At 34.8% G+C, this 288,358-nt stretch overlaps 2 protein-coding genes and 1 long non-coding RNA gene across 5 annotated transcripts; 2 read left to right on the top strand and 1 right to left on the bottom strand.

The window, feature by feature from the left end:
- The first annotated feature begins 51,937 nt into the window (after positions 1-51,937).
- On the top strand, positions 51,938-100,459 carry ERO1B (endoplasmic reticulum oxidoreductase 1 beta). 2 transcript variants are annotated; one of them, XM_074262466.1, is made up of 16 exons: positions 51,938-52,305; positions 58,431-58,550; positions 63,985-64,068; positions 66,478-66,519; positions 70,231-70,313; positions 73,040-73,113; positions 77,206-77,326; positions 77,439-77,485; positions 80,316-80,327; positions 81,881-81,907; positions 83,020-83,112; positions 83,613-83,859; positions 85,003-85,072; positions 89,327-89,413; positions 91,658-91,791; positions 97,513-100,459. In XM_074262466.1, the coding sequence occupies exons 1-16, from the start codon at positions 52,207-52,209 to the stop codon at positions 97,571-97,573; spliced, it is 1,401 nt and encodes a 466-aa protein (XP_074118567.1). In that variant the 5' UTR covers positions 51,938-52,206; the 3' UTR covers positions 97,574-100,459. The 2 variants fall into 2 exon arrangements, with proteins under 2 accessions (XP_074118567.1, XP_074118568.1); XM_074262467.1 differs by lacking the exon at positions 80,316-80,327.
- Positions 100,460-106,590: 6,131 nt separating this feature from the next.
- On the bottom strand, positions 106,591-196,442 carry GPR137B (G protein-coupled receptor 137B). Its single transcript, XM_074262468.1, has 7 exons — positions 195,842-196,442; positions 140,702-140,751; positions 122,562-122,784; positions 120,175-120,328; positions 113,670-113,794; positions 108,871-108,995; positions 106,591-107,104 (listed from the first exon to the last, which is right to left on the bottom strand). Exons 1-7 carry the CDS (start codon positions 196,208-196,210, stop codon positions 106,993-106,995), a joined length of 1,158 nt encoding a protein of 385 aa, XP_074118569.1. The 5' UTR covers positions 196,211-196,442; the 3' UTR covers positions 106,591-106,992.
- A 409-nt stretch (positions 196,443-196,851) lies between these two features.
- LOC141539543 (uncharacterized) lies at positions 196,852-223,477 on the top strand. 2 transcript variants are annotated; one of them, XR_012481325.1, is made up of 5 exons: positions 196,852-200,823; positions 200,921-201,007; positions 201,863-201,955; positions 202,799-202,884; positions 223,040-223,477. It is a non-coding gene; the product is annotated as an uncharacterized LOC141539543 (long non-coding RNA). The 2 variants fall into 2 exon arrangements; XR_012481324.1 differs by having other exon boundaries at positions 196,852-201,007.
- The last annotated feature ends 64,881 nt before the right edge of the window (positions 223,478-288,358 follow it).

Below are 288,358 nucleotides of genomic sequence, written 5' to 3'. Positions count from 1 at the left end.
ATTATTTCTACCTTTACCAGGTCTTTCATATCTATACCCTTTTCTCCATTCACATAGTTGTAGCCCTGGTACAAACTTCATCACCTCATACTTATAATACCTCATAATATAATAATAATCTTCTGGTTGGACTCCCTGACTCAAGTCTCCATTCCCATGTGTCCTGCACTTAACTGTCAAAGTGATCTAATTAAAGCAGAGGTCTTACCCACCTGCTTATTAATTCTAGCAGCTCTTTATTACCTTCAATATAAAATATAAAATCATCTGTGTGACTTTTAAAGGCTTTAACTAATTGACTCCTTCCTAACTTTTGAGTCTTCTTAGTTTTCTTATACTTCTTCCTCTTCCACATATTCTAATATCCAATGATATGGATATTGCTCTCTCTCAAACTTGACATTCTCCAAATTCATGTTTAGAGTTATCCACTGACTGTAACACTCCCACACCCATCATGTTTTGGACTTTTTTTTTTTTTTCATTTTTGATTCCACTTACTTCATCTCAACTCAAATCTCATCTTCCACAAGAAACTTTTCCTGGTTTTCCCTTTTCCTTTTCTATTTCCCCAACCCCTACTTAATGACTTCCCTCTGAGATGATCTTCTATTTACTTTGGATATTTTTTGGATATACATGGTTGTTTACATGTTGTCTTCATCATTAGAAATTGAGCTCCTTTAGGGTAGGGACTATGTTCTTGCTTTAATTTCTATCCCTGTGCTTACTGCTTAAATGTTTATTGGCTAATTGACTTAAAAAAAGAGTTACAAAAGAAAAACTTCTGTATTTCACATGTTAAATATTTGAAGGCTAGAAATATGATTATTGGTTATTGATTAAAACAAAAACCCTTTTCCCTGGTTACTTATTTCATATAAAGTAATTAATAAATACTTGTTGAGTGGTTGAATAAAGAAAAGAAGAATTTGTGTGACCAACATTATGAAGGACGATTGTCTTCAAGCATTTGAAGACCTGACATATGTAAATGGGATAAGATTTCACTTAAACATGTAATTCTATAGGTGGAGAGAACATTAATGGCCATCTAGTCCAACCTATACCTGAAAATTAATTGAAAGCGATCGTTCAAGTAGAAGATTTCCACTAGGAGACCCTGCCATATCTTAAGGTAACCCAGTTTACTTCTGGAAAGCTCAAAATTCCAAATTATTATTAGTTAAGTGTCATTAATAATAACTATAGCTAACATTTACATGCTAATTTAAAGGATTTGTGTGCTTTAAGTCTTGCAAAATACTTTTCTAATATCACTTAATTTCATCCTAACAGTAGCCCTAGGAGGCCTGTGCTATTATTACACTCATTTTGCAGATGAAGAACCTAAGGCAAACAGAGATTAAGTGATTTGCCTAGGGTCATATAGCTAATAAATGTCTGAGACCAGATTTGAACTTAGATCTTTCTGGCTCCAAGTCCAGTGGTTTATCTAGTTTTTCCAGATATCAAAGCCTATCTTTACCTCTTTGCAACTTATACCCACTGGTCCTGGTTCTCTTGCCAAATAGAACAAGCCTAATAGCTAGATGGCACAGTGAGTGGATGGAGCACTGTTTTTGGAATCAAGAAGATTTGTCTTCATTTCTCTAAATCCAGCCTCAGACACTTATTATCTGTGTGACCCTGGGAAAGTCACTTAACGCTGTTTGTCCCAGTTCCTTACTTATCAAATGAGTAGAAGAAGAAAATGGCAAGTCACTCCAGTATCTTTGCCAAGAAAACCACAAAATAAGATCATGAAGACTAGGACCCAACTGAATGATTCAACAATAATTCCTCTTGTACAATAATGCATTAAATACTTGAGCAGAGTTATCATGTCTCTCCAGTCTTCTCTTTGTCAGGTTAAATATTCCTAGTTCTTTGAACCAGTCCTCAAGTGCCATATATTCAAAGTCCTTCATTATTCTGATGACTGTCCTCTTGACATTCTTCAGTTTTGAATAAATTCAGTTAAATGTTTTGAAGTGTGCGGTAAATAATCTAATTGCTTAGATGTAGGACTAGGTCTTGCTCAAAATGGTCAGGTGTAAGCTAAATGCTTTATTTAAGCTACATTTTGGTAATCCGAGTGCACTTATCTCATTAATGATCAATTCCAAAATTTTCTCAAGAACCAAAGTTAAGTTCTTTGTCCTAAAATAGTTCTCTTACATCTTTTGAAAATTGGGACAATATTTACCTTTCTTAAGTCTTGCAGTTCTTCTGTTCCGCATTATCCTTCAAATATCATCAATAGTGATTTAACAGTTACATTCTATAGTTGTTTCAATACCTAAGGATGTACCCTTGAATTCATCAAAGGCAGCTAGATGCTTTTTTACTATTTCCTCATTTTTTCTTGGGTTTCAACTCCCTGTTAGTTATTTTTGTTTTGATATGGTCAGTACAAAAGTTATTCTGCTTGGCAAAGAAAATGGAACTAACATAAAATTAAGTAGTGCTGCCTTCTCTTCACTCATCATTATTCCATGCAAAAAAAAAATTAGCAGTCCTGTATCTTCTTTAATCTTCTCTTTTTTCCTTCTTCATAATTAATTACTCCTTTTCTATTATTAGTTTCCTTTGCTGATGCACTCCAAATCCTTTGTTTATAGGATCACACTGCCCTTTTACTTTCATTCTCTACCTGATTTTACTTCTACCTTCTGTACATAATTTTAAAAACATGAGTTGGTTGGCAAGTTTCCTGTGTTGGTAACTCTCATTTTTGTTGGTCATCATTGAAACTGATTCCCTTTATGTCTTCAGAAGTTCATTCTTGAGAGTTTCTCATTTTTTTCTAGGTTAATTTCCAATGGTTCCTACTATTTTTCCACTGAACTATTTAAAATATAGAGCACATGTAAATCTATGTATCTATCCTTAGACCCTTACTAGTTATGTGATCCTGGCAAATTTAACTGTTTACCTCAATTCCTCTTCTGTAAAATGGGCTGGAAGAGGAAATGGCAAACCATTCTAGTGTCTTTGCCAAGGAAATGCCAAATGATTTCAAAAAGAGTCAGGCATGACTAAAATGATTGAAAAACAATAAGAAATGATGTCCACCTTTCTTTTCTTTCTTTATAAATACTTTATGAGAGAGTGATCATTTTCCTACAAGATTATTATTATTTTCACCCCAGCAATCAGTTCCTCCATGTAAATGAGAATCAGGTCCAGAATAGAAAATTTTCTTATGATTTTTCTACTTTTTCAAGGATGACTTTATCACTAAATTCATAATGTAAGGCAGCTGCTTTGTTTTTAGCAGAAAATGAGACAGAGAAATCTCTAGCAGATGTCTGAATAATGGAAGTTCTCCATCATTATGATATCATTCTTTTGCGCCAAGTTTGTTGTCTATTTCTGGAAGTGCCCATCTGTTTCTATCTCTAGTATATTTTGATTGCAAGAATCATTTGTTTTTCGCTCAATTAATCTTTAATCAAGTGTTCTCTGCCATATCTATCCCCTGGATTTCCTTTCATGACTATGCACTCTTAATATATGATGCTACCGAATTTCATCACTTTTTATTTATGATGCTTCTTTTGTTAATGTATACCCATCCAGAGACACCTTGCTGCCATCAATTTCATTCCACTAAGTCTTAGAAATATTTATTAAATCAAATTTACCTCTTTGTATTAGGATCTCTGAATCACCCTGTTTGTTGCTTAAGCTTTAGACATTTATTTATAGGTATTTAAGAGGATAGATATTACTAATGGCTCTTTTCTTAAGTTTTTTTGTATCATGAGTGTTTTTAGGTGGTATTTTAGGTACTATTCTCTTTTCTTCATTAGAGTTGCTCTCTGACATTCTTTTAAAGTCCTTTTGTTTAGATTTGCAAGAATCCAAGCAAATCACATTTTTTGTTATGTGCATTCCAATCCCAATCAGGAGTCTATGTTTATATTTTAATCCATGGTCTAAAAATCTAAATACTATTATCAGACACCATCTTTTTTTCCAGATGTTTATTTTTCAAAATCAGTTTTTCTCTTTTGTATCCCCACTTTTCAACAGGCAACAGTCATGAAAACACCATCTGGTCTTGATCATTTTCAGTTTCTTTATAATTGGCAATACTTTCAAAGTTCCTTATGGCAGTATACCCACATAAAGACATGCCATCACAGGAAGATATAGTACTCATCCATTTTGACAAGTCTAGAGAGATCGTCTATTGTGTCTTGGCTACAGACCCTTAGAAAACAAAGATTTTCACTATAGATGTTATATTAACAAATTGAAGTCTTAGTACCCCTCAAGCTAATGCTCTTCTCTTCTCACTAAAGGCTCCTCTTTCGATATTGTCTTCTCTCATTAGAATGTAAGTTTGTTAAGTTTGTTCTCCCATTAGAATGTAAAAGGAAAGGAGGAAGAGAGAAAAGGAGGAAGGGAGAGAGGGAGGGAGAGAGGGAGGGAAAGAAGGAGGGAAGAAAGAAAGAAAGGAGAGAAGGAAGGAATCTTCCAACTGACCAATTCCAGCCCAGCTTTACTTACAGTTGTTTTTTGTCCTTCGTTTTCCAAGAGGACCATGACACCAGGGAGGGGATGCCATGACATGCAAGTGAATTTGATTTAAGTGAGGGAGGGCTGCACAAGGTCACCTGCCTCACTTTCCCTGTCAAAACCATCAGTGGCCAAACATTGATCAGGATGATTGGAGATGGATCTTAGCTTTAAAAGGCTAAGGAAGGAGGGGCTATATGCAAAAAAGAAGCTGAAAATGTGGCAGATTAGGTGATGAAAGTATTTAGCATAGGCCATAGTTTCAAAGTCCAAGAAGTCAGGACCAAGACTTGAAGGAGGATGAAGGCAGGTTAGACTAGGATTCTCTCTACAAGATGGAAGCTCTAGGAAGAGAGGAAGAAAGATGAGTTGGAGATAGGGTCTTATAAAGGGTTATTCTAGCATGAGAAAACAACATGAAAGGTAAGCTATTCCAGGGAAAGGAGGCTCCAGTTCCTGAGGGCAATTCTAGAAGACAAAAGTTTTGGTTCTAAAGTCCAAAATGATTAATCCTACAGCTTCCCTCAAAGACAGAGACATCCTCTCCTGGAATAGTCTACTGTTCCCTATAGCCTGATCAACAGCTATTCCTCCACATGGCCTATTCTCTTCTATAAATGAGTTCTTTTTGGAGCCTTTTGCCTAGGAGCCCTTTGCACAGGGTTATTGTGAGGGAAAAGTTTTCATCTTCCTTAAATCTTGGTTCCCGTATGAGTTCTGGGAAATTTAGGAAAGGAGCACTAGTTATAAAAACTTTACAAAACTGAGACAGTTTTCCTGTTAACAAAACCACTTTGAAGGAGGGATCTGATAAGCATTTTTACTGGCACCTATTTATGACTCAGGAAGTAAAGGGCAAAGATTAGAAATTGAAATGGAAGGGAAAATGTAAGTAGAACTATGAAACATAAGATGCAAAATAATATTGAATGACTTTAATTTTTTTTCTTTGTGGTTATTTTTTTTAAAAAGCAAACAAAGCAGCAGTGAAAGCTGCTACAATATCATTGCTTCTATTTCTTTTACAGTGAGAAGCCAGGTGTGCATTTTTTTCTTTTATCAAACGATTTCCTCCTCTTATGCTACCATATTTCTCATGAACTATGGAAAAATTATTTCTTACTATATTTTGCTGAAAGATAACACAGAAACATAGAAAATGAATATTTAACATATGCACCCATTGGCATAGTTTCCTAATTATAAAGAAAAAAAAATAAGTCCCAAGTAGAAATATCCAATCAAGCTACGATAATGGAGGACCTCAATTTTTCCTTATCACCCCTATATAAATCTAGCTAAAAGTAAATAAGATATGGAATCAAATTTTAGAAAAATTAGATGTGACTAAATGGAAATAAAAAAGAGCACATGTAATCTCATCTATGTAAGTTACCTTTACAAAACTCTATCAAGTCTTTGTTTTCAAAAACCTTACCAATAAATGCAGACCATCAGAAATATTATACATATTCTTTGTTGATCACAATACAACAAAATATATTAAATAAAAGGCCACTGAAAAAAGATACTAAAAACCAACTGTGGAATAAGTCATTTAATCCTAGAGATTCATTAAGTCAAAAATAAATCATAAAAATGAAAAATAATAACAACAACAAGACAACATCTCAAAATTTTGGAGATACAATTGAAACATTCCTTAGGAATAAATCTGTTTTTCTAAATAATTTTATTAATATATGAGAAAGAATAGATCAATGAATTGGAAATACAACAAAAATACTAGAAAACTAGCAAAAAAATGGTGTTACCAACCCAACACTAATATAGAAATACCATAAATTAATAAAATTATCAAAAAGCCAGAAAGAATCAAATCAGAAAATGAGAATGCTAAACCAATATTTGTATTGGATATGTATGCAAAATATTTAAATAAAATATTAGTAATGAGCCTAAAACAATATATTACATATCACCAGGTTTGATTTCCTTTAGGAAAACAGGGTTGGTTTCCAATTGGGGAAATGATAAAGTTAATTAACCATATTAAGAGAAAAATCAGCAAAAATCGCATGATTATATCCTTAGATACAAAAAAAAAAGAAAAGATTTTGACAAAACAACTTCATTTTTGTTAAAAACATCAGAAATAAGTGGACCCTTCCTTAAAATGATAAATAATACTTTCTAAAACCCATAATTTATAATTATTTATAAGGTTATTTCTAAATAAACATTTATTTATTATAAAATTATAAATAAAAATGATTATTTATAAAAGTGATGAGAGAATCCTTTTAAATAAATTCTTGAGTGAAACAAAGATGCCTATTGTTACCACATCTACTTAACATGGTATTAGAAATGGTGGCTCTACCAATAAGACAAGGAACAGGTAAAGAAGAAACAAATGATCACTTTTTACAGATGATAAGATGATGTGCCTAAAGAATTTTAAAGAATCAACTAAAAAGCAATTGAAACAATAGCTTTAGCAAACACAGTATATAAAACAAAACATTACAAATTATGAGTATTTTCATTTATACCAATAAAATCAAATGGGAAGAGATAGAAAGAGAAATTCCATTTAAAATTACTACACAATGTTAAAACATTTGGCATTCTAGCTTCTAAAATACATAGAACAATATAAATACAACCACAAACAATTATTTATAATAATAAATATATACCAATAAATAATTGGAAAACATTAATTCATGGGTAGGATAAATCAATATAATACAAATTGCAATAATACCTAAATGAATTTCTTTATTCAGTATCATACAAATTTAGCTACCAAAGGATTACTTTATGGAACTGTGAAAAAAATAACAGAATTCCCATGGAAAGGGAAAAAGGTCAAGAATCTCAAGAGAAATAGTGAAAAGAAATGGGAACAAAGGGGGCCTCACAGTGTCAAATCTCAAATTTTACTACAAAGTAAGTATCAAAATCATGTAGTACTAGTTTAAAAAATGGAGATCAATAAATGGAACAGATTAGGCATAGGCATACTTCATTTAATTGCACTTTAACTTCATAGATAATGTGGTTTTTATTGGCAATCCTACATCATTATTTTTCCAACAGATATGTTTACATCATGTCTCTGTGTCACATTTAGGTAATTCCCACAATATTAAAATTTTTCATTATTATTAAATCTGTTATGATGATCTGTGATCAGTAGTCTTTGATGTTACTATTGTAATTATTTTGGTGCACCACAAATCTCACCCACATAAGATGGCAAACTTAGTCTGACTAATCTAAAAAATTCTGGCCATTCTCTCATGTCTCTCCCCTTCCTCAGGTCTCCCTATTCTCTGAGACAAAACCATATTGACATTAGACCAATTAATAAACCTACATTGATCTCCATGTGTTCTTGTGAAAGGAAATCAGCAAGTCTCTCATTTTAAGTCAAGAACTAGAAATGATTATGCTTAGTGAAGAAGGCATGTGGAAACCTGAGATTGGCCAAAAGCTTGACCTCTTGCTAAATTACTACAAGGAAATTAAAAGTATTACTATAGTATAGGGCTTCTTAATTTTTTTTTTACTCTGTCCCCTGAGGAATTTTTATGTGACCCTATCTTGAATCTGAGTTAAGGTTTTTCTGGCAGCATTTATGCATATCCAGTGCAAAATGCATATGATGTATGTTCAGAACTATAGCTGCAGTGAAGTCCTGGGATACAACTGGGGCAAACACTGCCAGAAACACCTAGATTCATTATGTGTTTGATTTTGAATTAATTTTTGGTCATTGTATTAAAAAAACCTTTTATTGTTGCCAAACTTTTCATGACCTCTCACATTCAGTTATGAACACAGTTTAAGATGCTTCACTGTAATGAATACATGAATGATAAGAAAGTGTATAAGCCTGATTGTTGATATGAGAAAAGTTTAGTGATCTAGAAAAAAGATCAAATCAGTCATAATATTCTCTTAAAGCAAAGCCTTATACAGAACAAAGTCCTAATAAAATTTGAAATTTGAAATTTGGAGAAGCTTTGAGGTGAGGAAGCTGCAGAAGAAAAATTTGATGTTAGCAGAAATTGGTTCATGAGGTTTAAGGAAAGAAATCATCTCCATAAAATAAAAGCGCAAGGTGAAGCAGCAAGCGCTGATAGAGGAGCTACAGCAAGGTCTCCAGAAGATCTAGCTCATTAATGAAGGTGGTTACACTAAAGAATTTTCAATGAAACAGATTTTTCAGTGTAAACAAAACAGTCTTATATTAGAAGATGCCATTATAGGACTTTTATAATTAGAGAGAGAAGTCAGTGTCTGGCTTTAAAGCTTCAAAGGACAGGCTGATTCCATTTTTTTTTCTTTTTTGGATTAATGGAGCTGGTGACTTTAATTTGTAGCCAATGTTCATTGACCAAAATTCCTAGACATTTGGGAATTATGTTTAACTGAATGTAAATCAACACATTCTATGTTCACTTTTTTTTCTTTGTTTTTTTTTCTCTTGTAGTTTTCCCCTTTTGTTCTGATTTTCTCACCATGATTTATAAATGTGTATTAAAATTTTTAATGTACATGTATAACCAGAAAAAAATAAAACAATGAAAAATAATGCAAAAAAAATGTGTTTAACAATCAGCAGACTGATTTCAGAAAGGCCTGGAGAAATTTACATAAACTGATACTAGGTGAAGTGAATAGAACCAAGAGAACATTGTACATAGCAACAACAAGATAATGTGATGATCAACTGTGATGGATTTAGCTTTTTTCAACAATAAGGTGATTCAGCCAATTCCAATAGACTTGGCAGAAGTGAGCCATCTGCAGCCAGATGTTATTATTGTTGTTTGCTTGCTTGTTTTTTCTTTCTCATTTTTTCCTCTTTTGAGCTGATTTTTCTTACGCAGCATGATAAATGTGGAAATATAATTAAAAGAATTGCACGTTTAACCTATTTAGGATTACTTACTGTCCAGTGGAGGGAGGGAGAAAAATTTGAAATATAAGTTTTGGTGAATGTTGAAAACTATCTTTGCATGTGTTCTGAAAAATAAAAGGCTGTTATTATTTTTAAAAAGTATTATGTTTACTCTGTCTTTGCTCTATAAATGGTACAAAAAAAGCCTGGATGACAGCATATCTGTTTATAACATGGTTGTAAGCATACTGTTGAGACCTACTGCTGGGAAAAAAGATTCCTTTCAAAAGATTACTGCTCATTGATAATGCATTTGATTACTGAAAAACTTTAATGGAGATGTACAATGTAATTAATGTTATTTTCATATCTGCTAACACAACATCCATTCTGCAGCCCATAGATCAAAGATTAATTTTGATTTTCAAGTCTTATTATTTAAGAAATACATTTCATAAGGTTATAACTGCTATACATAGTGTATAGCACATACACATAGAAAGGATTCACTATTTTATTTATTTTTTTTTCCCCCTGAGGCTGGGGTTAAGTGACTTTCCCAGGATCACACAGCTAGGAAGTATTAAGTGTCTGAGACCAGATTTGAACTCGGGTCCTCCTGAATTCAAGGCTGGTGTTCTATCCACTGCACTACCTAGCTGCCCCCAAGGATTCACTATTTTAGATGTCATTAAGAACATTTGTGATTCATGGGAGAAGATCAAAATATCAACATTAGCAGAAGTTTGGAAAACGTTGATTCTGACTCTCATGGATGACTTTGAGGAGTTCAAGACTGCGTGGAAAAAAATAACTGAAGATATGGAAATAGTAGTGGAGCCTGAAGATGTAACTGAGTTGTTCAATTTCATGATTAAACTTTGACAGATGAGAATTTGCTTCTCATGGATGAGCAAAGTAAATGGTTTTTTAAGATGGATTCTACTGCTGGTAAAGATGCTGTGAATATTGTTAAAATGTCAACAAAGAGATAGAGTTGAAGAGTATTGACTTGAATTTTGAAAAAAAGTTCTATTGCTAGTAAAATACTATCAAAGTGCCATATGCTACATAGAAATCTTTCATGAAAGAAAGTGTCAACTAATGTGGCAAATTTATTTTTAAAAATTTCCATGGCTACCCCAACTTTGTACCTGCCTCTCTGATCATTCAAAAGTCATCAACATCAAGGCAAGATTCAGCAAAAAGATCGCAATTACTAAAGGCTCAGGTGATAGCTAGTGTTTTTTTTTTTTTTTTTTGCAATGAAGTATTTTTAAAATTAAGGTATATATATATATTATTTTTAAAGACATGCTATTACACATTTAATATATTATAATAAAGAGAAAACATAACATTTATGTTTTCTGGGAACAGAACTGGGAAACCAAAAAACATTGTATAATATTCACTTTATTGCAGTGACCTGGAACTGAACTCACAATATCTCTGAAGTATGACTGTATATAGGAGCAAATATATCTAATATCCTAGCCTTTGATAAATACAAAATCCCAGATACTAGGAAAAGGACCTACTCTTTGACAAAAATTGCTGGGAGAATCAACAGCAGTATGGAAAAATTAGATTTAGACCAACACTTTACACATATAATGATAAGCTCCGAATGGGTATGGGACCTAGACATGGGGAGCTAAGTGATACAGTGGATAGAGTGCCACGCCTGGAGTCAGGACTACCTAAATTCAAATCCAGGCTCAAACATTTGCTAACTCTATGATCCTGGGCAAGTCACTTAATTTGTATTTGACTCAGTTTCCTCATCTGTAAAATGGGGGAAATAATAGCATCTCTTTCTTAGGGTTTTTGTGAGGATCAAATAAAATAAAAATTGCAAAGTGCTTAGCACAATACCTAGCACATATTAAGCACTACATAAATGTCAGTTACAATAATTACTATCATATAAAAGATCAGATCATAACCATAGGTGAGAAATATGGGGGAGGAGGGAATTGCCTATTAGAACAATGAAGAGGAGAAAAGTTCATGAACAAACAAAAAATAGATAGTATCACAGAAGATAAAACATATATAACAAAACTAAGATTAAAAGAGAAACAAATAGCTGAACAAGTTATGGTAAATGAATAGAGTTACTGTAAGAAATGAGGAAATAGATCATATCAAAAATATGGAAAGATATCTATATTTATATCTATATTATATGGCAATGCAGAATTTAAAAAGCAGAGACAGAAGAACTGTTTTATATTGGAAAATATTAGAAAATGAACAATTTTGAGGATTTTTATAAATTGTTGAAGAATGAATTAAGCAAAATTAGGAGTCTATATAATAACTACATTGTAAAAACAATTTTGAAAACTATAAGGACTATGATCAATGCAGTGACCCTTCCTAATTCCAGATGAAATGTATTATCCATGATCAAGAGATGTTTAATTTAAAGTACAAAATTTTTCTATACAACCATTGAGATGATTTGTTTTGCTTGATTATTTATAGTTATAATTTTTTTGCTTTTTTTTCAGTGGGATTCAGAGCAGAAAGGAGATTTGTTAGTTCTGTTTAAAAATAGAGAGGGAGGAGGTTCTACAGATGTGAATTGTTGCATGGACTTTCAGATGAGGTCACCGTATTGTTATTACTTTGTTACAAGAGGCTTCCCACAAAATGGCAGTAAATTGTAAATGTATATGATGTAAAAACAGAACACATCAAGAAATCTAAATTAAAACTAAAAAAAATTAGAAAAACTTCTTCTACAGCTGGTGTAGCCAATATGTGTAAATAAGGATAAAGAGAAGTATTGGACCTATGATTTCATTGAGATAGAGAACTGCTACATGAAGAAATTATCTCTGTCAATTCAGGTCAATATTGCTGCAATTTTTATTCTTATAGAATTGCATTTCTTTATATCTACATCTGTATACCGTAAAAGAGAAAGAGCTGATCTTGGGTGTCAGGAAGAAATGGGTTCTCTTTCTGCCTCTGATACATATGCCTGTGTTACTCAAAACAAATCACTTAGCTTCTTATTGTCCTAGTGAACGTTCTAAAATGATTTTTTTAAATTGTGTAAATGACTTTATTTTTTTCTTATTTGATTTTTTTTAAATTATGGAAGAAAATAAGCATTTCTATTATTTAAGATGATAAATTGCAGACCAAGTATTGAATTACATTTGCAGTGGGAGTTTTCTTATCAAGAATTTTCTATACCAATGAAATCACAAATCTAGTTTGATGATGATGATGATGATGATGATGATGATGATGATGATGATGATAACTAGCACTTATATAAAGCTCTAAGGTTTGTAAAATGCTTTATATTAACTCTTAATTTTACAACAGTTCCTGAGAAGTAGGTACTATTATTATCCCCATTTTGTAGATTAGGAAATCCACACAAACAGAAATTAAGTGACTTACCCAGGCTCATGTAGCCATATTTGAACTCAGGTCTTTTCCATTTCAAGTCCAGTATTCTATAGAAGTATCTAGCTGCCAAAACAAAAATTCCCTCCGTCACAGCAGATTGACCATTTAACTATAATTGAAAGTCATAATTGGCTGGATTTTTTCTGACTCTAAAGCCTGTCATCTATGCAATACATTCAGCTGCAACAGGAGGTTAAACTTGAGAATTAGGAGCAAGGATTTAGAATTTGTAATCCTGCAGAAGATGACCCTAGGACTTTGAAATATAGTCTCATGTTCACCAAGACATTTCTTCCCTCTGGGGGGAAAACAGAATATCTTAAGACCTTCCACTACTCTCTTGTCATAGTATCTTTCACATTAATCTCTGTCTTTCTATTCCCCAGATACTAGTCTTGAGAAGACCCTAATCACTTTTTGCATAAGCTATTACATTAATCTCATAATTTGTCTTTCAACCTCTAGACTTCCCTTTTTAGTCTATACTACTTAGCTGCCAAAATAATATTATTTTTTTTTAAACTAGGTCTACCTGTCTCATTTAGGCTGGAAATGGAAGGGCTAATTCCACTCTAATGGGCAAGGGAGCTTTGATCTGTTTAAATCAGATTGGTAACTGATGCCTTTTTTCCACCTACTTTTGGGGACTCCTCATATAAATACTGAACTTATTGTGGACAATAAGCTCAAAATTCTGGAGCTCAAGAAACTCTCCATTCTCAGTCTATCCAAAGTTATGATTACAGGGAAGTACCAGCTCCAAAATAATATTCTTAAGAACTAGTCTGAACATATCACTATGCTACCCTAAAGCCTTCAGTGGTTTCCCATAGTCTTTAGGATAAAATACAAGCTCCTTAGTCTGGCATTCAGGGCCCTGTATGGCCATTTAACTATTTTTAAGCCATCTTTGATAGTACTGCCTTTCACTATATACTACAACCAATTTTATACTACTAAGAATTCTTGCAACATTACATTCAATGCATTCAATACAACATTACATTTCTGTTCATTCACTTAAATTGTCCTCTAGACTTGGAAAACACTCCCAAATCTTCTGTTTGTCTCTAAGAACCTTTTTCTTTCTTTCAGATTCGTTAGGGGCTAGCTTCTCCATAAAACCTTCTCTGAACCCCTCAGTTGTCTACCTGCTATTTTTTTCTCAATTTTCCTTGAATTCATACTTATTTGCATTCATATGATTCTTTCCCAAGAAAAAGTAAATAGGAATTGTTTTGTTTATCCTTAAATTTCAAGCACTTAACGTACTGTTAAGTACATAACCTTAAGGGGGGAGTCTAGAAGTTGAGAAACAAATTATGAGATTAATGTAATAGCTTAAGCAAAAAGTGATTACGGTCTTCTCAAGACTAGTATCTGGGGAATAGAAAGACAGAGATTAATGTGAAAGATACTATGACAAGAGAGTAGTGGAAGAAGGTTTTAACTTATACATATACATGCTGCAAGGTGCCAGGGAATAGAATCTCGTTGCCATTTAAACAGTATCATTTAGCTTTTACAAAGGGATATTTAATTGGAGGATACAGCAAGAATAAAAGTACAAAGTTCCCCTTACCAGGTTAGAGGTATACTCGCCCTTATCTACCTTGGTCTCTGGGGAGAATGAGGTCAAACTTAGCTTATGTAGAAGGGTATCAACAGATTAATGTCCAGGTGTGGATGATTGCCATATGAGTCTTTATCTTAGCTATTGCTACTGACAGTCACTTCCAAAAGTTACTACTTGCTCCTTGAAGTATTGATGCTGGTGGCTGCAAAAAAAAAACCAAACAAAAAACCCTAAAGCATACTGTAACTCCTAGAATCCCAACTTAAGGTTAACCTCTGTAACCTAAAATAGAATGAGAAATGCCAAAGCAACAGGATCAAGCCTCATTTTCATGAGGCCACATGTTGGACTCAGAGGAGAAAAGACCCAAGGCCTCTTCCTTTATAGAATTATCTCTTCTTGGATGCCAACAGAGAACAGCCCAAAAAATGGCAAAGTTTTGAGTTGTTAATTTTTTAATGTCTAAAATTTAAATTAATTCTATTTACCGTACAGTTAGCCTGACAGAATGTCTACCTATACTACTACCATGTACTTCCCTACTCCAGTGGTCCTGATTGCTTGAATCCATTATCATTTTACCAAAATAGAGCTAATTATGACTTCCTAATTAAAATAACAGACCAAATATCTCCTTAATCATTTGATATACATAGATGACATTAACCTATACTCTACCAAAAAATCATTGAATTTCTATCTCAAGGAATCTTTCGCTAAAGATATTAAAATATCATTTGATCTAAATAAATATAAATATTTAACACATGCCAAGGAGAGATAGAGACTAAGAGCTACCAGCTTGAATCCAGGGTCTCAATGAATCCATTAAATCCTCACTGAAGACAATCACTATAAATACCTTTTGTTTATCCTCCAGGCAATCTACATGAAGCATAAAGATATAATGAAATGCTGTGAAAAACATTTAAAACAAAGAGTGAAAAAGCGACACTCATTTCAGAACTCAAGTCGAATGGCAAACTGTGTCATCTATAACTTGGAGTCCCTGGGAATCCCACCTCATCTCTGGAATCGTCTTGACCCAGTCATGACTATCCCATTATATGTGACCATTCATGATCTAACCTCAGATCTTTGTTTTGGCTCTAATGTGTCCACTCATGCCACTCCCATCATCTGTACCCTCTCTCATTTTCATCATGGCCACACAGCTCTGTTTTAAAATTTCTACACTGTGGAATACTCTCTACCAATTAGAACCTTCATCTGGTGATATCATCATATTGCAGACTTATGTTCAAATTGCTGGAAAAATCTCACGGGATTTATAATGCCATTCGGGTGCAATCACAAATGTAGAATTGGCTAAATCCAAAGAGCCTCATTTAGCTATGAAATAAATCTTAGATTTTGATTCTTTGGAAGACTAATTAGACATGGAGAGTTTCAAGCATCATATCCAAAATTTACTGCCATATACAGAAATAGCAATAATTCATCTTTGCAAGCTGCTATAATTCTATGCCTTTGGGGGCTGCTATCCAAACAGAGAAGCATTATGGTGCATCTTTTTCACTTTAGCTTTTATTGTTGTATCATTTGAAAAAAAAAGTTTTGGCAACTGAAAAATTATTTAAAGTCATTTATGGTATAATTTATGCTATCAAATCTAATCATAATTTCTAATAATTTCACACTACAGTGAGCACTCATTTTAATTATAGAATTAATGACTTTGTAACTATTAAAAATTTAATAATTATTAAATTTGTAATTATATCTTACATCAGTAACCATGAATTTGTTCTATTACTAATCTCTATATTTACATCTCTACAAAAGAATACATTTTTAAAAAAGTGTTGTTATGTCATATGTTATGTCATGTTCATTTGAAAAGAGAGGAAAACAAGATGAACTCTCCAAACTTTTCCTAGGAGTACCAATACCTTCCTTGTGTGGTAAGTCGTGGAGGAGATCCTGGACTGATAGGGTTAACAAAGTCAAATTACAGAAAGGGCCAAAGAAATTCACTTAAGACTCAAAATAAATGATGTGATTATAGGGCTGTAACGAGAGTAGCACAACTGGAATTTTGCTATTAAGCACCAAAATTTAGGGCACAAAACTTTAAAATATAGATGTAAAAAGATTGCCAAATTTTCCATTCATATTTACATTTTGATAGCACTCACATTTTCACACCTTCATCAGCATAGAACCTAGTTAGCAAGAATAATTAAACTAGGAAGCTACCAGATGACAGACTTCCTCATCTCCACAAATCTGCACCCCCAGGATGGCTGGAAATGTCATCTTACCCAGTCTGGTTCTGCTCCTTCCAAGGCTCATGGTATCACAGAATCTGCCCTAGGGTTGAGGAAGGGTTTATCTCTCTCCTTCTGTTTAGCACAGCCAATTTGAGGATATCTTTCCTGCTACTTATTATGGTCCACAAAATTACTAATTTTAGCTCTAGGTGTTCGTTTCCCAGTGAAATGAAATAGAAGCCAGGTAAAGATGCCAGTCATGAAGATAGTTTGGAACATAAATTAACGTCTATATTTGTTTAGTCAGTGGGGGTGGAGGATGGTGAAAAAAGAACAGGAAGTTAAAATTGATAATGTCTAGGGAAGAGGAAAGAAGGAAATACAGATATTGACAAGATTCTAAATCTTGTAAACCCGTAAATACATGAAGATAAGAGAATAGAAGGTTATAGATGCGTCTAGGACATCAAACAAAACTCACAATCTCTATTTGGTTCTTAATGGTCTGCTTTCCAGTTGGTTTCATTTACCTACTTTGCTGAGATTTAAGAAAAAGCAAGAGAACTTCCCTGCTGGCTTTTGAAAAATGGATGCTACTAAGAACTTTTATTGTCTTTTCAGTTGCTTTAGGAAGGTAGTCTCTACTGGGAGAACAGGAATTTGTTATTGTCTGTCAACCTCAGTGAAAATGACCCCGGGAGCTCTGTACTGTCCATGTCCATGCAGACCTCAAGGTGTTTTCTGTACTGTGGCTATGCTGCTGTCACCCAATTGGTTCAATGTTTCCGTGAGGCTGTGAAGACAAAGTTCAGAATGACAAAGTCCATGTATCTAGGCAGTGGGGAGTTCTGGTTCTCAAGAAATCCATAGTTTATATGGGAAAGACAGTTATGTTCTAACAAGAAATATACAAGATAAACTGGAGGTAGTTTTAATGGGAAGTTTCTAAGATTAAGGAGTAGGAAAGATTTCTTGAAGATAGGACTTTAAAGGGGACTACCTGAAAAGAACTAAGGAAGCTGAAAGATAACAAGAGGGAGAACATTCTGTGCTTGGAGAACTGACAGTGAAAATACATGGGGTTGAGATATGGGGAATTATGTGAAGGAGGTCAGTGTCACTGAATTAGAAGCTGGATTATGAAGGGCTTTGAAAGCCAAATAGAGAATTTATACTTGATCCTGGAGATAATAGCAAGTCACTGGAATTTATTGAATAGAGATTGACAAGGTCATATTTGTATTTAAAGAAGATTAATTTGACAGATGAATGAAGGGTGTATTAGAACAGGGGGAAAGGCAGGGAGACTGCTTGTTGCAATAGTCTAGACATGAAGCAATGAGCATGTGGGCCAAGGTGGTTACAATGTCCAAAGAGAGAAATGGATATACAAGAGAGATTTTATGAAGGTAAAATAACAGAATATGACCATTGTTTAGGCGTGGTAGTAAGAGAGAGTGAGGAGTTGAGAATAACACCTAGACTGTGAGCCTGGGTGTTTGGGAGGATGATGGTCTCCCAGTAACAGGGAAGGGGGAAGCCAGGTGACTTAGTAGAGTTGAGTAATCTTAGAGAAAGGGTTTATTCCTGGGAAGAATCAGAAAAGGCATCAGTTGTCTTCAAAGAAGCTGGGGATATAGTTGCTTTGCTGATGGTTTTATTTTAGTATAGGAATTGTCACCATAATGCAAATCTAGATGGTGTAGTAGATAGAGTACCCACTCTGAAGTCAATTTTTCAAATTTAGTTAAATTAGACACTTATAGATGTGTAAACCCATTGATAGATGTTAAATCTGGACCCACCTCATCATCTATTTATAATACAAATCGGGGATAAGATGAACTGATGGACTAACTCAAGGAACTATAAACCTATGTATTATCTGAGCAAAATTTATAGGGTATCCCAAAAGTCTTAGTGTACTTTTTTTTTTATAACTTTTTATTGACAGAACATATGCTTGCGTAATTTTTTACAACATTATTGCTTGCACTCACTTCTGTTCTGACTTTTCCCCCTCCCCTAAATGGCAGTCTTATACATGTTAAATATATTATAGTATATCGTAATTACAATATATGTGTGTAGGACCAAACAGTTCTTTTGTTGCACAGGGAGAATTGGATTCAGAAGGTAAAAAATAACCTGGGAAGAAAAATGAAAATGCAAACAGTTTACACTCATTTCCCAGTGTTCCTTTTCTGGGTGTAGCTGATTCTTTCCATCATTGATCAATTGGAACTGAATTAGATCTTCTCTTTGTAGAAGATATCAACTTCCATAAGAATACATCCTCATACAGTATTGTTGTAGAGGTGCATAATGATCTCCTGGTTCTGCTCATTTCACTCAGCATCAGTTCATGTAAGTCTCTCCAGGCTTCTCTGTGTTCATCCTGCTGGTCATTTCCTACAGAAAAATAAGATTCCATAGCATTCATATACCACAATTTACCCAACCATTCTCCAATTGATGGGTATTGATTCATTTTCCAGTTTCTAGTCACTACAAAAAGGGCTGCCACAAGTATTTTGGCACATACAGATCCTTTTCCCTTCTTTAGTATTTCTTTGGGATATAAGCACAGTAGTAGCACTGCTGGTTCAAGGGATATGCACAGTTTGATAATTTTGGGGGCATAATTACAAATTTATCTCCAGAATAGTTGGATCTGTCCACAATTCCACCAACAATGCATTAGTGTCTCAGTTTTCCCACATCCCCTCCAACATTCATCGTTATTTTTTCCTGTCATCTTAGCCAATCTGACAGGTGTATAGTGGTATCTCAGAGTTGTCTTAATTTGCATTTCTCTGATCAATAGTGATTTGGAACACTCATATGAGTGGAAGTAGTTTCAATTTCATCAACTGAAAATTGTCTGTTCATATCCTTTGACCATTTATCAATTGGAGAATGACTTGATTTCTTATAAATTAGAGTCAATTTTGGAGATGAGCCTTTTATCAGAACCTTTAAAATGTAAAAATGTTTTCCCAGTTTGTTGCTTCCCTTCTAATTTTGTTTGCATTAGTTTTGTTTGTACAAAGGCTTTTTAATTTGATGTAATCAAAATTTTCTATTTTGTGATCAATAATGATCTCTAGTTCTTCTTTGATCACAAATTCCTTCCTCTTCCACAAGTCTGAGAGGTAAACTATCCTATGTTCGTCTAATTTATTTATGATCTCCTTCTTTATGCCTAAATAATGGACCCATTATGATTTTATCTTGGTATATGGTATTAAGTGTGGGTGCATGTCTAATTTCTGCCATACTAACTTCCAGTTTTCCCAGCAGTTTTTGTCAAATAGTGAATTCTTATTCCAAAAGTTAGGATCTCTGGGTTTGTCAATCACTATTTTATCTTGTGAACCTAACCTATTCCATTGATCAACTAATCTATTTCTTAGCCAGTACCAAATGGTTTTGTTGACTTCTGTTTTATAATGTAGTTTTAGATCAGGTACAACTAGGCCACCTTCATTTGATTTTTTTTTCCTTGAAATTCTCGACCTTTTGTTCTTCCATATGAATTTTGCTGTTATTTTTTTCTAGGTCATTAAAATAGTTTCTTGGGAGTCTGATTGGTATAGCACTAAATAAATATATTAGTTTAGGGAGTATTGTCATCTTTATTATATTTGCTCAGCCTATCCAAGAGCATTTAATATTTTTCCAATTACTTAAATCTGACTTTATTTGTATGGAAAGTGTTTTATAGTTTTGCTCGTATAATTCCTGACTTTCCTTTGGTAGATAGATTCCCAAATATTTTATGCTATAGACAGTTATTTTGAATGGAATTTCTCTTTGTATTTCTTGCTGCTGGATTTTGTTGGTGATGTATAAAAATGCTGAGGATTTATGTGGATTTATTTTATATCCTGCAACTTTGCTAAAGTTATGAATTATTTCTAATAGCTTTTTAGTAGCATCTCTGGGGTTCTCTAAGTGTACCATCATATCATCTGCAAAGAATGATAGTTTGGTTTCCTCATTACCTACTCTAATTCTTTAAATCTCTTTTTTGACTCTTATTGCCGAGGCTAGCGTTTCTAATACAATATTGAATAATAATGGTGATAGTGGGCAACCTTTCACTCCTGATCTGACTGGGAAAGGTTCCAGTTTTTCCCATTAGATATGATGCTTACTGACTGTTTTAAATATATGCTCCTGACTATTTTAAGGAAAAGTCCATTTATTATTATCCTCTCTAGAGTTTTTATTAGAAATGGATGTTGGATTTCATCAATTTCCTGCATCTATTGAGATTGTTTTTGTTAATTTGGTTATTGATATAGTCAATTATGCTAATAGTTTTCCTAATATTGAACCAGCCCTGCATTCCTGGTATAAATCCTACTTGGTCATAGTGCATTATCCTGGGGATGATTTTCTGTAATCTTTTTGCTAATATTTTATTTAAGATTTTAGCATCAATATTCATTAGGGAGATTAGTCTATAATTTTCTTTCTATGTTTTCAACCTACCTGGTTTAGGTATCAGTATCATGTCTGTGTCATAAAAGGAATTTGGTAGGACTCCTTCATTCCTTATTTTTTCAAATAGTTTATTGTTGTGACTGCATTAATACCCTGGATAACTTAGAATCAGCCTGAGTCAGGATAAGGAAAAGTCTTTATTCTTGGTCTTTTGAGGTTGCCATCAGAGGATTAGATATAGGAATCTCCACACCTCCTTTCTCTCTCTCCACCACCAAAGAATGATCTTGCTTGTCCTACCCCAAGAGGGTGGACCTCTGATCTCTCTCACCCTTCTCTATCCACACCCACAGATCAAGCCAGCACAGAATAATTGAGCAGGGTCATCCTCCAAGTATATGTTAATAGAGTATTGTCCAATTAGTAATTAGCCTCAAGTGCTCAGTTCTCTCCATTAAGTGCATCTGCTTAGTTCTAGCCCTTTACATTTCCTGCTTTCTTTTATTTTAGAACTCAGGTGGTCAGGCCATCCCTGACTTCTCAAGGAGGTGAGAACCCCAAAAAGGAGGTGATCACACCCTCCCAGACTTCTCAAGAAAGGAAGTGAAAATGCCAAAAAGGAGGTGATTACTCCCCCCACACACTTCTCAGGAAGGGAAATGAAAGCACTAAAAAGGAGATAATGACGCCCTCCCTGACATCTCAGGAAGGGAGATGAAAAGCACCAAAGGGAAGTGAGAATTACTGGTGGGTTTCTGGGCTGAAGGGTCTTGTTAGAGACAGGTATGCACAAACCCATCAGCATGGGAGGTATTAAACAAGCACATAGCAATAACACGCAGGCTATTAGTGATGATTCCCCCCACAGCCAGCACAGGATCAATGTGTTATAATAAACATAAATTGTACATGCAAGTAGTGATATAACAAACAATATAAATCAATATGGTCTTATAAAAGATTTCCAGAAGTCCTAGAAGGAGGGTATGTAAACATCAGTCACACATACGCCTTCTTCAGCAGCCAAGAGATAGTCCAAAACCGATCTCTTGTCCATTGCTTCTCATGTCAGGGAATCCAATGATCCCCATACGTTTTTGAAGTCCTGCAATAGTCTTATCATGTCTCAGAGAATCCAATGATTCTTGAGGGTTTAGAAGTCCTACAACAATCTTATGATGTGTCAGAGAATCCAATGATTCCTGAGGGTTTTGAAGTCCTACAATAGTCTTATGATGTCTCAGAGAATCCAATTATTCTTGAAGGTTTTGAAGTCCTACAACAATCTTTTCATGTATCAGAGAATCCAATGATTCCTAAGGGTTTTAAAGTCCAACAATTTTTGATGTCATGAATCAAACGCCATAACTGCCAGGTTCTTTCAGTGGTGGGCACAGTCAGTAATGGAACCATCCGATGTTTCTTAGGTCTTCTCTTTCATGTCAAGGGTCTACTCAGTCTCTCTCTGATGGACAAGGTGAATACGGCTCATTGGCACCCATCTGAGTCCTTCCCCATCTGTAGAGATACAAGCAAACCTCTCCCCCAAGCAATTAACCTATCTGGTCCCTTCCATTCACCACTTTTGGGTCTCTCCACATCACCTGGCAATTATATAAAGACAGTGCATCTGCTCTCACTGGACATTGCCCTTCCAGTGGGTTATAAAACCTGTCTGCCAGAGCTAGTGCATTTTTATCAAAGATTAAGAAGTTAATAGTATAAAGGGCTAGATTCAGAAGTTCTCTAGGGTTATCTGTGGCTCCCCCTTTCTTTTGTTTTTGGAGGAGCTTCTTAATGTCTCTGTTTCTCCTCTCTACTATTGAGTGATCTTGAGGATTAAAGGGTATGCAAGTGGTGTGTAAAATCTTATACTGTGCACAAAAGTGTGCAAAATGTTTAGAAGTATATGCAGGTCCATTGTCTGCTTTTATTGCTTGTGGACCACTCATAATTCCAAATGCTTGTATAAAAAATTCAGTGACCACTCGGGCTGTCTCTTTTGCTGTTGGTATTGCAAAAGTGAATCCTGATATATCAATATTCATTGATATTCTGGAATACCAAGGAAAAGGGAAATGGTTATGATGGTGAAAAAGTTAAGAAAGAATTGCTTCAATCAATTCAAATATTTGTGTGTCAATCTCTATGTTATGCAACACAATATATTCAAGAGAAGCATAAGATGTAATGTTTTTGTAATGCCTGTTTTGAAAAACTTAAAATATAGGTGGTACAAAAGAATTAATAATTGTGAAACAGAAGAATCAATAACACTACATTCCTAACTGATAAATGATGTCTATAGGACATCAGGAATATATATAGGAATTCATAGACAAGAGAGATTGCATGAGTTAAGAATATTCTTTATATCTTTTTGTGTGACAAAGAATTAGAAAATGGGTAGATTTTCATGAATTGGAGAATGGCTGAATAAGTTATAGTATAGGAAAGTAATGAAATATTATTGTTCTATAAAAAATTATAAACAAACTAATTTTTAGAAAGGCCTGGAGAAATTTACATGAACTGGTACTGAGTGAAACAAATAGAGCCAGGGGCAGCTAGGTGGAGCAGTGGATAGAGCACCAGCCCTGAAGTCAGGAGGATCTGAGTTCAAATCTGGTCTCAGACACTTAACACTTCCTAGTTGTGTGACCCTGGGCAAGTCACTTAACCCCAGCCTCAGGGAAAAAAAAAAGAAAAAAGAAACAAATAGAACTAGAAATACATTGCATACAGTAACAATAAGATTGTGTAGTGATCAACTATGAAAGACTTGGTTCTTCTCAGCAGTTCAATGATCCAAAGCAATTTCAATAAACATTGAATAGAAAATGCTATCTGCATCCAGATAGAGAACTATGGAAGCTGGATGTAAGTAAACAAATGCTATGCTCACTTTTTTCTTTTTTTCTGTTTTTTTTTTTTTCTCTCATGGTTTTTCCCTTTTGTTCTGATTTTTTTTTTTGTCCCAACCTGATTCGTAAAGAAATGTGTATTAAAAATTAGTGTATAATATATTGGATTTAACATATAATTTAACATATATTGAACTACCTGCCATTTAGGGGAGAGGGTGAGAGAAGGAGGGGAAAATTTGGAACAGAAGGTTTTGTAAAGGTCATTATTGAAAAAAATTCACATGCATATGTTTTGTAAATAAAAAAATAATAAAAATAATGTATAACCAGAAAAAGAAAACAATAAAAAGGGGACATTGATTTTTATTTTATAATTTATTTATATTTATAATTATCAATTATAAATAATTTACAATGGGGGTAGGACTTTTCGTTTGGATGCCGATATTCATGAGCTATCTGGTCTTAGACAAATCACTAACCCCTTTTATAAATCTCAATTTCCTAAACCATAAAATAAGAACTTCAGACTAATTGGTGTCTAAGATAATTTCCTGCCCTGAAATATATTATGATGGTAATTTGAGTTTGATATAGAAGGATTTGGGGATTTGAGGGGAATACCTGCAGAAAACATTGAGGAACTGACAGAAGAATTAATAACTTATAGGATATACATAGTATAAGGAAAAGACAGAGAAGGGGAGAGTGGGAAACATAGTTTGTGAACAAAGAAGAAATAGCTAGATTGGAATAAAGAGTTCATATTTAAAAACTGATAAAATTGAATATGTAAGTCTGGTCAAAATTATGGAGACTTAAAAATATTTGAAGAAATGAGGACAATCCTGTATAGCAAAAATTAATTAAATGACTACATTGTACAGAGCACAGATTTAGACCTAGAGCTCAGATAAGTTACAGCTCAGAGTTTCGTAGTAGGAAAAGATAGCAATACAGATAAGATAGCTATGATATACAATATTTCACTAGTTCTGAACCACAACTAATATGACAGCAGAAGAAATGAAGAGAAGAGAGACACTCTCCGAAACATTTTGAAAGAAAAAGAATGGGCAAAGAAATGGGAAAGAAGAAGGAGATGAATTCAAGTTTTTCTTGGACTCAACGATGACTGAGGTTTCAAATCTATGAAGCTAGGATAATGTTATAGTAAGTGAATTTAGGCAAGGCACATAAATAATATAGTGAGCTAAATTTGGATAATTTCATTATTTAGGGTGTGGCAGGAGATACTTAGTAAAATTTTTCAGGATGTAGTATGTTCTCAGAATGTGTAACTTCCAATTCTAGGGTTTTTCATGATATTGAATTTCTAAAAATGCATCATTTGACAGACATATTAGGAATACTCACTAGTTTTCTTGTCAAAGTTATTTCTCATGTCTTATTTTAGAAACTTAGTCTTTCTTTAACAAAAGGTGGTTGAGTCAATCAGTGAGTTGTCAGATGATGGTAATTCAAGCATGAATCAGTTATGTTTTGCTCTCCCTAAGTGGATTTCTAGAGAACCTCATGCCCCACCCTATTCCCATGTCTCATTTTCATCAGTAATACAAAGAGTCTTCAATTCAAGTTGACTTTTAGTGTTTATAGATTTAAATAATTAAAATCCTTCAAAACTGAGGAGAAACCTCAGGTGTTCACATAACTGGTGATAGCAAGTCAGAGGAAGTAGTTTGGGGCTCCCAAAGGCTCAGTAAAAAAAAAGCTGTAAAGGTTTTAATTGTTCAGATGTTCAATTTATTGCTCTTCTTATAAATCTACTACTCAAGCAAAAGTATTATTTTTTTCTTACAACAAAGACATAATTTGAAATAGCATCAAATATGGTTCTTTTCTCAAAATCAATGGCAGAGGACAATTTTGTAGATGAGATAATCTTGTAACCCAAGATGACAAGACACAGGTGGTTAGCAAAAGAACCAACTCACACTGCAACTGTTTTTTTCCATTGTAATAGAAACTAGGTAGTGAGAGGAGTCAGTGAATTCATAAGTGAAAGGGGCAAAAAAAAAAAAATAGAAAGGGAAAGGAGAAAAAAAAATAATAGAGAATAGGATGGGGAGAGAGGAATGATAGAAGTCTCTACCAGGTTTGGAGCCACATTCAACTCTGTACTCCTCTGGTCCATGATCAGCAAGCATCCTGTTCTTCTATTCTTGTTATCCATTGCATTTTATGCTCATACTAACTTACTGTTCTGTATTGAAGTTTAAGTTTCTTAAGAGATTGGTTTTCTTTGGTTTCAAAAGTGTAACTAAGTAAATATAACAAACTGAAAAAAGGGTACCTTTCCCTTCCAATCATGCATTTTCATTTTAACAAGGTCTTCCTTGAAGCAACATCCCTTGCCTTTGCTGTTTAATTCAAAATGACATTAATAGATTTTTGCACAGGAACACACAGTTCCTATAGCGTCAGAGATTCAACTTATACTTGGGCCTAGGACCAGTTTTTTGTGTGCAGTAGTATGCTGGTAAATATTTTAACAATCATTCTCCCCCTCAAAAAATATACACATAAAACACTTTTAAGTTCAGTTTGCATTATTAGCATTTTCTCTATTATTTACCCAAGTCTAGACATTCAAGCAAACCCTGATTTATATAGCATTTGCTAATTTTTAAGATGAAAATTTAACAATTGGCTCCTAGAGTAGCTAATAACAGGCTCCAGCACACCTTTGGATATAGACCTTCTAAGTAAAGTAAGCAACTTGGCTGGTTAATGCACTCACTACATACCACCCACTTTATTTACACTACTCACATATCACTTGGACTCAAAAACAGAAACACAAAATTGATGGTATTTGCCTCAAGGGACAATATTTTGGATTCCAAAAAAGTCAAATACACTGCCACAATACACCAGAGTACTATCTGAACCAGACTGAAAAATGTAATTGGGAAATATTTAACAAAATAAATATAAATACAATAACACATAGATAACATTATATTTTTAAGTTAAATAGGGTGCTGGAGGGATCCTTATGTATGAATTAGTAATCTCTGTTTCTATTCAAATTTGACATCACTGCACTAAGACCAAGAATTCTTTATTTTTTCTGCTTTATGGACAAGTTTGATAGAAAAAAAGACTCAGGGGAATACCTGCCCCACTTTATTCCTAAGAAATAAAATTTCTTTCAATGATCCAAAGAGGTAAAGTATTTAAATATTATAATCCCCATCTTAAAGAAAAAGAAACTGAGGGTCAGAGATTAAACTGGCTCTCCCATATACAACTAGTAAGTATGAAATCTGGGATTTGAATCCATGATTCCCTACTCCAAGTCTGCTGCTTATTCTAATAATCTCTACTCTCTGCACTCAAAGACCTCCTGGCCTTGGTATGAATAAAACTTATTCTTACTGAATTGTAACCTGTTTTTACTCCATCTCTCTCCATGCTTCTCTCCTTCTAAATCTATTCTTGCTCAGTACTTTCCCAGGCTGTCCTGCTCTAGCTTCATTTATCCTCTTCCTAATCTTGACTACTGCTGATTAGCAAATTTGATGTTATTTTGTCTCTTTTTAAGTGCCTTTCCCTCTTTTCCTAAAATCACTTACTTGTTGCCAGTCTCCAACTGGATTATTCCCACCATCTGCCTCTGTTCCATTTATCTCCTGTTAAGCAATATTGGAGGAAGTCACACAACTGTGAAAATTGAGTCCACTATAAATTGATGTTATCCATTCTCACCGGGGCCATCACCATAGCAAGGTGATACTTTTACTGCTCCTTAACAGATGCTCTATCGTGTTCCCCACAGCAACTGTTAGGAACCTTCAGTTCTCTCCTCAAGTTTCCCACATTACCTTTCCACCCTCTCAGCAGAAGACTGAGCCTGACAGTATCCTGAGAAAAATAGATCATTTGAAGTGAGCTCTCTTTTATCATAATCTTTTTCTTCATAATCTCCCTGTCTATTTTGACTCCAGTTTCTGATGAAAAGGAGACTTCTTTCCCAGGTCAATTTTCTGTTTGTGCTGTTGATCTCATATTTTATGCTTTCTAGTAGCCTGTCCCCCTCAAACACTTACACTCCTTATGTGCTTAGCTCTTTCCCTATTGCCTAAGACCATGCCCAAGACTTTTTTAAAAACCCTTTTTTGACCTTGCCTGATGTTTGAAAAATCTTTCCTCCAAGATCTCTACTCCCTTTCATAGGCAAGCCCTTAGAAATTATCTGCACTCCTTGCATCCTCTTCCTCTCCTCTCACTTCTCAAATTCTTGCCACCTGACTTCTGACCTCATCACTCAATGAAACTGTGTTCTTTAAATAAACCAGTAATCAATTGTCAAATCTGATGGCCATTGCTCACTCCTCATGCTTCTCCATCTCTCTTCAGCATTTGATACCATTGACTACTCTATTCTCCTGGATACTATTACTAATAATAACAGTTAAAATTTATGTAGTGCTTACTATGTGCTGGGTCCTGTGCTAAGAACTTTATCCTCATTATTTCATTTCATCTTCACAACAACCCTAGGAAATTGGTGCTGTTATTATCCCCATTTTACATATGTGTAAACTGAGGCAAACAAAGTGGCTTGCCTAGGGTCACATAGATAATGAGTGTCTGAGGCTGGGTTTGAACTCAGGTTTTCCTGACTGCAGGGCCAGAATACCTATCCACTATACCATCTAGCATTTAGCCTTTGCATAGCTTGTTCCCCATAGCTGGATAGTACTCCCTCCTCACCTCTGTCTCTTAGAATTCTTAATTTCCCTCAAATCTCAATTCAAACACCATGTTTTTCATATAACCTCCCAGCTGCTACTAATTTCTCCCAAATTTACATTACATTTATTTGTATGTACTTAGATGTACCCCTGGAGAATATAAGCCTCTTGGAGAACAGACTCATTTTTACATCTGTATCCCCAGAAACTATCACAGTGCTTGGTGCTTGGTAAATATTTAATAAATGCTTTTGAATGTATTAATTTGTCCAAAATGGAAGTTTTTAAATTTCTGACAAGGAGTTAATTACTTATTAAGGAAGATGCATAGTTGAATAATGAAACAAGCATTAGACTTGAAGTTAGAAAATAAAAATTGAGAATAATTCACTAACCTTAGGTTTGGTCCTGTCATTGGCTGTATGACATTAGGTACTTCTTTGAGCTTCAGTTTCCTAATTTGTCAAATTAAAATAATTTTTGTACTACTTACCTCAAAGGCTTATCAGGAGGATTGAGAAAATGGGTGCAAAGTGATATGTAACAATAAAATACTACATAAATGAAAATGTTTATTTTATTTGTAATGTTTGTTTTATAAGAATTTTGACAAGAGGAATGACTGAATCATATTGTAAAGTTAAATGATGTCAGAGGTAAGGTCCATAGGAGCAAGGATTTGGACAACTTGTTCTAGTTTCTTGCCTTACTAAGAGAAGGACTATTGGAATGTTAGGGCTAGAAGGGAACTTCAAGTTTTTACCCAAAAAAGGAATTTGATCTATCACATTCCTGTCACATAGGCATCTAACAACTCTTTTTTTTTTTTGTTTTCAAAACATATGCATGGTTCATTTTTCAACATTGACCCTTACAAAACTTTGTGTTTCAAATTTTTCCCTCCTTTCCCCCACCCCCTTCCTTAGATGGCGAGTAATCCAATATATGATCTAATAACTCTTGAATACTGTGGTGATGAGTTCACTTGCTCACAAAACAGCACATTCCATTGCTGAACTCCAATTTCTACAATTTCTTTCCTTTTTATGGTGCTATTGGTTGTACAGTTATATATATATATATATATATATATGTACATATATATATATATATATATACATATACATATACATGGCACATGTATATATTATATTATACACACCCACATGGAATATATATTTCACATAATGGCCCTTCAAATATTTGAAGACTGCTATCCAAAATCTTTTCTTTTCAAGACAAACATTTGCCTCTCCTTTAACAATTGCATTAACTTAATTTCCATATGCTTCATGTTTTTGGTTGTTTTCCTTACTGCATTTTCCAATGTCTTAAATAGCCTTCCTAATATATGGTGTGCAGGAGCTCTTCACTCTATTGGCAATCCAAAATGGACACAGTTTCTTCCTCTGGGAAACCTGTGGCCAAATTCAGGTTGCTTCTACTCCTGGGTGCCATGGACATTTATTGCATGCTCCTGAGCATGTCCACTATGTAAATCTTATCACAAGAAAATGGATTTAGGACCAGCATCATGCTGCCTCTGTAACAATGATCATTTTGTCTCCAAACATTTCTCCTTGAAATGTCCTGTGTATTTGCACTGCTTCTCTCCAAACCCATCCCAACACAATTATTATTGCATTGGCCCTGAAACTTTGGTGGGTAGGGCTACCCAGTTTATTAACTATGGATTTCAAGCATAGCCACACTTCTTTCTAAACTTCTATTAGAGCCTACAACACCATTACTTTGTTTTATGTGTGAAATTGCAATGCATTCTTTGAAGAAATAAGAGGCCCAAAACTTGTAGATTATTCAGGAGCCTCATAGTTATATAAGATGAATATTTCTTTAATAAGACAATTATGGAGAAGAACAACGAACATTATCTATGCTTATATTAAAACTGCACAATATTCCTCTATCAATAAAAGCAAAGTTAATTTAAACAATCCTTCAATTATCAATATAAAATGAGATAGAAAAGAAACATTTATTTGCAAAAAGTGTATGCTTTTATAGAAGAAGAATTACCTTTAGACAGTGAGTCAATAAGCATTTATTAAGCACCTAATATGTATCAAGTTGGAGAAGGAAATGGCAAACCACTCCAATACTTTAACAAGAAAACCCTAAGGACAGTTATGTCATGGGATCATGAAGAGTCAGACAGGACTGAACAATTGAAATTTAACAACATGGGTCAGGCACTGCGCTAAGTGCTAGGGATACAAAGATGAAAAAGAAAGGGAGTTTTTGCCATCAAGGTAATGGAGAGGAAGACAATATACAAAAAGAAGCAGAGAAGTAAAGGGGAGAAGATGGTTCCTGGTGCAGGGACATGATGGCCTAGTCCACAGAAGTTTACATAAAGCAATTAACTGACTTGGATATCTCTTTTAAGTAGAGGTTCTGGGAAAAGCTCTCTCTACTCTGTCCTCAAGAAGGCCTCAAGTTAAGAGAGTACTGAGGAGTTGCTAGTACCAGGGCTAATGTGAGCTTGCAGCATTACAATGTTCCTGGTGACACGATGAAGTCCAAAAAAGCATAGCCAAGTAGATAATGAAGAGATAACTAGGTGTCTTCCTTCAATGGAGGCTTTGGAAGAAACTTCAGATAATGAGATCCTTCAAATGTTCCTGTTTGTGCATAACATTGCGCTAATACCTTGAGGTTTGGAATACTGGGTCACTTAAAAATTCAGCCTGAAATTCAAAACAGGAAAAAAGACCAAGTGGTTGAAGAATGTATTTTGTCAATGCATTGCTAAATGAGCATGGTTTTCTTTGAATTAGCCCATCATCAGCACAGATATCCTAGATTGAAACTGCACATAGAAAACAAATTGGGCCTACAGTTGAATACAGAAAACATAGCCCTTTCAATGATCTCAAACTATTTTGTGGGCTTTGCACGTCCCCAGATCACCCTACTTCTGAGAGAAGTCATCTTGGTGCATTTCCCTCATGTCATTTCAGTGGTTGGGAGACTTCTGTTTTAATTTACTGTGTAGTCAGAACAATCTTCTTTAAAACAACCAGGATGAGACAGTCTCTCTTTGTCAGGGTCCAAAGATATACAGTAACATGTCATGAACTAACTGGATAAGGGAAAGGTCTACCCTTTTCTCTTCCTCCTTTTGTTCTGTTTATCTTTTTTAAATCTAGGTGCAGGTGGTGAATTTGAGCTATCATACAACTTTAGAGACAGGATTCCAGGTCAGATGTGCAGCCATCTGACCCAGCAGGGAAGCACTGAGAGTCAAAAAAGCCTAAGTTCAAATCCAACTACCTATGTAATCCTCACCAAGTCCACTTCAGTTTCCTCAACTGAAAAATGGGGATGATAACAGAACCTTCCTCTCAGAGTTGTTGTAAGGACCAAGTGAAATAATATTTGTTAAAGCTCTTAGCATGGTGTACATCATAGGTGACATATAAATACTTATTCATTTTCTTTCCCACAGTAAGTAAAAATCCTCTGATTTTACAGATTTCTGTGATGCCTTTTTCCATTCTGTTATCTCTAGCAAAGTCTTAAAACCAGCATTAAATGAATGAGAGGGAAAAGGTCAGTGAGTGGGAGAGCAAGAACTGGGATAGAAAGTGGGTAGGAAGAAATCTCTATACTAGGGAAAATTGTTCAGACTTCCCTGGCTTTCGACTTTAAAGGGTCACTTGATGTTGTGGGAATCAAGCAGTCAGAGTTCAGGAGTGACTCAGAGAGAGAGACAGAGAGAGAGAGAGAGACAGAGAGAGAGAGACAGAGAGAGAGAGACAGAGAGACAGAGAGAGAGACAGAGAGAGAGACAGAGAGACAGAGAGAGAAAGAGAGAGAGAGAGAGAGAGAGAGAGAGAGAGAGAGAGAGAGAGAGAGAGAGAGAGAGAGAGAGAGAGAGAGAAGGCAGCCCATTAATGTCAAATTGTAGCAAGCCTTCCCAGGATCTCCTATCATTATTACAAACTGAGACTAACCTTTGCTGCTTCCTTATTTGAATTCATAATTTCTATCATCCCCTGCTGCCTCCCCTTTATTGCTTTAATATTATTTCAAAAATATATCATCTGCAAAGGATATTAGAAGAAGCTGGTATGTAATTTGATGTTTTCTTTCAAGATTTATATTCTTCCTGCGTACCTCCAGAGGATAGCAAGCAGGTTATAAAGAACTCATTGAAGTAATTGGATTTGTTTATCCTGAAGAAGGGAAGCTTTAGTAGAGGAAAGATGTAGATATTATCCTGTACTCAAATGTCTGAAAGGCTGCTATGTAGGCAAAGAATTATATTGTTTTGCCAGGCACAAAGATTGGAATAAGGAGTCATGTTAGTTAAGTTGATTTGAGGTTCATAATAAGAAAAAAATTTCTAACAATCAGAATTGTCCCAAAGTGTAGTGGGCTACATTGAGAGAGAATGGATTTCCTGTCATAGAGGTATTCAAATGGAAGCTGAATGATCCCTGGATGGGGCTGTTATACTGAGGGGAATTGATCACTTATGGGTGGTACTAGATTGCCTTTGATATTCCTTCAATTCAAAGATTCTATGACAGGCCAAGCAACAAAATAACCATAAAATGCTAGTTGTTTTATATTTCTTTTCTTCCTTAAAATTTGTAGAAAGAAAGAAGAATGATGGTATTAATCTTACTAGGTTTGAGTTCTCCTGTATACATTATGCATTAACCACTAATGCAGCCATTTATTGAAGATATATTTTTAAATACCTTTTCCCAAATTACAATTCTCATTATGTAAACTCTTCTAGAGATGAAATCATTTTTTTTCAAGTGTGTCTAATGCTGTTCAGCAGAAAAAACCGTTGAGATTTTCACAGCTGAGTAAATATATGTGCAAAGAAATACAAAGCACACCTTTGAGAGAATTAACAACCGAGCCATGGGTCATGAAGGTTTTCTTTTATTCTGTGTCTTTTTTTTCCCCTGTTGCTTGTCAAAAGAAGAGAAAAAACACCCCTTCCCCAATATGAATCAGAAAATCCATTACCAAGCAAGAATTACCTTTTATCCCCAGGTTCCTAGCACAGGCTCAAGTAAATAAATCACCAATCTGGCCAATGGCCTTCAACACACAATGTAATAATATCTACAAACACAGTTGTTTAAATATGACTTGTTGCCAATATCCTAACAGGCTCATTAATCACAATTCAGTTTGTTACCACAGGTATACATCAATTGGGCTGTTTAATTCCTGTCCAGTCCCCTCAACCGTATATAAAACTATCAATAAATCAACTGGTTCCTATTCCATTAGAAGGGACAAGTTAATGAAACCATAAAATTGCAGTAGAAAAACAATACAGTTGATTGTATCATGGAAATGTAAACAGAGGACAATTTGGGTTATTCATACACTCCCTTAGGTATTCAGATTATCTAAGCAAAGCAATCTTCAAATTGTTTTCTCTTTTTTTAATAGCATTAAAAACATTTTAAACAATGCTTATAAACAACCTTCAGTTGATCATATTCCAGTAATCAACTACACTTATCTGAAAAACCTTCTGACAATCTAATATTTTTGATGGCCTTAACAATATGTTTAAGAAACTTTCATCATTTACCTTGTTAATGAAAGATGCCAGTTTCACTTCTATTATATTCCTTTTTCCATGAATGTCCTTGTCCAACAAAGTTATCCCCAGCCCTTTAAGAGAAAGGTTGTAGAGCTCTACAGATCCTTCAAGATCAGATCATAATGATCAGCATCATAGAATTTCAGTTTAGGAAAGGACCTCAAGAGCCTTCAAGTCATCCATGAAAAACAATGACTTCTAAAATAAGTGGTCAGTAAGCCTTTGATTTGAAGATTTCCAATAACAGGACTATTTTCTCTAGTCGATTCCACTGCTGGGAAGCTTTGATTTGTAGGGAGTTTTTCCTTACATCAGAAATTTGCAATTTCTACTCATTCCTGCTAATTCTGCCCTTTGGAACCAAATAGGACAAGTTACAAAGACTCAATCAATTAATCAATCAATATTTACTAAGCATCTACTATGTACCAGGCACTGTGTTAGGGGCTGGAATCACATAACTTAATAGTTGGATATAATCCACTGGTTACCTTCTCAAATCCATCCATGAAAAAAAAATCCCAATTATAAAACACTTTACAAGAGTCTCTGTTGGAAAGATCTTCTCTGAGATCTTCCATTCTTTATTAGTGCACTTCATTCCATTTTTGAATTGCTCTAATTTTTAGGAAGTGTTTTATTGATGTCAAGCCTAAACTTGTAATTTCTATGCATTCCTCTTAGTTCTGCCCTCTAGAACAAACAAAAGTCAAATCCCTCTTCCACAGGTCTTTAGACCTTTCAAGGAGTCAGAAAACAGCTCTACTTTTTGCAGCTCTGCCTGGTTTCAACCAAGGATAAGCTGATTGCTTCAATCTCATCATCATAACTAATTCAAACCTTGAACATCACCTCCCTCTGCCTCTTCTCTCCTCTGAAGGGAACAGCATGTCAAATATTTGAAAGCAGCTCTCATCTTTTTTCTCAAATCTCTCCCTTTTCAGGATAAATGTTTCCATTTCCTTCAACTGATCCTAAATTTACACAGATTTATGGCCTCATCTATCTATTTCTCTTCCTCTGGATATTTTTCAGGTTATCAATGTCCTTCCTAAAATATGGATCCTAAAATGAACATAATGAACTCTTTATTCCTTGAATCCAGGCCTTTCATGATGCAGATTGAAATTGCATCAACTTCCTTGGCAGTCATCTGACACTACTGACTCATATTGAACTTTTAATCTCCTAAAATTACCAAATCTTTTTTTTTTCCAGATAAACCTCTAGCCATATCTCTCCAATCATATCTGTCTATTAAATTGTTATTTTAAATATTTCTATAAAAGTCATGAAAGAAAACATAGATTCCCCCCCAAAAAAAAAGAAAAGAAAAAGAAAGTTTAAAAAAGAGTATGCTTTAACCTTTATTCAAACACAATAGTTCTTTCACTGGGTTTGGGGAGCATATTTCATCATAAGTCCTTCAGAGTAGTCTTGGATCATTGTATTGTTGAAAACAGCAAAATCATTCACAGTTGATCATCCCACAACATGGTTATTACTTTGTACACAGTACACTTTACTGTGCTTGAGTTCATGGAGAGCTTTCCAGTTTTCCTGAGTGCATCCTGCTCATCATTTCTAATAGAACAATAATATTCCATCATAATCACTTTCCACAATTTATTCAGCCATTTCCCAATTGACAGGCATCCTCTCAGTTTCCAATGTTTTTATCCTGAGAAAAGAGCCACTATAAAGATTTTTGTGCATATAGATCCTTTTCCTTTTTTAAAAATCTCTTTTGGGATTCATGCCTAGTAGAGGTCATGGTAGGTCAAAGGATATGTATGATTTTATAGCCCTTTGGGCTTAGTTCATATCTTTTGATCATTTATCACTTGGGGAATGGCTCTTAATTTTTTTTTAATAAATTTGACTCAGTTCCCTATATATTTGGGAAATGAGGCCTTCATCAGAGAAACTTGCTTCAAAATTCTTTTCATGAGTACTTTTGCTAACTGTATTTTCCCCTGTTCTATTCTCTTTCTCTCTTTTCACACTGACCCTCCTCAGAAATGGTTTGCTGCTGGCCATGCCTTCCTCCAATATGCCTTCTCTTCTATCGCCCTCACCCCTTCCCATATCCCCTTTCTTTCTTACTTTCCTTTAGGTTAAGATAGATTTCTAAACTCATATTAAGTGTGTATGTTAATTCCCCTTTAAGCCAATTCTGATGAGAGTAAGATTCCTTTCCCTTCTTTTTCTCCCCTGTCAAAAACTTTTTCTTGTCTTTTTTAATGACAGATACACCATTCTCCCAGTACATTCTTCTCTCACCCATTAATTTTATTTTTTTAGATATTATCCTTTTATATTCAACTCATACCTGTTTTTTCTATCTATCTATCTATCTATCTATCTATCTATCTATCTATCTATCTATCTATCTACACTTCTTCCAACTGCCATAAGAATGAGAAAATTCTTATGAATTACACGTATCATCCTCACCTGTTGGAATATAAACAGATAAATCTTATTAAGTCCCTTATCATATCTCTTTCCTGATTACTTTCTTATGCTTCTCCTGAGTCCTATATTTGAAAATTAAAATTTCTATTCAACTCTGATCTTTTCATCTTGAATGCTTGCAAGTCATTTATTTCATTGAATATCTACCATTTCCCATGAAGGATTATACTCAGTTTTGCTAGATAGGTGATCTTTGGTTGTAATCTTGACTCCATTGCTCTCCAGAATATCATATAACAAGTCTTCCAATCCTTTAATGTAAAATTTGCTAAATCTTGTATTATCCTGGCTGTAGCTACATTATACTTGAACTGTTTCTTTCTGGATGTTTGTAATATTTTCTCTTTGAACTGGGAGTTTCAGAATTTGACTATAATATTGTTGGAATTTTCATTTTGAGATCTCTTTCAGGAAGTGATCAGTGAATTCTTTCAATTTCTATTTTACCCTATAGTTCTAGAATATCAGGACCATTTTCCTTGATAATTTTTTGAAAGATGATGTCTAGGCTCTTTTGTTGATCATGGTTTTCAGGTAGACCAATAATTTTAAAATTATTTTTCCTGGATCTATTTTCCAGATCAGTTGTTTTTCCAATGAGATATTTCTCATTGTTTTCTATTTTTCTTATTCTTTTGGTTTTGTTTGATTGTTTCTTGATTTCTCATAAAATCACCAGCTTCCATTTGCTCAATTCTGCTTTTCCAGGAATTATTTTCCTCAATGAGCTTTTGAACCTCCTTTCCCATTTGGCCATTTTTGTTTTTTAAGGAATTCTTCTCCTTATTAGCTTTTTTTGTTTCTTTTTGCACCACTCTCAATTTTCTTTTTTTTTAAAATTAATTTTATAATTATAACATTTTTGACAGTACATATGCATAGATAATTTTTTACAACATTACCCTTGTACTCCCTTCTGCTCCGAATTTTTCCCCTCCTTCCCTCCACTCCCTCCCCTAGATGGCAGGCATTCCCATACATATTAAATATGTTATAGTATATCCTAGGTACATATATGTGCAGAACAGAATTTTATTGTTGTTGTTGTTGTTGTTGTTGTTGTTTGTTGTTGCAAAGGAAGAATTGGATTTGGAAGGTAAAAATAACCTAGGGAGAAAAACGAAAAATGCTCACAGTTTACACTCATTTCCCAGTGTTCCTTCTCTGGGTGTAGCTGATTCTGTCCATCATTGATCAATTGGAACTGAATTAGCTCTTCTCTATGTTGAAGATATCCACATCCATCAGAATACATCCTCATATAGTATTGTTGTTGAAGTGTATAATGATCTCCTGGTTCTGCTCATTTCACTCAGCATCAGTTGATGTAAGTCTCTCCAGGCCTCTCTGTATTCCTCCTGCTGGTCATTTCTTACAGAGCAATAATATTCCATAACCTTCATATACCATAATTTACCCAACCATTCTCCAGTTGATGGACATCCGTTCATTTTCCAGTTTCTAGCCACTACAAAAAGGGCTGCCACAAACATTTTGGCACATACAGGTCCCTTTCCCTTCTTTAGTATTTCCTTGGGATATAAGCCCAATAGCAGCAATGCTGGATCAAAGGGTATGCACATTTTGATAACTTTTGGGGCATAATTCCAGATTGCTCTCCAGAATGGTTGGATTCTTTCACAACTCCACCAACAATGCATCAGTGTCCCAGTTTTCCCACATCCCCTCCAACATTCATCATTATTTGTTCCTGTCATCTTAGCCAATTTGACAGGGCACCACTCTCAAGTTTCTTCCCAATTTGTTCTCTATCTCTCTTACTTGATTTTCAAATCCCTTTTGACTTCTTCCATGGCCTGAGAACAATTCTTATTTTTTTTGGAGGCTTTGGATTTAGGAGATTTGACTTTATTATTTTCTTCTGAATGTTTTGATCTTCCTTGTCACTATGGTAAATTTCTATTGCCAGAATCTTTTTCTATTGTCTGCTCATTTTCCTAACCTATTTCTCAGCTATTAACTCTTTGTTATAGTAGGGCTCCATTTCTAGAGTGGAAGGTGAACTGTCCCAAGCTTTTTTCAGAGATCCTGATTACAAGTACTCTTTTCTGCCCTAGAATTGTAAAAAGTGTTCCTGCTCCATTGTGGCTGTAAGTTCTAGTGTGCTAAAGCAACAGAGTCCTTCCTTAGTGCTAGTAAAGAGACCTCCTGTGAGCTGAGGCTTCTGGGAAGCTACTACTGCCACTGTATCCACACCCATTTCTGTTTTATGGTCTCCTAAGGTCCTCTCACCCTACTGACAAACTTTCCAGCTGAGCTCCCAGGGAGTCTTTGGTGTCTCTGGGCTGAGATGTCCGGAAACCATCAGTACTTCTGCTGAGTCAGAGGTCTAAGGTCTGTTACTGATTTGCTGGTGTTGGGGTGGGGGCTGCACTCTCTGGCTTGTGCCAGGACTGTGTCCTAGAATCCCATCCTGGTGCCACAGACCTTTCCTCTGGCCTTCTAAATTGTCTTCAATTGGAAAAGGGTCCACTCTGTCTTTTTGTGTTCTGATGCTCTACAATTTGTTTAGAGTTATTATTTAAGGGAATTTGGAGTGGTTTGGGGGAACTGAGGTTCCTGCTTTGCCTCCTACCCGTGTTTCCCCGATAATAAGACACTGTCTTATTATTTTTTTGGGACTAAAAAACACCAGAGGGCTTATTTTCAGGGGAGGGCTTATTTTATCCTCCATCATGCCCCTTTTATCCTCCATCATGCCCATTTTTAGCCTCCATCATGCCCCTTTTATCCTCCATCATGCCCATTTTAGCCTCCATCATGCCCCTTTTAGCCTCCAATCATGCCCCCTGAGTGCTTATTTTATTCTCCATCGCTTACTGAACTTACCGAGTTTTTAGATGGTCCTGTCTCAGCTCTACTCCGCGGCGCTGCTCTCAGTAGCGCCAGCAAGCAAATCACCAGGGAAGAAGAGGATGACGCGCTCACTGCTGCAGCTCTGATTGGATGCAGCTCGGAGCGCGACGTGCGTTTCACCCGGGAGGGGAGGGCGGCGCTGCTTACTGAAGGTACCGCTACGCAGCATATAGCGCAGGGGATCACCATGATGACCGTTTTCATAGTAAGTTCGATAGGGCTTATTTTCGGGGGAGGGCTTATTTTAGCGGAATATTAAAGAGTATGTGGGTGTCTTATTTTCAGGATAGGTCTTATTATCGGGGAAATACGGTATTAAATTGCTTTTTAACTAAAGTGTAAGACCTCATAAAATTTTTGTGGAAGGAGTGTAACATATTAAAAAGAAGTCTGGGCTTAGAGTCAAGATCTGCTTCCAAATACCACCTTGAATACTTGTTATGTTGCCCTGGGCGTACACATGAGACAGCTTCCTAGGATTTATCTACTAAGTCATCCATGAAATTGGGTCTGCATTTGAGAAGGGAATTCCTATATCAGAATTAACCTACAAGGAATGATATCATAGACCAGGTAAGATTTAATTGGAGTCATAAATATTTGGATATACTTTTGACATGTATATTTCTTGATAGAAATTTTTTGTTCTATATGAACTAATAGTATTGATATATTTATTCTTCAGTGGATATTTTTTGCATTTGGCCAATTGTAATTTTTAAGGAATTGTCTTCTGTTTCCAAAATGTTGACTTTCTCTTGTATACTTCTCATTTCCTTTCCCTTTTTTTCCCTAAATTTTTTATTTGCCTTTTAAAGTCTTTTTTGAGCACTTCCAAGAAGTCTCTTTGAGCTTGAGACCAATTCATATTTCTCTGAAATTTCCTCTATGAACATTTTATCCTCATCTGAATTGGTGTTTTGATCTTCCCTATCATCATAGTAGCTTTCTATAGTCAAGATTCTTTTCTATTTCTTGCTCATTTTTCTTTCCTTTTGGTATTTCCTCTTTTTTTTTTTTTTTTACTTTTATGTCCTCTGTTCCTGGGACAAAAAGGGCACTTTCCCAAGCTTCCAGGGCAGCTCTGAAACTTGGCTTTGAACCCAGGGGCCCTTGTGTTTGTAGGGAGGAGCTTTCAGAAACAGTCTGGTTTCCAAGAATTTGCCTTCTGAGCTGGGACTGGAGGCTGCCCCACTAGTTTCCTCTGTTACTGAACCAGGACCAAGGGTCTTAGTTGCTGATCTGCTGTGATTAAGACCTTGTCACTGGCTTTGCCAGGCTCTGTTTAAGCTGAGCACCCCTTTTCACCCCAGGGAGACTGACCTTTCTTGAAGTCCTCCCACTCTTGAGCTGGAGGGTGGTTTCATCCCATCAGACTGTTCAGAGGCTTGGTTTCATGTGTTTTTTTTTTTTCTGGATATACTTTTGATATTTGTGTTTCACAATATAGTTTTCTGTACTGTCTGTGGATCTCTTTTATCTGTGTTCTTGGTATTCTCATATTCTCTTATGGCTTTAATTTCTCTGCTATGCAAATTATTTCTAAATCTTTAATTGTAGCTCTAATGCTTAACTCCTCTCCCAAATTCCAGACCAATTCATGCACTCAGTGGCCCCAATAATACTTCAAAATCATCATACCCAACACAGAGGTTCTTTCCCCTAAATATTCTTTTTGACTTAACTATTCTTTACATGGTACCATTTTTCACCAGGTTTCTCATGTTCTTAAACTTTGGTGGATAAAACATATTTTGTCTCTTTTTTAACATATGAAATGTTTGCTAATTTTCTTCAGCATTTTCTTTGTGTGTGTGTGTGTGTGTGTGTGTGTGTGTGTTTGTTTGTTTTTTTAAATAATAAGTTGATAGACCTGAGATAGTCAGCAATGCTGTCAATCAGGTTTTGGCAAATGCCACCATTGCTCAACAGCCAGCTGTCTCCTCAACCCTCCACTTCCATCTGCCTGTTGTGTGATTATCAAGGTAGAACTATGCCAGTTACAAACTGCTTGATCTTTTTTTGTATTTGTAAATAACTGGATGCTTACAGATTAATAACTTAAACAAAACAATCTGTGGAACATTACTGTGCTTTAAGAAACGATGAATATGAGAAATTTAGAGTAATGTAGGAAGATTCATAAGAACAGATGCTAAGCAAAGAAAGCAAAACCAGGAGAAAACATTAGATTTTTTAAATCTTAGATTAATTTCAGTGACCAATATTGATCCTGGAGGATATATGATGAGCCATTAATTCCTTTTTTCTCCGGAGACAAGTCCTTTCCTTCTCTCTTCACTTCTCCCACACTACTTGCCCCTTCCCCCTCAGCAGATCTTGTTTTATGTTTCACTGAGAAAACAGAACCCACTAACCAGGAACTTCCTCTCTTTTCCTCGTTTACATATTGCAAACCTTTGGCATCTTTCCCTATGTTCTCCTCTTTTATCCTGGTCTTTGATTAAGAGATGGCCCATCTCTTAAACAAGATCAATCCTTTTACTTGCAGGAAATACATTTCTTAGGCATTTTCAGTTCCTCTCAAATCTGGCTTCTGATTTTATCCATCAGTAGAAACTGTACTCTCTAAGGATAACAGTGATCTCATGACTATCAAATCTGATGACCTTTTGTCAGGCTTCATTCTTCTTATCCTCTGAAGCGTGGTGTCCCTCATGGCACAGACTGAGTCTTCTTTAGTCTGAAAAGTTCATATTTAGGGAAGTGTTAGGGTTCGGTTATCAAAGTTATGGGCTACTTAGCAGAGAGCCTAGAGGCAGGACATGAAAGGCCAAGGGAGCCGCAGTTGAGCAAGCAGCCAAAGATGTTGATTTAAGACCATACAGAAATTTCTGAGGGAGAATGAGAAAGGTCTGAGGTTAATAATCTAAGCCCCTGTAGCACATAGCGATTTTTTTGTTTGGGTATGTGGGACAAGCAGATTCAGAATTCCCTAAAGTGAGCATGGGCTGGATTTCTTCTTGTCAACACTAGTATTACCTATGTAAAAACCAGCCATCTCCTGAACCCTTGTTGGTGTTTCTTGTAATTTTGTAAAGTTGAGAATAGATGAACAGACAGCCATTCTATATGAACCATAAATCTGAAAGCTAAACCTAGAGATACAGAGTTCAGTCCTATAAGCAAGGGGGAAGAAGATTGAAAGTGTAATTTCATTGTTATCGGGCACCTCTCAGGTGAGGTAATTTCTTCTGCCAACATCCGTCAGCACTTCCTCTGCAACTTACAGTCTTGAGAGTTGTCCAGAACACTAAGGGGTTAGGTGACCTGTCCAGGATCCCACATTAAATTTGTGGCATAGAGAATCCAGGTTTTTCTGATTCTGACTCCAGCTCTTTAATCCATGACGTCACATTGTTTCTCAGTATTATGAAAAAAAATTCAAAATTCACTGGACACGTTTAGTTACATGCATGATTGTTATAGTAACATATGGCAATTAAACAAAATGGGTGACAATTCCCACCTTAGGTTTTTGTATGGTCCTGTACAGTTAAACCAAGGTTTTGCAATTTTTCTTTTTGCTCTGTTAGTTCTCTCAGCTCTGTAAGCAATATTGATATTGAGTTTTCTTTGATACCACTGTAGAGTTTCATCATCATCATCATCATCATCATCATCATCATCATCATCATCATCACATATGTTTATATTTATTAAAAGGCCCTGTATCAATCTTTAAGAATCAGTACTTTTTAAGCATCTCCCAGGATAGATATTTCATGTACCATCCTGTTTTCATCTTATTGCCATCTCCCAGCTCAGCTCTCTCCCCTTGATACAGCTACCATCACATAAAAGGGGTCACACAAAATCACAGTAGTAGAAGGGTTCTTCAAGGCCATTTTATCCAACCTGTCTTTTGCAATTTCTCTGTTAAATAGTCATCCAGTGTCTATTTATCAGTCTGCAAAGAGGGAGCCCACCTATCTCCCTGGCAATATTCTCATTTATAGTTGAAACTAAACTACCTCATCTTCATATCTACAGATCCATAGTCAACTAGTAGACATTAATCATGTTTGATATATTATCAACCAAGGGACTGTTAGGAGCTTGCCTACTTAACTATCCCTGGCATTATTATAATTAACAGCTCATGCCAAATTATCTTTTACCAGTTTGGAATGGAGTGGAGAATGAGGGAGAGAGACCTAATAATATACTTTTCACCTGCTCGGTTCCAGCCAGAACAATAAGTCCCAAAGAGTCACATTGACTGGCAAAAGGAGGTGGCAGTCTCTGGTGAACAGCACAGTGCTCTTTTGATTTAAAAATTTTCATTTGGAAAATACATACAGCTTCACCGACCTTCAGATCTGACAGTGCTTAAAATGCATAAAACATGACATTGCTCCCAGCTCTCAAGAGGACAAGACTGAGCAGAAAAAGGGGATGATAGCATGTGATCTGACTGGAGGTAGACCTGATCAGAGCTTAGACACTTCTGGGCCAGTTAAGTGGCATAGTGGATAGACTAGGGGGTCTGAAGTTAGGAATATTTTTCTTCGTGAGTTTAAACCTGTCCAGCGTGACACTGGGTAAATAATTTAACCCTGTTTGCCTCAGCTTTGCTTCATCTGTAAAATGAGTTGGAGAAGAAAATGGCAAACTATTCCAGTATCTTTGCCAAGAAAATGCCAAATGGAGTGATGAAGAGCTGCACACTTCTGAACAACAAGCCCACATAAGCCCTGGGCATCCTTTTCTCAGCTTCCGCTCTTACAGATGAATCAGTGCCCCAGAACTAGACTGGCTAGATAACCAACACAGATTCATCAGACTATCTCTGAGTGTTAAAGTGTCTCTTCTCTAAAGCTATTAGCAGAAACCCTCAGTGGTGGATTTCTCCTAATCCTCCAAGATTATCAGTTGTGGATCATCTCATCAGCTTTAATTAGTAGAAAATAGTTCTTTTAAGTAGCATAATAAAAGTATTGGTTCAAAACTGAGCTTTGCAATTGGGCAAGGTAGTCTATTGTGTAATCTACTGTGAATGTAACACATTCAATATTTGGTAATACATTTCTAACTTCCTTTTAGGAATGTTTGTGTGTCTTGTCTATTTAGAGGGGATTTGTGTGTGTGTGGTTTGAACTTCTGATATCATTAATGTAGGAAAATCCTTGTGAAGAAATACTCTTTACCAATGCAAGTAGGCAGCTATCCCATCTAATAGTGTTAAAGTGTTGCTTGAAACAGTGAAAAGTTGAGTGACCTATGTGCATATATATATATTTCATAGGTGGTATGATAGCTCAGGTTCTAAGTTTATGAGTCCAGAACTCTCTACTGCGCTATGCTTTTATTCTTGGCTATTATCAATTTAAAGATGTCATTTTGATGGATTTTTATATTATTAAACTAGAAGAGTTCCCAAAAATCCATGTGATTGATAGTTTTGAATAACTTTTCTATCTACCAATTATATTATTACTAGTGTTGGAAAGACCCCTAGGGAAACTGTTGTTTGTTCAGTTGTTCAATCATGTCCAACTTTTTGTAACCCCCACAGACCATAGCACATGAAGCCCTTCTATCTTCTACTATCTCCCAAAGCTTATCCAAGTTTATATTCATTGCTTTCATGACCTATGAAATCTATCTCAACCTCTATCATATCCTTCTCCTATCATCTTTAATCTTTCCCCATATCAGTGTCTTTTTCAACGAGATCTTTCTTTCATTATGTGGCCATATTTAAGCTTCTGTATTTTTCTTTCCAGTGAATAGTCTGAATTCTTTAACTATTAACTGATTTAATCTCCTTGCTGTTCAAAAATCTTCTCTAGTACAATTTTAAAGGATTGGTTCTACAGCTCTCAATTATCCTTATAATCCAACTCTCACAATCACACATTATTACTAGGAAAAAAACCATAACTTTGATTATATGGATCTTTGTTAGCAATGTGAAGGTCTCTGCTTTTTAATATGCTTTCAGACTTGCCATAACCTTCCTCCCAAGAAGCATTGTTCAATTTCATGACTGCAGTCAACATCTGTAATGATCTTTCAGCCCAAGAATATAGAATCTGATGTTTCCATTTCTTCTTCCTTTATTTTCCATGAAGTGATGGAACTGGTTGCTATTATCTTTTTTATTGTTATTGTCAATATTAAGCTTCAAATTAGCTTTTATACTCTCACACTCATCAAAAAGCTTCTTAATTCTTTTTCACTTTCTGCTATCAGAGTGGTATCATCTGCACATCTGAGATTATTCATATTTTTCCTGGCAACTTTAATTCTGGCTTTTGATTCATTCTGATTGATGCACTCTGCATGTAAGTTAAATAAGGTAACAATATACAGACCTGTTGTACTGCTTTCCTAATCTTAAATCAACCAGTTGGTTCTATGTTCAATTTTAATTATTGCTTCTAGGAAAACAGTATTGGCTTTTAAAATAGTCTGATTCTACTTTTGGCCAGATCTGTTAGAAAAATTTTCCTTACACACATTTAAAATATTGCTCCCATCTTTGCCTACTGGAATCAAGGGCATGAAAGTCCTTCATATTCTTGAAAATACTCTCATGTTCCCTCAAATCTTTTCTTCTTTAAACAAAATAAGCACTATCAGACATTCTTACATATGATAATCATATAGCTATTTTCCTTAGTTGCCTTTGATTAGCAATTTGTAGATTCCTGACAAGCCCAGGTACAAACAAACACAAACTGCCTCAATTTATAATCCAATTACACTAAGACTTTATCTAATTTATCCAATTACCAACCCTTTTTCTTCTCTTTTTCTGTTTATTTTGGATACTTTCTTGGTCACATTTTTTCAAGGTCCATGTATGGGTTGAGGTGAAAATCAGGCTTAGTTGTTGACACAGGTAAAGGAAGAGAGAAGATTGTACATGAATTATGAGTCCTTGTCACCAGAACATTTTGCAGAAGATTGGAGATAGCAATGAGGAGAGGAAGACAGTATTCTATCCAGCAAGGAAAGATTGGCACCTGAAAAAAAGTTGGTGATACAAAAATACATATTCTTCTATTCCTCAGCAGCTATAAGAAATGAATTTCCAGTAGCTGTAGTAATGTATGACTAGCTAATCTTAGGAGAACAGGAAATCCTTCTGGGCCCCCTAGCTCCTCAAGACAGAATGCTCCCCAAAGACAAAATTAATATTTGGAAATGGAATTTACTAAGCAGGAATAGCAAGGATAGTTGTTACAGAAGTATTTCTCCAAACTGGGAACATGCTCTCCCCTACTTCAAGATTCCTAGAGAGTGGGCTCAAACTTAAAGAGCACCTATAGCCAAGAGTAAACTCACAGCTCCTGGTCACTTTTTTTTTTTTAATGAAAAAAGTTTTTATGAAGTTTCCCTTACATGTAACTCTCTGCTATGCTCCATGATCAATGAACTTATCAAGCCTTAAAATCATTCTATTTATTATTTATGCAGGCACTTCTCTATTATGTCTTTTTCATGTGGTAAGCTCTGATGACCAAAGAAATTCTGGTTAAGTATTAAGTATAACTTGTCCCTGCCTGAGTTGAAGATAAAAACAGTTGAACTGCAACATAATTTTTAAAAAGAGAGAAAATAACTTCTGATGGAGCAATAAATGTAGTACAGTAAGTTCTAAGATAAAAACTAAAGACCAAACGGAGCCAAGTGCCCATATTGTTCCTTCTGACAGGCAAACTCTTTCAGGATTATTTTTCTAATCCTAAATAATATAGGTTTACACTATAATTCACAAATAATTTATAAATAATTATAATCTAAATTTGGTAATTATATCATGCCACAGCAATCTATTTTTCAGGATTTCAAGATTATTGCTAAGAACATTTGAATTAAATTATTTGGAGACCAGAGGAAAATTATATAACAGCTATTTATGTCATGATTTCTCATTTATTTATTTGTATATGACATAAATGTAGAGATTTGAGATCACAAAGAATTGGATTACTGAAGAAAGACAAAAATCTAAGTTAGATTGGTCATTATTCAGGAGGAGACTCTGATTTGAAACATTAAAAACCAAATTGAAAGAGGAGAGTCAGTAGTGAAAGAATCTAAGTAAAGGAGAAAGGTCAGAAAAGCTAACCAGAGAATATGTTTACAGAAGCCAAGATATCAGAAAACAAAACACAGAACACAAAATGTGTGGAACTTAGAAACTAGTTGAAATAAGACCAGCTGACTACAGTTTCTGCATTTGATGAAGGAAGCTTATATGATTGGAGGAAAGTAACACTATTTAAAAGACCTGATCAGAGGAAAGGATACTTCTTGGTTGTGGGAGAAGAGCTTGCTGGGGGAAAAAAACATCCTTTTTCTCCATAGACCTTCAGCTTCTGAAAAAGAGGAACTTCTCATATTTTTGTGTATTTTGCCCTTTGTCCTCTATTTCTAGAGGGGGAAAAAAACAAACAAACAAACTCTCCTCTTTACACATAGAAGGGAGATAAGAGTAGTTTTACAAATCTCAGATAAAAAGGGATCTGCTTTTCTTTGAAAGAGTATAATGTTATTTTAATGTCCAGCTGTAGGAGTAGACCTGAAAAACTTAAGTCCCAGACTTAAAATTGCTGACTAGTTGAAAAGCTTAACATTCTTCAGAGGTCTGAGAGTAGCAAAGAAGTTGATTTATCTAGTAAAAGAGTAAGAGTGGTACAGAAGCATTTTTATCCAGCAGGAGAGCAGAAAGGCTTAGAAAAACAGTCTTACCCAAGAGGAGACAGATCATATTGACTACTCCCTAAAGAGACCATAGACATTCACATCTGCAGTCCAGTGAATTGCCTCTGGACATATGGGTTTCCCTACTCATTTGCCTCACCGTTAGTTTTCTATAAATTTGTGCCCACTTCCATGCCTCTTCCTCCCCTCTCCCATGAATATTTTGTTCATTTAAGAACATGACTTAAGATTTATGTGTGGAATGTAAAGTTTTAATTATTCTTGCTTTTACTTCCCATTTAATAGATGCATTATGGTAGCTATTTTTGCTCTTGTATTTAGTAAATGTTTCATAGTTAATGAATGAATGAGAAACATTTACTAAGTGCTACTATTTGTCAAGCACTATCCTAATCATCAGGTTATAAATTTTAAAAAACCCCTACTCTCAGAAAGCTGGCCAAAAATATATCCCCTATCAGCCAAGGTATCTAAAATTCACACTCTTGTTAAGGACCTTATGAAAAATTGTGAATTTTAACTGGGTTGTAGATACTTTTTTTTTTACATGAATAAAATATAGCATTAGGTAGCTAACCTAACAGACTGATTTCTCTAATTAATTTGCTAAAACTCATTGCCCCTGAGTTAAATAAGGGTGCTATAAGAATGGGACACAGAAGTAAGTTTTGATGTGGGGAGGGGGAGGGAGGGTCATGGGGAAAGAAAAGGATTATGGGACTTCCATAAAGTATCCTTAGCAGCTAATGGTGTTAACATCCTATGTCATAGTTTATGAGTCAATCTTTTGCTAACTCTCAACCTCTTATCAATTATCTGGAAACTAAGCCATCTGCCTATTAAAAACTGTGTTTCCAAATAGATCAATTTCTTCTGAGGTCAGGACAGTTTGGATGTCCATGATATTCCTGATATTCCTAATTATACTCAAGATGAGAATGTTCATCCTAATTCAGAAATCACATACAACAATCCAACCGAAATAAAAAAACTTGTTATTCTTGCCTCTTGGATGTAGCTGTCCCATTCTAAGATAGCTTAAAACTATTAGATACTGCGTAATGGAGAGGAAAGGGATGCCCTATCTTCCAACCCAGTTGCTCAAGAAATAATATTAATATGTTAATAAATTAGTAAATAATATTAATATGTTGATAGATGGCTGGCAATTATCTATATTGGTTGTTTTTTGAGGCTGGGGTTAAGTGACGTACCCAGGGTCACACAGCTAGGAAGTGTTAAGTGTCTGAGATTAGATTTGAACTCCGGTCCTCCTGAATTCAGGACTGGTGCTCTATCCACTGCGCCACCTAGCTGCCCCTGGCTGGTAATTATCAAAAGAAATATTGGCTAAGAAATAGAGTGGTGGATCAGTGGAATAGATAAGGTACACAATATATTGTAGTAAATGACCGCAGTAATCCAGTGTTGATAAACCCAAAGATCCATGCTTTTGAGACAAAAATTCACTTGATAAAAACTTCCGGGAAAACTGGAAACTGAATGTGGGGGAGGTCATAAAATTATGATATATTTTCAGTAAACGTTTGATTTATATACCTATTTTATAGACATATATGTAGATTGTGTAAAAATTTCTTGGGCAAAAAGGGGTTGCATGTGGAAAAAGTTTAAGAAGCCCTGGTATAGATTAAATTCTCACCCAAAGATAGGTTAAAGTGGGTACATGAATTATAATAAAAAAGATGACACATAAGCAAATTAGGATATATGGGACAAAAAAAAAAATGGGACCAAAAAAGTTACAAAATTATAAAATAAAAAATGGATAATTTTTATTAAAGTTTGATTACATACACACACACACACACACACACACAACAATGCAACCAAAATTAGAATTAAAGCAGAAAACTGACAAAAATTTTTTTTTTACAATAAACATCCCTGAAAAAGGACTCATTTCTCAAATTTATAAAAAATGGATTCAAATTTGTAAAAATACAAGTTATTCCCCAATTGATAAATATAAATAGGTGGTTTCCAGATAAAGAAATCAAAGCTTCCTTTGGTCATATGAAAAAAAATTGCTCTCATTCACTATTGATTAGAGAAATGCAAATTAAAACAATTCTGAGCTGCTACTATGTGAATATCAAATTGGTTAATATAATAAAAAAGGGAAAATAATGTTGGAGGAGATGCAGGGAAACTGGAGCTCTAATGCATTGGTGGAGTTATGAACCGACTTAATTATTCTGGAAAGCAATTTGGAACTATGCTCAAAGGCAATCAAACTGTTCATACCCTTTGATCCAGCAGTACCACTGCTAGGTCTTTATCCCAAAGAGAATTTTTTTAAAGGAGAAGAACCTATTTGTACAAATATATTTGTAGTAGCTTTTTTATGGGGGCTAACAATAGGAAATTGAGGGGATGCACATCAACGGAACACGTTGTAAATGATTGTGATGCAATAGTATTGTGCTAAAAGAAATAACAAGCAGCTGATTTCCAAGAGCCTTGGAAGGACATACATGAGCTCATAAAATGAAGCGAGCAGAACCCGAAGAACTTGTACATCTACCTCCCAGGGACAGTTTGAGAATCAAGTGATATATTGGGAAAATATATCTGTGCTTAGCTTAGCACAGCGCCTGGCACATAGTAGGTGTTAAAGATTATTTTCTTCTTTCAATGCACTACAGAGAACGCATGAAGATGCTTTTAGTTTCAGGCTCTCAATTTGATGGACACTTATGGACTTGTAGAATTGAAGATCATAGTCATGTTGAAGAAAAAAAAAAAACTAGAAATAATACTTCGGAGTCATGGACCACAACTTCAACAAGCATTTATTAAGCACCTACTGTGTGCCTGGAGCCACGCTAAGTACTGGCGGGCAAAAAGGTAAAAACAAAAACAAACAAGAGGGTGCTCTATTTCTAGGAGCTCATGGTGTAATGGAGCCACATAGAGGTCCCATAACTCAAATAGCAAAGTGAGAGGAAAGCCTGGCTACAAATAGTTTTCGTTTTCCAGGTCAAGAAAGGCTACGTGAAACATGGCGGGGCTTGGTGGGGGATGGGACGGCTGGCTGGAGGACTGGAGAGGTCTTCGGGAAATCCTGGGGTCAGCTGGGGGGAGGAGTGGATTCTTGGGCTTTGAGCTGATCTTGCAGGAGAGGCTTCCATTGTTTTGTTTTGTTTGGGAAAACACCGGGGATGCTGGGGATGAGCGTCTACGTGACCCCAAACAAGCCGCCTTAGGAGCCCGCTTTCCACCGGGGTTAGATCGCGACGATGATTCACGGGGTGGAGTGGCGCAAACAGTGTGGTTTCCATCCTGAGGTTTCTCACGTAACCTGAAGAAAGCCTCCCACCACCCATGTGGCCGCCGCCTCTTGTTTTGGAGGCTCGCGTGGTCCTCCCTGATAGGCCGCGGCCGGGCCCCATGCTCCCGCCGACCATAGAGTTCCCACCCATTCTGTAGTTCCCGGGCTCTCCCGGCGAGTCCTTCCGGCTCCCAGCCAGAGGCTCCTGTAGGGACCGTAATAACCTACAAGTCCCACAATGCTCCTCGCACACGGGCGGGGAGCGGCCGGGAAGAGCACGGAAAGGCAGGAGGCGGGGCCCCGCTGCGGGAGGGGAGGGGAAGAGAGGGGAGTGGGGCTCGGCTCCGCCGCCAGTGGGCGGCTAGAGAGAGTTGCGTGCAGCCTCCTGACAGGTGTCGCGGGTACGTTGACCACCGGGCGAGGGGCTCTTCCGCCGGGCTTCTCGGGCTAGTCGTCGTTCCTCGTCGTTCTGCGCCTCGGTGGCGCGGGCGGGCCGAGGCGCGGCCCTTCCTCCCCCCCGGCCCCGGCCGCGGCGGAGGAAGAAGGAAGGAGGCGAGAGCAGCATGAGCCGCGCTGGCCGGGGCCGCAGCCGGGCCGGGGCAGCAGCCGTGGTGCAGCTGTGGGTGACCCTGAGCTGCCTGAGCACCGTCGCCGAGGCCCAGGTACGGGAGATGGGGGCGAGGGAGGACGGGCCGGAGACCCCAGGCTCGGAGCCGAGTCCTGAACCAGCTCTTATTGAGCGCTTACTGTTTGCGAGGATGTCCCCATCCCCGGGGAAAGAGGGGACCATGAATGGCGACCAAAGGAGGAGGAAGAGGATGAGTTACTAGGTGGCTTTTTTTGAAAGGAGGAGAAGTAGAAAGGGAGATAGAGACAGTCTCTTTCCTTTCCCATTGCCCCCTCCCCCCCCATCCACAGCGCTCCCTGCTCCCTCTATCTCCATCCCTCTGTCCCCAAGAGGGATGGTGACAGCGAGAGACGGGGAGGCGGTGGACTGCTCCTTCTCCAACTTTCTCCCTCCAGAGGGTCGCAGGCTCTGGGCCGAGCCGCCTTTTCTCGAGTCCAGTTAGCTAGTTTACCCCCTGGAGTTAGAAGTGGCGTCTTGCCCCCTGCTCAGTGCTCCCGTGCTTCTCCAGTAGTGTTGTCCACGCAGCAAGCCAAGCCCCGGTTCAGTCCCTGTGGTCAGCATCGGGAAACAGAGGGCTGAGGCTCCTGAGGGTCTCCCCAGCTGTTCGGGGGCATCAAAGAAGTCCTTTATGTGGAGATTCCTAATATTGACTATCTAAGTCCCGTTTTTAGTGCCCTTTAGCTTAGTGACCCAGTGCTCCAAAGAGATGTTTACTTCTTTGTGTCATTTGAGTAGCTATGAATGGGCTGCCACTCAGATTTCCTGAACTTTTTTTTTAAATTTTTTGTTGTTATTATTATTATATTTTTTGCACCTGCTGCAAAAGTGGTGAAGCTGCTAAGAGGGGAAAAAACAACAACAACAACAACAAAAAAAAAAAAAAAAAAAAAAAAAAAGGTGTCCCAGATGGTCCTGTAATGAAGGGAGATGTGGTGGTAGCAATTAAAGCACATTGCCACCTGGAAATGGAACACAACTGTAAGCTTGTGAATGTAAACATGTGCTTTTGACATTATTCAGAGGTTTTCATAAGGCTTCTAGAAAGGTCTGCTTATGAGGCTGCCCATAAAATAATAACTAGTGTTTATGTAACATATTGATGTTTTCCTTGTTCAGTTTCATCCCTGACTACAATTTTTTAAATAAATTGGTTGTAAAGCTTTTGCTTACCTTTTGAGTTGTAACATTTTTATTACTTAGATGATGAAATTATGTTTATTATTAGATCTTATAAGCTTTTCTTCAGCTGATATCAGCTTTTCTTCATTGTGCCATTATTGTAGGATGAAAAATATAATATAATTTTGCAATACACATTACATTTGACAGTTTGATTTTTCAGTTTATGTTTATTTATGGGAACATAGTGTATTAATTTCTGCTCTTAAAATTTTTTTTCAATAATAAACAGTGCATATTTTGGCTTTCCAGTACAGGTGTCAAACCAGAAGCATTAGATTATGACTTTTTAAATATCTCTTTTTGTTATAAAAACATGAAATTTGTAAATTTCAGGGTGTGTTATGTCTGAACTGTTAAAGCAGCAGTTGAAAGAGGTAGGTGGGTGGATTGAAATGGGAAATATTTGAAAATTAGTCCATTAAAGCAAAGAAAAAGTTTTTTAAAATTTACAATGTTTCTTTATACAGCCCCAAATCTGAAAACTAGTTCAATTTTTCCTTTCTCTTCATTGCATTGATTAATCGAGAAAGTTTAAATGACAGGAGAGAAAGTATGTTTTGGTTTTTTTTTTTGAAAATGTTATTTGCAATGAGCCAAAGGTGTGAACCATTTCATGGAATTCAGTACATAAATTTGAATGCTTCCTTTTGCAGTAAGAGGTAAAATTTATTTTCCATTGTGTTATAAATTTCAATATACTGTTTTCTATTTTGTTTCCCTTGATTATAAATTAAATGCAAAAGTATTTGAAGCAGTACACAGCAGCCTATTCTGAAGCTACTGTGAGTACAATAAAACTAAATCTTTCTGTAAAAAAGAAAATTGAATGTTCCATTCTGTCAGACTGGGATGAGTTAGGTATACCTATAAATCTCTCATAGAGACACTGAGTATCTTTGAAATCTTGCATTGACAAAATTAAATTAAAAATCTTTCATTTGTACATATGTGTATAGGCCTATGTGTAACCCTTGTTTTCTATTTTACTCAGAGGGCTAAAGAAAAGCAATAATAAATTTTGTACCTATCTAAATAATTTAAGAATTTAAAAAAAAAAAAAAAAAAAAAAAAGACTTTCCCCAAAGAGTTCTTTCCTTTCTTTAGGTTTTGGAATCTCTTAAAAGTCATTATCATACAGTACTTAAAAAAAAAAAAATCTGAGGGAATTAGGACAACTTCAGATTGGGGTGGGTTGAGGGTGTCTTCATGGCCCTGGGGACCCCTTTTTAGAGAGTAACTTATCCCACTGATGTTGAGCATTAAATAGTTAGCATTTTAGCTTTAGTTTTAATATTCCTGGAGTATTAGAACCTCATTAAAGTCTCTTCTTTAGGAAAGAGCTGTCTGGATGTTGTACTAAGCATGTTACAAATGTTACCTCAATTGATCCTCATAATCACCTGTGATGTAGGTGTTATTATTATCCCCATTTTAGAGTTGGGGAAACTGAAGCAAATAGATCAAATGACATCCCTTGGGTCACATAGCTAGTATCAAAAGCTGGATTTGAACTTGGGTTTTCCTGACTTCAAATTCATCTGTTCTAACAGCTTCTTAAACTATGAGTTGTGACTCCATATGGGATCATGTACTGAATGTAGGGTTCACAAAATTATGATTTATTATCAGTAAATGTTTGGTTTGCATACTAGTTTTATGTTCCTATATATATTTGGGGTTACATAAAAATTTCTCAGTGAAAATGAATTTTGAGTGGAAAAAAGTTTGAAGCCCCATGCTATACCACATAACTGCTAAGCTCACCAGGTTTGGTTATGATACAAGGAAAAATTCACCAGTGTACGTTACCCTGACAAAAATGCAGTTTTTTACCTTTTGTCAGCTACGTATTGGAATACATGACAACATTTTCAGGAATAAATTGACAGATTTAGAAGACAGATTGTGAAGAAAAATGAATTTGATATATGTGACCTACAAGTTTGCTTTGTGAAATAGGAATTTCCTGAATTGAAACTTTGGCAGTTACAATTACTTGTGTTGCATTTTGGTATGCACTGATTTCCATATAGTTTACCTAGCAATAAAAAAAAAAATTTTTTTTTTGGGGGGGGGGGCTGGGGTTAAATGACTTGCCCAGGGTTACACAGCTAGGAAGTGTTAAGTGTCTAAGACCAGATTTGAACTCGGGTCCTCCTGAATTCAGGGCTGGTGCTCTATCCACTGAGCCACCTAGCTGCCCCCTACCTAGCAATAAACTTAAAAAAAAGATTGTTTTCCAAAAATTTGTAAAAATGTTCATCATCAAAAACTATGACTTAGATACTTTTTTTTTTTTTTTTTTTTTTTTTTTAATAAAGACACTAGATAAATGATAGGTTCTTAGGTCTTTAAGTTCATGATGCAACTAAAATAAAATTGACAAAAAGCCTTGAACCTGAACTTTGAATCTTGAGTTCAGAACTTTGAGTTGGGAAATGGGTTTGAAAACTGCTGGGGAATAGCAAAAGAAACTCTTAACTTTTTAACTCTGTAGTTGTAGGCTAAAGGGTTTCCAGCATCTTCCTCTGGGAATGGGTTTCTATGGCAGGGGGCAGCAGCAGATGCTTTATTGGGAGAGGGTTTTGATAGCAGACATCATCCAGTTTAGAGCCTAGTAATTTTGAGATATAGATGGTATCAGAGCTCCAGTTAAACAGAAGTATTTTCCATTTTCTAAGCATGCCTTTTGTTTTCTTCCATTTCTATTTTTATTTCTACCACTTTTTTGGGTGGGGTAGATGGATTTGATTTATGATTTCGTTGGTACAGAATTACTTTTATGAAGAAAATGAGAAAAACTCTTTGCTACTTCCTTTCAGCAATCTTCTGCAACTTTATATTTCACAGGATTATTCAGGGTATTGAGAGGCTATAAGGGACTTTCCTAAAGCTAGTATATGTCAGAGGCTGGATTTGAGCCTAGAGCCTTCCTGTCTCTCAGCTGACTTTCTTGCTACTATGTTGCTACTTATCTCAACCTGGTAAAATTTTATATATTCTTGGAGGTCCTGTTCAAATGTTGTCCTCTCTACAGTCCCTTTTTCCCTAACTCTTGCACCATTTCCATTTTTGCATTAGTAATTTGTGCATGTAGTTTATCTCCCAATTGAATTATCAGGCCCTTGAGAATCATATTTTAAATTTATCTTTGTACCTTCTTTAATATCTAGCATATGGTATGAATAAATGAGTAAATGTTATGTTCTGATCATTGATACAAATAGAATATTGGAGCTGGAAGATTCCTTTGAGAAGTGTTGAGAATATTTCTTAGTCAGTGGTAGTCTTTCTTTACCAGATTTTCTTTAAAAATTTTGTTAAATTATGGTGTATGAATGTTATAGGATATAATTGTTCTTATTAAGAAATGATCAGCAGGATGATTTCACAGAAGCCTGTAGAGACTTAGAGGAACTGATGCTAAGTGAAATGAGCAGAACCAGGAGATCATTTTACACCACAACAGCAAGATTATATAATGATCATAACATTTTCACTTCTTTTGATGCTATTTGCTTGAATTTTATTTTCTGTCTCATTTTTCCCCATTATTACCTGATTTTTCTTGTGCAGCAACACAATTGTATAAATATGTATGTCTATATTGGATTTACTTATATTTTTATCATGTTTAACATATATTGGATTACTTGCCATCCAGGGGAGAGGGTTAGGGTCTATTAAGTACATTAGAATATAAAACATATATGCTATTATTAATATGTAGTATTTACTTTGGGAGAAAAAAAGATTGAAACTCAGTATCTTCATGGTATGTGCACATTAAAAATTTGAAGCTTTAGCATCATCCTAGAATAAGCTGGTCTGCAAATACTAGTAGGAACTTACAAATAATTATGAAGACTTTTTTTTAATAAAGTAGTAAATTTTAGTAAAATACGTAGAAAGATATTTAATATTTCATTATCCAAGAGAGTATAATTGTTTTGACAGTTAGCATCTTATTTATTAAGTCAACTACATGTAAAGTTGACCTGCAGTTTATTTTGAAACAAAATGTATCCTCTTATGTCACTATCCATAATAACTCAGCAAAAATTTCCATCAGGTACTTATTTATTATGTGACAATTCTCAAAGATTATGCTTTCCAATTTACATGAGCTGATGTTGAGTGAAATGGACAGAATCAGAAGAACACTACACAAGAATCACACAGTAACAACAAGATTGAAGATCAGCTATAGTTGACTCTTGTCAGCAATACAATCATCCAAAATAATTCCAATAGATTTGGGATGGAAAATACCATCTGCATCCAGAGAAAGAACTATGGAGACTTTGGATTGAAGCATACTATTTTTACCTTTATGTTGTTGTTTTTTCTTTCTCATGGTTTTTCTCTTTTATTTTTTCTTTCACAATATAGCTATTATGGAAATATGTTTAAAATGATTGTACATATGTAACCTTGTAAAAGATTGCTTGCTGTCTTGGAGAGGGAAGAAAGGGAGGAAGAAAAAAATTTGGAACTCAATCTTACAAAAGTGAATGTTGAAAACTGTATATGAAATTGGAAGAAATAAAATACTAATGAATGATAAAAGGGAATTATAATTTTTAAAAAGGTTATGTTTTCCTTTTCCATTCTTATCAGAAATACTCAGGAAAAGGAGACGTACAATCGGGACTTTGTTCATATATCTTATCATTCTGCAACTGCTACTACCAAGTTTCTTTCAAGAGGCATCTAATGCCCATTCTTTGTTCAACAGACCTTAAATTATCTAGCTCTTCACAATATTTAATACTCTATGTGTGTGTATGTGTATATATAAATATATACATAGGATAATAAAAAAAAATGCTTTAACTTTTGTAACTGTTGAAACCTTGAACTTCAAATAATGAATGTTAAAAAATTTTTTTTTCATGATATGAAATTGTGTTTCAGATGTGCTTACTTTATTTTAATAACTACTTATAGTGAATATTTATTTATTTATTTTTTTAGCTCTCTGGAGTCCTAGATGATTGCTTGTGTGATATAGAAAGCATTGATAACTTCAACACCTATAAGTTATTTCCTAAAATACAGAAATTGCTAGAACGGGACTACTTTCGTTATTATAAGGTAAGATTGCTTAGAAAAACTCATAGATGGACTACATAAAGAATCATATTTTCAGAAATTTAAATTTTTAAGCATTTGAATATACTCTTATCATGAATTACAGTTGATGTTAATTTCAAGCCTTGGACCATATTAATTTTGTTTATCTTGGAGACAATTGTGTAATTTTATAAAAGCAATGCACAGAGAGGCTATATTATGGTATATTATGAAATTCCTTTGTATCTTAATTTTCCAGAAGATGAGGACAATAGGGAGGGGCAACTCTGTCACAGAGGTGTTATGAGAAAATCCAAGGCACTTTTCTTCCTGATAGTAGTAAAAAAATATATATATATATAACACACAGAGATTTTTAACCCCAGACTTTACTTTTTAACATTTTGATGAGATAATTTTAAAAATATAATTATAAATACTTCTCTATTATCTGAGACCATATACTGAATGTAATTTAATCTTTTATTTGACGATTTCAGGATTATCATTATGAATATTAATGAATGTTAGCATTATGAATATTATGATACAGACATTTTAAACACTTTGAATTCATGATCTCATGGAAAAGTCACATGTTACATACACCTTTCCATATTTTTTTTTAACCTATGCTATTCTTATTCTTTTATATCTTAGATTTAATATTTTGACTCTTAAGGGCCAATTAATAGGGAATTTGAAAGCATTCAAATATTGAGAAATGCTCTCTTTGTACAAAGGAAAAAAAACTGGAATCAGGGCTGAATAGGGAGGCAAGGTGGAAAGGAGAGGAGGTTCATGGCAGCTATTTGAAAAGCTGGTAATTCACTACAGAATATGTCAGAAAGAGGGGCATCTACAAGATGAATTTGTTTTATCTTTACTTCATGCCAGCCATGCCTTCCTTGCTCCAGGACTTTGTCGTGGAGCTAGACATTTACCAATATTGCACTTGATTTGTCTATAGCAGGGGTTCTCAAACTACGGCCTGCAGGCCAAATGGCGCAGACTGAGGAAGTTTATGCGGCCTGCTTGGTTATGGCAAATGGGCTGAGGGGCGGAGGGTGTGAGTTTTTGTTTTTACTATAGTCTGGCCCTCCCACAGTCTGAGGGACAGTGAACTGGCCCCTATTTAAAAAGTTTGAGGACCATGGGTCTATATGTTGTACTTATCTCCACTTTGTGATTGAATTAGCTGTGTCTCTGGTTATACATTCCCTCAATAATGTCTTTTATGCTAATCTTAGAGAAATCATTGTGATGATTTGCTATTATCTACTTGTGCCTGCTATGTCTTTCCTTTGCTTTTTGAATAAATTGTAATTTGGATTCTTCTGAGATTGGGGTGATTATTGTTTTGTACCTGTTTAATGTCACTTTAAAAATATTGTCAATTTGGAATTGTTCTGAAAATGTTGTGAAATTTGTAAAATAAGATACAGCAGTTTATTGGGTAGAGTTGTCTATCTAGCTGAATTTTATCCACTTTGTTTTGTCAGTGTGAATGTCTAGATTAGACTTAATCACTTTATTGTGGGTGTCACAGAGAAGGCTTTGCAATTTTCCCAAGCTTAATGTAATTAATAGAATGTTAATTAAGAAGTTTTTTAGCACTAGCAAAAGACCTTAGGTGATCATGTTTTCTTGTTTTACGCCTCATTTGATGTCAGTAATTAATGACTCATTGAATAAAATGATCATGGTCCCATCTGTTATAAGGTTTTTTTGTACAATTTTAATGAGTTGAGACATCTTGTTTGGGTAGAACTTTCAAGGCCACATTTGCCTTATCCATTCAAGTGCTTTGCAAAAATTAGTAAGCTCTAAGAATAGATAGCAGTATCTTTTATTTTGTCTTTTATTCTATATCTATTTACAGGACTTAAAAGTCACATCTTTTCTGATACTAGCACAACTCTGGTACAGGCTTTCATAACTTGACTGCGGGACTGTTACAGTAGGCTGATGCCTACTTTTAGTCTGTACTCTATTCTCCATTTGACAAGCACAGTGATTTTCCTAAAATGAAGGTCCAACCATGTTACCATTCTTCCTAATAAACTAGAGTAGCTCCTTTTTTCCTTCTAGGATCAAATATAAAATCCTCTATTTGTGTTTCAAAATCTTTCATAACTTCTTAACTCTCCCCATCTTTCCAGACTTGTTAAAACTTTCTCCCCACAATATACTCTTCATTTTAGTGACAGCTGCCACCTGTATGTTCCAGAAAGAAGACATTCCATCTTTCAGCTCCAAGTACTTTCTCTAACTATCCTCTGTGCCTGGAATGTTCTCCTCATCTCTACCTGCTGACTTCCTTAAGTTCCTTATAGTTCCAACTAAAATGCCATCTTTCCAAGTCTTCCTTAATTCCACTGCCTACCCTTTGTTAATTATTTCCTTTTAATCTTTTATTATAGCTTATTTGTACAAATTTGCTTTTTTTTGTCTCTCCATTTAGGTTATGAATTAATTATATGTGGGGAGGGAACTCTTTTTGTATCACTAGTACATATCACAGTTCTGGTATATAGTGGCACTTATTAAAAACTTTTGAGTTGAATTTTCTATATCTCCTGGTGATATAATAACAAAGATAATATGAAAGAAGAGAAAATAGTGTGGGAAACTTGACTGCATGTTTCTTATATTTCACCAAGGATATTCTCAATGTATGATTAGACTGTTCTCAGATATTTAAGATGAAAAGGTAGTTAAATGGTTATTTTCTCAATCATTTTGGGAGGGATGGGAAGGAAGAATAAAAGTCTCTTAGTGTTCTTTTGGATTTTTCCCCTTTTTAAAGTAATTTGAAAATAATACCTTTCAAACTGTCCCATTTAGAATGTATTTCTTAGATTATATAATGCATATTAGGTTCAGACATTCTTTCCAAATAAATATCCTTAAATTATAGTATTCCTTTCTTATATGTTATGTGGATTATTGGGATGGTATGTGGCCCCCTCTTTTATAGATTTCTGTAAAGACATTGGCTGACTTGTTCTATTTAACCATTGGTTGTCCATTATTTCATTTACCAATGCTTTGGTGGTGATATGATTTAGATTTTATGGCATCTTTCAGATTCTTTTAATCTCGAGAACTTTTCTGGAAGCTAATACTATTTATAGTCTTCTCTTTTCCTCTTTGTAATGTTTTTCAAATGAACTTGTCCTCTAATCAGTGTTGTCTTTGGTTATCATGTCTTTCTGTAAACAGATAAAAGCTATGAGGAAGTTTCTGGCTTCTTTTGGCTTTTTTCATGTGTTGCATTTTGACATTTTTAATTTACTTCAAATCAAGTCAGTGTTTTTACTTTTCTTTATTTCTCATTTTTTGGGAAAGCAACTTGTGTAGATAGATTGGGTTGGAATTGCTAGACATATGTAGTGTTCTCTCATTTTCAGCTATTCTTCTAGATGTGATTTCACATTCATCCTTAACTAGTTGGCAATATGATTACATACACACAGTTGATTCTGAAATGACTACTGTTTTTCTAATGAGTTGCTACCTCTCTGTAAAATTTGTTCAATTTTATTTTTTATGATATCCTTGCTGAATCAGTTTTTAAATTTTTTTTATTCTGAATTTAAACACCAAAAAAGCATTTTCATATATAGAGCAGAACAGAGAAAAAAAAAAATCCCTGCATGAAACTGAATCTCCATTTAAATCATTTGCTTTAAAAAAAAATAATAGAATAATTTTGCATATAATTTATAAAACTTGTTTGCCTCTGCTGTTTTGAATTTCCTTATAGTTCTTTTCTGTGCATTTAAAAAATGTTAAATGGTCCTTTAAAATTTTCACATCTCTATTGCTACTGTTGATTTTTTTTCCAAGTCTTTTGATTTTGCTTCAATATTTCTTGCTGTTTCATAGAGATGTTGATTCTGTTTATTTTGTTCTAGTTTTCAGGATTTTCATTTTCTTGAGTCAGGTTTATCACTTTCTCTTCTAAGATAGTTGTTTTCTTTCTTATCTCTTGTATCATTTCTTTTAGGCATTCATGTAGTTCTCATGGAAAATCCATTTTTTCTGTCAAGTCTGTAGTTAGATTTGTACTAATTTTTAACACTTGATGTTTAGTTTACCTATCTCTATAACTTTATCTTGTAAATTGGAGCTTTGTGCCAGCATCATGTTCTGCTCCTTGCTATATTTTTGGGTGAGGGGATCTTGTTATTGTCTCAGGACCTAGCTGCCCTTCATTATTCTTTCTCTAAAAAAAAAAAAAAAAAAAAAAAAAAAAAAAGTTAACTCAAATCCTTTTGAGGAATTTATGTTTTTATTGCATACAGCTGACTCAAGGATAATTCCCATATCAATAATAAGTCTTTTCCTACCTGTTTAATTATAACTTATCTAGTTTTGTGGAGTTATTTGGTGCTTGCAATGACCATATTCTATACATGTTCATGATATAGGAATGTAAAGTAAATCTTTTCATAATCTAAACTTTTGGCTTCTTTCTTTACAGGTTCTTTACAGTTCTTTACAGAACCCTGTTTTCCCATGATTTTTCTTCATTCTCATCTGTTTTCCTGCTTTTGTATTAAAGTTACCAAGTATCAGAGTGTGTATGTGTATTTGATTTGGTTTGTCTCATCAAGTACTTGGTAGAATTTATCTACCATTTCATTCCTCAACTGACAATGATTAAATTGGATGTTTTCATGGTAATTAAAAAAGCACTTTAGCATTATATTATGTGATGACCAGAAAATCCTTTGAAATGATGTTTCTTGTTTCCTCTGGGAGTACAATAAAAAAAACATTTTGTAAACAAATTTCTTTGCTTTAAAGATTTATCCCTTTGTTTGATTGTAATATCCTTCCTTCTTCCCCCCCCCCTCTAAAATTTTGTTTATAGTTCAGCTCCTCTAATAACATGTGCACTCTTCAGTCATTGCAAGAAACTTTAGATTAGAATGCTGGCAGTCAAATTGGTTTGTTGATCATCTAAAAATTATTGTGCAAGCCACAAAACCCTCTATCCTTTTCCTTTCACTTTTTCACTATTACCACACAGATTTGAGTTTCATGGGTATTCCATGGGTATTATTTTACTGATCATATACTTCTCTATAACTTATCAGGTGGGGCTTCAAAAAACAGATTCAATCTTTTACAAGGGTCATACTCAAATTCTTCCTAAAATGATAGAACCTGCCAGAATTTAGTCTTTAGCGACTGAGACTTTGAGAACTCAGAGTTATCTATACACAATGATAAAGTTTAAGAATTTTGGCTTTGTGGATTGTTTTGAAAAATACAATGGAAAAATCTGTGTTAATTCTTATTCACTTCTTGTTTATATCTAGTTAACTTGGAAACAATCATTTTAAATTAGTTGTTTCAAATAAGACTTTTGAGTTTAATTTGATATGTACTTTTTGTTTTGACTAATATTTTCTATTCTTTATCTCTTTATTATTTCTTAAAGGTTAATTTGATGAGACCATGCCCTTTCTGGGCAGAAGATGGCCAATGTTCTATAAAAGATTGTCATGTGGAACCCTGCCCAGAGGTATAAAACCAAGAAGGGAATAAAGTATTGTCTTTCATATGTAAAAAGACCTACTTTTATATCAAAAAGGCATTGGTCTTTGCATTATTTTTCTGTTAAAAAGTGATGGATTTGGTCTAATCCATTTATATAGTCTCATTTATTTCCCTTCTCTCCCTTGTAAAAAAAAAAAGTGAGAGACAAATATTTATACTAATTGGTTAGAATTAAACATGTAGTGTGTGTGGTCCTCAAATAGAGAAGCTACTTGCCTTTCTGAAGATTTGAGTAGTAATTATGATTGTTAGTTTTGTGATCTAAACTACTATGTTAATATATATGCAAAAGAAAATAATTTTGGAATGGTTCTGAAAAGATATTTGAAGTATCCAAAACTTTTACTAAAACATTAATATGCAAAGATAATTAAAAACAAACATATTTTAGAGTTTGCCTTTATCACAAAAAGGCAATTTTATTCCCCCTTAACTCTAGCTAAAAGATAGGGTCCTATTTCAGTTTCTCCTTTCTGTACTTTTTCTCCAGACTTGATTTGTTTTTCAGAAAAATAAGAAAAGAATATAAAAAAGAGTATGAATAGTCAGTGAGGAAGGAAACCACTTAGAAAATTTGTCTCCAATTCTTTTCTCCAGAGATACCTGGAAGATATATTTTCAAGTTAATCATCTGTTTTAGTATTTTTATCTGCTTCCTATTAAAAATAGATATTTCTTTTCAATATTTAGATTTTTTAAAATTTGTAAAATATTGTTGGTTATTTAAGTAGTTACAAAAATTTTTCTTTTTTAAATTTTCTCCTTTTTCCAGCCTGCTTCCTGATTGCTATCTGCTCTACTCCTCCTTTTCACCATCTCTGCAAGTTCTTAACTTGGGTTGGGAGTCTGAACCATAGTAGATTGCTTCTAGAGTCAGCCATTGTTAGCAATCTAGAAGGTCATAATGGGTCAGAGGGACATAATTGTAGGCTTCCCTTTCATCTGGAACTCCTGTCATGGTATTTCTCTGCAGTTTTCATTGAAAATGTGTAAGAAGTTAAAATAGAGACCCTCTTTTGAATCTCTAATTAGAATTACACTGCTGCTTGCTTGCTTCTAAATTTGTTCACCTCATGGTATACTGTGACCCTTCCTTACCACCCAATTCCATACATGCTCATAAGTCCCTTGTCTGTGGCCCAGAACTGCATAGGAGCAATAAAGCTGCCACATGGTATCTCTTCTCATGCCCTGCTCACAACAGGTCTGGGGTCTCCTTTTGAAGGCCTCTTAAGGGCCTCTCATTTGAGCTGGAGTGCTCTGCAAGATCCCTTATTATCCTCTTCAGATCTCTCCATCACCAGTATTCCAGACTTTTCTGTCTATCTGTGCCAGCCTGTACTTGAAAAGTCACAGGTGACTTTTTCTTGAATTTTCCCCTGAGGATTTAATCTGGTATATTAACTAGATTTCTTTGGAGGATTTGGAGGATGAGCTCATTATAATTGATCCTGCTATCTGAAAAGCATTGAATTTTACCTAAAGTGCCCCCCCCCCAAAAAAAAAAAAGTATTTGAAAAATCACTTATAATTCATAGATCTGTTTATTTGGGGTTAAAAACTGTCATAATAGCTTTATGAAGAAATCTTAGAACTGAATTTACTTGATTAAATTTTCTGAATTTTCCCTTTATTCTTTATATATGGTTAGTTTATCTTCAGTAAATTATAGCTTTATCTAGTACCAACTAATGTTATTAATTTCTTACAGCAAAAAAAAAATCTAGTAAATAAAAATTGGATAGACAGCATGTCCTATTGGGTTAGGAAGGTCTTGGTTCAAGTTCAGCCTCTTAATTCTTATAACTTGGTGACCTTGACCAAATCACTTAATTTCATAGTATCTCGGATAACTCTCAAAGACTCTTAAGTTGTACAATAGTAACTTTTATCTATTCGTAGAGAGAGTTTCTTCACTGAGAGTTCCCTACATTCAAAAACTAATAGGTCCAAACAAAAAAAAAATAAGAAACTCTCAGCTTTTTAGATTTCCAAAATGTTGAGAGGGTGGTTTAAATGACTTCCCCTTTTAATAAGAAACTTATTTACAAATCAATAAATTGAAATAGTTCAAATATGATAAAGGAAGTCTACTAGAAAGAATTTTAGGCATTGTGACTACTTTATGCCCTTAAGTATGCCACTTACATACCTCTCTAACTTGTACATTTCTAAATGAGAAATTATACTTCATATTACCTTCTACTTCAGGAGATGACATGGAACACTATTATAAGGGATATAAATTTGGTCCCTTCCCTTGAAAAAAAGTACTTTGTGAATTTAGGATTACATGGTATTGATAATTTGAATCATATATATTTTTTGAAAATATTTAAGCGTTTAATATACTCTTTTTTCCCCCTCTTTTCAGAGCAAAGTTCCAATGGGAATTAAAGCTGGGAGTTCTAATAAGGTAAGTCATTTTTTTCCCTCTGAACTAATCTAATATTTTCATTGAGTGAAATCTATCAATTACAAAGTTAATGGAGAATAGAGAAATTTTGTTTCATGTTTCTGTTACATATCACATATATAGGCATAAGATTTCAGTAAGAATAATTCTGTAGGAATAAAGGCAGGGAGTTGCCTGAGCTCTCCTCCAAATACCTTTAAATAATGACTAAAGAAATTTTAGAACACCAGGACCCACAAAAAATCAGAATGAAACTATTTTCCAGCCCAAGACCACTTAGGAGATTGGCACGTTTACATTAGGGTGAATAACATCTAGACCACACCAGTGCAGACTAACCCCAGAAAATGGTCGTTGGAGTGATTGAATCACAGTGGCATTTTTTGGTTCTCTCAGTCCACAGATGGTAAGGGCATAGGACAACGGATCAGGAAGAGATTTATATATGAATTTAGTTTCAGGCCTTGGAAGAGAGAGAATTTTAAAAATCAAAGAGAAATAGAGGAAAAGTTGGGAGAAGAAATGAGTGGTGTAAAATAATCATGAAAAGTGAGTTAACAACTTGGGAGAAGGCACAAAAAATATTGAAAAAAATAATACCTTAAAAAACAGAATAGGTCAAATGGTAAAAGGACAAAAACCCAATGAAGAGAAGAGTGCTTTGAAAAGCAGAATTAGTGAAATGGAAAAAGAGGTATGAAAGAAAGGTAAGAGGTATTTCATTGAAAAAAATAATTCCTTAAAAGTTAGAACTGGGCAAGTGGAAACTAATGATCTTGTATAAGACATCAAAAAAACAATGAAAAAAAAACAGAAGAAAATGTGAAATGCTGAGTGGATAAAATAGAAATTGAAAGAATCCATCAATCACCTTCTGAAAAAGATCCCAAAATGAAAAGTAGGAATATTTAGCCAAATTCCAGACCTTCTAAATCAAGAAGTAAATACTGCAAGCAGCCAAAAAAAGAAACACTTTTGTGGAATTAGAGTCAGGGTAACACAAGATTTAGCAGCTTCTACATTAAAGGCACAGAGAGCTTGAAGTATGATGTTTCAGAAAGCAAAAGAGCTAAGATTACAATCAAGAATATGCAGCAAAACTAAATATAGTCCATCAGGAGGAAAATGGATATTCAGTGAAGTAAAGGACTTAAAAATATTCCTGATGAAAAGACCAGAACTGAATAGAAAATTTGACTTTCAAATATAAAACACAAAAGCAGAATAAAAAGGCAAACAGGAAAGATAAATCATAAGAGATTTGCTAAGATTAAGTTGTTTATATTTCTACATAGGAAAATGATATTTATAACTCCTAAAAACTTACTTGTTATCAAGGTAGTTAAAAGGAGTATACATAGAAAGCAGAAGTATAAGTTGAATGGAATGATATGATTATCTTAAAAAAATAAAATTAAGGGTGATGGATGTGGCTTTTTTCAACAATGAGATGATTCAGATCAACTCTAATAGACTTGTGATGGAGAGAGCTATCTGTACCCAGAAAGAGAATTATGGGGACTGAATGTGGATCACAACACAATATTTTCACCTTCTTTGTTGACCTTACTTTCATTGAAATTGGCTCAAAGAGGGAATAATACACATTCAGTTGGGTGTAGTAATCTGTTATGAGAGAAGAGAGTGGAAGGAGGAGGGAGGGAGTAAAAAGGATAAGCAAGAGAAAAATGGCATGAAATTCAGGAAACACATAGTTGATAATCATTATTGTTAAAAAGTTTTTACAGTGAGCTTCTCTGATAAAGATCTCACTTCTCAAACATAAAAGAGTCATTTCTAAAAGTAAAAGCCATTGTTCAATTGATAAATGATCAAAGAATATGAAAAGGCAGTTTTCAGAAGTAGTCACAAGTATCTAATAATATAAGAAAACACTCTATATCAGTAGTTCACAAGCTTTTGTCCTCAGTATCTTTATACTATTAAAATTATTGTGAATCTGTCCAAAGAGGTTTTGTTTATGTGGTTTATATTTATAGATATTTATCATGTTCGAAATAAAAACTAATTTTGAATTTGTAGACCCTCTAAGAAGGATTTCAGAGTCTCCTGGGATTCTTTGAACCATATTTTGAGAAGCACTGTTATAAATCCCTACTGATGAGAGAAATGCAACTCTGAACTACTCTTTCATACCTATCAGATTGGCTAATATGACAGGAAAGGAAAATGACAAATGTTGGAAGGGATATGGAAAATTAAAACGTTAATGTACTATCAGTGAATTTGTATATGATGCATCAATTCTGGAGAACAATTTGGAACTATAGCCAAAAGACAATAAAACCACGCATATGCTTTGCTCAAGTAATACCACCACTAAGTTTATATACCAGCAGGAGAAAAAAAAAAAAAACAAACCCTATGTACAGAATTATTTATAGTAGCTGTTAAAGTGGTTGCAAAGAATTGGAAAATTGAATGGATATCCATCAATTGGAAAATGGCTAAAGAAGTTTTTGTATATGATTATGATCAAATACTAATTTATGCTTTAATAAATGATGAGCAAGATGTTCTCAGAAAAGAAAAAAAAACATGAAAAGATTTACATGAATGGATACAAAGTGAAATGAGCAGAATCAGTATATTCTACTCAATAATAGCAATATTGTATGATGATCTGTGAATAATTTAATTCTCAGAAATACAAGGATCTAAAACAGTTCTGAAGGATTTATAATGAAAAGTGATGTCTTTTCTCCAGAGAAAAAATTGGTAAAACCTGAATGCTGATCAAAGATTCTTTTTCTTTGCTTATTTTTCTTGTTTGTTGTTTATTTTGTCAGTGTTTTCTTTCACAGAATAACTTACATGGAAATGTATTTTGCAAGATTTAGACATTTATAATGTATATCAAATTTTTTGCCTTCTCAATGAGGAGAAGGGGAAGAAGGAAGAGAATTTGGAACTCAAAATTGAGGGGGAAAATGTTTTAAAAATTTACAAGTAATTGGGAAAAATTAAAAATTGTTAAATAAGATTTTTTTAAAAGCAATTTTGTCCTACAAAACTAACTCCTTGTAAACAGTGGCAATATTTAGTGGAAATAATATGCTTTACCATTTTTCACTAAATAGTATAATGATTTTGAAATTACTCAGACTTGATTTTCTGGTACCCTTGAAAGGATTTTACTATACTTTGCTGAACTCAATTTTATTCACTTTGACATTGGGCACCTTACCAACTCTATAAGTAATCCCTGTCATCTAGATGTATTCTGGTCTTCTATAGTAATTAACCTGTCTTTTCCAAGGCTAAATTGTAATCAATAGTAAATAGTTGTCAAATTTTTGAGCAAGGTACTCTTCAGATGTACATAATATATAGAATTTCCAAGAATTTCTAATTACTTTTCTGTTTTCCACTTGAACTACCAAGTTTAAGGCAATCAATTTTATTTTTCCCTAGAAAGTAAAATGTCCTCCACCCTAATTTCTGTAATGAGAACATTTACTTTTAAAATTGGGCCAGGACTATGTCAGCTGACAGGATTAGCAAATTAAGTCTGTATTTGTCTGGTTATATTTTCTTGTAGAGTTTTGATTCTTTGTTCTGAGATTTTGCTGATAGGATGATACTAAATTCTGTTCCATCATTCTGTATGATTTATTCTGACTTGAATTTTAAATTTGTTTTAAAATGTTAAGTAACGATTGTTAAATGTACTTATGGGTTTTATTACAGTATTCAAAAGCAGCAAATCATACCAAAGAAATAGAAGACTGTGAGCAAGCTAATAAACTGGGAGCAGTTAACAGCACATTGAGGCAAGTAATATTTAAGTAGCATTACTTTTTTTTATCAGAAATCTATTTTTTTGTGAGATCTATGCAGGAATTTTTGTCAAGCTTTAATGAAGGTTCCCTTTAAAGTGCCAAGTAACACTTAAGAATGTCAGGAGAAGTTACAAAATACCTAATAACAGATTTCTTTGGTCTGCTTGTGTGTGTGTTTACATGCATACATATATGTTTTGGCTAAAATGTGAATTCTAGCTAATTGGATTAGCTGCACAAGTCCCAGTGGGACCAGTAGATGGCAGCAGTAGCTTAGTCCAAAGGTTTCTTCTCAGCAGTGGTTATTAGAGAAACCAGCCAGATTAGCAAAGTCCTCAGTTCATAAAGGGAACAAATTGCCAAGTTAGCAAGAAGGCTTTAGCAGGTAAAAAGAAAGAAAAGCTAGTAAGTAACGTTAAATTCTAAAGCATTAAGTTATTGGAATTGAGGTTTGGCAGATCGACAAAACAGAACAGTTAAAAAGTATTTAAGTACTTGTTAGGTGCCAGATCATGTGAGGGGTTCTAGGGCTTCAAATATAAAAAACTTACTTTCTAATTGGGAAGACACCAAGGATATATAAAAGTGTTCAGAATAAATAAATAAACATAAGATAATTTAGAGTGATGCACTAATAATTTGGGGCATGAGACAAGATTTCATGGAATAGATGATGCTTAAGTTTTATCTTAAAAGAAGAGGGGGACTTTGAGGCAGAAGTGAGGAGAGAATACATTCTGGATATGGGAGATCCCCAGTACAAAGGAGTAAAATGAGGTATGAGTAATATAGATAAGAAACAAAGAAGGCCATTTTTAGCTGTAAAAAGGTCTTTTTAGATATATGGACTAGTGCGAAGAGGGGAGTAATGTTCAGTAAGACTCTAAAGTGAAGGTATGATGTGTTTCAAAAACTAAGTAGAAGAATGTTTAGTTTATGCTAGAGGCAATAGAGAGGCACTGGCAATATCTGTAAGGAATGTTACTAATTACCAAGGAAAATTACTATAGCATTATGTACAATGGATTGGAGTATGGTGAGAGTAAAGTCTGGGAGACTTATTAGGATGCTGCTGCACTAATCCTGATGAGATAATGAGGGCCTAACTAATGTTGTAGTTGTAAGTGGGGAGAGGGGGTCAGATGACAAAGATTAGAGGTTTTACCAGCAAAATTTGGCAACTGATTGGATATGTATCAGATAACCTGAAAGCTCAGAGAGCCAAGGATAATGATATGGTGATCTGGGAGACTGGAAGGATGTTATCCATAGATTTATTAAGCTCCTGGAAGTGCCAGCCATTAGGTACAAAGTATATAAAAACAAAGAATCTCTAAATTAACTTACTTTTATACCTCATTAAAAGTTAAAACTAAAATGTAAAGAGCATAAATAGAGTTTGTAAATACAAAGTGCTTCCATACCACATAGTTTTGGAAGGAGGATTTATCAGCCATCAGGATCATAAAAGGCTTCTTTATGCAGAATATTTTTCGTGATAATTTAAGATGAATCTTAAAGGAAAAGCTAGATACTAAAGCATATGTAAGGAAAAATTACATTCCATTTGTGAAAAGGACAGTTGTAGTAGCAAAGCCATGTAGATGGCAAACAGAATGTCATAATTGAAGAATTGAGATGACCATTTTGCCTAGATGGTAGAATGTGGTAGAGGTAGTGTTGGAAAGGTAGGTTAAGACCAGATTGTTTAGAGCCTTAAAAGTTAAATAGAGGGGTTTACCTTTTAAGGACAATAGGAATATGCTCAAGTTTATGGTATTGGATAATTACAGACAGTTTCTATTTTGGATTAGAGTAGGGTCAGATTTCAGATTAGGAATTAATTAGGAGATTGATATACCTCTGACATGATCAGGGCCTGAACTAAGTTAGTTGCTGTGAGGATATGGAGAAAGATTTGAAAGTAGGAGAATGTCATGAAAGGACAAACAGCAAGATTTGGCAACTGTTTGGATATGTGGGGTGAGGGAGAATGAGGAATCTAGGATTATGCTACTGGAATAGTGATGATGTCATTAATAGAAACAGGCAAGTTTGGAAAAAATAAAGCACTTGGAAGCAAAGATAATGAATTCAGCTTTAAAATTTCTTAAAATGAGTTTAAGATATTTCTAGTGCATTTGTTTTGAAATGTCTAACAGGTAATTAGTAATGGAACAGACTAGAATCCAGGGGAAAGACTGGAAATATTTAGATATTTAGACCTTTAAGTGATCTGCATAAAAATGAGAGTAAAACACTTGGGAGTTTTTGAGTATAGAATCTGTATAATAGAAGAGAAGAAGGCTCAGGATAAAATCTTAAAGAATATCCACAATTAGAGGTTGCGATAAAAGTTTAAGTCACAAAAAGGGACTGATCACTAGATAAATAGGTAGGAATTGTGCATGTATGTCTGTAATAAAATGAAGCCTTCCAATTAATGTAAATTATTATCCGATTAGTGCCAGTGATATTTTTATTGTATCTCTTTAGTAGAAGTTCTTTTATATTATGCAGTGTTACTATGTTTTTCATGGAAAATACATTTTTATTCACTTTTTCCTATTATTTTTACCTATCACAGGCCAGCTAATGGATGAATTTTTAGTTTGAAATTGCCTTTTTAGATTATACTAAAAAAAAAAAATCTGATACAGAAACAAGGAAAATTTCAAATTCTAAATTTAATTTTTCTTTTGATTTCTTCCCTCTAGTAATCAAAGTAAAGAAGCTTTCATTGATTGGGCAAGATATGATGATTCACAGGACCACTTTTGTGAACTTGATGGTAATAAAATAGGCCTATTTAAATTATGTGAAATTTAATTTTCATTTTAGAAAGTAAATGATTAAAAGGGGAAATCATCTGATGTAGTGGATAGAGAACAGTTCTTGGAGCCAGGAAAATTTGGTTTGAAGTTTCATCTATGATCCATAATGATTGATTTACCCTGTCAAGTCACTTAAACTCTCATTTGTCCTAAGCAGGTCTCTAAGAGAGTAAACTTCAGAGAAGGTGCCAACCTGCATTGATAGAGGAAATTTCTTTATCTCATTCTTTACTTTACCAGCGAAGTATATAGAACGAGTTTCTTTCTGTATTTCCTACATCAGAGATGTCAGTCTCAGTGCTGGCTTAGTGATGCCTGAATCTAGATAAAATTTAATTGGGAATTATTTAACAAAGTAAGATAAAATACATTATGATTTGAATAAAATTATGTTTTAATTCCATGTTGTGTAGATTCAGACTTTCAGAAAATTGTGGTGTCTCTGTGCTTTACTCCATAGTTTTCTGAAGGGTAAAAGGAAACTGAAATTCATGCCTACTTAAAACAGACATCACATCTCTTTTTCTTGAGACATCACATAATAGAATAGAACTTTAGTAAGGGATTGCTGAATGCTATATAGCTCTGGACAAATGCACAGTAATAAAAAGCTTCTAAAGGGATTGTGCAGTTTTCTAAATGGAGAAGAGGAAAGGAAGAATAGTTTCAATATAAATATTAACATATAAGAAGAGTCTCACTTCATAGCACATTTTATAAGATAATGATTTTATAAGATTATTATATACTAGTTGTTGCAAATAGTTTAATAAAGAAGAATACTAAAGAATTATGAGAGTAGGTCATTTTTGTTAGATATAAACTAAAAATGTCATTGTGAGTATGTTCTATTGAATATAGAGATAGCATAGTAAGCAGCTGAAGTACTATTTGTTCTTTAATTGTTAACCAGTAGCTGAGTTACTCTTATTTTCTTTGAGAAATGTTAAAAAGAATATGTTTGGGAGCAGCTAAGATGGCACAGTGGATAGAGCATCAACCCTGAAGTCAAGAGGACATGAGTTCAATGTGGCCTCAGACACTTAATACTTCCTAGCTGTGTGACCCTGGGCAAGTCACTTAATCCCAATTGCCTCAGCCAAAAAAAAATAATAATAATAATAATATGTTTGGATTATCATATTTCTGTGAAAGCAAATCTTTACATCTAAGCTAGTTGATTTTTTTTCAAAATGAAAAAATATTGCTAAAACCGTTTTGCTACTTTCCATTTTCTCATTCTGTCTGGTCTTACAGTGAAATCCTGATTATTTTCTTTTGTCTTTTTTGACAACTTGGTATTGTTTTTAAAAACACATTAGCTAATAATAGCCAACACATATAGTGTTTAGCCAGGTACTATGTTAAGCCCTTTACAATTATTATCTTATTTGATATTTGTAATAATCCTAGGAGGTAAGGTGCTATTATTATCCCCATTTTGTAGATGAAGAAACTGAGGTAAATAGAGTTTGTGAAAAGGTAGTAAATATCTTATTTGTAAGAAACTGAGGTAAATAGAGTTTGTGAAAAGGTAGTAAATATCTAAATCCAAATTTGAACTCAAGATTTAGATTCCAGGTCTAGTTCTCTATCTAATGTCATCCAATTGCCTCAGTTAATTATAATTAAGAATGATAGTCTCAGGTCTGATTGTGTTATTTCCCCTACTCAAAAATCATTTGTTCTTGCCTCTAGGATAAAACAAATTTCTTCGCCAATTATTTAATGCCCTCTACAATCTGACTTATACATCACGTTCCAATATTACTCCCCTTCGTGCTCTCTCCAATCCTATTAAACTACCCTGCTAGCTATTTCCTTTTGGACCTTTGCTTAATATGTTCCTGCTGTGTGGAAATTTACCATGCCTTCTTGTTTTAATTCATAGCTTTCTTTAAGATTTAATTCACCTGTAACTTCCTACATTGAAGTTTTTCCTAATTTCCAAAGTAGTGCTCTTTTCCTCTTGAAAATACAAAAGTATTTTCAATAAAAAGTAAATAATAATAATATTATATAATAATAATAATAAATATGATAATAATAATAAGTAAATAAAAATATTTACATATCCCTGGGATTATAAAGGTTTTTGTGGGCAAGGACTATCAATTTTTTTTTATCTTTATTGTCTAGCATGTGCCTTTCACATAGCATATGCCTAAATGTTTAAGTTGAATTTTCATATCCTATAAAATAAGCAATTTTCTTTAGATGAAAATCACTGTCACATTTTAAATTCTTTGGGCCTTTAAAAGTAATATGTAAGTCCTATTTTCCCATAAATAATACAAACAGATCAAATGTCTGCAGGAATTATTATTCAGAAAATACTTCATAACACGATAACCAGATTTTTATGTAGGTATGAAGGAGTTATGATGTTCTAGCAGTTAGAAGTATAAAAATTTACATTGTGAAAGGACCTCGGTGGCCATTTAATGTCTGTCCCAACAAGGAATTCCCTAACAAGTGGCCATCCATCCTCTGCATGAAGCAAAACTCACTTTGTCTAGAGCCAGTCTAATCTACTTTTGGACAACTATAATTGTTAGAAGTTTTTTCCTTGACAATAATACTTAAATTGACCTTTTTTTACTTGTATTTATTTTGGGGGTTTCATTCTTCTAAGACCTAACAGAACATGTCTATTCCTTTTCTGTGTTATAGATCTTCAGGTAATTCAAGAAAGTTTCTGGTTCTCCTCAGAAAACTGGGATATCTCTATTTAACTTTTCCTAATATTCATATGATATGACTCCTCCCCCTCACGAATACTCTCATTTTATGTTCTCTCTAGCTCATTTATGTCTCTAGCACATAGAACTCAATACATGCTTAACATGTAGGTCTGATGAGTGCAAAGGATAGTGGAACCATCATTTTCCCTGTTCCTGGAACTTGTGCCTTACCAAATTCAGCCTAAAGTTACATTTACTTTTTTGGCAAAAGTATTACATTGCTAACTCAAATTGAACTTGAAGTCCATTAAAATCTACTAGATTTTTCCCCTCTCAAATTAGGAGAAATCTTACTTTGCAAATTTAGAAGTGAGGATATTTCTTCACATGCCACCCCTGTTTTGCTTGTGCATATAAAATTTATATATTTTATCTAAGCTACATTCTCCATATAGAAACACATCAGTTTGCAAAGAGACTTGCTAAGTGTAGAAAGAGGAATTGGAATGATAAAATTTACTTAAATAGTAAATTCCAAGGAAAGTTAAAAAACACACACACATCAAAAAAGCTGACTTTTTATGTTATAGCAGTTAAAATTTTGTATAGTAATGATACCAATTAAAAAAAATACATAATTGCTTTTGTTGTTTTTCAGTTCAATAAAAGCATTTTAAAGATGAACAATTTTTTTAAACTTTTAAGCTATTCTCTATAATTGGGCTGTGCCTGCCTGACAATTGTAGGTGCTTATTCTGTACATATTTGTTATCTGTAACTTTTGCCATTGGTTTTACTGAAAATTGAGCATTTACATAAGTTCAAATTACAGTTTTCTATCAAAATTTATAAATTTTGTGAATAAGCCCCCCCCCCAAAAAAGGGCAAATTTTAGTAACAGCAATAATACATTTTTTATTAAGTATTCAGTATGTGTTTAGACCACACAAACTAAATATTCCCAGATAATTTAGTTAGGTATGCATACATTTAAGGAGAAAATAAAAAACATAATTAAAATAGGTTATGCCTCTTATAGATTTTTTTCAATTGTATACTTAAAGTTTATAAATGTACTTTGTAAATCTCTAGTAACAGGAAGGCATATTACCCAAATTAAAAAAAAAAGATAATTTCTAGTGATTTTTTTTTTCTTTATCACTGTTGTGCTAATTCATAAATATGCTTCTTTATCATAGTTCATAGGATGCTACTGTTTCTTGTGACTCTTATTTTTTTTGTGACTATTATTTTAAACATTAAATATTTAGTATCTCTTTGTCATAGTTTAGTTGTACTTTGTGATATCAAGTTTTAAATAAGGGGTGAGATGAGACTTATAATTCAGAATTATTTCCTGTTCAGATGAGAGATCTCCAGCTGCCCAGTATGTGGATCTGTTGCTAAACCCAGAGCGTTACACAGGATACAAAGGGCCCTCTGCATGGAGAGTGTGGAATAGCATCTATGAAGAAAATTGTTTCAAGTAATGGTCAAAGGATGGGAAAGGGAGAATAATATTTTATATGTATATGGGATTTGAAAATAGCACTTTATGCTCCTAAATCTCATTTTCTTTCTTTCTTTCTTTCTTTCAGGCCTCGATCTGTATATCGTCCTTTGAATCCATTGGCACCCAGCTGGGGTGGGTTATCTGCATTTACATACTTAGAACTATCTTCAAAATCTCTTTATGTAACTAATCTTGCTTTTTTAGTGGGTGGATAAAAATGATTTATGTTGTTCATTTATGCATCATGTATGATTTTTAAAATTATACATTTGTAGGTGATTTTCACTATACAATTTACCTACATGCTATATAGAATAAAAACTGAATCTATAAATGAAAATATCATTAGAGGTCAAATTTGTTTCATGGTAGATAGATGGCAAGATATCTTGAAAAAACTTTATAGGAATATGGTCTTACATTCAATTACAAAATTGAAAATCCTAAACATGTAGGTTAAGTATTTTTTGCTTCCTAACAACTATGATAGATATTAACTAATTTCCAAGCTTCTTGAATTAAATTAATGTTTTGTTTCCATTTTGGGTAGATTTTGCACTAGCAAGTGTTACCACTTGGTAACTAATTTGAGACAATTAGAGCTATTGCCAGGTTATCTGTTCTGTTTATTCTTAGTCCTAAGAATTCATAAGAAATAAAGTTGGGTACAACCCTGTCATATAATTACAGATATGTCTGAGACAGCTGTTCCCAGCTTAGGCCTGTACTAGGAAAACTCTAACCCTCAGAAATACTCAACCCTCAAAAATTCTAATATTACCTCTGCTACTCTAAATTAGGGGTTAAACTCAACTTATTAGGACTGTTCTGTATTTTTTCCACTATAGCAGTTTGATTTCCATTCACTCTTGTTCTTCAGAATTTCTTCTTGTGTCTTCATAATCTACTTCTTGAGAGTTTCTTATCTCCATTGAACTTATAACTTGAATGGAACTTTAAACCATCAGTTCCTAGATATAGAGACTACCTTATCTTCTCTATAGCACTACCTTTCTTTATATCTAATTTTGCTTTTCAGTTATTAAGTATTTGAATAAGATAAGATTTAATTTAGGAGGCTATTTTAGAATTTTCCTACCTTCTTACTCCCTACAAAGGTATTTGGTTTTATTTTATTTTGACAAATACTTATCACAAGTTAAGGTTTACCAACTCTGCCAAATCCTTTAGTTGCCTCACCATGTAGAAACAACTATGAGCCATCTTTCCAGTCAGCTGCAACTTAGCTCTCATTTCTATGGTAACAATATCAAAATAGATACAATTTCAGTTCTCCAGTAATTGTGGCCATTGATAACTGGATAAGGATTTTACACATAATAATAAAATAACATTGATATGATATATATTTATATAATATAATAAAATATCATATAATTTGTATAGCACCATAATTTTTACAAAATGTTTTACATTTTATCCCCCCAACAACCCTGGGATGTTATAAATGAAGAAACTGAAGCAGGCAGAGATTGAGTGATCTGTTCAGGGTCACATTTAGGAAATGTCCAAGGTCAAATTTGAACCTAGAACTTATGTGACTCCTAACCTAAGTTCTTTATTCTTTCGTACCATTTAGCTGCCATAACATAACAACTGTTGTTAGTTTTTAGGGATGATTAAGTAATTCTTAGCACCTTCAGCGCCTTTTCTTTTGCTGTTTCTATTGCAGAAACTGAAGTTGTCACCACAAGATTGAGGGCTATTTTGTATTATATGTTAAAATGGATGATTCTTAACACTTTTGCCCCTCATAGTCTATAAGTATAAATATAGACAAAGATATAGGAGGAGGACATTTTATATAGAAAGAGACCAATGAGGCAAGTAAGAAAACTATAATGGAGAAAAGGTATAGGAGAATGGAAATAAAGGAAAAGGGTACAAGTACTATCATGGTATATAATCACAGGAGACATCTTCTTTGCTGTCCAGCTGTTCAGTAGCTTCTGTAAGTTTATGATCTTTGATCATCTTTTTAATTAACCACTGTGCATATCTCTTCAAGTGTTCTGAATTTCTCAGACATGTAAACCTATTTTGTGCCAGGGCAATGGCTTAAGTAGTCATTACTTCTTATTTATAGCAACCAGAGCATCTCCTGCACTCTCTAATTTCAGTGAAGTTCTGAGTGCATATTTTAATGGGAAAAAAAGTGTTCAGTATTAGATGAAGGAATTGCAGCATAAATATAATTTAGATGAATGTAAAAATTATTGGTTCTGTATATATAACTGATTTTAAAAAGTCTTTGTGAAGCACTTATTGTGTGCCAAGCATTCTACTAAGAGCCCTAGATACAAAGAGAAAAACAAGACAGTCATTGCTATCAAAGACCTCATATTCTAACAGAGTTCAGCTGCAGAAAACATGGAAAAGCCCAGTGATTCTGAAGATGAAGGGTTTTTTTGGTAATGGCCAGAAACCTGGAGGTTATAATGATAGGCTACATAGTAAGATGATGTATGGGTCCTTCATCACCAGAAGAATTGTAGTTGGTGACTTTCTATAAGAAAATTTAGTCCATATGATATACTTGGAAGTATTTTTACTCCTATAATATAGATTATGGACAAAATTGGTACACATGTTGTATTCCATCTATTAGAAGTTACACTCTTTGTGGGAAGAGACTCTTAGATTTTTGTATTCCTAGCACCTGATACAGTTCCTGGATCGTAGTATGTCCTTAACAATGCCATTTACTTCATATATTCATATTGTGGATTAAATTTTATTCACTGGACTTTTTATAGTAACTCAGGAAAACAATTCTTCAATTTTTGGGTGTCTTATCATTTGCTTTGTGCTAATCCAAAGTTATTAGCATAGCATACATTAGTATATGTTTTCATTTCTCATATTTAATGAATATAGGAATAGAGTTTTTAACTGTCCTATATATTTTAAAATAACTACTGTGTTTTTTTTCCCCCCCCAGGAAAGGATGATGGTGAGTTAAATTTTGATATTTCAAGAAATGAAAATATTTGGAGCTTCAGCATATAAAAGAAAACTTTTTTAAAGGCCAAATTTGGATATCTTCTGATGTATATATTTTATTTATACATAAATATACATGCTATATATATATATATATGTCTGCGTGTGAGTGTATATATATATACACACACACACACATAAATAAAAAATAACAAACACTGAATTTCAGTTATTCCTTCCTAAATCATCACTTTAGTTTTGTCAGTGAATGTATATGTATTCATATATGTAAACATACACATAAATTTATTTGTTGTTTTGTTTTTTCATTTGTGCCTAACTCTTCATGACTTCATTTGGAGTTTTCCTGAAAAAGCTACTAGAATGATGTGTCATTTTCTCCAGTTTATTTTACAGATGAGGAAACGGAGGCATACAGGATAATTTGTTTTTTTGCCCAGGATCACACAGTTTGAATTCAGGAAGATGAGACATGACACTATCCACTGCACCACCTAGCTTTTACACATATGTATACATATATGTACATGTGCTTATGTGTGTACACATATGCACAGATACCCATGCATATACACAGTTATCTGTATATGAGGTTTTTTTTTTTAATACTCTAATTATTAGGTAACTGCTTATCAGTGAGTAAATAATTTTTGTTAAACACATCAAAATTGGGATTCTAGGTACAATATAAAGCTATCCTGTTATTGGGGAATAAAGAAGGACTAGTTTCATATATTAAAAAGACTATGTTGTCATGATATTAAAGACCTTTAGTTTCTTGCAACTTCTCCCCTTCCCTGATAATTTCTCTGAGAAATAGTCATGGTAGAGAACTAACTTCACTAGGTGATTTTCTTTATGATATTTTTAGCTTTTCTGGATTTGGAATATGTAATCTTTTATATATCTTTTTGAGTACAGGGTATTTCTGGTTTCCTGCCTTATATCATTAGTGAATATCAAAGGAAATTAATAAAGTGGTTTACTTCCAGAAGTTAACTGGAAGAATGAGAGGATCGGAGACTGAGGCCCCTAAGAATTATATGAAGGAACTCTATATGTTTAGCTTAGAGAAGATAAGGTATATAGAGGATACTTTTATTTAAGCTATCAAATTATTTGAAAGGCTTACTACAACTTTTTAATACAAAGAATCATTTGTTTAGGAACATTCTCCTAACCAATTTAAGTAAATTAAATTATTTGTAGGCAATGCACACAAATGTTACTTGCGTTTGCTACCACACCTACCATAGTGTTCTGCATACTGTAAATGTTGGACAATTTTAAAATTGGAGTTGTTAACAGCAGATTCATTAGAAGCATTAGATCTAAAACCAGAATTCAAATACCCAACTCTGCTACTTGCTGATCTGTATGACTTTGGGCAAGTCACTTAAATCTTTTGGCTTCAGAGTTCTTATATATGAAATACAATTGCTAAATAGCCAAGAACCCTTCCAGCTCTCAATACTGTCATTTTAATTTAGTCTGATTTCTGTTTTGACTATTAAGAGTTTTAACCAAAATCTCTCTTTTCAGGAGAATCATTCTACAAATGGCTAGAAGGTAAATAACTAAATAATATAATTTATCAGCACTTTGTGTGTGTGTGTGTGTGTGTGCGTGCGCGTGCGCGTGTGTCTACATGTATATAATATATTCATATATATTTAGTATTTACTATAACAGTTCATTTGCTTTTGGCTTTCTGAAAAAACTTTGTCGGGGTGGGGGGGAATTGATCACAGATGCCATGTCTATTATCATTCTTTTTTCCCCCACCTTTTTTTTTATTGATACCTTTTTAAAAAATTCATACTAATGTCCAATATTAAATGCTCCATTTAGTAAGAAAACATTTAAGCAAAATTGTACTTACAAAGCAAGTGGTCTGATTAGCATTTTATATTTTCCTCTCCATCCTCAAATCCATCCCTACCGAAAAAAGGAATCTCTTTTTCATCCTCAGTTCTCCAGAACCTAGATTGGTCATTGTGTTTAAAGAGTTCAGTTTATATTTATTGTTTATAAGTTTATATTGTTATAGTTATTCTGTATATTTCCTTTGTTTAATTGTACATTTCATACAATCGGTTTTACCATGTGTATTTGAATTGCTTATGTTTATCATTTCTTAAAGTACAATAATAACCCAATACATTTCTCTCCCATTATGGGCTCAGCTCTTCTCCAGTCAGTAAAAACTTATGTAATTTCCATTTTCTTTTTGCCAATATGAAAGTGGCTATTATGAATGTTTCAATATATGTATGTGTGTATACACACACACACACACATATATACACACACACATACATACATACATATATACATACAAAGAGAGAGCCTTCTGCTGTTGACCACCCTCAGCATGTATTTCCAATATAAATTGTTCTGTGTGTGTGTGTGTGTGTGTGTGTGTGTGTGTGTGTGTGTGTGTGTGTGTGTATGTGTATCTCCCCCCACTTACTATATAACACTCAGTGAGGATATGAATCAAGAAAGGAAATAAATTTTAGCTGTGTTCTTTTTTCTAATATATAGAATATGAATAGAAGACTGCCTTTCTAAAGTTGTTTGGATTGTGTATTGACTTTTAATTTTAAAATTCTACAAATTATTGTTTTCATTCTAAAATATATGCTTCTCAACCCTTCCTACAATGTCTTCCTGTATAGGTTTATGTCTAGAGAAAAGAGTATTCTATAAGCTAATTTCTGGGCTTCATGCTAGCATCAACTTACATCTGTCTGCAAAATACCTTTTGGAAGGTAATTAGATTTTTAAATATTAAATTCTACATTCTATATATAGTAAATGAAGTAATTATGAAAAATGGATGAATTAGGTATGGAGCTGCATGACTATAATCTCAGCTACCAGGAAGACTTAAGGCTGGAGGATCTTTTAAGTTCAGGTGTTCTCAACTGCAGCAGGTCATGCAAGTTGTATACCTTCACTAAGTTTAGCATCAAAATATTGGGCCCTTGGGATAAGGATAGGTGGGGGAAGTTTGTGGGTATTAAACTTAATATCTAAGGAGGAGCAAACCAGCCCATGTTTGAAATAGCTAGTCAGATGATCTGCACTAGGTAGTGGTGAAACCTGGTCCAAGAGAAGCCTATGCTGTTCAGCTTGAGTGAGACATGGAAGTCTAATATTTAAGCAAAGAAAGAAAATAAATGTTTCCCATATTATAGGTAATTTATATATAAAGGATAATGTTGTTATTGTTGTTGTTACTATATTATTATTACCTTTATCTGTTTAGAAACCTGGGGAAAACCTAGTTGGGGACCCAACATCAAAGAGTTTAAGCGTCGCTTTGACTCTGTGGAGACGAAAGGGGAAGGTCCTAGAAGATTAAAGAACCTCTACTTTTTATACTTGATTGAACTCCGAGCTCTCTCAAAGGTTGCCCCATATTTTGAGCGCTCAATTGTTGACCTTTACACTGGAAATGTAGAAGAAGATGCTGAGACAAAAACCCTTTTGTTGGAGATCTTCCGAGATACAAAGTAAGAATTGAATCTCAATGATTTGAAATTATTTCTTACTTTTACATAAAAGATAGCCAATAGCCTTTTAAAAAATTGAAATGAGAAATGGAGATTAATGTAAGAGTCAGTGTGGGGAAAAATGGCAGAATTAATTTTTAAAGCATCAGGAGAATATCATCACTATTTGAAAATATTTCTGGAAATGGAGTTTAAAAACATTTCTAAATATTTTACTTGAAACTGCTTCACATTTAGGAGATTATTACTACTTCTGTTTCAAAATATAGAACTCTTAAATTTGAATTGTGCATACAAACTTTTTGTTCCATTCTCTGTCTAGAATGCCTTGCTTCACATGCTCACTTTTTAAGATACTTTCATTCCTTGTCTACTTTTGGTTTTTGCTCACTTTCTGAATCTCTACTTGATACATGGCTATTTTAACTTTATAAGGTATTTTTTAGCCAGCATTTTAGTTGTTTGAAAAAAGTTATTTGAAATCCTCCCAAGATGTGTGCTTTTTGTAACTAACATTCATATAATTATTTATTATAAAACACATTACATCTGTTAACTGATTTGATTGTAATAACAGCTCTGCCTTGGTAGGTAATATAAATATTATTATCCCTATTTTATAGTTAAGGAAGTTGAACCTCACGGAGGTCAGTGCCTTGCCCAGTTTCATACACCTAATAATTCTAACCTATCAGGACTTCTGATATATAGTCCAATGTTATATTATACTGCTTTCTACATAAAATGAAAGTGCCCTTCCCAAAAATTTTAGGCTTTTAACTTACTGGACATTGAGGTAGAAAAATTGCAAGTTAGGTTCTTTTTTTGGTAGAATTTTAAAATGCTTTTGTTTGCATTGGGCTTAAATTAATCACCTATTTTTTCATTATGACTTTTAGTGCATGATTTCATTTAGTCGTTTTGATATGTTATAATAATACATCCATCATTTTGATTTAAGTTTTTTAATTGGACAGTTCACACATTAATTGACATTTTTTATTTAGTGGATAAGCCATGATATTAGTAACTTAAAGTCATGTTACAAGTTAAAACTATCTTTGCGATAAAAAATTATGTAGCTTTAATGCACACTCTGTAAATTTTCATCCACCTTTTACTATAAAATTGTTATTTGATCAGGTCCTTCCCTATGCATTTTGATGAGAAATCCATGTTTGCAGGAAACCAAAAGGAGGCTAAATCATTGAAGGTAATGTCAGTAACATTTCTTTATCATTTCAAAATTAAATTTTTAATTTTTAAAATTAGTCCTATTTCAGTTCCTATTGACCTTTGTTCTTTTAATTCTCAGATATTTTTCTCTCCTTTTGAAATAAGTTTGATTAGATTTTTTTCAGTAGTAACTGACTCTTTGTGATTCCATTTGGGATTTTTTTTGGCAGATAACTAAAATGGTTTGCTGTTTTCTTCCCTAGCTCATTTTACAGATGAGGCAACTGAGGTAAATAAGGATTAAGTGACTTATAAGGTACACAGCTAGTAAGTATCTAAAGCCAGATTTGAACTTAAGAAGATGCATCTTCCTGATTCTTTGTATATTGTGGCACTATTAATAAACACATAAGGAGAGAAGATGTACATTTTTTCCCCTATTTTTACTAGTTATCTTCCTCTTCCTGGCTTTTCCAGTTAAAAAATGGAAACATTTTTTAAAATGATCAAAAGGATTTGGAGAGTTGAGCATTTTAAGCTCAAAGTTATATTATTGCAAGTACATCTTCTTAAGATAGTGTGATCTGAGTTAGCCATTTTCAAGGTCACCAATATTTTGTTGTCTATTCTAAAATATTATATAAAATGTTATAAATTCCCAAAAAAAGAAATTTTCTTTTATATTTCTTTTGTTAAATGGAAATTATGATTTTTTTTAAGTTTGTAGCATCATTAAAAAGGGGGGGGGATTTAAACCAGATATTCATCCAGTTGGAGAAATACATACATAAACTCTGATGAAATAAACATTTTGTTTTCATGAGAATATACTTAAGTACAACAAGTTTAAAATTCACTTTGGTGGGATAGACTTTGAATTGGAAGGAATATTAGAGATCATCTAGTCTGACCTCTCTTATGTTACAATGAATAAGCTGAAACTTGTAGATGCTGAGAAACAGCCAAGGCTACCCAGCTGAAGTGGAAGAGCCATGCTTTGAACAAATTTATCCTGATTTCAAATTCAATATCTGTCACTTAGTGGCCTTTTAACTTCTGTTCTAAGGAAGTATTATTATTTCCAGTGCCCATATATTTAGAAGATGCTAGAAATAGAAAAAAATTAGAAGAGAGGATGTCATATCATTAACATATTTCTGTAATTACCAGCATTCCTAAATTTCTAAGAGTCCCTGTGGTATAGCTATAAGAGAAGAATATATTGGGGGGGTATTTACATCCACTAAACCTATTACGACATTACCCTTATAAATTCCATAACTTTTTTCTTTTGAGGCAGTCAGGGTAAAGCAACTTGCCCAGGCTCATACATATTAAGTGTCTGATGCTGGATTTGAATTCAGGTTCTGTTGACCCCAGGATCAGTGTTGTATCCACTGCCCCATTTTACTTGTTCTGATAAAATGGTGGTATAGTGGGTTACTGATAAGAGAGCATTGGAAGATATGAGACCTTTCACTTTCCTTTAAGCATACCTGCTATTCATTTTTAGATTTTTTTATTAGTTATCATAAACTAAATTTGTTTGCTTGTTAACTAATTGACTAATATAGAACTATCTGTTATTTGTGATAGCAACAGGAGAGCACTATTTTTGTAAATAACTAATTTAATTTAGCTATTCACAGTTTTTGATATATCTGCTTTTGCTGACTCAGCATATATGATGGTAATCATATACCCTATTTTATATCATCACAAAAATATTTGGAAGTTGAGTGTAAAAATTTGCTTCTAATATTCCTAAACAAAAGAAGCTGAACCTTATTGACTCTTATGTTGCTGGGAGTTGGTGTCTTTGCATTTTATGTAAGGAAATAATCATGATATCTTCATATTTTAGATTAACATTATTGTTGGATTTGTTTTTAAGTGAAAGTTGAAGTTACACTTTAAATGAATGAATAAAGTAAAATTTGCCTACTGTTTTTTCAAGGGAATATTTTAAAAATTAAATGAGCTTTGCTTCAGGTAATTCTTTGGGTGTAGATTAAACTGCTTTAATTAAACTGCTTTACCTTTTTAAAGGATTACTTAAATGGTAGATCTAGGGGAATGCTATAATTACCATTTACTTAGATTTTTAGCAATGCAAAATTTGGTAAATATTTTTTATAATATCTTTGTGAATAGGTTATGAGATGTGTTAGACATTATAGGATAATTGAGTGAGTTAGAAACCACTTAACTAGTGAAACCAAATGTTCATGAATAAATGTCAATTTGGAAGGAAGTTTCAATCTGCTTGGTCTTAAGCTGTTTCTTATTTTTATCAATGACTTAGTATAGTGTATCATTCAAATGATAAATGATAATATTAAAATCATTCAAAAAGATCTTGATAGAGTAGATCATTGAACTGATTTGATTTGGATTCAAGAAACTGCAACTGCAAGATGAGAGAAGCCTGTTAACAGTCTTTCTGAAAAAGTTTTGGGGGTTTTGTACACCATAAGCTTAGTATAATGGCAGCCAATCAGTCCACCAACAAGTAATAATTAAGTGCCTGCTGTTTGCTAAGCACTTGTAGGTACTGAGGATAATGATGCAAAAATGAAACAATCCCTGCATTTGAGGAGCTCACATTTTATAGGGGCAAATGACCTGTGCTTGAACTCAGACCTTCCTGAGCACTCTATCTACTTTGCTACCTGAATGTGCCTTGAAATCTGCTAGGTATTCTGTAAAATCCAGGCAAGGAGGGCATTTGTTGTGGGCTTGGAGGAACAGCTTAGGGAGAAGGAAGGGAGGTGGAATGTCATGGTCCAGGATCATTGAGACCATCAGTTTGCCTAGACTGTAGTGTGTGAAGGATAGTATAGGGTTGTGAAGGGGTTTGTAAACCAAACAGAAACATTCATGTGTGTGATCCTAGGAGCAAGAGTGAATTGTTAGGGGAGGAAATATGGTTAGCAGTAGTAATTGTGCAAAGAATTTTGAAGCAGGTTTCTCTCATGAAGGTCTCATTTCTCAAATGTATAAGGAAATGAGTCAAATTTATAAAAAATAAGAACCATTCCCCAATTGATAAATGATCAAAAGTGGAACATTTTATCTGGAAGAAAACTTCAAGGAATGATATTTATCTCAAGGACTCTTGTGAAAAAGGTCATTCTCTGTATGGCCCCACAATATAATATGAACCTATGGATTAAGTTACAAGGAAGCAACCTTAGCAAAAGAGGAAAAGGTTTCCAGCACTTAGTTTTTTGTTTTTTTTTTTTTCCCCAAAGAATTTTTTTTTAATTTTTTTATTTTTTTTATAAATTTTTTATAAATTTTTATAATTATAACATTTTCTTTGACAATACATATTCATAGGTAATTTTTTTTTTTTACAACATTATTCCTTGTACTCCCTTCTGTTCCAAATTTTTCCCCTCCTTCCCTCCACTCCCTCCCCTAGATGGCAGGCATCCAGCACTTAGTTTTAAAACAGAATGAACTACACTATAAGGCAATAAGCCTCCTAATCATATATATACGTAGGGCAGTTGAGCATCTGTTGCAGCGGTATCTTGGTTAGGTGAAAGATTGGGTTAGATAACCAACCTTTTAGGTTTCTTTAGAATTCTATAAGTGACGGTGTACTAAACTGACAATTTTATCAATCAACTGGCATCTGCCAGTTTATAAAACTTAACTTGAAAAATGTTTATTGAAAGCAAAATGTGCAAAGTACTCTGTGTAGTACTGTTAGAAATTCACAAATAATTACATTTTATGTCTGTCTTCAAGAAGAACAACGATTATACACACTGGCAAAGTATATCTGGATTTGTTTTGCAATATAATCCTTTTCATGTTTTGTTATATGTGTTTCAGAGTCAGTAACAGTTCTGGGAGACAAATTCTTTGTTTCCTCAAGAATATACAACTCCATTTGAAACATCTGTCAATTAGAGTATCTAGCAAAATGCTTCATTGAAAAATATGAGGCCATGTGCCATGAGCCAGCTACCTCTTCTCTTCAACTCCATATTCCAAATTACCTCAACATCATCCCTGATTTTCCTTCTTTGTTTCTGGCTCAGTGATGAAGGCTAGATAGCAACTGACACAAAGAATCTCCTCTTTTCATCTAGTCTCCCCTCCCCTTCCCCCCCCAAAAAAAATCTAAATAAATAAATTGGGAGGGTTTCTGGCCAAAGCAGAAACAATTGCTATTTACATTTAAATATTATTTTTTAAAGAAAATTTAGTGTTATTTTAGCTAAATATGTTTTAAAAGTCTAGTTCAACTATAATGGAAGTATTTTCTATCTATCAGGAAGAATTACGGTTGCATTTCAAGAATATATCCCGTATAATGGACTGTGTTGGATGTGACAAATGCAGGTTATGGGGAAAACTACAGGTATGTGTATTTTTTTTTTTTTAGAACTGTTTTTACTATGCTGAATGCCTTCCACTAAGAAGTTCGGAGCTGCTTATAAATTTTAAAAATTCTTTTCAAAGTTAGAGCTTTGATACAGGTAAAAGAATATGATAGTGTGAAGAATATGATAGTGTGAAGAATCTATACAATATTACATTACATGTATTACATAAAGGAGGGAAATTTTTACTTGTTAAATACTTTCACTAAAATCCTATGCAGCTGCCTCATTAAGTGGACTTAAAGGTCTCTGCCGAAGCTCCTGGTGATGATCTGAAAAGGCTTTGGTTAAAGGGACCAGAAAAAAAATGTGCATCTGTCAATTGAGCACAAACCTTAAGCTTTGGAGAATAATATCCCTAAGGGAAGGTTATCAGGAAATGAAGTTTTTCAATCCTAACAGTTCATTAAAATTATCTGATAGATTGGAATAGGTAATGTCCAATATGTACAATATTTCATATAAATCTTAAAAGTCAGTCAAACCTTCTATTTGTCATTTTTAGACAGCTAAGTGATGCAATGTATAGAGTGCTGGACTGAGAATCAGGAAAATTTGAATTCAAATCCAGCCTCAGTCACTTACTCTGGATCCTGGGCAAGTTATTTAAATCCTGTTTGCCCCAGTTTCCTCAACTATAAAATGGGGATATTAGCACTCCCTCCCAAAATTGTTGTGTAGGTCAAATGGATTAATAATTGTAAAAGTACTTAGTACAGTGTCTGGCACATAGTAGATATTATATAAATGTTTTTTAACCAAATATTAATGGAGAAAAGGTTCATTCATTTTCAAGGCACTATCTTTTGAATGTATAAAGTCTTCTGTTTCTCTGCACTTTTCAGAAGATAGTAAGCCATAATTATGAGGAAAGGCAACCTTGCATGGTACACAATGGGTTGGGCTTACATTGAGGAAGGTTCCTAATGCTTTTTTAGCTTTGTAACCCTGTGCAAATGCTTTAGCCTCTGAGTGCCCTCTGCAGATCCACTGTGGTGTTGCAGGCAAGTTGCTGATCTGCAATAGTAAAACATTTTACATGCCAGGAATTAACAGGTCTGGAACAAAAAATAATAATAACTGACATTTATCTAATGCTTTAAGGTTTTCAAAGTGCTTACATGTATTATTTCATTTGAACCTCACTAAAAAATTGAGACTGAGAGAAATTATTCTATATTTATACATAAGGGACTTGCCTAGGATCATATTAGTTTTTCAGTAGGGGAAGTGAGACTTAAACTCAAGGCTTTATTTGTAAAATATGTAAAATGGCAATGCTATTACAAAGATGTTTTAAAGATCAAGTTATTTAAATGATATCTATCTATCTATCTATCTATCTATATAATGTTATGCTAATATTGAAGTACTATATAGATTTGAGTTATTTTTAGATACTAAATTGATGTTATCTAATTTTTTAGGGGAAAATATAAGACAGTAAGCCACTTTAAAAAAAAACAAATTTTGAAATAGAACTAAATGTAAAGGCAGACAATTCTCTCTTGAGAATTTCAGTATTATTTCTGTAGGGAACTACCTTACAAAAATGATTTTAAGGTTGTACATTGAAGCTAGCAAGTCTTCAAATAGGTAATTGTTTATGCATCTTCTAGACCAGTGGTCCTCAAACTTTTAAAATAGGGGGCCAATTCACTGTCCCTCAGACTGTTGGAGAGCTGGACTATAATAAAAACAAAAACTCACACTCTGTCTCCGCCCCTCAGCCTATTTGCCATATCCCGGTGGGCTGCATAAACGTGCTCAGCGGGCCACATCTGGCCCGCGGGCCATAGTTTGAGAACCCCTGTTCTAGACTATCTTTCAGAAATGTTTTCTGTTTTAGGTTATACAAATAACATTTGTATGTATGTAAGATAATTGTTTTTATACATTTAAATTATTTATATATGTTTATATTGAGCTTATCCATAAGGGCATAGGCAAACTCATCCTGTAGATAAATAAATAAAAAGTAGAAAATGAAGTTTTTAAGGTTTTTTGGCTTATTACTCATTGCTGGTTTGCACTTTTTAGTTTAAAATATATGAACTGGTGAAATATGTGATTTTTGTCGATGTTACCTTTATTAAGTGAAAACTAATCCCACGAGGCACCAACTTGTTGAATGTCATCATGGAGTCTTGAAATTTATCTTAAAAGTCTAAGCACATACTATTTGTATCCAAAATAAAATTAAAATATGTTTTTTCTCCTAGACTCAGGGTTTAGGAACTGCTTTGAAGATACTCTTTTCTGAAAAAGAAATTCAGAATCTTCCAGAGAATAGCCCATCTAAAGGTTTTCAACTCACTCGTCAAGAAATAGTTGCTCTTTTAAATGCATTTGGAAGGTAAGAATCATCTTCATAATGCAGATCTTGTTTATGCCACCTTTTAATTGAGTTTGAACTGTTCTAGTAAAATAACTCAGCCATTTTTTTCCTAGATCCAGTATCATATTGGTACCTAGATACATCCCAAGATTAGAATTTATTAAAGCAGTTATTTATCAGAATCTACCCTCTAAAGCAGGACTACAAAAGGATATTTTCCTGCTTCACATGATCTCTACTTCCTCCTTTCTCTCCAGTTTTAAGCAGCAAATAAGTGATTTTTCTTTTCTCTCAATAATGCTTTTCTGGTTAGTTTGTTGGTGCCAGAAACTCTTTGAAGGTTTAGTCAGAGAAGTTTAAGTAAAAATGACACACATTTATGTAATGCTTTACAGTTTACCAAATGTTTTTCTCACAGCAGCCCTATCAATGTGAACATTGTGGCCATTCTTCAGAGGGGAGCACTCCCAGAGATTCAGGGATTTGGCTGCACCTCAGTCAATGGTAGAATTCTGAAAGCAAAAGAGAGTTTAAACTTAGTTCATACCTGGATTCTTTTTGCTTTGTTTCTAGAAATTGATGAGGGAGTGGCTTTTTTTTTCCCTCATACAACTTTTTGATCCTTCTTGTTTAGAACCAATTTATGTGAATAATTTCTCTACTTTTTCCTTATTTTAATGACAAAAATTTTTATCTTGTGCTTATGGACCACTATATAGTAGGGTCTGTACTGTTTAAGATTTCAAATAGAACACTATATAATCAGAATGCCAATTTTTATTAACTGATATTCAATAAATTCATACTGAGATGGAAAGTAAATAGTGAATAGAAATACAGTTGCATGTTTAATATAGAATATGGGCTATTTTGCATATACTTTAAAGTCCATATAAAAATAAATTGAAACCTTTTTTTTTCACTTTACCAAATTCCATTACATTTTGTCAGATAATCATTGAGCCCTACTTTTAAAGCTTGCTAGAGATCATTTAAAGATTCTCAAACATTTCTAGTGTTTATTTCATCACTCCAGTGACTTTCCATTCATCTGTTCTACTTGATCTATTTTCCAGTGTTTTTTTTAATTAAAATTTCTTTCTTGGCCATAAACCAGTGTTGGGAAACCATTTCCTGGGATATTAATGCACAGGGTAGGTAGAGGGAGGGGAAGAATCACATATTGCATAAATAGAAAATACTTTTTTTTTTCCTTTAGGAAAAATCTATCCATACTATTACCTTTTTCCAATTTTAAGATAAGAACAAGAAACTCAAATCTCAAATAAACTTCTTGAGAATAGGAACTATTCTACTTTTTGTTTTTGTATCCCTAGCACTTAGCAGCATCCCTAGCAGTTGGTAAGTGATCATTAGTAAGTGCTTATTCTATCTATAGTCTGTTAATGGAGATAAGTGGGGAGAAATGAACACAAAAAACACACAGAAAGATAAGAGCAGAAGATTCAAGGAGATACCCAATAATTAAAGGCTAGGGTAAATTACAAGCAAAATTTTTTTGAATGTGGACAAAGTTTGCATAAAATAACATCAAGGGAAGCTTTAATCAGTAGAATTAAGAAGACAATCAGGAGCAGAAGCCAATAGGTAGAATTCTTACTAAGAAGGAGTGTCACAAAATGTCACTAAGAAGCTAGAAAGAGTTGATTGTGGAAGGTACTTACAAATTTAAGCATGTATATTTTAGATGTAGAAACTAGCTCTACTATGTACAGTTACTTGTTGTTTCCTTTTGCTATTGCTCTGGACCCCTCAACTTGCCAAACACTGAGGATGGAAGGCAGCAATACCCACATGCACAGTCTTTCCTGACCAATGAAGAGATATACATGAGCACACATTCCTGTTCCCCCAGTCTCCCAATTGCTTACGGTCCATTCACCTAAGTGCCCTGAATCCTTCTCCCTGAATAGATACCCCATAATCCAAATGCCTTTCATTCATTCCGTAAACACAGAAACCCACCACAAATAGATCTGCAAAATACAATGTGTGTGTAGAGGCCTTCCACTGACATGCACCACACAGCTATATCACAGAATTATAGTTAGAGTTGACCTTTTAGTTAGAGCCTTAGAGTCCATTGAGGCTTTTGCTTAGAGACTTTTTCATTTCATTTAATAGATGAAAAAATGGGCTTGGAGAGTTTAAATGACTTACCCATTGTCAGGGTAGGTGTTTGAGACTATATTTGAATTTTGTTCTTTTTGGCTTATTCTCTGCCTGGGCTGCCTCCAGTAACCATTTTTAAAGATCATCCTGCCTGGGCCCCCTATTCCCACAAATCCATGGGCTAAACATGGAAAAAGCTTCCTTCATTTGGAGAGGAAGACATTGATAATGTGGTATTTTGACACAGGTGTTTGGTGGACAGGATACACTGAGAAAGATGTTTCCAGTGTAATCTAAAAATTTTCTATTATTAAATACCTCTTATGTGTAAGGAGTTGTGTTGGGCTCCATGGATACTTACTGAGGCAGTAAAACATGGAAACATGTATTTTGAGGAGGAAAAGAGTACCAACAGTTTTAGGGAACGTGATCAAGGAAAGTTTCCTGCAGTACAGGGCATGAGAATTGACTCTGAAAAGAAGTTGTAGATCTTCAGAAGCTGGGATGAGGAAGAAATTCATTCTTGGTGTGGGTAGTAGCCTGTAGCAGTCAAGTTTGGGGAACAGCAGATGGGCTACTTTTGCTGGTGTAGAGGGTGTAAGATACTGTATTAATGAAATAAACCAAGAAAATCCTGGCACAACATTATAAAGAAATTCAGAGCCATAGATGAACTTAAGTTTTATTCTAGGGACAGTAGAAAAGGACTGACAGTTTTTAAATAGGAAAATGATGCAACCAGACTGCTTTAAAGGAACTTATTTTGGCTGCTCAATAGAGGACATATTGGGGGGAGGCGTAAGATACGCCAGTTGTTAGTTTAGAGGCTAGTGCAATAGCCTGGCCAAAAGGTGATGAAGATCTGAAATAAGATGTTGGCTGCATGGAGAGAAGAAGGTGAATGCAAGAATGGGGTAGAATTGTTTTGAGGTGTCAAATTGATTAAGTATGGAGAGGGAGGGGGAGGGCGACCTTGAGATTGTGAACTTGAGTGACTAGAAGGAAGATGAAGCCCTCAACAAAAATAGGAAAGCTTGAAAAAGAATGACGCATTTCAGGGGAAAAGTGCTAAGTTCCATTCTCAAAACTATCTGATGCATTTGACACTATTCACTAAATTTTGTCATGTATATTCATTCATTCATCTCTGGGTTTTTGTAAGACTATTCTGTCCTTGTTTGCTTTCTTGTTTGATTTTTCTCAGTGTTCTCTGCTGGTTTGTCATCCACATTGTGCCACCTAATTTTGGTGTATTCCAAAGTTCTGTCCTGGCTCTTAACCTGGGTTCCAAGAATTATTTTTAATATTTGAAAATTGTATTTCAATATAATTAAATTCCTTTATAATCCTATTTTATCATATACTTTTTAAAAAGCCCAACTCTAAGAAGGGATCTATAAGCTTCATCAATTGTCCAGAACAGTTTTTGACTCAAAATGGTTAAGAATCCTGTCCTAAATTTTTCCTTCTTCTAAACTTCCCTATTTCTGTCAAAGGAACCACAAATCTTTCAGTGTCTCAAGTTCATGTCTAGGCATCATCCTGGACTCCTCACGCTGCCTCATCCCATCTATACAATCAGTTACTTCATCTTACTGTTTTTATTTTCATAAAATCTTTCATCCAGCCACTTCTTTCCACACCCTCAGCTAATACTAGAGCTCATTAGTATTAGCCTAGATTATTGTGAGAGCTTCCCTGTGGGTCTCCATATCTAAAGCTTCTTCACACTTTACACATGGCTGTCAAAGAATTTTCTTTAAATGCAGATACAACCATATAGCTACCTTACTCGTTCAACTCTAATGGCTCTTGCCTCTAGAAAAAATATGAATTTCTCTATTTAAAAACTCTTCACAACTTGGCCTAAGTTTGTCTTTCCACCTTAATGGACTTTATCCCTTCCTGACTTTCTTTCTCTTCCTCTCATGACATGCCATCTTCTTCATCTTTTGGCTGGCCTGTGTCTGGAACTGTACTTCTCCTTTACCTCTAGCTCATAGAATCCCTTCCTTTAAGAGACACCATATTTTGCATGAAGTCTTTCCTAATCACCCTAACTTAACACCCTAACTTTGGTTCTCCTTCCCAAACTACCCTTTATTTAACTCTTCTGTGGATATTTATGTATATATGTATTTATCCATTTTATGGGGATTATTTCATTTTTTTGTACTATTGTACTGTATTGTAGTTATCGTTATTCATGTTTTCTAGAACAGTTCCTAGTACATAGTGTCTGCTTAACAAATACTTTATTAGTTTCACATGTTGAGACTGAGATCCTAGTGGGCCCTTCATTTGGAGGTGTCCAGCAGTCAGAGATTGATGGGGAGACAAGCTCAATTAAGTCCCCAGGTATATAGAGATGGAGATCATCAGCAAATAGATCTTTGAACTTATGGAAGCTGATGAGATCACCAAGAAAGTACATAGAAAGTATGTAAAAAAGGATCTAACTCAGAGCCTTGAAAGACACCCATACTGAGTGGGCAGGCCAGCCATATATGTTAATCCCACAAAGGAGACTTGAGAAGTAGACTTGTAGAAAAAGCAGATACTTGGATGCTCCAAAGTCCACAGTTTTTAGGAGAAGCATTGGTGTCAAAAACTTGGCAGTTATTTAAAATATGAATAGTTTTTTAAAGTCTTCTCTGATGGAAGTTAGGATGTCTTGGTAATTTTGGAGAGAATGGTTTCAGTTTGGTAATAAGGTCTAAAGCCAAATAGGGATTGAGAAAAAAAGTGGAAGGAGAATAACTGGAGAAAGAATATGGTAGCTTTTTCTTGGAGTTTGGCTCTAAAAGAAGGGAGAGATATAGGAAAATAGTTCCTTCTTTTAATGAATTATCTTTGCTTACTAGGTGCTAGTTAGGCCTGATGGGCTGAAGGGCAGAGACAGAGTGTGAGTTTTTGTTTTTACTATAGTCTGGCCCTCCAACAGTCTAAGGGACAGTGAACTGGCCCCCCCTGTTTAAAAAGTTTGAGGACCACTGCTTTAGAACATAGGAAAGCAATAATATGGGATAAGGCTAAAAAAGACAGGTTCTAGAAGGTCCTGAATAGCAAAAGTACCTTAGGAGATTATAGAGAACCACAGAATTTTTGAGCTCATCACTCATTCAGGTATCCATTTGGTGATTATCTGGTTTTTGTGCATCGTTCGTTCCAAGCTTTTAACCCAATCTGCCTTTCCTTTGCCAGGCATGTTTCACAGGCAGCTTTCTCCTTTTAATTGGTGTTTTTTCAGAGAATGATCATTTCAATAGGAAGCTAAAAAATAACCTACAGCATCTTAACATTATAATGTAAAAAATTTAAAGTTCTTTACGGGTTTGTATTTTCTATAGCTTTCCTCCCTGCAATATAAATTATTGAGCTGACTCTTAATTTGCCATCAGAATATAGCAGATACAAAGATGCAACTCTGAGTTTGTCAGCTTTGAATAATTTCTTTTAGAAATCTTTGTGAACTTGCAATGTGAAGAGTTTTACTTTTCTAAACAAGATTGTTTAAAGTACATAATACCATTGTAAAATTATATATATATATATGTGTATGTATATAGATTAATTTTTACTAACACATATTCTTTTTTCTTACAGACTCTCTACAAGTGTAATAGAGTTGCAGAATTTTAAAGTTTTATTGAAACACAATAGATAATAAAGACTTTTATACACTTGTTAAAGGTATCCATAAAATGATAGTGTAAAGACTTTTGATCTTGGACATTCAACAAAATGAGACTGATCTTCCTGCCCTTCAAGAATTTGAACCCTTGAAGGAAACATTCAGACACCAACTTGAATATTTATGATCCTTAAAATAGGAAATTATCAATTAGAGCTATTTATGAATGAAGTATATAGTTTTGGAACATGTAAATTATATTGATTCTATGTTTAATTTCATGTATTTTTCATCTATTGAATGTTTCTAATGTGCTTTCTTTTATTTAGAGTTTGTTTTTCTCATTTTGTTGTCCTGCTTTCCCAAGCTATTGTCTAACCTTAAATTATGTAGCCATCTAATAGCATTGTTATAATCCCCTATGATGGGAGAGAGAGAACTAGGGAACAAATATCAAATTTAGTAAAGAAAATTGCTGATACTGTGATAAGAAATTTTTCCATGTCTTCTCCCCTTACTTTTTATACTTTGCCTAACTTTGTGTTAACTCATTTGTTTCTTTGGCAGAAGAAATGCCCCCAAATGGGGAGTCCTTTAAATGTGTAATTCAAGGAATTTCTTAAGTGTATTCAAGATCCTCTTTCTATTTGCTTTTTCTCTTCGTTGATAAGAAGGGAACTTCCTTTATTAGAGTTGGACAGATATTTTCTTTCTGATTCCCAGCCATCTTTATGTTTGTTTAATTGGTCCAAGAATTTTCTTATTCCTAGAACCTAAATATTCTCTTTTTAAAAATTTGCCCAACTTGTACCAAGACACAGATGTATGCATTTCCTTTCGTTAAAGAAAAATAATAAGATAGTGCATATGCTCTTATTAGAGTACTAAATAAGCATCTAACAGGTAACTTCTTGAAGCAGGTTCTGTTGTAGATTTATGAGATTGTTTTCAAATGTTACAGGCCAAAAATTTGTTTTAAATATAAAAAAGAAAAACCATTTTAAAGAACTTTATTTTAAAAAAAAATATCTATGCAATCCCTTAATTACTATCAGCCTAACTTTCTTAGATAGATTATATAAACATGCTAATAAGAATATATAAATTCACTGTATATATGTGATACTTTGTGTGGTCAACTTGGACTTTATGCCACCACACCACTCAGAAGTAATAAATCTTCATTTTTAAAATCCAGAATTAAAGTACACTTGGCCAGGATTAGTATTTGATAATTTTTAAAACTGTAGTTGTAATGTTGGTGTTCTATATGGAAGTTTGTATATGTGTGGTAGTAATGCGGGTAAGTCCTAAAGTTTTTGTGTATTAGACCTTCAATTTTTTTACCAAGTAAATAACAAGTGCCCTTAAGCCCATACTTAGCCTGCCAAAGTCTGAAATGTGTTTAATAATGATATAGTGGAACCAGTTGTTTAAAATCAAATTTTGCTCTACCATTGGACCCTTTATACTTGAGGGGTGAAATTGTATACTAGACATTTCTTTTCCAAACCCAATTTCTAATTTTTATAAAATCACTTTACAATTGACAGTGGTATTTAATTTTATTATTAAATAGATTTGATTGCAGCCTTTTCTTTTAGTACTGAAAGTATTGTATATGGAAAGAAAACTTAAGGCAAGCTTCTTTGAAAACTGAATACATTAATAATTTTGTTGGTTTAAGTATGGTCGAATAATCAATATCAGTTCTCTGTAAGCTACTGCTTAAAGCCTAATTTAACCTGATAATAATATTGCATTTTTATTGTGTTAGCACAGTAATCTTTAGGATAATTTTCCTTTCAAGAATGTTATTTCAGAATCTCTTACAGACAAAAACTTTTAATTTACTTGGTGGGGGGAGGGATGAATTCTTGTTTATTATGGACAATTACCCTTCTTAATTCCTGTGGTTTGTTTTAGTGTTTTAAAAAGAGACAGGTATATGTTAGAATTCTTGAAAATGAAAGGGTTTATTTATACCTTTCTAGTTGTAGAAAAATTGTTTTCTAAATTTTCACTATTACTCATTAGCAGAAGAATACATGAAGCATAGTAGTTTGTCATTAGAAAATAATGGGGTGACAGTGTTCACTTGCCATGTTTAATTTTAGGAGACTATTACTGGCATTTGCTACCTGTGAAAATCTTTATTCTGTGAACCTAATGGTATAGTTTTTTCCAACTCACATGCCAGGCAATTTTCTAATGCCTTTTGTTGCCTAGTTCTGTGAGGTATTGACTGCATTATTGATTATTTTCTAAACCATTTTCAAAGTCTTATGCTTGCCTAAGTTCAGTTTTTTTATTTTATTTCATAACTTAATAAAAAATATTGCCCTGATGGTGTAACTGACAGAAATGATTGTACCAGTTGATAAAGTAATAAAAATGTGAAAGGAAGGGAAATCATAGGCCTCTTCCCTTGACTTTAGTTTTACTTTTTTGAGTGGTGTCTTATGTCAACATTACTGTAAATTTGGGAATCCTCAACCATTTTTTGAGTTGAATTAAATAAAATAGTAATAGACCTTAAAACAGTTTAGAAACTTGATAAATCAAAACATTTTATTTTGGCATTTAGCATTGTGATTTTATCCAATAGTCATGGATTATTGGGCATATATGAAATATTGTGCCATTTTTAAACTTTGGATATAATTTTGAGTATGATAAATTCTTTATTAAATTTCATCAGCAACACTTTAGTCTATGTTAAAATTTAAGGGATTCACAATAAATCTTGTAGCTGAAGTACCTAAATTTGCACCAGTTGTGTCTATGATAAATCACAAAACTTGTAAAATTCTGCCCTGAGTATACTCCTTTGTTTTTGAACATGATATTGATATTATTTGCTGTTGTTTCCACTTAATTCTGTAAAATCTGAATTAAAGTAAATGTTTCTGCAGTGTCTCTTGTGTTTAAAAACTAGTTTCCTTTTTTTTTTTTGAGATGAATATTTGTTTTGCCCCAAATGGTTTTCAGAAAATGTGTGCTATTACATTAGCAACAGTTTTTAAATTAGTATAATAAAAATTTTGAGGGAAAAATTTAAAATGAATCCCCACCCCACAACATTTGACCCTCTGCAACACAAACAAAATTATCATAGAGCACGGAGTATTAAATTATCATTTAAAAGATACGCAGTTATTTTTAAATCTTTTGAGTTACTAAAAAGGCATAATGATAAGCATAAGATTACCATGCCTCCAAAATATGAACCATCTAGTCTAAAATTCTTCAACAAAATCAAATGTTTTGTGGAAGGGTAGGATTATTCTGTCAAAAACTCAAATGTTTTGTACATTAGCTTCTTTTACCACTTTCTACTTCGCTACTTGTTTGATTCTGGCTAATAAGAAAAAACTTACTATTATTCCTTATGAGAGTTTTCATTGGTTTTTTAAGAGAAACAGTCAATCAAAAAGCATTTATTAAGTTCTTAGGATGTACAAAACACCGTGAATACAAATAGAAAAGCAGAGAATATCTGTTTTCAAGGAGTTCCCACTTTAACTAGAGAGAGAGAGAGAGAGAGAGAAGATAATATAGGTTTTACCTGCAAGTCAGAAGTAAATGTTCCATAATTTTTAGGATCTGGCAGCAAAGTAAATTCTTTAATTTTATCGAAAAAGACATTTCTTTGTAATATTGTTCTTATTGATAGATCTAAGGACTTGTGGGAGCAAGAACTTTATTTTCTAGGTCTTAAGTAGCTGTGATATTAAGGGAATTACAATATTGTCAAAATACAACCTAATCTTCAGATATTAATTACATCTTTACTATATTTCCTCTTACTAGAATACAGTTTGCCATGAATTAGATGCTTTTTTAGAACTACTTATATTTACCACCTTTTGAGGTAGCAAATTTTGCAAATTTGTGTCTCAAAGGAAAATAATACAGGTTCTTGTCCCAAAGTTGTTTCATGTGAACTCTTAAGAGGTAAGCCTTAGGTTAGGGGAAGGGCGACCCATGGAAGTGACTAAGATTTGGATTCTAGACAGTAGAATTTTTCAGTATCATCAGGACTCAGAAGGGCATGTGAGAAGTAGAGGCTATAAGATCAGGTAAATAGCAAGAGATGAGCAGTGTAGGGTTCTGCTAGCTGGAGAGCATAAATAAATTCTGGACCTATCTACCCAATATTAGTCTATAGAGTTTTCAAATAAAGGAGGCGAATAGGTAGTGGAGATTCAAATGGAAAAAATCTGGTTTGGAGTATGCATAGAAAGGAACAGATTGGGCCAAGAATACTATATTTGCCTAGCATGGTTAGCATTAGCAAGTTAAATACCCATCTAAATCCATGAAAAAGCTCCAGTGAAACTAGAAAAAATTACTTGGACACAAGTGCTGGTAATAGGTTCAACAAATTATGGAGTAAGTACTTCATTTTGTACTGCTAGATTAATGGAGGTTCTTGGTCTTGGACAATGTTCAGTAAGAGAGAGCAGAGGATCATAAACATTTAAGCTGGAACCTTCTAATTTTACAGATGGGGAAACAGACGCAGGGAAACACTGTGATTTGACTAATATTAGAGGCAATAGATAGTGTCCTAGCCTAGATGGAAGGAAGAATCATCTTCAGACGCTTTCTAGCTATGTGACCCCGGGCAAGTCACTGAACTGTTACCTCTGTTTCCTCATCTGTCAATGAGTTGGAGATACCTTAGTTATCTTTGCTAAGAAAACCCCAAATGAAATCAGAGTTGGATGGAACTCTGAACAGCAGGATAAGTAGCACAATCCAAATCTAAATCCAGGTCATCTAAATTCCAAAGTCTGTGTTTTTCTTTGATACCAGAAAGGAAGACACCACCAAGTCAACTTATAAAAATTCATAAAAGTCTTCCTAAACAGATGATGAAACACTCCTGATTCATGGTAAAGAGGCAAAGGATTATTTGAATGTTTTTAAATAGAAAGGATGCTGGCTCTGGGGCCAGAGCATTCAATCCCATTTCTGAGGCTTTGTGCCCTTGGAAGGTCACAATCTAGCTGAGCCCCAGTTTTCTTGTCTTTAAAATGAGTTGGATTAAATGGACTCCAACCTTCCTTCCAAGTCTAATCCCTTATCTGTTAAATCTTTTTTTTTAATTTTAATTTTTTAATTATAGCTTTTTATTTACAAGATATACGCATGGGTAATTTTTCAGTATTGACAGTTGCAAAACCTTTTGTTCCAAATTTTCCCCTCCTTCCCACCGCCCCCTCCCCCAGATGGCAGGTAGACCAATAAATGTTAAATATGTTAAAGTATATGTTAAATACAATATATGTATACATGTCCATACAGTTATTAAATATTTTTTGAGGCTATGTTCCTAACAGGCTCCCTCCTTGTGTCCGGAACTAAGATCATAAGTGCATCATATTCTTTTTCAAGTTTCATTTTTCCAGACCAAAGAAACAAAATTGATGATTTGTCCTCACATGAGCTCTACTATTCCAAGTAGTATAAATGAAATGTTGTCTTCATTGTATTGTTATTTTTTCTAACTCCATATTATTTTTCAATTATGACGTAGAAACAAACAATGGAAGAATGTAATGCAAATGTATTTGTTTCTCAGGTTGTATCTTGCAGAATTTGTATTTTCTTGTAGTTTAGCAAGAAAGAACAACATGTACAGGGCTTTTATCAAGTATCTTTTATTGGCATTCTTGATATAACTTCAAATACATAGACCCATATAAATTTAAAATAAATTTGACCTTATTGTCAGAAATTAGATTGTATTTCTTGCAGCATTCCTTTTTGACAGAGCTCTTAGGGGAATGCTTGGGGTTTTTTTAGCCTTTATAATGGGTAACTTAGTATTTGACATTTACAGTCTCTGAAAACTTACAATTAAGATGAAGCTTTTTGAATTGATCCTGTTCTCATAAATAACTGATCAAAGAAGTTAATTTTGATAGCCATCATAGATATTAAATATATCCCAACTCCAATAAATCAGTCAACAATCATTTAATAAGCACATAAAATGTGCCAGGCACTGTGCTAAGTACTAGGTAATTAGCAATACCTAAATTCATTCATGCAAATATAACATGTGTCCATGCTGTCTGTTATGGCATAAATTTCTTGGCAACATCTCAGACTTAACTGTGTTAAACACTGATTTCATGTGTCTTTCTAAACTGACCCATTTAAATGGGCTATCTAAAATGCCATAGTAAAATGTTTGCCACACTGGTACAACAAATTCTTCTGAGGTTAATTACAAAAAAGAAAGCTGTTGTGTCTGTATAAATATTATTTTTTAATGGTTAAGTTAATTATGTTCTATGTGCTAATATAAAACCAGCATTTGTAAGTATATCCTTTTGGTATTGTATTAGGTTTGGATATGTGTCGGCTCAGAACTTTTATTAAAATATCCACTGCCTTTACTTTTTAATTTTTTGAGTTTTTTTTATATTGCTTTAACACAAAGAAAACAAATATAGCTTGTAAGAATAGTTTAGAGCCAGTGATAATTATTATTTTTATTTTCTTAATATTTTTAAGGACTTCATAGACTAAGCAGCTTCATCATTATAGTTAATAGTCAAAAATAAATTAAGAAGCTAAATGAAAACTTCATTTTCCCTCCTACCCTCTGTCTTTCAAAAAATGTATGCACACTTATTTACTAGCAGAGAAAGAGAGATTGCATTTTAGTACATTCAAGTACAAATTCCAAGTTAAGACATTTCATATGCAGGTATGCATTTACAAGACTTGGGTTTTGTCATTGTTTTGACATTACTACTAAAACAAAAGACACAACGTATATTAAGTAGATACTAAGTGCATCCATATCCCCCTCTTGCCCAATTCATCTTCATGTAATATTAGCAGCTTTAATATAAAGGTAAATTATGGCTTGCGATGGTGACATAACCAGCATTTCAGTTTCTCTGTCTAAAAATCATAAAAGTATAAGAAATGTTTCTAATTCATAGCATAGCATCACATAATAATGTGATCATTACTTGATTTTAGTAATGTAATGGGATGATTACCATACCAAGGATACCCTGATCAGAACAGGTGGCCTGCTGATGAGTATGATAAGTGATAGCCCATGAACTTCATTGTATCCTCATGATACCAGCAGAATGTGAGGAAGGTCCAGCATGATGAGTGGACCCTCTTTGACAGACTTATGGAAGGCCATGAATAGGAGTTTTACAGAATGGGCAGGCATGAATGAGTTGCAATCTGTATCAGTCAAAGTGAGAGCACAGATCCAATTTGATTTAATATATTTATTTGTCCTAATGACAAGGAAAGCATTCTACAGAGCCTATGAAAACTCAATTAAAAGGAGCCCTTTTCAAACCCCAAAGGGTAAGAGCTGGTAGAGACTTTTAGTTTATATTTGCCAATTACTCTTTCCCATCCTTCATCTTACAGAAGAAACAAACAAGTCCAGAGATCTTTTTACTGGAAGTTTTCAGCTATGAAAAATCTGTAACTGGCTTCAAAGACAAAGAAAGTGACAGGTCAGTCTTAAGGCTATTTGGAAAATTAAGATTGTGATCTCTTATCTGAAATACTTTTAAAAATCGTAGAAGTAATCAGTGGAGATTTCCTCATCAGTTTAGAATCTGTAAGTCAATCATAACTATATTGCATTAGATAGAGTAAAGGGATCCAAGTTGTATGAAAAATCCCCATAATGATATAGTTTAACACCTTTGCCTCAGTTAAATGGAAAACCTTACTTTACATAGTGTCAAGAGAGGTTTAAATCATCTGGGTTACTAAGCAGTGAAGAATGAAATTATAAACCATAGATCATTGAGCAGTTTTGTATTGCAAGTGGGATTTACCCAACAAAAGTTAAGATTTCTTTCCATTTTACTCAATTTTATTGCCTGAAACTTGAGGTTTGCTAAGAAGGAATGAGATTATCTTTTTATATGACATTTGAATTTTCTCTGGCTCTTAGCTCTGTAGAAAACCTGCCCATTTAATCTGTTGGTAAGGTATGTGCCTGACAGTCTAACATTCTCTAAGGATGTTTTTTAATAATGAAAAAAAACATGAAAGGAGTGTGTAACATTAGCAGCATCTTCCAAATGAAGCTGGTTTTGTGGCATATTTTTCCATCTAGGAGATAGATAATTCTCTAGAAGGTATATCTTGCTATGAGTGTCACATGGTACCATATATAACTCTAATTACCTTCTGGACGATCATGTTTCATTGTATTTTTTTAAAATCAGTCCAAATAAATTAATATTTTCCAATTGGTCTAAGATGGAATGAAAGGTATTTGGAGAACCAATATAAATTGGTCCTTGATGTCAGCTCCAGTAATAGGGATGTTGTAAATTCTATTTAAGAAATGTATAGCATCTAATTGAATTTAAAAAGCATTAGATATGTGGGAGAGTTTTCAGAGGTTCGGGTTCTGAATTTGTTGATGTTAGATTCTAAATTGGTGAAAATTTTGTAAAAACTTATGGTTCTAGAGTAGAAAGTTACAGATTCTAAGTTAGCATATCCAATGTTAGTTTGAACTTATTCTCATTTAATTTGTGCACATTTTGCCTTATTAAAGGCAAAAAAAAAAAATAGAGCAACTAGATGGTTCAGTGGATAGAACACTAGCACTTAAATCAGGAATTCAAATCCAGCTTTAGACACTTAATATCTACTAGCCTAATCCCTTGCCAAAAAAACAAACAAACAACAACAAAAAAAAAAAAAACCCATAAAATTTTAGGGAAAAATTTAAGTCCCCCTAATTAAAAGGAAAATCTGAATCTTCCTTGAAGAACCACCTATCATGATTTTAACATGCTTGGAAAAAGCCATTTGTCCAGAAGTTCTCCAACAAACAGTTCATCCAATTGCAACTTTGAGAATGGAAACTATTTAGACATTGTTAATCAAGTTGTGAAATTCTTCTGTAATGCACTGAAAAGGGTTTTTTATATCTACTAAGGATATCTACTTTCAAATATCTTTTTAATTAAATTAAAATATTTTTAATAATATGAGAAACGCATCTATAACAAGCCATACAGGACACATTAAACTATATGTCGTATATTTTTAAAGTGAATTATACATAAAAATATCTGTGCAAACTAAAAAATACATTGCATCAACAAATTCTTGGGAGAGAACCTTAATATACTTTAGCATTATCACTTAAGTTATATAAAATATGTCTTCTGTAAAAGTACAAATAAAAAAAAATTAAATTATGCCTAGGGAAATAGCCAGGCTCATTTCTTTAGTACTAACTAAAATAAAGTTTTATCCATCTAAATTATTGCTTAGTCCCAACTGAAGCCATCAGAAACCTGTAGCAAGTAACAAAGTCAAATCCTATTTCTCATGTACAGTGCCCTAAACATCCAGCTGTCCCAAGTTTGTTTTTCTGAAACTTTTCACCATGAAGTAAAATTCTATAATACTGTTAACAGAAGCTATCCGTTGCTGGATTTGTCAGGATCCAATGTAGAATCTTGTTGCAGTGATCCTATTTGTGCCATGAAGCTATTAGTTTGTTGTCCCCAGTCATAGTAATCTGGCGCAAAGCTGAAAAAGAAAGAATACTTTTCCAACATTCCTTTTACATTTCTCATATCAATTTGAAGGCAGCTACTTTGGGGTGGACCATTTTTTAAAAAGCCTACACATCTCAATGCTTCCTCTACCCATCCTCTTCTTCCCATTCTCCTTCCCTGGGCACAAACCAAAATGTTGTTTACATGAAGGTTTTGCCAGAGTAACAAGAATAAGCCCATTTATTTTCTTCCAGTACAATATCTGAGTATCTAATAATCAGATCTATTTTTAGTCAATCACTTTTACTGATTATATAGTCATAGGGTCATAAATTCTGAAAGGGGTTCTTTCAAATCAATCTCTTCAATTTGCAAATGAGAAAAATAGGTTCAGAGAGTTGTGACTGAAGATTTAAATGAGGTAAAATTATGTATGAAATTTCAAGAAATGTGCCTTCTTTCCATTTGTGTGTGTGTGTGTGTGTGCGTGTGTGTGTGTGTGTGTGTGTGTGTGTGTGTTTGTAGGGCCAAATCTGTGCTCAGGAAAAGAGATTCCTCTATTTTTTTCTATTCTGGCCCTAGTGACATATTTATAAGAATAATATTAATAGCTAACCTTTATATAACACTTTGAAATAGCACACATTTATAAGTGCCAGGCATTTTGCTAAATGCTTTATAATTATTACATAATTATATTAGAGGTAGGTTCTAATATTATATCCATTTACAGATGAGGGAACTGAGGCAAACAGTTTAAGTTCCTTGATCAAGATCACACAAGTGTCCAAGGCCGAATTTGAATTTAGTCTTTTTTGATTTCAGAGTTTTCTATCTACTGTGTCACCTGCTTCAGGGTATCCTTTAGCTACATCACAGATTAGTTTTTTGGTGAGATAACCAAAGAATCTAATTACTATATAGAACATAATTTCTATGAGAAAATGTGCTTTAAATCCCAACTGACCAATTTAAGAACATTTTTTAAAAGTTTGTTCCTAAATTGGAGACTATATCTACACTCTTGTACAAATGCGAAAATGAAAGGAACCATATGTGTTTATAACTGATTCATGGGTAGTCATACAGATTGAGAGTAGGATCACAGATCTATGAAAAGGACCCCAGAGACCAATAGATACTTAGTATTATGACTTGAAGGAGCTCACTTGCCCCTGAATCTCTTTTCCTCTGGTCAGAAATTCTCAACATTAGCTTTTATTAGTTTTTGCATCCTTAATGATTTAAAAAGAGATAGAAGAACTAGGACAATGTAACTTCCGGGCATTGGTATTGGATTTCAATAAAAACCCTTTGCATATTTCACAATTCTGTTTAGGACTAGCCTTGAGTCTATTGGACCAGCATTGTTTAAACCAAGAGACATCATCAACCTGAACCCCCACTACCATCCCCAACCTTTAGAGATTAACCTTCAATTATGGTGTGTAATAATTAAAAGTTTTAACACTTTGCCCCTGCTATTGGTAATTAATCTGATTAATTATTCATAAATAATCCCTGTTTGAAATATCTAACAAAAAGATGTCTATAAGAAACAATGTCCAGATGACTTTATTTTTTCCATGTGTCAATCCCCATGGACATTTTAGGATGATTGTGTAATAATCCAGGTCCTCATACCTAGATATTCATTTCATGTATCTCATCTACCTGTTCTTTAGAGATTATGTATAAACTAATTTTCCAGTTTGGGACTCTCCTATTGGGCAACTCTTTTTGAGAGAAGGGTCTTTCTTTTTCATTCACCCCTTGCCTAGATTCTTCTCCTCTTACCTTCCCTGAAGCCCTTGAGGGGCGATGTTCCAAGCGAGGTCATCATCACTGTCATATCTTCGAGGGTTGTCAAAGAAATAGGATCTAGGGCTAAATCCATGGCTTGGGACCATTACAGGATTTGTCTGGAAAAACAATCAGATAATGAAACATTTCTCTGCTCTCGGCTATGTCAATGGCTAATAGGTACAAAATAATGTATGAGTTGCCAAAAATGGTTGGCATCTATTTATTGAATTTACCTGTTTTTCTGAAATAAAGGAAGATTCCCATCATGGGGGAATGGAAGAACAAAATTAGTAAGTAATTACTATGCTTTTAAAAATATCAATTTTAAAAAAATAACATCAATAGAGAATTTAGTTCTCCTTGTCTGGATGCAGGCTGCTTCTACATGCAATTTTCCAATTAACCTATCTTCTGCTATATATAAAAATTTGAGTGCTGTTAATCCTCTCCAACACTTATGATATATGTAGGGTTTTTTTCTACAAAAAAAGAAAAATGGATTCTATTATGAATCCGACAGAGGGTTTTCTGCAATTAGGTTATCCAAGTGGATCCTTAAGAGGATCAAAACAAACTGGGCCACCATCCACTGGTATCGGAAGGATTGGAGGTTGATGATCCCTTGTATTTCAGAGTTTTCATCAGCAGGAAGGCTAAAGGAGGCAAACAGTGAGAGCCCAGGACCAATGGATTGCCAGGCTGTCTAGGGAAGGGTAAATTGGCCTGAATTGGAAAAATGAACAGATTAAATATTCTATGCTGAGTCAGCACTGAGATTAAACCTGTCACTGTACTTCCAACTCAAAAGAGACCCAACTGGGAAACTTCCTCTGCTATGCTACCTTAGGGTGCTGCTCAATAGCCACGGAGAATGAGACAAAGTGGAAATATAGAGTCTAAGGAAGTTGGATTCTGTTCTTCTCCTGAGCAAATTTCATATTAGCAGGCTATATATTAATTTCTTCTATTTTTAGGAATTAAATTTTTGTGCTCTAAAGCCTCCTCATCTCAGGGGACGTTACTGCTCTAGACCTACCTAGGGCATTGTTCGGTAGGAACAGGGAAATCTTATACCCCTACCTATGTTCTGCCAAGCAAGACTAATTGCTGAGAATGGAATGCCATGATTCATTCTTGGGACTGTGTCAACATGACTTCTTAAATGCAGCACAAACAAAAGAAAATCCAAGATATTTAATAACATTCCTTCTCCACTTGTGCCCTTCCCTGGAATAAATTAGGTGCTGGCGTCCACTCAGGCCAGCAGGGGATGATTTTACTGTAACAAATGCATTAAGAAACTGGCAATACATTTAGTGATAAATGTGATAAACACAGCTACTAAAGCAAATGCTGGATGAAATATGATTAAAATGGCCAACAATTTTTCTTGAGCAACAAAATTTGGGGGTAAAAATTAAATTGTAAATATGTATATTTTGTTGCTGTGTAAATGAAGCAATTTGATTCAAATCAACCAGTATTGAATAAATGACTTGGAACTAAAGTGTACCTAAATATAGCATTTTGTATCTGAATCTTAGCCCTTATGTAGGGCTTTGAGGTTTGCAAATTGCTTTACATATATTATTTCATTTGCTATTCAACAAACAGATCACTGTGCTAGGAATTAGGAGGAGATATAAAAGTTTAGTAAAACACAGTCCCTGGGAAGACATCAACAAAGACAGGTGTAATACACAATATTGCATCATCAATCATTAGAAAGTACTGTTTGAAGTCCAAAAAGGAAGACTGTTATCACCTTGAGGTCTAGGTGCTTTGTGCTAAGTTCCCCTGAAGCAAAGGACAATCAAAACAAATTAGTCAATGAGATCTACCTTCCATCTCTTGTCTTGGTAATGGCTCCCCCCTCCCCCAGCCTCAACCTCTCCTTGTAGAGAGTCCTCTGTCCCATCCCTAATCCACCTTTTGATTTTTCTTGTTTCTTTTAAGACTCAGCTTTATTAACAGATGTTTCCCAGTGTGTCCCTCCTCAGATGACCTTCCCTCTACTCTGTATATATTTTATATACATGTGGTTTCACTCATTGGAATGTGAATCCCTTGAGGAAATGGATTATTTTTGCCTTTTTTTTTTTTTTTTGTATTCCCAAAACAAAATTCCTGGCACGTGGCTTAATAAATGCTTGTTGAATGATTGACAGGAGTCAAGTCAACTAGTATTTATTATTAGTCAATAGTATGCCTATCTCAAGAGTCAAAATTTTGCCCCACTAAATCTCTATCTGTGGATCCAACCCAAGAGTCTCCCCAGAAAACTTAACTAGTTACACTCAGAGCAGTAAGAATGTCTGGTAAAGAGCTGGGTCAAGTCTTAATTTCAGGAACTAAAAGGAAGTTAGTGAGACCCCTCGCCTAAAAGAGCCTGCCCACTCCTCCCAATTCCTGGGCAGTCTTCTAAATCTTCCTTGATAGTACTGTCTACTTTCTCCCTCTGGAGATACCTGGAATGGATGAGGTTAGTAATACTGGCAGTCAGACTCCATTCTGTAGCTAGAATATCACCTGAGTCATGGACATAAAGACCCAAATATAATCATAGGTCCGAGAGACTAGAGTGTGACTAGCAAATGACAAACTGACAGATGCTAACAAGAGGGCTTCATTATCTCCTACCTGGTTTCCCTGCCTCCAGTTTCTCTCCCTCAGCCCACATACTGCTGCTGGGTTAATCTCCATTATTCACTTTTCTGACCATGTCACCTCTTCTGCTTCAGAAAGCTTCATTAACTCCCTATTGTCTAAAAACATAGTCTAAATTCCTTAGCCTGGCATTGAAGACTGAACTCAATCTATTTGTCTTTATCTCCCAATGCACCCCTTTATTTTTTACTCTATTGTGGTAAAATTATGACTCATTATTCCCCAACAATATAGAATTCTTGAATCCCCTAAAGAGATCTTAGAGGTCATTCATAATTTCAGAAACTGAGCCCTAGAGAGATGAATGCTCAGAAGAACCTGGATTCAGGTAGTCTCCTGCTTTCATGCCTTTGTTTAGCATTCCCTAGGCCTAAAAAACCTGTCAATCCTCTCCATCCTCCCTAACTACATCTGTTTAAATATTTTCTTGTGTTTTAAATTCCAGTACAAATTTCTCTTTTTTCATGAGGCCTTCTCCCATCCTCTCACCCTGAAGTGATCCTTCTGATCTCAGAACAATTTGCTTCAGTCTTGTGTGTTATATTTATTTACATATATGTCATGTTTCTTCCTAATTACTTGATAATAATTACTAAGTTCTGAGCACTATGCTGTGTTGGGGGTAGAAAGAAAGACAACTATGTACATATGATATATATATATATATATACACACATACATATGTAATATGAAGAGAAAAAAGGTAATATGAGAGGTGAAGGCATTAGATTATAAATTATTTGAGGGGAAGGTCTGTGTCTCTTATATTTTCCAAAATACCAAGTACATTGTTCTGTATGCAAAAACCAGAAATAGCTCACATAGCAAAATCATATTACAAAATGCTTTCTTCACAACTACCACATGAGGTAGGTTAGTAGAAGAGAAGAAGAAATATTATATCCATTTTATAGATAAATAGAGATTCAGAAAGATAGCAATTTAAACCCAAATTTTCTAACCCCAAGTTCAATGTCTTTTCCATTATACCATAGTGATCCATTACACGTACTAGGTAAGTGTTAATATCATGAGCCCCTTGGCTGCTCCAACTAGCAGCTTTCTTGCCTTTTCTTCTTAACTTTGTCAGTGAAATTACACAGGGAAGAGAAAGGAGGGTAAAGCTGAAGTAAACCTTGGTGTTGGTATAGATTTCTATCCAGTTTGGTTCAGAGAAGAGTTAGTCTCTTGGCTAAAATGACAACTTTTAATTACTTGTGGATATCACAGATATCTGGAATTGCCCTGTCTTCTCTACTTTCTGATAGATGACACTTAACCATACCTTATAACTGGGTCAAAATATTGGTGGCTTAATTCCTAGCCTTGGGAAAGGTGTTTATACAAAACAGGGCAAAACATCGAGCCTTTTGGGTCTCCAAACCACAAAATTCTTGCCCTTTGTCTTCATACTGTATTGGTCCATCTCTCTGAGGAAGTTTCTTCCAAAAGCAGGGCCCCAAACACACTTAAATAATCTGAGTAACACCTTAGAGATACTTCAGCACTGTGTCTCTTTCAGTGACATGCTACATGTATTACTTTGAGGAGATTACAATAGTGGTTATAACCATTGCCAACAGTGGGTGGTGGGAAGGTAGTTGAATTCTATTGCATTCCCATCTTAAAAGGTTTTCTTTGTTACAAGATAAGATGGTAAATTTAGGTTTCATGATTCAGATCAGTTCTAATAACAATTAAGTGGTTACCAACTGAAAAATATTTATTTCTTTTCAGTTCTCACAGAATTAAACTCATTTAAAAAAAAGTTGTTCAAATATTCTATTAGCCTTAGCCTCCCTAGTTGGAAAGCTTATAGGCATGATCCACCATGTCCAGCTGGCAAGATTTTTTTTAAATGTCCCAAGGAATGGTGAATTACTTTCTCTGTTTAACAATTTTAAAGTCTAAAAATTAGATCCTAAATGGCAACCCCCCAAAACAAACGAACAAAAATCCTCAAAAGCAAATCCCACTACCAAAAATTCCAGTGTTGACTATTATAATATTATAATCTATGTTTCTAGTATACACTAGGAAACAAAATTCTATTATTCACTATTATGTTATAAAAGAGTCCCCTTCCTCCCTCCCCTCAATGAAATACAAATCAATTTACTTACTAGGTCTTTTGTAGGATTTCTAACTCGGAAGAAGTAAACGACTAAGGTGGTGGGCAGAAGCTCCCACACAAAAAGGACCACTCCAAACACTACATATCCAGCATCTCCAAGTTGACTTTTCAGATCTGCCTGTTAAGGTAAAAAAGATTGTAGAAATGGATCTGATTACACTGGATAAAGTCACAGATGGATAATGCTTAATTAAAAATGAGTACTACATAATAACTTTAACAGTATTCCTGAACCTTTTCTCCTTGTCCTCCCACTCAATATATACATCTAAACTATAGGACCTATTATAGGTCATCCAAGACCTTGAATCTTAACCAGCCTCCCGAGGGACACTGACAATCATTTCAATTTTTCATGTTCAATGATTATCTTTAAATAGCAGTGTTACTATTTGACTTAATCGTAGAAATGGTAGCTATAACATTAAGACAAGAAAAAGAAATCAGCATAGTAATAAGTACAGCAAAAAAAGGAAAAAAATTATTATAATTTTTTTTCAGGTGATATGATGGTGTATAGAGAACCCTAGAAAGTCAACAAAAGTTAGTTGAAACAATAATTTCAGCAAAGTTCCAGGATATAAAATAACCAGCAATCTTTAGCATTTTTGTAAATTGCCAACAGGGAGAGATTTCAGCATTTCTGTAAACTGTTAGCAGAATAGAGAAATTCTGTTTAAAATAACTACAAAAAAACTGAAAATAGCTGGGAATCTATTTACCACAACACACACAAGAACTAGATGAATTCAACCTCAAAATATTGTTTATGGGAATAAAGGCAACCCTAAATAATTGGAAAAACTATGAGACAATATAATAAAATTACAACACTAATTACAACACTACCTAAATCAATATGCTGATTGAGTGTCATAAGAAGTATTTTATAGAACTAGGAAAAATAACAACAAAATTTATCTGGAGGAGCAAAAGGTCAAGAATCTTAAGGGAAATGATAGGGAAAGGGGAGTGGGAACAAAGTGGGCCTAACAGTATCAGATAATACCACAGAACTGTAATCTTTAAAACAATTTGGTACTAGTTATAAAATTTGAAAATTATAAAATTTTATAAATTTAAAAGTTATATAAGATTTTTAAAGAACAATCAGCAGAATGGTATATAACATACAAAAGTAAATGAATTTAGTAGATTAGGGTTTGATAAACCCACACACTCCAGATACTGGAGTAAGGATTTACTGTTTGACAAAACTTCCAGGAAAACTGGATAGACTAGCAATCTGATAGGAATTAAGGTTAGATCAACATTCACACCATATAGAAAAACTCCAAATGACTACATGACCTAACTAAAGCATTGCATAATCAACTTAAAATAACATCCTTTCAGATCCTTGGATAGGGGAAGAGTTCATAATCAAAAAAAGTAATAGAGAGGATAATAAAATTTTTATTTTATTTGCATAATATTAAACTGTTGTTTAAGTAAATGCAATTCACTTAAAATTATAAGAGAAATAGGTAACTGGTGAAAAAAATCTTTGAAGCAAGTTTCTCTTATAAAAGATCTCATTTTCAAGACATAGAAGAAACAGATTCAAATCTATTAAAAAAAAAAAAAAGAAAAGAAAAAGAACCATCCAAAAGTTGATAAATGTCCAAAGGATATGAAAAGGCAGTCGTCAAATAAAGAAATCCAAACTATTTATAGCCATATGAAAAAAATGATGTATTTCATTAATTATTAGGGAAATTAAAATAAAAGAAATTCTGATATTCTACTCCATATTTACCAGCTTGGCAAAGATGATGAAAAAGAAAAATGATAAATGACAGTAGGGCTTCTGAGAAAACAGGGACACCAATATATTATTTAAAAGGCTATAAACTATTATTTCCATTCTGGAAAACAATTTAGAATTATGTTCTAAAAATTATCAAATTATACTTTTATTTTAGTCTTATATTCCAAAGAATTTTTTTAAAAGAAAAAAACTATAACAGCTTTTTTTTTCTATCTTATTTTATAACATTGAGGTAACTAGATAACATAGTGGACAAAATATTGGAATTGGAGTTAAGAAATCTGAATTCAAAACCAACCTCAGACAGTTACTAGCTGGGAAAATCATTTCATCTTTCTGTACCTAAGTTTCCTCATTTGTAAATGGGGATAATACCACCTTCCCTCAAAGTGGGTTTTGTGAGAATCAAATAAGATAAACCATGTAAAATGTTTTCCAAACCTTAAAGCACTATCTGTATGTTAACTATTATTATACAGACACAAAAGTGATTATATTAATTCTCTGAGAATTAATTTCCTAATCTCTGCATGTCAAGCTTCTTTGGGATCTATCCCAATATTCTGTTGGGGTTTTTCAATAGCTGCATTATAGCAATGATTCATGGAGATTTTCTGCTCACCTTTTGTCTCAGTCTCCCTCTCTCTGCCTTCTGATCCACCTCCTGTTTTTCTTAAGTGTACTTAACTTTACATAATAAATATACATAATATACCCTAAAATTATGTGTAAGCTCAAATTTTCAAAATCTCACTACATTTTAAATGATGTATTGGCACTGTCTGTACCTAAAATTGAATCCTTTTAAAAAAATACTTTTTGCTAATACAGTAAAGTTATAATTTGTATATAATGCAAAATTTGGTTTCCATGTTTTATATATATATTTTTTTTTCCTTTTGAGGCTGGGGTTAAGTGACTTGCCCAGGGTCACACAGCCAGGAAATGTTAAGTGTCTGAGACCACATTTGAACTCAGGTCCTCCTGAATTCAAGGCTGCTTCTCTGTCCACTGCGCCACCTAGCTGCCCCCATGTTTTATATTCTCCCACTTTAACAATCATTTCTTAAACATTTACTATGAATCAGGCAACATGCTGAGAGCTGGAGATTCAAAAAAAGGCAAAAACCCTTTTTGTTATTAAGGAGCTCACAATGGGAAAAACATGTAGGTTCGTATGGAGTTGTTCACTCATTTTTCAGTCATGTCTGACTGTCTGTCTGATCCCATTTGTGGTTTTCTTGGCAAAGGCCCTGGAATGGTTGGCCATGTCCATTCCCAACTCATTTGACAGATAAGAAAATTGAAAACATTTAAGGGTATGTATGAAAACATAAAGGGTTAAGTGATTTGCCCATTGTCATACAGCTGATAACTGTTGGAGGTTGGATTAGAACTCAGGAAGATGAGTTTTTTCTGCCTCTAGGATTAGTGCACTATCTATTTGTGCCAGCCAGGTGCCCCATATTTGGAAGAGGCAGAAAGTAATCTCAGAAGGGGAGGCACTAGAAGCTGGAGGGACTAGGAAAGGCCTCCTGTAGAAGGTAGAATTGAAGTAAGATTGTAGAGTCAGCCCACCTTCTCTTCCTGCATCTGTGGTTTAAGTGAGCCCAGTTCTTATCTATGAATTTCCATCTGTTTTCATTAGTCCAATTCACCAAGTTTATTTTACATTTACAAACAGGATGACTATAAACCTACTTTAAAGACAGGGACAGAGCTGAGACTGGCTCTGTGATTTTATTGATTAATGGGAGCTCCAGGTTCTCTGGAAATGAACAAAAAGGAAAAGGCAATTAGTGCCCTTAGTAGTTGCTAATCTGGAGAGTATTGTCTCTGTTACAGAGCCGATCAAAGGCTCCCTTTTCTTTTTAGAATACAGTACTCTTTAGCCTTAGGCTCTCAATTTCTTCAAATGTATCATAAAATATTTGGACCAGATGACTTCTAAGATTCCTTATAATACTAACTTTCTATAAAAAAACAAACAAAAACAAAACTGTTGACATTTATATGGTGTTTTAGAGTTTACAAAGGGCAGTGAGGTGGTGCAGTGGATAGAATATCTAGAGTCTGGAAGACTCATTTTTCTGAGTCAAATTCTAGTCTCAAACACTTCTAGCTTATATGGCCCTATTCATCTCAGTTTCCTCATCTGTAACATGGTGGTGAGGATAAAATGTAATAACATATATAAAATACTTTGAAAACCTAAAAATACTACATAAATGCTAGTTATTATTATTTAGGATACTATAGGGAATTATTCTCCACACTTTGAAGATGAAGAGGCTACAACCAAGAGAAATTAAATGGTTTGCCTCTGGCCAGTAAACAATGGAAGCAGGATTTGAATCCAGATTCTTACTAATTCAAGATCAAACACTCTTTCTATTGTCAAACTAGCCCCTCAAATATAAGCTCATTATTCATTGAATTTTAGACTGGATGATTATATGAAATTTCAACCAATTCAGTACTTGTATGAACCTAACCAGAATAAAAAATTAAATTTAGGATTTCCCTTGACTAAAATCAATCACTTCACCTCCTTCCTTTCTTGAAAAGACAGGGAACTATGGGAATGTTACCCATGTTGACAGACATAGTTGATATATGTCAATTTTGCTGAAATGTGATTATTTAAAAAAAAAACTATTATATGGGAAGGCTAGCTGGGTAGAAGAGGAGGAAATTGTCTTCTCAGAAATGAATGTGATGTTAAAAACAAAAGGCATCAGTAAAGCTAAAAAAAGAAAAAGAAAAAAAAATCTCAACCATTCCCTCTTCTGGGCCTTTCCATAAACAAAGGTATTCTCTGTCAGCAAAAGAAATGGCAGAGATTATAGAGGGCCTGAGCCTGCAAAAGACAGAATGCTTCTATAGTTTCTCTCTTACCATGTGATCTCCAAATGAATTCAGAAAGTCCAAGTAATAGAAAGGATGCACAATTTCTATAACTCAGATTTGGGGAGGCTAAGCAAGCCACAAGGAAACAAGCATCAAAGAATCATTCTGAATGTAGCATCCTGAGTGACTTAAATCTTCATTTTCTTTTCTTTTCTTTTTTTTTGAATATTTATTTTCTATAGGCACTCATTTTCTATCCATGTCACTGGCCTGATTCAGATTTTCTGGTCTGCTTCTACAGCCAGGCAGGTCCTACTTTCTGTTCTACTGTTTAGTCATACAAGACAGATCTCAGTTTTGCCATCAGCATAATAGAGATCATACAAGTGATACTGCCTAAATTACAGGGATACAGTGGGAAAAAAAGACCTTTCCAAAGTTTAAAACATTATACAAGGTACCCTAAAAATCTTAGTGAAATTTTAAGCTACTAAAGGTTATCCATCATTCCCCTTCAGCTATTTAAGCCTGGAACTACACTAAGTTTTGGGAGATGCTGTGTAATGCTCTTCTTAGCTGGAGGTAGATGACGGTGGCTTTCTTGTTGACCATTTCTATGCTTGTTTTGTTTTACATCTATCACAATTTCCTGTGATCTGAAGGGATTTGATAAAGGGATAACAGACTTAAGGCCATAGGAGAAAATGGGAGCTTCTATTTAAGCCTAAAAACATCTCAGCAGTCATCTTTTAATCTAGATTTCTTCAAATGCTATGAGTATACAATGTGAGGAGGATCAGACTTACTGTATCTGTTTGGGGAACTCCTTTCTAGCATCATTTTCTATGTTTGACTATAAGCTTCTCGAGGGCAGGAGCTGTTTTTCTTAGCACAGTGCCCAGCACATTGCTGTTCAGTTGTTTTCAGTCCTGATACCATTTGGGGTTTTCTTTGTATTTGTCATTTCCTTTTCCAGCTTATTTGACAGATGAGGAAACTGAGGCAAGCAGGGTTAAGTGACTTGCCTAGGGTCACACAGGAAGTGTCAGAGTTCAGACATGAACTTAGGAAGATGAGTCTTCTTGTTTCTAGGTCCAGTATTATCCACTGTATCACCTGGATGCCCTGCCTAGCACATAATAAGTACTTAATATTTACTGAATTATTGAAATACTCAATATTTATTTAATTAAATGGGATTGAATTGAATCCAGATAGGGAAACAACTTCTATTGATGAAGATCAGCAGCTCTGTCCAGAGGGTTGCCTAATACTTCAAGATTAAATAATTTATCCACAGTCACTAAGAATTGTTTAAGAAGTGGGACTTGAACTCGGTTCTTCCTAGGACCAAACCAATTCTCTATTCACTCTGCACCCCTATAAATAACCTTAAAACACCTTGAGCAGATCTCAGAGCACTCCATAAAATTTCAGGCATGTGTTTTCTGAAACCTGAGTAAGTTTTCGTTCATTCCTTTTGTCATCACAAACTTTAACTCTTAATAACACTTTAACATTTCCAAAATACTTTGAAAAGGCTTTGGCCACATCAATCTGATCATTTAATTCTTATTGACTTTCTGGGAAGAAAAGGATTATTTGTGACAATCATATGTTATTATCATATTATTATCATATGTGGTGCATTGAGGCCCCTGATAGAAAAAAAGTAAAATAATTTGTCCACCCAACATCAGAAGGCTAGTGAGGATACAGACCCAAGCAAGACTGGAAGTGTTCTGCATTTTACTCTAGTGTACTCTCATATCTCTTATAAGGAGAGCTAGTTCTTTAAAAACTGAAAAATCTGAACATTTTTGGTTCTGGCAAATTCTCCCAGCTAAACATCCCTTGTTGATGAGCTCCTCACTTGCCTGGTCTGATACGTTGTACCAGTCGTAATCAAAAGAATGGACATTCTTATTGTGAGAAAAGGATAAAATGAACAAGTTGTAACAGGCTCTGGATGCATAAAGCAGGATAACTGTCACCCCGATGGTGGTCACTTGACACACAGATGAGCCCTGGAAAAGAAGGAAACTTGCTTTAGTCCAATCCATCTCCCTGGCAGAACTGGTGCTATATCAGCCAACTGCCATCCCTCGGTCCTCTCTGCAACCATCTTTGCTTAGCTGTGTCACTGCCCCATCTGAATGCCCTATTGGAAATTCTATCAGACACCTCTGGATCTTAGTAACCCTGTATACGTGTATTCAGTTAAAGAATCTGGTCATATAGTCCTAAACCTGCTTGTATTTCCTTTCCTCCTGGAATAGGAGATGGCAGCAATATTAGTTTGGAAATACTTCCATACGGTCCAAGCTAAATGGGTATGCTGTGCTGTTTTAGGGCCTCTGGGTAGGAATCTACAGTGATGGGGACCTTTGTTTTCATTCTCCCTGCACACTGCTGGCCAGTTCGGTGGTAAATAGTCCCAGAAGCTGCCAACTCCCCTAGGTCTGTTGTTTGCTTTGGCCACTTTTCCCAGTGAGATGATTAAGCACACAGCAAGAGATGGTTTTGTGGACAAAGCTCAGTTGCTGGAGGATTTTTGAAAGCAGTAACACATTTGATGTTTAATAAATACTTGTTGGCTGGACTTGGGACTTGTCAGTAACTATGAAAATTCTCCACTTAATAAATGGTCAGTTTTTCTAACCAATCAGAAAATCAAGGGATAAAAAGGATATTAGCTGTTGTACCTGAACATCTGGAGACTGCTTTGATATTTTTTTCAGGAAGGAGTTATCAAATAAATCCAAGGTATTATTAAATTGTTTCAATGGCTGTTAATTATGCTTATTATTTTCCCTGTGGGAGGTCTGAATAGTGCTTCAGTAGAAAGCTACAATTTAATCCTTCCTGTTAAATTCCCTCTCCCTGTTTTTAAAATCCCCAACTGTCTCATGTAGAGGAGAGATTATGTTCAAGGGAATTCAGACAAAATCAAGTTTGACATTTCCTTGCAAAGCATGTAAATGAAAAGTTGCCCTAACACTGGCAATATAAGTTCAATGGTTATAAGGTTCAATTCTCTAGGGTAATGTTGGCAAATAAAACGGTGCTTGGTAGCAAGGATTTGGATTTTTAAGGAATCTTTCCCCTAGGCCCTCTTTGGCAGCTATCCCTCAATTTGTCATGATTGGTTGCTTTCTGAGCATGGCAGATTGGCTCATGCAAACTCCATCACCTGGCCCCAGTCTTTAGAATAAAGAGATTAAACAAATGGGTTTTAAGGGCACTCAGCAAATCACTAGCACACAAGGGAGTAGAGGCCCAGCTCTCCTGCTCTGATGTCAATAGTCTATCCTGCCAAAAGTTACACAACACTCCTTTGCTCAGCAATCTGCTTTGTGAAAAAAACTACACCAACTGTTTAGGCAAATTTAGTCCTATGGTCTCAAATGTGCTTATTTTATTTTCTTCTAAGTATCCAAAGTGACAAGGATTGATGTTTCTAGGGTGGAGGGGAGTAGTAGGGAATGGATTTGGTTTATAACTTCCTCTCCACCTTTTATTCTGGTTTCTTCTCTGTAAAAAGAAATCACCATGTGGCTAAAAAGGCAAGCAGAAGAACAATTCTATGGGCACTTGTCCCTAAGGAGCAATAAGGCTCTAGTCATCTGCAAATCAAGAGGAAAAAAATAGGGCCTTGGAAACTAGATCACCCTGAGTTCTCCCTGACTCACCAAGTGACCTTCAAAAAAAGCCCAGTGTCCTTTTAAAAATTATAAATATGAGAATGCAAGAAGGATGTGCGATTTTTAACTGTAGGAACTATCAGTGGGTAAAGTTCAACACAGATGAAAATCTGCCTTTAATTTAGCAGATTCCTCCTGGCAGATGATTGGCCCGAGGGACAGCGAAGAGACTTGTACAAGACCATAGGCTAATTCAGAGTCACAGGCAAGACGGGAGCCCATGTACTCCAAGACATATTCTGTCACATACCCTTTTAAAATATAGGAAAAATTATTTTCCATCTTTAAGTTGATAAAGTATTCTCTTCAAACTCTACTCTGAACACTGGTTAATATACTCTTGGCTGACTGGCATAAGGATTCCCCAGGAATACAAGAGGATGGGTTTGAACTTATGCCTCAGTCTTTTGTTTTAAACAATAGCTTTACTGGCTTTCACTGAAAGGTTAGGTGTGAGAGACATTCTAGTATTTTCTGTTTCCCCCTCAATCTGCTCCTTCTGGCATGAGCTTTTTGGAAGGAGTTGAGTACATGCTGGAAATGCTTCCCACCCTACCTTAGATTCCAAGTATATATTGGCTAAAGACATCTTGGAAATCTTGTAGAGGCAGATGGAAAGCGAGATGGCGCAGAGAACAAAGAGCGTGTCGTTAATGGCCACCCGCACCGAAACGATGACCTTTCTCTCCCAATTTTCTGTTTTCACGAGTACTGCACAGGTTAAATTTACCAACAGGAAAAGAAGGCTGATGAAGAGGGAAGCCAGGTAGAGGGGAAGTCTGAAAAGAAAGAATGAAAAAATGTTGCATAAATATTGAGCTCAGAATACCAATTTTCTACTTATCTCCCCACAACTGCCACACTAAGATTAGGAACTTGGAACCTCCTTAAGTCCACCCAACTTTTAAAAATCTGTAATAGACCTTTACAGAAGTGGGAAAGATGCCCTGTTGTCTATTTTCCCTGAAATTTTCTACAGTAACTAACTTATAGGGGATACAGAGTTGCTGTGGGGGCTGTTTGATGTCTTTCAATAATAATCAGTCTTAATCAGCAAGCACTTATCTAACTCTCTATATTTATCTATCTATATACATCAAGTGCTTTCAATAGTCACAAGCATGTATTTATAATGTGTACATACATATGTGCATGTAAATCAACACAGTGTGTGTACATGAATGTGTATATATGTACATATATGTATATGTACAGAATAAATACAAATCAGCTAAAGAGAAGTTAAACAAAATATAAATAGGAAAGGGGGAAATCAGAAATAACTTCATGTATGTGTCAATAATTATTCCAAATAGATACATATATGTATAAATGCATATATACGTGTGTGCATGTATATATGAATGCATGTATTTGTGTTCATGTATGTGTCTATGTGCAGAATAAATACAACCATCTAGAAAGTAGTTAAATCAAATATAATTAGGAAAGGGGGAACTGGCTGTTGATCGGGGAAAATCAGAAATAACTTCATGTATGTGTCAATCATTGTTCCAAGTATTTTCAATACAAACAGATACATATATTTTTATATACTGTATATACACCTGTGTGTATGTGTACATAAACATATGTACACATGTGCTTGTATCAAAACACACATATGTATATGTATATGTATGGAATAAATACAAACCAACTAGAAAGTAGTTAAATCAAATATAATTAGGAAGCTCAACTAGATGCTGAGCAGGAGGAAATCAGAAATAACTTCAAGTAGAACCTGGAATTTCAATTGTGTTAGGAAGACAGGGATTTTATGAGACTAAGGAGGAGGCTAGTTGTACATTCTAGCATGGGGGACTTCCAGGGTAAAATTACAGAAATAAGAACGGAATACCCTGTATGAAGATAATAGAGATTCCTTGGGTTCCTGAAAACTAACATCAATAACCTACAATACCTTCCTGAGAAGGCAATGATTACACAGAAAAGATCAATTTAATTCCAATAATTTAATTTGACAAGTATTAAATGACTTTTAAGTACAGACCACCACACTAGGAGAGAGAAAAGATTTAGATCCAGTCCTCAGGAAGCTTAAGAACAATAGCCACAACAACAATGAATATTTAATATAGAATATATCAAAAGTCTTAGCATAATATTTAAGCATGAATAGCTCAAATCTGCATTGAGACTTGTTTTAAAGTCTTTAAAATGCTTTACATATATTATTTCATTTGATTCTCACAACAACTCTGGGAAGTAAATGTTATTATTGTCCCCATTTTACAGATGGGGAAACTGAGGTTGAGAGAGATTAAGGGATTTGCTCAAAGTCAAATAGCTAAAAGTGTCTGAAGACACTGTTGTATCTTTGGTTTACTAACTGCTAATCTAGTAAAGGTAGTATGACATATACAAATAAGATATAATATAATTTCATATGAGATAATGGCACCATATAAGTACTATATAATAACGTATCCTATAAGATCCAAGGCAGGTAGTTTAGGATGGGCTTTAAAGGATGGATAGGAATTTAACAGATATGAAAGGGGAGAAGGATAACTCTTCACAATTACACAGAATTTTAGGTTGCAAAGTACTTTACATATGTTATCTCATGTGAGTCTTATAAAATTCCTAAAGGTGCTATTATTATTTCTCTTTTTACTAATAAATAAATTGAAGCTTAGAGAGATTAAATAATTTGCCCTGAGTCTCACAGCTATTCAGTGTTTCAGGTGGTAGAATCTGAACCCAAATCTTCCTGACTCCAAGTGACTATTTCACAAAGTAAAAAAAAAAATTCTGAAAAAATATCTTTATGATTCCAAGCCAAACTCTGTTACGTACTCTTTTAAAATGGAAGCAAAAACATTTTCCATCTTTAAGTCTAATTAAATTGATGAAGTAAATTAACATTAATTAAGTCCAATACTGAAAAGTATTCTCTTCAAACTCTACCCCAAACATTAGTTAATATACTCTTGGCTGTCTGACACAAGGATGCCTCAGGAATATACGAGGATGGGCTATTAGTGGTTTGAACTTAATGCCTCAGTCTTTTGTTTTAAACAACAGCTTTACTGGCTTTCACTAAAAGGTTAAACATGAAAGACATTTTTGTATTTTTTTGTTTCCCACTCAATCTGCTACTTCTGGCATGAGCTTTTTGGAAGAAGTTGAGTATATGCTGGAAATGCTTCCCACCCTACCCTAAATTCTGAAAAAAAATATCCATAAGTATAGGAAGAATTAAGAACAGAGATACAGGAACAAAGACCCAAAGGACAATTAAGGAGAAAATCATCCATTTTGGTTGTACTGTAGAATGTACAGATGGGAATAATATAAAATACCAAATAACAAAAATATATTTGTTAAGTGCTTTGCAAACTTTAAAACTCTATACACTTGCTAGTTATTATCACTATCCTCATCATCACATGTTATTATAATGCTTTATTATATGATTATTATAGCACTACGAGTCTAAATTATTATTATGTTTGGTTTTTTAAATCATTTTTCAGTTATATCTGACTCTGTAACATTATTTGGGGTTCTTTTGGTAAAAATTCTGAAATAGTTTGCCATTTTTTTCTCCAGCTCATTTTACAGTTGGGGCAAACAGGGTTAAATGACTAGTTCAGGGTCACGTAGTAAGTGTGTACGGCCAAATTTTAATTCAGGAAGATGAATCTTCTTTACACCAGAATTGACATTCTATGCACTGTGCCACCTAGATACCTTTGTTGTTATATAAGACTAGAAAATAGGTTACAGAAAGACTTGAAGCTTAGTTACTAAGATTTGAAGATTCAACAGATGTTGAGGTGTTAAAAGATTTTTGAGTGAAGGAAGAAAATGAGCAGATCTATGTATAAGGAAGATCTATTGTGAAGGATAGACTGGAAAGGAAAGAAAATATTGTATGAAAAGATGGAGGGGGGAAGTTTGTTAGCATATTAAAAATAGCCTAACAATATAGCATTTTTACTCTTTTTGTTGCTTACTTGAATTTTGTTTCCTTTCTCATTTTTCCCTTTTTGATCTGATTTTCCTTGTGCAGCATAATAATTATGTAAGTATATATATATATATATATATATATATATATGTATATATACACTGGATTTAACATATATTCCTGACATGTTTAACAAAAATATAAATGAAGTTATTAAAAAATAAAATAGTCTAGTAAGGTCATAATAAGGATCTAGACAAGAAATATAATAGTCTAATAAAGTCATAATAAGAACCTAGACTGGAGGTGTGGCAGTGGAATGGAAAGGTCAGGACAGGTGTAAGAGATATTCCAGAGATAGAATCAATAATAATAATAATAGCTAATATTTACATAGTTCTTTATGGTTGGCAAAATGAATGCTTTATATCCATTATCCTGTTTGAATCTCACAACAGCCCTGGGAGGTACATATGATTATTATCCTCACTTTACAGATGAGGAAACTGGGGCCGAGGGTTCACAAAGCTAGGAAAACATGGAAGCAGTGTTTAAACTCAGATTTTTCTGACTTCAAGTCTGTCAACAACCTGATTCATAGAACTATGGCTTTAGAGGAGTGGAATAAACCTTAGAGGTCCCCTAGTCTAGTCTCTTCGTTTCATAATTGATGAAAATGAGATCCAGATTGGTTGTTTGTAGTCCAAAGTCATACAAGGAATAAATGGGATTCCACTGCACCATATTAACTCCCGTAAACAATTAAAAACAAAGTAAAAAAAAGTTAACAGTCCAATGCAATAAGCTGCAATAAGCCTTTATTAAGCACATGCTATATATCAAGAATTCTGCTAGGTCTTGTGGGTACAAAGAAAAAGCAGAATAATTCACAAAACCAATGCCAAAAAAGGAAACTGAATAAAGGTTTTACCACTGAAAAAGAAGGATGAGAAGTTTTTGGGAAAAGGAAAAAATTTGAATTTTGGGTTCACGGATTCAGAGCTGAAAAGGAACTCATAAAGAGATTTGAGTCCAATACTCCAACTTTATTAATGAGAAAACAGAGATAGTAAATGACTTGCTCAGTCATGTAAATAAGTAACAGAGCTAGGATTTCAGTCAGTCAGTCAAAAAAATTTTATTGTGTGCTTACAAGGTACTTACTGTAGAATATACAAAAAAAAAAAAGAAGAAGAAGAAAAAGTCAGTCCCTGCCTTCGAGGTGTTTGTAATCTAATGGGAGAGATACAACAAGCAAACACATACATACAAACAAGTTACACACAAGATGAATAGGAAATAGAGGAGGAAGGCAGTAGAGTTCAGAGAGGTTGGGAAAGATATCCTCTAGAAGATGGGATTTCAGTTGGACATGAAGGAAGTCAGAGAAGTTAAGAAGGGGAGACAAAGAGGGAGAGTGTTCAGGTCTGGGATAAATCAGAGAAAACACTAGAGCTGAGAAATGGAGTGTCTTGCTCATGGAACTGCAAGCAGGATTGTTCCAATGATCTTGTGATGGAGAGAGCTCTCTACACCCAGAGAGAGGACTGTGGGAACTGAGGGTGGGTCACAACATAGCATTTTCACTCTTTTTGTTGTTTGCTTGCATTTTATTTTTTCTCATTTTTTTCCTTTTTGGTCTGATTTTTCTTGTGCAGCATGGTAATTGTATAAATGTGTGTGCATATATTGGATTTAATTATATTTTAAACATATATTAGATTACTTGTCATCTAGAGGAGGGGTTAGGGGAAAGGAGGGAAAATATGGAACACAAGATTTTGCAAGGATCAATATTAAAAATTATCTATGCATATCATATGTTTTGAAAATAAAAAAGCTATAATAAAAAATAAAGAGTTCATAATGGGGTTTAATGTATAAATAGGCTGGAAGGCACATGTGTTGGGGGAGTGGATGATGAAGGGCTTTGAAAACCAAACAGAGCATTTTATATGTCATTTTGGAGGGTTAGGGAGTCACTGCAATTTAGTCTTTCTAGGAGGAATCATGCAAAGTACAGCTCTGAGCACTTTAAGGTAAATTTGGAGCCTAATATTATCACTAGCCACACTAATAAAAGTCCCCAGGCCAAACAAAAAGGACTCTGTGGGATCTGTTGGCCTTTTACCAGAAGGAAGCGGCTGCCATTTTGGATTCTCTCCTGCAGGGAATTCCTGCAGCTGCTCTGAAGGGCTGGGTTCCATTTTGTTATTGAATGCCTCCAAAATCAAAGCCTATGAAAGCTTTCCAAATAGCTCCTGGGAAGCATGTCTGCTTTTGAAGTTTTTCAGTTTTCCGTCTGAGCTCTTGTAAGTAGACAGTAGTAGTTGAGTATAAACAATGATGTTTTTGCACTAGCTGAGGCTTAATCTATAAACTTGACTTTCCAGGTAATGACTTTACCCAGCAGTTACCTGAAAGGTAACAGACACACCTATACAGCTGCAATAATAATTCTTTATAAAGCTGGGAATAGGAACCCATGAATAAGCTGACTGAAAACAGTGGCTCTAACAAAAATTTTATGCATCTCACTTTTTCCATATTTCAAAGGATAAAACTAATGTTCCTCACAAGATATTGATTCTAAAATCTCTGATAGTTCAAGTTAAAAGCATTCTATAAGAACATATTCTGCTTTTATAAATTCACTATATTTTGGTTGGCAAAATGCTTTTATGTCCATTATCCTGTTTGATCCTTGTGAAGTTCTTTTGTCTCTAACTTATGATCGTTCTCTGGGAGGAGATCTCTTGAGGAACTTCTGGGGAGGCAGCCTTAGTTTTAGTTCCAGTACCAGTAATCCTTGTAAGTTATAAGTACCTAACAGATCCTTACAACAGCCCTGGGAGGTGGGATACAATTATTATCCCAACATTTAGCAAACACTGATTTAGCAAACATTGATTAAACATCTACTATGTGTAAAGCCTAGGGGTTACAAAGATGAAATGTTCCACTCATTGCTTTTATTGCTGGAGGAGTGAGAGGAAAAAATAAGTTGTGCAGAAAAGAATATAATATAAGGCAAGATGTGATAAGTACAAATGAAGAATCTATACCTTTTGTCAATTATTTTGACATTAATTTCCTTTGATAGGAGATAAGCTCCTTGAAGGTAGAACTATTCTTTTTTTGTCTTCGTATCACTAGTGTCTGGCACTTAATAGATGTTCAATAAATTATTTGTTAGTTGATTGATTGATTGATGATCTCTTGTAAATTGGGCAGAAAGTGGTACATCACTAGAAATCTGCAATGTGAGTTTTGGATCACTAAATTACCATATACATTCAGGTAAATCACAATCTTAGTGACTCAGCTATCTTATTTATAAAACAAGGATAATAATTTCTGTCTTCCTCTCAGAGTTGTTTTGAAAATTAAAAGAGATATGAATATGCTTTTTTTTAAAACATAAACATAAGTGGTGTTGTGATTTGTCAATTAGGAGTCATGGATTTGACAATCAAGAAAAATAAATTTCAGTTGCAAATTTACAGCCACAAATTTAAATGGCATTCAACTCTATTTTGTAACAATGATTTAGATACAAACATGAGCAACTATAATTTCATCAAATAAAAAATTTATACATTTGTCAGCTTTCTCTTATAGGTTTCTCTTAATGGCAAATAAATGAACTACTACAGCAAGCTACTTACTTTCAGATAACAAGAACAAAAAAGAGATTGTATTTTTCTTCCTGTAATCATACTTTTCTTTTAATAATAACTTAACATATTACTTCTTTACTGATTGATGCACATTCAATTAAAGCCTCTTGTTAGTCAATTATACATTTATACTTGAGCAGCAAAACGATTTTGAAGATTATGTGGATACTATGTTTAAAATTAACATTAATATTACAATTTTAATTATGATGTCAAAATTAATAACATTTTGGTAATATTTAATACAAAATAAATGCTTCAGATTGAATCCTTAAGGATTTCTATTTCTGAAAATAATGGGCACTGTGTCATTCATGGGCAGAAATCCAAGAGCTGGTCTTCTCTGTGGCAAAGGATAGAACTGAAGAATCGTGCCTGGATATAAAAGTACCATAAATTAGAGGGATTGAAAGGCTTTTCAGGCACTTGTGACTCAGAACCTAAAGAGATTGCTTGAATCACCTAGCTGCAGGCTCAAACAGTACTTGTTTTGCTAAATACATACTGCATCCCACACTGCTTCTTGTGAGGAAGCAACCCCAAATTAAGGAAATTAAAAGTTAGAAAATAAGATTTTAGGTTCTGTTTAAAAAAAATAAGGCAAAATTTGGAACATCAATTTGAAATCCTTCATGGTTTGATAGAACCTGTGAAGACTTGTATTCTATTGGCAGAATTTTTGAGAACTCAGGGTCACTTTTGGAGAGTGTCAAATTGAGACACTCTAGCAGGGTTTTATGGAACTAGCCTACTCTTAGAAAATAGCTTAATGCTTCAAAACAGAAATGAACCCTAAGGTCCTTTCCAACACTGCTATTTCTGTGCTCATCACTCTTCGGTCTCCCTAGTGCTTACATTAATGGACACTGAGACCTGATCAGTGACCTGATATGATGATACATGGAACTTCCTTGATTTGAGAAACCTTGCTTCTCTTGTGGTGGGCTGCTTCTGCTCTGGAGCCACCCCTTAAACTCTGTCTCAGTTCCTTCATCTGTAAGATGGAGATAATAATAGTTTCTCCCTTCCAGGACTGTTGTGAGGATCATATAAAATAATATTTGTAAAGAATTTAGCACAGTGTCTTTAATATAGCAGGTGCTTAATAAATGTTTGTTTTGTTCCTTTATATATATTTATATATGTATTTATAGTTCCCATAAATATATATATATATTATAAATATGTATATATATTTCCCATAAGTAGCTCGTCTGTACATAGTTATTTATTTGCAGGGACTCTTTTATTGTTTCTTTGTATCCCCAGCACTTAGCACAGGACCACACTGACTACTCCAATAGTCTTCCCTATCTCCTCCCAAGTTTTATTTTAGATGACCACAATCAATAAGCCCTTATTAAACATCTACTAAATACTAGGTACTGTGTTAGGTTACGGAATGTGTGAGTGCAATATACTTCCTTTTTCTTCTTTCATTCAAATAATTTCTGGATTCCTGCTTTCTACAAGATATTTTCTGGCTAACTAGGAAAGATGCACTGGTTTTTTACAGGATTCAGTCCTGCCTAATTAACTCAACAAACATTTAAAAACTGCTTACTATGAGTATAGCACCATGCTAGGGTTGAGGAGATAGATAAAAATAAAACTATCTAATCTCAAAGAACTTACCTGCTCTCATACTCTCACACCTTCTCACCTGTTCCTCTCAGAATTCTTAGAGCTAGCTTTTCCTTCTTTTTGAAGGCTTTCCTAATCTTCCCAATATCCCTGGTCACTCTCCTCTCAAAACTATATTGTATTTTTTTTGGAGACATATACTTAAATATGCACATCATTTCCTTAACAGGATACACATTTCTGAGGGAGGAGACTATTTATTTTTTCATTGTATCCCAGTGCCTGGCACATAGTTCACACTAAATAAATGCCCATTTATTGAATAGTTGATTGCCTAGTCAAAAATCACAATTTTCTCTTTCCCTAGATACCCACAAAATAATTTACCCTTTGTTTATGTTAAATACAAAATAGTTATGTTTGTTCAACATCTATACAGCTGTCTTGAGTGCTGCTATGTTCCTTAAACCCAGAACTCTACTCTGCTCTCTACAGTGGTTACTATGTGTTGTTAGTATTTGGATGACACGGATCCTATCCTTTTCATGCCCTCCACATGATATCCAACTCTACTTTAATGCATGTAATTCAACAAATAAATTAAGCTCCTTCTACACACAAGACCATACATTAAGAATAGAAAGAGAGCTAAAGCAGAGGCATAATAATTAAAATAAAACAACAATAATGATCATTAGCATTTCTAATAATAGTGAAAATAAAAGAACAGTAACAATAATTAAATAATAATAACAAAAATAAAACAATAAATGATAATTAGCATTGAGGTTGCCAAAGTACTTTATATTATTTCATTTGACCCTTCCCAACAATTACTGCTTTAGGTGCTAGTATTATCTGCATTTTAAGTGATTTGCCCTTGGTCATACTGCTAATAAGGCAAGGTAATTGCAATCAATAAATCAGGGAGAGAGACATTAGGGAGATGATAGCATCTCAGATTTAGGGAGCAAGAGACCTTCAAGTCTTGGAGTCCAATTCCCTCATTTTATAGTTGAGGAAACTGAGGTCCAGAGATGATAAGTGATTTGCCAAAAGCCCAAGAGTTAGTACATAATACACCTGGGTCATCTGACTCCATACTCAGAACTACTGCCCACATCCAATTTAACCCAGCCTGCCAGGATGGGAAGGATTTTAGCAATCAGACAGCACAGGTATAAGTAATGGTAAGTAGGAATAAAATCTTTCCTGATCCCCACAACTGCTGGTGTCCTCCTTCCCCAACTACCTTATATCTAATTGTTTTGTAATTATTTGTATTGTTTTTCTTCATAGCTACTCTGCATATATTCACTTTCCACAAATGTGTCTCAATTAGAATGTAAGCTTCTCGCAAATAGGGATGGTTCTATTCATTGCATTTGGTTCCCCAATGCCTACTATGTGATCAAAGGTACAATGGCAAGATCAATCAATTATTTTACAATAATTTATTAGGTGCCTCTTGTGCAGCAGACACTGAATGGGATTAGGATGAATAATCAAATATAACTGAAACACATACACTGGTGTCCAGAGATGCCTGTGAGTAGTAGGATCAGAAGCACAATGTTTTTGGAGACCTGTTGAGAGCGTGTTCTAAAAGCACTATTTCCCAATGCATTCTAGTGATAACAGTACATTTTAGTAAAGAATGCAAGCTGGAAACATCCAGAAACCATGGGTCGAGCTTATGAATCAACCTCATTGTCTCCATACAAAAAGCTAGCTCACTGCCTGTACAAATGCTTTTATGTAGCCCATTGTAACCCTAACTGGCCTTTGGAAATAGAATTATCTAGGCTCTTAAGGATAAGTCTCATCATGAATGCTATTTAAAAATCAATTAAATGAGCATGAACTATGAGCTAGCTACAGCATGTCTGGTTTGCAATTAAACACCACTTCCCATGGCTTACCAACACTACCAGTCATCCTGCCTGCAATGCAAATGAGTTACACTGTGGGTTGAGGGGTGAGACTGAAAGAAACTGATATTTAGTCCTAAAATCTGGTTAATTTGGGGTTTTCCTCAAAGCAAAAGACAAAAAGCACTCATAAAAAAGGCCACGACATTCATAACTGAAGTCAATGCTACATTTCATTTAGAGCTTAGTGAAAATAATAATGTATTTTTCCCCATTCTACTTGAAAGTTGATGGTCTCCAGATTGAGAACTGCTCCAGAGGAGCTGTGTTCCTCCTTAACTCTGCCTTCTCTTCTTCTGGCAACAGGTTTCTTGTTCTTCCCCAAGGGAAGAACGCCAAGGGTTCCTTCCTACCTGGCTGTCACTATGGTTGTTCTAGGTACCATAATTCCTATTATACCTCTGACTGTGTAGAACTGGACAAGGGAGAAACCAGAAGCCATTAGGAAGCTGCAGCAATATTCAAGTAAGAAATAATTAGAGCTTGGACTAGGAGTAGGAGTAGAAAGGAAAAGGTTGAAAGGGTTAAAACTCATATGATTTGGCAACTTATTGGATATGAGGAGGCAAAGGAGCGGGAGAAATTAAAGACAGCAGTGATTTCTAGACTATATGACTGGGACAAACCAAGGGAAAGGAAGTTGGGGGAGAGCTGATTTGGAAGAAAGAAAATTAAGTTTGGCTTTGGACATGCTGAGTTGAGGTGGAGATGCTGATAGGACATTCAGGGAGAGGAGTTACGAAGGCAGTGGAAAATAGATCTAGAAAACCAGGAGAAGAAACTAAAAGTTTGGAAGAAGACACAATTTTAATCACTTCCACTTTAATATAAGCTTTTTAAAAAGTGTATGTAAAATGTACTGCTGTTAAATGAAGTGAGCAGATCCAGGAGAACATGTACACAGTAACAGCTTGTTTGTGTGATTGTGTGATGATCAACTAGGATAGACTTAGCTCTTCTCAGCAATATAGACTGGGGATGAAAAATGCCATCTGTCTCCAGACAAAGAACTGTGGAGACTGAATGCAGATCGAAGCATGCTATTTTCACCTCTGTTTGTGTGTTTTCTTTCTCATGGTTTTTCCCTTTTTTTCTGATGTTTCTTTCATAACAATCCTAGTATGGAAATGTTTAAAATGACTGTACATGTATACTTATATCAAATTGCTTGTGTATGCTATATATTGCTTAGTATATTATAATATATGTTATTCATATATAATATATATTATATATATTTCATCATTATATATATACTATGATATACATATTACATTATATATATATATAATAGTAGGCTTAGCATACTATATTATGGCATATAATATATTGTGTAGATATGTAAATATATATATATATACAATGCAGACATGTTTGTATAGCTATACACACATATATATGTGTATGTATACATGTGTATGTATATAAATATACACACACGTGTGTGTGTGTGTGTGTGTGTGTGTGTGTGTGTGTTTGGAAGAGTTCTTTCATAATCTACTTCTTGGTTTCAGTATGCTGTCATAATATTCCTGGGGATAAGTTATAAAGTTAAATTTATCTATTTAATAATCCCATAAAGTAACTGGGGATTAGGGTTTCCAGATGCAGACTGTCTACAAAAGAGAAGATATTCTCTCCTAATTCAATATAAAAAGGTAGAAATGGGGAGAAAATGAAAGTTTTCATTAGAGTTTAAAAGAATCCTCTTCGGCTAGATAAGTAAAAAGATTTTGATTGCAATCTGAATGAGCACATAGTGTGGGTTCTGGTGACCAAGAAATGCAATCTGCATTAAGAGAATATGTTGTATATTTTAACATACTTAACATGTATGGATCTACCCGCCATCTAGGGGAGTGGGTGGGGGAAGTGAGGGGAAAATTTGGAACAGAAGATTTTGCAAGGGTCAGTATTGAAAAATTACCCATGCATATGTTTGTAAATAAAAAGCTATAATAAATTTTTTTTTTTAAAGAGAGCTATGTTGTTTAGAATGAGCTAGCTGAGAGCTGTGTTCAGTCTGAAGCATTCCAGTTTGGGAAGGAGCAGCCAGAGCTCGTCCAGAAGGAAGCAACCACAACAGTGAAAGGCTTCAAGACTAGACCTTACGAAAATCACCTAAAGCAACTGGACATGTTTAGGGGAAGAATGTACTACCTTGGGGAAGAGGGAGTGGTTAGAGAGGATAGTTACTTTCATTACTTGGAAGAGCATCTGGTATTAATGAGTGGAAGTTGTTGAGGGCTAGATTTCAGACTTTGTGCAAGAGGAAGATTCCTAATAGAACTGTTCAAAAGTAGAATGAGCTACTTTAGTGAGAAGCTAGTCTACCTCAGTGGAGGCCTTCAAGCAGAAGCAGGATGACTGACCACTTATATGGGGATAATACAAATTCCTGTTCATGCAAGTTGAACTCAGTGGCTGCTGATTCTTTCCAACTCCGAAATTCTAAGATTCCTCTGTATTTGTGACCACAATCCAATGTCCAGATTTTGCTGACAGTTCTTAGACCACTTATAAAAACCATGCTTCCTTTATCTCTTTCTTTCAGCCCCTCCCTGTTCCCCACCACTACCATAGCCCTTATGGATACTGTCCTTCTGCAAAAGTAGGAAACTATGGGTATAGAGCATTGCATTAATTGCCAGACTTGTTGGTTAGTTAGTGATTCATTTTCTTTTTTTATTTTTTGCTTTGGGTGCTACATGGGAAGCAGAAGGTATATTTAGAAATGAAGGTGATGTAAAAACAAAAGATAGCAAAATAAATTAAAATGGGGCAGCTAGGTGGTACAATGGATAAGGCATCAGCCCTGAAGTCAGGAGGATCTGAGTTCAAATCTGGAACTCAGTCACTTACTTCCTAGATGTGTGAACCTGAGCAAGTCACTTAACCCCAACTGCCTTAGTAAAAATAAACAAAGAAATTAATTAATTAAAATAAAGATATGTAATTGAAAACTATGAGAAGCAATGTGGAATAGTGTATAGACAGAGAGCTAACCTAAAAGCCAAGATTCAAATCTTGCCTCTGACATATACTGGTTAAGTGACCCTGGGTGAGCCATTTAATCTCTAAATTCTAGGAAACACCGGGGTTATGAATTTTCATAAAAGTGGAGGTTTCTTCCCCTATATGATCCCCAGACCAATGGCATTACAGCTCTAGTGCCCACTTCTATGGCTAAAGGGTATTTTATTCTTCTCCATCTTCCCAGTAACATAGAACAAGCACACTCCAGACAATTATTAACAGCCACAATTGTCCTTCCTTCTTTATTTACAGTGAGTCATTTGGATGCAGAGCCAACACATTCCCCTGGGTCTGACCAATACTGGCCCCATCTAGGAACTAATTTACCTGAAGGACTCAGTTTGGATATGTTAGCATACCTTCAGTGAAGCCCTAAAGAGTGAGATGACACGTTATTACTCAGTTTCAAAACTGGCTATATTTGGGATTTTGTTTATCACCAAATGAAATACCTTTGTGTAGGGGTACTTTTGTTTTGTTTCGTTCTGGGTGCCACCAATCCTGGTTCTTAGGGAAAAAAACAAAACCAAACCTGATTTTAGTTCCAAGAATGGGAACATGTAAGCTCATCTCTTCAACAATTTTGCTGAGGGAGATGGGGCAGGATGTCACGACTCACCACAGATAGATAAATGACTCTTTTTTTAGAAAGAAAATTGGATTTTTAAATTACTTATATAGAAAAAAAGATAAAGCAGTTCTCTCAAAGTCACGCTTTGTGGCTGAAGTGTGAAGGATGAATTCTAAACAGCAAGCTACATTTCTCTCTGAATAACATGCCTTTCCCAGAGAAAAGGCAAAAGCAGAATCTGGCCCAAAGTATTTTTGATTCTACTGAAAAGGAGACCTTTGAACAATTGTTGAAAACACCTGAAACAAAACTCTGTTAGGCAACCCCATCCATTGCCTCTGGGGGTGTTTTGTTTTTTTTTTTTTTAACTGAAGAGATTAGAAAGAAAAGATTTAGGAGGAGAAAAACCTAATTAAATTGGCACAGGATTCCAACACTCCGAACAGATGCACTTAATAAAAAAAAAAAAGGAATTAAGTGAAAAATGAGGATATGCTAGCTGGCCTGTACATAAATTACCTTTTCAGGAACACAGAAATTGCTATAGGGCCAGCTTGGACAGCTTCAAACACTTCCAGCTAATGCATTTGTTCCATTTAAATTGAATGTTGATTAAATTAGACAAGCTACTGTATTTATTTCAAGGATAACATATCAAAGCATGGCCAGGAGTAAATCATGACAAAACATCCATCCTGGTGTCTGGTTTAAATGAAATGATACAGGAGCTGAATGGATGAGATTAAGGATGTGAGCGAACATGAATAACTCCTCAGACGTCCTTATACTTGGTTTTCATGTTATTGAATCATAACAACTCTAGCTTCCCCCACTCTAACTCCACACTCTCTACCCCATCTCCATTTCAGGAGGATCTGAGTTCAAATCTTACCTCAGACGCTTCCTAGCTAGGAAAGTCCCACTCTCTCCAGTCTCAGTTTCAGTGTCCTCCTTTATAAAATGGGGTGAATAATAACACCTACTTTACAAGATTATTGTGAAGATCAAATGAAATAACCTACATAAAGTATTTTGCAAGTCTTAAAGCATTACATGAACATTAGCTATTATTTATTATTCCTGTTGTTAGGTCGACTTTTCGGTTATGTGCGACTCTCTGTGACTCCATTTGGGATTTTCTTGGCAAAGATACTGGGATGGTGGGCCGTTTCCTTCTCCAGTTCGTTTGACAAATGAAGAAACTGAGGGAAACAGGGAAAAATGACCTGCCCAGGGTTACACAGCTAATAAGTATCTGAGGTCAGATTTGAACTCAGGATTTCCTGAATCCAGTGTCCTACTTTATGCATTGTATCACCTACCTGCCCCTTTATTTATTATTGTATAAGAATCTGTGAGACAGAGTGATATAGTGGATAATCAGGGAAACTTGGGCTCAAGAACTACCTCTCATATATAACTCTATGACCCAGGGCAAGAGCCTTAACCACTCAATGTCCTAAGCAACTCTGTACCAGACTAGAAGAGTCATACTTTCTGCCTATGTAGATACTTGCACAGATAGGCGTTATCTCACCTGGAAGTTCCCACTGCCAATGAAATCCAACATCTAGTCTCCTTTGGTTATAACTTCTTAACAGCCAAACCTCAAGGTCTTTTTTTTTATCCTCTTCCTTCTTGAATTCTGTGTAATCTTTGCCTTTCTCAATCATCTTCTTCTGGACACTCTCTACTCTCATTTTTCTTGATATTGCTCCTATCTGGTTCTCCTCCTACTGTACGAATGCTCCTTCTCTGCCTCTTGCTAGATCTCCATCCCCAGTAATCATGAATTCACCCCAAGGCTGTGTCCTTGGTCCTCCCCTCTTTTCCCCTTAAATTACCTTTCTTGGCAATCTCATTAGTTCCCATGAATTGAATGATCTCTCTTCTGATGATTCCCACACCTACATATTTAGCCTTAATATCTCCCAAGCTCCAGTCCTACCAGCAACAGAATTATACATAACATCGATGTTTAACAAGAATCTGACAAATCAATGAATGAAATACCCAACAGGCTATGTGGTCAGCTAAAAAGAAGCAAAGGAAAAAATAATAATCATTATAGCTCACATTCATATTGCCATATTGCCAAGTACTTTACATGAACAATCTCATTTTAAAAATTGTATTTCCCTTAACATTTCCTAGCTGTGTGATCCTGGGCAAGTCACTTAATTTCAATGCCCTCATACACACATTCACATACACAAAATAAAAAAAAAAAGAAAAGAAAAAGAAAAATTGTATTTCCCTCATTTTTTTATTTGTTGTGAGGATCTCCGGAAAGCAAAGATTCAAGAACTAGAGCAAAGCTGTGGAATTCTGGGAAACAAAGGAAAGACCAATTTAACAAAGAATAATGAGCGGCTTGGCTGCTCTTCCTGATTATGAGCACTAGATATTCTAAGAGAGAAAAAGAGCATTTGGAGGCTAGAAATGGCAGTCCAGAATCTATTACTGCACATGTTGTATTCAGTGGGTGGATTCTTTCCAAAAGCATTTCCCAGACAGGCTTATGGACAATGTTTAACAATCAATACTTGCTTACTTTAGCTCATGATTCTCCTGCTCATTTTTCTGTTACTCTAGTTCTTTGTACTCCTAGGCGTATATGCTCATTGCAAAAATCCAAGTAAGTAATTAGCATGAGCAAACTTTTACTGGGAGATGGGTACACTGATCATTTTAGTCAAACATTGATATGGCAGGGATTATGGTCGCTAATATTGGTATATGATTGATAAGTATTAACCAGAAATCCAGACATAAACGTTAATGAATGACAGCTTTCTCCATACTTTTTAACTCAGAGATCCCACTGCTAGGTACTCAAACAGAGGAAAAAAAGTACTCTCCCTTCCCACCACATCAAAATATTTCTAGAAGAACTTTTTGTCTGGACAAAGAACTAGAAATAAAAGATGTCCATAAACTGGGAAATAGAAACATTATGGTATATAATAATAACAAGAGAAGTTAGCATTCATAAAGTGTTTTAAGGTTTGCAAAATGACTTTAAAATGACATCTCATGGAATCCTTACAATTAGTTATAAAACAGGTGCTATTATTATCCCCATATTATAGGCAAGGAAATAGAAGCAGAAATTATGTGATTTGCCTAGGGTTTAAGTGTTTAAGGCCTGGTGACTCCAGGAGAGGAGCTTCATACACTGTACCACATAGTTGAAAATTACTTATACCATAAGATCAACAAACATTTATTAACAAGAATTAACAAAGAATATGATAATGACAGAACACAGAAGAAGACTTATTTGAACTGATACAGATAAGATAAGAAGAACCAGGAAAACTATAGCCATTATGTAAACGGAAAGAATAAAAAATACAACCGAATGATGTGTAATCATAATGGCCAACCCTGATCTTGACAAAGAGAAGCGAAAAAGTGCCTCTAAATCTTTGTAGACACGTGGGGGAATCACAGGTGGAATATTATTTATAATCAGACTCCATTGATGTATGTATGGGGAAAAGCAGCTCAGTGCTAAAGTAGACAAAGCTCCGGGATAGGGATGAAGATAACCCTAAATTCAAATCCTGTCTTCAATACTTGGTGTTTGTATGACTTTGACCCACTCTCAACTATTCTCAGTTTTAGTAAATGGAGGATCTGTAAAAGGAGGATAAGAATAGCACCTACTTTGTAAGTGATGGTCAAACAAGATATGTGTAAAGCACTTTGCAAGCTTTAAAGTGCTATATAAATACTAGTTATTTATAGTAGTAGTCGTTTTCTTGGAACTTTTTTTCTTTCTTTTTTGTTCTTTGTGATATCAATAGTCCATTAGATAGGTGGGTAAGAGGGACATATTTGGAATTTAATGTAAAAATTTAAAAAATGTCAATATGTTTTTTAATGTATATTGAAAGAAAATGACTGATTTTACCTTGTACTATTGAGAAGCTTCAAAAAGGTACTCACCGGTATTTAAGTAATTCTGGAGAGTATTTTGATTTTGCTTTGAAAATCACCTGTAAGGACAGAGAAAAATGACATCATGTGAGTGTGAAGCAATAGATGCTAATGGCATCCACTGGAATTTAATATATATGTATACACACACACACATACACACACACACACACACACACACACACATTTAATGCAAATTTTGAGACATTGAGAAATCCATAGCTTGTTTGGTCAAATTTTGTAAGGCTAACTCTGAGTATTTTAGGCTAAACAGGTTATACACAGTGAAATTGTAAAAGCACAATTTTGAGTGAATTATAGGTTGACAACTTCTCTTTTATTTTAGGATTTCAAATTTATTGTGTGCTTTTGGTGAGTCAGATTCTACTGTTGACCTGATCTCAAAATGCTCACTGACCTAAGTGGATTCAATCGTGGGCATTAAACCAGTGTGGGAATTTCAGGCTGTTGTTATTTCAATGTGATTTAACTGTCTGTCGACACATTTTTCACTCCTCACAGCACATTTTGAAATAACAAAAATCTTCCTGACTTCAGTGCCCTTAAAAGCAGATTGTTTTCTTTGGGAGAAACATAAGCTCTGTCTGGTTCTTAAGCTATAATTATATTTCCATATGGCAAATCTATAATAAAAGAATAACAGTTTAATTAACTAAATTTATTGATTAATATGGTGCTTTGACATTTGTAAAACATTTCATATATATATGATCAAATGATATATATATATATATATATATATATATATATATATATATATATATATATGTAAATCTCATTTGATCCTCAAAAATGTCTGTTCAATAGGTGCTGTTAATTATCCCTATATTGCAGAAGGAGACTGAGGCTGAGACATTAAGAAAATTGCTCAGGATCTTACAGTTAGTATTTGAAGTATGCAGAACTCCACCTCTATTGTTCTATCCATTATACAACTCTCTCAATAATATAGTTAGGAATTTCCCTTTACTTTTTTATTTGAGATCTAAAGTGCTGATTATTGTTGTTTGTCCTTCCTTTGAAAAGAACCATGATATAATGCAAGTGAATTGGATTTCAGTGAGGGAGGTCTGTCACCTGTTTCACTTTCCCCTCTAGAGCCATCTGGATCCAGTGGCCAAAGAGAGATCGGGACAACTAGAGATGGCCCTGGATGAAGAAGTATGTCTTATATAGCCGACTTTGTTCAGTTGTTTCAATCACACTGGAGTGATCATGAATGGATTTGAAGTTTTCTTGGAAAGATATTGGAGGGATTTGCTATTTCCTTCTCCAGGTCATTTGACAGAGGAGGAAACTGAGGCAAACAGGATTAAGTAATTTACTCAGGATCACTCAACCTAGTAAGTGTCTAAGGTTAAGTGTCTTCTCCTTCTGTTAATGTCATCCTCCAGGTCTGAAACTGGGACTCATCATTAATTCTTCCTTGTTATGAATCACTGAGCTAAAAGGGTTCTCAGAAGCCATCTACTCCAACTTAAACCTGAGCAAGAATTCTCCTAAGCCACAAAGCCAATCAAATGCCTAGTAATGTCATTTCCATCTCTACAGTCTCTGCCTGATAAGCTCCCTCCTCTCCATTCCCAGGACATCCAGCTTAGTCTTCATCTCTTCTCAGCTACATTATGGCAATAACTCCAGTATAGTTTCCATAATCCTGCCTGAGCAATCCTTATAATGATCTGTTATTTTATTCTAGTCAAAAACCTTCAGGAACTCCCCATTTATTGCTTAATAAAGTATCAGCTCCTGACCCTAGTGGTCAGAGGTCTTCTCAATTAACTTCCAGCTTGCCCATCTATTCTCCTTTGAGCAATATACTTTGGGTTCCAACCTACCCAGATATCCACCCCCCCTTTCTTTCTCATCCTGCCCTCTCATCTCCATGGCTTTGCTCACAGAGATCTCTAAGACTGGAATGGACTCCTCCAAGCCACCATCTATTTATATCTTTCCCTTCCTTTCAGGCCCAGCTCAAATACCTGTTTTATGAAGTCTTTCCTGAAACCCCTTCACTCCCTATACCCAGAGGAAAGTAAGCCTCTCTAAAATTTCCTATAACACTTTGCTTTGGACACTTTTATACTTATCTCACTTGCCTTTGTGTCTTAATTTTCTATGGAAAATTTTTTTCCATCAAGGCAAAATGCCAAAACCACTGTCAGAAAAAAAAATCCAAGTGAGCCTGTAAAGTCTAGGTATCTTCATCAAACTGTATATTGTATTACTATATGTATATTGTTTTATATATATAATATATGTAAATATTACATACAATGATATATGTATATTGCTAATCATTGCTTTGTCGTATAGTTTGAGATCTGCTACTTTTTGGCACCCATCCCCCATTTCTTTTCATTACTTCTCTTAAAATTCTTTCTTTGCCCTACCAAATGAATTTCATGTCTAGTTCTATGAAGTAATCTTTTGGTACTTTCATGTACAGAATTATAGGACAGATTTTAAATTCCTTGTGAGAAGGAAAGAGTTCATATTTATCTTTGGCTTCCTACTATCTAGCATAGTACTTAGGGCCAAAAGAGATATAGGGCCAAAAAAAACCCTTAAAGGTTATTTAATTCAATCCTCTTATTCTACAGGTGACAGAAAACTGATGTCCAGAGAGTCAGGGGATAATATATACCCATACATGCACATACACACTCTCTCTCTCTCTCTCTCTCTCTCTCTCTCTCTCTCTCTCTCTCTCTCTCTCTCTCTCTCTCTATATATATATATATATATATATATATATATATATAGTGTGTATATGTATATTCATGTACATATATACATACCTGTCAGGAGAATATATACACATATACATATATACACATATAGGTATATACAAAAGAAATATGATGATTTTTTTTTTTTTCTTTTTGGTAGGGAAAATAGCAGCTGACTTTTTGGGTTTTCCCAATTTTTTCTAAATCTATTATCAGTTCACTGATCCCCAATTTTTCTATTTTATTAATACATATTTTAGAGATAAGCTTGAGGTCCAAAAAGTCACATCTAGAAGGAATGAATGTCATTGCAATCACTAATACCCTTAAAATAGTTGATCATTATCAGATAGATCAGGATTAATTTAAAATTATCACTGATAATGATAAATAAAAGATCTCCAACCCTCAATGAATCCTTAAAAGAAAAGGAAAAAAAAATAACTATTAACAAACAAACTTTTGGTGGTAGTGCTGATGAGTCCTATAAGTATCTTGTAGAAAAATAAAGTAGATGAGTAAAGGACTAATTAATTGGCTCCTGAATCAAAATTTAGCTATATGTAGCATAGCCACATAGTCTAAAGTTTTCCTCATGCAGTAAAATAATATTCCAAAGGCTAAGAATTTCAATGCTGGAAGGAATTTAATCCCATTTAATCCAACCCCTTCATTTTACAGATGAGGAATGCTAAGGCCTGGAGTGAAATAACTTGCCCCAAATCACTAAACCTGAAAGGAAGAGGAGCCTGTTTTCCTGATAGCACCCTCCCTTCCTTACTCCCCACTCCCATTCCTTCCCCTTTCCTCCCCACCAAGTCCACACACTCAACTTGGAAGAAACCCACATGGGAGACCCAAGCTTCCACTGACCACAAGATGCATGTGAACCTCATCCTGGGCTGAAAATACAAAAGGGCTTTGTGTGCTGGGGATGTGGGCCATATGTCAGAGTGCAGTAAGATCCAAGTGTTCGCTGCCATATGACGGTCAGCTTGCCAGGAAAAGCTTCACTGAGAAAGTGGAATTTCAAGAACTCTTTAGACAAAGGAAAAATGACACTGGGGGCATAAGGAGGGGGAGGAAATTCTAGAGAAAGGACAATTCAAGGCTTGATAGAAGATGAGCGTTTTTTGATGACATTTCTCATTGGAGAACTAGGGTACAGTCATTTCTTGTCCATTGTCATGCACTGATTCAGGGAAGCACCCAGGACATGATCCTATACAGAGTACATGAGCTCCACAAATATTTGCTGAATGAATAAAAAAAAATATGGCAGAAAGGAACCAGGTACATAAGAAAATGTCTTTGAGTTGTTTTCTCCTGGGTAGTTTGGCAAGAAACTAAAGCTTTTTTTTTTTATTTATTTAAGGAATTATAAAGTAAAATTCCATGTGCCCCAAACTATTTTTAACCCAAATATCCATGACCTTTCATCACAGTCAGAGCTTTACTTCCAGTAGATATTAGGGATCATGGGATCAGAGATTTATATCTGGAAGGAACGTTAGAGGCTAGGAAGTCCAACCTTATTTAGGCAGTTGAGGAAATCAGAGCCCGGGAAAGCAGATTATCAGCATCTTTGCATGCATTAAAAAAAAAAAAAAAAAAAAAAAGAGTTGAACATGACTGAAAAACAACTGAACAACAACAAACTGCCTGACTTCCAGTCTAGTAATCAATTTGTTATAGTATGCTGCCCACCTAATACTGAGTCATTCTAAGGAAACAATGGTGTTGCTGACAGACCAATTTTGTTCATAGAGACAGATGATGTGATCGAAGGGCTTTTGATCTCCGAGTTAAGTTCAATTCCATGTGTCACACACAAATCCCACAACATGAAGAAAGTTATTTCATCCCTTGGTGTTTCCTCTGCTGCCAGGAAAAATGGAGTCAAATTACTAATCAACTGAACCTGAGTATTAATACATGGGAGAGACGTAGAGAAGGAGGGAGGGAGGAAGGGAAGGAAAGAGAGACATAGAGACAGAGAAAGAAAGGGAGAAGGAGGGAGGGAGGGAGAGAGAGGGGGAGAGAGAAAAGAAGAAAAGAAGGAGGAGGAGGAGGAGGAGGAGGAGGAGGAGGAGGAGAGAGAGGGAGAGAGGAAGAAGAAGGGGTGGGAGACAGATATTCAAACAGAGACAAAGACAAAAACAGAAAGGACCGAAAGGCAGAGACAGAAACAGAGAGACACAGAAAGAGAAACAAAGAGAAAGGTAGACAAGAGACACAGAGAAAGAGCTAGAGACAGGGAGACAAAAACAGAGGACAGAGAGAGAGACAGACAGAAACAACGAGACAGACAGACGGAAGTCAGAGACAGAGAAAAGGGAGCAGACGGAGGCAGAGACACACAGACACAGACAGAGTTCATGACAAAGTCTTGCTCTCACCCTTGCCAATGAAGCACAAAGTATCCCTGGGAAACTTTCTAGCATGATTCATGGGCCACATCTGGTCATTTCGCTCAGGGACTTGAGGTTGTTACTGCAGACTCTCACCATCCCCAGGAAATGAGGATGGCAGAATCAGATCTGGAGCTGAAGGGACCTCGTGGGTCATATAGTCCAAGCCCTTCATCTTACCAATGAGAAAACTGAGACTCAGGGTGGTTAAATGATTTGGCCCAGACCACATCAGGTTTTATGGATCAGAGGTCAGTCTTTCTATTTACTTTGTCTGTACTTTGCATTAGGGGCCACTAGGGGGCTCCGTAGTGCACAGAGCGCCAGACAGGAGAGAATCGGGAAGAATGATTTTGCTGAGTTCAAACCTGCCCTCAGACACTTCTTAAACTTATCTTTCAGTTTCCTCATCTGTAAAATGAGCCGGATTAGGAAATGACAAAACTCCAAATTTCTTTGCCAAGAAAACCCCAAATGGGTCACCACCTTTCTCCATGCCATTCATTCCCCATTTTCCCTCCCCTCCTAGACACAGAAGGGAAGTTCTCTGCGGGCAGGGATTGTTTCATTTTTTCCTTTATATTGCAAAGCGCCTAGCAAAGTGTCTGGCACACAGCAAGCACTTAGTATGTGCTTGCTGAATTGAACGTATGCTATGTATATCTAGCATGTGCTGGCCATGTGGGAAACCTAATCTACATGGCTATTTCTAAATTTATAGGGCTGAGGATCTTGTGGAAGAGGTGAGCTTGACATTTATGAAACCACAAAGGCAAAACAGAACGGGAGAAAAAGAAAAAGATCTGGAGTCAGAAAATTGGGCCTGGTCTTATTTCTGTGACTTCCCGTGCATATGACCTTGCACAAATCATTTATCTTCTCCAGAATAAATTTTTCTCATCTTGAAAATGGTGGCAGTTGACTAGGTGATCTCTAAGTGTACCTGACAGCTGAAGGAGCTTATTTGCCAGACATGTTTCAATGGTCAAATCAACTGACCTCACTGGTTCTCAGAAAGGAATTATAATAATTCACAGGCATTTGTGAAGAGGAAATGGAGTGATGTATGTCGAATATATACAAAACGACATACTATCTCAATATTAGTTTTATTTTTGTCATGCAAAAGCAATTTCGGAAATATTCAAATGCCAAACACATGGTGCAGACTACTAAGTAGATTAATAAATATTGTAGATGTTGGTACTCTATAATTCTCCACACCTAAATCTTCATGAGTTTTCATGGTCAAAAATAAATACAATGCATTATTTAGTCAAAGCCATCATTCTGGCAATGAGCCTCTCTGAACTCAGCTAGGTGAGTCCCGGGACAAAAGACACGTAGTCAGCATGACTGCACTTTCCTGCTTGGCTGGACCTTCCTGGGCATGTCCTCCTGTCATGGCCTTCAGGAACTCAGGACACTTCCAGGACACCAGGCGCTACCAGAGTGGATCTTGAGCAGAATAAATAGATTAGCTCAGCTGGTTAAAACATGATGCTCAAGAAAATTCCAGGTTCATAAGGTTTTGTTCCAAAGCAGGCCAATTAGCTTCCTCCTGTTCTATAATCTTGGAATGCAATCCTAACTTAGCCATTCATCTTGCAAAAGCTCTCAGTCATATGGGAGGCACTGAGTCATCAGTGCAAATCCCGTAGGAAAAAAAATACCTCAAGTCCCACACTCTACTAACAATAGTATGTCACCAGGGTGTGTCTTCTTGGGATATAAAAGACACCATTATTATATGATCTGTAAAAAGCTCATTGCAAACGGAAATGAGCATTTCAAATTTAAAATCTCCCCATAAAAATAAAATAGAAAACATAAAAATGTGTTATTTCCTGATAAAGTGCACTCCCATCCCCCTTCAATAAAGAGAGGGGGAGAGTTATGGATATTTAATGTTACAAATACTGTCAGACACTGTTAATGTGTTGGTTAGCTTTGCTATTCTGCTTTTTATCTTACTTTTCTTTTTAAATCTTTTTTTAGGTAGGAATTTTTTTTTCTTCAAAATGCATGCAAAGATAGTTTTCAATATCCATCCTTCTAAAACCTTGTGTGTTCCATATTAAAAAAAAAATCATTCTTATAAAATCTTTGATACTATAATCCCTAATGCCTATTGGAAGTAAAACTGTGATGATCATGAAAGATCATGGATATTTAGGTAAAAAAATGCTTCAGGGTTGGTTGAGTAGGAGATGATATGTACAGAGAGAGGATATATTTGAAAATAAATAGAATGTTTTAAAAATATCAAGAGAAAAAATCATTAAGAAAATATTTTTTTAATTCAAGGGCAGCTTAGTATAGCATATACTATCTATAAGAAAGAAAGAAAGAAAGAAAGAAAGAAAGAAAGAAAGAAAGAAAGAAAGAAAGAAAGAAAGAAAGAAAGAAAGAAAGAAAGAAAGAAAGAAAGAAAGAAAGAAAGAAAGAAAGAAAGAAAGAAAGAAAGAAAGAAAGAAGGAAGGAAGGAAGGAAGGAAGGAAGGAAGGAAGGAAGGAAGGAAGGAAGGAAGGAAGGAAGGAAGGAAGGAAGGAAGGAAGGAAGGAAGGAAGGAAGGAAGGAAGGAAGGAAGGAAGGAGGGAGGGAGGGAGGGAGGGAGGGAGGGAGGGAGGGAAGGAAGGAAGGAAGGAAGGAGGGAAGGAAGGAAGGAGGGAAGGAAGGAAGGAGGGAAGGAGGGAAGGAGGGAAGGAGGGAAGGAGGGAAGGAAGGGAGGAGGGAAGGAAGGAAGGAAGGAAGGAGGGAAGGAAGGAGGGAGAAGGAAGGAAGGAAGGAAGGAAGGAAGGAAGGAAGGAAGGAAGGAAGGAAGGAAGGAAGGAAGGAAGGAAGGAAGGAAGGAAGGAAGGAAGGAAGGAGGGAAGGAGGGAAGGAAGGAAGGAGGGAGGGAAGGAAGGAGGGAAGGAAGGAAGGAGGGAAGGAAGGAAGGAAGGAAGGAAGGAAGGAGGGAAGGAGGGAAGGAGGGAAGGAAGGAAGGAAGGAAGGAAGGAAGGAAGGAAGGAAGGAAGGAGGATAAACCTAGAATCAGGAAAACCTGAGTTGAAATCTGATCTCAGACACTTACTAGTTATGTAAAACCGGGACAAGTCACTTAACCCTCTTTGCCTCAGTTTCCTCATCTATAAAATGAGCTGCAGAAGGAATGGTAAACCACTCCAGTATCTTTTCCAAGAAAACCCCAAAAATGAGGTCATGAAGGGCAGACACTACTCTTCCCATACATTGATTGAAAAAGAAAGAAATTTAAACTAAATACTGAAAATAGCTGTTAGAACACTATGAAATATTACAAAGTAATTCTCTTTGTCTAACTGCCTCTTTGCCTCAAAGGTGGAGTTCATCTCTTTCCTCTCTTTTTGGAATTCTTGCTGATGTCAGTAAAAGGCAAAATACAAACTATTCAAGAGATCTAGGAAGCTGATAAGAGATTGCCTGGCAGGCCCAGAGTACAGAAATTAGTCCCAAGAGACACAAATGCAGTTCTATGAACTAATCAATCCTTAATGAGGTCACTGGGAACTTAGTCAATCCACCAAGGGAAAAAGAATGTTATTTTTAAAAAAACGATTCACTCCCAAACTTTGATGCCCTTTTTTCAAAGGCCAAAAATGACTTTGAAATAAAGGGATTTGATTTTGTTAATATTGTAAGTGGAAAGTTCAGGAATTTTAAATAAACCTAATTGACAAAAGCATAATTTCTAAGACATTTTAAGTATTTATTTGAATGAATGAAATATTAACAAAAAATTATAACCATGAGAAATGAATAAAGATCTGCATGAGGAAAAGTTTATGGGTTTTTTTTAAAGAAGTTATTTCCTTTTACTCTGAAACTATCACCTCATTTCTCTACCCTGTAGTTGAGATCAAGCAAATTTAATATTAGGCTATCCCCTTATCTGGAGATTCCATCTTTTCCCAGAGAAGGGATGTGGCCTTGTGATGGAATCAGCTGGGGCTTGCTTTGGGTTCTGTTGTTCCCTGCTAGCCCTTTATTCAATCAGACCTTTTCATAGAGTGGTGGGAACACAGCTCTTTTGCAATGATATTACAAAAATTTGAGGTTTTAAATAATTGTCAACATCTTGCTTGACCTTTAGGTATTCAGCTTCTCAAGACATTTTCTTCCATGTCAAAGGTTGTGGCTCAGAGCTGCTTTTCAGTACCAAATATTTGTTGTCTTGCTCAGGTCTCACGCAGCTCGTAAGTATCTGAGGTCAAATTTGAAGTCAGGTTTTGCTAATTCCAAGCCCAGCAATACTGTACCACCTTGCTTGAGTCAGAAAAATTTATTTTTTTCAATTTAATTATTTTTTTCTTGGTATTTTTAAACTAGTTATTTCTAAATATATCTTTTTATACATATTGTCCCCTATTCAGGAAGCCCTGAAGTGTACATGCATACACACACAAAACAAAAATCCAACAAGACTAAAGAAAGTAACACAGTTTTATTAATTATTAAAGGTAAAATAAGGCCAGATATACATATAAGCAACCACTGACTTTGTATTCTGAAGGTTAGTTTGTATGTAGGTTGTTTGGAATTCTGCGTAGAAATGGAGTTCCAAAGGGGGTGGTTAGAGTTCCCAGACTAGTGCACAAAAACTTATTTAATTATAACTAAACCAAAGTACTCATAATGCCATGACACTAAAAATCACCTTCTTCCCTCATCCTGTATAAAAACCCTTATTTTCTCAATGAAGATCATCTCAACTGGGTACTAAAAAGAAATCAAGTTAAACAAATAATGATAAAAATTAAATCAAACAATCGGCAAGGATTTATTGAGGATCTATTACGTGCTAGACACTGTGCTAGTTGCTGATATAGGGATAAGAACAAAGTACTCCAAAGGAGTCTGCAATTTATAGGGTGAGACAACTTATGCATTCAAAATAACCATAATCCAACCAAGGGTCTTTGAAGTTTTGAAATCATTCCATGTTTATTATTTAGTCTGTTTTAGGTGCTCTGCTAAGCACTGGTGATAAAAAAAGCAGAAGCCCCCAAAGAGATTAAATTCCAACAGAGGAAACATACACACAACAACAAAATATCTACAGAATGAATGCAGAGTGGTTTGGGGTTTAGTGGCAAGGAAGGAGCCCATAAAAGGCTTCATGAAGAAGCTGACTCTTGAATTGAGGCTTGAAGGAAATTAGGAATTTTAAGAGGAGAAGGTAAGGAGAAATATATTTCAGCGAGAGAAAAGGAACTGAGAAAAAGGATAGGGCATAGGGTGATAGAGTGATGTGCAAGGCAGTATGGCTATATTGTAAAGACAGGGAAAAGTAGGAAACGACCAATTGTTTTTTTTTAAAGATTCAATCAAATAGTGTATTTAATAGTGATGAAAACATATATACATATAAATTTACTTAATTTTTTAAGCAAAGCTGAATGTCAAGCAAGTTAGTTTTGTTCTGATAAAATCCTTAGGCACTGGCCAATCTAAACTGCCCAAATTACATTCTAAAGCAATTCTTTTTCTTTTTTCCTGAGACTGTCTCTTAATTGTAAAGAAAACAGAATGATCTAATCTGTGTTTGGACAAACACTTTTAATACAACTTTTTTACAACTATAGAAATTATTGCATTAGCATTGGAAGTCTTTTTATGATGTCAAATCCTGAAAAGTCTTATGTTAACATTCTAAAACTAAGTATTTCATTTCTCTCACAATATATTTGAAGCTATACGCAGTATTTAAAACTCCATATTTATAATTTTGAAACATTAAATGTCTTTAAAAAGTCCTATCGAGGTGTGTCTACATTTCAGGAAGACAAATTTCTCCTTGAAAAAGGGGCCAGGTTTTAAATAGCATTAGATAATAAAATGGAAGTTATATTTCATCTGTGAGGCAATAGGGAGTTTGTTGAGTAGGAGAGTAGCATGATCAGACACGCATTTGAGGAAAATCACTTTGGCAGCTGTATGAAGGACTGGGATGGAGAGAAGAATGAGGCAAGGAAAAATAAGAGGAAGCTACTGCCGTTGCCCAGGTGAGAGGTGGGAAAAGTTGGCTATGGGAGGATGTGTGTACAGTGAGTTCAAGATAGGTGTCCCAAGAAGAACAATGAAATTGGGAACTTAAGTGACTGGAAAGTTGTATTTTCTTCAATAGTATTTGGAAGTTTGGAAGAAGGTTAAGTGTTAGGGAAAGGATACTAAGTTCCACTTTTGGACATGTTGAATATTCAACATCCAATTCAAAATGTCTAATAGGCAATTGGTGATGTGGGACTAGACCTTTGCTAAGAGACTAGAGCTGGATAAGTAGACTTTCACTGTTAATACAATAATTTCTAGTTTTTAAAAAGTCGTATTTTAAGGGTTTGCCCAAATTGAACAATGTTTTTTCTTTATAATTAAGAGACACTCAGAAAAAAAGAATTGCTTTAGGACTTAATTTGGGCAAACTGGCCAGTATCTGAGATATATAAATTATGTGTTTAAATTTAAACTCTAATGAAGTTACCAAGTGAAATAGTACAGAGGAAAAAAAGAAGAAAAACAGTCTGGGACAGAGCCATGGGATCCATCCATCAGTTAGTGAATTATGACATGATGATGTCATAATTAGACTGAGGAGCAGTTACCAGACAGGTAGAAGAACCAGGAGAGAATAGAATTCAGAATGTCCAGAAAGAAGAGAATCTAGAAATAAAAAGGTGGTTACCACTGCCAAATGCAGAGTGGTCAAAAAGTGAGAAGAAGCCATTACATTTTTCAATTTGGAGAGATCAGTTGAATGATGATACAAAAGGCCAGTTTGAATAGGATTCAGAAAAGAGTGAGAAAAGAGGAAACGGAGGCCTTGAGTGCCTAATACAAATTAATCTTATTGCCAGAATTACAGGAAATCAAATAAAATCAAGTAAAAAAATTCAGACTTTTGGGAGGAAAAGTTGTTGTGTTTTGCTTTGAGAAGGAAAGCTACCACTTGGGTGGGCTACAGCTGCCTTGCCTGAGAAACTATGAGAGAAAATTGCATTACAAGATGATCCGGAGCGGTTCCAATGATCTTGTGATGGAGAGAACCATCTGCACCCAGAGATTCAGTGGGAACTGAATGTGGATCATAACATTCTATTTTAACTTTTTGTTGTTTCCTTGCATTTTTTCTTTCTCTCTTTTTTCCTTTTTGATCTGATTTTTCTTGTGCAGCAAGATAATTGTATAGATATATATTGGATTTAACATATATTGGATTACTTGCCATCTAGGGGAGTACACGGGGAGAAAGAGGAAAAAATTTGGAACATAAGGTTTTGCAAGGGTCCATGTTGAAAAATTATCTATGCATATGTTTTGAAAATAAAAAGTTTAGTAAAAAAAAAGTTGCATTACTTTTAATGTACAAGAGGAATTGAAATAAGGAAAGACTGGTTGGTGATAGTGAGATGTATTCAGTCACATCTGACTCTGGGTAATCCATTGGGGTTTTCTCAGCAAAAAACTGAAGTGCTTTGCTATTTTCTTCTCTAGCTCATTATACAGATGAGGAACTGAAGCAAATAGGGGTTAAATAATTTGCATGACCCAGTGGCTATCAGCTCTAAAGTGTTCCTAAACAAGAACTCTAATACACATGTGACCAGTAGCCATCCAGCCTCTGCTTAGAGACTTCAGGGAAGAACCTTCAGAGTCAGTGTACTCTATTTTTGCAAAACTCTCCAAATTATCAAAAAAGTCTCTCCTGACATCTAGCCTAAATGGGTCTCTTAGTAAATTTCACTGCTCCTAAATATGTCCTTTGGGGACAAACTGAACCTTTTCCATAAGAACAGCCTTTCAAATACTTGAGGACGGCTACCTTGTGCCCCTACTCCAGGCTAAACATTCCCAGTTTCTTCAACCGATTCCTGTATGACTCTGTTTTCCTAAGTCAAAAGCATTGCCTCTCCTTACAGCCTCGGATAGCCTTAGCTTTTTTGATTGTTGCATTGTTGACTAATTTAGAACTTACAATTTACTAAAACCCCCTGATATTTTTCAGACTAAAATTACCAAGAAACATGTATGTGTATATAAATATATATGTATATATATTTATATGTGCATGTATATATTATATATATAATGTATGTGTATGTGTGTATACACATATATGAATATATACACACATATATGGAGACAGAAAGACACAGACAGACAGAAACAGATAGCAACAGAGACAGGGAGAAAGAAAGAAAGAGAGGATATATATAGGATCATGGGAGTACAGGGACAAAAGCCAAATTTCAAGGATAAGGAATGAGCAGATGATGAGCAAATAAAGTGAATAAATTTAGGTCAGTTTGGAATAAAGGAAAGGAGAATAGAAAAGTTATTTCCAGGTGATAGGAGAATTATTTTTGTTTTAAGTGTAACTGGCTTGAGGAGTATTTATCTTTTTCTTTTTTTAGGATTTACTTCACTTTTTTTATTAAAACTTTTTATTTTCAAAATACAGATAATTTTTTAACATTGATCTTCCATAGCTTTGTGTTTCAAAATTTCCCCTCTTTCCCTCTACCCTCCTCCTAGATGGCAAGCAATCCAATATATGCTATCCATGTTAAAACATTTTAAATCCAATATATGTAAACATTTATACAATTATCTTGCTGCACAAAAAAATCAGGTCCATAAGGAAAGAAAATGAATAAGAAAACAAAATGCATTTACTTAACTTCTTAAGCCTACTAAATGTGATACTACAAATCCACCAACCTGCTAAACTGCTTCCGTTTTATTATTGAGCACTGTATTGAATAGAAAGAATAAAGAAAGAACTGAGAAGAGGAAGAAGATTGAAAACTGCTTTATCTTTCTGGCTGGGGGTTTCTTCTTCAGAGTATATTATACACAGAGAGAGTTATTGATTTATTTTTAACAACTTCTCAAAGCAAAGAGAAAAATTCACTGGGGTTATTTTTGGCACCCAAATGAGTCAAGTGATGCTATAGGGGCTCGGCAGCCATTATTATCTCTTCTCTGGGAGGCCAGTTTGAAAGGAAATGACTTCTTCAAGAGAAAGAGGGTGGAGGGAGTTTAAGGAGAAAGCTGAACACCAAAGGAGGAATAAGACCCACAGTGACAAACAAAGTGAATACCCAGCAAATAACTAATTAATTAATAAAACACAGATAAATAAACAAACAAACTTAGATTTTGAAGGGAGCAGTGTATGATTATGGGCTGATGAGGAGAAAGCAAGCTTTTGTTAAGTTATTTAAGCCAGCTCCGACTTTTCATGAACCCATTTTGCAGTTTTCTTGGCAAAAGTACTGATTTCTCCAGCTCCATTTTACAGATAAGGAAACTGCAGCAAACAGGGTTAAGTGACTTGCTCAGTAAGTATCTGAGGTCCCATTTGAACTCAGGAAGATGAGTTTTTCTGATTCCAAGCCCAGTGCTCTAGCCACTGGACCACTTAACTGCCCTTTGAGTAGAGAGAACTAAAAATAAAGAAACAAGAGAAAAAGACAATGGAAATCATTTCTGGAGGAGATGGAATGATGGATACAGAGAAATTGGGTACATTCATCCTTGAGGTATACAAGGAGAGGACTGTGGAATTACAGAGAAATTTTTCAAGTAGGGTAACAGGATATTAAGAAAGTTTCCATTGGATGGCCTTGATCTCAGTGAAGGAAGATGATGTCATTTGCTACAAATGGGACTGAGGGATGAGCTAGAGTTTGAGAGAATAGAGGTTTCATACAGTTGCAGCAGTGAATGCAACAGGAAGTTAATTAAGAAATGAATAAAAAAAGATTGCCCAGAAACAGTAAGTGGAGTAAATGTGAGCAATTTCTTCCTTTCTCAATTTCAGAACCTACAATTGCTCAAAAAAGGGGGGGCTTCAAATTTTTCAAAATGGCTCCCATGGCTATGGCGATAAAGCATTAGGCCAGAAATGGCCACTGGTATTTATCTGGAGTTTTTGTACATGTTTGGGATAGAGACTTCACAATGAATATGTTCTTCATCCAGCATCTAGAACTGGAAAGTACCCAGACCCCATCTAATCCAGGAGTGATTTGCTCAAAGTAACATATAAATAGTATCAAAGGTGGAATTTGAATCCAGGTCCTCAGATCCCACAGCCACTATCCTTTCCACAGAGAAAATTAAAGCTAAAAGAAATTGAACAAAATCCAAACAACTCCCCTCATGGGAGGGACTCCAAAACCGATCTTCTCCACCAGTAAGTCAGGCAGCATACCTTTATTAAGATCTTCCTCTGAATCAGGCACTGTGCTAAGTCCTGAGAACCAGCAAGTTCCCTTTCATTTCAAACACTTTATTAGAAAAGCCGGGTCATCATTATTGTCACTGATAATGAGGTTTTGCAATGACTAGATCCATTTTAATTATCATTGAAAATTTATTTTGTTTTTCACAGTTCTTTGTTGGTTGAACTGAAGACAGAGTTGGTGAATGTCCCCCTAAATGGCCTAATTGAACTCAGAGTAATGAGGAAGAGGGAGGAAACTGTCCCTTTTTTTTTTTTTTTTTTTTAACTTTAAACCATGAAATCCCTTTTAAAATGAACATGACAGTTGGGGTTTCCTCTTCTCTTACCATGGACCATCTTGGTATCCCCCTGGTGTTAAATGAGGATCTTCCTCGGATTTATTAGTTTATTTAGATTGAGGGGATTAAGTGAAAGAGGGGATTTTTTTTTTTTTTTGCCTCAATTGCTACCTAGCTTTAATCACTGAATGGGTCTGGCCTTAGTTAAACTGAGACCTCTTTGAAGTCCTGAGCTTAAAAAATCCAACATCTCCCATTACTTCCCTCTCCTGTCCTGATCTATATCTGGCCACTGGAACCAGATGGCTCTGGAGGGAAAAGTGAGACAGGTGACTTCATACAGCCTCCCTCACCTAAATCTAACTACTTGGATGTCATGACATCACCTCCTCTTAAAGAATGATTGATAAAACAACAACAAATCTTTGCAGTAGTGAAAGGGGACTCAAGAAATCCCTATGTGAGCAACTTGCTTAAATACTTCATAAAGAAAAGTCAAAGTACTTAAAGCCACTGCTGAGCTGGGCCTTCTTTTTCTTACATTATAGTTTCTCTAGTTTCACTGATTTCATTCATATCTGTTAGAAGCTGGACTTAAGTACAGGTTTTATGATTCCAAAGCTGTTAAACTTTCCATTCTAGCTGCCTGAATCTGGCAAATCATAAACTCTTGGCAGTATTTCTTGCAGGCGCCATATCCTTCCAGCCACCCAGGTGCACTGCCCAGTCAACCTCAGCTCTTCTTGCCCAAATTCCATGTCACTTCCTGACCATCTGCCTGCGTTCCCCACTGGCTTCCCATGGACACTGGAACTCTGACCTTGGACCTCTGAGAGTACCGACTTTCTTGTCTGGAACTAAGTCCACATGTCACCTCCTGGCCATTTTCACATCGATCTTACCTGTACCGCCTACAACCGTCTAGCTCCTTTTTGTGGGAAGCCTGTCTCTGTTAGAATATAAGCTCCTGAGAGCAAGAACAATCTTGTTAGCTCGTACTGGTATATCTATCTAGTATTTGCCGCAGTGCAAGGTAAGCTTTTTCATTCATTCATTCTTCAGTTTCCTTCCTCTTCTCCCCTATTTAATCAGTTGTCAAGTCTTGTCTATTCTACCTCCACCACATCCGGTCTTTCTCCTTTCGTAGGCCTGCCAGGTAGTATAGGTCGTGCAAGGCACCAGGCCTACGGAAGATGGGTTCAAATCTGGGCTTAGCTGTGTGACCCAGGAATGATCACTCAACCTCAGTTTTCTCATCTGTAAATTGGAGATAATAAAAGCATCTTCCTCCCAGAGTTGTTGTGAGGATCCAAAGAGATAATATTTATAAAGTGCTTAGCAGAATGTCTGGCATACAGCAAGTGCTATATAAATGTTGGCTATCGCCATCACTATCATCATCACTATCATCATTATTTTATACCAACCCACTCAGGCTCTCATTGACCTCTCATCCAGATTCTGGCAAGAGGCTTCTAACCGATCTCCTTGTCTCATCTCTTTCCTCTCAAAACCAGTTGGCAAATTATTATTATTATCATTATTATTATATTATTATTATTATTATTAATTATATTATCATTTTTGCTGAGCCAATTGGGGTTAAGTGACTTGCCAGAGTCACACAGCTAAGAAGTGTTAAGTGTCTGAGACCAGATTTGAATTCAGGTCCTCCTGACTTCAGGGCACATGCTCTATCTACTGCAACAAATTATTATTTTTAAAGTATTATATAAAGTATCTTTGACTATGTCATTCCTCTGTTTAAAAAAAAAATTCATTGTCTCTACCTGACATCTAGACCTCTTCACAATCTGGCCCCAACCTAAATTGCCATGATACTTATACACTATATGAACTTTATGTTCAAACAAAACTGGCCTACTTGTGGTTTCCCATACACAACTTCCCATCTCCCATCTCTATTCCTTTCCCCAAGATTTCTCCCATTGTTAGAAGGCCATTCTCCTCACTTTTGACTCTTGGAATCTTTGGTTCCCATCAAGACTCTGCTCATTCAATAAACACATGATTGCCTATCACCTTATCACCTCTAGGGTCAAATATAAAGTCCCCTGATATTCAAAGTGCTTCATAAATCTGCCCTTTACTCCTCAATTTCCAGTCTTTTGACTCTTTTACTGCATTCCCATTCCTTCATCTGTATAATCTGTTGTTCCTCAAATGGGACACTCCACCATCCAACACTGAAAGTTTTTGCTGGCTTCCTCCCATGCCTGGAATACATTGAGATCTCCTTTTTTTCTACCTCCTGACTTTCTTGGCCCAGCTAAAATCTCCAGTCTTCCTGATCTCTATCTGGCCACTGGACCCAGATGGTTCTGGAGGGGACAGTAAGGCAGGGGATCTTGCCCAGCCCTCTCTCACTTAAATCCAACTTACTTGCATGTCATAGATCACCTCCCTGATTTTATGGTCCTGTTTGAGAATAAAGGACAAACAATAGGATTTCCTTATCTACAGGAGGCCTTTCTCAAGTTCCCTTAATTTTAGTATCTTCCCTCTGTTTATTAATTCCAATTTATCCTGTTTACAACTTATTTGTACATAGGTATAGTTGTTTATATATTGTCTCTCCCATTAGATTGTGATCTCCTTGAGAATAAATTATTTAAATACTAATTGTTTTTGTTTGTTTTCTTCTTTATAAAATAAGACTAGGCTTTTATAAGGTCAAGTTTACCTGCCAATCTTGGCTATGTTCATCTATCAGCAAGTAGTCACTGGACACAGTCCATATCTAACACTTTATCTCTGAGATTCTCATCTTTATTTACTAAGGGACCAATTAGAGAGCAGTCAGTGGGAAAATACGTGTAAATCTAGCACTTCTTCCTTCTTTTGGCAGTATCTTGGTGTTTGGAGCACAGGATCACTTTAAAAATCTGGCTACGTATTTATGAAAGAAGGGGATGAAATCACAGGAGATAATTTAACAAGACTGGAAGTTTGGATTAACCATTAAATTTTCCCCACTTTTCAAGTCAGAGTCTAAGTTCATCAAGACCAAGCAATTGTTATGCAACAAGAACACCAACAACTATGCCCTTAGTCCAAGAAAGGAAGGAATGACACAAAAATAAAGAACAAAAGTAAAGGGTCACATTGGCTGGCTTCAGCGGTGAAAATGGAAAGAACAGCAACAAATATCCCCAAGAAGCTGAAAGCTATTCACTTAATGACCAAGCTTAACCACAATGAAGAGATTTAAAAAACATACCTTCCTTCTTTCCAGTAGGAGGGAATTGTGAGTATGGAAAAAATACACACACACACACACACACACACACACACACACACACACACACACACACACACACAAATTTACCTAATGTGTTTGGTTAGTTTGGCTGACCTGGTTTTTCTTCTTTGTTACAGTGAATGTCTCTCTAGGGAGGGATGATGTATACATTTGAAAATGAAGTCCCAACAAAGGATTTAAATAAACTGTTTTGTTTTGTTTTGTTTTGTTTTTTTTTGGGGAAGATAGGTTATCTTTCCTGCTTTATCTTGTATTGTTCTTTATGCCTTCTCATGAAATTAACTCATATGTACCTCCAACACATCCTGTACTTTGATGCTTCTGTTCAAATATTCTCCGAAAATATGCACAATGCCCATAACGATGCAAAATTCACTAAAAAGAAATTGAACACTGGCTGAAAAGCAATAATGGTCCTAGAGAATAAAGAATAAAATATCCTAATCTCCATCTTATTCTAGGGAAGTGGAAGAATTCTGAGGCAGAATGGTGTACATTATCTAATATGGTTACTTTTATCATATGTTTTTGCTTTATAAGATAGGATTCAATTTTCAGAAGACCTATTTTATGGGTAAACCCAGGATTTCTCAATTGAATGTGAACTCTTTCCAGAGGATGTGATTCCCTAAAAGATCAACAGGAGTTTGATTTGCCCTTGAATGGTTTTCCTTATCTCACTCTGAAAGGATGTGAAAGCATTTGGAGTCTGCATTTTTTGGCAGATCAAAGGGGACATGGTTTTTGTGATTTTACATAATTTTACAGAGTTCACTCAGGTCATACAGAGTTCACTCACATCAAATTTAAGACATATATGTGTATATGTATGTATGTATGTGTTTAAAAAATGACTATGATATAAAATAAGACATTAATAAAATAATTTTAAAAAAACATTCACTATGCTTCAAATATCTTACTTCTTTCTTTTCTCTTCAGTAGCTGAATTTCTACCCATGCTTTAAAGCCCAAATATCATCTCCTTCAAAAGCCTTCCATGATTCTCACTTTTTACTCAGAAGCTCTTTATATACTTATCATGCCCTGAGTCACAGAATAGCTATAGTTATGTATTTTATTGTCATACTATACCAAACTATAAGTCTCTAGAACAAGAATATAGTCTTGTTTAAATTTTGTAATAGCCCCCCAATGTCCATATATACCTAGCAAAATACATGTAATAGATGCTTAAATAATCTCTGCTGCTGTTGTACAGGACTGATTTCTGATTAGTTCTCCCCTCCCCTGCTCCACACTTCCCCTAGCTAAAAGGTGGAACAAGATATTTTTCTTTTTTTTTTTTTTTTTTTAAAGAGGAAATCTTGAGGGAATCTCAAATCCCTGTCTAATGAAAAGCAGAACTGTGTAATTAGGCAATGTTAGTCTATTGTTTTATATTTTTCTCCTTGACTCTATTCTGGGGTTTATAGGCCAAGAAATCCTTAATATCCATTCTTTTAACTTTACACAGGATGTAATCCAGTGCCTTGTTGAAGATCTCACTGTGACAGGCCTGGGAACAAACATGGGTTATACATCTCCAAATCCAGTTTGTAGATTTCTTTACTACAGTAAGAACTTTCTCCGAATTACTTGGTTTTAAATGGTAGCTTTGCTGATGATACTTATAAAAGAAACTCATTTAACAGACAATGTCACATAAATGGGAAAGTTGACTTGAGCTCAGCTCTTCAAGACTCCCCTCTGACAAACATTGGTTGAACAATTGTGAGCAAATCACTTAACTTCTCAGGACTCCAGGCAACTCTTAAAAGATCTCATGAACCCCTTTGGTGAGTAATCTGATGAAGTCTATGAACTCCTTATTAGAATAATAATTTTAAATAAAATAAACTACATTGGATTACAAAGGAAATCCATTATACTGATATAAAAATGTAAATATTTTCTCATCCAAGATGGTGGACTTCTTGATATGTACAATGCAACCCTTGGGGGAGGTGTCTATGGGCCTCAGAGAAAGAATCCCGATTCTAAGAATAAATTATAGTTAAAGTACTTTCTATGCTAATAGTAGGGATTGCCTCAATGGAGGAATGAAGTAAAATGCCAATGAAATGCAATCAAATCATAATTTGGGGAAGAAAGAGAAAGAAAGGGAGAAAGAGAAAGGAAGGGAGAAAAGAAGGAAGGAAAGAAGGGAGGGAGAGTGGGAAGGAAGGAACAAACGAAGGAAGGAAGGAAGGGAAAAAGAAAGGAGAAAAAGAAAGAAATATTTATTTTCAAAACTTCAATTTAATTAAATTTAAGAAACATGTATTAAATGCCAACATTTTTATTACTGTGCTAGATACTTATAAGTACATAAAGAAAAACAATAGCTCCTGTCCTCAAGAAACTTACAGTCTACTAAATACACCATATATGAAGACATGTATATACAAAGCACAAGCAAAATAATGTTAACAGTGAGATGGTGCTAATTATTGGAGGACCAGAAAAGGCCTTATGGAGAAGGGAGACACACCTGAGCTGAGCTTATGAGGTAGAAGAGAGACAATGTAAATTTCATCCTTGCAGATATGAAATGTACAAAGTCTAATAAGCCAGTTTAACTGGAATAGGGGAACAAAGGGGAGAAATAAGAAATAAAACTGGAAAATTAGAGCAGAGTCAGACTATGGAGGGCTGAGGAGTTTCAGGTTATCCTAGAGGCAAAACCATCCTTGATTTATTTGCTATCAAGAAATCATAGAGACAAGAGATATCTCAAAGATCATCTAATCTATTTTCCAATCTTCAAACAAGATAAATCTCAGCAATCTCAGTCAGATTTGGGAATAGGGCACATTCACATCAGTCCCCACTTTTCTTTTGGAAGCACACTCTTTTTTAAGTCTCATCTTAGGTAATACCACTTTCCTAGAAATAGCAATAAGAATGGCAGACTGAGAGCTCTAAGCAAGCCAGGATCTTCACATATCCCTCAAAAAACAGTTCATCCATAAATATTTATTAAGAACTTACTATATACAAAGCACTGTGTGATAGAAAGACTTTTTTCAAACAGTAATAACCAGAAAAACAACAGAGAAGAGCAGTCAAATATTTTTAAAAGCAACAAAAATAGAAAATGAACAAAGAATTTTAACACAATTTTTAAAAATACAAAAATTATAGAGAAGCTAATTTAAATAAAATTCTAGAAACAACCACAGATGGAAAAAGAAACAATAGAAGAAATTCTGAGAAATTCCCAAATAAAACATGACACTTTTTGAAAGTCAAGTCATTATTTACAATGGCAAGAAAACAAAATCAAAAACTCCTCCAAGGGAATAAGATCCTTAAAGGCTGACTTGTGTATTTTACATATCCTCATTACTTAATCCAGTACTTATTAATGTTCATTAAATTGAATTTTTAAAAAAAGAACCAAAAAGGACATTTAACAATCTTAAGTTTATCTTATCTATTAAGTTTATCTATAATTAAAAGATAACTTTTAAAAAATTGAAAGGAGATCAAAATGAAAATGGCCAATATGATAGGAATTCAAAGGACAGACCTGTAGGATCCACCAAAATGTTGAAATGTTAGGATTTCTAGTATCTTAGCTACTTTAGAAAAAAGAAAACAAACACAAAACTATATTCTGTGAGATCAAAGAAAAAACTTCCAAAAATTAGCAAAGCAACCTGTCCTACATGAAATAAAGAATTCACAGGATTCTGAAGTAGGAAAAAAAATCACAAAAGTCAATATTCCTATATATGCTATAGTTAAACATTAATATATTATTAAGGAGAAAATATATCAAGCTCTGATGAAAAGATAGGAGTTACTTTGGAATATTAATCAGAATCACAGAAGACTTCTTTAGGAAGACAAGGGACAAATGGAGAAAGCTGAATAGTATAAACCAGGTACTAATAATTAATAGCCTAGGCAAATACTATACAGTTTCAAAGCAAGAAATAAACATATGAAAGATTTGCATGAAGCTATATGTAACTTTTCTAGTTAATATTCCAACAAGATGTGTCTAGCAGCCAAAAAGAAAGTACTCAAAGCAATTAAAATCAAGATAAACCAGTTGCAAACAATGCAAGAAATACTCTCAGATTTGTACTAGTTAAATTGCTAAATCTAATAAGAGTTTTAAAAAGGTGTTTCAGAAAAGGAGAAAAAAGTGAGGAAACAGAAGGGAAACAATATGGGGGTAATCCCCAAATTAAGTTCCTATCTTTGAATAAGAGGAAGTCCACATTAAAGAAACCTACATAGTTATTAATTTGACAGAATAATTTTGTTTATAATGGTTTTGTCAAATTTAATTAATAACAAAAGTAATACAAAAGTACTGAATAAATACTTTGAAATAAATGAATTGTAAAACTAAATGTAAGGGACTGAAGTATCCAATAAAATGGGAAAAAAATTAAAATAATATTTGTTTCAATTCCAGAGAAGAATATTCTTATGAGTCAATGAAGAAGAAGAAATTTTCAGAGGTTATTTTGTTGTACAAAGGATTTTACCTCACAAAAAGCAAAAAATAAAAAGTTAAAAGGAAAGAAATAGATTGAGGTAAATATATTTTCAGTAAATATATCAATTAAAGCTCTGACACCTAGAATTTCTGAGGAATTTTATAATGAAAAGACACTGCAATGGAACAAAGCACATGAACAAATAACTTTCCTTTCCCCAAAAAATTACATGTAAAGATAATTTTCAACATTCATTTTTATAAGATTTTGAATTCCAAATTTTTCTCCCTCCCTTCTCTTCCCCTTCCCCAAGACAGTAAGCAGCCTGATATAGGCTATCATAGAAATCTTATAAAACATGTTCCCAACAGTCATATAGTGAAAGAAAAATCTGAGCAAAAAGGAAAAACCATGATAAAGAAAAAAAAATCAAAACTTTTTAAAAAGTGAAAATAGTGTGTTTTGATCTTCTTTCAAAACTCAGTTTTCTTTCTTTGGATATGGATGGCATTTTCTATACAAGTTTTTTGGAATTGTCTTGGATGATTGTATTGCTGAGAAAATATAATTTTCTAAAAAGAAAACACATGAATATATAAAGCCAATATAATTTTTAAAATAATAATTTTACTTAGATAATCTATTGTTATCTCAATTAAATTACTATAAAATTAATTTACTAAATTAGAAAAAATAATAAATTTCCTTTAGAAGAACAAAAGATCAGGAACTTTAAAGAAATCAGAAAAAGAATAGAAGTAAAGAACTAAATTCAGCAGCATCAAACCTTAAACTATATTATAAGGGAGAGCATTATTGAAGTATACCAAGGATAATTTTGATTTTTTTTAATTAAAATCTTGTATAAATAAAACCTATATAGCCAAAAATACAAGTGCAGAAAACTGGGGTGGGGAGAGGGAACCTTCACAGAATCAATCTCTCAGATAGGATGTGATTCAGTTGGAATACTGCGGAGGAGTAGGAAATGATGAGCTGGTTGATTAAAAAAAAAAAAAAAAAAAAAAAAAAAAAAAAAAAAAACTTGGAAAGACTTGTTCCAATGAAGGAAGATGCAATCAACCTTCAGAGAAACAGATGACGAATGGAAATAAGCATATTATAGTCTTACAGATATGTATATAAGTGAATATATGTGTATACTTATAGATGTGTATATACCGAAAATTTTATATATATATATATACTTATACACACACACATAACCATACATATATATTCACACTTAATTGTGACTTTCTTTAGAGTGGAGGAAAGAACAGGAAAAAATAATGTAAAAAAAGCACAGCAGAGGACAAAAGAAAACCAACAAGGAAGCAAAGAAAAGCTGGACAAAATTGAAAACAATATATAGTATTTATTATATAGACTTTCTTGAAATAGAAATATAATGTTTTATACTTAGTCCTTTCTTATGATCTGCTGTATATATGATAATCTTTTCTTTCCTCATTTTGTATTTAAACTTAAAGTGAAAAAATTATTTAAAAAAGAAAAAAAATATACTGTTAAAACATATAAACTGATCATATTCCCTAATAATCAGAGAAATGAACATCAAAATACATTAAAATATCACTTTATACTCATAAGAATGGCAAAAATAGCAAAAGGCAATGAAATACCTTCAAGGCTGCAATATGATAAGCTTTTGTACATTGTTGAGAGAAGTGCACAAATAAATAATTTGTAGATCAATTTGGAAAGATCCAATAAGATTTGTTAAACTGATCATGCCTTTTAGAACTCTTCTTACTAGAACTTAATTGAAAAAATATCAATAAATACAAAAAGAACCTATTCATATAAAAATGCTCATAACTGTACAAAAATACTAATTTGCTATTTTTATTTATAATAGGAATTTGATCTACCTATACGCACATGAAAAGCCAAATAGATTATCTATAGATACAGATATAGACAAGAGAGAGAGAGAGACAGAGAGAGAGAGAGACAGAGAAAGAAAAAGAAAGAAAGAAATAGAGAGAGAAAGGGAGAGAAGAAAGGGAGGGAGGGAGGGAGGGAGGGAGGGAGGGAGGGAGGGAGGAAGGAAGGAAGGAAGGAAGGAAGGAAGGAAGGAAGGAAGGAAGGAAGGAAGGAAGGAAGGAAGGAAGGAAGGAAGGAAGGAAGGAAGGAAGGAAGGAAGGAAGGAAGGAAGGAAGGAAGGAAGGAAGGAAGGAAGGGAGGGAGGGAGACATTTAATTTTTTTTTTTATCTCCCATCTGGTTCTATCCACTTTTGAATATCTCTACTTCCTTGCCAGCAGTTTTTCACCCTACCATTCCCTTTCTTCCCAGATCTCCATCATGTATTCTTTCCTCATAAGAATATAATTGAAGGGACTACCTTGATTGTTTATATTTATCTCCTCAGTGCTTAGCATGAAACTTAATAAGTGCTTTATCAAACAATCTGGAATGCTATTCAGTCAACAACTTAGGGGTTGATTCATCATGCATGTATCTTGGGCATGCAGTGCAAATGTATGACGAGCTGGGTTCTAGACTAAAAGAGAAAGCTAGATTGCTTTTGAAAACTGCAAAAGTAGGTTAGGTCTTTTAAGCACTTTTAAGAGTGGTATAGAAATGAAATAAAATTGTTTTTGTAATTTAAGGAACCATGCCAAAGGGGCAGCTAGGTGATGCAATGGATAGTACACTGGCTTGGGAATTAGGAAGAATCATTCTCATGAAATCAAATGTGGCCGCTGTGTAATCCTGGCCAGGTAACTCAGTTTTATTTGCCTCAGTTCCTCATCTGCAAAATGAGCCGAAGAAGGAAATGGCTAACCACTCTGGTGTCTTTGCCAAGAAAAGCCCCAAATGGAGTCACAGAGAATGGGACATGACTAAAACCATTAAAAAACCAAAGGATACCATTTTTTCTTTTTTCCTTACAGGCTTAGTATCTTTATTTATGACAAAAGATTCACCTATAATATGGTCTCTATCTCTAACCATCCTGATGGTCTTATGACATATTTTTTGCTACTTATTTTTCAAATTAAATTTTATTATTTATACTTATTAATTTTTATTAAAGCTTTTTAATTTTTCAAAACATATTCATGGGTAATTCTTCAACATTAACCCTTGCAAAACCTCGTGTTCCAATTTTTTCCCCTTTCCTCCACCCCCTCCCCTAGATGTCAAGTAGTCCAATATATATTTAACATGGCTACCATTTTTTCCCACACTCTCTGAAGTCCTATGCACTGATCACCTGAACATGGTAATGAGAGGTGACATGTCTTAGGCATTTCAGTCTGAGAAGTTTCCTTTTTATGTCTCTCTATGTAGCAAGTAGCAGCCAGCCCCACTAGTCCTTTCCATGAACAGTCTTATCCTCAACCTGCCAGACATACACACCTGTCTAGTATAGGAGACAAGGCTGGTCTTTAAGCTTCAGTCCATTTTTAAACCAGAGAAACCTGACTGGGCAGTAGAATTGTCCTGATTTAGGAGATAAACTAAAAGTAGCTTCTCTCTAAAATGAGCTCAACTGGTTCAATCATAGGGAAGGTTCCTTTTTCACTGCCTTCCTCAGATGAACTTCCTTGATGTCTTTAGATTAATATTTCTGGTCATTTTACAGAATTTCTCTGTATAAGAAACTATCTTCCCAATTTTCCATTCTATAACTTGGATATTGTTCCCTCTCTCCTAATTTTTACTGAGCCCTTTGAGTTACAGTCACTTGCAAAAAGCTATGCAAAAGCAAAGGGTTTGTATGGAACTATGGAAGCATACACATTCCTAAATAATGCTGACTGTGTATAAACAATCCTCAATTTACCAATGAGTCATGCTTCAAAAGCTTATTGCAAATCAGGGTGCTTGGAACTGTGAAAAATGTTTTCCCATAAAAACAAAGCCCTAAGTGGTTGATAAGTTTCCAAAACAATCAACAAATGGAAAGCACACCTAAGTAAGTGTCAGAAATTCTGGCTTTTAATCTGAGTTCTGCTGCTCATTAGTCCTGGGACCTCAGGGAAGATTAGATCTTGAAACCTCAGGACTTTTATCTGAAAGACAGCCTGGCTTGCTAGATTGAGTTGTACATTTGGTCATCAGCAAAGTTTAGCTCCATCTTCAGATACTTTGTAGCTATGTGACCCACAGAGCCTGGATTTTAAAATGAGGAGAGCATCTTCCTTCTCACAGGGTTATTGGCTTCCTCAAATAAACTAATTAAGACAAAATACTTTCTATATTTTTAAAGTTCTATAAATGTTAGCTATTCTTATCCATAAAACAAGCAAAATAATTTTCCTTTCTGTCTTGCAGGATCAAATAAAAATGTCTGTGAAAACTTTCAAGAGAATAAAGCAAGACGAGTTTTCAGGCCACTTAGTAGGTATTATATAAATGCACAAATAGTAGGTATTATATAAATGCATATTTCCTCTCTCATCCCTCCCTCCTCAGGGCATCCAGTTGAGATTTCAGGCACTTAGAGGTATTCATAAAGAATCATGGAACCAAAGATCTGGAGATTTGTTTTGATTTGTTACAAGGGAGGGTTTTATGCAGGGAAGAGAGAAAGCAGGTAATATTAGGAAGTGAAAGTGATATCTTTAAAAATATATTAATAAAATATTTTAAGAGTATAGAAACTGTTATTATAATAAAACCTTTATCTGAAGTATAATACTAATAGTGTTGAATCTAATCACCACTTATGATATTTCTATAGAAAAAAGGTACTCAAAATGTCAGGCACATCTTTCCTGTCTGAGAGTAGGGCAGGGATGTGCTAGTAAATTTTAACATTTACTGGATCTCCAAAAAAGTATCTGGAAAACACTTTTAGATTTAATTTACATTATTCTAAATATAGATATAGATATATTATAATCATGAGTTATTAATAATTATTTACAACAGATCACTTCAGGAATCACAATGTAGTCTTTCCTTTTGCTTATTTCACTCAACACTAAGAGAACTTTTATTTAATTTACATTATTAACTTTTTCCCCAGTACTTTCTTAAGTCTAGCCAATCAACAAAACAAGAAAGCAAACACTGTTTTTTAGCACCAATTTCAGGTCGCTCAATTCAGTCCAAGCTTCCTATTTACCTCACAGCAGGAAAGGGAATTCCTCAGCACAGCCCCTTTAATCTGGCCAAAATCTGGGGCCAGCCTAAGAAGGAGGAGCTGTAAAGTGGGTTCCAGTGGAGGTCAAGTGAAAGCCAAGAAGAGGTGGAAAAGGTAAATATGGGGATGCAGGATGGATGGAGAAGAGGCTGAGAAATTGAAAATAGTGAGCTATATTTTCAAGCAACAGTGGTAACTAAGGAAAAACAATTTCGATCTTCTGTCCCAATAAAGGTAAAAGATGAACCTGAGGACTGACACTAGGCATTTGTAAGTAGAAGATTGCCAGTATTTTCTTCCCAAAGATCTAGTGTAAGAAAGAAGGCTCAAGGTACTAGAATGACCCAACCTCAGTAGTGTTCCTTCTCCCTTCTTCCTTCCCTACTCCCATCCCAATAACATCAGCCAAAGATGCTTTTAGTGAAATAACTCTAGTTTTGACAAATACCCTCTATGCTAATTGAGCCTACTGACCATTTTCCTTTGTTCAATCATTTAAATAATAAAATATTATTTATTATTAAATAAATATTTAACAATAAATCTTAATTATTAAATAAATATTTAATAATAATCAAATAAATTATTTTTGATTACTTATTTTAATACTAATTCTTTTAATCATATTAACTTAATTTTAATATTACTTTGGTCAATTATTTTAATCATATTAATACTAAATTGTTATCAATCTCAGAGAAAGAGAAATTAGTGGTGATAGAATAGGTATAAGATAACTAGAAAGGTGGAAGATGGCTGAGTTATGAAGGGCTTTGAACATCTAATAGAGGTTTTTATATTTTATTCTGGAGATGATAGGAAGCCATTGGCGTTTAATGAACAAAGGGGCCTGATATGGTCAGAACTAAACTCTAGAAAGATTATTTGATGGTTGCATGGAGAATTGACTGGAGTGAAGAGAGATGTAAATCAGAAAGGCTGGCCACAATTCAAAGTACAAATTTTGTCTTAGACTCTTAACAGTTGTGTGATATTGGGCAAATCACTTGTTATCTCAATGGTAAAATGAAAATAATAATAACACCAACCTCCAGGGTTCTTATGAAGCCAAATGAGATAATATTTTTTAAAAGTACTTAGCACAGTTCCTGGTATATAGTAGGTATTATATAAATGCATATTTTCTCTCTCATCCCTCCCTCCTCAGGGTATCCAGTTGAGATTTCTAACAGGACTAGAGATGAAAGTCTGGAGGTTAGGGTTAAATAAATCGATCTGATAGTCATCAATTAGCATGGAGGGATCATTAAATCCAATAGGAGCTCATTAGTTCATCAAATGAAATAATCTAGAAGAAGAGGGCCCAGGGGAGATCACTGGAGTAGAAATAAAATTATTGTTGTTAAGAGATAGCAAGTGACCAAGCACAAATTAGATATTCAATTCTAAACCTAGCGCTCCTATTACATCATGGATTCTACCAACAGGAAGAGCATTAAATTAAATATGACAAATTAGGAGGGTCTAAAACAAAGAACAAAATAAACTAGAAATGCTTTGGAGAGGATCTATAGAAATGTTATCCTTCCCTAGGACAGACAGTTTGGAACTGGCTAATAATTTATAGCGCTGCCTAATTTATTATTAGAGTTATTACTAGGTACTTTATGTAGTTACTATAGAATTGTTATTATTATTAATTTAATAATAATATTATTATTATTGGGGGAGGAAGGCCTGAAAAAAGGAGCCTATTAAAAAAGGAACATCTATAAGAATGCTGTCCTTCCCTACGACAGACAGCTAGGAATTGGCTAATAATTAACAGAGCTGCTTATTATTACAATTATTATTAGATACTTTATATAGCTATTATGGAATTGTTGTCATTATTAATTTATTATTATTATTATTATTATTATTAGGGAAGGAAGGTCTGATAAAAGGAGTTTATTAATGGATCATCATATGAAATGTGTATTCTATTAAATAGCTTAAGGTTCATATACTTTATATATTTACATATAAATAATACAATTACCCCCCATAATAATAGTTACATATTTATATATTCATTCTGTGCCCTAAATAATTAACATAGTGTCTCCAAATCATCATTCTATATTCTCATTCATCCAAGACACAATTTCTGCTGCACATTTCACTGATTAAGGCCTCATTTCCAATACACAGAATATTTGGATTTAAATATGTAAGGAGTGCCATTTCTCAAGTAATAAAAGATATAAGCATGTGAATGGTAGTTTTCAAGGAAGAAATCCAAACTATCAATAAACACATGAAAAAATGTTTGAAATCACTAATAGAGAAATGTGCATTTCTCTAATTCTCAGTAATTTAAATTTCAGCTCACACCAATAAAAATGAAGAAGACAACAAAAAGAAAAAATGACAAATATAGGAGGGGCTATGACAAACTGGACAGATTAATGTACTATTGATAGTGGTGGGAATGGTTCCAATCATTCTGGAAAAGTTGGGGACTATAACCATAAAATAACTAAACAACATTCTTTGACCCAGTGATATTAGAAATTGACTTATACCATAAACAAGAGAAAAATGATGGGTATGGAGTATGATTCTTTAAAAATCTCTCTCTCTCTCTCTCTCTCTCTCTCTCTCTCTCTCTCTCTCTCTCTCATTTCTATTTCTGTCTTTCTCCCTGTTCCTCCCTGCGGTCTTTTATTGTAACTGCTGCCTTGTACAATTCTAATTGTAGCTCCAGCATATTTGAAGAATTTTTTTCTTATTTCTTGAAAAATTTTCTCTTTGATCTGAGGGTTTCGAAATTTAGCAATAATATTCCTGTATGTTTTCCACAGAGGACCTCTTAGAGGTGGTGATCTATGGATTTCTTACTATTTCCACATTCCCCTCATGTTCTATTACTTCAGAACTTTCTTGGATTATTTCCTGCATTATTGTGTCAAGTTTCTCTTTTTGGTCACAAACTTTCTGGCCCTCCAATCATTCTTACCTTTTTCTCTTCTTGATCTGTTCTCCAGATCTGTCTTTTTTCTTGTGTTTCACATTCTGTTTTATTTTCTCATTCTTTATAAGCTGTTTTGTTATTTTTTGTCTCTCATACCTTCACTGGCTTCTCCTTACCCAATTCTAATTTTCAAAGCATTATTTTCATCTTTGAGATTCTGTACCTCCTTTTCTAGCTAGTTAACATTTTTTTCATAATCTTCTTGTTTTTCTCAGATGGTTTTTATTTATTTATTTATTTTTAGTTTTTCCTCAAGATCTTTCATTTGATTTTTTTAATTCTTTTTTCAGTTGTTTTCTAAATTCTCTCTGGGCAGGGAGTCTTTTTATGCTGCTCTTTGGGGTAGAAATTTGTTTTTACTCATGTCCTCCTCTGAAGATGAACCTGATCTTCCCTGTTCCTATAATATATTTCAATGGTAGGAGTATTTCTTCTTTGCTGATTTATTCCTTTTAAATAAGAGTATTAGTGTAAGATCTCTTATCATGGAAATCCTATCTCTGCTCTGTCCAGGACCCCCAAAACCAAGAGTTCCACCCTTCAGCAAGTGCCCACAACCAGCAGTGTTCCTACCCACTGCCCCTGCAGTCACCAGGTCCTGGTTCCTTCTGGCCCAGGGCCTTGACTCAGCAGCACAGCAGGCCTGATGTTCCCAATCAGCCAAGGATCACTCAGTCCTACCGGACTCAGACCCTGACTGTTCAAACAGTCCCAGAGGTGAAAGTCTCTGTGGTTCTTGATGAGGCTCCCCCCACTCCCAGCTAACCCAGGGGATCCCTTTGCTGTTTCCACTGAGATAGCCTTGAGATGTTTGCACTTCACATGGGTTAATCTCCAGCCCAGGGTCTTTGTTCAGATAAATACAGTAAAAGGAGAACCCCTCTTCTTGATTTTTAACTTATGTTTGCCCTGAGGGGCAAATTTGCTCTATTTGTGGGGGAAATTTGGAGAGCTTGAAAGTTACTAAACTTCTCTACCATCTTCCCAGAATCCTCCCAACAATGTTATATGGATTTTTTTCTTTTTTCTTTTTTCCCAAATAGATTGGTTAGGGAGGTCAAAGAAAGAGAAAATAAATACTTGTTAATTGAAAAAAATAAGCTTAAAAGATAATCAAAATTAAAAAGCATGTGTTTTTCAGCTTTTTGGAGAAATTTTTAAAAGAGAAGGGGGATCTTCCAGGTCCCAAATGTGATGGATTTGAAAAGTCATAAAATGGCAGTTATAAGGGACTTTCAAAATTATCTAGTCTAACTCCCTTACTATACAAATGATCAATGCAAAAAGAAGTGTTCACAATCAGAAACAAGTTAGTAACAGAGATGGAAATGGAATCTTGGTTCTCCTGCCAGACCAGTGCAATCTCCATATTGTTCTGCTTTCTCCATGAAACTTCTACTAATTATTTTTCCGATTTCAATATTCTAAGGATCAGATGCCATTTATCAAGTCATTAGAAAATGGGGGTGATGGGGAAAAGGAGGTGATTGTCAGAAGACAGTCTTAAATAGGAAGCTGGGTGGTGCAATGGCCAGAGTGCTGGGCCAGATTGAAGAGATCTACATTCAAATATAGCTTCAGACTTAACTGTGTGACCCTGGCTAAATCTGCTGTTTGCTAATTGCTGTTTACCTCAGTTTCCCTAAATGTGGAATGGGATAATTACAATACCTATCTTACAGGGCTGATGTGTAGATCAAATAAAATATCACTTAGTACAAAGTTAAATGAGCAGAACCAGGAGATCACTGTACATGGCAACAAGATTATACGATGATCAATTCAACAAAGAGATGATCCAGGCCAGTTCCAATGGTTTTGTGATAAAGAGAGCCATCTGCACTCAGAGAAAGGAAGATGGGAAATGAATGTGGATCACAATATAGTATTTTCACTCTTTTTGTTATTTGCTTACATTTTGTTTTTTCTCATTTTTTTCCTTGATTTGATTTATATAATTATATAAATATGTATACATATTTATGTATGTATCCCCATGTGTATTAAACATGTACAATTCTTCTATACTTTCCACAATTTTCATATATTTAATGTATTTTTATTTAATATATATTTAACATGTTTAACATATGTTGAATTATTTTGTTTTGCCAGATAGCATTGAATTAGACAGGGTTTCCTTGCTATGTAATTCTTATATAATTCACCATCATTAATGGGTGGCTCATATTAGGTCATGGCAGGTAGTTCCAGTCTGCTATGGAAAACATCTCATTCTGAACTTCTCCCTGTCTGGCCAGTTAACACCCACAAATGTCAAAGGGACAGAATTTACTGAAGGTGCAAAACATAACCTCCTTGTCACAATAATGGGGAGGGCCCAGCCAGAAGAGTAACCGGAGATTAAATTATGAACTAAGATTGCAGCAATCACAGTGAGACTTACAGCGATGCTACCAGTCCCATGCACAGATATGCAATCTTTCATCCATGACAGCTTAAGAAAGAGGCCTTAATTATTAGTCTGAGTATTACAGAAGGAGCTTAGGAAATGAGAAGTGATATGGTCACCTCAAGGCCACAGGCTAGTCAATGATAGGGCAGGTGAGCAAGAAATCAAATTTAATGGGGCATCGAATTTCCTTCCTTCCCAATTCCAAGGGCATCTTTTTGTATCACAGTAAGCTAAAGAGTGAAATATGACCTGAAGCAAACCCAGAAGGCTGGTTCTGGTTCTAAACCATCCCTGATCTAATCTAAATGACTAATAATCCTAAAACAGGGATTAATGTGGTATCTCCTTTCCTTTCTTTAACTCCCACTATCAGGAAAATGACCTAGATATTGGGGATATTTCAATACTATAGTGGCTGCTCTGAATTGGAAAAGAGTACTCCTCATATTCCCAATCCGACCAATTAATACCAAATTAGATTTACATTCCCAAGGTTTTCTTAAAAAACGATCAGTGCTGATGAGATAAAAAGTTATTTTGTTGTTTGTCCTTCGCTGAAGAGGGCCAATCACAGCAGTAGAGTGATGTCTTGTCTTGCAAGTGTATTAGATTTAAGTGACGCAGAACTGTGCAAAGTCACTCTCTCCTCCAGGGTCAGATTACAGAGTCCTGTAGCAAGATACGGTTCGGCTGGACTGGTGATAACCTTAGATGCAGCAGAAGTCCTCGGTCTTTTAAGGCAACACCCATGCAGTACAAGAACTAAGGCAAAAGATGCTCTAGTTTGCCTTCATATAGATAAAAGTAGATAGTTGGATGTCATAAGGAGAAAATGTTCTGCATCTACCAAAGAGATGGTTGGATATGGACAACTAATATCTAATCTTCTGACCTTCTATCCCAATAATTCTTTATTTTATTCCAGAAAAGTACAGGTTGCTTTTTTTTTTTTTTTTTTTTTTTTTTTTTTTTTGCAGTGGCAAGGAACTGGAAACTGAGTGGATGTCCATCTGTTGGAGAATAGATGAATAAGTTATGGTATATGAATTTTATGGAATATTATTGTTCTATAAGTTATGATCAAGAGGATGATGATTTCAGAAAGGCCTGGAGAGACTCACATGAACTGATGCTGAGTGAAATGAGCAGAACTAGGAGATTATTGTACATGGCAACAGCAAGATTATATAAAATGATCAATTCTGATGGAAGTGGATCTCTTCAACAATAGATTTGTGAAGGAGTGAGATTATACAATGATCAATTCTGAAGGACATTTTTCAATAATGAGGTGATTCAGGTTCCTTTCAATGGTCTTGTGACGGAGAGACATCTGTACCCAGAGAGAGGACTGTGGGGATTGAGCGTGGATCACAACATAGCATTTCTACTTTTTTGTTAGTGTTTACTTATTTTTTTCTTATTTTTTCCCCTTTTCGATCTTATTTTTCTTGAGTATGAAAAAATATATAGAAGAATTGGCACGTTTAACATATATTGGATTACTTGCTATCTAAGGGAGGAGATAGGAGAAAGGAAGAAAAAAATTGGAAAAAAATTTGGAACACAAGGTTTTGCAAAGGTGTATGTTGAAAATTATCTATGCATGTGTTTTGAAAATAAAAAGCTTTAATTGAAAATAAATAAAATCACAGGCTAGATCCTGCTTCAATGAACCACAGGAGTATATTTTTCTCCTTATGACATCCAACTATCTGCTTTTAATTATAAGAAGGCAGACTAGACCATCTTGTTCCTCAATTATTCCATTGAGCAATATTATCAAATCTTTGTAGTAGATACTGGTTGCTATACATACTATCAACTGAAATTTATAAATCTATTCATTATACCAAAGTGATATTTTAATTACGAAAATAAAAATAAAGCAGGAGTTATTAATCTGGTTTTGACACACTTTAAAAAGGGTACTAACTATCTTCTTCCCAATGAAAAAGTGTTCTTTTTAAAAGAGAGATAGCATTTGGCTGAAGCAGTAAATTCATTTCTTTGACTTTCCACTGAAAACTTTCCACACTTAGTGGAAACTTCCCCAAGGAAGTTAAAATCAGAGAAGAAGGTCCCATTTATGCATGTGGGAGGAAGAGGGAGTTGGATTGAAGCACTTCCTGTGGAACTGAGCAATGCACAAAAATATTTATAGTAGCACTTTGTTTTTAGAGCTAAGAAACTGGGAACAAAGTAATGCCCATTGATTAGGAGATGGCTGAAATACTATGACCTATGAAATATTGAAATATGTAGAATGCTTTTGGATGATAAGTTATGATGAATATGAAGAGTTCAGGGAATCTTGGTAAGGGTTACACAGACTAACAGAAAAATAAGTAGAAACAATTACACAAGAACCACAATAATGCAAAGGAAAACAATCAGATAATAATCAATGCAGTGACCAACTATGTCTTCAGAAGACTGGCAGCAAAGACCTCCCTCCTCTCAGCAAAGATGTGATGGATCATATGTGCAAAACATGGAATCTGTTTTTAGACATGCTTTGTTTAACTCTGTTTGTTACAAGGAAGAGCTTCATTGGGTGAAGGGAGACAGAAAGACTGGGAAATGCAAGTATTGTTTTTAATAGTGACAATAATCTATTTACTTTGGAGGGTACAAGGGAGGGAGAAAGGAAGGAAATTCAACATGAATTATAAGATTGGGCTTTACATCCTGACTCTGCTGTATGACCTTGAACAATATTCTATAATACTCTGAGCTTCAGTTTATTCATTTTCATATTGAGGAGGCCAAAAGAGATGAACTCAAAGATCCCTTCCAACCCTAACCTTTTCATTATCTGCAGTATCCTTTTGATAATTTCAACTGAGTAAGTTTGCTCATTATATTTGCTAGACTTTGTTATTTCATCATTGCTTTTATTTTAAAGGAAACAAAATTTTTTTGGACTATAATTTGAGAAAGCCAAAAAATCCAAGAACGGACATATATAAGTTATCAAGTCAGGGGGAAAACAAATGATGGTTTCAGAATAATAAGACAATATTGAAGTATGACCTTCAACTCATTCAAGGGAATGAGTGTTGCTCACACAAAACAACCCACTCCACTAATTGTCTGGTGCCAGTCACACTTTACAGGTAATTTACAGGAAGCCATATTACCTAACAGCTATTGAGAGTGAGAGCCCAGTGTCCCATCCCAGGATGTGGAGTCATTTACCTGCAAAGTCAAAGGCAGTGACAGTTTATAGTGATGCATTAATTTATTAAGAGCAATGCTTTTTACAATATGATTTTTGTGTTATATAGATAGCATGCTCTGTAAAGTATGGGCTGCTTTAAAAAGAAAAAGAAAACAAATCCTTTTTTCAAGACTGAGAAATCTCTTTTAACTATCACTGACTGATTCAGCATCACCATTCTGGAACCTGGCATCCATTCCACTCATCCTTGCTGTCTTGACCCTTTTCCAATACAATAGAATTGTGTCTCTAAATAAAACTGGCAACAGGCTTTTTGATCATCGTATGATTTAACAGAGATTATTCTCTGTAGCATGAATTCCTGAGCCCAATTTTCACACAATTCAAGTCAAGAAATAGCTATTAAATAGCTGCAATGTGCCAGGAACTGGCAGGGACTGGACCTGATATTTCACTGATATAGACAATTCCCCATGAGGAAACTCCCTCTACCAGTGTGGGTCAGTAACTTTGCTGCAACTCAGTCTTAGAGATGTACCAAAATGAGAAGTGCCAAATCCAGGCCTTGAGTTGCAGCAGAAACAGATTAAAATGTAACTGGGAAATGTTTAACAAAATAAATTAAAATATAATAAAATATAAAGTTAATCTGTGATTTTCTAAGTCAATATGTATAGATCCACACAGGTCCTTTCCCATTGAATTTGACAACACTGAGAAGTTAACTTGTTCAATATTAAAGTTAGAATGTATCAGAATCTTGTTCACATATTTCTGGTTCTGAAGACTGCTTCTATCCATAATAAATTTCTAATCACTGGGGACAGAGGCAAAAAAAATGCCCTTTGTTTGAAAGGAAAACTTCAGGATTTATATCAAAATACTTTTAGGATAGGAAATAAGTTCTATAGGGTGTGTATATTTGTGTAAATGAAGGTATATATGTATTTTGCTACATCCCTTTTCTCTCAGAAGGCAATCTCAGGAAACTACTTTTTTGGCAGGATAGATATAGCTCAGGTTATATTCTATCTTGTAGCTTACACAAAATAAAAATAAAGTGAAAGGTTAGCAAGTCACTTTATGTATATCTGTTAACCTATTTTATGAAATTCTTAAGATACTGCCCAGGGTTATTTCTTAGGTCAGATGTCTGTTTCTCTATTTCTGTTATCTCCTTCTTGGTGATTTCATCAGTTCCAGTGGACTCAACTATCACCTCCAAGTAGATGTTTCTCAATTACCTCTTTCCTGAGTCCCATACAGTCCAGTTCACAAGTACTTAATGGATGTTTCCAACTGGATGTCTCCTCAACATCTCAACAAGTCTAAGGCAGAATTTATTCGTTATTCAGGATCTCAATGATCCTCAACCCTTTATTACTTCCATCCCTTATCAGTACATCACCAAGTTTTAGTGATTCTACTTATCCAATATCTTCCACATTGGTTTTTTTCTCTCTACTCTTAGGCCATCACCCTCTATTAAGCACTGATTTTTCTGGTAAATTGGGGTTATAACATTTATTAAAATAATGCTATAGGATTAATAGAAACAGCAAAGAACCAAAGAATTAAAGTTCAAGCTATGTAAAATGCCAACTAAAACCCAAGTGGGTCTCTTGTATTCATTTAGTAAATATCTAAAAGCCAAAGAAAGACAATACTCTCAATATAATAAAGTACTGCAAAATAATTGGCAATTTTCAGTGATCAAAATTGTTGGTTTTGCATCTTGTATCTTTTTTTTAATCAGGAAAAAATTTTTTTGAATGTCATATAATGTACACATAAAATAAGATAGAAAATTCATTATAAATTTATAACAATAGTTGTAAATATGTTATGTTTAAATGTTTCTCATAGGCAATAAATAGATTAGTGCATTGATCATTTCTTGCCTGCATTATTGTAACAGCCTCTTATTTGGTCTCCCTCCAACCATTTTCTTTTTCTTTTCAGTTTATTCTCCACACAAAAGGTCTGATCAGGTCACTGAACCAGCTCAAAAAACTCAAGTGGTTTCCCACTGGCTCTAGGTCAAAAAACAAACTCCTCTGTGGCTTTAAAACCCTTTACAATCTGCCTGAAGCTTATCTTTACAGATTAATTACATTTTTTTTTGCTCCAGTCAAACTTGTCTATTTGCTGTTTCCTATATATATTTCTTTTTTCTTTATTGTATCTATTCATGTAGTCTATTTTCCCTTACATAATACTATACTATTATATGATATAATATAATAACTCTTAATTATAAAATTCCCTCATTTATTGTGTCTAATTCCTAAATTGACTTGTAAACTACAAATACATATATGTATATCTATTTATATTCATATACATTATATATGTGTGTATATATATATATATCACAAGTATACATAATATACTTGGATTTATCAGTTAATAACCTCTTTAAAATAGGACTGTTCTATTTGTCTTTTTTCTTCAATGTCTAGCATAGTGTCTAGCATATATTAGGTACTTAATAAATGATTACTGATTAAAATTAATATGTATTAGAAAAAAACATTAGAGAGACCATTTCAGTTTTAATCAGAAGCTTCATCACATTCAATCAGCTTTTTTGTTATTTCTGAATGTCCAAGGAAATCCTGCTAATATTATATTAAACAAATATCCTTCAATATTCTTATTTTTATATCTTATCCACCTCCTCATTTCTTTTAAGCAATTAAACTCCTACTTTTTCTGAGGTAAAAAGATAACCATTTAGAATAACCTAATTTCAGAAAAAAATGAAAAAAGCTTTTAAAGAATTATCAAGGTGAAAACTCCCATTCATAGTTAGATTTTTAAGTTAATTTTATCAAGTATTTAGAGAACAATTAATTCTAATATTACATAAAATTTGTGCAAAAATAGAAAAGGAAGAACTCCTACCACCTCCCTTCTAGAATACAAATATGATTATGATACCCAAATCATGGAGCAGCAAATTACAGAAGAAAAACTACAGACCAACATCCTTAATGAACAGTAACATAAAAATACTGAATAAAATATTACTAAAGATCAAAACATTATGTACTATGATCAGATTGGATTAATACCAGGAATGAATGATTGATTCAGTACTGTTTAATTGTTTCAATCATGTCTGACTCTTCTGGACTACATTTGGAGTTTTCTTGGCAAAGATACTGGAGTAGTTTTGCCACTTCCTCCTCCAGTTCATTTTATATATGAGTAAACTGAGACAAACAGGATTGAATGACTTGCCAAGGATCATACAGGTAGGAAGGATCTGAACTCGGGTTTTCCTGACTCTAGGCCCACACCCTATTAATGTGCCATCTCACTGCTATGTCAATATTGGGAAAACTACAAACATAGTCTATAATAAAAACAAAATAATTTTAAAACCATATGATTAGGTTAATAAATGTGGGGAAAAGTTAAATAAAATGCAATATCCACTTCTGTTAAAACATTTTTTAAGAGCACCAGCATCAAAGAAGCTTTCCTTAATATATTGACTAATAAGTATCTAAAGCAATAAGCCAGCATCATGTGTAATAAATATTAGAGGCCCTTCCAATAATATTAGAAGTAAAGCAAGGCTGACCTTTACCACCATTATTACTTGATATAGTTCTATAAATGCTAACTATAGCAATAAGATAAAAAAAAAAAGAGAATTGTAATAAACATGCAAAGAGTAAATTGCTACTTTATACAAATGATGTTATATGCCACTTAAAGAGAATTAGAGAATAAATAAATTAGAGAATCAACTAAAATTAATTTAAGCAATAACTTCAGCAAAGTAGCAAATTATAAAATAAATTAGCACAAATACAATTTTCCACATATTACCAAAAAAGTCCAGCCAAAATGATAAAACCAGAAATTTCATTTATAATAACTATGGAATATATAAAATATTTGGTACCCTACCTATCAAAACATTCCCAGTAATTATATGAATATAATTACAAAATACTCTTTATAGAAATAAAGATAGATTTAAATATTGGGAGAGATATTAATTTTTCATAGCTTAATCACATCAATATGATATAAATATTATCTAAATATTTATGGTTGTTTTTATTTGCATTTCTTTTATTAGTTATTAAGGAATTTTTATTATGTAGTAATAAATATAGCTCTTTTGAGAATTGTTTGTTTATATCCTTTGACCATTAATCCATTGGGAAATCGTTATTAGTCATACATACATAATATATCTTATATATCAAACTCTTATCGGAGAAATCTGATACAAAGATTTTTTTTTCCTAATCTGACCACTTCCCTCCTTATCCTGGATGCAATTATGTTGTATTACTTTACTTCAATCTTTTTTTTTTCCTAATATGTGTTTTTTCCTATTGTCTCTCATTCACTCCTCAACCCCTCTTCTTTTCTGATATGGCCCCTTCCTTTCCTCCCCTTCTGCTAACCCATTCGATAGTTCTTGTTTTTTATACCACTTTTCAAAAAGATTTCTCTCTCTTCAATGTCCATCTTCTGTTCTGTTTACTTTAGGCGGCTCTCATGTGTGTATGTGTGTGTGTGGTTTCTCTCTCTCTCTCTCTCTCTCTCTCTCTCTCTCTCTCTCTCTCTCTCTCTCTCTCTTCTGTATATTTATATATATATATATATATATATTTTATAAATTTTCCAAGATATCCATTCTAGGATCTCCCCTCTAGCTGTTTTCTGTCACTACCTTTTAGGGCTCATTCCATGGATTCCCTCTTTTCATTGTGCCCCATTTCCAAAGCAATGTCTATTCCCAGAGAAATGTCTATTCCCATGTTATAATCTAGTCTCACAAAAAAGCAGTTCACTTGTAGGCAGGATGTTGCCAGGGCCTGCCCATAATATTTCTGTCTGTCTCTTCATTGTTACCTAGATCAGATTTTCCCTTGATCTCTTTATCTCCTTGGGTACATTTAGAAAGAAATCTCTAATTGGTCTTTTTATAGTCACTTTATTATTATTCCTGTCTTTGATTGCCGCATTTATTCACTCTTCTTGTGTTTCTTTTGTTTGGAGTGTTCAAGAGAAAACTAATATCTTTTGATCTGATTTTCTTTCTCAAAATCTTTTAAAGTCTTCTTTATTGGGCAATGGTCTGAGATTTGAAAACTATCTTTTGTTCTTCGCCCTTGGTCTTCCTTTGTTACCTTCCCCCACTTGCAGAAAGGAAGCTCCTTTGGGGCAGGGACTGGAGAGATGGAGATTCATGACATGTAACTTCTGTAACATCCAATTAATGGGGAATCAGGAAGAAATTTGTGCTTTAGGACAGGAAAAAAAATGTTGCCTTTGGAGTTTCAAAAGTGCATCTACTCATCGAGGCACCCATTCTTGTAAGAATGTGAAATAAATCTTTCCTGCATTCTTTATTATTGAACGTCCATCTTTTGTTCTGTATGGTTAAGTTCAGATTTTCAGGATAAGTCATCCTGAGCTTCAGGAAACATTATTCCCTTCTCTCCTCCTTTTTCTAGTGACTATGGAATAGACGGCTTTATTCAAATGTTTTTCTTTGTATTTGGAGATCTTTCTCCAGAAGGCTTGCAAAACTTGTTTCTGAATGAATTGTCAAATTTAACCACTCAGTATCTTGAGTTGGCAACCTTGGAGATGAAATCTCAAAGTGGCTCAGAGAAATTCATGGTTCATCAGTATTAATCCCAGCTGGCTCCAGCTGACCTCAGGACTGGTCCCCATGTACATGATGCTCTGTCCTGGTGGTCTGTCCTGTTCCCTCTGTTTCTCAGTTCTCTCTAGCACTGGCACTTCAGAGCCTGCTTTCCTCAGCATGCTACTGATGAGTTGCAGCCCTAAGCAGGCTTTTGCTCCTGAAGGACTATGGCCAAGCTGGCTCTGAAAACCTGAGGAAAATTCATTGCCTGGAGTTGGGGTCTCTGTAACAATGGAAACGAGGGGGAATGAGGTGTAGAGATGGGTTTTGATGTAAGCCTGTGTCCTGTCCTTGGGTCTGAATGTTTTTCACAGGAAAAAAGAACAGAACCAGAAGAACAATTTATACAATTATATCATCATTTAAAAACAAAAAGCAACTTTGAAAGGTTTAAGAATTCTATTTAATGTAGATAAATCACAACTCAGAAGACAATTGTTGAAGCATCCTTCCCACATCTTTGACAAAGAGGTGATGGATTAGAGATAGAGAATAAGATATATATTTTCAGACATGGCCAATGTATAGACTTGTTTTGTTTTATTTTAATGGAATTTTTTTGGGGGGGGAATGAGGAAGGAAAGGTTATAGTAATACCAAGAAGAAAAAAAAAAAGAAAGAAAAAAAAGTTCAATGAAGTATTTTTAGAAATAGAACAGAAGGAGGTTCAGAAGGGAAAAAAAACAACTCAAGCAGGACAGATTGAGAATGAGTGTGCTAAATTTAGTTTATACTTAAAAAATCCAAGCTGTCCATAATGCAGATTTGCAGTTTCATATACAATCTTCTTTTTCTGTTCTTTATATACAGAAATGTTTGTGTTTGCTGACATTTGTCAAGATCAGACTAATGGAAAATTTAAAATAACATAATAATCTTATTTGTGATGGTGCAGGGAAAAAGTCTGCCAGATGGCAGAACTTTAGCATTCTAGTTGTAAATGGCCTCTCTAAATTGGTCTGGCTAGCTCTTCTGAGATAGTTAACCCAAAACAAGATTCTCTCTCCCTATCCCACACATTGATTCCTGCCTGTCTGTACTGTGGAGAAGTAGGAGAACAGAGTGAAGGGAAAAAAGACATCTTACCTCAACTGTCATGGTATGTAGAATTACAGGCAAAGCAGCCTCCTGATTGGTGGGCAGACAGGTAAGTACTAGTGAGAATGAGCTGTGAAAGTCTGCATAAATTCCTGGGCTTAAGTTGTTTTCCTTCAGTGACTAGATTGGCAGCTCTCAGACTTTGCTTTTACTTAATGGATTTGTAATAGGAAATGAGATTTTAATTCTGGGTGACAAAATGGGGAATTGCCCAGGAATACTCAAGGTATCAACTAAGTTTTCTGCCCTGTGAGTGTGATGGAGTAAAACCCTGTGAAGCAACAAGAATCCTAACTACAGAGCATAAAAATAGAATGGTGTGAGTACCAAGAAACTGGAATATAAAGGAGATGCATTGCTAATAAGGCTTCCAATAGGTCATCCAATATTATATATACACACACATACATACACAAGTATGTGTGTATATATATAATTACCTTTATGTGCATGTATGTTTCTGTACTCATATTCACATATACATACCTTGATATCCATATACATGTGTACACATATGTATGCTTAGATGATGTATGTATATAGTATGCCCATATACAGGTACATAAGTTTATGCAGACATATAATACTCATATACACACACACACACACTTATGCACCAACAGCCAGGTTAAAAGATATTCACAGTTCACCAAAGAATTACCAGCTATTAACATCCATATGAAGGCATGCTCCAAAACACTAAGACAAAGAGACAAATCAAATCAACCCTGGGTTTTACCTCACAGCTGCAAATTGGCAAAAAGAACAAAAGAGGAGACTAGACATAATCTGTATTCACATGACTTGTAGCGACTGGTTGGATTATATGGGATCTAAGGTCACTTCCAAATCCTAGATTGTTCCCCTTTTGATGGGAAATAATATAGCCTGGATGACTCAGCTTTTACTTTGAAGTCTCGTGGATGCAACGTGCTACAGTAAGAAGTGAGAATCAGAAAATAGATTCTAATTTCAAATTTACCATCAATTAGCCATATGAAGTTGGACAAGTTGCTTAAACTCTAAAGACCTCAGCTTCCTCATTTGAAATAAGGGAACTAAAATAAGTGTTGTCCAAGTCCTTCCTAGCACTAGAATTCAAGTGTGGAAGATGTTCTTAACTGAGAGCTTGGCAAACTCTCCTACTAGTACACTGTGTTAAAAGGGGTTTGAGATCCCGGCTATGTCAGAAATTAGAATTTGGACAAAACATTTTGTCCAGACTAAGAAGAGTAGGAAGAAAGTTCTTAAGAATGACATCTGTAGGATCCAATCAATCTCTCCCAATGAAGAAGAAAATGAACTATTCAGAGACTGATGTAGGTGCATAGGGCACTCACTGCTCATTTTATATTTAAATACTTATAATCTCAGAGAATCATTAAAAAAAATAAACTAAATGAGACAATAGCTTCAGTTAAGTAGCTATATCTAAGCTATAGGTGTCAAACAAACCTAGATCAGCCAGAATATTGACTTAGAAAACCACAAATTAATTTTATTTATGTTGTATTGTTTTTATTTTTTGTTAGACATTTTCCAGTTGTGTTTTAATATGATTTTGATAGCACTCAAATGTTTTGAAGATCTTGGGAGTTTTGTAGGCCAGTCCACCTATGGCTAAATAGTGAATGAGGCTTCTGGGAAGAATCAAGTTCTAACCTCAGGTATATGAGATGAATTTATTATATAATTAAAGGCAAATAATTTTGCCTTGAACTTGTTTCAGTGATGTTTTAAAAAATAAGGAAAATAACTGAAATTACTTTATAAGGACATACAATTAATTTTGCCTTGAACTTGTTTCAGTGGTCTCCGGTTAAAAAAAAAAAAAAAAAAAAGGAAGATAACTGAAATTACTTCATAAGGATATAAATAGTATAGATTTTTTAAAAATTAGAACAAAATAATTGAATCTCCTGACTGTTAGTACATTTACCCTCACTACTTCCTCATTCTGCATTAAGATTTTTCAGCTTTCCACTGTTTTCGAAAATTACTGTCTATAATGGCAAGAACTTGTCATACTTTGCCTGAGGCTGAAGGCAAGTTGGATTTTGAGGAAGCTGAACACATTCTATTGCTGTATCTAGTCTCAAACACTCACTAAGTCTGAGGGGTCTGGGAGAAGGTTCTTTCCTAGACATTGAAGAACCAAACCTGTGACTGCTAAAGTTGTGTGAGTCCTTTCCGGAATGGTGGTCCCTTAGGAATGATTTTTTTAAATCTCTACTTGATTAAAATACTAGTCTGAGTCATTCTCAGACCATAGCCAGAACCTGAGCTAAAGCCATGATGGAAACTGCATACATAGCCTTTTGCTTGAAGATTTATTTGGTCTATAGCAGTTTAAATGAAGGTTAAAGGCATTACAAATAGTCTATTTGGGAAAAGATAGCAAAGATTTGTATTTAGACTGTAAGAGAAAATGCTCCAGGAAAAGAATAGGACGTTCTTAGGAGTGAAAACTTTAAGATGCAAACAATCTTTCTCAAGGAAGAAAAAAAAATGTGGAGTTATTTAGACACTGATATGGATGCATAGGGCACTCACTGGTCATTTTATATTTAAATACATATAATCTTAGAGAATTATCAAAAAAAAAAAAACCTAAATGAAATAATAGCTTCAATTAAGCAGCTACATATAAAATAAATCTGCAAAAATTGTTTGCATTTATACACAGCAATAACAAAATAGGAGGAAATAATACAAAGGAACATCCCATTTGTAATAACTACAAAATCCAGAAAATATCTGGGAATCAGTCTATCAAGATACACTCAAGACTTCTATAAACATACTCACAGAAACTACTCTTTAAAGAAATAAAGAATGATTTAAATAATTTGAAGGATATTCACTGCTTATTGCTGGGTCAAGCCAATGAATAAAAATGACTAATATGGCCAAATTAATTTGATTTTATTTTAAGTCTATCCAAGTATTAAAGATATATATTGTGGAACTACATTTTAAAAAGAAAGAAAATTTATTTGAAGGAGGAAAACGGCCTAACTCTCATGGGATATAAACAAAATAAGCAGAAATGGACAAGAAAGCATTTTCAGGCTTTTAAGCTATATTGTAAAGCAGTAATCATCAAAATTCGGGAGTACTAATTAACAAAACTAGCTCAGTGAAGCAAGAGCCAGAAATAACTGAACTCAGTAACCCAGTATTTGTTAAACGCCAAAACAAACTGTCTGGTAAACTATTTTCTGTTTGAGAATACCTGTGAAAAATGGTTGGTTTAAAGTAGCACCTAAGACCATATACTGAATAACAGGGAATTCTAAACAAATAATCTACCCAAATATAAAAGGTCAAATCAATAAAAAGAAAATGGATAGTTATCTTTCACAATTATGACTAAGCGCATATTTCTTAACCAAATAAGGGATAGAGACGCTCACAAAAGATAAAACATCATTCTGATTACATGAAGTTGAAAATCTTTTTGTGTGAGCAAAATTAATCATGCTAGCATGAAGTGAAACTGCCAACTAAGGAAAAAACGTTTGCAACAAAAATCTCAGATAATGGATTTATATCCAAGATAGGTTAGTAATCACAAATCCATAAATAATAACAAGATATGTTAGTAATCATAAATCCATATATGTCCAAGATCTATTCATTAATAGATAGGTAGTTAAAAGAAATGAACAGTTCTCAAAAGAATTCTAAATTACTGATTATCTTATTAAAAACTGCTCTGAGTCACTGAAGAGAAATGCAAATTGAGCCTTTATTTTGCAATGAGAATATCAGAAAAGATGATAAAATATTAATCATTATTGGGGGGCTGTAAAGAGACAGGCATATAAATATATGATTGGTGGAACACTATTCCAACATCTGGGAAACAATTTAGAATTATATCCTAAAAGTAACTACAATTCCTCTATTTTTAACCCAAAGACCTCACTATTAGGCACATACCCTCAAAAAAGTCAAAGACGAAAAAGCATTAGGTACCTTTTATGGTAGCAAAGAATTGAAAGCAGAGTAAATGCCCAATTATTTGAAGAATATGTCTGGATTGTAAGAAACAACAAATACAAAAATTCAGAGAGACACAGGAGGCTGTTATCATAACCTGAATGAGAGCAGATGAAGCCTGAATAACCCTGGTGTTGGCTGTGACGACAGAGACTACTCATCCTTTAACGTCCAAATTGAGATCCATCTTTTCCATGAGGCTGCTCTGACCTCAAAATCTCAGGGTTTTCCTTCTCCTAGTCCTTGTAGCATCAACTGATTTTTTTTTTTTTTAACATTTATTCATTCCTGAATATTTATCTTGTTCCTTAAGTAGTTTTTTGGGGCAGGGACTGGTTTATACAACTGTAATGGAATTTAATTTTCAGCAACTAATCCAAACTCCTCATTTCATAGATGAGGCTCCCAGAGTTTAAATAACTTGCCTGGGGTCATACAACTAATCCATGGAACATCTAGAAGTGGAACCTACAATCTGTTGACCTTCAGTGCAGTTTATTTCCCCATATGACCTCATCGCCTCCTTACTCTCATATGACATACTTATGATAAGGTACTACTGATAAGTACTTGCTGAAAGAATAAAAACGAAAATCATGTTCATTTGGTTCATTCATTTCCTCATTGTTTCTTTCCATTTATAGAAAGAAAATAATTCACGTACCTCATAAAAGCTACAGGGAACAAACATGATAATAAAAGCAAAAGAAGCATAATGTAGTGAAAAAGAAGCATTAATTAACTTGAAAGTTGGAATTTTGGGAACTGAGGCAACTGGTTGGCACAGTGAATACAGAGCTGGACCTGAAGGTAAAAGACCTGAATTCAAATCCAGCCTCAGATACTGTGTGATCTCAAACAAGTTGCTTAATTTTCCTGAGCCTTAAGTTTCCTCATCTGTAAAATGGGTATTATAATAATAGCATCAATCTCTCGGGGTTGTTGTGAGGATAACGGGAGTTGATGTTTGTTAAAAAAAAAAAGTTCTAGTTACATAAATGCTATCTGTTATTGATAATTACATAGTACAGTGGATAGAGCACTGGACCCAGAGATCTATTATTCTCAGACCTCTGTACAAATTATTTAACTGTTTATCTCTTTTAATTTCCTCATCTGTAAAACAAATAAAAATATTAGCATCTATCCTTCAATATATCATCATAAAATGAGATATTTGTAAAGTACTCTGTAATTCTTAAAATATATATCTAAAGATTTAGATGTATGTGTGTATATATATGTATATATGTAAATGTCACCTCATTAATATGTATGTGTGTATATACACATGTTTTAATGAGGTGACATTTAAGAATCCTGGACTTGGATTCAGGAAGACCAGAATTCAAATCTAGACTCAGATACTTATTGCCTGTGTAACCCTGAACAAGTTAGCCTCTATCCGCCTGTTTTCCCATCAGAAAAACAAGCCTAGTATCCACCTCACAGTTATAAGAATCAAATGAAATAAGATGTATAGAATTTACAAACCTCAAAATACCATATAAATGAGTTCTAATCTCAGCCTGTCATTGACTAACTGAATGATCTTAGACAATTATTTCTCGAATCTTACTTTCCTCATCTCAAAAGCCTATGTATTTATCACTTCAACCTCTGAAAATGTTATTCTATTCTAAATATAAGACAATGGTCCTTCTATGTGAGACCCAAAAATCTACCCAAGATTGGGGCCAAGGGAATCAAAAGAAAATATACCCTACAATCAACACTGCTCTCTTCCTAGTGCTTGTAAACAACTTTAAACAAGTCTCTAGCAATCTGAATTATCTGTTTAAAAAACTAAGAAATGCCTTTGATCTATAAGAAATCTGAGATGCTGCCTCCTCTAATCAGAGAGTGACTGTGCTTTAGGCTGATAAGTACTTTGCTACCAGGCAAAACGCTTTCTGCAGATCTGGGAGAACAGGAGTCAAGAGCTCGACCCCCTAAGCTTCCCTCTCAGGCCAGAGCTGTTGCCCAGCTACACCTTCAGCCAAAGAAAGCACCGTATGGGTGTGAACTCTTCCCTTGGCCAGGCTTTTACTTATTAACCAGCAGATGGTGCAGCAAAGACCTACAAGCTCTTTCTCATCATGCTTCAGGTTTACTTGCCATATGATCATTAGTAAGCAACCTTAGCTTCCTGTTTTTTCCTTCCACTATTTTTCCCCTTTAAAAAAGTGGGGAGGAAAGAACTACATGTTCAATTTTATACCAAAGCTTTTAAAAGAGTCATAGGCTTATTGAGTTGAAAGGAACCTTAGAGATCACGTATTAGATCTAGAATTCTCAGAACCCCTCTCTGGAAATCCAAAGACAGAATTCAAGGGACATACAAAGTTGGAGAATAAAAATAATGGCATCTTTATTTTCACTAACTTCTAATTGAAATTTAGCAGTACTCCAATTCTTTAAAAACATTATTCATAGGCTTCCATAGATTTCACCAGACAGCCAAGGGGGTCCATGACACACAAAAAAGAAAGAAGGAAAGGAAGGAAAGAAGGAAAAAAAGAAAAGAAAAGAAGAAAAGGAAGGGAAGGAGGGAAAGGAAGGAAGGAAGAAGAAAAAAAGAGGAAAAGAAGAAAGGAAGGAAGAGAAATGAAGCTCTGATAATTTCATAGACAACAAGACTGAGGCGAAAAGAACTTTAATGACTTGGCCAATGTCATGACGACCAAATGTAGTTAGTGACAGAGTGGGGCCTATAATCTAGGTCCCCAACTCTCTTGCTAGTGCTAATCCTACTAGTTGTACCATCTCCCTTAGTACCTAAGTTTCTACAGTGTTATAAATATATGTAGCTTTGTGTATTTGTTGAATGAATGAATAACAAAGGCTAGCATACTATCCACCATTCCATACAGTAATATCTACCTTTATAACTCCATATTTCTCAAATTCATTTTGCAACCCAACTAAAAGTCAATAATACCTCTAGTATGGTCATTTAAAGTTATGATACAATAGAAACATATAATTTTAGAGCCAGAAGAGGCCCTGATGATTACCAAGTCCCACATTCTAATTTTGTGAACTTGCATAGTTTTGAATGGACGAAGTACATACAGCTCATATGTTGACAAAGAAGTGTGTACATGATTCCCTGCACGTCTACCTTCTGGCCTTTGTTCAGTTTCAAACACTTGGAATTCCCTTCCCCATTCACTCCTCTAGTTCAAGTGCCATTTCTATCTAGAAAGGGAGGCAATGTGCTTCAAGGGAAAGGGAAAGGGAAAGTCTTGATCCATAAAATGCGAGATTTAGCTTTGATTACCTCTAAAGATTCTTCCACCTCTAAAACTATCAGACCTATCACCTCAGTGCAAATCTCAATTTTCTCAATTACTACTTGTGATCTTGGGCTTCTCCATTTCTCCATAAAATGATTGAACCAGATGACCTTTAAAATCTCTTTGAGCTCTGAAGCTATGATCCTAAGCCTATCCTAAGGGTCCCCCTTCCTTGATATTAGGGACCCTCCTACCCTCCTCAGAACTCACCTCAGTTTTTATTCTTTATTCCTTTGTGCATAATTTTTATATGTATCATTTAATACTCTTAGACTGAAATCCAAAAAGATTCACTGCTGCACAAAGTGCTAGACTTGGAATCAAAAAGATCAGGATGTAAGTCCTGACTATCTAAGCTGTGTGATCAAGGGCAAGTTAGGTAATATCTCTGAGCCTGGGAATAGTAATACCTGTGGTAGCTGTACAGAGGTTTATGGTGAAGCTCAGATAAAACAATGTAGACAATTATTTCTTTATAAAATTAAAGTAACATGTCCATATCAATTATTATTAGACTTTGTATTTTCTCTAGTAGGGGATGATTAAGTATTATAGTGGACAGAGCACAGGGCCTGGAGTCTAGAAAATCAGAGTTCAATTCTTGCCTTGGTCATTTACTACTTATATGACCCCCCACAAGTCACTTAAGCCCTATTTGCCTTAGTTCCTTATCTATAATATGGGGATGCCCTGGAGAAAGAAATGGTAAACCACTCCAATACTTTTCCCAAGAAAATTCCATATAAAATGTCCATGGGATCATATAGAGTTGGACACAACTGAACAACAAAATCTTCTCTAGTACCTATCACAGTATTATGAACATAGCAGATGCTCAATAAATATATGCTGAAGTGTTAGAGAAACCAAAAGAATCTAATCCATAGGCACTGCTAGGAGTGTCAATGACTCCCTATTATCTCTAGAATAAAATACAAAATTCCTTTGTCCTTTCATAATCTGGGCCCAGCTTACTTTTTTGTATTTATACCCTTTCATATAATCTGGTCCCAATAACCTGCCACTTTTTCTAGCTCCCATCTTCATGCCATAATACAAGTTGTCCCCCTACACTGTCTACTCTCCCAAACTACTTGAAATCCCTAGCTTCCTGAAAGCTCAGTCATATGCCAGCAACTAGATAAGGCCTCCCAACCAGGTCCTCCTCCAAGAATAAAAATTCCTTGTATTTGCTTTGTCTTCATTCTGTATTTACTTATATTTGTACATCTTGTTTTCCATGATGTAATGTAAACTTCTGAATTTGGAGCTGAAAATAAAATTGAATTTAAAATTTAAAAATAAACTAATATCCAACAAAAGCTTATAAATGCCTTGAGAACATATTTTTTCTCTTGTTCCTTTCTTTCTCTTTCTTTTTTTCTTTCTTCTTCCTTTCTTTCTCCCCAACACTAAACACAGTACCTGACAAATAGTAGGCATTCAAATGGTTGTTGATTGATTAATAAATAAATAAATGACTGAATGAATGAATAGACCAGTGAAAGGCACCAAGAATAATTCCATTTTGATCATTGGTCTTAATATTTAGTAGATATTAATAATATGCTATACTTTTCATACAAAAATGTTTCATTCAAATATTCACAGTATTACTGGACTTTTGTATTCCAAAGAGATTTTATTTTATTTTTTTTCCTGAGGCTGGGGTTAAGTGACTTGCCCAGGGTCACACAACTAGGAAGTGTTAAGTGTCTGGGACCAGATTTGAACTCGGGTCCTCCTGAATTCAGGGCTGGTGCTCTATCCATTGTGCCAACTAGCTGCCGCCCCCCCCCTTTAAAGAAGGGAAAAGGACCTGTATGTGCAAGAATGTTTGTGGCAGCCCTCTTTGTAGTGGCCAGAAACTGGAATTTATAGAATGTCTGAATAAATTGTGGTATAAGAATATTATTGAATATTATTGTTCTGTAAGAAATGACCAACAGGATGATTTCAGAAAGGCCTGGAGCGACTTACATGAACAGATGCTGAGTGAAATGAGCAAGACCAGGAGATCATTATACATTTCAACAACAATACTATATGATGATCAATTCTGATGTACGTGGCCCTCTCCAACAATGAGATGAGTCTAATCAGTTCCAATAGAGCAGTAATGAACTGAATCAGGTACACCCAGCAAAAGAACCACTACATAGAATTCCCAATCCCTCTATTTTTGTCCGCCTGCATTTTTTATTTCCTTCACAGGCTAATTGTACACTCTTTCAAAGTCTGATTCTTTATGTACAGCAAAACAACTGTTTGGACATGTATACATATATTGTATTTAACTTATAATTTAACATATGTAACATGTATTGGTCAACCTGCCATCTGGGGAAGGGGGAAGGGGGAAGGAGGGGAAAAATTGGAATAAAAAGCTAGGCAATTCTCAGTGCTATAAAATTACCCATGCATATATCTGGTAAATAAAAGGCTATAATTAAAAAAAACACAAATATTCACAGTATTGTTTTCATTAAACGGAGAATGGAAGGGGGTTGAGAGAAAAGAAGACAGGAGAAAGGGCAGGTATGATAAGTTCTATTTTCATCCCATATAAAATAATTTTATTATTTATTATTATATACCTCTATATTTAAAGACACAGAGGTGGTCAAGAAGTCAACGGCACCAAAGGAAGGACTCTCTGACATGACCAGGCTCAGCCTGTTAGACAACATAACCTTTCACCACCTCATCACAAGACAAGAGGATGGTCATGTTCTTTGGTCTGGTTCTTAATGAAAGAGGCAATATTAGTGACTGCTTTGGATAAAGGAAATAATAGGGGAAGGTTATGATGGAGTCACTTTTCTTATGTCTATCTGTAGCAATTCATACACTAACTGGAAAATGCTTGTAATGACTTTTATTAATTCTCTATCGATGTCAAAGCAATGGCAGGGTCACCCAGCAGGTCCTTAAATTGGGCTATTAATAAAAATGGGTCCTGTGCTCCTATAAAAGTTTCTCAGCCAGATTTTATAGTTCTTTTCCCTTGGCCAGGTCCTTACTCAGGCATCCCGCCTGACCTCAGGTATGGAGATGAGTGTTTACTGCTCTTCAGGGCTGTGTAGCAATCAGTGGGGAATGAGCATGTAAGTTTCAATTCATTAAATGGTAAAAGGTAATTACCTGAACGCTCCCAAGAAGAGTTCGGACTTAGATTATGAAATTGAAGCAGCCCCCTCTATTTCCCCCTCCCCCAACAAGAGTAACTTCATGGAGGAATTCTGTATTGAAATACTTTACAGGGGGCATAAATATATATTAACGTTGAAAAAAAGAGATTCGAGCCTTCTAGAAGCTACAACCTTGACCCTTGACTCTGTTCTTCTCCCAAAGTGGGAAATGCCCCTAAATGATCCAGAATGATCTCAGCTCAGAACCTGGGAAACAACGCAAACTGCCGAAAGCGATGGTTAAGGGGAAAACATCATTTATACCTGCGAACGCTATTGTGTGACGGCCCCTCCTCCGCACCTTTATTCCAGTTTTGGGGGAATAGGAACAAGGTGGGAGTCTCGTGAGAAGGGCTGCACTCAGATTCCTTTCTCCATGCTCGTTCCTCGTCCTAGAAACCAAACCCTGAGACTGAAACCTTGCGCCCTTTGCTCCTGTTTTTCAGGAAGGGTTGGGTTAGTGAGGTGGTGTATGGGGAGGCTGGACAGGTGCAAACAGACAGACAAACAGACAGTTTTATCCTGTGTCTATATTTGTTTGTCCGCATGTCGGGGCTCCCGGTGAGCAGTGAGCCCCTTGTTTTTTGCCTTTCCGTGTAACGCCAGCACTTAGCAGAACGCCTGGCCCATAATAGATGCTGAATAACGCCGATCGACTGACATGTCTCCCGCCCCTCGGGGGCCGCGGACCCCCACCCCTCCCCCTCGCCTCACCTGCGTGAAGTACAGGTTCATCAAGGTCAAGGTGAAGAACTGGAGGCACACGGGAAAGCAATAGAGCAACCAGAAGACGAAGGGGCTCAGGGAGTTGGCCGCGACGAAGTCTTTGAAGTAGAAGGAGAAGAGGATGGTCCGCAGGGAGGCCCAGAAGAGGCAGAGGAAGAGGAAGACGGTCTGGTAGCTGAAGCGCTTGTGCCCGTAGTGCAGGACCAGCCAGAGCTGCACGTAGATGAACACGAAGAGCAGCGAGTAGAAGATGGTGTACACGATGGTGAGGCCGAGCTTCACGTAGGGGGGCACGGCGGGAGTGAGGGTGGGTGGCAGGGAGTCGTTTCTCACTGGGTCCCATTGAGGGACCTCCATCAGAAAAGCGAGGGCTCGGCCGCACCGGGCTGCAGGCGCCGCTCGGACTTCATGGAGTCCTCCGGCTGCGTCCGCGGAGGCTGCAGGCGCCGCCGCCGCCGCCGCCGCCGCCGCTGCTGCTGCTGCTGCTGCTCCCCCTGCTGCTGCTGCTGCTGCTGCTGCTGCTGCTGCTCCGGCCGCCGCTGCCGCTGCTGCTGCTGCTCCTGCTCCGGCCGCCGCCCCCTTTCATCTTGCTAGGCTGGGAGCTCAGAAACTGAAAGAAAACAAGCTCGCACTTCCTCTTTGGCTGCCCTGGGTCCGCCGGCCCCGGCACCACATGATCGCGGCGCTGCCGGAGTGATTCATTAGCGCTGCCTTTGTCAGCTATTGGCAACTTAACCGCAGCCGCAGCGGCGGAGGCAGCCGCACGTCGTGCTCCTGCTGCTGAGCCCGAAGCAGCGGCCGGGAAATCATCCCTCCGGGCCCTCTCCATCTCCGCGTGCTGCCCGTGAGGGGGAGGGGGCCAGCTGCAGCAGCAGCAGTGGCTCGGGCCACAGCCACCAAAAACCAACCCTCCGGGCCCTCTCCGAACCCGCGTGCTGGCCAAAGGTGGGGGGTGGGGGGTGGGGGGCAACCGCAGTAGGGCTCGAGCCTTAGGGCAGGGAGAGAATACTCTTTTTGGGGTTTTATTTAATTGGTTGAGAACTTTGGAGAACAGTTTAGTAGTTGGTTACTGTATTAGTCAACGACTCAATTTCTCTTTTGCCTGTACTTTATAAATTGCTTTGCAAACCGGTAAAGTGCTATCTACATGCTAGCTATTCTGGATAACAGGTTAAGGGGGATGGGACAAATTGAAGGAAGGCATCCAAGCCTGATAAGATTGGAAAAACCCGGTGCGATGTTACTCGAAAAAGACTAGACTTCCGTTTGGACCCCAAAGGCAGAACTAGGAGCTAATGGTATGGTTCAGTGAAAAGTTTTCTGAACATTATTATTCTACTTCACCAACTTCACCCCTCGGGTCTCATCTGCAAGATGAGGTCATTCCAACTTCTTAGAACCCAACCAACCCTGTAATGATACTTCACTGAGGAAAAGATTTCAATTAAAAAAAAAAAAAAAAAAGAAAAAGAAAACAAAAACAAAAAAAACCAGCTGTGCAGAAATTGAATAGGCTAGCTTTGGGAGATTGTGAGAGCATTACCATATTTTTGGAAAGGACCTTAGAAGTCATTAAATCCAAGTGGGATGAGAAAATGGATTTTCAGGAAGGTTAAGTGATTTCTCCAAATCAGCAGCAAAATTGAACCCAAGTGTTCTAGCACAGACCAATGTTCTTTCCATGGTACCACAGTATCTGCACCGTGGTGGGTTTTGCTCATTGGAGGGAATCCAGTCTGGGTCGGGTGATCCTGGGTTGGGAAGGTTGGGGGAATAGATTTGATGACCTTTCCGGATACAGGGGGGGTATATGATTTCTAGACTCCTTCCAACCCCGAGAACCTGTCAGTGGGGGACAAGGATAAGGAACGGAGGGAGAAAGAGGCAAGTCTGCTTATCCAAGGGGAAAGATCTATCTGGAAATCTGCTCCCTCAACACTCTCATGTGGTTTTTCAGTCATATCAAAGGCTGGTTTTCTATCTCTGTCTTTGTGGATTTGTTTGAAACAAGAAAACGGCCTCTCTTGCCTTTACCTCTTTTTCCTGCTTAATTTCTTAACTCCTGGAAGTATTTGTGATGGATGTACCAGTTAGCCACAGAAGCTTGACCTCAGAAGTTGAACCAAGCACAAACCAAAATACCCAACGGTGACAGGAGTTTATAGTAGAGAAAATAGCATTGAGTTTACATAAGAAGACCAGGATTAAAGTTCTGATTCTGATACTTACTGGGTCACCTCTCAATTTCTGATTTTTTTTCAGTAAAATGGGAATTATGATACATATATTTACTTACCTTGTTGATTTATTGTGAAGATTAAATGAGAGAATGTAAAATTTTAAAACGCCACATAAATGTCATCTACTTTTATTACTGTCATCTCTTTGGCAGTACTAGCTGTATTTTCTGTTGATCTGGGCTCCCTGCAGAGTCAGCAAGCTGGTAAATGCTGCTTGAGCAGAATAGGATTATGACTTAACTCACTTTGCAACTGAAAGAATTAGGAGATAAAATGATGTTATTTTCAGCATATGGCTTCCCATCAGAGAAACATCTCAAAGTGTCTGTTCATCAAAATAATTTCTCTATTTGCTTTTCCTGAATGTGTTCCACCATTGTTCCCTCATTCCATGATTATTTATTAATGATTGGGCTCACAAAATATAGAAGGCACTTTACCAATAAACGGGTAGGGAAGCCAAAGACGTTTGGCCACATCTTCCTTAACCTGTTAATGATAATAGCTAGCTAGCATTTATGTAGCGCTTTATAGTTTATAAAACACTTTACAAATATTAGGTCATTTTATCCTCTTGATAGCTCTGGGAAGTAGGTGCTATTACTAATCTCATTTTGCAATTGAGGAAAATGAAATAGACAAGGTTAAATGGTTTGCTTGGGGTCACGAATTTAAAATAGCAAAAACTAGATTTTAACTTAGGTTTTACTGACTCCTGGTTCTGTGATTTTTGCTACTTTGGTTTTTTTTTAGTAGTATATTATTTTTCCATTTACATGTAAAGATGGTTTTCAATTTTAATTTTTATAAGATTTTGAGTTCCAATTTTTTTCTCTCTCCCTCCCATATCCCCCCATTCCAAACAAGCACTCTGATAGAATTATACTTGAACATTAATTTTTTTAATTTTATACTTTTTTATTTACTGGATATATGTATGCATGGGTAATTTTACAGCATTGACAATTGCCAAACCTTTTGTTCTAATTTTTTCCCTCCTCCCCTCCCCCCTGCCATGGTAGGTTGACCAATACATGTTAAATTTGTTAAAGCACAAATTAAATACAATATATGTATACATTGTACATTTATTTTTAACATATTTCCATATTAGTCATGTTGGGAAAGAAAAATCAGAACAAAAGGGAAAAATCATGAGAGAAAAAAAAATAGAGCAAAAGGAAAAAAAATGGTGAAAATAGTATGCTTTGATCCACATTCAGTCTCCGTAGTTCTCTTTCTGGATGCAGATGGCATTTTCCATCAAAAGTTTATTGAAATTGCCTTGGATCACTGAATTGCTCAGAAGAACTAAATCTACCAGAGTTGATCAATCACACAGTCTTGCTGTTGCTGTACACAATGCTTTCCTGGTTCTGCTTGCTTCACTCAGCAGGTAAGTCTTTCTAGGCTTTTTTGAAATCACCTCTTTCTTATAGAACAATAGTATTCCATTACATTCAGAGCCATAACCTATTCATTAGCTTTTCTGTTTTAATCTTCTCTCTTCACCTCTAATTTGAGAAAAATTATTATATGTTCTAATTTCCAATATTAGTTTATTGGAATAATATGTTACACTATAATATATATACTATATAGTCCATACTATACTATATATACTATAGTCCAACTAAAACACCTGCTAGATCCATCTCTTTTTTTCCACTTTATCTTTTCTTTCTTTTCCCTCTTCCTTGCAAACTTTACTCCTACATTCTGACTCTGTAATCCCCTCCCTCATAGGACTGAGAAAGAGGGGGATTGTGGAATATGTGATACAATGTCCCTGACTGTCTCTATCCTCTGTATGTTAACTGTGCTATATGAATATTTCATGGAGTTGGGTATTCCTTTTCTTTTTTTAACATACTTTTTAAATCAACCTTTTCAAGTTGAGGATAACTGGTGATTCCCATTTGTGTGTTTGTATTTTTAAAAATTTACTATTTTATTATTTTTAGTCTTCCAAAGTACATTTTCATCCTATATTTTATAACTCTAAGAGATTTCAGGTCAGAAGAAGAAACTGGAAAAGATGTAACTGGTATGAAGAGGAAAACCAGAGAAGCTCTTCTGTTTTATGAATAGTAGGGTTGAAAAGTTCCTTAGTTTTACTTCCATCCAAAACCCACTCTCACAATCCCCTCCATTATGTAGCATTCTATTCTATTCAGGCCTATTCTCATAAGGAAGGCAATACTTCCTACTCCAGTCTATCCCTCTGTTCTATCCCCATGTTCTATCCCTCTTCCCACAGACCCTCCCTGTTTATATTTCTTAAAGCCCTTTATTTCTTGAGCCCCTTTGACACTTATAATTTTGAATTTAATTAATTTAATATATATATTTTTAAATATAATTTTGAATTTAATTAGCTACCTATGTTAAGATCTATATTTCCTAGGTCCCTGCCATGTAAATTGGGCTAGCTTTTTCTAAGGCCTTCACCTTAGTTTATTTCTTTTTCTTAAAAGATATTGAAAAATTTTTTGCTTAGGTTGTTGACATAGATTCCTAGTCACTTAAGTATATAAGGTCACAGGCTTCCAGATTCCTCTCTGAGGAATCCCTAACAACATGACCAACACAAGGAAGCTGTGTTGCCCTCAAACAATCTGCTAACTTCACAGAATAACCTAGAGCTGGCGGAGGCCCAAGAGATCATCCGTATTAACTAACTCGTTTTACAGGTGAGGCTCAAGGAGGCAGAGCTACCATATTACACAGGTAGTTAGTTAACTTTAAAAACAACCTTTTGTAGATATTTTCTGTTTCTCGAATCATGATAGTATCCCATATATATCTCTTCCTGACCCTCTTTCAGGGTCATCTTATATGATGCGGTTCAAGGACCAAAATGAAGAACTGAAGTTATTGAAGAATTCACAATGGCCATTCTCTTTGGCAAAAGGTTTTATTTTATTACCATTATTATTATAAAAATTATTGTATTTATTTTTATTATTTATTTTATTATTATTGAATAATAATTTTTATAAATATTATATTAATTTTGGGGAATAAATTACAGACAAAATGAAGAGATGCAATAGATATCGAAATGGTAAATATGAAATAGAGTGGAAAAGCATATAAAGACAAGTACCTCAGTGGAAATCACAATTATCCAGGAGAAAGGGAACATCCTATGAAGTGTGGGCATGTCAGCTAAATCCTGAAAGGGACTTAGCCCCTTAAAAGAGTTAGTTGTAAGGAGGAGAAGTGGGGTTGGGAAACCTAGTGGAGTTAGGGGAGAGACCATGGGCATGGGGGAAGGGAAGGGGAAAGACACCCAGAGGCAGAGTGCCTTAGAGGACTGACCCAAAGGAAGGCAGCAGCCATGGGACGGCCCATAAGTAGATTTTATAGGGAAAATTTAACCTCAGGGACATGACTGGGATTTCTGACAGGGCCTGGCAATGTGACACTGCTGGAGATCTCTACAGGGGGTGGGTCTCAGGGGTTTGATATAACTTGGATTTCAGACTGAATGACCTCCCCAGAGGGTGGACTATGGAGCTAAACCAATCTCTATCTGAGCCTTCTCCCTTCCTGCCTCAGGGATCAGTTTTTTAGTTTCTCTCCCTCCAACACACTATTCAGGACCTCATCATTATATAACTCAAGAATTATGTAATTCTTGAAAAAAAATATATTCGTGCAACTGACTGATACATTAAAAAAAAAAAAAATCTAACACCCGAGGACTCTCCAGGAAGAGATAGGTTATGGATGTTTTCTCCTATCTCTTCATTTGTATATTTAGAAACAGTTCTGGCCCAGAGCCTGAGAGGAAGATGCTTGAGGGGGAGGAAAAGAGCTTCTTTCTGCCGGAGGATGGCCTTCTGAACTTCAAAAGGTCAGAAAAATCTATATTTCTTATAGGCACCCCTAGCAGTGAACCCAGAATGTTAATATCCACATAAGGAGCCAAAATAGAACTGGCAATATGGAAGAAAGGCAGTTTTAAGGGCTCCACAAGGAACCCATTAGAAAGAAATATAATTAAAGGAAACATGAAGACTCAGGAAAAAGGAGAATAGGGTTTCTAAAACTAGGCACCAGTAGTTTACCCCTTTGCCATATATATTCTAAGCTTGAGCCCTCTTTCCTCCGAGAGCCATATAAAGTTGTTGGAGAATGTGCCCCAAGTTTGCAGATGTTTTTGTACCAAATATTCTTGTGCTCATGTCTAAAAACTAAGAAATTCTTAATAGCCAGTTGATCGGCTTCCCTTGTTCATTATTGATTGCTATCTTGCAGTTTCTTAGCGTTGTCCCCAGAACCCAAAGGGAAGAAGTAACTGACCTCTGGGGTCAGCCTGCTGGTACAAGTAGGAATTGACTTTCACTTTAAAAATGCATGAATTTTAGTTGTATGTGACTTTTACTCCATTCCTAAAATTCACTCCCTCCTCACTTTTGCCACTGAGTCAATTGACTGACTTAGTAAATGAGTACTATGCCCAGCTTTTTTGCCTCACTGGAGAAATGAACTGTGACAGACCTAAGGGTGACTCTGGGATTTGCTTCAATGCCCGCCCTTTGATGCGGTGACTTTTACTACCTAGGTATGCACAATAGAAAACAAGAGATTGGGCCCCAAGAGAAAAAGCCAAGTTAGCACTTTAGGCCGAAGCCTGGGGAGTCAATCACACCCAGAGTCTAATTTGCATTTTTTCCTCTTTGGTTGCCTTACACAGTAACCCTTTTGTTGTTTGTAAAGAAAAGAATGTATTCACCACCCACAACTACAATGAGATGCTTCCTAGGGATTGGAGAATCAAAGGTTGGTTTGTTTGGTTTGGGTTTTTTGGGGGTTTTTTTTGGTTGTTTTTAGTTTTTTCTTTTCAACTGGAAAGTAGGGAGCCTGAGAGAAGGGAAAAACAAAAATGATATTTGCAAAACTGGTTTAGAATCCTTCCGTATTTCTCTCAAATTAAGGAGTTTTTTTGGTTTTTTTTTTTTAATTTGTTTGTTTGTTTTTTTGCCTCGGGGAATTTTTGAAAGAGATAGCTTTCACTGGGGAGATGGTAGCTAGCAAACAACAGAGTAAACCCATGATTATAATACAGTCTGAGGCAGAAATCAAAGTTGGGAAGGGAATTGGCCTTTTGGGAGAAAACATTTTAAATTAACTCAGTTAGAATAGAGCTGAGTCCCAAACAATACACCCCTGAAATACAATTTGTAAAAGTTATGGGTTTAATATAGCACTGGATGTTTTAAAGTGGAAAGAAACATCAATAACTATAATGGGTTGTATTTTTGACCTTTGTGTAAGCCCATGGAAGGACTGGCTTTGGATCAGGAGAGTATTTACTTTGTACTGATCTATCTGGAGAGACATATTGGTTGATGGATGAGTTCAGGGAAACCTTTGGGTACTTGATCATGGACTTAGTCCCCATGAGGACCAGCAGAGGAAGTGGGAAATGGGATCTTCCACAGGGTCCTAAAGCAAGGACTCACATCTAGTCAATCAATAAGTACTTATTATAATAAATAAATGATTATTGATTATCGAATTGATTATTGATATTATTGAATTGATTATCTTCCTCTGTCAGGAAGAAGCCCATTTCTCTATTATCAGATAAAACCAATTCCCCAATATCCAATTGTATAGAGTAATTGTGATTGTGCACATGGACCTCCTTTCTCTATCCCTCAAACCTCTGTGCATCTTTAAACAACCTTTGAGACATTGATCAGCATATCTTTAGACAGGTCTGAGACCTGGTCTGCCAGGTGCATTACTTCTAGCTCAAGTCTCTGCTTCTGGGAAGACTTAGGCCTTAAATAAAGGGCTTCAATAAAGTTAAATTATTAAATTTTATTTAATATATTTAAGTATAATTATAATATAAATACAAATAAATATAACTATTAAATATAAATAAATTAAATATGAATAAAATATATTAAATATAAATTAAATAAAATTAATATATAAAATATAAAAATAAATTAAATATAAATACAAATAAATATAACTATTAAATATAAATAAATTAAATATGAATAAAATATATTAAATATAAATTAAATAAAAATAATATATAAACTATAAAAATAAATTAAATATAAATAAATATGTTAAATAAAAAATAAATATAAATTAAATAAAAACAAGATATAAATATAATATATTAACTATAAATATATAATAAATATAAATTAAATATAAAATAATTTAATATAAATATATATTAAATATAAAATAATAAATACATTAAATATAAATATAATATATTAAATATAACTATAAATTAACTAAGGGGCTTAAATAAGGTTAATTAATAAAGTTGAATAAAACTTAGCAAATATCTTTCACTATAAAAGATCTGGTTATAAAGAAGATATTGTTAAAAATTAATTTTATAATTATAAAAATTTTTTTGACAGTACATATGCATGAGTAGTTTTTTTTTTTTTTTTTACAACATTATCCCTGGTATTCATTTTTCCAAATTATCCCTCCCTCCCTCTACTCCCTCCCCTAGATGACAGGCAATCCCATACATTTTACATGTATTACAGTATAACCTAGATACAATATATGTGTGTAAATCCAATTTTCTTGTTGCACGTTAAGAATTGGATTCCGAAGGTGTAAGTAACCTGGGTAGATAGACAGTAATGCTAACAATTTACATTCACTTCCCAGTGTTCCTTCTCTGGGTGTAGTTATTTCTGTCCATCATTGATCAGCTGGAAGTGAGTTGGGTCTTCTTTATGTTGAAGATATCCACTTCCACCAGAATACATCCTCATACAGTATTGTTGTTGAAGTGTATAGTGATCTTCTGGTTCTGCTCGTTTCACTCAGCATCAGTTCATGTAAGTCTCTCCAAGCCTCTCTGAATTCATCCTGCTGGTCATTTCTTACAGAGCAATAATATTCCATAACCTTCATATACCACAAGTTATCCAACCATTCTCCAATTGATGGACATCCATTCATTTTCTAGTTTCTAACCATTACACAAAGGGCTGCCACAAAAATTCTGGCACATACAGGTCCCTTTCCCTTGTTTAGTATTTCTTTGGGATATAAGCCCAGTAGTAGCACTGCCCGGTCAAAGGGTATGCACATTTTGATAACTTTTTGGGTGTAGTTCCAGATTGCTCTCCAGAATGGCCTGACAGTATCCCAGTTTTCCCACAGCCCCTCCAACATTCATCATTATTTGTTCCTGTCATCTTAGCCAATCTGACAGGTGTGTAGTGATATCTCAGAGTTGTCTTAATTTGCATTTCTCTGATCAGTAGTGATTTGGAACACTTTCATATGAGTGGATATAGTTTCAATTTCATCATCTAAAAATTGTTCATATCCTTTGATCATTTATCAATTGGAGAATGGTTTGGTTTCTTATAAATTAGGGTCAGTTCTCTATATATTTTGGAAATGAGACCTTTATCAGAACCTTTAACTGTAAAAATATTTTCCTAATTTGTTACTTCCCTTTGAAGAAGATATTTGCTAATTCTAATTCTAAGCCCACTATGAAGAATTCTTTCTCTCCCTCATAGTGCCTTACCTTTAATGGTACTTTTCTGCTAACTCTGGTCAGTTTAATCTGCCAGTAAGTGGTTTATTCCCATCTTATGGAGTATTTCCTTTCTTCAGGTTAAATTGTGAGTTCCCCTGAGAAACTTGTCTTTTCTCCTGTTAACTATATACTTTCCTAACTTTATTTCATGCTTGCCACTCTTGATGCCCACTTTACCTCCTACTTGTGTCTGTAACCTATTCCCTTAAATAAACTTGCCTTTTGGCAAAGAGAGTGCCCATTGTTGAATTTGTCATATGTTTTTTCCAGCTAGGAATTGCTATCCCAATTTCATTGCACGCCTATTATGTATCAGGCACTGTGCCAAGCATTGGGGCTACAATAAGGCAAAAAGCTCTCAAAGAGCTCATAATCTAATGGAGGAGACAATAAGCAAAAACATATGTGGAAATAAACTACAGGATAAATTGGAAGTAAGCTTAAATTAAAAATTTTATCCTCCAAAAAAAGGAATTGAAAGGAAGGGAATTAGAAAGGTTTGGGAATGGCTTATGAAAAATGGGACTTTAATTGGCATTTGAAGGAATCTAGGGAAGACAGGAGGCAGAAATGAGGAGGGAAAGAATCCAGGCATGGGTACAGTCACAGAAAATTCTGGAGGCAAAAGATGCATTGTTTTATCGTGGAACAGTACTGGATCAGAGAGCAAAAAAAAGGATTTATTATAATCTCCAGAGAAAGGGCAACTCCCAACAGACAAGGTGTCAGTATAGGAGTGCAAACTGCAAAACACAAGATTAAATAGACCCTAAACTCAGAAGCCCCCACCCCACCTTGACTTTTTCTTCCATTGCCTGAGGGAATCCAGGCTTATACTCAACTCAGAAATCAAAAAGAATACTAGTAAATAAACTCAATTCAAATTTCCCTAGAGAACTGCTATATAAGCAGATACTCTTGGATGAGAGAATTCTGTTACCTGAATTCCCAAAGCCATCATCACCTTTAAAAGAAGTAATTAAATTGATTCTGGAAGCTAGAGGGAACCACTGGAGTTTAGCGAATAAGACAGGTGACATGGTTGGACCTGTGATTTAGGATAAGCTTTGTGGATGAATGAAGGATGCCCAGGAATGGTGAGACAGAGGCAGACCCACAGCAGGCTATTTTGGAAGTTCCTGCATAAGGTAATGAGAATAGTTAACTCTGAGTGAGGTTACCACTGAGGGCACTTATGGACCCTCAAGGGTCTCCAGAGGCCCAGAGCCCCAAGTTGGGCCAGCAGTATGGGAAATTCAGTGGGTCTCAGAACAGAGATTCAGCAGCTAAAGCCTTAGTGAGGGTGGGGGTCCACCCTGAACAGATCATCCATTCATTCAGTCTCTTCTTAGAACAGAATGGGAGTAAAGATTTCCCAGTAAGTCCTGGATTCCAGGATCAGTCTACAGAGATCCCAGCTAGGCCAGAAACTCAAGAGTTATCTAGAACAGATAGTTATAAGAATGATTTAGCAAAAAGTAATAAAGAGCTATTATGAGGTCAGACAAACCCAGAGAGGAAAATAAATGCAAGAAAAGCTCCATCATGAGATCAATTGGAATTCCAAAAGGAAATGACATGAATTTTAACAATTGAATTTAAGATATATTACAAATGAAATGAAAGCTCTGGAAATTATACTTGGAAAGGGATAAATAGCTTCGAACAAGAGGTACAAGACCTTGCCCAAGTAAAAGACTCCCTGAAAACTTAAATAGACCAAAGTGAAGTTAATGATTCCATAAGATCAGATTAAAAAACTAAAATAAAATGTAAGATATAAGGTATCTCATAACAAAAACCACTAACCTGGAAAACAGATCAAGGAGAGAGAATTTAAGAATCATAAAAACCACCTGATAGCCAGAACAACAACAACAGCAAAAAACAAAAACAACAACAAAAAAAACCAAACTTGTATATCATTTTAAGAACTCATGTAAGAAAACTGCCAGATCTCATGGAACTAGAAGGCAAAGTGAAACTAGAAAGAATCTACCAGTCTATCTCCTGCAAGAAATCTCAAAATGAAAATTCTCAGGAATATTGTAGATAAAACCAGAATTTCTTTGTCAAATTAAAAAAAAAAAAGTATTTTAAGCAGCCTAAAAAAAAGAGATCAAGTACTGAAACGTAACAGTCAATATCATACAAAATTTAGCAGCTAACTCAAAAAAGAAGTGGAAAGTAAGAAATATAATCTCCCAAAAGCAAAACACACACACACACACACACACACACACACACACACCTACATGTACACAAATGTATTTCTGAGTTTCTAATTTTTTTCTGTGTTATCTGATGGCCCTGAGAAACTCCCCAAAAATTCCCATTTATTTTCTTATGCCAAGCTGAGATAAAACTAATTAACTGCAGTGGGGAAAGTCCGAAGGGATAACTGAGGAAAATAGATTTTTAATGAAATAGAAGATTTCGAAGCATTCCAGATAAAGAGACTGGAGGTGACTAGAAACTTTGAAATACAAACATGGAAATAAAAGGAAAAATAAAATGGTAAGCACAAGCAAGCAATTAGAAAAGACTTTATAAGAGTTAAGTGTAATCTCCAGTGCCTTTTTAACTCCAGGAGCAAATACAAAATTCAAAATCATTCACAACCTAGCCTCCATCTTCCTTTGCAATCTCTTTATACTTTATTCCTCACCCTGTACTCTGATCCAATGGCCTTTTGGCTCTTCATCAAACAAGAGCTGAACTCAAGGCATTTTCACTGTACCTGGATGCTCTCCTTAGCTGACCTCCTTGACTTCCTTTAGATTCCAACTAAAATACTTTATATAGAAAGTTTCCCTTAATCCTTCATTCCAATCCTTTACCTCTTTTAGTAATTTCCTATTTTTCTGGTACATAGGTGGCTTTGCATATAAGAAAATTTTAATTTAAAATAATCAAAATTATCCATTTTATACTTCAACAATGCTCTCACCTTATAATAATTTAAGGTCTTATACTACTGATTTTGCTCCTTTTACATCTTTCCCCTCCCTCCCTTTTCCCCTAAATTTCCCTTTGAAGTTCCTAACCTTTTGTTCTTCCAAATGAACTGTTATAATTTTTTCCCTATATTTAGTAAGATACTTTTTTTTAGTAATTTAATTGGGATGGCATTTGTCATTTTTTCTTAATGTTGGCCTTACCTAGTCATGAACAATAGATATCACTTCAATTATGCAGATCTAACTTTATTTATATAAAAAGTATTTTATATTTATGTTCATATAATTCTTCTGTATGTTTTAGCAAATATATTCTCAGGTATTTTATACTTGTAGTTAATTTAAATGGTCAAAAACAATATCAAATACTATTTTTCTCCATAGTTTTACCATATTCCCTTTTTTTATTAAATCTATTTTAGCTTTAATTTTATCTTGTTTCATGATTACTATCCCTGCTTTTTTTATATAACAAATTCTACTCCTAATCTTCATTTTATTTTTGTATGTATCTTTCATTTTATAGCATTTTATGAAAGCAACATATTGTTGAATTAAAATTTTTAATCTGCTGTAAGTTTTGATTTTATGGGTAAATTTATCCCAGTTACATTCTAACCAATAATGACTTGTATTTTCTTCCTTCCCATTTTTCCTCACTATCTTTCTCAACCTATTTCTATCCCTTCCTTACTCTTCTCATTAATTTCTAGCACTACCTTGCCTTTCTCTTTCTTACTTTATTCACCATTCCAAGATTATTTCCCATATCCCCCCAAGCTCATCTCCTTGTTCTCTTATTTCTTAATGAATTTAGATTTTTATCCCCTTCTAAATATATATGTTGCTCCCTCTTTAACCATTCCTGACGAGAGTAAAGTTCTAGCACTCTCTGCCCCCTACTAGCTTCTTCTCTATCAATTTTTCCTTTTATGCCTCATTTGTATAATTATTCCTTTTTAATATTTCCCTGCACAGTTTTATGTTTTTAGAATCACCCATCATATTTAGCTTAGCCAGAGTCTTTCTTTCAAATTATTCAAATAATGATAATAATCATAAAAGTGGATAATACTTTCACATATAAGAAATAAACAATTTGATCTTATTGAGTCCCTTATAATTGGTCTTTATTGTTTACCTTATATTTCTCCTGAATCTTAGATATTGAATTTTCCATTATGTTTAGCTGTTTTTGTCACAAATAATTGAAAGTCTTTTGGTTCATTAAATATCCCTTTTTTTTTTTTTTTTTTTTTTGCCCATTCAGTATTATACTTAACTTTGCTGGGTTGGTTACCCTTTGTCATAATTTCAGTTCTCTTGCTCTATAAAATATAGCATTCCAAGTACTACAATTCTTCAACATAGTAGCTGCTAGATATTGCGTATTCCTTATTGTAGCTACATAATATTTATATATTTTTGCGCGTTGTTTCCAATATTTTCTCTTTTACCTGGGAGCTTTGAAACTTGACTATGATATTCCTGTAAGTTTTCTTCCTGAAATCTCTTTCAGGTGGTGACCAGATGATTTTTTTCTATTTCTGCTTTGACTTCCTATTCTACAACTTCAGAACAATTTTCCTTGATAATTTATTGTAATATCATATCAAGGTTCTTTTTTTTTTAACCATAATTTTCAGGCAACTACTCTGATATTATTTCCCTTCAATCTGTTCTCCAGGTCAGTTTTTCTGATGAAATGTTTCATATTCTCTTTTTCCCCCTTCTTTTGATTTTGTTTTTATTATTTCTTGTTGTCTTAGAATGTCAGAGGTCAGAGGGGAGAGATCTAAGGGAATGACTGTTAATTGAAATAATAAAAATGAACAGAGAACAGAAGTGTCAGAGTAGAAGTAGTAACCCAGCTGTACTCTCCCAACATTCCCTTGCAAACAAATTTAAAATAATGCCTAGATTAGAATTTTGGAGTTGTAGAGCCAGCCATAGGTCAAAGTGAGACATTTTCCCAGCCTAAGACAATTTAGGAGACCAGCTTGGGGTGGGGGCCAGCCTAGAGCCCAGGGATAAGAACAGGCTTTTGAGCATTTGTAACAGTTGCAGAAGAACTTTTGGGAGATGGCAAGAGGGTAGGGTAATTAGTCAGAAAGAGATTACAAAGGACTTTTGTCTGGTGCTGGGTGCAGTTGGCCCTGATTGACAACTTTATTGCCCACATTCAATTCTGGGTTGCAGTTCCAAGGCAGAGAGGAGTATTAACACCTGTTGCTGCAGAAAATCAGGGAATCTGGTCAAAGTTCCAGGACTAAGAAGAACTTGTGACTGCAGAAGAACAGAGACCCTTCCTGGGTTAACATCAGAGTGAAATCAGGAGAGCAGTGACTATGTCTTTCCCTGGATCACACCACCTTGAAACTGAAAACTTTTGGACTCTCAGAATAAGCTCAGCACAGTGCCTTCCCATGATCGAGTGAACAAAGCCCAATTTTAACATAAAGTTCAAAATGAAGAAATAGTCTGGGAAAAATAAATAAACAACAAAAAAGAATTTAGAAACAGCTACATCCAAAGCCTCAAAGAAATATGTTAATTGGATACAAGCCAACAAGAATTCTTGGAAAAATTTAAAGAAATATATGTGGTAGAGGAAAAATTGGGGAAAGAAATGAGAGTGATATGAAAAAAAATATGAAAAGAGAATTAGAAGGGCTAGGGGAGTAGCATAATTGCTCCTGAATTCCCTTTTAGACAACTTTAAAATAGTGCCTGAAATCAAATTTTGGAGTGGAAAAACCAACTGAAGGTCAAGGTGAAATAATTTTTTAGCCCTAAGATAGCTTCGTAAGGTTTATCACACTATGGTGGTCACTGGGCCTATCAAGGCAATACCGGCATCAGACCTTGGAGGTTCTTGATCAATGGTAGTGTCAGTTTTGGGAACTCTCAGCCCACAGACTGTAAGGAGTTTAGATAACTGGTCAGAAAGAGATAGTTGGGAGCCCTTTTGCATTGCCTATATAAATACAAAACCTATGTTTGGACCACAGAGAGACAGGGGTTCTGATCATGGTTCCAGGATGTACAAGAGAGCTTTCAGTCATCCACAAGGAAGCAAGGGTCTAAGTTCCAAGGCAGAAAAGAGACTGATGTATGGAGCTGCAGGGGAGCAGGGACCCTAGTCTCAATTCCAAGGTTAAGAGGGCTAGCCCTTTTGGGTGTAGGGGAACAAGGTCTCTGCCTGTCTAAAAACCAGAGCACAGAACAATGCCTACAGCTCTCCTTAGCTCATACCACTTTGGAAGTACTGAACTGTCTCCCCAAATTAATTCTGAAAATAGCAGCATGAAAAACCTGCAGCTTGGGATAGCACTGCCTCCACCATGTAAGCAGAGCCCAACTTTAACATAAAGTTAAAAGTCAATAAGTAGGCTGGGAAAATAATCAAATGCAAAAAGAGATCCTGACCATTAAAAGTTACCATAGTAACAGGGAAGATCAAGACAAATCAAGATAATGATGTTAAAGAAATATATGAATTAAACATAAGCCCAACAAGAATTCCTAGGAGAGCTTAATAAGGGATTTTAAAAATCAAATAAGAGGTAGAAGAAAAATTGGGAAGAGAAATGAGAGTGATAAAAGAAAATTATGTTAGGATCTAAAAAAATGAAATGGTGACAAAGAAGGAGTGCAATGGGAAAAGGGGAAAGGGAGAGATAATGTAGGAAAAAATAACTGATAAAAAAAGGCATGCAAGGAAAAGCTTTTACAATGGAATAAAATGATGGTGTATGTGGGAGACAGTGATTGAACTGCATTCTCATGAAAATTGGTTCAAAGAAGGAAGAATATACATACACACAGATATATACATCTATGTATGTACACATATACATATATGTATATATACATATACGTGTATATATGTACACACACACACTCAGTTACGTAAAGAAATCTATCTTGCCCAAACAAGGATTTAGACAAAGGAAATAAGAAAAAGGGGAGGTGATGATCAAAGGTAGTAGAGCAAATTAAGGGAGGCAATGGTCAGAAACAAAACAGACTTTTGAGAAGGGACAGGGTAAAGAGAGACAGAAAGAGGGAAGAATAAGTAGAAAAAATAAGAGGGAGGAAAATACACATTTATTATAACTGTGATGTGAATAGGATGAACTCATCCTTAAAGCAGAAGTGAATAGCAGAATGAAAATAGTCAAATATAAACAGTCAGTTTTCAAAAGAAGAAATCAAAGCTATATATAGTCATATAAAAATGCTTTAAACCAGTGTTGATTAAAGAAATACAAATTAAAACAATTCTGAAACACCATCTCACACATATCAGAAATGATAAAAGCTAGAGGGGATGAAGGAAACTAGGAACTCTAATGAACTGCTGGCAAAGTTGGGAATGGATCCAATCATTCTGTAGAGCAATTTGGAACTTTTCCATTTTCTGTGCACACCGACCTAGAAATATCACTACTGGGTTTATACTCCAGATATGAAAGAAAAAGGGAAAGGCCCATATGTTCAAAAATATTTGTAACAGCTCTTTGTGGTGGCAAAGAATTGGAAGGACAGCCTATCATCTGGAGAATCACTAAACAAATTGTAGCTTATGATTGTGATAGAGTACTACTGTGCTATAAGAAATGTTTTTTAAAAATCATAGAAAGACTTATGTGAACTGATACCTAGGGAAATAAGCAAAACGAAGAGATCATTCACACACATTAACAGCAGTATTATAATAATGATCAATTGTAAAAGACTTAATTATTGTGATTTATACAATGATCTAACACAGTTCTAAAAGATTCATGATAAAAAGTGCTACCCACTTTGAGAGAAAGAAGTGAACTGAAGGCAAATTGAGTTAACCATTTTCTCATTTTCTTTTTTTGTTGTGATATGGCTAATATGGAAATGTTTTTGTATGATTTTATATGTATAATTGATATAATATCACTTGCCTTTTTAGTGGATGGGAGGGAAGGAAAGAATTTGGAACTCAGTTTTTTAAAGTAAAAAAAAAAAAAGTAATAAAAAGACCAAAAAGATAGACTATCAGATTCGAGAAATAAGAAAAGAAGTAATAAAACTTTAAAACCAAACAAACAAAAGTAGGATTCACAAGATCATGGACCTTAAGCTTAAAGGGTCCTTAGAGGAAATGTAGTTCCAACTTCTTCATTTTGCAGAAGAGGAAACTGAGACCCTAATGAAATTAAGTGACATGCAAATGATAATGCAAGTAGTAAGCATTATAGGTAAGATTTGAATCAAGGTCCTCTGCTGTATTTCCCTTCATTATTATTTATTTGGGCTGTTGTGGAAAGAGTTACACAAAAATAAATAAACCCACTGAAATTTTGGTTTAAGTCATGGTTCCACCACATATTAGCTATGCAAATTTGGACATGTTATTTAGCCCTATGGACCTATAGTTTCCTCAACTGAAAAATGGGAATAATAACATGTACCAGCAATATAATACTATCTCCAACATGGGGTTATGAGAATCAGATGTTATTAGGAATAAATATAAAAAAGAAATAAATATGAAGATAAAAGCATTTGTATGTCTTAAGGTTTGCAAAGTGATACACAGATATTTCGTTTAATCCTCACAACAATCCTGTGAGATAAATCCTATTATATTCCCTTTTTACAGATGAAGAAACTAAGATTAGGGAACTCAAATGAGCTGCTGAGGGTCATGCAGCTAATAAAGTATCTGAGGAATGATTTGGACTCTGGTCTTCCTGACTCTTGAGACAATACTCCATCCATCGCACCATCTATGTGAAAGCTCTTCACACCTCTACGATTGTATTTGGGATTTTCTTGGCAAAGATACCACTAAAGTGGTTTGCCATTTTCTTCTCCAGCTCATTTTACAGATGAGGAAACTGAGGCAAACTGGATTAAGTGACTTATCCAGGGTCATGTACTTAGTAAATATCTGGATCTAGATTTGAACTCAGGAAAATGAATTTTCCTGACTCCATGTTTGGCCCTCTGCCACTGCACCAGCTAGCTGGCCCTTCACATTTTGGCCTTAAGCAATCTTTCTAACTAACCTTTATGGTCATCCTTTCCTTCTCCTCTGCCATGTAATGTAAGCTAGTCAAGTTCTGCACACAGGATCTCCCATCTCTGTTCCTTTTACCTGGCTTTCCTCCATCCCCAGAATACATTTTCTTTTTATCTTTACTTTGTGGAGTCCTTCTTTTGCTATAAGATTCAATTTCATTTTCTTTTCCATGATACCTTCCTTTCCCTGCTAGTACCTTCTCTCCCAAACTACCTTGTACTTAATTATTTTGTAATATTTATATTTATTCACTTTATATTTAAATAGGTACTTCTGGAGAAAGAAATGGCAAACCACTCCAATGTCTTTGCCAAGAAAGTCCAAATGACCAAGAGTCAGACATGACTGAATTGATTGAACAGTAAGAACAATTTCTTGTCATCCTTCACCTTGCCCTTTAGAATATAAGAGCCTTTTAAGTAGGGATGGTTTCATTCTGTACTTTTATCATCAGCTCTTAGCACCGTGTCTGCAGCATTGTAGATATTTAATAAGTCCTTGTTGAATCTCTCTCTCTTTGCAGAAAGGGAATTATGGAGGACTCTGGGTTTAAAATATTGCATATTCAACAAGACTTGAAAAATGTCAATTAGTTTTGCTGACCTACTTTTCCTTCCTTTCTCTTTTTAAAGGAATATTATAATGGGTGTTTATCAGTGTGTGTGGGAAATATTATGACATACTAGAAAATAAAAATGATGTAAAATATGTCAATAAGTAATTTTAAAATTAATACAATCTTTGTTGATTGGTTTATGATTAGATGTGAAGATGGAAGCAAATTTAGAGGTCACTGACTCATTATTATTGGATTAAGAGGGAGAAAGGACTTTAGAGAGACCATTTAATGCAACCCTCTCATTTTACAATGATGAGGAAATGATGAGACCCACAGATTTTAAGGGACTTACTCAAAGTTAGATAATAAGTTACAAAACTATGACAAATCCAAATCCTCTAATTTAAGATCTAGCGCTTTGAAGAATAAATGAACAAACTACTATTCGGCTGAATATCTTACTCAGAAAGGAAGTGGGGGTAAGGATGTGTGTGATAAACACCATACATTTACATGATTTTTTCTTTTCTTTTTACTTCTTTTTTCATGTTTACTTTTAACACAATCTTTTAGATAATTAGCTTCCTCCTCAGGCCTAATAACCATTTCACTGGACCAATAGTGAAATATTGTTTTAAGTTTTATATTTTCTGAATCATTTCTTCAAGCCTTAAGACACTGCCTTTATATACACTAAAACCATTTTGAAAGCTATATTATTTCTTCTAGGCGATTGTTATTATTCTCATTTTAAAAAATAACATTGTTGTTAAGGATGACTCATATACATTTATATAGTTATTCTTATGCTTATACTACATATATTTTACATATTTATGCACCGTAAATTTAAATCATGTGACTTTCACAAGCACCCTGTGAAATAGGTACAATAAGTATTACAGCCTCAATTTATAGGTTAGAAAACTGAAGCTTGGAGGCAATAAGTGTCCTATTCCTTCATGATCTTACAGCTTGTTAGAAATAGACTTCAAATAGAAGTCTGTCCTGAATTCAAGCCCATGACTCCTTCCACCAAATCATGCTGCCTTTTATCATAATATGAATAACAATAGTCATAAGAACAATAAAAACAGCAATAATTCTATCCTGAATTCATGATCTGGGAAGATAGCAATTCTCACCTGATATTATTGGAATATATGTCTTAAAAAACACTTTCTCCAGGATTCAATGGGATATAATCCCAGTTTCTTTATATGTAAATTGAGAATCATGGTACTAAACTTATATTTCCCAATATTTATTTTAATGAATGAAACTTGAAAACTATGAAAGCTTTGAAATGTGTGTTATTTGCTGGGCAATTTGTTTTTCAGAATTTGATTCTTTTAATTCTAAATTTTAAATTTAGCCCTGACAATTTTCTTCCCAAGATCCTAGTTATTATTGTGTAATCATTTCAGCCCTAATTCAGACCCAATGTGGAGTTTTCTTGACAAAGATACTGGAGTGGTTTGCCATTTTCTTCTTCAGCTCATTTTACAGATGAGGAAACTGAGGCAAACAGCATTAAGTGATTTACTGGAGGTCATGGCTACTAAGTATTGAGATATTTACCAGTCAGCCAAACTAGCATTTATTAAATGCTTGCTTTGTGACGGACACTATACTAAAAGTAACAACATAATCTACCCTTTTAGGAAGTTTACCTTCTAAATATATACAGATTATATGGAAGATACTTAAGGCATCTGCAAATTGGACCAGAAAAGATTTTCTAAAGGATGTGGGATTTGAGCTGATTCCTTTTTTTTTTTAAATTAAAGCTTTTTATTTTTCAAAATAGTGGACAATTCTTCAATATTAGCCCTTGCAAAATCCTGTGTTCCAATTTCTTCCCCTCTTCCCTTCATGCCCTCCTCTAGATGGCAAGTAGTTCAGTATATGTTAAATATGATCAAAATTTATGTTAAATCCAATATATGTATACATATTTATGCAATTATTGTGCCATACAAGAAAAAGAAAAAGAGAAGCAAAGTAAAATGCAAGCAAACAACAACAAAGAGTGAAAATGCTATGCTGTGATCCATATTCAGTTCCCAGTCCTGTCTCTGGATATAGATGGCTCTCTTCATCACTGAACAGTTGAAACTGGCTTGAATCATTTGACCTGATTCTTGGGGGGAAAAAAAGAAAACAGAAAACAGAACATTCGACTTATAAATATTTCAAAATAGAGAAATACAAAAAAGGCAAATGAATTAATAATTAAGAAAAGACTAATCAATGAAATAATTTCCTTCATGTTTATAGGCTATTTTAAATTACTGAGGAATAAAGAGGAATCATTAAGAAATAAAAAGGATCTAAGGGGCTAAAGATAAAACAGGATATTTAAAAATCATCAGGGAAAGAAGAGATGAGTTAATATTCTTTGCACTACATCTTATGTTCTGCTATAAGTAAATTAATCTTTTATGGAAGGAGCAATGCAGTGGGAAGTCACTTGAATGGGAAGAGAAGAGGCAAGAAACAGAGAAACTGTAAAAGAATCTCTAGCCCACAGAGAAGGAAGAAGAATCTTTCTTAGTCTTTCAATAAATGAAGGAGATTATGGGGAAATGGGATAAAAGAAATGGAGAAAACAAATTGGAATGGATAGGCTCTTACTCTAGAAGGGAAATGGAAAGGTACGGTTAAAGGATATTTCCATGGTATGATGAGGGATAGATATCTATCTGTGATAAGAACTAGAGGGCCTTTTTTGGCAAAGAGTACCACAAAATAATGTTATTTAAGTTAAGTGTTTGGAGGGAAGATTTTGGATCCTCAGTATGATATAATAATTATATTAAAATAGGCCATATGATATTACATGTAAGATTATAAATACAAAGGCAAAAATAGTAAATATATCCTTTGCAAACTATATAACAATAGAAAGCATAATTAATGCAGAGAACAGAAGTAAAATATAGAAACTTAAATAGGCATTTAGCAATGACATTTAGAATAATGAGTGTGTTAAAAAAGAAATCATCATGAAATTAAAACTATTTCCACTCATATGAAAGAGTATTCCAAATCACTATTGATCAGAGAAATGCAAATTAAGACAACTCTGAGATACCACTACACACCTGTCAGATTGGCTAAGATGACAGGAACTAATAATGATGAATGTTGGAGGGGATGTGGGAAAACTGGGACACTGATGCATTGTTGGTGGAGTTGTGAAAGAATCCAACCATTCTGAAGAGCAATCTGGAATTATGCCCAAAAAGTTATCAAAATGTGCATACCCTTTGACCCAGCCATACTACTACTGGGCTTATATCCCAAGGAAATACTAAAGAAGGGAAAGGGACCTGTATGTGCCAAAATGTTTGTGGCAGCCCTTTTCATAGTGGCTAGAAGCTGGAAGATGAATGGATGTCCATTAATTGGAGAATGGTTGGGTAAATTATGGTATATGAAGGTTATGGAATATTATTGCTCTGTAAAAAATTATTTTACATGTAAAAAATTCACTCTGATCAAGTTGGTTATATACCAAGGATGCAAGGATGGTTCAACACAATGGGAAAAGACCAAGTACAAATTTTCTTTGTGCTTTAAAAAAATTCTAAAACACCATAAACAGAAGAGATATTTTTCAACAAAACAACAAAGACACTTATACAACCAAAAGCCAGCATAATTTTCTTTTTTTTATTTATACAGTTATCTTGCTGCACAAGAAAAATCGGATTGAAAGAAGGTAAAAAAAAAAACCTGAGAAGGAAAACAAAAATGCAAACAAACAATAACAGGAAGAGTGGAAATGCTATATTGTGGCCCACACTCATTTCTCACAGTTCTCTGTCTCTCTGGGTGTATCTGATTCTCTTCATCACTGAATAGTTGGAACTGGCCTGAATCATCTCATTGTTGAAGAGAGCCACATCCATCAGAATTGATCATTGTATAGTCTTGTTGATGCCATGTATGATGATCTCCTGGTTCTGCTCATTTCATTTAGCATCAGTTCATGTAGGCCTCTCCAAGCCTTTCTGAAATCATCCTACAGCCAGCATAATTCTTAATGGGGAAACATTAGAAAAATTTCTGGTACATACAGAGGTAATTCCTCTGCCACTATTTTGGTACAATTCTGAAAACATCAATGATAACTGTAACACAAGAGAATGAAATTACTCACATTTTGATGATTTCTTTTTTGATATATTCACTATTCATTGGCAAAGAAGAGATATTAGCTCTATTTGCAGATGGCATGGTGGTTTACCTAGAAACCTTACAGAAGCAGAAAAGAAATTGAGACTATTATTCATTCAATAAAGAAATGGGCTTTAATCCACAAAAAAGTCACCTTTTCTAAATAGAAAATACAAAAACCAAGAAGAAATAAGACTAATTTTATTGAAAACACAAAATACAAAAAATATTTGGGTTCCAACCTGTCAATATACACAAAAGACATTAATACAATGATAAAACCCCTATAGAAATGAAGAAAAAGTTAAATGAATGGAGACATTATTATTTATTGTTAAACTATTGATGATACTGATGAAATGAATTCATAGAGTTAGTGGTATACCAATCAAACTACTAGCAAGTTAATTTATAGAGCTAGAAAAGATACTAAATATTTATTTGGAAGGAAAAAAAATTCTAGAATTTTATAGGAAACACTGAAAAAATTGGAAGTACTTTGAGAGCTCAAACTCCATTATAAAGCACTAGATATCAAATCCATAGGTCATTGTAACAAAGTAGGTAAACAGGAATGATAAAGAATTGGATTTGAGAGCCTGGTGTTTGATTATCTAAAATATATAAGCTACTGAAAGTTCATGTAGGAGGACTGTATATTTGACAAGAACTAATAGTAAAACTGGACAGCAGTTTGGCAAAAAATTTGTTTAATAACATATCCATGTCATAATAAGTTATCCGCCTAAATATGAAAGTTATGCCATTTAAACAAAATAAGAGCACCATGGATAGATGTGCTTTCTACAGTTATATTTAGGGAGAGAATTCTCTTTTTTACTTAATATTTTATTCCTCCCCCTCTGTGTTACATGGAAAAACAATTTTTAACATTTGCCTTAAAATTTTTTGACTTTCAAATTCTCTTAATTCTTCCTCTTCCCTTCCTCATCAAGGCAAGCAGCTTTATGTAGGTAATACATTTGCAGTCATGCAGAACATACTTCACATTGGGCATATTGTGAAAGAAAATGCAGGGGGAAAAAGCCCAGAAAAATAAAGTTTTAAAAAAGTATACTTCAATCTGCATTCAGACCCTACCACTTCTTTATCTGAAAATGGATAACATTTTTCATCATGAGTCCTTTAGAATTATCTTAGATCATATATTTTTTTGAGAATAGATCATTACATAATATAGTTGTTATTATATACAATGTTCTTCTGGTTCTGCTCACTTCATTTTATATCAATTCATGTAAATCTTTGCAGGTTTTTCAGAGGGCATCCTGTTCAACATTTCTTTAACACAATAGTATTCCATCAATCATTTACATCTTATTCAGTCTTTCTCCAATTTATGGACATCCCTTCCACTTCCAATTCTTTGCCATCACTAAAAAGTTGCTATAAATATTTTTACAAATAATAGACCCTGTTTCTTTCCCTTTTTTAAAATCTCTTTAGGATCTAGACCTAACAGTATTATTGTTTGGTCAAAGGGTATGCATAGTGTTAATGCCCTTTGGGCATAATTCCATATTGCTCTCCAGAATGGTTGAATAAATATATAACTTCACAAATAGTGCATTAGTGTCTCATCCCCTCAAATTGTCATCTTCCTTTTCTGTCCTTTCAGTCAATCTGATAAGTGTGAGATGGTAGCTCAGGTTTGTTTTAATATTAATTTTTATAATTAATAGTGATTTAGAGCATTTTTCATCTATGGATAGCTTTGATTTCTTTGACTTAAAACTTCCTTTTCATATCCTTTGACCATTTTTTTTATCAATTGAGGAATCAAACTACAAATTTTATTCACTTTTCTACATATTTTAGAAATGAAGTTTTTATTGGAGAAACTTGTCATGAATTTTTTTTCCCACAGGTATGATTACTATGTATTTCTCTCCATCCTTTTTTTTAACCTGTTTATCCTATTTACTTTCTCCTTTTACCCTGTCCATTCTCAAAAGTGTTTTGCTTTTGACTTGTACCTCCCCCAATCTTTCTTTTCTTCTACCAGCACTCATATACTCCCTTTTCTTTACTCCCTTCCCCTCCTACTATTCTGTATGGTAAGATAGATTTCTATATCCAACTTAGTGTATATGTTATTTCCTCTTTGAGCCAATTCTGAGGAGAGTAAGGTTCACAAGCTCCCCTTCACCTTCCTTATTTTTCCCTCCACAGAAAAAGCTCTCATAACTCTTTTAATGTCAGATAATTGACCCCATCTACCTCTCCCTTTTCCCACTGCATACCTCTTTGTCTTGAGGAGAATTCTTAGTGAAATAATTAAATCATTTATCCCAAAAATTAGATAATTTTGATGCATGAAATTTTATTAGTAAAATCAATATATCTAGAACAATAAAACTAACAATTATCAATTGGAGAAAAATCTTTGCCTGAACTATTTCTGATAAAGGTGTGATATCTAAGCTATATTAGGCATTAGTAGAAATACACATAATCAAGAGCCAATCCACAAAATATATGTGAATAGAGGATATGAATAAATAGTTCTCTTATTTTTATTATTAAATTCCTTTTCCCTATAGACGTTTCTATCACTGTCAAAGACACCATCAATCTCCCAATCTTCCTAGGTTCACAGTCTGGGTATCATCGTCAACTCCTCTCTAACTCTCATCCCTCCTTTGATTTTATTCTTGCAGCATCTCTTATGCCCCCTTCTCTCCTCTGATACACTACTCTGCTGCAGGCTCTCATCACATAAACCTTGGATTATTGCAATAACCTACTGATAGGTCTTTCTGCTCCCAGAATCTGTCCACCTCAATCTATCAACCATATAATTGTTCATGTGATCCTCTTAAAATATCAGACTAATTATGTCACTCTTCTACTCAATAAGCTCCAGTACAAATACAAAATATAAAATTCTGTATTTGGCATTTAGAACCCTTTATAACCCAGGCTCTGACCTCCCCTTTTCCAGTCTTCTTACATATTATTCCTCCCTAAATTATTTTTTTCATAGATCATTTTCATAGACCTTTTGCAGGAACAAGATTCCCTTTTCTTTTTTTCATTTTTTCTTTTTATTATAGCTTTTTATTTACAAAACATATGCATGAGTGATTTTTCAACATTGACCCTTGCAAAGCCTTCTGTTCCAAATTTTCCCTGCTTCCTCCCCCATCCCCTCCCCTAGATGGCAGGTAGACCAATACATGTTAAATATGTTAAAATATATGTTAAATCCAAAATATGTATACACACTTATACAGTTATCTTGCTGCACAAGAAAAATCAGATCTAGAAAGAAAAAAAAAACCTGAGAAGGAAAACAAAAATGCAAGCCACCCTAAATTCTGAAATTGAGTGAAACTAACCTCTTTGTTATTTTCGGCATTTACCCTTGCAAAACCTTGTGTCCAAATTTTTCTCCCTCCTTTTCCCCCAACTCCCTCCCCTAGATAACAAGTAAAATGTGCCATTCTTCTAAACATATTTTCATATTTCTCATGCTACACAAGAAAAATTAGATGAAAAAGGAAAAATGAGGGAAAAAAGCCAATAAAACAACAAAAAGTTGAAAATACTATGTTGTGATCCATATTGAGTTCCCATTGTCCTTTCTCTAGGTGCAGATGGCTCTCTCCATCACAAGTCTCTTGGGATTGGATTGAATCACTTCATTGTGGAAAAGAACCACGTCCATCACAGTTTATCATCATATAATCTTATTGTTGCCGTGTACAATGATCTCCTGGTTCTACTCATTTCACTCAGCATCAGATCATGTAAGTCTCTCCAGGCCTTTCTGAAATCATCCTGCTGGTCATTTCTTATAGAACAATAATATTCCATAACATTCATATACCATAAAATGTTCAGCCATTCTCCAACTGATGAGCACCCACTCAGTTTCCAGGACCTTAACTCACAAAAAGTGTTGCTACAAACATTTTTGAACATGTGGGTCCTTTTCCCTTTTTTATGATCTCTTTGGGTTGTAGATCTAGTATAGACACAAAACAAAACACTTTTGAGGAAGGACTGGCTGAAAAAAGAATAGACTAATTGGGATATATATATATATATATATATATATATACACACATATATATAGTTAGAAATAGTAATTATGAAAAGAATTTTGAAGCAAGTTTCTTTGAGGAAGGTCTCATTTCTCAAATGTATAAAAACTGAGTCAGATTTATTCTTAAAAAAAAAAAAGCTATTTCCCAGTTGATACATGATAAAAAAGATATGATCGATTATTAAAAAGTTATAAAATCACGCATATCCTTTGACCTAATAACACCAGAAGGCACAAATCCCAAAAGAGATTAATAAAAAAGGTAAAGAACCTATATGTATAAAATATTTATAGCAGCTCTTTTCTCAGGGGAAAGAATTGGACATTGAGATACTCATCATTTGGGTAATGGCTGAATAAATTGTGGTATGTGATTATGAAGGAATATTATTGTTCTATGGGAAATAATGAGCAGGATGTTCTCAGAAAAAACTTGAAAAGTCTTCTTTGAAATCAAGTAAAGTGAAATGTACTGAGTACATTCTCATAGCAAAGTTGTGGGGATGATCAGCTGTGAATGACTTTGCTATTCTTAGTAATAACAATGATTCAAGACTACTCTAAAGGTCTTATGTTGAAAAATGCTATCCATTCCCAGAGAAACACGTGATTGTGTCTGAATATAGACTGAAACACACTTTTATTTTTATTTTTTTTTTCTTGAGGGATGTTTTAGGGGACTGGGGGGAGACATCTATGTTTTCTTCTGCAATATGTTATGGAAATATTTTGCACAACTTTACATGGGCCTTCTCAATGGTGAGGGAAGCTTGGGAGTAAAGGGAGAATCTGGAACTCAAAATGTTTTTTTAATGTAAAAAAAATGTTTTACATATAACAGGGGAAAATAAAAATATATATAAAAAAAGAAAACCCCAAATGCGGTTAGAAAAAGTTGCACCCAACTAATCAACCAAACAATAACAAATGGGATGCTAATAATGTTGCTTAGGAAGTTACTTGTGTGAAAATATAATGATGGCAAATGAGTGAGTATATGAGAAATTGTATTAACATTGTTGGAGGGGAAAAAACTTAAAAAAAAACAACAACCTTTCAATTAATGAAAATCCATCTCCCTCTCCCCATTAAAAGAGAAAAAACCCCAAATCAGAAAAGGCCATTATTGATTCCATCAGAGGGTGCTGTGAACAGAAGAGGAAGTAGTAGGCTGCTTTATTTGGCAAGTCTCGTTTTAACTGCAGTTTCACAAGTGTGGTAAAAAGAAAAAAAGGAACAACAAACTGCAGAAAAATACTGATTTGATGATGTTTATCTTCCAGAATCTGCATAAGAAATTGTCCTTAGGGCCACAGTCATGTGTATGTGAAGCATTTGACAGACAGCATATGATAAGTGGGAAGAGTTCTGGGCTTGGAGTCAGGAAAATCTAGGCCCAAGTTCTGTCTTGCACAATTACTACCTGTGTGGCTCTGAACAAATCACTTAACCAGACTTGGGTAGTGAGTCTTAGTTTCATCATCTGCAAAATGTTCATCCCCATAACCTAGAGAGATTGTCATGAAGGTAAACATAGATAGTATATGTAAAATGCCTTGGGGATCTCAAGATACCATATAAATAAGAGCTGTTATTATAGATAGATATTAATTATATATACTCTCTTTTAAAGGTTGGAAAAAGAAGTGTAAGTGTTGTAGAAGACAGATACAGTTTATTCTTTATTTTTGTGGCAAGGGCACAAAACTAGGAACAATGAGTAGAAGTCACATAGAGGTAGATTTAGCTTTGATAAAAATCAACAAGATAAGTATTTATTAAGGACTCTAGCACAAGTGTCTACACCTTGATAAAACCTAATAATACAAGAAAAGGGCAAGATAACCCCTATGCTCAATGAGCTTACATACTAATGGGGGAAGACAAAAGGGATCTGAAAAAGAGGCAGGAGGAGAAGGAAGTTTGGTAAGTAGAGCACTGCCAGGAAGGGATTGAAGGAGTGAGTTTTGCTGGCCGTGGTGCTTTTTAAAAATTCTAGTAAGAATTCTGCAGTGGAAGGGGACCTTAGGGACAGAGAACTTGGTGGAGATGTGAGGAGAAATAGGAACAGAGCTGGAAAAAGAATGAAGGAGTGAACATGACTGATCTAGGTGATTCCTTAAAAATGAAGATTCTTAATAATTCTTAACTTTTTAGCAATTAATGTTATCTAAAAGTGGAGTGGGTTTTCTGGGTAGGTAATGGGTTCCTATTCTCTAGAGGCCTTTGAACAAAGATTAGACCTCTTTTCAGAGAAGTTTCTTATTCCATTATGGATTGGACTTGTTCTGTGGTCCCCCGCTTTGCCATTGTATTATTGTAATACTGTCAATATGATATCTAGTAGATGTGATGAATAAAGTTGTAAATAATGGTCAAAATCACTCGTTCAATGAGTAATTTTTTGCTGATGTTTTTTTTTTTTTTTGCATTAACTTCATTTCTAGATATTTCCTCCCCTATTCAGAACTTCATCCCTTGAAATGCACAATAAAAAACAGGGAGAAAGGGGGCAGCTAGATGACACAGTGGATAGAGCATAAGACCTGAGTTCAAATCCAGCCTTAGACACTTAACACTTCCTAGCTGTATGATCCTGGACAAGCCACTTAACCCCAATTGACTCAACAAAATAAAGCAAAACAAAAAAACAAAAAAAGAGAGGAAAATCGAGCAAAATTAACCAAAACATACACTGAATTTGACACCCATAGTCCCTTGCCTCTGCAAAGAAGATACATTTTCCAGTAAACAATCTTAATAACACTTACTATGCATATACATATTATAAATATATATGCATATATATATATTGTGAATATAATTCTGTGAGAAAAATTACTTTTGATACAGATGATTTCATTGGAGGAATTGTTCTCCTGCTGAGTGTGCAGCCTATACTTTTATTTCTCTGTAAATTCTATAAGTCCAAAGAATGAAACTACCAGAATTTTGAAGATACAGTATAAAATGGACCAATAGTTTATTGAAAAAGAAACATTACCTCTTGATATATCTATGCAGAAGATGGCATTTCAAAGTCTTTAAATCTCCAATGGATGCCTATAGGATATTTTGGAGTATCTTCCTTTAAGAAAAGTTTAACTGCTTTTACTTAACAGGCATAGCTAAAATATTCTACATTTTTTTCTGATTCTTTTTTTTTTAATTTTATTTTTAATTTTTAAAATTTATTTAGAATTTTTTCACAGTATATAGGCATGAGTAATTTTTTTATAATATTATCCCTTGTATTCATTTTTCCAAATTATCCCCCCCTCCCTTCATTCCCTCCCCCGATGACAGGCAATCCCATACATAAAATATTCTACATTAATAAAAAGTTCAATATACAAGGCACTCTTGAAGAGTATTACATATGTATTAAGTTCTTATAAAATTGCCCAATGAGAAATTCCCACCTTCTTTGCAGAGGTGGAAATAAGCATTTATTAAACACCTTCAGTGTGCCAGAAACTGTACTAAATGCTTTACAAATATTTCATTTGGAGGGGCACTGTGGGTAGTCAGGAATACCTGAGTTCAAATCCAGCCTCAAAATCTTTACACTTATTAGGTGTGTGATCCTGAACTCATACCTTCCTGATTCCAACCTAATGCTCTATCCACTGTGCCATTTAGGTGTCTCATTGTGGAAGCCTATGAGTATGAAACATCATCTATACTTTGACTTGATGGGTAGTTTGCTGAACTGCCCTTCCTACTCTGCCATCCTCCATCTCATTTATTCTCTAGTAAACAAGTAAGGATGCTAAAAATAAATCTTATCCAAAATTCTAGGCCTGCTTAGGTCACTGAACTCAAGGCAGCTATTTTCCCCTTTCTTTATTTTGGCAAAGTACCAAAATGAAACCTTGAAACACAGGGCCAAACTAACACTATGAAGCTTCCCCAGGGTAAGAACAAGGCCCAAAAGATCCCCGAGACAGGTTTCCTAGTGACAGGCCAAATATAGGGTTACATATCCTTTCCTCAGAAAATAACTGGAGATATGAGTAAAATGAAAATTCTTTCATTTACATAATGACTCTCAAAATTTAGGCTCTATTATAAGCACTAGTAACTCAGAACAAATCATATTCTTTGAATTAAGGGAGTTTTGAGGGCTGGAAGTAAACTATTCTCATGAAATACCATGTTTTGAAGGGTATTCCTGAAGTCTTTTGGTAATTGCTTTTACAACATGTTATAATAATTAGCTCCCCTAGGCCTATAGGGCAACAGAATGACTCTTTGATTTTTTTTTTTCTCTCTTCATCTTTAGGGAGGATTTTTGTTTGTTTTGTTTTTAAGATTAAAAAGTTCTGAATTTAGTCACAATTGTTCAGAACTTCCAGGTAGAAAGTTCCTAATACCTCAGTGAAGATTGGGCTTTCTGCCTAATTATTCACTTATATATATCTTTAGTTAATCCCTGACCTCTTCGTGGTTGAGGAAAAAATTCACTTTACTGGAAACAGTTGGGTAATGCACAGCAGATTATATTATACAGTCTGTGGGTAGATGGCGTCGGAATGGGACAAAAGTAAGAGCCAATCTTTTCATGGAATTTTTCCCAGACTGAAACTTCCTTTCTCTATAAGCCTACTAGTGAAGTCCATAGAGCCAATGACTCCTAGATAAAATAATCATGACAAATAACAACCAGAATTTATAATAATATTACATTATATATTATATATACACTAAATATGTAATATTATATTATAAATTCAGTACTTTAAGAATTGCAAAGTCCCTTCATACATGTTAACTTATTTGTGAGATAACACATTATTATTTCCATTTTACAGGTTACAGATAAGCTCAGATTACATATAGTTAAGTGATTTGCCAAAGATCACCTAGGATTAACTGCCCCTTCTCTGCCACAATTCATTTTCCCTTTGTTTCCATGCTTTCTTTAACCTCTGAAACCTAGATGTTCAGAATATCTTTTTTCCTCAAATTATTAGATACAGGAACCCTATTATAAGATTTTTTTGGTCATATAAAAATATTTATAATAGCTTTTTTTTGGGGGGGTGACCAAGAATTGGGGGATGCTCATCAACTAGGGAATGGCTGAATGAGTTATATTATACAACTGTGATGGAATACTGTCATACTATAAGAAATAACAAAAGGGATGGTTTCAGAAAAACTTGGCAAAACAATGTAAACTGTAAAAGGTAAGGTAAACAAAACCAGGATAATATTATGTATCATAACAGCAATATTGTGATAATGATTAACTGTGAAAGACTTAGCTACTCTGATCAAAGCAATGATCCACATCAGTTGCAAAAAGGTCATAATGAAAAAAAGGCTGTACATCCAAATAGGGAATATATATATATATATATATATATATATATATATATATATATATGTTTTTCAAGCCTCTTCAATGTTTTCAATGAGTAGTGGAAAGAGTGGGAGAAAGAAGAGAATTTGAAAGTAAAAATAAAAATTAAAAGAAAAAAATTTTGAATGCATTGGGTGTAACCAAGTCTCTCACAACTGTGGTTTTGAGTCAAGTAGGTGAGCAATTCCTGTTCACACTCAGTTCTGATTGATTCAGTTAAGTATTTTTTCCTAAGGAAAATACCATAGCCAAATGGAGGCAGTTTCAACTCCACCCTAATACTTTCCTCTCCAATTTTTTATATTTGTGATCCTCAGCAAATCTGCTGGAGCTTATTTGGCAAAGTTCAAATCCAGGATAGCTTTTCGGTATCATAAGGTACTGCATGACCTAATTCAAAGAAATTTCATAATAATATAGTTGATAATCAAATATGGTAATTAACATTCTTCTATCTCCAGATGATTTAAACCTTTGCTGTCTCAGAAAAACAAGAAACAACACACAAACAAGAAGAAAACTCCTCTGTTTTCTCTTCCTGTCCTGAGAAGCAGTACTTTTGGGTCTTCAGCAATCAAGATTTCCCTTTCAAGGATGTCACTCCAAATTTTGCTGTTGATAATAATCTCAGGCTACGCCAAATTGCCAGATTAATTTTCATACATGTTAAGTATGCCCTGGATAACTCTCATAGGTTGTTTCCCTGATACCCCAAAAGATTTGGAGATTTCTTTTCTCTACTGCCATCAGCTCAAGCCCACTCTGATTGTGTCCCCCACTACTCTTAGGAGCTAGGAACTAGCACCCCAGTTCCATTCTAACCATTTAACATCTGGTAGGTTTTGTAAAAGAACTTTTACTTCCATGATTTACAAACTCCTTCACACACATAAACACGCCTCTGAGATACACCCCTAGCCACTTCCCTCACAAAATCTTGATTAATGTGAATAATGAATCCTGCATTCAAATTTATACAATTCAAAATTATAATTAGGTAAAATATGCTCACTTGAGGTAACCCAATGTAAACATGCAGTGCAAATTCAGACCTTAACACTTCCTAGCTGTGTGACCCTGGGCAAGTCACTTAATCCTCATTGCCTCAGCAATAAATAAATAAAAATAAAAGCTCTCTTTATTCTTCCATATGATTTCACATAAAGTGAGAAATAGGTTTTTAAACCCACATAAATTCAATTAAAATATAGTTTTATATTAAATTTAATTTAACATCTAAGAATTAAAATTCAACTTTAATATGAATCTTATTTATTAGTTTAGCAAATTCTTTCCCAAGTGTTCTAATGTCTAATGTGTATTGAAGTAGTTTAACAGCAGTCTTATCCTGTTTTTGCCAGCTTTCACCACATTGAGCAATCAAGATCCATTTGTGTTGTTCCTCATCTGTAAAATGAGCTGGTGAAGAAAAAGGCAAATTACTTCAGTATCTTTGCCAAGAAAACCCCAAATGGAGTCATGAAGAGTTGAAGGTGACTGAACCAACACAGGACTTCAACCCAGCTGTAAGGGATGGGGGAGAATACTCTCTGAGAATTCTTTTATTCCCTTGCAGCATCCCCATTGAGTTCACTTCTGTATAGGTGATGACAAATGGATCTTGATTGCTCGATGTGGTGTCTTAATTGCCAGGTCAATTGACTGCTGGGCTGGGTCAAGCAGGATTTCTAAAAAAATGACTGACCCTTTACTGGGTTTGACTGCTGCAGCCAAGGATAGGCTTTTGCCACAAACTTCCCTTATTGGGATTTTAATGGGTTTTTCCCTTTCTTTGGAAGTTTGGAAGCTTAAAACTAATCCATTCAATCTCTGATACTAATTTACTTAACAATAGGAAAAATAAATACAACAGAGACAAAGGCATAGACACACCATGTGTTAATAAACAAGTGAGCTCTTGCTCCCTTTTCACCAGGGAATAGAAAAATGAGTTCATTAGTTCAAGCCTTTTGTATGTGCACTCAATTCCATCTCAGTCACCAGTGAAAGCTGCTCAGTAAACTGCAGGAAGCAGTGGAAGAATTCCTGTTCATGTTCTAATGTAGGGTGGGAAAAGACCCCCTCCCTCATGCATTTCCAGGAGCAATCTCACCAAGCCTGCTGGTTGCACACTTAGAATATTGTGCTTACTTTAAGGACATTTTTCAAAGAATCTCACATGATTTTAGCATATGAAAGGGAGACACCTGGTGGGAAAAGAGCCTTGAAAACATCATTTTGCTGTACTGAATCAGAATACTTTTTTTGTTCTTGACAAATAATAATCACTGTAAGGTCCTGTATTTTCTAACTCTTTCAAGCAGTTGTGTGATTATACAAATGTGGTCGATTAAGGAATTTGTTGTTGCTGTTGTTATTCAGTTGGGGTTCACTTGGGGTTTCCTTGGCAAATATACTGGAGTGGTTTGCCATTTGGGATTTTCTTGGCCAAGCTATTGGAATGGTTTGCCATTTCCTTTCCTAGCTCACTTTACAGATGAGGAACTGAGGCAAACAGAATTAAGTGACTTGCCCAGGGTTACATATCAAGTGAGTATCTGAGGCCAGATTTGAATTTACAAAGATGAATCTTATTGATTCTAGTGTTCTAATTATTGAACCATCTAGCTGCCCCTGGTTATAGAATATCATTTGTAAAAAGCTTGTCCTTTTCTCCATCTATTTTTTTTTAAATCAAGAATGTCTGTGATATGTATGTAGATTATTTTCATTAACATTTAAAACAGAAAAGTAGGAATTTCATTTAGCAATTACTTATATTTTCTTGGTCACTTTTGGGAATAATAATAAGACCTGTACTTATTACCTGTACCTGTCACTTCTTTTAAATAGAAAACCTTGAGAATTAGTCATTCTATGCCCTCAAAATTGTGTCATCCCTGGTATAAATCTCTCTATGTATACTTGGTTTAGTCCATTGGTATCCTTCATATTTTTTTTAATTTTCATTTTGTGATATTTCCACTTCTTCATGTGGATAGCTGAGAATTTACAGTTCAAATGGGTTAGTTTCATTGTCAATGGTGAAAATCGTCTATTACAAAAACTATTGCTTTCTCCCCTTCATTTGGACTATTTCTTGAATTTTTAAGAAAAGGTGAAAATGTGGACAGTTATAATTCAAATAAATGAATGCTATACATTTAAAATAAACATTAAATTTAAGCTTGAAGTCACTAGTCTAATATACTTCCCTTCTACTCTTCTAATGCAGGAATGCCTTTATGTAATCACTATAGTGATGCTGACTTTTTCTTTTTAGCAAGAAAAAGCTGTATCTTTCTCAAAAATTAAATGACCCAAAATTAATATGCTTTTTTTCCCCAGTAGAGAGTCTAACATCTTTTTTCAGTTGTATCTTTTATTTTTAATTTTGGTGGCTTAGGTAATATAACCATGAAAAAACTGACAGAGAAAAGCATTAAAATGACCCCAAAAGTTGAAAAAAAATTTGTAGTTTCAATTTGGAGAAATTATAAGCAATAGAGTTTATCTTTTGAACAAATAGGAAAGCATCAGACATGAAGCAAATGTCCTGAGATACAGTCTTAGGAGGAAATACAAGAACCAACATGGGAAAACAGGATGAAATATGTTTGGATGAAGATCAACAGAGGAAGAAATAAAAACTATAATTGTATTGGATTATACTGTAGACCACTTATCTAGAAAGAGGAAATTGAGGAGATTAAGAAACTGCTTGTCACAAATGCATAATGGGAATTTCAATTATCCAGAACCCTTTAGAGATCTGTCAATAGCAAAGCAGCTATTAATTTCTTGACTTACTTTAATGGTAATTTAATCCCTCAAAAGGGAGAGAAATCAACTAGTGGAATTCTATTTTGCAGCATATTCTCAATAAGGAAGAAATAGCCATTAGAATGGGAATCTTTCAGGAGAAGTTACCATTCAAAGTTGTAATATATGATAGAGAAGTACAAAATGAGATATAGTCTGACAAGCAGTCTAGATTTGGGGACAGTGAATTTCAAAGAAAAGGTAGTTAGAGTCCCATAAACTAAAATCTTATGGGGAAAGTTAGCCCTGGTGGGATAAAAGCTTTCACAAATGAAATTTTGAAACCACATAGGGAAATAATTGAAATGAAAATGACAGTCAGAGCTGTCTAAAGCTCTATGGATTGTGGATACTCAAGAAACTCAGCAACAATAGTATTTATGTTTAGGGTCTTTGTTGATTGTGACTTTCAGGAAGTCTAACAATTTTAAAATTATTTCTCCTGGATCTATTTTGCATGTCAGTTTTTCCAATGAGATTTTCCAAAATGTTTTTTTTTTCATTCTTTTGGGTTTTTTCCCACTGTTTCTTGATTTCTTATAAAGTCATTAACTTCCCCTGCTCAATTCTAATTATTTTCTTTAATGAGCTTTTGTATCTTTTTTTTCCCCATGTGGCCACTTCTTCTTTTAAAGAGCTCTGTCTTTAGTGAGTTTTTGTATATCTTTTTCCCTTTGCCAATTCTGCTTTTCAAGGCATTTTTCTCCTCATTAGATTTTTGTCCTTCTTTTACCATTTGGCCAATTTTCTTTTTTAAAGTGTTATTTCTTCAGTATTTTTTGTGCTTCTTTTACTAAGCTATTGACTTTTCTTTTTTTTTTTTTTTTTTTAATTTTTTATTTTATTTTATAATTATAACATTTTTTGACAGTACATATGCATGGGTAATTTTTTACAACATTATCCCTTGCACTTACTTCTATTCAGATTTTTTCCCTTCCTCCCCCAACCCCCTCCCCCTGATGGCAAGCAGTCTTATATATGTTAAATATATTACAGTATAATTTAGATACAATATATGTGTGTAGAACCGAATTTTTTGTTGCACAGGAAGAATTGGATTCAGAAGGTAAAAATAACAGTTTACATTCATTTCCCAGTCCTTTTCTGGATGTAGCTGGTTCTGTCCATCATTAATCAATTGGAATTGGATTAGCTCTTCTCTATGTTGAAGAAATCCACTTCCATCAGCATACATCCTCGTACAGTATCATTGTTGAAGTGTATAATGATCTTCTGGTTCTGCTCTTTTCACTCAGCATCAGTTGATGTAAGTCTCTCCAAGCCTCTCTGTATTTCTCCTGTTGGTCATTTCTTATAGAACAGTAATATTCCATAACATTCATATACCATAGTTTACCCAACCATTCTCCAATTGATGGACATCCATTCATCTTCCAACTTCTAGCCACTATGAAAAGGGCTGCCACAAACATTTTGGCACATACAGGACCCTTTCCCTTCTCTAGTATTTCCTTGGGGTATAAGCCCAGTAGTAGTATGGCTGGGTCAAAGGGTATGCACATTTTGATAACTTTTTGGGCATAATTCCAGATTGCTCTCCAGAATGGTTGGATTCTTTCACAACTCCACCAACAATGCATCAGTGTCCCAGTTTTCCCACAGCCCCTCCAACATTCATCGTTATTTGTTCCTGTCATTTTAGCCAATCTGACAGGTGTGTAATGATACCTCAGAGTTGTCTTAATTTGCATTTCTCTGATCAATAGTGATTTGGCTATTGACTTTTCTCATGATTTTCTTGTGTCACTCCCATTTCTCCTCACAATTTTTCCTCTACATCTCTTACTTAATTTTCAAAATTCTTTCTGAGTTCTTTCATGGCCTTAAATCAGTTCATGGTTTTTTTCTTTGAGATCTTGGACATAGGAATTTTGACTTCTGCAAGTTTTGAATTTCCTTGTCACCATAGAGACAAAGACAGAGATTGGGCAGAAGAGAAGAATCAAAAATAGAGTGAATAGGACCCAAACTGAGGATAGATAAGATAATAAAAATTAAATTTAGAGAGAAGATAGCTATTCAATTCTAATTTTGCTTCTTTATTTTTCTGCTAAGATGATAAGCTATATATAATATGGATATAATATATATTGACATGATATATAACAAAAGCTAATTGAAGACTATCCACTACATTGATGAATCCAAGCCACTTGCCCAGCTGAACCATATCCCAGCATTCTAAATAACTAGCAGAGATTATTAATGATATACTGTCAATAATCTCTGAAAGGTCAGCCTACTTAAAATAACTGTAGACTGTAAAAAGTACCTGCACGTATACCTGTCAAGACAAAACCAGGAACTACGTGAACTTAATTATTTTCTTTTTTAAAAATAGTATTTTATTTTTTTCAATTTAATGCAAAGATAGTTTTTAATATTCATTTTAAAAATTTGAGTTCCAATTTTTTCTCCCTTCATTCTTTCCTCCCTAAAATGGTGAGCAATTTTTTATAGGTCACATATGTATACATTCATGTATTTCCATATTAGTCATGTTGTGAAAGAAAAAATTAAGAAAAAAACAAAATGAAGATAGTATGCTTTGATCTGCCTTCAGACCCAATCAATTCTTTCTCTGGGCTGTGGATAGAATTTTCCATCATGAGTTTTTTAAAACTCTCAGATCATTGTACTGCTGTGAAGAGTTAAGTCATTCATAGCTGGTCATTGCACAATGTTGCTGTAGCTGTGTACAATGTTTTCCTGATCTGCTCACTTAGCATCAGTTCATGTCATTCTTTCCAGGTTTTTCTGAAATCCAACTGCTCATCATTATTATAGTACAATAGTATTCCATTTATGTACCACAACTTGTTCAGCCATTTCCCATTTGATGGGCATCGCCACAGTTTCCAATATTTTTTGCCACATTAAAAAAGCTGCTATGAATACTTTTATATGTGCAGACTCTTTCCCCATTTTTATGATCTCTTTGGGACACAAACCTAGTAGTGGTATTGCTGACTCAAAGGTTATACACAGTTTGATTGCCCTTTGGGCGTTGTTCCAAATTGTTCTCCAGAATGTTTTAACTTATTTAATAAAGCACCTTTTTATACAAATAAAGTAAGATTTAAGTAATAAGAAAAATCTCAATTTTTAAAGTAATTTTTATTATAGTTTTTTATTTACAAGATATATGCATGGATAATTTTTCAGCATCAACAGTTGCAAAACCTTTTGTTCCAATTTTCCCCCCTCCTCCCCCACCTCTAGATGGTAGGTTGACCAATACATGTTAAATATTAATAAATAATTAATAATTAAATAAATATGTTAAAGTATATGTTGAATACAATATATGTATACGTGTCTATACAGTTATTTTTCTGCACGAGAAGAATCAGACTTTGAAATAGTGTACCATTAACCTGTGAAGGAAATAAAAAATGCAGGTGGACAAAAATAGAGAGATTGGGAATTCTGTGTAGCGGTTCACACTCATTTCCCAGAGTTCTTTCGCTGGGTATAGCTGGTTCAGTTCATTACTGCTCTATTGGAACTGATTTGGTTCATCTCATTGTTGAAGATGGCCACATCCATCAGAATTGATCGTCATATAGTATTATTGTTGAAGTATATAATGATCTCCTGGTCCTGCTCATTTTACTCAGCATCAGTTCCTGTAAGTCCCTCCAGGTCTTTCTGAAATCATCCTGCTGGTCATTTCTTACAGAACAATAATATTCCATAATATTCATATACCACAATTTATTCAGCCAATCTCCAATTGATGGGCATCCACTAAGTTTTCAGTTGCCACCACAAAGAGGGCTGCCACAAACATTCTTGCACATACAGGTCCCTTTCCCTTTTTTAAGATCTCTTTGCAATATAAGCCCAGTAGTAACACTGCTGGATCAAAGGATATGTACAGTTTGATAACTTTTTGAGCATAGTTCCAAATCGCTCTCCAGAATGGCTGGATGTGTTCACAATTCTACCAACAATGTATCAGTGTCCCAGTTTTCCCACATCCTCCCCCATTCATCATTATCTTTTCCTGTCATTCTAGCCAATTGACAGGTATGTAGTGGTAACTCAGAGTTACCTTAATTTGCATTTTTCTGATTAATAATGACTTGGAGCACCTTTTCATATAGCTAGAAATAGTTTCAATTTCTTCATCTGAGAATTGCCTGCTCATATCCTTTGACCATTTATCAACTGGAGAATGGCTAGATTTCTTATAAATTAAAGTCAATTCTCTATATATTTTGGAAATGAGGCCTTTATCAGAACCTTTGACTATAAAAATATTTTCCCAGTTTATTGCTTTCCTTCTAATCTTGTCTGCATTAGTTTTGTTTATACAAAATCTTTTCAATTTGATATAATCAAACTTTTCTATTTTTGATCAATAATGATCTCTAGTTCCATAGATCTGAGAGGTAAACTAGCCTATGTTCTTCTAATTTATTTATAATCTCATTTTTAGGCCTAGATCATTTTGACCTTATCTTGGTGTATGGTGTTAAGTCTGGGTTGATGCCTAGTATCTGCCATACTAATTTCCAATTTTTCCAGCAGGTTTTGTCAAACAGTGAATTCTTATTCCAAAAGCTGGGGTCTTTGGGTTTGTCAAACACTAGATTATTAAAGTTATTGACTATTTTGTCCTTTGAACCTAACCTATTCTACTGATCAACTAATCTATTTCTTAGCCAATACCAAATGGTTTTGGTAACCACTGCTTTATAATATAGTTTTAGATCTGGTACAGGTAGGCCACTTTCATTTGAGAAAACTCTCAATTGTTAATGGGCAGGCAAAGTCAAAATTACAAAAATAATAATTCTATGTAAATTAACCTATTTATTCAATGCCATCCCTATTAAACTACCAAAAGTTATTTTGTAGAGTTAGAAAAAATAATAAAATTCATTTTGAAGAGCAAAAGGTTAAGAATATCAAAGGAACTAATGGAAAAAATGTAAAGGAAGAAGGCTTAGCAGTGTTAGATCTTAAATTACACTATAAGGTAATAATTATCAAAATTGTCTGATGCTGGTTAAGAAATAAAAAGGTAGATCAGTAGAATAGAATAGACCTACAATTCATCATAGTAAATGATTATATTTCACTTTGTTTTGAGAAATTTAAAGATTTAAGCTTTGGGAAGAATATACTCTTTCATAAAACTTGTTGGAAAATTGAAAAGTAGTTTGGCAGAGATTGTGTATAGATCAATATCTTAACACCATTTATCAAGATAAGATCAAAATGGATGCATGACTGAGATATAAAATGATATATCATAAGAAAACTAGAAGAACCTAGATAATATCAATTATAGGTAGAAGAATTTATGAATATTGTAAGATATAAAATAGATAATTTTAATTACATTAAGTTAAAGAGGTTTTGTACAAATAAAACCAATGTAGCAAGATTAGAAAGAAAGCAGAAAATTGGGGGGGGGAATCCTTAGAGATGGTATCTCAGATAAAGATATCACATCTCAATTATATAAAGAACCTTGAAAGATTTATAAGAATATGAGTCATTCTCAATTAACAAATGTTAAAAAGGATATGAACTGATAGCTTTTTGATGAAAAATCAAAACTATATATAGTTATATAAAAAAGTATTCTAAATCATAATTGATTAGGGACATGATGATTAAATCAACTTTGAGATATCTCATATCTCTCAGATTGACTAAAATGATAGAAGGAGGAAATGACAACTATGTAAAACCAAGATATTAATACACTGTTGGCAGAACAGTGAACTAAGTGATCCAAACATTTTGAAGAGCAGTCTGGAATTATGCCCAAAGAGTTATAACCAAACAATACCACTATTAGATCTATTTCCCATGGCGATCAGGAAAAGAGGAAAAAAAAACTATGTTCTAAAATATTTATAATAGTTCTCTTTGTGGTGGCAAAGAACTGAAAATTAAGGGGATGTCCATCAATTGGGGGATGGCTAAACAAGTTAGGTATATGATTGTGATGACATATTACTGCACTATAAGAAATGATGAGCTGGTTTATCTTGGAAAACAGGAAAAGACTGTCATGAAATAATGAAAAGTGAAGCAAGTCGAACTAAGAGAACATTGTATACAATAATAACAATGTTGTTTGAAGAATAATTGTGACAGCCAAGTTATTCTGAGCATTATAAATGCTCAAGGAAGATATTATCCATCTTCAGAGAGAGAACTGATAAATAGAAGTATAACACTATAGTTATTAGTTTTAAAAATCTGTGTCAAAAGGGTAGGAAGGGATCATGAGAGATGGTTTGAAACTTAACATGTAACAAAAATAAATAAATAAAATTAATTTTTAAAAAAGGAAAGATCATAAAGAGTGGCCAAGATTGGGCTGCTTTAGGCACTGGCTATATGACCCTAGAAAAATTATTTAATCTCTTTGAGACTATTTGTTCACTTGCAAAATGAGAACAAGAATGCAAAATGAGAGTTCCTGTTGTAATTACCTCCCAGAGTTATCATCAGGCCCAAAAAAGAAAATATATTTGCAAATTTTAGAGATACAGGGTATTCTAAAACTTTTAATGCAATTAATAAGATTTATAGCTTTAAATTATAGTCTTTATTGAATTGGGCATGGAAAGAGGCAGAAGTGACATGTTTATTTGTTTTCCAGACGATATAAAGTTCAGAGATATGGCAAATACACTGGATGATAAATGTGGAGACAAAAGAATCCCTGCAGGCTACTGCATACACTGAACCTTACAGAATGAAATGCAGTAGGGTCAAATATAAAATCTTAAATTTGGACTCACAAAATCCAATTCAAAAGGCAAGTTTGGAGAGGTGCTATTAGACAACAGTTTGAAAAAAGACTACTTTTTTTTTAATAGTCTATACTTTCTTTGTACTAAGTAGTATAGTAAAACAGAGAGAAAAAGCTAATGTGATTTTAGGCTTTATTAAATACCTACTATCCAGATGAGAGTCCTTTTTTACACAGGATTTTGATTGCTTTCCCTGGTCAAACCATATTCAAAGTATTGCATTCAGTGCCAGGGATTACATTTTGGAAAGAATCTTAATAAATTGAAGATTGTTTAAAGGTTGGCTACTGGGATGGTGAAGACTTTGAATTCATTCCATATGAGGATTGTTTGGAAAAACTGGAAGAATATTTGTCTTGGAGAATCTAAGATATGCTGGAGATAGTTATGGTAAGTATCTAAAGGATTGTCATGTCAAGGAAGAATTAGTTGTACTCTGTTTGTCCCCATAAGTCAGAATTAGGAGCAATTAGCAGAAATTTCAAAGTGGCAAGTTTAGAGTCAGCATTAGGAAAACCTTACTAGATTTACCTACAAATGACCTAGGCTGCTTCAGGTACTTAAGGTGAGCCAGATGATAGTGGCTGCCTATATGTTCTATTCATAATGGATAGAGCTCTGGATTTGATTTCAAGAAAACCTGAATTCATATCTATTCTTAACACTTACTTTTAACTTTTAATTTCTGTCTGGCTCAGTTTCCTCATCTGCAAATTGGAGAAAATAGTCATATCTATTATTCAGGTTTATTGTAAGAGTAAGATGAAGTAATGTGTAAATGTGTTTGGCATATAGTCTTATGGGTTTTTTGAAAAAAATTTTTGTCACCAGATTCCTTCTTTATTTTTTATAATAATAGCTTTTTATATATTTCAAAAGAGTTTTCAACACTCACCTTTACAAAACTTTGTGTTCCAAATTTCTCTTTCTCCTTCCCTACCTCCTGCCCCAAACAGCAAGTAATCCAATGTAGGTTAAATAAATGCAATCCTTCTAAACATATTTCCACTTTTATCATACTGCACAAGAAAAATCAAATAAGATGGGAAAAAATCCGAAAGAAAAAAAACAAGCAAGTGAACAACAACAAAAAAGGTGAAAATACTCTATTGTGATCCACATTCAGCCCCCATAATCCTGTCTTTCCAACACAAGTCCATATAGTCTATATTTAATAAAAAGAAAACCCACACAGAACTTAAGGTCTTTAACAATGACTGAGTGGATTAGATGGTCTTAGTAATATATTGATGCCTTTGGATTTCCTCTCAGAATAAATAAATAAATTTTATTTTTAAAACCCACCAATAAAAGCAATTCTAATTTTTACTTAAATGTTAGTGAAAATAAAGATGTAATTTTTCTCACCACAGATAGATTTCCTGAAATATATACACATATCCCATTAGGCATCTATGGACCCTGATTTAAAAATCTCTGATTACACTGAAATCCCATGGTTCTGTGATAAAGAAGCTAGATTGAAGGGAATTTCTCCAGCCTCATTTGTCTCAGGTTATCCAAACATGACTGGTAGATCTCTTCAATCATCAGGGCTGAATCATTTATATATTCTATGTAGCATTTTCCATTCATCTCCATTCATTTTCTGTTCTCTGTCTACCTTGGCACTACTTCCAGACTCCCCCAAATGCCTCCAACATCCAGGAAGTATAAATTAATTTTTAAAAAATGCTACTATCTGTTTCTCATCACCAGAATGTCAGTTGCAAAGAGATGATTGCTGTTTTTTTTCTTTTTATTGTTTTTTTTTTTGGTCCACAAGAGCTCATTAAGACCATGAGCCCATTAAGGCATGGGGGAGTGGAGAGGTCTGGAGGGAGCTCTACAATAATGCAATAAAAAACCTTTTGAAGTAGTGTATACTTGGCATTTTCCTAAATTCATAATCTAACTGGAAAAATAAGACACACATGAAGCCACTAGAGAACATGCCTTATAATACAGTGCAGATTGTATGAGTAAATCCAGAGGGAATGAGAAGCGATGGGTTAGTAAGGAGAATCTTTTTTTTTTTTTTTTTTTTTTTTTCAGAAAGATGAACCAGGTTCCTTTTTTTGTAAATTAAAAACAACTTTACTGTGATCCTAGGCTTATATAATTCAATCTTGGAATTATCTTTAATTCCCTTCCCTTCTCTCATCCCTCATAGCCAATCTCTGTATTATCTTCATTTATAAAAATCTTTTTCTCCGGTGGCACAGCGGATAGAATACTGGGCCTGAACTCAGGAAAAACTGAGTTTAAATTTTCAGACATTCACTAGCTAAGTGTAATCCTGGAGATGTTGCTTGGGATGTATTTGTTTTGTTTTTTGTATCTGTAAAATGTAATAGCAATAGCAAATAGTAAAAATAGTAATATATAAGCACTAACTATTATTATTCTGAATGACACCTAATATTACATCTCCTAAAAAAAGGCTGTAGATACATGGGAACATTTGGGATCATTGCTTATTAGAGAATATCTTCAGCTCCTTTTTATCTGATCTGATTATTTATATTTTGATGAGCCCTCAAACCATTTTTTGGGCCCAGTGAATGCAAGATCACTGCAAAGTATACTACTGCACCAATTCTTTTCCAGTTAAGACTGCAGTAAGATTAATCTTTCTAAATTATTCCTTTAATCTTATTGTCACCTTGCTTTAAATAATTTTTGACTTATTTATTTATTTGAGGTGCTTTTTAACATAGGGGATTAAAATGAGATAAGAGTAAATTTAAATTCTTAATATAGTAAAGTGTAAACTGAGAGCATCGGTTTTTTGTTTGTTTGTTTTGTTTTGTTTTGTTTTGTTTCTCTTCCCAGATTATTTTTACCTTGCGAATACAATCCTTCCTTTGCAACAACGACAACAACAAAATTCGGTTCTGCACATATATATTGTACCTAGGGTATACTATAAGATATTTAATATGTATGGGAATGCCTGCCATCTAGGGGAGGGGATGGAGGGAAGGGAAAAACTTGGAACAGAAGGGAGTACAATGGATAATGTTGTAAAAAAAAATTACCTATGCATATGTGCTGTCAAAGAAAATATTATAATTATAAAAATTAATAAAAAACATGATAAAAAAAGAAATGGCCAACAAAAAAGCAAAAAAAAAAAAATATATATATATATATATATATATGTATAGTAAAGGCCTTCCACAATATGGTCTAAAATTAGTTTTTTAAGCTTCAACTTCACTGTTCTGCAGACTGGAACTTTTGCTGCATATAGTCATATCCTTATTGTCAAGCATCTCCTTTAGGTTTTGGTTTCAAGTCTAAAAATATGTGGGATGTTGTCTAGGGATACCTAACAAAGGCCAATAAAAACAAATTTGCTTAGACTGTTGTTACCTTAATCAAGAAGACTAGAAGGAAGGAAGCGAGAGAAGGATGGAGGGAAAGATGGAAGGGAGAAAAGAGGGGGGAAAGGGGAGAGAACAAAGTCAGGAAATATTTATTAAGTACTTTCTATATTCCAGAACAAGTAACACAAAAAGAAAGACAGTCTCCAGCCTTAAGGAGCTTACATTCTAATAGAAGGAGACAATGCATAAAAAGATGAAAAACTGGGGGAGAGGAAGGATGAAAATACTTGGTACAAGTGACTTGGTTTTGAAGTCTAAAACTCAGAGACAGTGATGGGAGGGAAATAATGGTCCTCTGAGGCCTTTTTATGAAATGAAGTCTCTAGGAGGAAGTCAACAATGGGAGAGAGGAGTGCGATTTTACCAAGGGATATCCAGATTGAGAAGACTACCGGATCATTGAATGTTTCAGGTGAGGGGGCCCAGAGCGGAGGCAGATGCAGGATGAGAAAGTGGCTGAAACTGAAAAAGGATGTGGGAGGAGAAAACTGCTTATATAAATCTCACAAGACTGATACTGTAGAGAGCAACAGTTCCAAAAAATACTAAAAAAATAAGAAGAAAACAAGGATGTCTTGTTTGCTGAAGTAGGACTTGGGCAGGACTTGGGCAGGACTTGGGCAAAGTGACAACTCAGAAATCATGGTATAGAAAGAGAGGAAGCTAAACAGAGTCTGGCTTAGTGCCCTAAATTTTGAGAGTATAAACTTTAAAGGGTTAATAAAAGTAAAGCTGACTCAAAAAAAGTTGAGAAGTTCTCACAAAGGAAATTCTGAATGCTCAAGCATAAATGATTCTATGTGGAATAAAAGGGAGAGCTGCCTAAAGAGACCAAGATGATTTCACCACTGAACTTAAAAATATTTTTTAAAAGGCCATATACAAATGATGGAAGTAAGGAGAAATAACTTAGGATCATACATTTAGTAGGAGAGATTTTCTAATCCAACTCTTCTATATTGTAGTTAGGAAACTGAGGCCCATAAAGTTTGTGACTTGCCTAAATCACTCTATTATTGAGTGACAGAGATAGATAAATAAATAATAGAGCTCTTATCAAGTGTGTATTTTGTGATAGATATTTGCTAAGTACTGGTCATACAGATATAAACAAGTCAAGAAACCTCTACCTTTAAGGAAATTACATTCAAATGGGGAAGACAATCCATAAAGAACTTGAAGGGAAGAATGTGGAGATGGCCAGGAAGGAAAGTGGAAGCTTGATTCTAGGCAGGATATAGTGAAAGCTCATTTCAGAGCCCAGAATCCCTGAGACAGAGACCAGAGTTTCATGGAGCAAAAAAGGGAGTGGAGAGGAGATGGGGTTGATAGCCAGAGTAGAGAGAACATGGCAATGTCCAGAAAGAAGCAAAATTTGACATCATTTCCTCTGACTTCAAAGCCAATGATCCTTCCACTGTGCTAAAAAGAGTAATAGACATATGAGCACTGGATTTAAGAGCACTAAAACCCAGAATAAAATGAGGTTGGGGGCAAATGTGATGGACAAGAAAAAAAATTAAGATGGAGAAAAGTCTCTGATGGACTTCTCCAAGAATCATAGAAGTGGGAAGAAGTACAAAGGTACCTGATTTAGTCTCCTTATTCTGCAGATAAAGGAACTGAGGCTCAGAGAAAATAAATGGTTTGCTTAAGTCATCCAACTGGTGAATAATACAGGCAGGATTTGTTCTGGAGTCATCTAACTCCAAATTCAACAATCTTCAATTTTGTTTTATAAATTAAAAAAAAAAGTCCTATCTGGCCCACTTTCCCATTTCCTATAAAGCATCAAAAATACTGTTTCTGATATGAAAAGATGTTTGTTTGCCAGTGGTAGGGAAATTTGAGTCCACTAGATGGCAGAGTTATAACCTTCTGGAGAAAATATTGCCTCTAATGTCCATCAGCTGGAGAATGGCTGAATAATGTTATGTAATATTATTGTTCTATAAGAAACGATCAGCAGGATGATTTCAGAGAGGCTTGGAGATACTTACAAGAACTGATGATCAGTGAAATGAACAGCACCAGGAAATTTTTATACACGACAACATCAAGACTATGTGATGATCTAGTCTGATGGACGTGGCTCTTCTCAACAATGAGATGATCCAGGCCAGTTTCAATGATCTTGTGATGAAAAGAATCATTTACACCCAGAGAGAGGACTGTGGGAACTGAGAGTGGATCACAACATAGCATTTTCACTTCTTTTGTTGTTGTTTGCTTGAATTTTATTTTCTTTCTCATTTTCTCCCCTTTTTGATCTGATTCTTCTTGTGCAGCAAGATAATTGTATAAATATGTATGCCTATATTGGATTTACATATATTTTTACCATGTTTAATATATATAGAATTATTTGCCATCTAGAGGAGAGGATGAAAGGAAGGGGGAATTGGAACATAAGATTTTGCAAGGGTCAATGGTGAAAAAAATATCCTTGCATATGTTTTGAAAATAAAAAAGCTTCAATAAAAAATAAATTTAAAAATATTGTCTCTAAATTGGTCCCCAAACAAGATTCTTTTACTATTCCACACAGTGATTCTGGCTTGTTTATACTGTGAAGAAGCAGGAGACCTTATAAAGCAAAAAGAGAAATCTCACCCTTATTGGCATGTTATGCAGAATAATTGCAGGCAAACCTATAAGCATATGGGAGAATGAGTTGTGAAGGTCTGTTTTCTTTTAATGATTAGATTGACAGCTCTTAGCCTTTGCTTCTGCTTAATGGGCTTGTGATTTACACATAATAATAACTTAATAGCTTTTTTTCATTCATTTATATTATAGGAAGAATTCATGCATTAGGTGGAAAATGGAATAGACCTCTAAGGGTACTTCAGCTGTAATATTTTATGATTTTTTTTACATAATCACAGAGACAATTAGTGGTCTAATTACAACTCTTATCATGTGCTCCAAAATGTACTATATGCCCCAGTATGCAAAACTACTCTTTTTCATTATACAAAGAACTGAAATCGATATATTTGATTCCAAAAAAACTATCTTGTACTTTTTTTGTTCACTTATCCTTTTAGGGAAATAAGAGAGTATTTTGCTATTGTTTTCCTTTTTTTGTTATTTTTTAAAATTATTTTTAATTTATGGAATAAAAGCATTTTCATAACAGTACAATAAAAAGATTGCACATGAAACTGCTAGTCTACTATGCACAACCTGATATTCCTTTCAAATATACAACAAAATTAATAAAAAAATTTTTTCTTGCCTTCTCTCCATACCCCAAAAAATATTTTAAAAGAACAATGATTCAAAGTCAAGTTAATAAGCATTTATTAAGGGTATATTATGTGCCAGGTAGTATGCTAGGGTTTCAGATACAAAGAGAGGCAAAAACAATAACAAATAATCAAACAGGAAAAAGCCAATGTGTACTCAAAAGAAGTTCACAGTCTAATGGGAGAGATAACATTCAGACTACTGTGTACAAAGATGATTATTCACAAGATAAAATGAAGATAATCTAAGAGGAAAGGCACACCTTTAGAAATCTTGTCTGAAATTAAACTGTAGATTAGTACGCAAATCTTGGAAAGAATATAAGCAGATAGAAAATTAGTTTAAATATCATGAACCTTCTAAAGAATAGAGCAACAGAAAACAGAGCATTTTCTAGTTGAGCATAGGAAAACAAAACAAAACTTGGAAACAAGGAAGAGAGAAGATTCCATATGGGACAGGTAGATTACATATTTGGGTGCCAAAGAGAGTTAAAGGTTTAACTACATGTTAATAAGTGGCCTGATTACAAAGTAGGTATGTTCAGAGTAAGAATCAAGAGTTCTTTAAAAACTTGGAAGGAGAAAAATGATAAAGCTATAGTTAGTTTCAAAGATGGTATGATGTAAATAAATAGAGGATGGGTTGCAGATAATAGATTTAGATATAGTAGTATAGATTTAGGATTGAGCTGGAATGGATTTTAGAGACCATTGAGTCCTTCCCCTTTATTTTTTTGGTTGTTGTTCATTCATTTGAATCATATATGATTCTCCGTGACACTATTTGGGAGTTTTCTTGGTAAAGATACTGGAATAGTCGGTCATTTCCTTCTCATTTTACAAATGAGGAAAATGATGCAACAGAGTTAAGTCTAGTCTTCACGGCTCCATTTGGGTTTGTTTGTTTGTTTTTTGCAAAGATACCGGAGTGGTTTGGCTTTTTCTTCTCCAGCTCATTTTACAGATGAGGAAACTGAGCTGAGTCACTTGCCCATGGTCACACAGCTAGGAAGTATCTCAGTCTGTATTTGCATTCAGATCTTCCCGACTCTGAACCTTGTTTTATCCACTGGGCCCCCCCAGAAGCCCTTCCTCTTATTTTACAGAGGGGGAATTTGAGATAGGGTCTCACAGATAGTATGTAGGGTGGATTGAATGCAAGTTTTCTTTATTATAAGCCTAACACTCTATCTGCTATATTGCCTATTCACTTAAGGATGACCAGGGTTCAAATCCTACTTCAGACTTTACTAGCTCTATTAAAATGAACAAGTCAAAACCTTCCTATGTTTCTTATCTACTTATCTGCCAGAACATTCATAGGTTCAAATTTGTATTTGAAATATTTTTGCAAACTCTAAAGCACATTTAAAAGTCAGTTATTATTATGGCTTGTTATGCTACTTTCTATAAAGGCTTCTAGTTAACAAATTGTCTTCCTATGCATTTCATAGTTAAACACTTCAAACCTGTTGACTGTATAATTTGTAGAGTGTGAAATGAGGTAAGAAGTGAGAGGATGAAGGGTTTTCCTGGATTTGATTTCTTTTGACTATACCCTGTCCAAAGATCCCCTCCTTTTGGTATATCCCTCCTTTTGAACAAAATTTCCTTTTTCCTCTTCTTGATTTCTGTGCACATGCAAGTTTCTGAGTGTTACGGGGGATTGGTGCATGTGCTGAAATTAAGGAGTGTTGATTGGATCAGATTTAGAACTCAAGGGAAACAGTTTCTCAATGGCGGCATCTTTATGAAAAATGTGAGGGAGTTTCCTTCTGGAGAAGTGAGAACTGGCACATGAGTGAACTTTTTGATCTATTTAAAGGATGGTCAGGAGCCTTTATCCACCAGCTGTGTAGCAGTAACTAGAGCTGAGTTAGCATTAGGTGGAGCTTTTGAGATATCTGCATCTGGAAAACTGGGGGAACCCCACAGCTGGGGAAACCATGCAGGAAGGGGAGCCTTCCGGCCTCCTCCTCCTCCTTTGCTCCTAGTCCTGGACCAAAAGACTCCCAAGAAGTGGGGATGGATCCTGGACTTGGCTTTTTCACTGTTCCTTTCTATTTTAGTGCAGGGAATGGAATCTTAAATCTAGGCTAATAGGGTAGTTGTTGGAATTTGGGAGTCTAGAAATCTATCCTGGATGTTGTAACCAACCAGCATCTCAACCCTAAGGGGCAAAGGTTTGGGACTCCAGCCCAGCAGAAGACAAGAAGCGATGTTAGTTTTATGTGTGAACAGTGCTATATAGAAACTGAATTAATTTTGATGTGGAGGGGGTGTTTTATGCCCTAGAGGAATTGGGGGAAAATGTTTATGTTGTTTGCTATATCCTTGTAGTAAATTCTTTTGTAAAACTAAATCCAATGTTAAATGATTAAAGAGAATGGGGGTATGGTCACTGGGCCCCTAAAATGAGATGAACAAAGTTGGTGGCAGACAAAAAGACTCCCCAAACTCCTTAGAGGCTCTTAGAGCTCTTGAGCAAGGGTTGGAAGGTGGATTTATGATAGGCCTGACCCAGAGTTGGGGGGACAGTTAATCAAGTTATATAAGTAAGGGAAATCATGGACCTACTGAGAAAGTGGTAGGAGCCAGAACAATAACATAGGTGGGGGTGACAGGGCTTAGGTCTGTGCTGAATTTAGAAGGTGCTGATTGGATCAGAGTTAGAGCTAAAGGAAATCTTAGATGCCATAAAATCCATTTATCTCATTTTATAAATAAAGCTCAGAAGTTAAATGTCTGATCAAGGACATATAGCTAGCTCATATCTGATGGAGGATTTGAAATCAGGTCTTTCTGACATGAAGTCCAGAGTTCTATCCATAGCACGGGGAGGCTTGCTGGTCTTTCTAAATCACAGAAAAATGGCATGTAATTAGCACAAATAATTAGTCGGCTTGAGAAATTACCAAAAGTCCCACTAGGATAAACTTCTCTGTCCTTCTGTGATCTCTCCTGAGATGTCCTCATGCTGATGTCCTGAAGTTTCTGTCATCTCCTCTGCCCTTCATAGTCTTCCTCTGCCTCCCTACTAAGAATACCTTGGTGATATTTATTCCAGACAATATTGCAGGTTTAAAAAGTCTTATGGACAGAAATAACTACACCCAGAGAAGGAACACTGGGAAGTGAATGTAAATTGTTAGCACTACTGTCTATCTACCCAGGTTACTTACACCTTCGGAATCTAATACTTAATGTGCAACAAGAAAATGGTATTTGCACACATATATTGTATCTAGGTTTTATTGTAACACATGTAAAATGTATGGGATTGCCTGTCATCTGGGGTAGAGAGTAGAGGGAGGGGGGGATAATTTGGAAAAATGAATACAAGGGATAATATTATAAAAAAATTACTCATGCATATGTACTGTGAAAAAAATTCTAAATAAATAAATTTTTAAAAAAAGTCTTAAATACATCTTCCTGGTTCTAGTAGAAACTCAAGTATATCCAGGTTGCATGTTGTCCAGATCAACTAAAACAAAGGCATCTGGTGGGATGTACTAGGACTCTCTATCAGAGAGACAGGAGAATTGGGACATATTCTCTTCTGGGTTTGGGAGCAGTCTTTTTTTCTATCATCTACATAGCCAGAAGAGTCTGTATCTTTAAAATTATCTGATAAGGATGGTTTTCTCTCTGACTCTGTCTCTGTCTTTGGGTTTTTATCTTTCTGGCTCTGATTCTCTCTTTCATAGAGATGACACCAAAAAGCAATAGGAAAGAGTCTGAAGGTTACCCTCTCACTCCATTCCAGACATGTGGTCTCAGGAAACAAGCTTTGAAATTTTTGTCTGTTTTGTCTTTAAAAAAAATCAGGGAATAGAAGCCCTGATTTGGGAGCCCAAGCCACAGAGAGCTTGGAACCCAGAATTCCAAGCCAGATGTTGCAACTGCTCATCAAGGAAGTCCTAAGAAGCCATGGTCTTAGGGAAGGAAGGTCAGGGAGAAATTCCATTGAACTTGGAACATGGAAGGCCTAATAGTATGCAGCAATTGAATTAAGGTATAATTCTAAAGGCCCTCCCCTCTTTAGAGACTAAGGTGGTTTAGGGTGAGGGGTGGGGTATTTCCCCAAGGTATTGAGGGAAATATTTATATATTTATTTTTGTTATACCTTTGAAATAAATGTTTCTCTGTAGAAACTAATATGACACGAAAATGGGGTAGTTGGCTCCTGAAATTTGGGGGTACATGATCAGTGGGAGCTTTAGCCAATGACAAATAGGAGAGACCTCTCCCTAATTTCCAAAAGGTACTGGAAAATCTTGGGGGGAACAGGTAAACTTTAAGCCATCTAGCCTCTAGCCATTGGGAGGACTAAAGAATCCAAGTAATGTGTAGAGGTTTGGGATAAAATTGTGTGTTTTGCATTCATAGGAAAACTTAGAAATATTCTCTGCCCAATACTTTAAATTTCGGATTCCCTATTTTGTAAAAAATTGGCAAAAAGATAGGCTATAATTCCACAGTTGATTCCCCCATACAGGTGCTCCCTTACAAGTCAATTACATTGATGCCATTTTTAAAATTTTGCATTTGTCAATGCCTTAAACCTTCAACTACTGATATTTACTATATTAATAAATCCTATATAAATACTGAATCGAATGTTAGACATCAGAAGTTTACCTCACTGGAATGTTGCTACTTGTAGGTATAATACCTTTATAGTTGCTTTTGTATTTAAAGAAACCTAATATTTTGAAAATAAAAACTTTTAAAGTAAAAATAAATAAATACTAAAATATATATATTTTTAAATTTCCAAGGCCCTCTTTTCACAGATGAGAAAACTGAGATGGTGACTTGCTCAAGATTATAGAAATATAAGGCTTGAGAGGCTAGATTTGAATCCCATGTCCTTGAATTCTAGAAAGAATGCTCTTTCCACTCTCGTAGGCTGAATTAAATCAGTAAATGATTGGGGTGGGGCAAAGGAGGGGGGAACCAAAATGAAAACAGCATTCTGAAAGTCTGGTTGCTCGTGATAATTCATATAAATGTGAGCAATTATTCTTTTATCCAGACTATCACCCTTAGGGTTGTTTTACTACTTGAAGAGACTAAGGTCTCCCATTGATTCCAGTGGCCCTCACTTAAATCCAATTCATTACATGTCATGGCATCCCCTCCTTGATGTCAGTCCTTTTTGAGAATGAAGGATAGACAACAACATCATCCACAAAGTAACTGCTGAATTTTATGTTGTAGCTACCGTTCTGGGCTCCTACCACCTCCTGGGATGTCATCAAGTTCCTGAGTGGGGTGGGAAAGTATTGCTCTGGGATCAGTTTTAGCTTTTGCCTACTATGTCTAGAAGAAAAAAAAAAAAAAAGGTAAAAGCAGCCTTTGGTGCCACCCACTGGTAAGTTATCTTCTTTTACATGAAGGTCATGTATTATTATCATCATCATCATCATCATCATCATTATTATTATTATTTTTACTTTAAAAAACTCTTGTCTGGTCAATTTTTGAATACCAATGTAGCACCAACCTCTGAGGGCAAGGGCAAATGATACTGCATTTATGTCAAAAGTTTTCCCTTTCTCTTTACCAAGAGTTTTATCCTGGTTACTAACTAGGCTTAAATCCACATTGTTTTTATTTTTCTCCTTCCTCCCCTTCCTAGATAGGGTATCACTTCCTTGATAGAGATAAGAAAGGCACTTAAGGTTAGTACCAAAGAGAAGTGACTTTGAGAACCCATCAGCTGGATAATCTGGCCCTGAGGCACATGACTCTGTTTGCAAAAGCAACCAGGTCAGTACCCCGTAGTCATGCGTGAATGAAGAGGGGCAGGATTGGAAACTGGATTCTTGAACCAACTGAAACAGATCCATATCAAAACAAAGTGGACACAAGGAAAATCGGGTGACAGGAGCACTGGACCAAGGCATGTTCATGCTTAGTTGCTCAATCACTATGACTCAATTTCAAAGACGTGGCAGCCAAAGCCAAGGGAGACAGCCATAGAGGAAGTATTGAGCAAACTCACTGCAGTCCCTGTAGGTAAATCTAACAATCTTGGTACAGTTTTGGTCCAGTAACACTGACCTTGCAGTCCTCCAAGAAGACATTCTGTGTCAGGTCCTAGGTATTTTCATTGCCTGTCCCCCATGCATGAAAGGCTCTCCCTCCTCATCTGTGTCTGCTAGCTTTCTGAGTGGCCCAGCTAAGAAGCTTTTTTTCCAGAGGCTTCTTTCTATTCATTATTTCTAATTTATGCTATATGTAATGTGGTTGTACATAGTTTATCTCACCCATTAATTGTGAATACATCAAAAACATGGCCTGCCTTTTACCTTTCTTTGTATCCCTAGCACTTAACACAATTAACAAGTGTTTTCTAAATGTTTATTGAATGAATGAATGAAAAGAATGAAAAAATGTTATAGATGATAATAGATATCCGAATAGTTAGCTCAAAAAGAAACATCATCATGATCAAATGAGACATAGTAACACCCTTGGCAAACCCTTGCTTGGCGCCAAATAAGTGATTTTATTGGGATAAATTCCCAGCCAGAAAACTCCTTCATTCAATGTAGATTGGCATTTGTTCTGTGTTTTATAACTAGAGATTTGCTTCAAGCACTGAGAGAGTAAATGATTTGTCTAGGGTCACCAAGCTACTAAGTGTCAGCCTGAATCTTTTTGTTGTTCAGTCTTTTCAGTCTGGCTGACTTTTCATGACCCCTATTTAGGGTTTTCTGGCAATGACACTGGGGTGGTTTTCAATTTCCTTTTGCGGGACTTGAATTCTCTCTATTTTCTTTGATACACCTTAAAACTATCAATGTGAGCTATTATCATCAGAGCAATAATCATTATTAAAAAAAATTAAATGTCTTTCCAACAGCTTAGCTGCAGGAAGAAATAGTTTCCTTATCTATGAAATGGGAATAATAATATCATCTACCTCCCAGGGTTGTTACAAAGATCAAATAATATACATATGTAAATTCTTTGTATAACTTAAAGTGTTACATATACATGTATGATATTATTGTATACAATGATTGGAGAAAGCCAAAGACCCTGATATTTTTCTTCTTTGAAAATTTTTTTTATTGTTACTTTAACAAGAATCAAAAAAGGAAAACAATTCCATATATAATGTAGAACAGGAAAAGGAGGATTTAATGTGATACTGTAAATACATATTCCAAGAAATTTCCTTTTAACAAAAGTATGTAATAACTTCAACATGTTACTTTCAAAGCTCTTCTGCTGACTGAATTTTCCTCTGAACTTCCTTCTCTATGCATTTAAAAATACTTCAATGTTCTTGCTTCTTTTCTTTGTCTAAGCCTCCTCCTCCTTTTCTTCTTCCTCCTCCACTTCTTCCTCCTCCTTCACTTCCTTCTTTTCCTCCTCCTCCTGTTCTTTTATCTCCTCCTCCTCCTCTCTTTTCTTCCAATACCATACCTAGCTTCCTTACCCTAATTTTTTCATCTCTTACAATAAGAAAAATTAAGATTTTGAAACAAATAAACATAATAAAACAAAACAAATATATAGTTTATTTTGTGCTTCCTTGGGTCTATTACCCTTTTGTTAAGAGAGAAGTAGCATTCTTTATCATCAGTCCCCTATTTAGTTGATCATTTGCATTGATCAGAGTTCTCTGGGGCCAGGTAGAAGGATGGGTAGCAAAGTGGAGGGGTTGTCATCCCCCTCAAACATGCCCAAGTATTCTGTGTATCTATTTCATATCTGCTTACTGTGAGATGATGGAAAACCTTTTAAATGGATGCTGGACCAGCTGCTGCACACCAGCAGCTCAAGTCTCCAGATCTAGAAGCATGCATGCATACGAAAGATATTAATGACCCAATCTCAATCTCTTGCCTGTTAGGTATTAAGGCATGAACTGCAATAAAACATCAAAGGTAAGTCCTGGAGCTCAGACTTTGCCAATAGCCAAGCCTGGTAAGCCAGTGTAGGCTAGTAATGAACCAACCCCAGAATCAAAACTGGGTGCTACAAGCAAGGGAGTAATTTGTCCATGAGTCCTACCTCTCCTCAAAATAAACTTTATGGGAAGAAATGTTTGTAGCACTATCTTAAAACTGACTCTACTTTCCCTAAGATAGAGGTGGTTGAGGGAGAAAGTTGAAAAGGAACTATTAATACTTTTGTTTTCACTCTATTGCAGTAAATATTCCTTTGTAAAAGTATTTGAAGTGAAGTGTTTATTGTTTATATTGAGGACATAAAAATGACTAAATGATACTAAAGAAATATTAAATTAACTGGCACTGGCCAATAATATGGAGGCAATACTTATTGGCTATTATCACACAGAGAGAGTAATATCCTAGAATAGAAGCTCAAGCTGATAACATTAGAAGGAGTCCATTGCCCTTTAGGGTATCCGTAGAACCAAGGGGGTTGAGGGATTACAGCTAGCCTACCTCTGGAGACCTGCTGGTGGTTGTGAGCCTTACTCTACAATTTCATTATGCATTTTTCAAAATTCCTTAGAAATTGTCCCTTTTTGTAATTTCACAATGATATTCCAATACTTTCATAGGCAGTGAGGTGGATGTATTAGACTTGGAGATAGGAAGGGAAGAGAAAAGAAATAGGTGTTAATTAAGTACCTACTATGTGCCAGGCACTGTGCTAAGTGAATAATGAATAGTATTTCATTGGATCCACACAACAAATCTTCCAGATAAGTGCTCTCTATTTATAGTTGAAGAAATAGAAGCAAAGAGAGGTTAAATGATTTTCCCAGTAAGTGTTTGAGGTCAAATTTGAACTCAGGATTCCTGATTCTCTCTCTTCCTGGTACCCTATCCACTAACACTTAGCTGACAAACACAAAGCTAAGAGTAGAGTACTGGGCCCAAAGTTAGGAAGACCTGAGTTCATGTCCAGCCTCAGATACTTACTAGCTGTCTGACCCTGGGCAAATCACTTAATCCTATTTGTCTTAATTTCCTCATCTGTAAAATGGGCTGGGGAAAGAAATGGCAAACCACTCCAGTATCTTTGCCAAGAAAACCCCAAATGTAATGATAGAAAGTCAGACAAAATTAAAGTGACTGAACAACAACAAATGATCCTAGAACCCAAGTCAAAGGATCATATGTTAATGTCTGGAAGGCACCTTATGGATCATCTAATTCAATCCTTTCATATTTTTTCTCATAATTTATTTATTTTTATGTTAGTATTTTTATTTTATTTTGTTTTTCCAAATACATACAAAGATAGTTTTCAACATTCACTTTTGCAAAACCTGTGTTCCAAATTTTTCTCCCTTTCCCCCCCCCCTCCCTCTTCCCCAAGACACCAGGCAATCCCAAATAGGTTAAACATGTGCAATTCATCTAAACATATTTCTATATTCATTATACTGTGCAAGAAAAATCATATGAAAAGGGGGAAAACACAAGAGAAGGAAAAAAGCAAACAACAATAACAAAGATGAATATACTATATTTTGATCCACCTTCAGTTCCTATAGTTCTTTCTCTGGATGCAGATGGCTCAAGATGGCTTGAATCACCTCACTGTTGAAAAGAGCCATGATCATCACATAATGTCATTACTGTGTACATTTCAACCTTCTCATCTTAAAATGGATAAATTGAGGTTCAGTCAGATGAAAGGGACTTGCTAAAGGTCATAAGTAGCAAGCAGCACAGTTGGGATTGGAACCCAGCTCTCCCAGGTCCTCTATTTGAAAATCCACCCCATCATAGCATAGAGCAAGCACTCATTCCACACCTATTGAGTGATTCAGATTATACATGTTACATTCAGTTTGTTAAAGCAGTCTCATTAATCAGTCATACTTAACATTAAAAAGGAAGACAAGACCAGTTAACTGGCATGTGGCCAGTCTAAAGAGCTGTGGTATGTTTGCTGCAACCCAACTCCATTGCCCTGGATTTATGTGAAGAATGGATAACAACACGATACCCAGACAGCTGTCATATGGGGAGGCAAAAGGGACAATGCAGAGAGGGAAGAAAACATCTCTTTAAAGAGACATGGAAACACCACTTTAAATGGTTCTCCATAGCTGTATGGACAGCTGGGAAACAGACAGACCAGGTCTTATCACTTCAGAAATGTGAACAAAGACCTAGAGACCAGGAATGGAAAAGGCAGGTCTTAGGGACAGGTTCTAAAAATGGGTAAAACTGAAAACAAGGGACAGCTATAAAAGACAGCCTACAAGCTACATGAAGGTTGAATTGATGTCTTATAGAATTTTATATCTCACTTAGCTTGACCCTCTATCACTGTGTACTTGATAAATGTTTATTGAATTGGATTTAATTTACGAGTTAGTTTCTTCCATATTTTCAATCACATTCACCAACAGGATAGTAATCATCATCAATTGTGTTATTCTCTAATATTATTATTATGTAGAAGGCAAAAAAAGCCTCAAATCATTATTTGGGTGCTGACAAGTTCAGAGTGAGTGTAAATAGCAATTGTTTCTGTTTTAGTGAGAAACCCTGAAGATCTTCCCTTCTCAGATGTGGATAGATAGATAGATAGATAGATAGATAGATAGATAGATAGATAGATAAATAGATACATAGATAGATACATAGATAGATACATAGATATAGAGAAATAGATAGATAAATAGATGGATGTATGGATGGATAGATAAAGATAGAGATTTATTTGTTTTTGTGAATAAGTAATAGAGGCCATTTTTTGTCTTATTTCTTACCTAACTTTAGTCACTAAATGGATATTACCTCAGTCAAACTGAAACCTGTTAAAGGCCTTAGTTTACAAATTTCAAGGTCTCCCATTGCATCCAGGAACATTTCCAGTCACTTTGATCGGTATCTTGCCAGTGGATCTGGAGGAGAGAATGGCAATGTTAATATAGAATGAAAGTTTTAAAAATGTAGTTAGTTTCCCCCTAAAGAATATGTGACTTTAAGCTTTTTTTCTTTTTTGTTTTTGCTTTATAAAGAAGCAAAGAACAGAGGGTGGCTAGCCAGTTGACAAGCAGAAAGTTTGCAAAGTTTCTCACAGATAGGATTATATGGATCGCAAATGGGTCTGGCAATCTGATCTGCTATACTTTGCTTGGTTCAAAGTTATAATGCAGCCCAAAGACCTTGTAAATGTTCCCTTCTCACCAGCACACCTTGTCCTTATTTTACCTTATGGTTTTAAAGTTTTAACAGTCTTTTATGAAATCTGATAGGAAGAAATGGTCCTATTCAGCTCTTCCTTCAAGTTTTTCTTGGCAAAGATATTGGAATGGTTTGCCATTTCTTTCTCCAGCTCATTTTACAGATGAGTAAATTGAGGCAAACTGAATTAAATTATTTTCCTGGAGTGTTTGAGGCCAGATTTGAAATCAGTTCTTCCTGACTCCAGGCCAGGGACTCTATCCACTGCATCACCTGGTTATTGAATAGGAAGAGAATAGGGAAATGGATATGGGATGTAGAATCCCTGTAATGTGGTCTGCTGGAAATCTCTGAAAATAGTCATATGTTAGGAAAATAATGTTATACTGGAAAATAGAATGTAAACCACTTGAAGGCAGAGATGATTGTTTCACTTTTATTTTGGCACTTAACTCAGTGTGTGGTCCACAGATAACATTTAATGTAAACTTATTGGATGCAGTAACAGGCCTGGATTCTTGTCCTAGATAAGCCCTAAGCTTTCTGAATAATCTTTTTATTTCTCTGGGTCTCAGTTTATTTGTCTGCAAAATGAGGAAATTAAGTTAGATGATGTCTAAGTCCTTTCTAGCTTTAAAACATGATGCTGTATACTTTCCATCTCCTGACAGAGAGGTGATGGTGATGGACTTAGAAAGCAGGTTGAAACATTTGGAAGGACAGAGAAAGAGAGAAATGTAGGAATTTCTTTGACTATGCATAATTGCAAGACTTCTATTATTTTTTCTTTTTCAAAGCAGCATTTTAAAATTTACATTTCCTTAAAATAGTATAATAAAAAAGATGATGGCACATGAAAGTGTAAATCGATTATATACAACTTGCTGGTCCTTTTAAATATATAGTAAATTTATCAGGTAAATTTCTTTTGTCTCTATTTTTCTTTCTTCCCTCACTTGTTACCCTGTTAGAGATAGCTACCATTAGATGTAAATAGATATATATGGAAAATTATTCTATACATACTTCTATTTATCAGTTCTTTCTCTGACAGTGTTTCTCTTCATACAACCTTTATTTTTAATTTGTGTATTTATAATAGTCAAAATAATCAAAATTCAGAGTTGTTAATTTCTTATTTCTTTTCTTTATTTCAAACTTAAAATAGAAAAAAAAAAAGAAAACTGGTCATGTGCACAGTGTAACATAGGAGAGGATTCAAAATATAAAACAATGTTTCCATTTCAAGAGAATCTGTGTAATAAATACTACACACTGTATTCAAAGCTGTCCATTTTTTTCTTTGCTTTCTTGTAGGTTTTCCTTTGCTCTGTACGGTACATTTTTACTTTACTCATTTTCTCCCTTCTTTCTCTTTCATATCCACAGGCTACAATTAGCATGGATATATTTATATATACAAACAATACCTACACATATACACATACATATAAATATAAACATATGAACATAGCTAAGTATACAGGTATACATTCACATACATTTATGTAAGACCATAAAGTTATTCTTAAAACAATATAGATAGGAGGGAGAGAAAATGGATTTTTGTTCATTAAAAAAAATTCTGCATTGTACAAATAGCACTGAATTTAGTCCAAGTAGATTTAACTTCATTATTACCCTCCTCCCCTTTTGTCCTTAATAAGGGGACTGTTTCCATGCCTTAATGATTCTCACAAATGCTAATGAGTAATTCTTTTGGGAATCTATGAACAAAATAGAGTAACAAAAGAACTTACTGTATATACAAGTGAACTCTTAGTCCTTTTTAAACTTTATAATCTGGAATGATCATTTCGGGATGTTCTTGCAACTGGAAGTCTAGAAACAATGTTGCAGTCATGAACACAAATTCTATTTGAAGTCACAAGAACAGGTTTATAATCTCCAGTTTGGTCACTTAGTATCTGACTTTGGAAAATTATTTCACCTTTTCCCCTCTGGCTGTTCTTTTCCCCAAGATTGGTTTGAATTCCAATTCTTCTGTTTTCTGGAGCTAGACCCTGAATCTTCCTTACCTACTAATTCTCTGACTTCCCTTTTTGCTTATAAATCTGATAATAATAATAACAATAACTAGACAGATCTTTATGCAGCATTATAAATATATATATATATATTTGCAAAGTATTTTCTGTCTATTATCTTATTTGATCACCACAACAATCTCTTGAGGTAAATTCTACAGATATTGTTCCCTTTTTTGATGAAAAACTGTGTAAGTTAAATGACTTGCCCATAGTCACAGGTCTAGCACTCTTTCCACTTGGTCATGTATTCTTTTTAGAGCATGACTTGGAGACATAAGAGCCCGAGGTTATTGCTAATGACTTATCTGATGAATGAATTATTTCAGCTGTACAGTACAGTTGTACTAAGTGGCATACTGTGCATTACAAGGCATCCTCACGTTGCAATTGTGGCAGATGGTCCTAGATATTACTTTCAAAACCCAGTCAGCTATTCCTGCCAAGAAGGAAGACAGTATAGAGTGTCTCTGTAATGAAGACAATGCTCTTGTTTTATAGACATTGAGGTATTTAACAAGCAACTGACCCATAAAAATACGTTACATTTAAAGTATTATTGTTCAGTTGTGACTCACTCTTCAAGACCCCATTTGGGGTTTTCTTGGCAGAGATACTGGAGTGATTTGCCATTTCATTTTACAGGTGAGGGAAACTGAGGCAAACTGGATTAAATGACTTGCCCATGGTCACACAGCTAGTAAGTGTTTGAGGCTAAATTTGAGCTCAGGGAGATGAGTCTTCAAAGCAGGTGCTCTATCTGCTATTCCACGTAGCTGCCCCATCTTTAAAGTAAATTCAGCTTTAAAATATTCTTGGAATTTCTAAGATAGTGAAAAATCTTTGCATCTGAACTCCTTAAGCAAGAACAATAGAGAAAGCTAGGGTAGAAGTTTTAAGTTTTCAAACCTATCCTTGACTATTGTCACAAAATTGCCAGGCAGTTATAATTAACCTACTTACATCCCTTTACAAATTCCCTGACTCCAGTAATGAAATAGGCTCTCCTCCTTGAATTGCTCCCAAACAGAAGGCTCCTCCGGCTACCCATGGTCACTTTAATTAAAGTAATTTTCTACTTTCATGACTCATTCTTAATGAAGATATGTTGTCTTTTTGCCAATCACTGCTTCCTTTTCTAGCCATTTACAGACTTTTAACAATACATTCTAGTATTTCCTCAATCTACCTCAAGCTAATTGTCCCCCAGTTTACAAATCTATCCTCTTCCACTTTTTTGAATCGGGACATCATTTGTTCTATTTGTCCTACACCTGTACTAATTTCTCTATAATTTTTTAAAGCTTTTTGATAACAGCTTAGTTATCACTTCTGTCAGTTGGCTCAGTGCTTAGGATGTAATTCATTCATCTGGACCAAGTTTCTTGAGCACATTAAAGCATAGAGGTGATTTCTTGCTATTTCCCTACTTTATTTGGGTATTGCATTTTTAAGCCATTTTTGTTTTGTTCTTTCTAGACCATTTTTTCTTCTTAGCAGAGAATGAAGAAAAATAAAAGTTGGGTAGCTCTAACTTCTCTTTACCATTAGTTACCAGTTTTATCCATTTTGTTTAGCAGTTCTATTCCTTCTTAAATCTTCTTATTTTCCCCACTATATAAAAATAGTAAAAAAAATAGTAAAACAAAAGTCCTGCTTTTTTTGTTGTCTTCACCTTCCCTCTCTGATTTTGGCTTATTTCCTTTTTCTGTATTATACTCCAATGACAATATTACAGAGGGGAAAAAAAGACAAAATCTCAAAAGAAGGGATTCTGAATCTGTTATATCCTTCCCGAACCCTTCAATTATTGCTGCTTTCCCTTTGTTTATATAATTTTTTATTTACCTTTCTGGTACCAATAGAATATAAGTTCTTTGAGGACAGGGCTGTGCCATTTTTGTTTCTGTATCTTCTTTGTCTGTGACAGTATCTCACACACAGTAGATACTTAATAAATGTTTGTTGAATTTAGTTAGTGTCTGGAAGAGGAGAATTACACTGCTTGCATTTCATTAGACAACTTCCTAAGCTGATGTTTCATGGTGTTCAGTGGTATGAATTATGGCATTCATGATGTTATGAATGAAATTTAACAAAAAGATAAACTCATCCATGTCCTCTTTGAACAATACAACAGTTTATTTTTAATTATTATTTTTTATTATATTTTTTATAATATTATCCCTTGTATTCATTTTTCCAGATTATCTCCCCCTCCCTCTACTCCCTCCCCCCGATGACAGGCAATCCTATATATTTTACATGTGTTACAATATAACCTAGGTACAATACATGTGTGTAAATACTATTTTCTTGTTGCACAATAAGCATTAGATTCCGAAGGTACATGTAACTTGGGCAGACAGACAGTAGTGCTAACAATTTACATTCACTTCCCAGTGTTCCTTCTCTGGGTGTAGCTACCTCTGTCCATCATTGATCAACTGGAAGTGAGTTGGCTCTTCTTTATGTTGAAGATATCCACTTCCATCAGAATACATCCTCATACAGTATTGTTGTTGAAGTGTATAGTGATCTTCTGGTTCTGCTCATTTCACTCAGCATCAGTAATACAACAGTTTATTAATAGAACATTGAGCTAATTAATAAGAGTCAATTATTTCCTGGCCAAAGACAATTAGAGATGCAATTCATTTTTATAAGCAAAGAACAAAGAACAGAACAGAACTGGCAGCATCATATGGGTGAGGGATCATGATTGATTACATTAAGGAAAGAGTTTTATATCTACATGGAACCTGGGTCACCCTCTCTCTCTTAAATGGATTTTATGGATTTATGGGCCCAACTGCATCCTGAGATCACTGATAGAAGAAATAGGAGTAAAAGACTTAGAGGTGGCTGGGAATGAGATAAGACCCTCTTTAACTGGCAAGAATGAGACTAAGTTGGACAAGCTCAGTTTGTCCACGTTCAAGAATAGCATACAGATTTCATGGAGTTATTCAGGAAGTTACTAGGGATAACAAGTTTCCTTAGCACACAATGATTTGCAGGTGATGCTGAGATAACAATTCCCTTATTGTTATCTCAATATATTATGAGAATATTGAAACTCTTAAATTTATCTCAGAGATTTTCTTTAAGTAATAATGACTGTGGACAAGCTTAAATCTTTGTAACTAACTTGAGAGAGGGAGATTGAATTTTTGAAATCATGAGCCTCTACATCCAGGGACATAGAAAAGGGATTAGCTTATTATATGAAATATAGAATAAAGTTACAGAATAGGACCACTTACAGAATATAAAATACAGAATGAATATCTTGTTTTCACAATGAATTTCAAATTTGTAAAGCAAAGATTACTCAGTACTTATTTTAACCTAAATGAAATAATATCCTTTCCAACATAGAACTCAAGAAACCAGGGTCAGCATATATATATAATACTTGGGGGGTATACTGTTGCTTTTCTTTGTTTAATCATTTTAGTTGTGCTTAAATTTGTTACTTCATTTGATGTTTTCTTGGCAAAGATACTGGAGTGCTTTCCCATTTCCTTCTCCAACTCATTTTACAGATGAGGAAACTGAGGCAAACAGTTAAGTGACTTACTCAGAATCACCCAGCTCATAAGTAAGTGTCTGAGGCCGGATTTGAATTCTGGTTAATTTGCATTTTCTCTGCTAAGGCATCATGAAGACTTAGATGATCTGAAGCAAGATAGACCTTAGAAAAACATCTGTTTCACTGTCTTCCACTTATCAGATAATCTGGATTTGATCACTAGCAGTTACATTATTTCTGTACAGTTATGACAAAGCCAGGTGTTTGTGGCAGTAGATATCATCAGAGCCAATTTTTCATAGGATTGTAGAGCTAAGGCCTTAGAAACCACTGAATCTGATTCTCCCATTTTACAGATGAAGAAACAGAGGCACAGAGTCTTCAAGTGATATGTTCAGAATCATACAGCTAGAAAGTATCTGAGGCAGCATTCAAACTCAGATATCCCTTACTTCCAGTCCAATACTTTATCCATTAAAACCAATTTTCAAACTGTGACTGTGACAAACAACCAGCAAAACTTCCAAAGTTGGATCAGATTAAAATGTATTGGAAAATGTTTAACAAATAAAAATATACCACAAAATAGTTAAGTTGATTTTTCTTAATATGTATCCCCCATTTCTATTTGAGTTTGATACTGTTTTACAAGGTTGACTTGGCTCTGCCACTACTTTTTTGTGAACTACAAATGGGAAAAAAAATTGAAAAACCTAGATCTAAAATTAAATTGCCAAACTGTTCTCACCTCAACTTCTACTTTCTTTAGTAAATAAAAATTGAGTGTTTTAGTCAAATAACATGTGAAAAAAAGGGGAAAAAACCCACAAAATTGCTGAGACTGTGACTACACAAGTAAAGCATTTGAGCATTCCAAGCCAAGATTTGAACAATTCAGTAAAATCAGTGAATCTCCATAATAGTTTGGGACAGATTTTTTGTATTATTCTTCTAGCTCATCCCTGGATTTCACTCTTTTCCTTCGCAGGTCTGGTTTATACTCCATTGGGAAGCACTATGATATAATAATTAGAGTTCTCAGTTTAGAACCAGGGAGATGTGAATTCAAATTTTGTCTCTAACAATTCGTACAGTGTATGATCTTAGGAAAAACATTTAACTTCTCTGGGTCTCATTTCTTTATCCATAAAATGGAGATAATACCTGCAGCACCTACTTCATGGGGTTGTTGAGAAGTTCAAATGGAAAGAATCTATTCCTAAGACTTGTTGAATCATGTCTGACTTTGTGACTCCATTTGGGATTTCTTGGCAAAGATACTGGATTTGCAATTTCCTTCTCTAGTTCATTTTACAGATGAGGAAAACTGAGGCAGAGTTAATTTGGGAAGAAGATTGAGTCCAGGTCCAGTACTCCATTCACTGTGTCACCTGGCCATCCAAAGGTGCTACACATTTGCGTAGTAATTACAATTATCTTTGGGTCTCACGTCCTTACCAGTTCTATAGACTGTTTCTGTTTCTCCTATAGAAATTTGTCTTGGGAACACTGTTGTTCTTACTTGTACCCACCAATATGGTCTGCCAATTAAATAGATAAATAGATGAAAGCCATGTTATAGATAGTGAACCTAGAGTATAATATCCCCCGGATCAAACTATTCCTCTTATATTTTTAGATCAAATAACTAGTTAGCTAGATTTTTTCACATTTTGTTCAATTGTTTTGACATCATGTATCTCTAGTGTAAACATGAGGTGATGGAGGGTTGAGGGAATATTTTTTTCTTATTTTCCGAGCCCTTCTTTTCATCTGACACTTTCCATCTGCCCTACTCACTACACTCCCACTCTTTTTTCACATTTGTAAACATGACATTTTCTTCCCCCAAGAGAGAACGAGGAAATGTGTCTTGTATAGAGTTGGCATATGGCAAACCTATCAGTGCTATGTGACAGCCCCACAGTATTTGTGCTCTGGACTGAAAAGCAAAACCATATTTGGAAAGAAATCAGTGGGTAGCTGATTGTTTTGGTTTCAGATTTTCTAAATGGAACAAGCTACATTAGATCTGTGTAGTCCCTGGGTCAGTAAGAATAAATAGTTAGACAAAGGACTTCTGCCAGTTTCTGAATCTGTAGAGCTTCATGGCAAAAAGGAAATTCACACATTTCACACAGAGTTCTGTGTCTTAAATTAGAGTTTCATTATTCAGCTCTGTCAGCATTTTCAGCAGCCTTCTTCTAGAAAACAATTTTTTGAACAAGATTCATGCTTTAGGGGTTTTAGAAATCATTTATTAATGTACAAAAATATTGTATTCAGTTTTGCAGAAAAATACATTACCAAATGCATTCAAAATGTGCTTCCCTTATTGTCTTCTACAGTACAATGGAACCATTTTTGTACACACCTCCTTCCATCATCCAACAATCAACAAGCATTTATTAAGCCCTTATTATGCATCAGAAGCATGGCTAACTGGTACAAGGGGTAGAGTGCCAGGTCAATCAAGAAGACTCACTTTCCTGAGTTCAAATCTAGTCTCAGACACTTCCTAGATATGTGACCCTGGGCAAGTCACTTCAACCTGTTTCCTCTAAGCAGTAATAGGAAGGGTGATAGGAGGAAGGAGGAATCTGACAAGGGAATGTTTCTTGGAGAGCCTGAGTCTTCATCTAAGTCTTAAAAGACTAGTGATATCCGAATAATGTGAAAAGAAGGGGAGAAGAGTCATAGATGACATTTTTAAAAATTCATATTCCATGCTTTGTCACTATACAATCTGATATAAAGAAATCATGCTTGGGTTGGGGTCCTAAAAAAACAAACTATGATATACTACTATTTACCTACAATAAGAAATAGCCTTTACATGATGTTTTCAGGTGATAAAGTGTTCATCTCATTTTATTTATATTTATATATATATATATGTGTGTGTGTGTGTGTGTGTGTGTGTGTGTGTATAAAATACATATATATTTGAGATATATAGGATCAGCAATAGAAATATATGGCCTAGGGGTATCTCTCCTTATGCAAGGATCCCTCACATAAGCTACCTTGGACTCAAAGTTAAGTCCATATCCATTCAAAACCACAGTTCATATTCCAAGCCCCCATCAATATATTTATTTTAACTAGTCGTCCAAAGAACACAATTAGTACAATGCAAAAGCATTTCTTAAATTAGCCTAATATGCAAATGGAAATAGAACATTTTCCCCATAATCTTATCATACAAATTAATAAAACATCAGTGGGAAGAGTGGAAATGTAATGCTAACAGACATGAAAGAGCAGACATATAAGAAATAGGTATGACCAAAGTGCATATAAGGAGGAAAAGGTTTGTGTTTGGCCAGGGCAGTTCATATAACTGATGCTGTACAACTACTACAGATAACTAGTGAGGTCATAGGAAGACCAACTCTATCTGCTGAACTGGGGTCCTTTGCTACTATTCTCTCTGTACCACTACTGGCTATTTCCACTGTTGTGGATATTTCCATATTTGCTGAATATCCATCCATCTTGATGCTATCCTCTGATGGATGGGTATATCTACCAATTATGTCCTATTACTTTCTGTCTTTAGCTGGGGCAGGGGGAGGGTTAGCCATCTCTTCCATGTGATAGATGAATGGACCACCATTACCTTTTTTGTGATACAATCCTTTCATCCAGCCAGAAGTCCTTAGTCTGTCTTTTAAATTGAATTTCTCTTACTAAACTAGAGCTCTCTGATTCCAGTCTCTTACATGACTTCAGAATAGAAATTTCATACCAGATGCCTGATATCCTCTGGGCATTAGTCTATATTTTTTCAAAATATACTGAGAATGACCCTTAGCAAAATAATACCTATGAATGCCATGCAGATCAACTTGCAGCATATACAGTCATATGCATGAACATATGCATAAACACAACATATATAATACATATATTATGCATAGATATGTATATCACATGTATATAAGTATAATAAAGTTATATCCTTTAAACTCAATAGACCTCATTTAATATAGAAAATATAGCCTGGTGGGGAGGAGGAAATGACCAGACACATTAGAACATGTCTATAATACTTGCTATTGAGAAGGCTGAGACTGCTGGATCTCTTCTTCTCAGAAGTTCTAAGCCTCAGTAGGAATCTGGCACAGGCTATTTTAAAAAATCATTTCCCAATAGTGCACCAATTTAAAGTTTCTGTACTTCTGAGTATTGGGAACAGGTTGGTAAGTGGTCACTGTACATCCAGACTGGGTAACAGAAGGAAATCCAAAAGAAAGAGTGAGTGAAATAAAGAAGGGAGAGAAGGAAGGAAAGAAGGAAGAGAATGAAGAAGGGAAGGAAAGTAGGAAGAAAGATGAAAAGGAGGAGGGAAGGAAAATTGTGGTAAAGGAGGAAAGAAAGGGAGGAAAGAATGGTGTAAAGAGGGGAGGGAAAAAGGAGGAAGGGAAGAGAGAAAGGAAGAGAGGAAAATAAAGGAGGAAAGAGAAGGAAGAGGAAAGTGTGAAAGGAAAGAAAGGAGAGAAAGAAGGTGCTTTTCTTTGAACTTTTCACCAAATCCTCTCTCTTGGTATCTTTCAGCCTATGTTCACTATTGTACCTGACTTTCTCCTTCTCATGTTAATTAATTCTGCCTTGTGCCTATCCCACTTCCTTCAATTCTCCTAGTAGTTATATTGTCTGCTGTAATTTTGTTCTTTTAATTCTGATACCTTTTTATAATTTAGTAACAAAAAGGATGCATAGTTTAAAAAGAAAAAAGAGAGAAGAGAAAGAGGAGTAAAGTAAAAGGGAAAAAAGAAAAAGGGAGAGAAGGAAGAAAGGAGAAAAAGAAAATTTAAAAAGAGAGATGAGGAAATGACTATGGTATAAAAATTAAAGGCATCAACACTTTTTTAAAAAAGGTATAATACATACATACATACATACATGTATATGTGTATATATAAATATGTATATGTATATATATATATATATATATATATATATATATATATATATATATATATATAAAATTCTTGTTTTAAAGGCCCATACTGAAAGATCATTACTCTTTTGTGGTTTCTATGTATTGAGGAAAATCACTTCTTTCTATACTCAGTATTCAGGAACTATTCTATAAATAGAAAAGAAATGAGATTTCCATCTTTCACTACAAAGCATTAGTACAAAAGCAGTTTTTCCACTACTCACTTCAATCCATGCCTGAGCATTCTCACTCTAATCTTGGCTCCAAAGAGAATGTTTCTGGGCCCAAAATTTTAATTGAATATTCCCATAGATTGTTGTTTGTATTGGCAGGATTAAAAACAAATCTATCCTCTAATCTAGAATGTTTAACAGTTCAACTCTTAACCCATTCAGCTCTTGATGCTGCACTTTAGTCATGGAGAAGAGACCAGGAAACACATGCATCCTCTTCCTCTTCACAAAATTACTGGGTTTTTTTCCCTTTTCCTCTCTAGGCAGAAGCTAATTTTTCCCTCCTCCTTTAGGGGTTCAGAAGAATGTTTACCAAAACATTTTATTTGCCGTCTTTCTAAAACCAGTTGCTATATTTCTAATAGGATATCCTTTGTGTTTTTCTATTTAAGATGTATAAATATGATATGCAACACAGCCCACCAGTGGAATTTCAAAAGAAGCAAAGATTCTTCTAACTTCCTCTGATCTACCTTTGATTTCTATGAGCTAGTGATTAGTATTTCAATTTGAAAATTACTTTAAAACATAGGTAGATAGGTGGTAGATAATAGATAGATAAACAGTAGAAAGATAGATAAATTTTAAAAAATTATTAAATGTTTATTACATCCTAAGAATTAGGAATATAGATATAAGTAAACAAGATAGGTTTTCCTCTCATGTAGCTTTTGTTCTAATGGAACCACTAGTGGTGTAGCAGTCAGGTCCAGTAAGAATTACAATCCTGAGAATCAGTCTGGCAAAGCAACCCTGAGATGCCATGTTCTTCAGCAAGGAAGCAACTTTTTAGAAGGTGCAAATAGTGAGGTGGGTAGAAGATGAACGACAAAGAATGGTGTGGAGATAAAATGGCCCAAATCCTGGTATCTGGCAAAATCATATGAAAGCTCAATCTTAGAGCTGGTGGGATGGAGATGTACCATGGGCAAAGGGCAGGCGGTATGATGTGGAGAACATAGAAGTGGAGAACTGGAAGCTCACTTCTTACCTCTCAGAACCCAATATCTCAAGGGAAGACTCCATTTTTCTTATAAAAAATTTCTGAGCTTACTCTCTTGACCCACACTTGACAGGAGTATATCTGCTTCCCCAAGCTTCTTTTGTATATGTCTCTCTGTCGTGGTCCTATAGAAAACCCTGAGGATTTTTGACTGTCTGCAAAGCCATTTGTTTGAGCTCCTTAAACAGGATATTCTTCCTCAATATCATTTCATCCATTAATATTTCCTCTATATCTCTGATAGTCAGTTAACATCACAGCTCACCTGTTTCAGTCATGTCCAATTCTATCTTGGAGGTTTTTTTGGGAAATATACTAGAGTAGTTTGCTATTTCCTTCTCCAGCTCATTTTACAGATGAGGAAACTGAGGCAAGCAGGATTAGGTAACTTGTCCTAGATTATAATAAGTGTCTGAAGTCAGCCCAGCACTGTATCCATTGCACCACTAAGCTGCCCTATTATTAACACCAACTGTTTATTATTTATTTATTTTGCTGAGGCTTTTGGAATTAAGTGACTGACCCAGAGTCACAGAGCTAGGAAATATTAAATCTCTGAGACCAAATTTGAACTTAGTTCCTCTTGACTTCAGAGCTAGTTCTCTCTCCACTGTGTCATCTAGCTGCCCTATCAAATCATTTTTTACAAAAGGATATTTATTCAGAAGACATAGTTAGAAAAGAAGTATAGGTATATCTTCTCCAACTCATCAAATAGGGCACACTCTCCCCTTTATTTACTCAATTCTGAGGAGAGTGAGCTTAAAATTAAAGCAGTTGCTACAAAGCATTTGCCCCATCAAATCAAATCACAGTTGCTAAGTCTAAGTGTGAAAAACATCTAGATTTGGCAGCTGTTCATCAGGGCTGCACTCCTCCCTCAGTGGACCAGTTTGCACCTGACAAATGCCACCATCATCTCCAGGTCCCGGACCTCTACTGGTTAGTTCAAAGTTTCAAAGTTCGCAAGGTTTTATACTGGTCCTTCCATCCTCAACACTCATTTTTGTAAGAGCAGGAAACACAACAGACACACAAACCTAGCCATGGCACATGCCAGGGACCTCATGATAACCTATCTGGAGGCATATCAGCAGTCTTTCACCACTAGAAAAAAGGATGATTTATTCTTTGGTATGCTCACTCAGTTCTGTCTCTGCAGTGCTGTTTTCCTCATCACAGAATAAATGCACTGGAAACAACCATAGAATATGTTTGTAGTTTGAAGTGGAAGGCAGCATCCTCCAATCTCCTTTTTGGGAATTGGGCTCCCCAATCATCCACATGAGCTGCCACAGGACAGAATAAATTAAGCACAATCTCCCATCACAAAAGAAACCAAAGTAATATTAAATGTAGTGTTGTTACAAGGGACGGCTAATTCCATAAAAATATTTTATAAATGTTCTATAGCACAACCTGAGATCCTTTCTTCCTTTCTGCTCAGCAAATGAATGGTGATTAACTGAAGGGTATACCTGGTAACTGAGTGACAGAGACTGAAGAGAAATAAGAAATAACAGTGCATCCTGGAAGTTGGTGGTACCAGAGAGAAAGGAACACTAGAGATGTGGCTTTTGTATTGCATGGGATAAGATGGCACTGAAAGATAGAGAACTCAAGCTCTAGAAACTTGTTTTTTCTTTGAGAAACTCCATGGAGTAGGAAGGCATAGAACTGAAAATGTATTGAGGAATGGCAAAAAACTGAAGAGCAAGATGGAAAATAAATTATACTTTCTCCTCTCTTGTCTTCATCTGCATGAGGAAAAAACCAAAAATTTGTATGGATCCTCTCTCCCAGATGAGACTTTATATTTGAGACTATAAATGCCACTGGAGAGTTATCAAAACCTTGGAACCAATTTATTGAGGTAACCAATGGTTACTCTCTGCATGGTTTTTTTCTTGTCAATAATAAGACTTCTAAGCCAAGGAATATGCCATTCTTAGAGTTTTTGAAGTTGTGTTATATAAAAGAAAAAATTTCAACCCTCAAAGTGTATCATGGATGACTGGTCAAGGATTATGTAACTTTTTTATGTGGATGCTTACTTGTAATGAATTAGTTGAATGAGTTATTGTGAAAATACTGATAGGGAAAAACTAGATAGATGGTTGGGAAAGAAACACACTTGATTTAGATAAGAGACTATAATGGGTCTAATGAAATTAGTTATAGAATGAGGGGAAATGAACCTTATAATAAATTACGAGACAAATAAATAAATATTAAGTATATAAGAAAGTTACAAGCAAATGTGTTAGGTAAGGAGCTCAAGAAAGGCTGACTAGACAAATTGACTTTTGAGTTGTCTCTGAAAAATAGGATACTATGATAATGACCAACTAGCACAATAAGTGGTCATGATAGATATATAGGGACCTAGAGAAAAGCCCAGCAGAGCATGGTGCTGTTCAGCAATCAACTTTTTGCAACTTTCTCTGCCTTCTAGTGTTATGCCAAGATATAGAGATGAGTTTAGAAATATTAATTTTCAATTGGAGAATTTATTAAAGTCGACTTTGGCCATGAAAAAAAGCACATAGGGCTTTTTATAGGGTCTAAAGAAACCAGCAAACAGGTTAGCCTGCTTCCTTATTTGACATACTTGCAACTGTTTGTTAAGGGAACACATAAAAGACGGGTCAGGGAGATAGAAGTCTTGCATGAGATTTCCTCAACTGATGTTATGCAGGATAGAAGAACACAAGGTACAAAAGGGGTTTGGGACTGCTGGGTCATTTTAAGTTCTCAAACCCAGTTTTCCTAGGGGGTTGGGGCTATAGTTGTAACATTAGAGCCCCTCCCTTCCTGCAAAATCGAACTGGAGAACCATCTTTTTTATAAGATACCTTTCTTGATTCCTCAGATTTATTGATTTATTCCTCAGTTTATCTATCAATCAGTTAATAAACATTTATTTAGCCCTACTATGTCCCCCAGTAACCCATCTTCTGGTTATGCAAATAATAAGAAGAAATTTCCTGCCCACAAGGAGCTTACAACCTAATGCGGAAAAACCACACACAAAAGAAAATTTAAAGGGGGTCAGGAAGGATCAGGAAAGGTGCCCATAAATAAAAAAAATCAGAAGGAGTACAGTCTATTGAGAAATGACGAGATGACTGAAATGATCACTTTTCTTAAATGGAGGTTCTAGGAGGAGCTCTCCATTTTACCCTCTATTCTCCCCAGATTGTTTTTTAAATTAATTCTGTATACAAAACTTAGAAGGAAGCACAAAAAAGCAAGGTAGCTTTGAAAACATTGTATAATATTCTCCACATAAATTTTTTTAAGTGAACAATCTGAAATGGAAATTTGTGGTTATATGCTAAATCCTCTATGTTGTTCTGTGTATAGGGATGGGCAGGTGAGAGGACAATAAAATGTGTAGGGCAGAGAATAAAAGAAAATTTAGAAAGAAGCACATAAAGCAGAATAGCTTTGAAAATGATATGTAGTATTTACATAGTTTTTCAAAAAAATAAAATATATGAAATACAAATTCATGATTTTATAATGAATCTTTTTATGTTATGCTGTGTACATGGAATTGTTCCTTTTTGTCAGTATATATTTAAGTTCAAATTGAATAAAAATAAAATAAAGTAATTTTTGTATAATCTTCTATTTACTTGATTTTGCACATAGTTCTCCAAAAGATAATGTAAGTTCCTTGAAGATAGAGGTTTTTTTGATTTTTGTCTTTATATCCCTCGAACATTAGTAGTAATTCTTAATAAACATTGTGAATCCAATTAAATTGAAGGTCTTTTCCTGGAAGGCTATAATAGATGCTTCTCTTCATCTGATTTCACTTATGTTTGAGAGGGAGTGCGGTCTAACAGGCAAGAGTTGACCCCAGAATTAGGAAGGTTCTGGCTTCCTATTGTCTGGCTGTGAAATTTTGGCCAAGTTACTTAACCACTTTTTTTTTTTTTTGCCTCAAGTAATTCCCTAAAATTATAAATTTCAAAGCAGGCATTTATCTATATTGATATAGGATGATCCTTGAAGGAAAATTACCTATACAAATAAAATTGGAGGTCCAGTTTAAGGGGGAAAAAAGTCAGGAATTAGAATAGGTTAGACCCTAAATTATTATTCTCCCTAGAATCTGTACCTCCTTAAATAATATTTTGCAAACGTTCCAAATATGCCTGATTCTTTATGACCCGATTTGGAGTTTTCTTGGCAGAGGCACTAGAGTGACCTGCCATTTATTTTTCTAGTTCATTTTTACAAATGAAGGAACTAAAGAAAACAGGGTTAACTGACTTGCCCAGAGTCACACAGCTAGTAAGTGTCTGAGGCTGAATTTGAATTCAGAACTTCCTGACTTAGGGCCAGTGTTCTATCCACTGTGTCATCTAGTTATCCTTAAAAGACGTACCTGCTTATATATTCCCTGACAACAAACACAGAGGAGATATTTAGCATTGTATTTATTAAACAATTATTTTTAAGCATCCAGTATATAAGAAGCTTTGTGCTAGTTACTGAGGATACAAAGATATAAAAAGGAAAACTACTTTTGTCTTCAAAGAGCTTATGTTATTTTGGAAGGGGAGTCATTCTCCTATTCAATAAATTCTTATGGCTCTTTATTACCTCCAAGATCAAATATAAAATCCTCTGTTTGGATTTTAAAGCCCTTCCTAGACTGACCTCTTCCTACTTTTCCAGCCTTCTTATACCTTATCTCCTTGTGATTTCTCAGCAAGACATTCCATCTCCATACATCCTCCCATGTCTAAATTTTCTCCCTCCTCATCTCCACCTCTTGCCTTCCTTCAAGTCCTAGTTAAAACTCCTCCTTCTACAGGAAACTTTTGCTGATTCACTTTAATGCCCATCTTGTCCCTCTGTTGATTATCTTCAGTTTATCCTGTATCTATCTGGTTTCTACATAGTTATTTCCACGTGTTAGATTGGGAACTGCTTGAGATCCCAGGGACTGTACTGACTGGCATTTAATAAGCACTTAAAAAATGCTGGTTGACTTGGCCTTCTCTTAAAGAATTTATAGTCTGTATAGGAAAAGAAAATAGACACATTGAAAAGAAAGTAAGGAGATATATGAGTAAATGCTGAGATGAATGATATAGCCATAAAATGCTGTAGAAGTTCACAGGGGCAGAGGTCACTGGAATCTGGAATGTTGGAAACCTTGCTCAGTGGGCAAAAGGGGAAAATCCAAATAAATCCAGTTATGTGAGTCTTGGGATTAGCTGCATTTCACTGTGCTACTCACTGTAGGATTCTCATTTCTGTTTTAATTAAGCATGTTACCAGTTTTTTTTCTTGATAAGACTGAGTCAAGACTAAGAAAGGAATTTTTAAATAACATTTTTATGGTTGAATCTCCAAGGAAATCTGTAAATTTTTACACTTTCCCCTGAATTTCCTCTTCCACATAGAAAATTACTTTTAAATTCTCACTAGGTCAAATATAATAATAATAGTGAGAGAACTTTATAATAAACAATACTTTGTGTTTCTGCAGCAATTTATACTTTAGAAAACCCTTTGACAATCTCTTGTTTGACCTTCACAGCAACCCCGAAAAAAAGGGGTAAAATAGCATCTACTCTGTTTTACAAATGAGGAAACTGAAGACCAAGGAAATTAAATCAAAAGGCCTGTTGGTTTTAAGAACTAGAAGCAGAAATCATGTCTGTTGCTTCCTCCTCCTTCTGTCACAGTAGGACAGTCCTAAAAATAATTTTCTCTAATCAAAGTGGCAAAGACAGAGAACAAAGGTCTTTTTCCTTTATCTGAATCCATTGCTTGGTTTTGAGGTTGGTTTAGGTTTTAAATTTAGATTACTTTGTACTTAAGGACACTCAATTTGTAATCAGTGTTTGAGTTGAGTTAGCATAGGAATTCTTTTACTTGGGACTGAACAACCCTGTATGCTATTGGTTTTAAAGCCCCAATTCTGACAGATAGAAGCTTTCTCCAGTTACTAGAAAATAAACTCCTTTAACTTAGCTGGAGTTAACTGAGTATGTCACCATAATTTATAGAATAATAGAAGATTAAAGCTTTTAGAATTCTTAGGAATCAATTAATCAATAAACATTTACTAAGTACCTACCATGTGAAGGTGACCATTCTAGGAATTAGGGATATAAATATAATAATCATAATAAAATACCAATAACATTTATTGAGTGCCTACTATGTGCCAAGGACTATTCTAAACACTGGAAGAACGAAACAATTCTTAATCAAGATGAGTTCACATTCTAATGGAAAGACAAGTGTATATAAAAATATATAGCATACTTAGGATGCTATAAATACATTCATAAATAAAAAGGCTTCCTGAAAAGGACAGTGATTAAGCTACATTTTAAATAAGAGGGACTTTCTAATACCTTCTCCACAAGATAATCTGCAATTTACCTTTATATATTTTGTATGTACAGAATTGTATATTTTCTTCTTCACTAAGGGCAAGGCTTTCTTTGTATGTCCAGTGCTTAGCACAGTTCCTGGCACACTGTAAACCTTTATTAGCATAATACCTGACATATATTTTGCACTTAATAAATGTCCATTGATTAATAAATGCTTGTTAACTGATTGACTCTGAGGATAAGGTGAGAAGGGAGTGCATTCTAAATATGGAGAAAGAATGGAGTTGGAACAGAGTGGATAAGGCACAGAAAGGTCATTTTTACTTGATCACAGAATTAGGAAGAGGTAATAGCATCCAAAAATCTGGAAACCCGTATAAGGCTTTAAAAGCTAAACAGAGGAATTTATATTGTAACCTAGAGACAATAGAAAGACATTGGAGATTGACCAGGAGAGTCATATGATCAGATCTGCATTTAAGAAAAATTACTTTGGCAGCAGTGCCATGGGGAAAAACTTGAAGTAGGGAGACTAATTAGAAAATTGTTGCAAAAATCCAAATTAAGGTAAAAGCTGTGTGAGTAAAGAGATAGGGCAAAGAAATGTTATAGAAGAGAAATGGCAGCTAATTGTTCTATGGGGTAAGGGAGGGAGATGAATTCAATATGCTGCTCTATGAAGCTGGGAGAAGGGAAGAAGGGTGCCTCTGACAAAAATGAAAATCTGGCATAAGAAAGTTTTGGAGTAGAAAATAATTGAGTTGAATTTAGGACACGTTGAGTTTGAAATGAGGAAAATTAGATCCAGATAAATTAGATGACTTGCCCAATGTCACACATTAATATGTGGCAGAATTGGACTCAAACTCAAGTCTTTTGATTATCCAATATATTTCTTTTTAAGAAAGGAAGAGTTAGAGAAATCAGTTTTATTTAATGTGTAAAAAATTCTTTTTAACTGTTTCTCATCTATCCACAGAAGTTCATATTCCTATTCCAAATCCATTTTATTCTTCCCAGTGATACCATCTTACCTTTCCAGCCTTTTCTCGATACCATAACCTTCCTCTGTATCTATGCTAGTGCTCTCCAAACATTTTTGATCTGGAAGGCTTATCCAGAATGTATATATTTACTTATTTATAAATTATTTACATGTATATAATTAATTGTTTTAATTAGTATATTAATATAATAATTAAACACACATCAGTATTTGGCAATATCAATCTGTATGAGTAGACATTTTCAAAATTAAAATATATAAAATGTCATTATAAATCAGCATTCATAGATGAACATTTACAATCAATTTTGGTGATAGCAAGCACTAACTGAACTCCAATTAAGTGAAATGTTACTTATCTCAAAAAAGAATTTCATTCTGAACTGTATTGCATAAAATTATACTATATTATTATTATATTCTGAAATTCATCAATTAAAATTTGTGAAAAATTTAAAAAATAATTGTGCAATTATGAAACTTATACAAGGCTAGACATTTTTAAAAGAATGGGGAAAAGTTGAAATAATATTTGATCTTTCCATAGGGAGCCACTGGAGTTTATTGAGTAGGGGAGTAACTACATAGATCTGTACTTTGGAAATATTATATCCCCTTAGATTCAGTAGTATCACTACTGGATCTGTATTCCAAAGAAATTATAAAAAAGAGGAAAGGACCCATACATTCAAAAATGTTTGTTGTAGTTCTTTTTGTGGTAACAAGAAACTGGAAATTGAGGAAATGTCCATCAATTGAGGAATGGTTGAATAATTTGTGGTATATGAATATAATGAAATATTATTGTTCTATAAGAAATGATGAGCAGGTTGATTTCAGAAAAGCCTGGGAAGACCTATGTGACTTGATGCTGAGTGAAGTGTCAATTCCAGCCTCAAACACTTATTAGCTGTACCACCCCAGGCAAATCATTTAACCTTTGTTTCCTTGGTTTTCTCAACTGTTAAATGGGGATAATAGCCCAAAGCCTGGCACATAGTAGGCACTAAATAAATGCTTATTCCTTCTCTTCCATCCCCTGTTCAATGAAGATTATATCTTATTCAAGTCTGCTCCTTTAGCGTAACTCTCTTGGTCCCAGGCAAAATGAAAAAGGGGTGGGGGTGAAAGGCTTTTACTCACTATCACTGCCCAGGAATGAATAACTCGCCTTTTCAAGTCTCCTATTGTAGCTGATCTAGAAAGATTGTGAGAGAAGGAAGTTCTCCCCTATGGCACCCATATGACTCCTGTTACAGGTACTGTGGTAGAGACTGCTTTTTAGGGGCCAGTGCCCTGCTCAGAGGGGGAGAAGTTGGGATCTTTTGAGTTGGAGAATGTTAGAAGCTAAGGATGGGTGTGAGTGTCTAAGAGGCAAAACCAACAATTACTTATCAAAGGGAGCAGTGGGATGTTACCTGTCTTACTATTTTTCTTTCCATTTGCTGATTGTTTGAATCTTAGGATCATACCATGTCCCCTCTCAGGGACCAAGAGCTCACTTTGAAGGCCAGTGCTCTATGCTAAATCAAGTCAAACTGTTTGCCCTCCCCTGGACATGCTTGTGTCCACTTCACTCTCTGTGTCTTTGTTTAAGCAATTTCCTATACCTAAAATGCTCTCCCCTCAATCTTATTCCCTAGTTTCTATCTGCTGAATTTTTATGCTTCTTTAAAAATAGAACTTGAATTCTATCTTCTCCAGGAAGCCTTCTTGGATCCACTCTAATTGATTTTTTTATTCCTTTGACCTCATGGATCATTTCACTTACCTTACACCCGCTAAACTGCTCAAGGTCCCTATTGTTGCTCAGGTTAAGTACAAATTCCTCCATTTGGCATTTAAAGTCCATCACAATCTGACTCTGACTTATCTTTCCAGACTGGTTTCACATTATTCCTCCTCAAACACTTTACATTCCATCCAGATTGGCTGTTCCCTTAAAACAAAGCTTCTTTAACTGTGGGTTATGACATAACTGGATTGGGAAGTCACGAAATTATGATTTACTATCAATAAATGTTTGGTTTATATATCTGGGGCCATGTAAATATTTCTCAGGCAAAAAGGGGTCACCAGCAGAAAAGAAACACTGCCTTATGAAAAATTATCCATGCTTATGTTTTGAAAATAAAAAGCTTAAAAACAAACAAACAAAAAAGAAGCCCTGCCTTAGATAGCAATCCATCCCTATCTCCTGCCATTATGGGCTAACCTCCAGGATACCTAGATTCTTCAACTTATTTAGTTCTATCTCTTGAATTTTCCAATTCTTTTCAAGGTTTAATCATTGTCACTATAAGCTGTTTCCTGATCTGCTCAAGTTGTTTGCATTCCCTACAGACATTGCCTCATATTTACTTTTTATACAGTATTACTTAATTGAGCACATGCTACATCTTTCCTGTTAGAACATAAATTACAGGAAAGGGACTGGCTTTTTGTTTTGTATTTCTGGCACCTATCATAGTATTATGCACAAAGTAGGCACTTAATAAATGTTTGTTGAATTAAACTGAATTTTTATGTATTCATCATGCATTACTTTGGAATATAATTTTCTATATATAACACCTCCTTCTAGTCCTTCCTCCATTCAGCTGTCAAACTGATAGATCTTCCTACAACCCAGGTCAGAGTTTATCATCCCTTGTTTAATGCTCTCTAGAGGCTCCCTAATATCTTCTGAATTAAATAGAAAATCCGTGTTATTCAAAGCCCTTCAAAATCTGGGCTCTCCTTACTTGTCCAGTATTCTTATACTTTACTTCTCTTCATCACTACTACACAGCAAGAGCTGTGTGTGTCTGTGTGTGTGAGAGAGATAGAGACAGAGGCAGAGATAGAGACAGAGAGACAGAGATAGATAGAGAGAGAGAAAGGAAGAGAGACTAAGAGAAAAAAAGACAGAAAAAGAGACACAGAGAGACAGAGAGGAGAGAAAGAAACTGAGAGAGACAAAGATACAGAGATAGAGAGACAGAGAAGGAGACATAGAGACAGATACACAGAAGGAGGCAGACAGAATGGAAAAGATTTTAGGGACAGAATTGATAGGGTCTGAGAATATTTGTCTTATTTTACTTTATTTTTCCGAGAAAGATATAAATGGAAATCAATCCAACTACTAAGGATTTAGTTTTTCTTTGCAAAAAATAATTTTGTTTATTACTTCTATATGAACTCCCTTAAACTACCAAGAAGAATTTAATCAGAAAAAAAAATAGTTAACAAATAGAGGAAAAATTGCTAAATCAAGGTAATCATTAACCAGAATATTCTATATTTTATTGCTTTTCAAAATAAATGATGATAATATTTAATACTGGAAGAAACAGACTGAGGCAACAGGATTCTAAAGTGATCTAAAGCACTAAGCTGAGCAGTCAGGAAATAGGGAGGAGGATTTGAGTAAGGGAAGTTCCTGACTTTAGCAATATAGCTTGGCTATAAAGAAGTTTCCTTTCAGGATGGAGCCAAGTGGCAGAGTAACAGAAAGCAAATTCCCCACCAAAATGTTTCCAAATAGATGTAGAAAATGTCAGATGAATCCTGATGAAGAAATCCGAGAAAAAGTCACAGTGAGTCATTTTTCCAGCCCAGCTTAATGGAGGGAGACAGACAGAAAAGTCTATGGAAACTAGGACATGTCACTTGTGGAGCATTGCAGGACAAGAAGAAGTCCCAGACCTATACTGCAGCACTGCTAGGCTCACTCTGTGGCACCTCAAAGGAAACAGGTGCCAACTGGCAGCTTTGTCACTCATTTTCTAAGTCCAGATCATGAATTTCTTTTTTTAATTAAAGCTTTTTATTTTCAAAACCTATACAAGGATAATTTTTCAACATTGACCCTTGCATTGTGTTCCAATTTTCCCCTCTTTTCCCCCATTCTCTCCCCCAGATGTCAAGTAATCCAATATATGTTATACATGGTAGAAATATATGTCAAATCCAATATATGCATACATATTTATACAATTATCTTACTACACAAGAAAAATTAACTAAAACAGGAAAAAATGAGAAAGAATATAAAATGCAAGGAAACAACAAAAACAGTGAAAATGCTATGGTGTAATCTGCTTTCAGCTTTCACAGTACTCTCTCTGGATGTAGATGGCTCCCTTCATCACAAGATCTTTGGAATTGGCATCAGTCATCTCATTGTTGAAGAGAGCCAAGTCTGTCAGAATTAACCATCCTATAGTCTTGTTGTTTCCTTGTATACTGATTTCCAGGTGCTGCTCATTTCACTCAGTTCTTGTCAGTCTCTCCAGGCCTCTCTGGAATCATCCTGCTGGTCGTTTCCTACACAACAATCATGTTCCATCACATTCATAATCCACAATGTATTCAGCCCTTCTCCAATTGATGAGCAACCACTCAGTTTCCAGTTTCTGGCCACTACAAAGAGGGCTATCACAAACATTCTTGCACATACAGATCCCTTTCCCTTCTTTAAGATTTCTTTGGGATATAATCCCAGTAGAAACACTTTCTGGATCAAAGGGTATATACAGATTGATGGACCATGAATTTTTCCCACTCTCCCCACTCTGGGTTCCAAGAAAAGAGGAAAAACTCAGTTTTAGTGGGAAAAATCTCAGCTTTAGCAGAGGAAAAATCTCACTTATAATTCCTAACTCAGTCTGAAGCCTTCAGAGGAAGAACCAGGGAATCCCAAAAGTAAGTCTGGAATTCCATAATTGAATTACCAGAACTCCCCATTTGTCTGATAGTGCAGCTTTCTACTGTTGCTCAGACCAAAACTTAGGTCAAGATAGACCAGAGGCAGCATTCACTGGTTGTTTTAGGTTATACCACTTTGAAGGATCTTTGAAGGCTTGTGCATCTCCAGCCTGAGTTGTCCCTGAGATTCATACTATGAGAAAGCAACAACAGGACCAGCTCAGACTTTCTCTCCAGAAGTACACAGAACTGGATTCTAACATCGAGTCCAAAATTAGGGAATAAGCTAGATGAATGGGCTGATAAAAAAGAATTCCCCAGTAAAAGCTTGTTACGCTGACAATGATGCTAAAGCCAAAAACCCAAAAGAAGAGAATGACTTCAAAATATTCACAATTTCAAAGGAAAACATAACAAGTAAACAAATTCAACTAGAATTTTGAAGCAATGAAGAAATTAAGCAAAAAATTTTAAAATAATTTGTTTTTTTAATGAAATGAAAGTACTAGAAGAAAAATGGGAAAAGAAATGAGAACATGAAAAGAAAGATGTGGAGTGGGAATTAAGATCCTGGACCAAGACATACAAATGGTTATTCAAGCAAGAAAATTCCTGAAAATAAAAAAAAATCTCCAACTCAGAGAATAAAAAAATTACAGCAAAAACAAATGACTTGGAAAACAGACTGAGGAGGGAAAATTAAGGTTCAACAGACTGTCTGTTCTACAAACTATCAATTCTATAACTGAAGTAAAAGTTTAGGAATCATATTTCAAAAATGCTTAGAAGATAACTGCCCATATCTTTTAGAACTAGAATAAAATCAGAATCACAAAGAATCCATTGGTTCCTTTCTGAAAGACACCACTAAATGGAAACTAACCAAAACACCATAACCAAAATCTAGATCTTTCAGGTCAAGAAAAAAATTCTTCAAGAAACCAGAACAAATAGGTAGCATTTGTTTAATGATTTTAAAGTTTACAAATTGTTTTTATTATATGTGCTATTATCCCCATGTAAGAGAAATAAGCAAGTTTTGAAACCTGCTGAGATTTTCTCAACAAATGTTCTAAGGAAATAGGGAAACATTGGAGTTGACATCACTTGGTCTTATCACCACTATGGTTCATGGCATGTTTTTCTTACCTGTTTCCAATGTGCTCTCCTCTGGTCTGTCTATTCCTTCCTATTCTAGGATCTCTTTACCTCAGAAATACCTGTGTACCTCCATAGTTCTGTAGGAGCAGTTCTTGTTCTTGTATCACACTTCCAGGATCTATTGTAGCCGTAATATCATGGGTATACCCTTTCACAACAGAGGAAAAGTGAAAATGGAGCACAGGCAGGAATATCTTTTTTACCTTTTCAGAATTTACAATAGGAAGTTCATTCAAGAGCAAAAAGAAACAGAATATGAATGCTTATGCATACATATACCTCAGCTGAGGTAACATATATACAGTGTTTTGCAAATTAAAATGCTATCTTCTTTTTCTCTTTCTCTTCCTTATCCTCCTTCTCTTTCTCCTTCTCCTTTTCCTTCTCCTCCCTCCTTTGCAAACTAAAATGCTATCCCTTCCTCCTCCTCCTCCTCCTCCTCCTCCTCCTCCTCTTCCTCCTCCTCCTCCTCCTCCTCCTCCTCCTCCTCTTCCTCCTCCTCCTCTTCCTCCTCCTCCTCTTCCTCCTCCTCCTCTTCCTCCTCCTCTTCTTCCTCCTCCTCCTCTTCTTCTTCTTCTTCTTCTTCTTCTTCTTCTTCTTCTTCTTCTTCTTCTTCTTCTTCTTCTTCTTCTTCTTCTTCTTCTTCTTCTTCTTCTTCTTCTTCTTCTTCTTCTTCTTCTTCTTCTTCTTCTTCTTCTTCTTCTTCTTCTTCTTCTTCTTCTTCCCCTCCTCCTCTTTATTCTTTCTTCTACCTCCTCTTCTTTCTTCTCTTTCCTTTGCTTTTCCTTTCCCTCCTCCCTCTTTTCTCCCTCCAACAAAAATCTATATAGTCAAAGTAATGATATTTCCATTAGCAATGTATGACTAGGACTTGGGCTCCAAGGAAGAGCTGCCGAATTGACTCTTTCAAATTGTGGTGATGAAGAAAACTTTTGAGAATTCCTTCAACAACAAGGAGATCAAATCAATCAATACTTAAAAAAATAATTCAGACTATTCATTGTAAGGTCAGATATAGAGGCTGAAGCTTAAATATTTTTGCCACTTAATGAGAAGATCGGAGTCACTGGAAAAACTCTGCTGTTGGGAAAGATTGAAGTCAAAAGTAAAAAGGGACAGCAGAGAATGAGAAGGATAGATAATGTCATGAAAACAATGAACATAAGCTTGAGAAGATCTGGGGGAGAATGGATAATAGAAAATCCTGACATGCTACAGTTCATAGAGTCACAAAAAGTCACATCTGATTGAAGGACAATTACAACAAGAAGACCAAAATTTCCCCTCCCCAGTAGGCTTCTAACTCTGTATTTTGCCACCCCATTAGTAAGCTTTTTCTGGGGCTTCCATTTTGGGGATGATTCCAGGCCAGCTATGTTTTATTATTTTGGCTGTACTTTTTTACTCTCTCAACTTACCTACTAAGGCCCCACTTTTAGCTCTCTTTTACCCCAGGAATTGTCTTTCTTTTTTGCAAATATTTATATCATGAGCCCTTAGGAGAGGGCTCTGGCAAACTTAAGTACTTAATAAATACTTATTGTCTGCTTGCTTATAAAATAATGGAATTTACTAGATAGCTTCCAATGTCCCTTCCAATTCTAAATATATAATTCCATGACAGAAAAATATTATTTATTCAGCATGAAAAACTACAGGAAAGAACTCTGATTTGGATTAGGAATAGAAAGAACAAAGTAGGAAAAAAAGAAATACATACATATATAGATATATACATATCTATATACATTTATGTATATAGATATATACACATACACATATCTATATCTATATCTATCTATCTATCTATATTTATGGCTAAAGTCCTAATCTATATATTCTATACTAAAGAATAGAATGAGACTTTGTAATTCTATAGTTTGTATTTACATAGTTGTTATATGTACATCACTTTTGAAGAGGACTAATAATATCATGGGATGATGTCTTGACTTGTGCATGAATTGGATTTAAGTAAGGTAGGATGGTACAAAATCTCCAGTCTCATTTTCTCTTCCAGAGCCATCAAAGTTCAATAGCAAGATAAAATTCAGGATCACTGTCGATCACCAGGATTTTAGTGGATGACCTTGGTATCTTCGATATCTGTCTAAGCTCTAAGGGCTCCATAGCATCTGGTTAGCCATCATCTGGATTAGCCACAGCTAGTGGGACAAATTGTTAAATCATCTTTTTCTCTTATGGTAAGAATGCTTGCCATTAGAGAAATACTACAGCCAACCAGCTGAAGGGGAAGCAGAGATGATAATTTTTGTGATACCTGGAGCAAGACTTTTGGTGAGAAATACCTTATTCCCATGATGGTAACAGTGAAAAGCTACTCAACTAGTGAATAATGGCTAGGGAGCCTTCTGTTTGGGAAACTGGCTTGAATTTAGTTACAGCTGTCCTTTTATAAAGTGATGTATGGAGGTTTGACAGCCTGAGCAAATATTTCCTGATTTAGTTGCCACTAGAGGGAGAAAGGGCTAGATAAAAGCTGAAGCCAAGTTGCTTCTGCTAATAGCTTTGAAAAATTCCCGTCAGCTATTATAGATGTTAATATCATGCCCCCTTTTATGACCTGGTCCAAATATTCTGTGTTGTTAACTCATCTTTTTGAAATATGGAGCTCAAGTTTCCATGCTTTACAAACATGTCCATTGTATTTTCAATACCTCCCATGTTTTCACAATGAGCAGCAATAACAAAACAACCTAATTCAAAAGCAGAATCTGGTTCAGGTTAGTTAGTAGATTCCTTATGTCTTTTTAATCATCTCTTTTCACTTTAGTTAAAATGAAAGAAAAGCTGAATCTTATAAGGAGTCTCCTATTGTATAGATTTCAAAAAAAATATTGGTTATAATTAATCTTGTTGGAACAGAAAAATAAGGTACAAATACAAGATTTTGACTAAAATATGTAATTAAGTATGTTTTGTCCTAATCCACTAAGGATTACTTATAGTGTTTTGTAGAAAATACACTGAATCATTCTTTTAAAAATGCATTACAGAGTCATTAATATCTGTCTCACAAATTAAGAAACTAGGTTGTAGGAGACTGGAACAGACTTTGAACCTCAGAATTGAAAAAAAGACTTTGGAGGCCATTAAAATGTTACTGGCCAATGTAGAAATCCCATCTCAAACATTCCTTGCAAATGATCATTTAGCCTCTGCTTAAACAGTTTCATTGCTGAGTAGCTCACTACTTCTCTAGCAAATCCATTAAATGGATATGGCAGAGTGCTAGAGCAGAAAATTATCATGTCAACAAACATTTATTAAGCACTCACTATGTACAGGTACTATGGTAAATCCTAAAGTTTAGACCTCTAGGAGGTCTATCTTTGATCCTGGAGAATCTTGTTTCAAATCCTTCCATTGATACTACTTGTGTGACCCCTGAATAAATCACTTAATTTTGGATAATCTCCATTTCCTTATGCAAAAAATAATAATTAGGAGATTGGAATTGATGATTTCAGAACTCCAGATTTATGATCCTAAATGCATTTGTAGTTAGATTTAGTTGTTAGAAAATTTAGATCATCTGTGTGAAAGTGTTTTGAAAAGCCTGAATGGCTATGTAAATACAATTTACATTATTCTGTTTTGCACATATGACACTTATCTTCCCCTCTCACTGTCTTTGAATTGAATATCCTGGAATTCATTCCTCTCTTAATTCCTTTTTTTTTTTTTTTTTTCTGAGGCAATTGGGGTAAAGTGAGTTGCCCAGGATCGCACAGCTAGGAAGTGTTAAATGCCTGAGATCATATTTGAACTCAGGTTTTCCTGACTTCAGGGCTAGTGCTCTATCCACTGTGCCACCTAGCTGCCCCTCTTAATTCTTTTTTTTTTTTTTAATAGACCCTCTATTCCTTTAAGATGAAGCTTGAGCATTACTTGATAGTATAGAGAGAGCTAGACTTAGAATCAGGAAGACCTGAATTCAAATTTTTCTTTATATATTTATCATATAAAGGGGAATATTTCAGTCTGGGCAAATTGCTTAAACTCTCTCAGCTTCAATTTTCTTTGCTTCAAAATCTGGATAATTATAGCACTTACTTCACAAAGTTGTAGTATTGGATCAAATGTGATAAAATATAAAAGTGCTTTGTAAACCTTAAAATGCTGAAAATTATGAGCTGCTGCAAGAAGCCTTTCCTAAATCCCAAATTTCTAGTTCTTTTCCTCTGACACTACTTTGTATATATTTGTATTTATTCACTTTATATTAATGTTATCAATTTTATATGTACTAATTATATGTGCTTGTACTATGTACATCCATGTACTATGTATATTTGTTGTACATATGTTTTTTATATATTATATATACTTGTCTCCTGCACCAAAATATAAGCATTTTTAAATTACATAAAGATTGTTTCATTCTTTGGTCTTGTATTACTAGGCCCTATCATTGCACCTACCATATAGTAATTATTTAATAAATACTACCTGATTAACTGATAATAACAATAAAAATAAAGCTAAAGTTATAATGTTGTCTACAAACCTCTATTCCAGGCCTTCATCTTGGTGTGGAGGTGATCCTGGGCTTTTAAGCTGAAAGGTTTCAAAATACGGACCTGCATGCATTATAGCTGCCATCTGAAAATCAGCCTTACTAAGTTCAGAGAGACTCCTCATTAGTCTTAGGGATGAATTCTTTGGTCCTGGCAATCCATGAAACAAAGAATACTATAATATAATCCTCAGAACTGTGCTGCTTCTTTCTCTTTTGCATTGACTATGGTAGAGAAGTGGAAAAGGGGATAGAGTGTGCTAAAAATCATACATTTTTGTCTATATATAAACTGTATCTTTGCTGTTAATTCACCAAAGCTGAGATCTTTGTTGAATGATTGAATAGATATATTTCTGGATAAACTGCATTATAAAAATCTTCATATTCTCATTTTAAGTGAAACCAGAAAAATTAAGTGATTTGCAGCTAAGTGGAAAGATGGCTTACAAACTCTCTTTGGAAAGGGAAATGAAGGAGCTGATGGGCAATAAGAAATATCATTTTGTAAGATATTTGGTTGTGACAGCAATGATACATATTTGAAAAAAAGACTGTCTTGAAATTAATTTCAGTTTATATACCAGCATCTGTTGCAGAGGATGAAGAAATAGAGAAATTCTACGAAGTATTCAATAATATCTTATAAATTAAATTAACATATACTTTGATATTCAGTAATTCAATGAAAAGTTGGGAACAGATGGAGATGATAAAATATGTTGGCAAATATAAATCATAAATAAAGAATGAAAGAGGACAAATACTTGTACACTACATAGACTCTTCATGTCTATACATTATTAATATTTTTTCCTTAAAATAATTTGAAGTCTATGGAAGATGGAATCAAGATGATGAAATAGAACCATCAACCCATCTGTATTCTCCCAATATATCCTCCCAAACAACTTTAAAATAATGCATCAAATTAACGTCTAGTGAGACATTTTTCCAGTCCAAGAAAACCTGGGATGTCAGCAAGAGAAGTCTGTGACCTCAAAATAGAAGCTAGCCCAGAGAACTTATGGCAACAATATGAGCTAAGGGCTTTGGAAGGCAGATAGGAGAACTGGTGCTTGTGGCTGCAAGGGAGCAAGGAGAGCAGTGATTGAACTTCTCTCAGGATAATAGCATTTTTGAAGCACCAAAAACCTGCATTCATATAACTAGGTCTGACAATTCTCAGATGATGAAATTGAAACTATATCCACTCATATGAAAGAGTGTTCCAAATCACTACTGATCAGAGAAATGCAAATTAAGACAACTCTGAGATACCACTACACACCTGTCAGATTGGCTAAGATGACAGGAACAAATAATGATGAATGTTGGAGGGGATGTGGGAAAACTGGGACACTAATACATTGTTGGTGGAGTTGTGAAAGAATCCAGCCATTCTGGAGAGCAATTTGGAACTATGCCCAAAAAGTTATCAAACTGTGCATACCCTTTGACCCAGCATTGCTGTTATTGGGATTATATCCCAAAGAAATACTAAAGAGCGGAAAGGGACCTGTATGTGCCAAAA

Source organism: Sminthopsis crassicaudata, chromosome 4 (assembly GCF_048593235.1).
Source record: "Sminthopsis crassicaudata isolate SCR6 chromosome 4, ASM4859323v1, whole genome shotgun sequence".
NCBI classification, from domain to species: Eukaryota; Metazoa; Chordata; class Mammalia; order Dasyuromorphia; family Dasyuridae; genus Sminthopsis; species Sminthopsis crassicaudata.
This window is presented reverse-complemented; position numbering and strand designations above follow the sequence as displayed.

Excerpts from the sequence above, each read along its gene's own strand:
- ERO1B (XM_074262466.1), top strand. The coding sequence starts at position 52,207 with ATGAGCCGCGCTGGCCGGGGCCGCAGCCGGGCCGGGGCAGCAGCCGTG. Across the intron at positions 52,306-58,430 it reads GCACCGTCGCCGAGGCCCAG|CTCTCTGGAGTCCTAGATGA; the intron begins GTACGGGAGATG and ends TTATTTTTTTAG. Across the intron at positions 81,908-83,019 it reads ATTCTACAAATGGCTAGAAG|GTTTATGTCTAGAGAAAAGA; the intron begins GTAAATAACTAA and ends CTTCCTGTATAG.
- GPR137B (XM_074262468.1), bottom strand. The coding sequence starts at position 196,210 with ATGGAGGTCCCTCAATGGGACCCAGTGAGAAACGACTCCCTGCCACCC. Across the intron at positions 108,996-113,669 it reads GAAATCCTACAAAAGACCTA|ACAAATCCTGTAATGGTCCC; the intron begins GTAAGTAAATTG and ends TTGTTTTTCCAG. Across the intron at positions 107,105-108,870 it reads CCTCAAGGGCTTCAGGGAAG|CTTTGCGCCAGATTACTATG; the intron begins GTAAGAGGAGAA and ends TTTCTTTTTCAG.